Raw genomic sequence first — 288,358 nt, 5'->3', positions numbered from 1 at the left:
GGAGAAAAACTGTAATGAAGTGGTGATTAAAGAGCTCAGCCATGTGCTCCTTGTCAGTAACAACCACATCATCAATATTAAGGGACATAGTTACCTGTGAGTACGAGTGTTTATTCTCCAGGTCTGTAACCGCTTTCCAGAACTTCTTGGGGTTAGACCCACAGAGAGAGAACTGCTCCTTCCGGATAGCCTGAGTGCACTTATTTCTCATTTGCCTGAACGAGAGCCAGTCCCCCTGAGTATGCGTGTGCCGAGTCTTTCACCAAATGGAATTCTTGAGGTGAAGTAAGTCTGCAAGAATATGGTCGAATCAGGGGCTGAACCTGTTTTTAATTCTCATTTTCTTTATGGTGGCGTGTTTGATAACAATACCACTGAAAATATCAAAAACTAAGGTCCATATGTGTTCGAAGAGGGGATCAAGCTGATTCTATACCAATTTACAGAGGCCAGGTCATGAAGGAAGGCTTACTCATTAAAGTTTTTTAGCAAGCGTCTATGAGAAATCAGGACATGTCTTTTCACTGAGCAGCCATTACAAACACAGGCTGTAAAACAGTGATCACTAAGGTCATTACAAAAAACAACAGACTGATACCTATCAGGATTATTTGTGAGGATAACATCAAGAACAGTAGCCTGTTCTTGGTGTTTTGAGTCATACCTTGTGGGATTGGTAATAATCTGAGAAAGATTTAGGGAGTCCCATTGCTTTAGGACTTGGTCAGGTGGTTTAAGCATGTCCCAGCTTAGGTCACCTACAGTGGCTTGCGAAGGTATTCACCCCCTTGGCATTTTTCCTATTTTGTTGCCTTACAACCTGGAATTAAAATTGATTTTTGAGGGGTTTGTATCATTTGATTTACACAACATGCCTACCACTTTGAAGAAACAAAGAAACCACTTTGTGAAACAATCAAGAAATAAGACAAAAAAAATGAAAACTTGAGTGTGCATAACTATTCCCCCCCACCCCTCCCCCCAAAGTCAATACTTTGTAGAGCCAGCTTTTGCAGCAATTGGGGTAAGTCTCTTGGGGTATGTCTCTATAAGCTTGGCACATCTAGCCACTGGGATTTTTGCCCATTCTTCAAGGCAAAACTGCTCTAGCTCCTTGAAGTTGGATGGGTTCTGCTTGTGTACAGCAATCTTTAAGTCATACCACAGATTCTCAATTGGATTGAGGTCTGGGCTTTGATTAGGCCATTCCAAGACATTTAAAGGTTTTCCCTTAAACTGCTTTAGCAATATGCTTAGGGTCATTGTCCTGCTGGAAGGTGAACCTCCGTCCCAGTCTCAAATCTCTGGAAGACTGGAACAGGTTTCCCTCAACAATTTCCTTGTGTTTAGCGCCATCCATCATTCCTTCAATTTTGACCAGTTTCCCAGTCCCTGCCGATGAAAAACACAATGGTGTTCTCAGGGTGATGAAAGGTGTTGGGTTTGCTCCAGACATAATGTTTTCCTTGATGGCCAAAAAGTTCAATTTTAGTCTGATCTGACCAGAGTACCTTCTTCCAATTTTAGTCTTCCACATGCCTTTTGGCAAACACCAAACAAAAAACATTATTTTTTCCTGGCCACTCTTCCATAAAGCCCAGCTCTGTGGAGTGTATGGCTTAAAGTGGTCCTATTGACAGATACTCCAATCTCCGCTGTGGAACTTTGCAGCTCTTTTCAGGGTTATCTTTGGTCTCTTTGCTGTCTCTCTGATTACTGCCCTCCTTGCCTGTTCCGTGAGTTTTGGTGGGCGGCCCTCTCTTGGCAGGTTTGTTGTGGTGCCATATTCTAATAATGGATTTAATGGTGCTATATGGGATGTTCAAAAACTCAACCCTGATCTGTACTTCTCCACAACTTTGTCCCTGACCTGTTTGGAGAGCTCCTTGGTCTTCATAGTGCCGCTTGCTTGGTGGTGCCCCTTGCTTGGTGGTGCCCCTTGCTTGGTGGTGCCCCTTGCTTAGTGGTGTTGTAGACTCTGGGGCCTTTCAGAACAGGTGTATATATACTGAGATCATATGACAGATCATGTGACACTTAGATTGCACACAGGTGGACTTTATTTAACTAATTATGTGACTTCTGAAGGTAATTGGTTGCACCAGATCTTATTTAGGGGCTTCATAGCAAAGGAGGTGAATACATATTTTCCGTTTTTATATATATCTTTTTTTTTAAACAAGTAATTTTTTTCATTTCACTCCACAAATTTGGACTATTTTGTGTATGTCCATTACATGAAATCTAAATAAAAATTTATTTAAATTGCAGGTTGTAATGCAACAAAATAGGAAAAACGCCAACGGGGTGAAAACTTTTGCAAGGCACTGTAGCATGACAAATTCAGACTTAGTGTAAGGGGCCAGGAGAGAGCTTAGAGCCGGTAGGGTACAGGCCGGTGCTGATGGAGGACAATAACACCCAGCAACAGTCAACAAAGAGCTATTTGAAAGTTTAATACTTAAAACCAGCAAATAAAATTGTTTGGGGACAGACTTGGTGGAGACAACCGAGCACTGAAGGTGTTCCTTGGTAAATATTGCCACTTCACCACCTTTGGAAGATCTGTCTTGCTGAAAAAGGTTATAACCAGAAAGGCTAACATCAGTGTTCAAAACACTCTTCCTTAACCACGTCTCAGTAATAACCAACACACATGGATTGGAGCAATGAACCCACACTTTCAATTGATTAATTTTAGGTAATAAGCTTCTAGTATTAACGTGCAGAAAACCCAGGCTTTTACTAGAGCAGAAATCAGTGAAGCAGATATCAGAGCACAAGTCAGAACTGGGGCTAGCAACAGTAGATGGGCCAGGGTGTACATGCACATTTCCAGATATCATCAGCAGTAATACAATCAGGGCACGGCAGAGGACAGGGAGAGCTCAATGTGCAGTAGATGGCAAAAAGATAATATTGTACAGCAATTTCATCAGGTAACAAGAATACAAAGCCGGTGATAGGTGATTAGAATAGCATGGGAGGCAAAGAGTCTGTGTTAACGATAGAGAGTCAAGTTCATAGACTCTTTGCCTCCCATGCTATTCTAACCACCTATCACCGGCTTTGTATTCTTGTTACCTGATGAAATTGCTGTACAATATTATCTTTTTGCCATCTATTGCACATTGAAATGTCATAAATCAACACTGCAGAGAGTGGGAACAAACATGGTATGTCCCCTGGTTGGGTAAACAAGCAAGTTCATAGTCAACAAAGCATGCAGGAACCATTAGGCAAATAGCATAAAGCACAAGAAAAAAAACATTGCAAGTTCAGAGTCACTCGCCCCAACAGTGCGTGTGTGCTGGAGGCCAGCGAAAGCTCGGGAGACAGGGGGGAGTGTGGTGGGGGTACCTGTACCAGACAGGGGGAGACAGGCCAGGGCAGACGGTGTACAGATCGCCAGGTGGGATCCAAGCAGCAGGCAACGGGAGTAGGTGTCACACCCACTTGGGAGAAGCGTATTTCTGGAAGTAGAATCCTTGTAGAAAATGCCAGGGGGTGGTCTCTGAAAAGTGGGAGGGGGCTTCAAAGGCCTCTGGATTTGGGTGGGGTAGGCTGTGAGACTCTCCTGCCATTGTTGGGTTCAAAGGCTTTGACACCTCTCACTTCACACCTCAGTGCTAATTGAAGTTGTATCTGTTCTGTCCTAGCAAGCATGGTAGCGTTAACTTAGCATTCAGTCCTTATAAAGTAAAATATGTCATTGTAATGTATTTTTCTCCTTGGCTTTCAAAATAGCTTCAGGCTAAACATTACTCCAGGTTGGATGGTGTTTTAAGGTTTCTGTTGTTTGTTTGCCAGAGCATTTGCTGTATATCTTGGAAATATACATCTTTGGTAGTAGGAATCCTTCCAGGTAATTTTGTCCAAAATCAGGTTGTTGGTTTGGAGTTTTGATTTGTCGTGAAGGTTAATGTTGTGGAGGGTGGTATCCTGTATATGTCCTTGCCGAAAAATCTCGAAATCTATATTTTTGTAAAACGTATAAAACCTGTGTGTTTTATAAGTTTCTTTATGAAAATATTTAGCATACTAGATGACAGTAGCTAACGCAAGAGGCTATAGCAGCACACAAGTAGACTGGAAATGCGTGCTGGGCCGGGCATGCCCGGGCATGCTACTGGAGCGAAATTGGAGCAGACAAGAAGGCTGACCCTCCAGCCTTTGGGAAACTCGCTCCACGCTCCACGCTCCAGTCAAAGGGGGCACACTCCACTGTTCGCACCGGCGCCACTCCGCTCACATAGTCTGCTACAGACCCAGTCGTTATAGATGCTGTGCAAAATAACTGGTTGTCCGTTCTAAACAAAATGGTTACTATGCAGGCTGGAAAATGTTCTTGTCACTTGTCTCTGAATGTCCTTGAGTGTCCCAGCCAGAGCCCGGACTTGAACCCAATCGAACATCTCTGGAGAGACCTGAAAATAACTGTGCAGCGATACTCCCCATCCAACCTGACAGAGCTTGAGAGGGTATCTAGAGAACAATGGGAGAAACTCCCCAAATACAGGTGTGCCAAGCTTGTAGCGTCATACCCAAGAACTCGCAAAGCTGTAATTGCTGCCAAAGGTGCTTCAAAAAGCACTGGTTAAAAGGGTCTGAATACTTATGTAAATGTGATATTTCAGGTTTGTTTGTTTTACAGTGAGGGAAAAAAGTAATTGATCCCCTGCTGATTTTGTACATTTGCCCACTTACAAAGAAATGATCAGTCTATCATTTTAATGGTAGGTTTATTAGAACAGTGAGAGACAGAATAACAACAAAAAAATCCAGAAAAACGCATGTCAAAAATGTTATAAAATGATTTGCATTTTAATGAGGGAAATAAGTATTTGACCACTCTGCAAAACATGACTTAGTACTTGGTGGCAAAACCCTTGTTAGCAATCACAGAGGTCAGACGTTTCTTATAGTTGTCCACCAGGTTTGCACACATCTCAGGTGGGATTTTGTCCCACTCCTCTTTGCAGATCTTCTCCAAGTCATTAAGGTTTCGAGGTTGATGTTTGGCAACTCGAACCTTCAGCTCCCTCTACAGATTTTCTATGGGATTAAGGTCTGGAGACTGGCTAGGCCACTCCAGGACCTTAATGTGCTTCTTCTTGAGCCACTCCGTTGTTGACTTGGCCGTGTGTTTTGGGTCATTGTCATGCTGGAATACCCATCCACGACCCATTTTCAATGCCCTGGCTGAGGGAAGGAGGTTCTCACCCAAGATTTGACGGTATATGGCCCCGTCCATTGTCCCTTTGATGCAGTGAAGTTGTCCTGTCCTCTTAGCAGAAAAACACCCCCAAAGCATAATTTTCCACCTCCATGTTTGACGGTGGGGATGGTGTTCTTGGGGTCATAGGCAGCATTCCTCCTCCTCCAAACACGGAGAGTTGAGTTGATGCCAAAGAGCTCCATTTTGGTCTCATCTGACCACAACACTTTCACCCAGTTGTTCTCTGAATCATTCAGATGTTCATTGGCAAACTTCAGACGGGCATGTATATGTGCTTTCTTGAGCAGGGGGACCTTGCGGGCGCTGCAGGATTTCAGTCCTTCACGGCGTAGTGTTTTACCAATTGTTTTCTTGGTGACTATGGTCCCAGCTGCCTTGAGGTCATTGACAAGATCCTCCCGTGTAGTTCTGGGCTGATTCCTCACCGTTCTCATGATCATTGCAACTCCACGAGGTGAGATCTTGCATGGAGCCCCAGGCCGAGGGAGATTGACAGTTCTTTTGTCTTTCTTCCATTTGCGAATAATCGCACCAATTGTTGGTCTTGTAGCCCATTCCAGCCTTGTGTAGGTCTACAATCTTGTCCCTGACATCCTTGTAGAGCTCTTTGGTCTTGGCCATGGTGGAGAGTTTGGAATCTGATTGATTGATTGCTTCTGTGGACAGGTGTCTTTTATACAGGTAACAAGCTGAGATTAGGAGCACTCCCTTTAAGAGTGTGCTCCTAGTCTCAGCTCGTTACCTGTATAAAATACACCTGGGAGCCAGAAATCTTTCTGATTGAGAGGGGGTCAAATACTTATTTCCCTCATTAAAATGCAAATCAATTTATTACATTTTTGACATGCGTTGTTCTGGATTTTTTTTTGTTATTCTGTCTCTCACTGTTCAAATAAAAATACCATTAAAATTATAGACTGATCATTTCTTTGTCAGTGGGCAAACGTACAAAATTAGCAGGAGATCAATTCCTTTTTCCCTCACTGTATACATTTGCACAAATTTCTAAAAACCTGTTTTTGCTTTGTCATTCTGGGGTATTGTGTGTAGATTGATGAGGGGAAAAAACGATTTAATCCATTTTAGAATTAGCCTGTAACTTAACAAAATGTGGAAAAAGTCAAGGGGTCTGAATACTTTCCGAATGCACTTTTATTCCTCTAAGTACGTATGTGAAACTGCAGTAAAATCCTTTTTATTTTTGTTTCAAACCATTAAAAATGTTGATCCCAATGTCGCACATTGGCTCCATTATTTATTGAAAGACCCATAGGCACTTTGTTTTGCAATTCCTGTGGGACTGGAAAAAAAGGCCAGAACACAAAATAACGTTATTATTGCTTTTAAAATGACGGTTTTGTTCCAGAACATTGTAGATCACGTTCGTTTCCGGTACGTGTCTGTTCACTGAACTTGTTCCAACCCTGAATGGGCATAAACAAATAAGAGCTCTTTAGCAATTGATGAGAATATCAACAAAAACTGATTGTCTTTTTCTCCAAAGTGGGTAAAAACGTATAGCAACTTTAGTAGCAGCATTGCTTTCCCATAAATGTCTCCAATTGCAGTGTGTGATTTACCTTTTTGAAGCTGAACTTTTATAAACTGTAAAGAGCAGTTTTTGTAAAAACAAATTACAATAACCCTAGGATCTTGTAACCAGTCACATATGTCTGCACACACAGTACAGTAAATAAAGTACTGTATGTACAATAACATCCCACATACAACCATCAAACATTCCATGGACTCACTTTACAGTACACACCCACATATTTTCTGTCACAATTCCAACTGAAATCCTACACCCATCCCTCTCCTCTGATAGATCAACACCTTATCCTCCCACTAACATATCTCAGCCATTCTCCAACATATCTCCTACACTCCCTCTCGCACCTGGCCTCAAAGTAACAGGAGAGGTGCACTGTGACTGTATCCAGTTATACAGCACAGTGTCAGCCCATATAAGTGCATTATGTTATGTTGCTCATGGCCTTGTTGCCAGCATACGCTATTCCATGGAATTTGAAACTGTGGGAATATGTTTTGGAGCCAGATTGGGTTCCAGTGTAGTATGTATTTCAGGTGGTGGTGAGCAAAGATCTACAGGAGTGATAAATAAGTGATTACACTTACGGAAAGCTTCACCACCACACCGTTTTGTGCGGCCAATGAGAAATCAGCTACTATTTACATATACTAAGTACTGTTTGCTGTAAAACCAGAACATACCAATGTTAACTGTTTTTTTCATGTTCAACTATTGGATGTGTGGTTTTCTGATTGTTACAAGATCTGGTACAGAGATTCACATTTCAGAGTTTGAAATGAAAAGCAATTGAAGTCCCTTCTGTATTTCCGCAGCATATTATTGGACAAGTTTGTTGACGGCAGCAGATGGTCCCCTGAATGCCTAAAGAGCGATGCCAAAATGGTGGCCTACGAAACTCCAGCAAGACAATTGACATTTACAACACGTCAACACAATCAGCATAATCCATAATTAACTGTCAGTGCCTTTAGAACAAAATGCTTTCAATCTTCATTGTCATCTCAAGCTTTAGATTTAAAGATGAAGGATGGATGGACTACATCTCAACCACCCTTTAATGGTGGTTTAATGTGAACAAACAGCCGTTTCGCATCAAATAATTCTCCCTGAATGTATACAAGACTCAGGCATAATAACAAACTACAATACTCTCCTAGCGACACACACACACACACACACACACACACAGCCAGGCCCATGCTAAATTGAAAGACTGAAGCCCCAGTAATTTATTCATAATTTTAACCAACTTGAGCCCCTGACATTACAGTGTATCTGCAGCACTGCACGGAGGAAAGGAGAGAGGAGAGAAGGCTGGCCTTAGTCCTGCTCAAAGGATGGCTAACCTTTGGTGGAGGATCTGGGTGGGAGGAATAGAACACTATCCTTAAGCCATTCGCTTCTCCCTTATAGACTGTGGCTAAAAGCATAGCATGTTTTTACTGTAAAAAGAGCCTGCCTGACTTTGCAAAGCATTGCGTAATGTCCCTTAACGCTGAGTGGGGGAATTATCACAGCGTCTGACGTGTTGGGAAGTGTGTGAAATTGTTTGCTTTGCGATCCGGTTGGTCACAGCTTTATATTTCTGCTTGCAACACGGTGGGCTTTTTGATTAGCATATCAGCTTCTTCGCTGGCTGAGAATCAGCGTTTGAAAACATAACAAGTATTGTCTATAAACCTGCGGTGGGGTGAGAGTGAGGCCCCTTCAGATTAAAATACATCTCTCTGCATCCCTAAAATAACACAAGGTTATCCTCTAGTGAAACTATCAGCTTATGAAACATGGAGTGTATCGTTAGTCGTTGATCGTTAGTGTTGAGCTATAAGTACATGCTCTGCTTCTTTATGTAGCTACATCATCCATGCTGTCGAAGCAGTGCAAATGTACAGCGTTCTCCAATCATGTAACTAGATGCACCTTCATCCGTAGCCCGAGACCGCCGCTTTGATATACAGTACTAGTCAAAAGTATTTTCTACATTGTAGAATAATAGTGAAGACATCAAAACTATGACATAACACATATGGAATCATGTAGGAACCAAACATATTTGAGATTCTTCAAAGTAGCCACCCTTTGCCTTGATGACAGCTTTGCACACTCTTGGCATTCTCTCAACCAGCTTCATGAGGTAATCACCTGGAATGCATTTCAATTAACAGGTGTGCCTAGTTAAATGTTAATTTGTGGAATTCTTTCCCTTCTTAATGCGTTTGAGCCAATCAGTTGTGTTGTGACAAGGTAGGGGTGGTATACAGTAGATAGCCCTATTTGGTAAAAGACCAAGTCCATAATATTGCAAGAATAGCTCAAATAAGCAAAGAGAAACAACAGTTCATCATTACTTTAAGACATGAAGGTCAGTCAATGCAGAACATTTCAAGAACTTTAAACGTTTCTTCAAGTGCAGTCCCAGAAACCATCAAGCGCTATGATGAAACTGGCTCTCATGAGGACTGCCACAGGAAAGGAAGACCCAGAGTTACCTCTGCTGCAGAGGATATGTTCATTAGAGTAACAGATCTGAAGCCATTCTTGTGATTATTGTGATTTTGCTGTTGTAAATGTTTGTAGGCTTATGTAGCCAAATTGTATCTATGATCGTATGCTATCCATTTATGTTTTTTTGTATGCTATTTTAATATATGAGAATTAACCAATGATATCATGCCACACCCGGCCATGATTACAGACACCTGTGTGTGTCTTTTGACACTATATAAACAAGTCACTCCGCAGTGTTTGTCATTATACCCTGATGAAGACAGCTTGTCTGTTGAAACGTTGGACATAACATTATTACATCTGAGCTCCTAGAGTGTGCGGCTCTCCTTTATTTTCAAGTTTTCTACTCCGCTAGCCAGCACCTCGCCTAAATAGGTGTGCGTTTCTTTCGCCTCTAGATTAGAGTAACAGACACATCTCAACATCAAATGTTCAGAGGAGACTGCGTATATCAGGCCTTCATGGTCGAATTGCTGCAAAGAAACCACTAATAAGGGACACCAATAATAAGAAGAGACTTGCTTGGGCCAAGAAACACGAGCAATGGACATTAGACCGGAGGAAATCTGTCCTTTGGTCTGATGGGTCAAAATTTGAGATTTTTGGTTTCATCTGCCGCTTCTTTGTGAGACGCAGAGTAGGTGAACGGATGATCTCCGCATGTGTGGTTCCCACTGTGAGCATGGAGGAGGAGGTGTGATGGTGTGGGTGTGCTTTGCTGGTGACACTGTGTGTGATTTATTTAGAATTCAAGGCACACGTAACCAGCATGGCTACCACAGCAGTCTGCAGCAATACACCATCCCATCTGGTTTGAGCTTAGTGGGATTATCATTTGTTTTTCAACAGAACAATGACCCAACACACCTCCAGGCTGTGTAATGGCTATTTGACCAAGAAGGAGAGTGATGGAGTGCTGCATCAGATGACCTGGCCTCCACAATCAGCGGATCACAACTCAAATGAGATGGTTAGTTACAAATTGGACCGCAGAGTGAAGGAAAAGCATCCAACAAGTGCTCAGCATATGTGGGAACTCCTTCAAGACTGTTGGAAAAGCATTCCAGGTGAAGCTGGTTGAGAGAATGCCAAGAGTGTGCAAAGCTGTCATCAAGGCAAAGGGTGGCTACTTTGAAGAATGTAAAATATAAAATATATTTTGATTAGTTTTTTGGCTACCACAGGAATCCATATGTGTTATTTAATAGTTTTGATGTCTTATTCTACGCTGTAGAAAATAGTAAAAATAAAGAAAACCCTTGAATGAGTAGGTGTGTCCAAACTTTTGACTGGGACTGTAATTGATGCTAGCATCCATGTCCACTATGTTACATGTATGTGAGACCTATGCTGTTTACACTCTACTTTTTGCCATGACTTTTTGGATAGAAATGGAAATGCATTTTGAAAGGGGTTGCACATTTTTGCTTTGGGATTTACTTTTGGATCTAGAACAGTTCTTGAATTGGATTTTGGACTTTCAAGTTCATGTATAGTTTGAGGTCCAAGCTGATTGTTACACACACACACCTATGTGTACACACAGTTCTAAGAAGGTGTTGTGTGTTAGACCTTCCAACTTTTAAAGGATCATTGTGTGAATACCACAGGAGTCATCTTATCCTTGGGTTCAATGGAAGCTGTGACCTCAACCTTGAATTACTGAATCGCTTGAATCTTGAATTTCTTGAGAACATCATGGAATATCTGTCGAACAGTGAGCTAACAGCCTAAAGGGAGATAGAGATTATTGTAAGACATGAAGACACAATTTTTCTGGTACCTCCACATGAACATCTTAGCTTTGGTTTAAATGTGAAAATGATAACTGTGAGTTAACTGTATGTGGGCTCTGTTGAGTATGGTAGCATGTCTTTGTAAACCAAGAGGGACCTTGATCTATTTCTCTACTTTGTCTGAGTCTCATGGGAACTGTGACATGTTTTTTCCAGCATCTCTTCTCTTTTCTGTTTTGTCAGTCTGGAGGGCTGAGAGGAGGGGCTGAGGGATCACTCACTGACAGCACCATGGCAACAGTTACCGTGGAGCCAGGCGAAGCAGGGTCGGAGCACCTTTAGGGAACACAGCCTGTTCCAACAGCGGAACCCATGGGACCTGCTGATAGTGGTTGCTAAGGTCATAGATGCACTCACCAATCACACGCAGCATTGTGGGTACTCCCCAAATTACTTCACCGGGTGATTTGCTTTAACACCCACATGCAGTGAACACGGGTGTCAGACCAGGGATGATGCACGATGTGAGTGAGGATTATTTTATTTCCTCCTCCTAATGTTTAACAATAAACCAAATATTAAGCCTACCCAATTCCTGATAACAAGCTAGGCTTCCGACTCGACTAAATCCCATCATCTACTGTTGAGCTATAATCCTGTTGTGTAGTCACTATATCACTGGACTTGTTTGTTTTTGTATCACATTTATTTTCCTATTTTGCCACTTTGTAAAATAGGGAACAAGCTACACTAATCGCCCTCATGCCGTGTTTAATAAGGCAGCCAATCAAATAATAGGGCAGGAGGTTTGCTAACTGACAGAGGGGATGAGGATTACGGTCCATCTAGGACCATCCAAATGTCAAACAGCTAGGAGAGGCAGTAAGTCATTTTAATGAATATGTTCTGTCAGTATGTGACAGTTCATTGTTGACATTGATCATATTTCTATTTCCCCCCTATATGTTTTGATGACACCTTTATCTCTGTCATTCACAAGAGGTTTTATTTCACCAGCTCTATCCGTGTGCCCAGTGGATATTTGGATTGAATAAATATAGTGGAATTCGAGCAAGGCTTACCAAACCACTTCATTATCATGCTCTGCCATCAAGTGACGCAGGCCTATGCATGCTGAAAGGAACAAATGAAGGCAGACCGTGCTGTGTACAAAACCGTGTGGCTCAGTTGGTACAGGTCCCGTGTGGCTCAGTTGGTAGAGCATGGTGTTTGCAACGCCAGGGTTGTGGGTTCGATTCCCCCGTGGGGCCAGTACGGAGAAAAAAAATGTATGAAATGTATGCATTCACTACTGTAAGTTGCTCTGGATAAGAGTGTCTGCTAAATGACTAAAATAAAAATGTACAGCATGGTGCTTGCACTGTCAGTGTTGTGGGTTTGATTACCATGGGGGGACAACTATGAAAACGCACAATGTATGCCCTTGCTAGTGTAAGTTGCTCTTTATAAGAGTGCCTGCTAAATTATGTAAATGTACATGCAAAGCCAACCTAAATTAATTTACAGTTTCTCTGGCTCAAATAAAATCAATCAATGCAATCATTGGAATTGCACATGTTTAAAAAAGAAAGGCTTATCTGAAAGGATTTCCATACAGGATCGCTAGGTGAAGGAGTTATCTCCCTTCAACAGAGCCGATCAATATCTCTATCTATTCTATCCAAGGTGAACAAACCTCTGTGGATAATAATTGGATTTAACGAGTTGCTTCACATACCAACCAGTGTTTTTATTCAGGCTTGCATAATGTGTATGGTAGTCTTTATTTCAACACAGTGTAGGTGGATGAATGCAGTACAGGGGGGTTGTGAGAGTAAACACTTATGTATTGACCAACGTAACAGTTCCATTATCTCCATAATGAGAGTTTAGAACATTTTAATGGTCTTTAGAAAGAGATGGTTGATTGGCCATTGAATACCATTCATATAAACATAATTAAGCATTTGATGAATATGACCAGGCAAGAAATTACTAAAATGTAAATGTAAATGTAACTGTTGTGGTACCATAAAAATGTATTTGACCTATGGTGAGAGAAACTCACCCATCTCAGATTTAACCAAACTCCCATAGCTCAACAGCAGTAGAGACCTGCCCAGTTCTACTGGCAGATACACTAGATATACAAAAGTAAGTGGACACCCCTTCAAATTAGTGGATTTGGCTATTTCAGCCACACCCATTGCTGACAGGTGTATAAAATTGAGCACATAGCCATGCAATATCTATAGACAAACACTGGCTGTAGAATGGCCTTACTGAAGAGCTCAGTGACTTTCAACGTGGCACCGTCATAGGATGCCACCTTTCCAACAAGTAATTTTGTCAAATTTCTGCCCAGCTAGAGCTACTTCGGTAAACTATAAGTGCTGTTATTTTGAAGTGGAAACGGCTCAGCGGCCACAGAGCGTAAACATTTTCTGTCCTCGGTTGCAACACTCACTACCGAGTTCCAAACTGCCTCTGGAAGCAACGTTGCACAAGAACTGTCCATTGGGAACTTCATGAAATGGGTTTCCATGGCCGAGCAGCCGCACACAAGCCTAAAATCATCATGTGCAATGCCAAGCATTGGCTGGAGTGGTGTAAAGCTCGCCACCTTCGGACTCTGGAGCAGTGGACACAAAGCAAGGTCCATACAGAAATGGTCTGTTGAGATCGGTGTGGAAGATCTTGACTGGCCTGCACAGAGCTCTGACCTCAACCCCATCAAACACCTTTGGGATGATTTAGAACGCCGACTGCGAGCCAGGCCAAATCCCCCAACATCAGTGCCCGACCTCACTAATGCTCTTGTGGCTGAAAGGAAGCAAGTCCCCGCAGCAATGTTCCAACATCTAGTGGAAAGCCTTTCCAGAAGATTGGAGGCTGTTATATCAGCAAAGGGGGGAACCAACTCCATATTAATGCCCTTGATTTTGGAATGAGATGCTCGACGAGCAGGTGTCCACATACTTTTGGTCATGTAGCGTAGAACATGATTTCCTCTAAACCACCGTCAGAGGAACATAGTAAACAAGTTTTAATATCTCGGTTCTGTCCCCTCTATTCCTCCTCTGGCTGATAGGATAAGCTGCTCCAGATGATCAGATCATTTGCGTGTGTATTATAGCAAACATTCCCAAGGTTTGTCCCCTCGGAGCATCGTGACCTTGACTATGTCAACAACAATTAGAGGGAGGGTAATGATGCTGTGGCCTACGTAGAATTGAGATGTGTGTAGGGTGATGAGGGTCACAGTGGTTCGTATGTGGAGAGGTATAAGAAACGTGTCTCATAAGGTTGATGAGATGCAAATGAACAGAGCGCGCCGTCAACCCCAAAGGAATTGGAGTCGTACACTTTTACACATCTTGATTTAAATACAGTGCTGCACATGCGCACCTCATCGTTAAGGGAGCTTGGAAGGAACATGTTAGAGACTTTTTATTTCATTACTTTCATTACTTTAGCTCTGCAGAGTGGAATGCACAATGATACAATGTATTTGTTAGCGATAAGAATAGTAGTGTACTTCTACTGTGTGGATAAAGTGTTTTATAATTGCAGTTTTGCTCATTGGGCATCAGTCTACAGTTCTTCTTGCCTGTTAAATGCTGGTCTCAGTGCCTACAGTATATTACAAACACCATACCATACCTCAACATAATATTGTTCAGTGTACGGCACAGAATATCCTGACAGAACCACGGACGACACAATCACCATGGCACTGCACACCTCCCTCACCCACCTGGACAAAAATAATGCATATGTGAGGATGCTGTTCATCGACTACAGCTCAGCCTTCAATACTACAGTGCCTTATTAGCTCATTACAAAGCTTGCGACCCTGGGTCTGAACTCTTCCCTATGCAACTGGGTCCTGCACTTCCTGACGGCCGCCCCCAGGTGGTGAAGGTAGGCAACATTATCTCCTCGACACTGATTATCAACCTGGGGGCCCCACAAGGGTGCGTCCTCAGTCCCCTCCTGTACTCCCTGTATACCCACAACTGCGTGGCCTCACAGAGTTCCATCTCCACCATCAAGTTCGCTGACGACACAACAGTGGTAGGCCTGTTTACCAACAACAACAAGCCAGCCTACAGGGAGGACGTAGGCACTCTGCCAGCGTGGTGCAAGGTAAACAACCTCTCCCTCTATGTTAGCAAAACAAAGGAGCTGATTGTGGGCTTCAGATGGAACCAGCCTGGACTTGCCCCCATCCACATCGATGGGGTCACCTTGGAGACTGTCAATAACTTAAAATTCCTCAGCGTACACATCTCAGATAAGCTGAAATGGTCTAACCACACGGACACCATGGTGAAGAAGGCACAACAGCGACTCTTCAACCTCAGGATGGTGAAGAAATTCAGCCTGTACCCGAGGGCCCTCCCTGTTCTACAGGAGCGCTATCGAGAGCATTCTGTTGGGCTACATCACAGCCTGGTAAGGAAACTCCACCGCCACGGACCGCAAGACTCTTCAGAGGGTGACAGAGATGTTCACAAGTCTTTGAGGTGGCGTCCAAGTCAAGTCTCAAGTATTTTAGGGCCAAGTCTATGAAAAAGTCTATGAAAAAAAAGCAAACATAACATTTTAAAGTGCATGGTATTTTGTGGCAGACATAGTCTATATTTCACTTCATTCTGCCATACAAACAGAAAATCTGTAGGTGAGGGAAGATAAATGACAAGTATGAATGTAAACCAAAATGACTGACAACTGTTCAATAACTGCACTACTAAAGTGTTCTATATAGCAAACGTAATGACCTTTAACGCTAAAATATATTTCCTGACCTGGACACTTAACAATAGAAATACAATTTCCTGTAACAAGTAGAAAAGTATGTCCTGTGCCCTAAGACAGAGAACATTTATGTTGCAGACAGGTTACAATTCAGAAAGAACAAGTTTGTCAGCATTCTTGCACTGAGCCTGGCACGATGAGGGCGCATGATGAGGCCTCCATGACTAAGCACTCTCTCCAAAGGGGAACTGGTGGCTGGCACAGCCAACACTGTCATTGCTACCTGCTTGAGCCTTGGAATGTCTTTTGCATGGATTCTCCAAAAATCCAAGCAATCAACATCATTTTCATCAGAAGATACTTGAATGTAGCAAATAATGTCTGCTCTGACAGACGACTATGTCTCCTTTCTTCTTGGTGATTGTCATGCCCTGACCTTAGAGATCCTTGTTATTCTCTATGTTTGGTTAGATCAGGGTGTGACACGGGTGGGAAATTCTGTTTTCTGTTTCTTTGTTTTTGGGCCAGTGTGGTTCCCAATCAGAGGCAGCTGTCTATCATTGTCTCTGATTGGGAATCATACTTAGGCAGCCTGTTTTCCACATGAGTTTGTGGGATCTTGTTTTCTGTTTAGTATCTGTGCATGACAGAACTGTGCGCTTTCGGATTGTTACTTTGGTATTTTGTTGAAGTGTTTTTGTGAATAAAAGTATCATGAACACTTACCACGCTGCGCCTTGGTCCACTTCTACCACCAACGAGAGCCGTTACACTGATCTTGTTGCGGTAGCCAGAGAAAAGTCTGGAGGTTTTGGCAGGTGGTTGTTCTTCTTCTTCTCCACTACTGCTCTCTGTAACTGTGAATTTCCATGCCTCAGCCAAAACAAAGGTCTGAAAAAAATGCATTAAATAATGTACATGATCAAGAAAATAACACTACACATTGTACTGTCGTGGCCAAATGTTTTGAGAATGACACAAATATTAATTTTCACAAAGTTTGCTGCTTCAGTGTCTTTAGATATTTTTGTCAAATGTTACTATGGAATACTGAAGTATAATTACAAGCATTTCATAAGTGTCAAAGGCTTTTATTGACAATTACATGAAGTTTATGCAAAGAGTCAATATTTGCAGTGTTGACCCTTCTTTTTCAAGACATCTGCAATCCGCCCTGGCATGCTGTCAATTAACTTCTGGGCCACATCCTGACTGATGGCAGCCCATTCTTGCATAATCAATGCTTGGAGTTTGGCAGAATTTGTGGGGTTTTGTTTGTCCACCCGCCACTTGAGGATTGACCACAAGTTCTCAATGGGATTAAGGTCTGGGGAGTTTCCTGGCCATAGACCCAAAATATTGATGTTTTGTTCTCCGAGCCACTTAGTTATCACTTTTGCCTTATGGCAAGGTGCTCCATCATGCTGGTAAAGGCATTGTTCGTCACCAAACTGTTCCTGGATGGTTGGGAGAAGTTGCTCTCGGAAGATGTGTTGGTACCATTCTTTATTCATGGCTGTGTTCTTAGGCAAAATTGTGAGTGAGCCCACTCCCTTGGCTGAGAAGCAACCCCACACATGAATGGTCTCAGGATGCTTTACTGTTGGCATGACACAGGACTGATGGTAGCGCTCACAAGCTTTTGTCCGGATGCCCCAAACAATCGGAAAGGGGATATATCAGAGAAAATGACTTTACCCCAGTCCTCAGCAGTCCAATCCCTGAACCTTTTGCAGAATATCAGTCTGTCCCTGATCTTTTTCCTGGAGAGAAGTGGCTTCTTTGCTGCCCTTCTTGACACCAGGCTGTCCTCCAAAAGTCTTCGCCTCACTGTGCGTGCAGATGCACTCACACCTGCCTGCTGCCATTCCTGAGCAAGCTCTGTACTGCTGGTGCCCCGATCCCACAGCTGAATCAACTTTAGGAAACGGTCCTGGAGCTTGCTGGACGTTCTTGGGCGCCCTGAAGCCTTCTTCACAACAATTGAACCGCTCTCCTTGAAGTTCTTGATGATCTGATAAATGGTTGATTTAGGTGCAATCTTACTGGCAGCAATATCCTTGCCTGTGAAGCCCTTTTTGTGCGAAGCAATGACGACGGCACGTGTTTCCTTGCAGGTAACCATGGTTGACAGAAGAAGAACAATGATTCCAAGCACCACCCTCCTTTTGAAGCTTCCAGTCTGTTAATCGAACTCAATCAGCATGGCAGAGTGATCTCCAGCCTTGTCCTCGTCAACACTCACACCTGTGTTAACGAGAGAATGTGGCAGACATCTGGTCCTTTTGTGACAAGGCTGAAATGCAGTGGAAATGTTTTTTGGCGATTCAGTTCATTTGCATGGCAAAGAGGGACTTTGCAATTAATTGCAATTCATCTGATCTCTCTTGATAACATTCTGGAGTATATGCAAATTGCCATCATACAAACTGAGGCAGCAGACTTTGTGAAAATATATATTTGTGTCATTCTCAAAACTTTTGGCCACAACTGTACATAAAAAATCATTATTATTTAAATGCAAATGACATAGAAAACATTGCATGTTGCAATGCATTGTACCTACCAATCAGACTCTCCTTCAATTCAGCTTTATCTTCATGTAGGATGTGGATCAAGCCAGAACAGGCAGAAAGATGGGTCCAGCAGTGCAGCCATTATGTATACATTGTCACCAAATGGAAGTTTTGCCTATTCAGCTGAGTGCTCCATTCTGACATTCACAAACACCCCCTGGAATCGGTGTTTGAGTTACTGCTGAAGTGCTTTTACTAGACTGACTAGGTGACGACTTGTGCTCAGTATACTTTGCAGATGATAGTTGAGTGACAGTACACAAGGAAGGGCAGCACTGAGAGTCACCACTTCCTCCCCCTGAGTAAGGTCGGTGGCCTGGACAAAAGGGTCCAAAATGTCCACTAGCTCCAATAGCTGTCTCCATTCCCTTGGTGATAAGCAGAGCTCCTTGTGTCCTTGGGCCTCAAGTAGAGTATTGAGGCTTTGTTGATTCAGATTGGTGATTGCTTTAACAAGCCGGAGGGTGGAATTCCATCTGGTAGACACAGCAGCAGGAATACTACGATTGACTCCAAACTCAGCTTAAAATGCTTCTTTCAGACCACAGGTAGTATGTAGTAAGCTGCAAGGTTTAGTTACCTTAGCCATCACACTGTTTATGACTTTTGTTTCCTTTAGTCCAACTCTAATCACCAGTTGTAATGAAGCACTGCAAGCGTTGTTGCCTGCAGTTGGTTTGGATAGCTGCAACATCAGCATTTTACTCTTCACCAAATTCTTCCCAAAGGCTGGGGTTATCCACATCATCATCGTTATAATCATGATCATTGCTTGCTTTGGGGAAACAAACTGTGAAGGTCTTTTTCATATTTGCAGCGTTATCACATGTGATGTAATCTAATTGATGTTTTATACCAAAATGATCACATATTACTTCAAATGTATCACTGATTCTTTCCCCAGTGTGTGACCCTGTGAATCTATCACAGCTCAACAGAACTGACTCCAGTCTGGGTGTTTTTTTCTCTTCCATGGCCATGTAATGAGCCATTACTCCTATGAAGCCCCTCATGGTCCTGACAGTCCATATATCTACAGTGACAGACACTGATTGTCTTCTCTAGGGCACCTTTGATTGTAGCCTCTTTGTTCAGTGTTAAGTCATGCAGGCACCTGGTCAACGTGGGCCTACTTACTGGTCTATATTTGTCACTTACCACTGACATGAAATGCCTAAAGTGAGGGTTGTCCACTAAGGATATAGGCAGGTTGCAGGAAATGATCAGGTCTTGCAGTATAGCCTCTGTTATGGCCTTCAGCCTGGGGTGGCCTTGGCTGTACACATGGACACCTGTGGTGGTCAAGAATGAGTCAATGCTGCTCTGTCCTTCTGTCCCTGCGCTGGCCACCTTTGCGTTGCAGAATTTAGTGAACCTGCAGATGAACAACATGATGGATAGTTGTTGCTGACTTGAGATGGAAGTACAAGGACACAAATAAATATATATGGTCTATGGGATTTTTCTGCAGAAATGTCCAAGAAGTTGCATGTTAGAACTCTCGTTCTATACTAAGTTACTTCCTAGGACCAGGCTACAACAGAAAGTATATTCAATCTCAGAGTGATATGCATATCGCCGAGATGTAACTTAATAATCTCTGGTAACATGTAGGCCAAGCTATCTGAAAATGCACCTCTTAACCTTTCAAGAAATATTCGACAGTAATACATTTCCAGTTAGCTAAAAGATGACACACAAGAAAGCTAGCCATATCAAGCTGGCATCTGCTAAACAAGCTATTATTACTCTAACCACATTGTAATGTTGTTAGCTAGCTTTCCTAACTGACCTTTCGCGGTGAGTTTTCAAATGTCGTATGAAGTTAGATGTAGTTGCGCCAGCATCTTTAATGTTAATTCCACAAGTTTTGCAAACAGCATTTCCTTTTCTTGCCACTGGATTACACTGCAGGTTCTTGTAACCAAATGTAATAACAAAAGCCCCACCACCTGATGACATTGTTGCTGATTCCGATTGTTTAGCTGTAGTACTACAGTGACGCACAAATGACGCAGACATTCTAGAATGCTTTTCAGCCCTCTGCATTAAACTACTTTCTCTGTGTTACAACGCCACCTGTTCCATGTTATCTGACAGAATGCACAACAAAAACTTATCCCAGTACTGACTTGGATTGTTCACAAGTCTCTCATCCCAAGCCATGCCCTGTTCTCCCTGTTTCAATCACTTAGACACAGGCAGTACAGGAGCATCATGGCAAAAACTGAAAGCCTGGCCAATAGTTTCTACCCTCAGACGATCAGGCTGCTGAATATCCACCACTAGTCAGCTACCTGCTCCAATACAGACACAATGCCCTTGGACAGCACAATATGAAGCATGTCTACCAAGCATGGTCACGACACATCTAACCAATGAGAAAAATAGATTGATATTGTTTCTGGGAAGAGGAATAACGATTTTTAATTCTGTGGGATTTTTCTCCCATTGTGTTGGAATCTATGTTTACTTACTGAATGGTAAACAAGGTGTGCCAGATCAGTGTGTTTACAAGGTCATGGACCGCTTATGAGATCGCTTATAAATAGCATCTATATTTTACAATGCAGTTACAATGGGCAATTTCTCTCAAACACTCCATCTACCTCCCTCATGTGTTGTACAAATACACACTCTCTCACACACATACACAGACACACTCTCTCATACATGTACACAGACACACACACACACGCACACACACATACACCCATGCACACCCACACAGTAAAGCATTATTTGTTGTTTCAACTTATTATTTCTAGTCATAAAGTTGCATGGCTTTTCTCAAGATCTACCAACTTTCAATTTCAAACTATCCAAAATGTACTTTGACTTATAAAAGATAGTGAAGTCAACTTCAGTATAACCTACTATTCCTAGTTGAATCAATTTCAACTTTAGTTATATAAACTTTAAATGTTGAGTTATCGAAACTAACACCAAATTTACTTTGACTACTAAAAGATAGTCAAGTCAACTTTACAATGTTTTCAATAATCTAACTTACTATCAAGTTAAGTAGACTTAACAACCCTAACCCGACTTTAAAAAATGATTGAGATTTCAGTAGGGAACATTACGCTCCACATCCATGTGTGAGCTTTTTCTCCAGTTTCAAAACACTCAGTAATGTCATCCAACCAAGACACCACTTCAACTACATTTTTACTTGTTACTTTTTACATTTGATTGATATGTAAAAAATTACTCTGGATAAATGTGTGCTAAATTACCAAAATGTAAGTATAAAAAATGTTATGGTTACAAAGCATGCTGGGAATTATTTAAAAAATAATAATAAGTTGAAGTCATCTTAACTTGACATTTTTTGTTAATACAGCTGTTTTTTCAGTTGAGTTGACGTTTGGGTTGTGAATTTCAAGGTTGAGTAACCATGTTGATCTTTCTTGATTCGACTTAGTTACATAAGTATAGATAATTTGATAAGTTGTACTTATCTGAACTTTACATTTTGAGTCAACACAACTGTTATGCTGCTTCAGTTGTTTTGAATGAAATTTGCGTAAACACATAGACTTTTGCTAACTTTTGCTGATTTAATGCATTTTACATTCTGAGTGCATTGAAGTCCACTCAACTTAAAAAAAAAATTCACTCAACAAATGTAACAAATTTTGTTGATGTGTCTAGATATAACAATAAAAAAAATGTGTACAGTACACACATACACATATACACGAACACACACTATTATCTGTGGTATGGGTTCCATCTGTGTGTGATTATTGAAATATGTTGCAGTACAGGGACTCTGCCCTCCTTTTGCTATACACTCTTAGACAAAAAGGTTGCATATATAACCAAAAAGGGCTCTATCACTTGCTTCATATATGGAGCCCCTAAAAGTGCTATATGGAACCCTTTTATAGGGTTTTTTGATCAGAATCCAAGGGTTCTTCTTCACTGAACCAAAATTGATTCCATATAGAACCCTATATGGTGCCATTTATGAATTAGGGCTTCTAATAAAAATACATATTTTTAGCTAAGAATATAATATAATAAACAATAAAATAATGGACAAGCAAATACAGCATAGTTTTGAGATTTTATTGTCATTATATGCAAAAGTAGTTTGGAAATATGGATTGGTGGCCAAGGAGGCATTTTTGGGGGGGAATAATGGCCATGTCAATTTTGGTACCAACTCTGATTGACAGCATGTGTTGTTACCTGGCTGGTTCCTGAGAAGGAAAAAAAGGAGCACAAACATGAGTTACTCTTCAGAAATAAGCATGCATTAATCTGTCAAAATGAAGACAAAATGCTAGGCAGACATATAATTATTATGTAGAAGAACAACTTACATGCAGTTGTTGTCAGCAGCAGCCGAAAGAGAGATCCTCTGGCTGTGATAGTTGGGTTACGCCAGACTGAGCAAAACATAGATTGTGTGTTAAAAGTCCTGTAATGACTAACTAGGCTATTTAATCACCAAGACATATTATACATAATTTATTATACATAATTTAGATACATAGAGTACCTCCTCTCCGTCCGCCCACTGCCCATCACACATTCAACAGGGGTCAGAAACAGTATATTTGCTTCATGAGACATAGTCCCCTCATCTCATGCCACACTGAAATAATGAAATACATTCAACAATCTAATTGCCAATGTCAGGCTGGGTCTGTAGCTATATTTGTCATATTCCATAATAAAAAATGTAATGTATTTGTAAGAATTAGCTGGCTAGCTTGTAAAGTGGCTAATTAAAGTAGCCTAGCTTGTTCCTGTCTAGCTAGCTAGCTTTGTCATTTTTTGCAGTATTACTTTAGTGCCTTGTTGCAAACAGGATGCATGTTTGGGAATATGTTTTATTCTGTACAGGCTTCCTTCTTTTCATTCTGTAATTTAGGTTAGGTTTGTGGAGTAACTACAATGTTGTTGATCTATCCTTAGTTTTGTCATATTACAACCATTAAACTCTTTAACTTTTTAGAAATTACTATTGGCCTCATGGTGAAATCCGTAAGTGGTTTCCTTCCTCTCTGGCAACTGAGTTAGGAAGGACGCCTGTATCTTTGTAGTGACTGGATGTATTAATACACCATCCAAACTGTAATTAATTACTTCACCATGCTGAAAGGAATATTCAGTGTCTGCTTTTTTCTTTTCTTACCCATCTACCAATCGGTGCCCTTCTTTGCAAGGCATTGGAAAATCTCCCTGGTCTTTGTTGTTGAATATTTGAAATTTGAAATCCATTACTCTACTGAGGGACATTACAGATAATTGTATATGTGGGGTACAAAGATGAGGAGTCATTCAAAAATCTTGTTAACCACTATTATTGCTCACAAAAATGATACCATGCAACGTATTATGTGATTTGTTAAGCACATATTTACTCCTAAACATGTTTAGACTTGCCATAACAAAGGGGTTGAATACTTATTGACTCAAGACATTTCAGCTTTTCATTTTAAAATAATTTTCATACATTTCTAAAAACTAAACTCCACTTTGACAATTTGGGAAATTGTGTCTATATGGGTTAGATTTTATTATCTGTTTGTTGTATGGAACATTTCTTTTTTTTTTTTTTATTTCAGCTCATGAAACATGGGACCAACCCTTTACATGTTGCATTTAAATTTTTGTTCAATGTAAAACCTTTTTTAGTAAATAGTTATTTTATCTCGTCAGAAGAACCAAAAGGCTCTATACAGAACCCAAAAGAACCCTTCTTTCTAAGAGTGTAGTTAAGCCCTGCTCTGGGACAGAAATCTGACAAATACAGCACAGGGGCTGGGGGATATAACAGTTAATGTTTTATATGCTTCATTTGTACTGTATGGTATACATTATTTACGTATGTGCTTACAGTGACATGTGATAAGGGAAGGGGATTTGGTGAGTTCAAGAGGATTTACAATTTTTCTATGATATTGTTGCTTCGGAATCATGTGGAGCTTTGCAGAAGAATAGGGTTACTTACATATATGACCACTGTATGACTTGATGTGTTGGGGAAAGCTTGAGGAAGCTATTTAGGACACTATATGATTCTGAGCTTCCAACACTCACCATTAAAGAGGTACTTTGTTTCAATTGTACCACACAAAAGCTGGGGTGTTTTTTTGCATTGATGGAGACTGGTTCCAGCATGTCAGCATACCAGGGGTGCAACTTTGGTTTCAGAAGTGGGGGGGGCATAAATTGTTCTTATTTTTTAATCCAGTCGGAAAACACTCCAAACAGCCTACCCGACCACTCGGAGGTGTCTGTATGGTCATAAAGCAGACAGTTGTATCATTTTGTATCATATTCCAATTATAAAACTGGTGGGGGGGACAAAAATGCAATTTCAGAATGTGGGTCCAGTGAAAGTTGTGCCCCTGGTACATACAATTGATGCTCGACTATGCCCGCTCAAAGGAACAAATGAAGACACAGTAAATACTTTTGCATTGCCACCCCAAATCCATTTGTTTTTTACAATGACTGGTTAGATTAAAAAAGATATATCAAGCCAATAATCAGTATTGCACACATTTAAAAAAACAAAGGCTTAAATGAATTTGGTTAAGAAAAGATGTCCCTATAGGATCGTTAGGTTAAGGGGTTATCTCACAATCTCACTCCTTCAAGAGTCGATCAATATCTCTATCTATCTTTTCCATAGGACACAAGGTGAACCTCTGTGGACAATGATTGGATTCAACAAGTTTTTCACATGGTTTACCAACCACCTTTTTTATGCAGGCTTGTATAATGTGTATGGTAGCCTTTATCTCAACACAGTGTAGGTGGATGGATGCAGTATAGGGGGCTTGGCATAGTAAACACTTACAGTGCATTCAGAAAGTTTTCAGACCTTTTGACTTTCTCTACATTTTGTTACGTTACAGCCTTATTCTAAAATTGATTAAATAAAACATTTTCCTCATCAATCTACACACAATACACCCATAATGACAAAGCAAAATCAGGTTTTTAGACATTTTTGCAAATGTTTAAAACAACTAAAACAGAAATACCTTCTTAACATAAGTTCCCAGAGCCTTTGCTATAAGACTCGAAAATGAGCTCAGGGGCATCCTGTTTCCATTGAACATCCTTGAGATTTTTCTACAACTTGATTGGAGTCCACCTGTGGTAAATGCAATTGATTGGACATGATTTGGAAAGGCACACACCTGTCTGTATAAGGTCCCACAGTTGACAGTGCATGTCAGAGCAAAAACCAAGCCGTGAGTTTGAAGGAATTGTCCATAGATATCCGAGACAGGATTATGTCAAAGCACTGATCTAGGGAAGGGTACCAAAACATTTCTGCAGCATTGAACATCCCAAGAACACAGTGGCCTCCATAATTCTTAAATGGAAGAAGATTGGGACCACCAAGACTCTTCCTAGAGCTGGCCACCCCAAGGAGGTGGCCAAGAACTTGATGGTAACTCTGACAGAGTTCCAGAGTTCCTCTGTGGAGATGGGAGAACTTTCCAGAAGGACATCCATCTCTGCAGTACTCCACCAATCAGGCCTTTATGGTTGAGTGACCAGACGGATGCCAACTCCTCAGTAAAAGGCATGTGATTGCCCACTTGGAGTTTGCCAAAAGGCACGTAAAGCATGTAAAGGACCAAGATTCTCTGGTCTGATGAAACCAAGACTGAACTCTTTGGCTTAATGCCAAGTGTCACGTGTGGCGGAAACCTGGCACCATCCCTACGGTGAAGCATGGTGGTGGCAGCATCATGCTGTGGGAATGTTTTTCAGCGGCAGGGACTGGGAGACTAGTCAGGATCGATGGAAAGATGAACGGAGCAAAGTACAGAGAGATCCTTGATAAAAACCTAATCCAAAGCGCTCAGGACCTCAGACTGGGGCGAAGGTCCAACTTCCAACAGGACGATGACTTCCAACAGGACGATGACCCACAGCCATGACAATGCAGGAGTGGCTTCGGGACAAGTCTCTGAATGTCCTTGAGCAGCCCAGCCAGAGCCCGGACTTTAACCGGATAGAACATCTCTGGAGAGACCTGAAAATAGCTGTGCAGCGACGCTCTCCATCCAACCTGACAGGATCTGCAGAGAAGAATAGTACAAACTACCCACATACAGGTGTGCCAAGCTTGTAGCATCATACCCAAGAACACTCAAGCATGCCCAAGTAATCGCTGCAAGTACTGAGTAAAGGGTCTGAATAGTTTTCAAAAAAATATAGAGTAAATGCAGTTGAAGTCAGAAGTTTATATACACCTTTGCCAAATACATTTAAACTCAGTTTTTCACAATGCATGGTATTTTATCCTAATTAACATTCCCTGTCTTAGGTCAGTTAGGATCATCACTTTATTTTAAGAATGTGAAATGTCAGAATAATAGTAGAGAGAATGATTTATTTCAGCTTTTATTTATTTCATCATATTCCCAGTGGGTCAGAAGTTTACATACACTCAATTAGTATTCGGTAGCATTGCCTTTAAATTGATTAACTTCGGTCAAACGTTTCGGGTAGCCTTCCAGAAGCTTCCCACAATAAGTTGGGTGAATTTTGGCCCATTCCTCCTGACAGAGCTGGTGTAACTAAGTCAGGTTTGTAGGCCCACGCTTTTTCAGTTTCAGTTCTGCCCACACATTTTCTATAGGAATGAGGTCAGGGCTTTGTGATGGCCACTCCGAATACCTTGACTTTGTTGCCCTTAAGCAATTTTTCCACAACTTTGGAAGTATGCTTGGGTCATTGTCCATTTGAAAACCCATTTGCCACCAAGCTTTAACTTCCTGACTGATGTCTTGAGATGTTGCTTCAATACATCCACATAATTTTTGTTCCTCATAATGCCATCTATTTTGTGAAGTGCACCAGTCCCTCCTGCAGCAAAGCACCCCCACAACATGATGCTGTCACCCCCGTGCTTCACGGTTGGGATGGTGTTCTTGGACTTGCAAGCCTCCCCCTTTTTCCTCCAAACATAACGATGGTCATTATGGCCAAACAGTTCTATTTTTGTTTCATCAGACCAGAGGACATTTCACCAAAAACTACGATCTTTGTCCCCATGTGCAGTTGCAAGCCGGAGTCTGGCTTTTTTATGGTGGTTTTGGAGCAGTGGCTTCTTCTTTGCTGAGCAGCCTTTCGGGTTATGTCGATATAGGACTCGTTTTACTGTGGATAAAGATACTTTTGTACTTGTTTCCTTCCGCATCTTCACAAGGTCCTTTGCTGCTGTTCTGGGATTGATTTGCACTTTTGCACTAAAGTACGTTCATCTCTAGGAGACTGAATGCATCTCCTTCCTGAGCGGTATGACGGCTGAGTGGTCCCATGGTGTTTATACTTGCATACTATTGTTTGTACAGATGAACGTGGTACCTTCAGGCATTTGGAAATTGCTCCCAATGATGAACCAGACTTGTGGAGGTCTCCAAAAAATTTTCTGAGGCCTTGGCTGATTTCTTTTGATTTTCCCATAATGTCAAGCAAAGAGGCACTGAGTTTGAAGGTAGGCCTTGAAATACATCCACAGGACACCTACAATTGACTCAAATTATGTCAATTAGCCTATCAGAAGCTTGTAAAGCCATGACATACATTTCAGGAATTTTCCAAGCTGTTTAAAGGCACAGTCAACTTAGTGTACAGTATATAAACTTCTGACCCACTGGAATTGTGGTACAGTGAATTTTTATTAAGTGAAATAATCTGTCTGTAAACAATTGTTGGAAAAATTACATCCTGTCAGGGGGTATCACCGCCTGGTACGGCAACTGCTCCGCCCACAACCGTAAGGCTCTCCAGAGGGTAGTGAGGTCTGCACAACGCATCACCGGAGGCAAACTACCTGCCCTCCAGGACACCTACACCACCCGATGTCACAGGAAGGACAAAAAGATCCTCAAGGACAACAACCACCCGAGCCACTGCCTGTTCACCCTGCTATCATCCAGAAGGCGAGGTCAGTACAGGTGCATCAAAGCTGGGACCGAGAGACTGAAAAATATCTTCTATCTCAAGGCCATCAGACTGTTAAACAGCCATCACTAACATTGAGTGGCTGCTGCCAACATACTGACTCAAATCTCTAGCCACTTAATAATTAAAAATTGGATGTAATAAATTAATCACTGGTCACTTTAAACAATGCCACTTTATATAACGTTTACATACCCTACATTACTCATCTCATATGTATATACTGTACTCTATACCATCTACTGCATCTTGCCTATGCCGCTCGGCCATCGCTAATCCATATATTTATATGTACATATTCCTTTTCATTCCTTTACACTTGTGTGTATAAGGTAGTTGTTGTGAAATTGTTAGATTACTTGTAAGATATTACTGCATGGACGGAACTAGAAGCACAAGCATTTCGCTACACTCACATTAACATCTGCTAACCATGTGTATGTGACCAATTTGATTTGATTTGATTAATGGACATTTTTGTAGGGGTTGATACATTTTTCGTAAGGGAAAGTCAAGTCTGAAATTTCAAATTGGAAATTACACTTTAGAAGCCTTTTTAAATTTCAAATACAATACAAGTTCTACATGCAACAGGGTGATCAAATTAAACACGACATCTGTAACCCTCACATTACTGTAGACAGATTGGCTGAACTCTATACAGTAACCTTGCACTGCTATCGTCTATGTAACTGTATGTGTATAAGAATGTCTCGAGGGTGTACGATGGCACGACCCTCTCAGTCTCAAGAGCATAGTGGAAATAATGGGGCAGATAATGACCAGTGCTAACACGAAAGCATGTCTCCATCTAACATGATTAGCATGGGATGGACAAGCAAGACAGCCCTAAGCAGGTAGCTTAGCGCTTAAGAGCGGTGGGCCAGTAACCGCAAGGTTGCTTCTGCCTGAGCCGACGAAATGAAAAATCTGTCCCTGCCCTTGAGCAAGACACTTGCTCCTGTAAATCGCTCTGAATAAAAGTCTTTGCTAAATGACTGTGTTCAGCTGTGAGGAGGCCATTTATTTTCCACTTTCCCTTCTCAAATGTCCTCTCTTCTTGGCTGATTCTGATATCTGAAGTGTGACTGAGAATTATCTCAGGCGCAACTTGGTCCACCTCTATCCAAAGGAGTAGTCTCCACCTAAATCAGTTTAGTGCATGTTTCTGCACCCTACACACCAGGATCCAGTGTGTCTTCCTATAATGCAGGAAAAGTTTGTAAGAATGTACGGTTTTCTCATGCTGTCCTGTGCTCTAGCTTTAATCACTAAACACTCCTGTGAACCCAGTGTCTCCCTGAGAGAGAAGCTTTCACAGCCAGCCTGTGGGATCAGGAGTGACAGCTGTCATGAATTAGTGAGTTCATCACTAACGATCACACTTTATTTGGATAGTACGGATAGTCCATCTGTAGATGCTCTACAGATGGTAATTACTATCAGCAAACTATCTGTTGATAAGCAACTGCTTGCTAAGGTTAGGGTTAGGTTTAGAATAAGGCTTATGGTTAAGGTTAGGTCTAGGGATAGGGAAAGGTTTCAGTTTAGGGTTAGGATAAGGGTTAGGGCTAAAGTTAGGGTTAGTAGAAAGTTAGTTGAAATGTTACTGTAGAGCATTACAGATGGACTATCCAAATAAAGTGTTACCACCTCTAACCACCAACCCAATCTGCACTGCTCTTCCCTGCTCTGTTCCATCAGTGTGTGTTCACTTCTGCTGTGTATGCAGTGTAATCATACAAAGGCTATATGACGAAAGGAGGACAGCTAAACTGTGTAATATACACGCACCACCAATTGCTGATAATTACTGCTATTTGATGAGGCATTTACTGTTTGTTCTGTGGTACCACAGGTTCAAAAGTACTCGTAGGCTATGACAGGGTCCACCATTAACTTTCTTTCTCACTGGCCTGGACATGGTGTAGTTTTTAAATGAATTGGGGTCATGCAGGGCCAGTAGTCTGACATGCTTTATCCCTATATTCAGCGATTAGATTTCGTTATAATGATATGTATTAAAAAGTTGTTAAATAATCCTTAAGAGTCTATTGACGCTCACGTGCATCAATCGAATTAGCATAATTGTCACGCCCTGACCTGAGAGAGCCTTTTTTATGTCTCTATTTAGGTTTGGTCAGGGTGTGATTTGGATGGGCATTCTATGTCTGTTTTCCTATGCTTTGTATTTCTTTGTTTTTGGCCTGGTATGGCTCTCAATCAGGGACAGCTGTACATCGTTGTCGCTGATTGGAAGTCATACTTAGGCAGCCTGTTTTCCTTTGGGGTTTGTGGGTAGTTATTTTCTGTTTAGTCATTTGTTACCTGACAGAACTGTTTGGCTGTTGTCTTTTGTTTATTTGTAAAGTGTTCTCTTTTTCCATTAAATTACAAAGATGAGCACTAACCACACTGCACCTTGGTCTACTCCATTCAACAGCCGTTACAGAACTACCCACCTACAACGGACCAAGCAGCGTGGTAAGGAGGAGCAGAGGGTTCAGGACTCCTGGACTTGGGAAGAGATACTGGACGGAAAGGGACCCTGGAGACAGGCTGGAGAATACCGCCGCCCGCCTGAGGAGATAGAGGCAGCGAAGGCAGAACGGCGTTTCTGGGAGGATCGGCTGGCACAGCAAGAGGAGGAGGAGAGGCAGCCCCAAGATTTTTTTTGATGGGGGCACATGGGACGGTCGGCGGTGCCGAAGATGGAACCAGAGCCAGTCGGAGTGAAGTTGGAGGTGAGCGAAGCGAGCGAAGCAGAGACAGTGAAGGAGTTGATGGGGAGATTGGAGGAGAGAGATATGAGAGAGCTGCTGTGTTGGTGCATGAGGCATGACATCCGCCCTACGAAGCGTGTCCTCGAATTGATGTCACCTGAGTCAGCTCTCCATACTCGTCCTGAGGTGCGTGCTAGCCATCTGGTGAAGACTGTGCCAGCCCCACGCACCAGGCCTCCTGTGCACCTCCCCAGCCCTGCACGTCTTTTGCCTGCTCCCAGAGCCAGGCCTCCTGCATGTCTCCCCAGCCTGGTGAATCCTGTGCTGGCGCCCAGAGCCAGGCCTCCTGCATGTCTCCCTAGCCCGGTGAGTCCTGTGCCTGCGCCCAGAGCCAGGCCTCCTGCATGTCTCCCCAGCCTGGTGAATCCTGTGCCTGCGCCCAGAGCCAGGCCTCCTGCATGTCTCCCCAGCTCGGTGGATCCTGTGCCTGCGCCTAGAGCCAGGCCTCCTGCATGTCTCCCCAGCCTGGTGAGTCCTGTGCCTGCGCCCAGAGCCAGGCCTCCTGCATGTCTCCCCAGCCTGGTGAGTCCTGTGCCTGCGGCCAGAGCCAGGCCTCCTGCATGTCTCCCCAGCCTGGTGAGTCCTGTGCCTGCGCCCAGAGCCAGGCCTCCTGCAAGTCTCCCCAGCCTGGTGAGTCCTGTGCCTGCTCCCAGAGCCAGGCCTACGGAAAGTCCCCATCCAGAGCTTCCGACGACAGTTCCCCGTCCAGAGCTTCCGGCGACAGTTCTCCGTCCAGAGCTTCCGGTGACAGTTCCTCGTCCAGAGCTTCCGGCGACAGTTCCCTGTCCAGAGCTTCCGGCGACAGTTCCCCATCCAGAGCTTCCGGCGACAGTGCCCCGTCTAGAGACGGCCCACAGTCCGGAGCCTGCCGAGACGGCCCACAGTCCGGAGCCTGCCGAGACGGCCCACAGTCCGGAGCCTGCCGAGACGGCCCACAGTCCGGAGCCTGCTGAGACGGCCCACAGTCCGGAGCTAGTCGAGACGGCCCACAGTCCGGAGCTAGTCGAGATGGCCCACAGTCCGGAGACGGCCCACAGTCCGGAGCCTGCCGAGACGCCCTACAGTCCGGAGCTCCCAGAGTCGCCCTACAGTCCGGCGCTCCCAGAGTCGCCCTACAGTCCGGCGCTCCCAGAGTCGCCCTACAGCCCGGCGCTCCCAGAGTCGCCCTACAGCCCGGCGCTCCCAGAGTCGCCCTACAGCCCGCCTGTCCTCCGGTGCAGCCAGAGTCGCCCGCCTGTCCTCCGGTGCAGCCAGAGTCGCCCGCCTGTCCTCCGGCGCAGCCAGAGGCGCCCGCGGCGAGGGACCCCGCTCTAGAGGCGCCACCAAAGTGGGGTGAGCCAGTAGTGGAGCGGGGTCTACGTCCCGCTCCAGAGCCGCCACCGCGGAGAAATGCCCACCCAGACCCTCCCCTATAGGTTCAGGTTTTGTGGCCGGAGTCCGCACCTTTGAGGGGGGGGGGGTACTGTCACGCCCTGACCCGAGAGCCTTTACATCGTTGTCGCTGATTGGGAGTCATACTTAGGCAGCCTGTTTTCCTTTGGGGTTTGTGGGTAGTTATTTTCTGTTTAGTCATTTGTTACCTGACAGAACTGTTTGGCTGTTGTCTTTTGTTTATTTGTAAAGTGTTCTCTTTTTCCATTAAATTACAAAGATGAGCACTAACAACACTGCGCCTTGGTCTACTCCATTCAACAGCCGTTACAATAATACTAAAATCCCCATAAAAAATCTGTCAGTTTAAGCTAGAGATACATTTTTTTACATTGGCTGCATCTCAACTCATTTCATCAGCCTATGTCGACTTTCCACATCTGTGGTAGAAAGTGGCAGAGCTACAGCGTTTTGCATTACAACCCCCACAAGCCCCACTGGACTCGTCTAAAGTCGAGACCACCAATATTCCAATGCCACAAGGAGTCGCTAGAGCGCGATGAGCAAAGTAAAGTCCCCCGGCGAAACCCTCCCTTAACCCGGACGATGCTGGGTCAATTGTGCGCCGCCCTATTGGACTCCCGGTCACGTCCAGTTGTGACACTGTCACGACTTCCGCCGAAGTTGGTCCCTCTCCTTGTTCGGGCAGAGTTCGGCGGTCGAAGTCACCAACCTTCTAGCCATCGCTGATCCTCTTTTCATTTTCCTTTGGTTTTGTCTCATCGTTCATCACACCTGGTTCCAATACCATCAATTACATGTTGTGTATTTAACCCTCTGTTCCCCCTCATGTCCTTGTCGGTGATTGTTTATTGTAAGTGCTTGTGCACGTCTGTCCTGGTGTGCATCGGGTTATGTATCCATTATTTGATTGTTCTGTTTTCCGGTGGGTTTTTTGTTATTAAACTGCGCCGTTTGGAAACACAGTTTTTCTTCTCCTGCGTCTGACTTCTCTGCCACCAGTACGCACTCCTTACAGACACAGCCTGGGGTCGGACCTGGGTCTGTAGTGATGCGTCCGAACCGTTTGTGCTATAAACCACTATGGAAAAGGGAGACTCCCAAGAACACGATGGTGTTCTCTGTTTTGCTCCACGACCCCCACAAGTGGCTCATCTGAAGGTAACCCATACAAGTGAATGGGTTTGGCCGGGGGGCTTTACTTTGCTCATCGCACTTTAGCGATCGGGCTAATTGCAGGGTGGGCCGGGCGTCTGCAGGGTGATTTCGGTCGTCAGTGGAACGACTTCCTGGTTAAGGGGGCGGGTGTTAAGAAGCATGGTTTGGGGTTCATGTTTCGGAGGACGCATGACTCGACCTTCACCTCTCCCGAGGCAGTTGGGGAGTTGCAGCGATTTGACAAGATCGCAATTGGATATCATGAAATTGGGGAGAAATGGGGGTAAAAATAAATAAATAATAATACAAATATTTCATGAGCTTTCTTATATCTCCTAGATGTAGGACAGACACCTTAAAACCGTATTCCTTATGATTTCCTTTTAGATTTGTTTTGTCATTTGTGAATGCGTTATTCAGTGCGTTTCTATGGACTTAATGATCCATGGTGTGACCATCTTAATGGACCCCCCTTCAGGATTAGACTTTAAGAGGTTACTAGAATTTAGCAATATAAGTCATTAGTCTATTCTTTAGAATTGCATTGTATTAATTGCATTCATTTTTGTTTCTAAATTGACATTTTTAGTTTTTTTTACATCTTAATATATGACAACTGCATTCAGAGGTAACAGAGGTATCAAAGACAGTACAGTATGAAGATAGGCTAAAACTGCTTCTCCAATAGAAATTCCCCATCACGTTTGTAGGCACTGTCATGGGGGCGTTGGCTAGAAAAGCACATGCGTAGAAACACTTCCTCGGGTCTAACAGTCTGCGTATGTGCAGGCCCTCAAATCAAAGGCACTCCTTCAATATAAAGTTATTTTTCACAATAAAATGTACCTGTCAGTTTGTCACTTTCATGAGGTTGCAGCAAGAACATGTTCAACTACTTAAGACATTGGCTCGAATCTAGGTTGTGCCTTCAGATTTCAAGAAAGTTAACAGCTAAGGAATCATTTTTCACTTCTCTCATTGACTTCTCAAACCACAGCCAGCCCGGTCTGTTTGGTCTGTTTCGCAAGCGTTCCCGGAATTGTCGCGATGTTGCGCCTCTGGGTTTAGAAACTCTGTTGAGATATTGACCTGGCTACAGTAGGCTAGCCAAGACGAATGTTAAAGTATTTTTTTTTTGCATTCTTTTTTTAGACTGTAAATAGTAGCCAGTATATTGCTAGTACTGTATGTTCACTATTGAAGGTTTACCTTTGTAAATCACTTTCCCTAAATTACATAAGCTCAGTGAGTAGATTGTTGGGCGCTTCTTTTTGGTCAGGACAGCTCACATGTGCTGTGTGAAGGTTGTTGTCGCACTCATCTGTTTAACCTGTCTTCGTGCTTGTCTCCACCCCCCTCCAGGTGTCGCCCATCTTCCCCATTATCCCCTGTGTATTTATACCTGTGTTCTCTGTTTGTCTGTGGCCGGTTCATTTTGTTTGTAGAACCTACCTGCGTTTTGTTTCCCTGCTCCCGCCTGCGCCTTACTCCTGTTTTCTAGTTTCCTGGTTCTAACCGTTCTGCCTGCCCTGAGCCTGCCTGTCATCCTGTACCTTTGCCCCTCTACTCTGGATTATCAACCTCTGCCTGACCTGACCCTCAGCCCACCTGCTGTCCTGTACCTTACACCCTCTCTGGATTATTGACCCCTCCTGCCTTGACCTGTTGTTTGCCTGCCCCTGCTGGAGGAATAAAGGTTTGTTTCTTCAACACTGTCTGCACCTAGGTCATGCCTTAAAGCGTGATAGATAGCTATCCACTTCTGTACTGCTGGGCTAAGTCTAGAGAACACCCATAGATGCATACAGTATGTGTGCGTACCCATGTGGGAAAAAAGGATGCATCCATCCATGGTTGCGTGTATTAGTATCAGGTTTCAGGTAAGACCCAAGTGCAGACTGTGTTGAAGTAACATTGTTTATTGCAACAACAGGGGCAGACAAATGACAGGCAGGGGTTGATAATCCAGAGTAGTGGGGCCAAGGTACAGGATGGCAGGCAGGCCCAGGGTCAGGTCAGGCAGAGGTCGGTAATCCAGAGTAAGGGAAAAGCCACAGGATGGCAGGCAGGCTCAGAGTCAGGGCAGGCAAGGGTCAAAACCGGGAAGACGAGACAAAAAAATAGTCTGAGGAAAAGCAGGAGCTGAGACAAAACGCTGGTATGCTTGAACAAACAAGACGAACTGGCACAGAAAACATGGGCAACACCTGGAGGGGGTGGAGACAATCACAAGGACAGGTTAAATAGATCAGGGTGTGACAGTTAGGTCTTCTATAATGTTCTACCAATGGCTCCTCCACCTTTACTCCACAGTCCCTGTATTTAATAGACTTCACCATCAGAGAGTATCTGAGCTCCTCTTACAGGCTATGAGCACTGTGGCTCTATATAACTAGACACATACTCCGCCTGTCATGTTCACTTATGACTCGTCACTATCACATCTCGCCTCAGCAAAATGAGAAAATGTGTTTTGTTTGGCCTTGTTAAAGACAAACCAAATCAAATGGATTCATAAAGCCCTTTTTTACAACAGCAGATGTCACAAAGTGCTTATACAGAAACCCAGCCTAAAACCCCAAGCAGCAAGCAATGCAGATGTAGAAGCACGGTGGCTAGGAAAAACTCCCTAGAAAGGCAGGAACCTAGGAAGAAACCTAGAGAGGAACCAGGCTCTTCTGGCTGTGCCATCGAGCTAGCCTGCAAGAGTAATGAATTTCAAAAAGTGTGCAACTAGCATTTAGCTAGCTGGCACTGAAGTGTCACCCTATGCTTCTTATTAGCATATAATACCTTTAGATGATTATAGTTGAAGTTGTTGAAGTCTTACAAGTAGCTTAAAGTAAATAGAAGTAAAATATCTAGCTAGCTAGTAACAAATTCAACAATGTCATTAGCAGCTAATAAGAAGCTAATATTAAACAAATGTGGTATCTAATATTAGGCTTATTGTCATGAACGAAAACAATATTAAAAGTATGATCAATATCATCAACACCAGACGTAGCTAAATGTTAGCAATGGATCGTGGTGGTCCTGGATCGTCACTGGTGTCTGTCCTGGGTTGTCATTCCCACTGTGGCGCTCTTCATATGACCTTCATATGACTCTGGTGGTCCTGGATCGTCATATGGATGTGTCGGTTCTGGATCGTCATATGGATGTGTCGGTTCTGGATCGTCATATGGATGTGTCGGTTCTGGATCGTCATATGGATGTGTCGGTTCTGGATCGTCATATGGATGTGTCGGTTCTGGATCGTCATATGGATGTGTCGGTTCTGGAACGTCATATGGATGTGTCGGTTCTGGATCATCATATGGATGTGTCGGTTCTGGATCGTCATATGGATGTGTCGGTTCTGGATCGTCATATGGATGTGTCGGTTCTGGATCGTCATATGTCTCATTCTCAATCATCAACTGACCATTTTAATGTTTGCAAATCATTTGTCTATGTTTAGTTGACAGTTAATAGGTTAATTAGGATAGCAGTTATTGTTTACATAAATTAACCCATGTAAAAAAAACAAATTCTTGTTCAACCCATTTTTCAAGGAGAAAGTTGGTATGTCTGGTACAGTAAGTCTCCTTTGTATTTCAATGTTAAATGTAATGTGACATTTCATTTGGGAAGCACCCAAATAAATATATATTTTTCTATAAAACAGAGCTACAGAAATGATTGAGCCGGCAACTCATACCACAGGACCCTTTCTTGGGAACTTTGGGGGATTTATTGTCCCTCAGTGGCCTGAACCGTGTACCTGACCAGGTGAAGTCTGTCTTAATAGCCATTCAAGTATTTTCCAGTATTACATGAAAGAATAATCCTAATCTAAATAACACCATTTGTCACATCATTGTTAATGGACACATTCATGTAGAAGCAGAGTATGGCAAGTATGTGTGTTGCTTAGTGGCAATTCTGTCCCCCCCTGGATAAAACCTATGATCCGTTAATGTGGTGTCAGGTAAAGTACACAAATGCTTTACTTAATGGTCCTCTGTGCCCATGTGTCCGCATTTCCCACCCTGAGTTAAATTGCCTGAATTCATTTAAAGGTCAGATTGTCCAAACCGAACAGAAATCACAACACAATGTGTCCCTGTCCTCTAAGCGAAGTGGTCACACAGATTCGAACAGACTACAATCAGACCACAATATGACTTCTGCGTGTCTAGACCTGCCAGTTAAATGCAATCATCGTATTTGGTTAATAAAAGTCCGATTTTTATAAACCGAGGTGGTTAAGATTTACATGTAAATTGTACAAAAGTTTTCTGACATAACTATGTCAGGGAGATTAACAACTTCAGTCAGTGGAGTTTTTGTGTTTACATGGTTAACTTTCCCCCTCATGCTACATGCTGACTCAAAACACACAATTTAAAAATGAGGCCCAGATCTTGTTCAGAACTAAATGGCTGGTAAAATAAAACTTTATTTAAAAAGACCTGCTAATAACCAACGATGGCTCTCTACCAGACAAACCCATTTTATGCACGCTTCGATGATATCTTCCTATCTGGGTTGGCGCCCCCCTCGGGTTCGTGCCGTGGGGGAGATCTTCGTGGGCTATACTCGGCCTTGTCTCAGGGTAGTAAGTTGGTGGTTGAAGATATCCCTCTAGTGGTGTGGGGGCTGTGCTTGGCAAAGTGGGTGGGGTTATATCCTGCCTGGTTGGCCCTGTCCGGGGGTATCGTTGGAAGGGGCCACAATGTCTCCTGACCCCTCCTGTCTCAGCCTCCAGTATTTATGCTGCGATAGTTTGTGTCAGGGGTCTAGGATCAGTCTATTATATCTGGAGTATTTCTCCTGTCTTATCCGGTGTCCTGTGTGAATTTAAGTATGCTCCCTCTAACTCTCTCTCTCTCTTCTCTCTTCTCTCGGATGACCTGAGTCCTAGGACCATGCCTCAGGACTACCTGGTCTGATGACTGATGACCATCTGCTGTCCCCAGTCCACCCCAGTCCACCTGCTGCTGCTCCAGTTTCAACTGTTCTGCCTGCAGCTATGGAATCCTGACCTGTTCACCGGACGTGTTACCTTGTCCTGGACCTGCTGTTCTCGACTCTCTCTCTCTCTCTACCGCATCTGCTGTCTCTAACTGAATGATCAGCTATGAAAAGCCAACTGACATTTACTCCTGAAATGCTGACCTGTTGCACCCTCTACAACCACTGTGATTATTATTATTTGACCCTGCTGGTCATCTATGAACGTTTGAACATCTTGGCCATGTACTGTTATAATTTCCACCCGGCACAGCCAGAAGAGGACTGGCCACCCCTCAGAGCCTGGTTCCTCTCTAGGTTTCTTCCTAGGTTCCTGCCTTTCTAGGGAGTTTTTCCTAGCCACCGTGCTTCTACATCTGCATTGCTTGCTGTTTGTGGTTTTAGGCTGGGTTTTTGTATAGCACTTTGTGACATCGGCTGATGTAAAAAGGGCTTTATAAATAAATGTGATTGATTGATTGAAAACCATACCATGCGTGAGGGCCCCCACGAACCTGAGGACTGGGTGATCTCGCTCTCTGAGGCCGACGTGAGTAAAGTCGTTAATCAGGTCAACACTTGCAAGGTGGTGGGTCCGGACCATATTCCAGGACACGTTCTCAGAGCATGCACAGTTCAGCTGGTAGGAATATTCACTGCACTGTTCAACCTCTCTTTGTCCCAATCTATAATCCCCACATGTTTTAAGATAACTACCATAATTTCTGTTCCCAAGAACTCTAAGGCTTCATGTCACAATGACTACCGCCTTGTAGCACTGACATCTGTAATCATGAAGTGCTTTGAAAGTCTGATTGTGCCACACATCAACTCCATCATCCAAGACACCCTAGACCCACTCCAATTTGTATACCGCCCCAACAGATCCACAGACGACACAATCTCAATTGCACTCCACACTGCCCTCACCCACCTAGATAAGAGGAATACCTATGTGAGAATACTGTTAATTGACTTCAGCTCACCGTTCCACACCATTATTCCCTCCAAGCTCGTCACCATGCTTAGGATCCTGGGACTGAACACCTCCCTCTGCAACTGGATCCTGGACTTCGTGACGGGCCGACCCCAGGTGGTGAGGGTAGGCAACATCACCTCCACTAAACTGACCCTCAACACAGGGGCCCCACAGGGGTGTGTGCTTAGTCCCCTCCGGTATTCCCTGTTCACCCACGACTGTGTGGCCGCGCACAACTCCAACACCATCATGCTGACGACACAACGTGGAGGCCTGATCACCGGCAACAATGAGACAGCCAACAGGGAGGAGGTCAGTGACCTGGCAGTGTGGTGCTGGGAGAACAACCTCTCCCTCAACGTCAGTAAGCTCAAGGAGCTGATCGTGGACTACAGGAAACAGGGGGAGCGAGAATGTCCCCATCCACGTCAACGGGTCTGTAGTGGTGCTGGTCGAGAACTTCAAGGTCCACACACAAGTGCACAGTCGTAAAGAATGTGTGACAGCACCTCTTCCCCCTCAGGAAGTTGAAAAGGTTTGGCATGAGCCCTCAAAAAGTTCTACAGCACCGTTGAGAGCATATTGACTGGCTGCATCACTGTTTGGTATGGTAACACCACCACCCTCAATCGCATGGCACTACAGAATGTGGTTTGGACAGCCCAGTACATCATTGGGGCCGAGCTCCCTGACATCCAGGACATTATATCAGGTGGTGTGAAAGGAAGGCCCGGAAAATCGATAGAGACTCCAGCCACCCAAGCTATAGACTGTTCTCTCTGCTCTCTCTGGCAAGCAGTACCGGTGCATCAAGTCTAACACCAAGAGGCTCGTGAACAGTTTCAATCCCCAAGCCATAAGGTTGTTAGATAGCTAACGAAATAGCTACACGGACTATCTGAATTGACCCTTGTATTTATTTACATTTTTGCACTGTCTCTATGCACACTAAAAGGACTCCACTCACACACATTGACAGTCCAAGACACACATAACATACACACACATTTGTACTGACTCCACATACACACACACACACATGCACACACACTCACATACAATCTTAATTTATGCTGCTGCTACTCTGTTTATCATATATCCTGATGTCTAGTCACCTTACCCCTATACATATCTACCTCTTTCACTCTAGTATCCCTGCACATTATAAATATGGTACTGGAAATGACCCTGTCTATAGTGTGCTTACTTACTTTATCATGTTCTTCTTATTTCTTATTTAAATGTTTTGTTCTATCTTGTTATTTTTAGTGCTATATTGATTACTGCATTGTTGGGTTTAGAGCTTGCAAGAAAGGTATTTCACTGTACTTGTGTATGTGACATAAAAACTCGAAACTAATCTTTCTGTGCTTTCAGAATCATCCTGTTGCAAATGTTTCTTGCGCAGCATACCACAAAGTATTCTCTATTGTTCAAATCACTGTGTCGTTTGGTCCTAGACCATGAGTGTGTTTGAAGAAGTATGGTGTCGGGTTTCGCTTTAAAAAAAATCCATTCTTCAATTTGGCTTACAAGTTCAGGGCATATTCTTCGGAAATTACCATACTCTTGGGACTGTGGATCATGGCCATCGTGGTGACTAAATGTAATCTGTACAATAACTTTGTAACCCAATCAGTCTTTACTTCCCACCTGTGGCTCTTTGACTGCATTTGAAAGTCTTTGCCAGACCGCACGCAACGGAAAAAATAGTATCTCCCAGACATGTGCCGACACGTGTCCATAATATTAGCTTCTTGTTATCTTTTTAGCTTGTTTTTAGCACGTTAGCTAACTATTTCAAAACAAATCAAATTTAATTTGTCACATGTGCCGAATACAACAGGTGTAGACCTTACCTTGAAATGCTTACTTACAAGACCTTAACCAACAATGCACTTTTAATAACATTTTGTTAAGAAAATATTTACTAAATAAATTAAAGTAAAAAATAAATAATAAAATACAAAAAGTAACACAATAATGAGGCTATATATGGGGGGTACCGGTACCGAGTCAATGTGCGATTAGTCGAGTTAATTTGTACATGTAGGTAGGGGTAAAGTGACTATGCATAGATAATAAACAGTGAGTAGCAGCTGTGTAAAAACAAAGGGGGAGGGGGGTCCTGGATGGCAGGAAGCTTGGACCCAGTGATATACTGGGCCATACGCACTATCCTCTGTGGTTCCTTACGGTCAAAGACCGAGCAGTTGCCATACCAGGCGGTGACGCAATCTGTGGATCTGTTGGGGCGGTATGCAAATTGGAGTGGGTCTAGGGTTTCTGGGAATGATGGTGTTGAGGTGAGCCATGTTCAGCCTTTCAAAGCACTTCATGTGTCACGTCCTGACCAGTATAAGGGGTTATTGGTTATTGTAGTTTGGTCAGGACGTGGCGGGGGTATTTGTTTTATGTGGTTCGGGGTTTAATGGGATATATATTTATGTAAGAGGGGTGTTTGATTTATGTGTTCTGGGGTTTTTGGGTAATGTTCTTGTTTTGTATTTCTATGTTTTTTCTATGTTATTTCTTTGTTGGCCTGGTATGGCTCTCAATCAGGAACAGCTGTACATCGTTGTTGCTGATTGAGAGTCATACTTAAGTAGCCCTGTTTTCACCTGTCCCTTTGTGGGAAGTTGTTGTTTGCATAGCTGTGTGTTTTAGCCAGCAATCCTGTTCGTTCGATCGTTTTCTTGTTTTGTTTGTTTGTGTTCAATAAAAGTTATTATGAGCACTCAACCCGCTGCGCCTTGGTCCACTACGTACGACGACCGTTACATCATGGCTATGGACGTGATTTCTACGGGGCGGTAGTCATTTAGGCAGGCCACCTTTGCTTTCCTGGACACAGGGACAATGGTGGTCTGCTTGAAACATGTAGGTATTACAGACTCGGTCAGGGAGAGGTTGAAAATGTCAGTGAAGACATTTGCCAATTTGTCCACCCATGCTCTGAGTACACATCCTGGTAATCCGTCTGGCCCCACGGCCTTGTGAATGTTGACTTGTTTAAAGGTCTTTCGCACATCGGCTATGGAGAGCGTGATCACACAGTCGTCACAGTCGGTGCTTTCATGCATGCTTCAGTGTTGCTTGTCTCGAAGCTAGCATAAAAGGCCTTTAGCCTGTCTGGTAGGCTCACGTCCCTGGGCAGCTCGCGGCTGGGTTTCCCTTAGTAGTCCGTAATAGTTTTCAAGTTCTGCCACATCCAACGGTTTGATGGTTTATCTGAGGGAATAGCGGGATTTCTTATAAGCGTCTTTTCAAATGGCCTTATACAGCTCTTTGAGTGTGGTTTTAGTGCCAGCGTCGTTTTGTGGTGGTAAATAGACGGCTACGAAAAATATATCATGGTAGATAGTGTGGTCTACAGCTTATCATGAGGTGCTCTACCTCAGGCGAGCAATACCTCGAGACTACCTTAAACTGTTAACTATCTGACAACTTCAACAATAATCATCCAAATGTATTATCAGCGAATAAAAAGCATGGCCATGCACTTCAATCCTATCTAGCTTTAATGCTAGTTAGCTAAATGTTTTCCTTCCATTACTTTTTATCTAGTTAGCTTGCTTGATGCCATCTTAAAGCTAATCCATGTAATAGAACAATACCAAGCAAAACACATTTTCAACAAGGTGCCATACGTGTAATGTTTTGAGTCAAGGAGATGGACAATGATAATAAAATGTTTCTACCGCTTGAAAAGCAGTGCGAACAATGCTGCTGTCGTTGCTGAATAGGCAGGATTTTGCTTTAGCACGGTGGAGCAGGCGGGACTATGCATGCACGTTTTGATGATGTCACAAGGTCGCACAATGGCCTGATTGGTTGATGAAGTTGTTGGTCCAATGGCAACATAATAAAGACAATCCTGGAACGTGTCCTAAATCATGTGCTTTCTCCTCCACTCAAATGTTATTCTCTTCTCTCTCTTCTCTCCCCTGGTGCTAAAGGCCCCTTGTGAAGGAGAAAGTGGGTTGCAGGTGGTCGCTAGGGGAAACGAAAATTACACCAATCTCAGTTCTATTCCACTATTTTAATTGTGAAAATAAATATGTGTACTTTAATGTGGGCTAATATTCTAAATGCACAGGTAACCATCATAGGCTTCCAACGTTTAAACCTGGTCCCCAGGTACTAGCAAATAGCCGAGACCCTCAGATCTGGCTCCTTCTTAATGCTGTCTCATTTCACCCCAGCATGATCTGTCTAAGCACTGAAGAATGGTGGCTGTCAGAGTTCCTTCATCGGAGATTAGGTAAATGTCCCCATTTTTTTCTGTGATTAAGCTGTTCTCCGCTGCAGGCTGGAAATGTATCTGGCCCATTCTCTCAGTGTGAACTTCCCTCATCCACCCAATAAAACTTCCTCTATATCACTTCCCCAAAACTTGGGACAACTTCAGTGAAAGTTGTTTTGTGTGAAAGTATAGGCCTATATTATTGTGCTAATAGCTTATTTTTCCAAGGTTTTGAGTCTGTTGTGAGCAGCACATCAAAGACATCCTGAAGCTTTGACTTTGAATTGATGCAATTATGAACATCAGAGAATGGCATCATCCCATTTCTGAATGAGGCTTTTTAATAAAGAGGACAATACAATAATGTGGTTGTGTTCTCTCACAACTTGTTCACAATGAGTTCACAATGACAAACATTTCAATAGGCTCCTTGTCAGATACAGACATTATTACGTTATTCAAATTATCTGCAAAAAACGGCAGTGGTGGTTAAGCTTATCAAAGGAAATAATGTAATATCAAGGCTAAGCAAACCCCATTGGGTTCCTGTATATTTATCCTTTAAATATTGTAGTTCACTGGAATAGTTGTCAGGGCAGCATTAGAAGCATGAAAAAACTTTTCCAATCAATACTCCCATCTGTAGGCCTGTAGGCTTGAACTAAAGGTCTGCACATATTCTCCTTCTACTGCACTAAAGAGAAGCACTGCATACAGTGCTATAGTGGAGCACCATATATCACCACAAATACAAATGGATTTTCTTTTAAAGTCAGCCAGGGTGTGTGAGGTGAGAGCACATAAGACAGGACTGTTTATTTGGTTGGCGAAGGTGAAGGCTTAGCTACGTTCAATACACATGAACAGCACACATTGCTACTGGCTGTGGAGCTATAGTATTATGAAAGCACAACAACAACCGATACACATCTGTACCGGTGATTCATTTCTCTCTTCTAGTTCTCATTTTGAGATGAGTGCAAACTGCATTTTAGGAAACTGTGTGGGTGTTTATTCTAGGGATGTTTAGTACGAGTTCTCTGAGTAAATGTGTATCTGTTCTAATCTAACTCTATAAACCCGTTGGGACACAGGGAGAATGAGGCGCATTTGTAAACATGAATAAACCTGAGAGATATCTATCCCCAAGGATTAGAATCTTCAGTGAAGGAAAACAAAACCTCAAACAAAGAAGAACAGAGCAGCTGGTAGAAAATGGAAGTGTTTACTACAGATTGGCCCCACTTCAATCTCAAGCTATTCCCTAAAACCTGCTAATAACATTCCTATAAATGCTACCGAGGACAGCTATGTAGATTTGATGTTAACCTGGGGTGATTGTGTGTTCACATACAGATCAATGGTGAATGGTGGTTTTACCTGTAGCCTACGGTAAGCCTATTTCCTATTTCATCCAGTTGATGTGTTGCCGGCCCATTGTTGACTGTTACACCTTGCTGTCTGATTTCCTGTTGAAGATATGGAAGGACCGCTGGATGCAGTAGTGTGAAATGTGGTGTAGCATGGATTATGTCAGAGAGCATACAGCTCCAGCTTGGTCAACCTTGCTCTTTAGTGATACAATCTGAAGGTTGATTCCTTAACATTCTTATCTGCCATGGGATCTGTGATAGTCAGACATACTGCACACACATTAAGATGGCATTTCTTCAAGCGATAAATGTCCCTGTGAGAGCATCCTCAGTGGTGTCAATAACAATCGGATGCATCCGGTTTTCAGGGAAAATGGAAAGAGAGCCTATGAAGCGACTTACGCTTTTTGACTTTAACAAGGCGACACTCCATCTTAACTCCTCCACATTTACTGGATTGGTTGAACAGTGCAGAAGAGAACCTCACCCGACAGTTTTTTTTCCTCCCGTCAGGACCAGGGTTACCGTGCTACGTTAGGTTACCGTGAGAGAAGACATTTCAGAGCACCTGCAATCTATTCTGCCTTTGCTTTAGAAACTGCCATGCACATCCCGCTCCACGTCCAAAGCGATACAGTTCAATTTGAGAGCCGGCAGAACAGCGCCGCTGTTGTCAACAGAAGGTGAAGGGTCAGTCAGTGTCTGCTATGAGTGGTGAGGAGTAGGGAGTAGGCGTCTCTCTCAGTACATTCACTACCCATTTCAGCGACACAGCTCTCCGGTTCAGTGATTTTGAGTCCACTGCATTTTACATTTTTCTTTACTGTAAAGAAAATGAAAGCAGTGTTACGGTGGCAGGTAGCCTAGTGGTTAAGAGCGTTGGGCCAGTAACCGAAAGGTTGCTGGTTTGAATCCCGAACTGTCTAGGTGAAATAAATGACTAAAACAAAACATTATATCAGTGTCTATAAGTACCGTAGCAACCTATTACTGTTAGGAAATGGCAAACGCTCTTTTCATATTCTAAAGGCCTCTATTTCTGAGTGCCCCCCCCCCCCCCTCCCCCCACACACAGTCTCTAACATAGTGTGTCTGGACTGAGGAGCCAATAATATGATGTAGGCGTGTGGGCGCAGCTTAAGATGTGCACGTGTGTGGGTTCGAGTGTATATCCGATATAATGAGATAGCCTTTCGGGTCCTTTCCATCAGCCAATCAGGGTCACTGCCGGTACCCTGTGTCGTCGTAAATCAGAAATAGCCCATCTCCTCATCTCCTTCATCTCTACATCTCCATCTCCATTCACGGCGGTGGGCATCTCTGCACATGACAGCACACAGCTGGGAGTGAAGTCTACATCCAGATCTCACCCCCACTCTCTCTGTAGCTCACCATTTCTCAGTCCTCTCCTTTATTAGGACTTATAATGAATCATAAAGATTTGTATTACCAAGACCTTAATCGCCTATGTCATAGATTGCTGTTCTTCCAGTAATGTAGGCACACCTGACCGAAGATAGTGAGAGATTCACAGCCTCAGCTAGAGAGAGGCTAACAAAGACAATTATTAGACCACAGAGATAGACAGTCAGGACCGCTGCCAAGTCTGACAATTAATTTGGAATTAACTTATGGCAAGGAAGCAGGCTAATTTCCTGTCGTACCGGTGCTTGTAAACCGAGGCTTTTTGTTTGAATTCTACTGTATCAGAACGATCTCTCTGCACAGAAATTCATCCTTTGTTTCTGATAAGTTCCTCAGCAGGTGACCTCCAGCAAAAGCCTTTGCAGAACTTTGACATGTTGAGTGGAGGTCTCAGTGTTTGTGACGGAGTCCCCTAGGGGCTGGAGGAGTGTCCTGCAGCACTGTCTAGATCGGTGACAGACTCCCCCAGTGGCGGTGACACCCCCTGCTCCCTCCGCTCCTCACAGACACACTGTGCACACTAGACTGCTGACATTGGGGCTTTTGTAGCAGTCCAATGATGCACCACACAGCCCTTTGTGAAGGCGCACATTGCAGCTCCAACAGGGGGGCTTAAGCGATGGTGAGCCCTGCTCTATATGTGGTGGTTTGTATTAAACAGGGGAAGTAGGAAAAATCTGTTTCACTATTTCACTGAGATGCTTCCTGACGGCCACAGTTAGACTGAGGTGCTTCCTGATGGCCACAGTTAGACTGAGATGCTTCCTGACGGCCACAGTTAGACTGAGATGCTTCCTGACGGCCACAGTTAGACTAAGATCCACAGTTAAACTAAGATGCTTCCTGACGGCCACAATTAGACTGAGATGCTTCCTGACGGCCACAGTTAGACTGAGATGCTTCCTGGCGGCCATAGTTAAACTGAGATGCTTCCTGACGGCCACTGTTAGACTGAGATGCTTCCTGACGGCCACCGTTAGACTGAGATGCTTCCTGATGGCCACCGTTAGACTGAGATGCTTCCTGATGGCCACCATTAGACTTAGATGCTTCCTGACGGCCACCGTTAGACTGAGATGCTTCCTGACGGCCACAGTTAGGCCTCCCTGGGATGCTGGTATGTCAGGGCGGTCATTGAGATGCAAGCTGCAGGTTCACAGCCAAACAGGGTGAGAATCCCATCCGTGCTTTTGGAAAGACGTAAACTAAGCACATCTAAAATCATGCATTACTGTGAGAAATGCTGGCCTAGTGTACTGAATAAAAGTCTGTTCATAATGAACAGTGAGAAAGCTGAGCCATGGATGACATAGATGGCATCCACCCAGGGGGCTGGTGGCACCTTCATTTGGGAGGGTGGACTCATAGTAATGGCTGGAACAGAATGAATAGAACAGTATCTAACATATCAAATGCATAGTTTCTAGGTGTTTGATACCCTTCCATTCACCCCATTCCAGCCATTATTATGAGCCATCTTCCCCTCACCAGCCTCCTGTGATGCCATTATACACTATTCATCATTCACTATTCTTTAAAGCCACCTCAACATATAATCTTAGAACTGTATTAGTGTTGAATGAAATTAAATGTCTGCATGGAACTCACAGCATAGAGCTCCAGATGTAATGAACACGAGAAAGAGACCTGGTATCAAGCGCAGGGCGCAGCAGGTGTTTAATGTAATGGACCACAGGAGGAGGCAGGTAGCTGGGTCCAGAGGCAGGCAGAAGGTCATACACAGGGGTTCCAAAAGGCAACAGTACAGGCAGGGAAAAGGCTAGTAACGTCGTCCGGGAGATCAGGCAATAGGTGAATACCAGGGAATCCGATAGGCTAAGGTACAGGCAGGGAACATGCAAAAGGCGTTGTTTATTTTATCTTTATTTAACTAGGCAAGTCAGTTAAGAACAAAGTCTTATTTTCAATGACAGCCTAGGAATAGTGGGTTAACTGCCTTGTTCAGGGGCAGAAGGACAGATTTATACCTTGTCAGCTCAGGGATTCAATCTTGCAACCTTTCGGTTACTAGTCCAACGCTCTTACCACTAGGCTACCTGCCGCCCCTGCTGTTGCTAGTGAGGTAGGGAAAAATTATCATACACGGGAGGAACAATCACGGTAAACCCTGCGCTCTGAAGAGAAGTGTGTTAAAAACAAACAATGCCTCATAGTGATGGGGTGCAAAGAACTGAACTAAATAGTGTGTGATAATGACATACAGGTGTCAGAACAGGTGATCAGAATTCGGGTGATTGGGATCTGGAAAGTGAGCTGCGTTCAGGGGATCCATGTGTATGAGAGTGTGAGTTAGAAGCAGACGTTACACAGATGTAAGATTTTAATTTAATATTTTGTTGCTGAGAATTTTCATACACATCAGGAAATGTAAAACTTGTAGTGTATTTGAGGTTTAAAAAGGCTTCTAAAGTTTGTAATTTCCACTTTGAAATTTCAGACTTGACTTTATCAACCGCTACAAAAATGTCCATTAATATAATCCACATAATAATTCACATTTCCTGTTGCTGCAGGATTTTTCCTTGTGGATTACAGGAAAAAGAGGACCGAGCATGCCCCCATTCTCGTCGACGGGGATGTAGTGGAGCAGGTTGAGAGCTTCAAGTTCCTTGGTGTCCATATCACCAACAAACTAACACGGTCCAAGCACACCAAGACAGTTGTGAAGAGGGCACGACAAAACCTATTCCCCCTCAGGAGACTGAAAAGATTTGGCATGGGTCCTTAGATCCTCAAAAGGTTCTACAGCTGCACCATCGAGAGCATCCTGACTGGTTGCATCACTGACCGCAAGGCACTACAGAGGGTAGCGCGTATGGCCCAGTACATCACTGGGGCCAAGCTTCCTGCCATCCAGGATGTCTACAACAGGCGGTGTCAGAGGAAGGCCCATAGACTGTTCTCTCTGCTACCGCACTGCAAGTGGTACCGTCTAGGTCCAAGAGGCTTCTAAACAGCTTCTACGCCAAAGCCATAAACAGCTTCTACACCCACACCCTCTTTTACACCGCTGCTACTCTCTGTTGTTATCATCTATGCATAGTCACTTTTATAACTCTGCCTGCATGTACATATTACCTCAACTAACCGTTGCCTCCGCACAATGACTCTGTACCGGTACAATTTGATTTGATTTGATTATTTTCCTTAGGTAGCAAACTGGCTCAAATGAAGATTCTACATCTGTAGAAATGGAGGTAGATTAGAATCGACCATGAGACCGCAGACATCTTCACACATTTAATATTGCATATGACCTTGGGTGAATATCGTCCTTGTCTGTAATCTCAGCAGTATTTCTCATTCTTCTTTCAAAATGTTGTAAATGACAACTACCGACTTTCTCCTCTGTTCCCCTAGATTGCTTTCTGTATAGATGTTGAATAATTAATGAATGTTTACTTTCAGACACCACTGGAACTATTGATGTGAGGTAAATTGCTGTTGATAGACGTTGGCAAAAAGCTCCAAAAGCTCTCTATATAAATCACTGCGTCATCAACAACATAGATAATTAAGCTTTAAGTGTAATATCTCAGGGGCTGCTGCACACAAACTAGTAGACGCACTGCGCTTCAATCCAAACCAATGGCATGTCTCGACACTTTCACAAAGATAAAGAGCTGAGCTACAGTATCTATCAACTCAAACATCGCCAAAAATCTTTCTTTTCCCCCGTTTCAACACAGAAAAGTGATGCTTCACAAGTTACTCTAATAAACACAAAACCTCTAAACCTCAATGCAAAACCAGTACTAACAGTGTAACATTGCAAGGAGCCTTTATTCAAACCAACACAATTCATGTCTTTCTTTGACAGTAGTGCTTTACTTCCTCTCATGTCGGCAGGCAGAGCAAATGGAAAGGCTCTCTGTTTGTGTGACATCAAACGAAAATCCCTGAGTGTGTTTGTTGTCTCAACTCTTTAGAGAGAGTTTATAAGTCACATGCACATTGTTGCGGATCTGAATGCAGGCTACAGTGAAAATCTTAAGCTCCAACTGTGCAGGAAAGCTACAGAGAAGCAGAGGGGAGAGGATGTGAAAGCCCCACCTGTTTTGAGCCTCACATTTTATGCATGTTATTTTGGCATTAATACGTGTCACATATCAGTTTGAAAACAATGTACTAAATTATATATCATTGAGTTAATAAAGCCGCATACAAAATGCAGGTGTTTCAGCATAGCTCAGTTCTTTCTGTGGTGGTGGGGCAAGCCAGCAGAAAATACAGAGCGTTGCGTCGTGATTGGCTTAGTGTTCTGTCACTCATGGGGACACTACATCACTGCCAAGTCTAAGGGTAGAGCTAGAAAATTCAACCCCTTTGGATGCTACCATAGACTTACATTAGAAGTGCATTTCCAAGAAGGCTCAAGGTAATTGGCCACGATAAAATGATGTCAAATCACATTATATCACAGTAGCTTTGATCGGACTGATCATGTCAACATCATACTTTCAAAATCTTAGCTATAGCTGTCATCATCATGAATCATCAGGGATCATGTCTTCCGGGTTTGGAGCGAGTAGTCGTGCTGCATTCCGCTCCGCAGGTAATATTACATCTCATTACATTACAACGGTTTGATTTGTTTGATCTGAGCAATTTTTTGGCTAGCTACTTAGCTGTCTTTGTATCAAAGATAATTGTGTAGTTTAGAGTAATTATCGAGGTTAGCTAGCCAGCTATCTTCGTCCGCCGCGCCACCGTTCTCCTACTTAGTCAACAACTGCTAGCGAGCTAGCCAACTTCTACCGACTAGCAGCACTGTAGAAACTAATACATTACAACGGAACGATTTCATTAGTATAGTGTTAGCTAGCTACATAGTTGTCTTTGCTGTCTTTGTATCTAAGATAATTGTGTAGTTTAGAGCAATTATCGAAGTTAGCTAGCCAGGTTAGCTAGCGTTAGCTAGCTACATAGTTGCCTTGTAAGGTGTAGCACTGAAGCTATCGAGGTTGCCTGGCCAGCTACACTTTCAAACAAAGTCAACAACGCGGCCACTGCTAGCTAGCCTACTTTACCAGCCAGCAGTACTGTATCATTTTAGTCATTTTAGTCAATAAGTTGTCTTTGTCATAGTTTGTCATAGTTTGATAATTGTGTAGTTTAGAGTAATTATCGAGGTTAGCTAGCCAGCTATCTTCGTCCGCCGCGCCACCGTTCTCCTACTTAGTCAACAACTGCTAGCGAGCTAGCCAACTTCTACCGACTAGCAGCACTGTAGAAACTAATACATTACAACGGAACGATTTGATTAGTGTAGTGTTAGCTAGCTACATAGTTGTCTTTGCTGTCTTTGTATCTAAGATAATTGTGTAGTTTAGAGTAATTATCGAGGTTAGCTAGCCAGGTTATCTAGTGTTCGCTAGCTACATAGTTGCCTTGTAAGATGTAGCACTGAAGCTATCGAGGTTACCTGGCCAGCTACACTTTCAAACAAAGTCAACAACGCGGCCACTGCTAGGTAGCCTACTTTACCAGCCAGCAGTACTGTATCATTTTAGTCATTTTAGTCAATAAGTTGTCTTTGTCATAGTTTGTCATAGTTTGATAATTGTGTAGTTTAGAGTAATTATCGAGGTTAGCTGGCCAGCTATTTTCGTCCCCCGCGACGCCATTTCCAAACCTAGCCAACTATTACCGACGAGCAGCATTGTAGAAACTAAATACATTACAAAGGAACGTCTTGATTAGTGTTATGTTAGCTAGCTACATAGCTGCCTTTGTATCATGATAAGGTGTAGCACTGTAACTATCGAGGTTACCTAGCCAGCTACACTTTCAAACAAAGTCAACAACGCAGCCACTGCTAGCTAGCCTACTTCACCAGCCAGCAGTACTGTATCATTTTAATCATTCTAGTCAAAAAGATTTTTGCAACGTAAGCTAACTTTCTGAACATTCGAGACGTGTGGTCCACTTGTCATTCCAATCTCCTTTACATTAGCGTAGCCTCTTCTGTAGCCTGTCAACTATGTGTCTGTCTATCCCTGTTCTCTCCCCTCTGCACAGGCCATACAAACGCTACACATCGCGTGGCCGCTGCCACTCTATCCTGGTGGTCCCAGCGCGCACGACCCACGTGGAGTTCCAGGTCTCCGGCAGCCTCTGGAACTGCCGGTCTGCGGCCAACAAGGCAGAGTTCATCTCAGCCTATGCTACCCTCCAGTCCCTCGACTTCTTGGCGCTGACGGAAACATGGATTACCACAGATAACACTGCTACTCCTACTGCTCTCTCCTCGTCTGCCCACGTGTTCTCGCACACCCCGAGAGCTTCTGGTCAGCGGGGTGGTGGCACTGGGATCCTCATCTCTCCCAAGTGGACATTCTCTCTTTCTCCCCTGACCCATCTGTCTATCGCCTCCTTTGAATTCCACACAGTTACCAGCCCTTTCAAGCTTAACATCCTTATCATTTATCGCCCTCCAGGTTCCCTTGGAGAGTTCATCAATGAGCTTGACGCCTTGATAAGTTCCTTTCCTGAGGATGGCTCACCTCTCACAGTTCTGGGTGACTTTAACCTCCCCACGTCTACCTTTGACTCATTCCTCTCTGCCTCCTTCTTTCCACTCCTCTCCTCTTTTGACCTCACCCTCTCACCTTCCCCCCCTACTCACAAGGCAGGCAATGCGCTTGACCTCATCTTTACTAGATGCTGTTCTTCCACTAATCTCATTGCAACTCCCCTCCAAGTCTCCGACCACTACCTTGTATCCTTTTCCCTCTCGCTCTCATCCAACACTTCTCACTCTGCCCCTACTCGGATGGTATTGCGCCGTCCCAACCTTCGCTCTCTCTCTCCCGCTACTCTCTCCTCTTCCATCCTATCATCTCTTCCCTCTGCTCAAACCTTCTCCAACCTATCTCCTGATTCTGCCTCCTCAACCCTCCTCTCCTCCCTTTCTGCATCCTTTGACTCTCTATGTCCCCTATCCTCCAGGCCGGCTCGGTCCTCCCTTCCTGCTCCGTGGCTCGACGACTCATTGCGAGCTCACAGAACAGGGCTCCGGGCAGCCGAGCGGAAATGGAGGAAAACTCGCCTCTCTGCGGACCTGGCATCCTTTCACTCCCTCCTCTCTACATTTTCCTCTTCTGTCTCTGCTGCTAAAGCCACTTTCTACCACTCTAAATTCCAAGCATCTGCCTCTAACCCTAGGAAGCTCTTTGCCACCTTCTCCTCCCTCCTGAATCCTCCTCCCCCTCCCCCCTCCTCCCTCTCTGCGGATGATTTCATCAACCATTTTGAAAAGAAGGTCGACGACATCCGATCCTCGTTTGCCAAGTCAAATGACACCGCTGGTCCTGCTCACACTGCCCTACCCTGTGCTTTGACCTCTTTCTCCCCTCTCTCCCCAGATGAAATCTCGCGTCTTGTGATGGCCGGCCGCCCAACAACCTGCCCGCTTGACCCTATCCCCTCCTCTCTTCTCCAAACCATTTCCGGAGACCTTCTCCCTTACCTCACCTCGCTCATCAACTCATCCTTGACCGCTGGCTACATCCCTTCCGTCTTCAAGAGAGCGAGAGTTGCACCCCTTCTGAAAAAACCTACACTCGATCCCTCCGATGTCAACAACTACAGACCAGTATCCCTTCTTTCTTTTCTCTCCAAAACTCTTGAACGTGCCGTCCTTGGCCAGCTCTCCTGCTATCTCTCTCAGAATGACCTTCTTGATCCAAATCAGTCTGGTTTCAAGACTGGTCATTCAACTGAGACTTCTCTTCTCTGCGTCACGGAGGCTCTCCGCACTGCTAAAGCTAACTCTCTCTCCTCTGCTCTCATCCTTCTAGACCTATCTGCTGCCTTTGAACCATCAGATCCTCCTCTCCACCCTCTCCGAGTTGGGCATCTCCGGCGCGGCCCACGCTTGGATTGCATCCTACCTGACAGGTCGCTCCTACCAGGTGGCGTGGCGAGAATCTGTCTCCGCACCACGTGCTCTCACCACTGGTGTCCCCCAGGGCTCTGTTCTAGGCCCTCTCCTATTCTCGCTATACACTAAGTCACTTGGCTCTGTCATATCCTCACATGGTCTCTCCTATCATTGCTATGCAGACGACACACAATTAATCTTTTCCTTTCCCCCTTCTGATAACCAGGTGGCGAATCGCATCTCTGCATGTCTGGCAGACATATCAGTGTGGATGACGGATCACCACCTCAAGCTGAACCTCAGCAAGACGGAGCTGCTCTTCCTCCCGGGGAAGGACTGCCCGTTCCATGATCTCGCCATCACGGTTGACAACTCCATTGTGTCCTCCTCCCAGAGTGCTAAGAACCTTCGCGTGACCCTGGACAACTCCCTGTCGTTCTCCACTAACATCAAGGCGGTGACCCGATCCTGTAGGTTCATGCTCTACAACATTCGCAGAGTACGACCCTGCCTCACATAGGAAGCGGCGCAGGTCCTAATCCAGGCACTTGTCATCTCCCGTCTGGATTACTGCAACTCGCTGTTGGCTGGGCTCCCTGACTGTGCCATTAAACCCTACAACTCATCCAGAACGCCGCAGCCCGTCTGGTGTTCAACCTTCCCAAGTTCTCTCACGTCACCCCGCTCCTCCGCTCTCTCCACTGGCTTCCAGTTGAAGCTCGCATCCGCTACAAGACCGTGGTGCTTGCCTACGGAGCTGTGAGGGGAACGGCACCTCCATACCTTCAGGCTCTGATCAGGCCCTACACCCAAACAAGGGCACTGCGTTCATCCACCTCTGGCCTGCTCGCCTCCCTACCTCTGAAGAAGCACAGTCAAAACTGTTCGCTGCTCTGGCACGCCAATGGTGGAACAAGCTCCCTCACGATGCCAGGACAGCGGAGTCAATCACCACCTTCCGGAGACACCTGAAACCTCACCTCTTCAAGGAATTCCTAGGATAGCATAAAGTAATCCTTCTAACCCCCCCCCCCCCCCTTAAAAGATTTAGATGCACTATTGTAAAGTGGTTGTTCCACTGGATATCATAAGGTGAATGCACCAATTTGTAAGTCGCTCTGGATAAGAGCGTCTGCTAAATGACTTAAATGTAAATGTAATGTAAATGAATCAAGTCGACAATGTACTGGCAAATCCTTTTTAATCCTTGTCCTTATTAATCCTTGGGGCGGCAGGTAGCCTAGTGGTTAGAGCGTTGGGCCTGTAAATGAAAGGCTGCTAAATCGAATCCCTGAGCTGCCAAGGTACAGATGTGTCATTTTGTTGCTGAAAAAGGCAGTTAACCCACTGTTCCTGGGCCATCATTGTCAATAAGAATTTGTTCTTAACTGACTAGCCTAGTTAAATAAATAAATATGAAGAGAAATAATGAAGACAAATTATAGATCAAATGTATCGGTGCTCATCAGCAATTGGACACCAGGCTTCACAACAAGTTGGAAATCGCAAATTCAACAATGGAAAGAATCAGTGGAAGAATTGCAAAGCAATCATTAGCCTGCTATTCAGTGAAGTGTGGTTCTAAGATTAAGGGTCTCTTTTCATAGTTTAAAATTATAAACATTCAACATTGGCCGTGCTGTCACTGAAGCATGATTTGTGACGCGCTCAAAACAACTTGAGGATCACTGACGTCATCCTGATTCTCAGTTTTTTGTTGTTGTTGGGGTTCCCATTTGTCTTGAAAGCAGCATAAATCCAGAGAATGCCAGACTTTGTTGACAAAGTTTGATGACAAAACTTGCCCACGGAGGACAGCTGCACCACCTTCCTGTTCAAGTGAGCACAGTACAATAAGGTGGTCCAAAAATGTTGTGTATGCTGCTACATAAATTAGGTAGTATGCCAGGGAGATATGTATACTGTAGCTAAGAAAGTAATAATACGTGTATGTTGTGTAGTAAGCTGTTAGTAGCCCATATTTTCACCTCTTTATTTATCCTACGGTTCTGACTTGGTGTACAGGGAGAATAATGTGAGAACGGCCCATGTTCTGAATTCTGTTGCTGTACATTTCAAAAGTGCTGAACAAATAGTTATATTGACTACGTATGTCGTACAGTAGCTCGCTCATTGACTTAATCGAAATTACAGATTGCCTCTTATCCTCTTCTCGTCCCGTTATGCCATAGTTTGTACATCTCAATTGTCAGTAGAAACCACATTTGTTTAAGTAAGTCAGCCATATCAGCTATGTTTTTTTAAAAGGCAGTAAATGAGGCTGAATGAACTGTTTCGCTGCCAGACAAGGCTCCGCTGAGAGCCAGGTGTAGCAGTGGTAAGGTGTTGGGAATGCTGTTGGGACTCTGCATTTGGTACAGCTTTATGTAGGCCTTAACAGTTTGTGAGCGCTGTTTGTCACTGTTATAGTGCAATTCATGTATTGTTTAGTGTTGTGTTGTGTAGTGGCTTTGCTGGCATTAATCCCAAAAATGTGTTGTTTTGCCCCACCAAGATTTACATTCTAAAATCGCCACTGGAAAGGAGATGTGAAAGTCCAAACACCAGAGGAGTGCCCTAACCTCTGTAGCTCCCCCCCCCTCTCTCTCTCTCTTCTGTGCATTTTCACACTCTTCCCATCCTCTTCTCATGCTTCTCTCCTCCTCTACTCTTCCTCTTTACATATCTCCCTTCTGTTTCTCTGTAGCTTTCCTCCCCACCTGTATTCACTTCTTCTGTAGCTTTCCTCCCCACCTGTATTCACTTCTTCTTCTGTAGCTTTCCTCCCCACCTGTATTTACTTCTTCTTCTGTAGCTTTCCTCCCCACCTGTATTCACTTCTTCTTCTGTAGCTTTCCTCCCCACCTGTATTCACTTCTTCTTCTGTAGCTTTCCTCCCCACCTGTATTTACTTCTTCTTCTGTAGCTTTCCTCCCCACCTGTATTCACTTCTTCTTCTGTAGCTTTCCTCCCCACCTGTATTTACTTCTTCTTCTGTAGCTTTCCTCCCCACCTATATTCATTTCTTCTTCTTCCCTATGTTTGTCTGTAGCTTTCCTCCCCACCTGTATTCACTTCTTCTTCTTCCCTCTGTTTCTCTGTAGCTTTCCTCCCCACCTGGCTTCACTTCTTCTTCTTCCCTCTGTTTCTCTGGAGCCTTCCTCCCCACATGGCTTCACTTCTTCTTCTTCCCTCTGTTTCTCTGTAGCCTTCCTCCCCACATGGCTTCACTTCTTCTTCTTCCCTCTGTTTCTCTGTAGCCTTCCTCCCCACCAGGATTCACTTCTTCTTCTTCCCTCTGTTTCTCTGTAGCCTTCCTCCCCACATGGCTTCACTTCTTCTTCTTCCCTCTGTTTCTCTGTAGCTTTCCTCCCCACCTGGCTTAACTTCTTCTTCCTTCTGTTTCTTCGTATCTTTCCTCCCCACCAGGATTCACTTCTTCTTCTCTTGGCTGTCTTCACCACCTTGTCATTCCTAAAGACAACCTAGAGACTTCTGACTACCTGACGGACCTTAGGTTGACGTTCACTCAATGAGCCATTGTAGGGTTCAGAAATGTACTAGGATTATGTAACAGTATGATGAATAACTATCTGCTGAAAACTTACCAACCTGAATCTCTTTGCATTTTAGTGCACCAGGCAGTGATGGTTATATCCTGTGATGGCCTATGCTCATGTTGGTGCTAGCGGGGGGCTCCAGACAAGCTACAGTGAGGGGAAAAAAAGTATTTGATCCCCTGCTGATTTTGTACATTTGCCCACTGACAAAGAAATGATCAGTCTATCATTTTAGTGGTAGGTTTATTTGAACAGTGAGAGACAGAATAACAACAAAAAAATCCAGAAAAACGCATGTCAAAAATTTTATAAATTGATTTGCATTTTAATGAGGGAAATAAGTATTTGACCCCTCTGCAAAACATGACTTAGTACTTGGTGGCAAAACCCTTGTTGGCAATCACAGAGGTCAGACGTGTCTTGTAGTTGGCCACCAGGTTTGCGCACATCTCAGGAGGGATTTTGTCCCACTCCTCTTTGCAGATCTTCTCCAAGTCATTAAGGTTTCGAGGCTGGCGTTTGGCAACTCGAATCTTCACCTCCCTCCACAGATTTTCTATGGGATTAAGGTCTGGAGACTGGCTAGGCCATGTGTTTTGGGTCATTGTCATGCTGGAATACCCTGTCGGGACCAGAGACCAAGGCAATGGAGACCTACATTGGGGACTCCCTTGCTGAAGGATTCATCCATCCTTCTTCTTATCCCGCCGGGATAACTACGAGTATCTGGTCATGCCATTTGGCCTTACCAATGCCCCTGCTGTGTTCCAGGCTCTGGTCAATGATGTTCTCCGTGACATGTTGAACCAGTTCGCCTTTGTTTACCTAGATGACATCCTCATCTTCTCCTGATCCACTCAAGAACATGTGCTCCATGTCCGACAGGGCCTCCAATGCCTCCTGGAGAACCAGCTGTATGTAAAAGCAGAGAAGTGTGAGTTCCATCGTTCCACCATCCCTTTTCTGGGTTTCATCATTGCCGCAGGGAGTGTGCAAATGGATCCCAGGAAGGTGAAAGCAGTGGGTGCAGCTGAAAAGCTTCCTAGGGTTCGCCAACTTCTATTGCCGCATTATCCGGGTTTACAGCACCCTGGCTTCCCCCCTGTCCCCACTCACCTCGCCCAAGGTTCCATTCACATGGTCACCAGTGTTGACCCGGCGTTCCGGGACCTCAAACATCGCTTCACCACAGCTCCCATCTTGGTTCATCCGAACCCTTAACGTCAGTTCGTGGTGGAGGCCGATGCTTCTGATGTCAGAGTGGGGGCGGTCCTGTCCCAGCGTTCTATTGCCTGGCCCTGTAGAAATATTAAACCATTGTCAATTCGACGTGTCTGCATCTGGGTCTTACCTTGATTCCTGATGAAATAATCCTTTTTGGTTCTAGGTATGTGAAAACCCTTTCCTTGGAAGCCAAAAGGATTCTACCTGGAACCAAAACGGGTTCTACCTAGAGCCAAGAAGGGTTATCCTATGGAGACAGCTGTAACACCCTTTTGGAACACTTTTTTTCTAAGAGTACAGTACTTAAAAACCTGGTGCTTGTTTGTCGGAAGCACTAACTTATATTTTATACACTAGACTATATTTTATACACTAGACTACATTTTATACACTAGTCTATATTTTAATACACTAGTCTATATTTTAATACACTAGACTATATTTTATACACTAGTCTATATTTTATACACTAGACTACATTTTATACACTAGTCTATATTTTAATACACTAGACTATATTTTATACACTAGACTATATTTTATACACTAGTCCTGCACCGACACTAGTCCTGCACCGACACTAGTTCTGCACCGACACTAGTTCTGCACCGACACTAGACACCCCCCCTAACCCTCCCTTTTGGTTTCAGGTTTTGTGGCCGGAGTCCGCACCTTTGTGGGGGGGTACTGTCACGTCCTGACCATAGAGAGTTCTTATTTTCTATGGTGTAGGAGGTCAGGGCGTGACTGGGGGGTTAGTCTAGTTTATATTTTCTATGTGGGGCTCTAGTTTCTTTTTTCTATGTTGGTGTTTTGTATGATTCCCAATTAGAGGCAGCTGGTAATCGTTGTCTCTAATTGGGGATCATATTTAAGTAGCTGTTTTTCCCACCTGTGTTATGGAATATTGTTTTGAGGTAGTGCACGTAGCATCTCTGTATGCGCATTTTGTTTATTCTTTATTTGTTTTGTTGTGTGTTTCACTATATTAAATATGTGGAAACCATATCGCGCTGCACCTTGGTCCGACATTTATTCCAGCGAACGTGACAACTAGACTATATTTTATACACTAGACTATATTTTATACACTAGTCTATTTTATACACTAGTCTATATTTTATACACTAGACTATATTTTATACACTAGACTATATTTTATACACTAGTCTATATTTTACTTCATGTTGAATATGGCTGTCTGACTTATATTCAATTCACTGTCATAATATTACCCTGAATAGTGTCAATGCCTGTCAAGTACACAAAGGCCCTACTACTGTATGTCCTGTTGTGTGACTTTTATAAACTTGTTTTCATATGTGAGTCTGTGATGTCCTAGTAAACACAGAGGCCATTGTTCTGTGATGCTTAGATTCTGCAGGTAAAGCTAGAAAAAAGGAAGTGGGATGCCTCTCACATGTCTTTGACAAGTCAGACAAGCAGACAAGGCAGTATTTGAAAAGCTATTAAATGTCTTCTTTCTTCAACGCTATAGTTGTATGCCTTTTAAAGTGGTTATATTCAGAGAACAGAGCATCAGCCACGTTAGAAAGGATGACAGTTTTGCACTGCCACCTCAGGTGCCATCTCCTGCATAGTTAAGTGTTCTTGCGTCGCAGGTGGAAAGTGCATTCATTTAAATCAGACATAACAGGCTCCCTATGCATTGTAAGTACCAATAATGTGGAATTTCTGTCCAAATGAGTTCTCAAAAGACAGATTCAGAGATTTGATTTTGAATTAAGAACATAAGGAAATTCGGGGGGGGGGGGGGGGGTGTTGGCAGCACCACCCTGACTCTTCAGCTTGCAGAGGATGCTGTAGACTGTGAAATATGAAGGTCACTGAATTCACTTCCACTTTCACTTCTTAAAAATCCTTCTTTAACCTGTCTCCACTTCATCTACACTGATTGTAGTGAATTTAACAGGTGACAATAAGGGATCGTAGCGTTCAGCTGGATTCATCTGGTCAGTCTATGTCATACAATCACATACAAAGATGAATTCCTTTATTCATAAACACTCAACTGGTTGCAGCTCTGAGTGCATCACATCCGCATTCTTCATCCTTCCTTGCGTCTGACACAAACATATTATGATTGACAATCTCTGCATAGAGGCCTTTGGGCTATAAAAGCAGCACAACCTCAGGCTCACAATGTGGAATTTATGCTCAAATCTGGGTGCATCTAGCCTCTGTCAGCAGGTACACGTAGCAGACTGTATACACCAGCCCATTTCTCAGTATAAGAGCTTGCCTTAGTTGGACTCTGGAAATGAAAATGTAGGAGATCTCAGTCTGACAGCTATATGGTGTTCCTCTCTCAGCCTCCAGCGCATCCATAGTGAGGTGTAGGCCTTGGAAAATAACTAACCATCTGCCTTCCAATGAAAAGACATTCTGATGGACTTTATCATCTGTCTGACATGCACCAGGTGTCTTCAACCAAGCAGAGAGCTTTTGCAGAAAATCTGCGAGGGCCAATGCATTGCATATATAGTAGACTTTGCTTAGACTTACTTCGAGCATATGACAAAAACTTTTCATTTTTCCTTCCAACCGCTGAATATCACAACGGCAGCCGTGATGACCCCTGTGATGACCCCTGTGCGGAGAGTTGGACCCAAATCCTAATCTGGACATGTCTGCAGCGAATAGTTTGTAAATGTCACCACCTTTGTTGTGGCTGAAGGATGTCATGCAGAACGTTCTCTGGCTGTTCTGAGGAGGATACTGTCCCCTCTTTGTATTCATAACAAACAAAGGTTGAGTTTTAATAGGACATGTTGCACCTGACCAGAGCATGTGCAGCTGTTACCTGTCACAGTGGTACTCTTTATTTCTACATCCCTTTATTGATGCTCCTTGCTATTTTTGGCACCGATACCCCAAAAGAGTCAGTTTATATTTAAACTATGGCCTTAATTGTGGTACAGCAGTTCAGGTGAGTTGATGTGTCAGTGGTGAGTAATTGGTCCTAGTCCATGACGTGATTTACAGTACACTGTTTAATTTGCATGTTCAGACTTAGCTCAACACAACAACCCAATCATCAAATAGAACCACATTATGGCGTAGTCAACACACATCACTTTCTCCCTCTGACAAAAGCCATTATGGGATGGGATAACCAACACTCTTAGGACCTGTGACACAGACCTTTACATTGGCTTTCCCGACACACTTTGAACTCTGACACACTTTTAATAGCCCCCTCCACACAGAGAGGATTAGCCGTCTGACAGGGCGATCGCTGGACGAAGAAGCAGCCTGTCGCACTGCATGGTGGTGAGTTGTGACCTTTGACCATATCACTGAAAACTCACTCCCCCTCAAAGTCTATATGATGAGAGGTCAGATGCATTAACTACACTCTCATCTCTGTCTCCTCAGAGAACTCTCTTCAAAGGGATGTGTGTGGTTAAGAGAGAGAAATGTGAGTCAAGTGTGTGCGGGAACATGCGCTGATGTTGGGCTTACGTAATAGCAGTGGGTTCAAATATGGGGGTGACAAGTAGTCAAGTTCCAACATGGAGGTGTCATGGGAGTTGAGGCAGTGGGTCTTGGAGAACGTCACATAACATAACAGACTCCAGGCTACTTGGGTTCCACAGTGATCATCCCCTCTTTATTTATTTAACCTGTATTTAACTAGGCAAGTTAGTTAAGAACAAATTCTTATTTACAATGATGGCCTACCCCGGCCAAACCCTAACCCGGACGATGCTGGGCCAATTGTACGCTGCCCTATGGGACTCCCAATCACAGCCGGTTGTGATACAGCCTGGAATCAAACCAGGGTCTGTAGTGACACCTCTAGCACTAAGATGCAGTGCCTTAGATCGCTGCGCCACTAGGGTGTGTGTGTGTGTGTGTGTGTGTGTGTGTGTGTGTGTGTGTGTGTGTGTGGTGTGTGTGTGTGTGTGTGTGTGTGTGTGTGTGTGTGTGTGTGTGTGTGTGTGTGTGTGTCTGGAATATGAGGGTTTATATACAGTAATATTTGTGCTCTCCACAGTTATGATAAATCGCTCTATTTAGCGCAAGTCATCCACATTTTTCACACTGCCACATCTGGCATTATATCTAACTCAGGAGCCACCCACTGTGGAGCCAGGCCCACCCAATCAGATTGAGCAAAAAACAATAAGAATATAATATAAATAATAATAATATACTGTATATGTTTAAATGCTCTTTACTTGACAGTGTTCCAAACAGGCAGTAGCACGTATTCACAGATGCCAAGGTAACCCAGTCTCCCGCACCCCCCTCCCATTTTTTTTTTAAACTAACGTTCAACATAACGTATATGTTGTCTCTCTGTGTTTCATAAACTTCCTTCAATTCGAAAGAGGCTGAATGTGTATCACCGGAAAAGGATCCGAGCAAATGAAACAGCACCCCTCTGTCTCAGTACGTGTAACCCATCTATCTGATGTTGTCTGGTCAAAAAGAGAATGACATTGTTGCCGCAAGTAGCATTGAATGCAAGGGAAGCCAGCGAGCATTTGGCCACGGAAGGAGAGTTGTATGGCATTGAAGCTGGTCTGGAGGTTAGTTAACACAGTGTCCAAAGAAGGGCCAGAAGTATACAGAATGGTGTCGTCTGCATAGAGGTGGATCAGAGAATCACCAACAGCAAGAGCGACATCATTGACGTATACAGAGAAAAGAGTCGGCCTGAGAATTGAACCTTGTGGCACCCCCATAGAAACTGCCAGAGGTCCGGACAACAGGCCCTCCGATTTGACACACTGAACTTTATCTGAGAAGTAGTTGGTGAACCAGGCGAGGCAGTCATTTGAGAAACCAAGGCTGTTAAGTCTGCTGATAAGAATACGGTGATTGACAGAGTCAGAAGTCTTGGCCAGGTCGATGAATACGGCTGCACAGTATTGTCTTTTATCGATGGCGGTTATGATATCGTTTAGGACCTTGAGCGTGGCTGAGGTGAGCGGAGAAGGTACGGTGGGATTCTAAATGGTCGGTGATCTGTTTGTTAACTTGGCTTTCGAAGACCTTAGAAAGGCAGGGTAGAATAGATATACAGTGGGGCAAAAAAGTATTTAGTCAGCCACCAATTGTGCAAGTTCTCCCACTTAAAAAGATGAGAGAGGCCTGTAATTTTCATCATAGTTACACTTCAACTATGACAGACAAAATGGAAAAAAAAATCCGGAAAATCACATTGTAGGATTTTTTATGAATTTATTTCCAAATTATGGTGGAAAATAAGTATTTGGTCAATAACAAAAGTATATCTCAATACTTTGTTATATACCCTTTGTTGGCAATGACACAGGTCAAATGTTTTCTGTAAGTCTTCACAAGGTTTTCACACACTGTTGCTGGTATTTTGGCCCATTCCTCCATGCAGATCTCCTCTAGAGCAGTTTTGTTTTGGGGCTGTCGCTGGGCAACACGGACTTTCAACTCCCTCCAAAGATTTTCTATGGGGTTGAGATCTGGAGACTGGCTAGGCCACTCCAGGACCTTGAAATGCTTCCTACGATGCCACTCCTTCGTTGCCCGGGCGGTGTGTTTGGGATCATTGTCATGCTGAAAGACTCAGCCACGTTTCATCTTCAATGCCCTTGCTGATGGAAGGAGGTTTTCACTCAAAATCTCACGATACATGGCCCCATTCATTCTTTCCTTTACACGGATCAGTCGTCCTGGTCCCTTTGCAGAAAAACAGCCCCAAATCATGATGTTTCCACCCCCATGCTTCACAGTAGGTATGGTGTTCTTTGGATGCAACTCAGCATTCTTTGTCCTCCAAACACGACGAGTTTAGTTTTTACCAAATAGTTCTATTTTGGTTTCATCTGACCATATGACATTCTCCCAATCCTCTTCTGGATCATCCAAATGCTCTCTAGCAAATTTCAGACGGGCCTGGACATGTACTGGCTTAAGCAGGGGGACACGTCTGGCACTGCAGGATTTGAGTCCCTGGCGGCGTAGTGTGTTACTGATGGTAGGCTTTGTTACTTTGGTCCCAGCTCTCTGCAGGTTATTCACTAGGTCCCCCCGTGTGGTTCTGGGATTTCTGCTCACCGTTCTTGTGATCATTTTGACCCCACGGGGTGAGATCTTGCGTGGAGCCCCAGATCGAGGGAGATTATCAGTGGTCTTGTATGTCTTCCATTTCCTAATAATTGCTCCCACAGTTGATTTCTTCAAACCAAGCTGCTTACCTATTGCAGATTCAGTCTTCCCAGTCTGGTGCAGGTCTACAATTTTGTTTCTGGTGTCCTTTGACAGCTCTTTGGTCTTGGCCATAGTGGAGTTTGGAGTGTGACTGTTTGAAGTTGTGTACAGGTGTCTTTTAAACTGATAACAAGTTCAAACAGGTGCCATTAATACAGGTAACGAGTGGAGGACAGAGGAGCCTCTTAAAGAAGAAGTTACAGGTCTGTGAGAGCCAGAAATCTTGCTTGTTTGTAGGTGACCAAATACTTATTTTCCACCATAATTTGCAAATAAATTCATTAAAAATCCTACAATGTGATTTTCTGGAGTTTTTTTTCTGATTTTGTCTGTCATAGTTGACGTGTACCTATGATGGAAATTACAGGCCTCTCTCATTTTTTTAAGTGGGAGAACTTGCACAATTGGTGGCTGACTAAATACTTTTTTGCCCCACTGTAGGTCTTTAACAGTTTGGGTCTAGAGTGTCTCCCCCTTTGAAGAGGGGGATGACTGCGGCAGCTTTCCAATCTTTGGGGATCTCAGACGATACGAAAGAGAGTTTGAACAGGCGAATAACAGGGGGTGCAACAATTTCGGCGGATAATTTTAGAAAGAGAGGGTCCAGGTTGTCTAGCCCAGCTGATTTGTAGGGGTCCAGATTTTGCAACTCTTTCAGAACATCAGCTATCTGGATTTGGGTGAAGGAGAAATGGGGGAGGTTTGGACAAGTTGTTGTGGGGGGTGCAGGGCTGTTGACCGGGGTAGGGGTAGCCAGGTGGAAAGCATGGCCAGCCGTAGAAAAATGCTTATTGAAATTCTCAATTATCGTGGATTTATCGGTGGTGACAGTGTTTCCTAGCATCAGTGCAGTGGGCAGCTGGCAGGAGGTGCTCTTATTCTCCATGGACTTTACAGTGTCCCAGAAATGTTTTGAGTTTATGCTACAGGATGCAAATTTCTGTTTGAAAAAGCTAGCCTTTGCTTTCCTAACTGCCTGTGTATTTTGGTTCCTAACTTCCCTGAAAAGTTGCATATTCGATGCTAATGCAGTACGCCACAGGATGTTTTTGTGCTGGTCAAGGGCAGTCAGGTCTGGAGTGAACCAAGGGCTACATCTGTTCCTGGTTCTACATTTTTTGAATGGGGAATGCTTATTTAAGATGGTGAGGAAAGCACTTTTAAAGAATATCCAGGCATCTTCTACTGATGGAATGTAGTCATTATCCTTCCAGGTCGATTAGAAAGGCCTGCTCGCTGAAGTGTTTTAGGGAGCGTTTGACAGTGATGAGGGGTGGTCGTTTGACCGCAGACCCATTACGCACGCAGGCAATGAGGCAGTAATCGCTGAGATCCTGGTTGAAGACAGCAGAGGTGTATTTAGAGGGCAGGTTGGTCAGGATGATATCTATGAGGGTGCCCGTGTTTACAGATTTGGGGTTGTACCTGTTAGGGTCATTGATCATTTGTGTGTGATTGAGGGCATCTAGCTTAGATTGTAGGACTGCCGGGGTGTTAAGCATGTCCCAGTTTAGGTCACCTAACATTATGAGCACTGAAGATAGATGGGGGGCAATCAATTCCCATATGGTGTCCAGGGCACAGCTGGGGGCAGAGGGCGGTCTATAACAAGCGGCAACGGTGAGAGACTTGTTTCTGGAAAGTAGAAGCTCAAATTGTTTTGGCACAGACCTGGATAGAATGACAGAACTCTGCAGGCTGTCTCTGCAGTAGATTGATAAAAAAAAGTATAAAATAACAGGCAATCAGCATTTAGCTAAACTGAGTGAGCTTAGCTGTGAATGGTCCTGGTACACCAAAAAAAAGTGTCACATCAGAAGCCAAATGTAATTGACAGAAAAAAATGGAATTGTTGCACCTCGTTGTGTTGTTGTTCTCCGGTGGCTAACTAGCGATTTCCTAAATTAGCCATGGATAGAGGTAGGGATTTGGGACTTGTGGTTTTACTTAATTCTCCATAATGGCCAATGATTATAATGGAGATTCTGATTCAACCATAAATTCATACATTGTGCCCCTGGCCTGAGAGAATGGAAGTTGTATTTAGATGTAGAAGACTAATGTTAACTAGCTAACGTTTCCTATGAAAGGAAGTTAGGTTAGTGAGCAAACATTTTAGCCAGGTAGCCTAGGACAACAAAAACTAAAATCGTGTACTGTATAGACAATGTTCCCTCTAAGCTGTGTGCATGCACACATGCGCAGTAGCCCCGAGACTGCCGCTCAGCTTCCTCTGGACTGTCCCGCAGAAGAAATACAGTATCAGCCCACTGAGAGAAGCACGACATTGAACTTCACACACCTTTTTCCAGTTAGTTAACACTATCAACGTTTCCCTTTACTGTTGCAATTGTGATCGAATCAATTCAATATTTGCCACTTTCAATGCAACATACCGAAACAAAACGAGCTATGCAAGACTTAGTATGCAAAACTAAACTATGCAAGAGATGTTGTTGTTGGCTGAACACATTGGAGTAGGATTCTATTGCTTTGACAGGCATGAATCAGGCCCATACTCTACACTGACTGGTGCGCCATAACCAATCAGAGCTGCAGTAGGCCTATATGCAAATTACCATTGCCATTTATGGATCTGTGCCATTCACCATGAACTGGACTGTTTACAGCATGAGCGGTAGTGAGTAGATGTGCTTATTTGGAGATCAAACGAGAGCTACATGTAGCCTTATGCGCATTTTGTTAATATCCTTTGCTAGTTAGTGATTTATTATCCCAGTTACAAATCATTTGTAGTCAGCAATAGGGGATTGATTGCTTCCTACGAGAGCACAAAACATTTACATTTCCAGACATATTTCAAAAGCCAGTCAGATAAAGTGTCATAGTCATGTTAGTAGGCCTTCCCTGTGGCTCAGTTGGTAGAGCATGGTGTTTGCAACACCAGCATGATGTGTGCAACACCAGGGTTGTGGGTTCGATTCCCACGGGGGGCCAGTAAAAATAATTTTTAAAAAGAAAATGAAATGTATGCATTCACTACTGTAAGTCGCTCTGGATAAGTGCGTCTGCTAAATGACTTAAATGTAGGTGGCAGGGAAGTCAAGCACAGGAGAAACCAACTTGGTTAAACTGGAGTATTTTAATTAACAAAAAACAAACTCCAAAACCAAAGTACACAAATAACATGGGTAAAAATAACCCGTCGCACACCGATACAAAATACCTGCGTACATAACTCACAAACATAAACCGACAAGAACATGAGGGAAAACAGAGGGTTAAATACACAACATGTAATGAATGGGATTGGGACCAGGTGTGTAGGAAGACAAGACAAAACCAATGGAAAATGAAAAACTGATCAATGATGGCTAGAAGACCGGTGACGTTGACCGCCTAAGCACCACCCGAGCAAGGAGGGGCATCGACTTCGGCAGAAGTCGTGACAGTACCCCCCCCCCGACGCGTGGCTCCAGCAGTGCGTCGACACCGGCCTCGGGGACGACCCGGAGGACGAGGTGCAGGGCGATCTGGATGGAGACGATGGAACTATCGCAGAAGGGAAGGATCTAACACATCCTCCACTGGAACCCAGCATCTCTCCTCCGGACCGTACCCCTCCCAGTCCACGAGGTACTGAAGGCCCGACGTCTTTAATCCAGGATGGATCGAACGGAGTACGCCGGGGCCCCATCAATGTTCAGAGGGGGCGGAGGAACCTCCCGCACCTCAACCTCCTGGAGCGGGCCAGCCACCACCGGCCTGAGGAGAGACACATGGAACGAGGGGTTAATGCGGTAATGGGGGGGAAGCTTTAACCTATAACATACCCCATTCATTCTCCTCAGGACTTTAAACGGCCCCACAAACCGCGGACCCAGCTTCCGGCAGGGCAGGCGGAGGGGCAGGTTCTGGGTTGAGAGCCAGATCCTGTCCCCCGGTGCAAACACCGGGGCCTCACTGCGGTGACGGTCTGCGGCAACTTTCTGGCGCCGTACGGCGCGCTGAAGGCGGACGTGAGCGGCGTCCCAGGTTTCCTCCGTGCGCCAGAACCAGTCGTCCACCGCAGGAGCCTCAGTCTGACTCTAATGCCAAGGGGCCAGAAACGGCTGATACCCCAACACACACTGAAAGGGAGAGAGGTTAGTGGAGGAGTGGCGGAGTGGCGGAGCGCGTTCTGAGCCATCTCTGCCCTGGGCACGACCTCCGCCCACTCCCCCGGCCGGTCCTGGCAATAAGACCTCAGAAACCTACCCACATCCTGGTTAACACTCTCCACCTGCCCGTTACTCTCAGGGTGAAAACTCAAGGCTGACGGAGACCCCCAGACGTTCCATGAACGCCTTCCAGACCCTTGAAGTGAACTGGGGACCCCAAACAGACATTATATCCTCAGGCACCCCGTAGTGCCAAAAGACGTGTAAATAGAGCCTCCGCTGTTTGTAGGGCCGTAGGGAGACCGGGCAAAGGGAGGAGACGACAGGACTTAGAAAAACGATCCACAACGACCAGGATCGTGGTGTTACCTTGTGAAGGTGGAAGATCGGTTATGAAATCCACCGACAAGTGCGACCACGGTCGTTGTGGAACGGGTAAGGGTTGTAACTTACCTCTGGGTAGGTGTCTAGGAGCCTTGCACTGAGCGCACACTGAGCAGGAGGAAACATAAACCCTCACGTCCTTAGCTAAAGTGGGCCACCAGTACCTCCCACTAAGACAGCACATCGTCCAATCAATCCCAGGATGACCAGAGGAGGGTGACGTGTGAGCCCAGTAGATCAATCGGTCGCGGACAGCAGACGGAACGTACAGACGCCCAGCTGGACACTCAGGGGAAACGGGCTCTGCACGTGACGCCCGCTCAATGTCCGTGTCTAGCTCCCACACTACCAGTTCCACCAAACAAGAGGCAGGAATTATGGGAGTGGGATCCATGGACCGCTCCTCTGTGTCATACAGCCGGGACAATGCGTCTGCCTTAACGTTCTGGGAACCTGGTCTGTAAGAGAGGGTAAACACAAAACGGGTGAAAAACATGGCCCACCTTGCCTGGCGAGGATTAAGTCTCCTCGCCTCCTGGATGTACTCCAAATTGCGGTGGTCAGTCCAGATGAGAAAAGGGTGTTTAGCCCCCTCAAGCCAATGTCTCCACACCTTCAAAGCCTTGACGACAGCCAACAGCTCCCGGTCCCCCACATCATAGTTTCGCTCCGCCGGGCTGAGCTTCTTAGAAAAGAAGGCACAGGGGCGGAGCTTAGATGGAGTACCCGAGCGCTGAGAGAGCACAGCTCCTATCCCAGCCTCAGACGCGTCCACCTCCACTATGAATTGCAAAGACGGATCCGGATGAGCCAACACAGGAACCGAGGTAAACAGAGCCTTCAGTTTCCTAAAGGCCCTGTTCACCCCAGCCGACCACTGCAAACGCACCGGACCCCCCTTCAACAGTGAGGTAATGGGAGCAGCTACCTGACCAAAACCCCGGATAAACCTCCGGTAGTAATTGGCAAACCCTAACAATCACTGCACCTCCTTCACCGTGGTTGGAGTCGGCCAATTACGCACGGCTGCAATGCGGTCACTTTCCATCTCCACTCCTGACATGGATAGTCGATACCCTAAGAAGGAGACGGACTGTTGAAAGAACAGGCATTTCTCAGCCGTGACATACAGGTCATGCTCAAACAGGCGACCAAGCACTCTGCGCACCAGGGACACATGCTCTGCGTGTGTAGCGGAGTATATCAGAATGTCATCAATATACACCACTAAACCCTGCCCGTGCAGGTCCCTGAAAATCTCATCTACAAAAGATTGGAAGACTGATGGAGCATTCTTCAACTCGTACGGCATGACGAGGTACTCATAATGCCCTGAGGTGGTACTAAATGCTGTCTTCCACTCGTCTCCATCTCGGATATGCACCAGGTTGTACGCACTCCTGAGATCCAGTTTAGTGAAGAAGCGCGCCCCGTGCATTAACCTCTATGGGCTAGGTGGGACGCCTTGAGTTGTAGGGGTTTAACCTCTCTGGGCTAGGCGGGACGAATTCGTCCCACCTACGTAACAGCCAGTTGAATCCTGTGGCGCGATTTTCAAAACCTTTGAAATGCTATTACTTCAATTTCTCAAACATGACTATTTTACAGCTATTTAAAGACAAGACTCTCGTTAATCTAACCACACTGTCCGATTTCAAAAAGGCTTTACAACGAAAGCAAAACATTAGATTATGTCAGCAGAGTACCCAGCCAGAAATAATCAGACACCCATTTTTCAAGCTAGCATATAATGTCACATAAACCCAAACCACAGCTAAATGCAGCACTAACCTTTGATGATCTTAATCAGATGACAACCCTAGGACATTATGTTATACAATACATGCATGTTTTGTTCAATCAAGTTCATATTTATATCAAAAACCAGCTTTTTACATTAGCATGTGACTAGCATGTGACTAGCATTCCCACCGAACACTGCCGGTGAATTTACTAAATTACTCACGATAAACGTTCACAAAAAACATAACAATTATTTTAAGAATTATAGATACAGAACTCCTCTATGCACTCGATATGTCCGATTTTAAAATAGCTTTTCGGTGAAAGCACATTTTGCAATATTCTCAGTAGATAGGCCGGCATCACAGGGCTAGCTATTTAAACACCCAGCAAGTTTAGCACTCACCAAAGTCAGATTTACTATAAGAAAAATGTTATTACCTTTGCTGTTCTTCGTCAGAATGCACTCCCAGGACTTCTACTTCAATAACAAATGTTAGTTTGGTCCCAAATAATCCATTGTTATATCCAAATAGCGGCGTTTTGTTCGTGCGTTCAAGACACTATCCGAAAGGGTAAATAAGGGTGACGAGCATGGCGCATTTCGTGACCAAAAAATTCTAAATATTCCATTACCGTACTTCGAAGCATGTCAACCGCTGTTTAAAATCAATTTTTATGCCATTTTTCTCGTAAAAAAAGCGATAATATTCCAACCGGGAATCTGCGTTTAGGTAAACAGACAAAAGAAAATAAAGCATGGGGTCGACTCGGGCACGCGCCTAAGCCCATAGTACTCTGATCGGCCACTTGCCAAACGCGATAATGTGTTTCAGCCAGAGGCTGCCTCGATATCACTCCGCTTTTTCCCGGGCTCTGAGAGCCTATGGGAGCCGTAGGAAGTGTCACGTTATAGCAAAGATCCTCAGTCTTCAATAAAAAGAGCCAAGATGAACAACAACTTGTCAGACAGGCCACTTCCTGCATGGAATCTTCTCAGGTTTTGGCCTGCCATATGAGTTCTGTTATACTCACAGACACCATTCAAACAGTTTTAGAAACTTTAGGGTGTTTTCTATCCAAAGCCAATAATTATATGCATATTCTAGTTACTGGGCAGGAGTAGTAACCAGATTAAATCGGGTACGTTTTTTATCCGGCCGTGTCAATACTGCCCCCTAAGAGGTTAACTCAATCGCCGTGGCGATTAGAGGTAGTGGGTAACTGTACCCCACTGTGATTTTATTAAGACCTCGATAATCAATGCACGGGCGCAGACCTCCATCCTTCTTCTTCACAAAAAAGAAACTCGAGGAGACGGGTGAAATGGATGACCTAATGTACCCCTGACGCAGGGATTCGGAGATATATGTCTCCATAGCCACCGTCTCCAATTGCGACAGGGGATACACGTGACTCTTGGGAAGTGCAGCGTCTACCATGAGATTTATCACACAATCCCCCTGTCGATGGGGTGGTAATTGAGTCGCCTTCCTTTTATAGAAGGCGAGAGCCAAATCGGCATATTCGGGGGGAATGCGCACGGTGGAGACCTGGTCTGGACTTTCCACCGTAGTAGCACCAACGGAAACCCCTACACACCTACCTGAGCACTCTCACGACCACCCCGTGAGAGCCCTCTTGGCCAAGAAAAAGTGGGGTTATGACTAGTTAACCAAGGTAGGCCCAGCACCACGGGATACGCAGGAGTGTCAATAAGGAAAATACAATTTTTTTCCTTGTGACCCCCCTGCGTCACCATACTCAAAGGAGCTGTGGCCTCCTGGATCAACCCTGACCCTAATGGTCGACTATCTAAGGTGTGAACGGGGAAAGGCACATCCACGGGTACAATGGGGATCCCTAAACTATGAGCAAAAACTTGATCAATGAAATACCCAGCCGCACCTGAATCTACTAGCACCTTATGCTGGGAACGCGAGGGGGAAAAAAAAAAATCAGGAAAAGTAACAGACACAAATATATGTGCAACAGAGGGCTCTGGATGAGAATGGTGCCTACTCACCTGGGGTGGCGCCAGAGCGCCCTGCCTGCTACCTCGATTCCCAGAGGAACCTACCCGGCACCGACCAGCAGTGTGACTTCTGCGGCCACCGATGGTGCACGAGCGGGAACCCCCTCCAGTCTCCCTGTGCACCCTCCCTCCCAGTTCCATGGGTAGAGGAGAGGGAGGATGGGACCACCAGACCCCAATCTGGACATCCGCGAGCAGCCAGCAGGTTGTCCAGCCGGATGGACAGATCCACCAGCTGGTCGAAGGTGAGGGTGGTGTCTCTGCAGGTCAGCTCTCGACGGACGTCCTCACGCAGACAGCAGCGGTAATGGTTGATCAGGGCCCTGTGATTCCATCCTGTACCGGCTGCCAGGGTCCTGAACTCCAGGGCAAAATGCCTCAGATGGTAAAGGCGCTCACCCACCGCTCTGCCCTCGGGTGGGTGGTTGAAAGCTGCCCGAAAACGGCGGGTGAACTCCTCATAATGGTCCAACGCCGCATCTCCCTCTCCACACACAGCACTGGCCCACTCCAGGGCTCTCCCGGTGAGGCACGAGATGGGGGCGAAACTCTTCTCACGGTCAGTTGGAACTGGGTGGACCGTGGCCAGATAAAGTTCTAATTGGAGTAGGAAACCCTGGCAGTTGGCAGCACTTCCGTCTTAACCCTGAGGCATGGGTAGACGGATGCCCCCGGGTTCAGGTTGACAAGGGGCGCTCCGGATAGACCCCGGTTGGGCTGGTGGAGGCGCTGGATGAATTCCCTGTCTCTCCCAGCAGTCCATATTCTGGACAACGCGATCCATGGCGGCGCACAGATGGTGTAGCTTCTCCGCATTCTCCTGGATGCGCTCCTCTACCTCCCTGTCCGGTGTATCTTCTCCTGCTGACTTCAATATAGAGGTCGGTGATTCTGTCATAGTCCTGTTTGTAGGTGGCAGGAAAGTCAGGCGCAGGAGAAACCAACTTGGTTAAACTGGAGTATTTTAATTAACAAAAAACAAACTCCAAAACCAAAGTACACAAATAACATGGGTAAAAATAACCTGTCGCACACCGATATAAAATACACGCATACATAACTCACAAACAATCACCGATAAGAACATGAGGGAAAACAGAGGGTTAAATACACAACATGTAATGAATGGGATTGGAACCAGGTGTGCAGGAAGACAAGACAAAACCAATGGAAAATGAAAAACTGATCAATGATGGCTAGAAGACCGGTGACATCGACCGCCGAGCACCACCCGAGCAAGGAGGGGCATCGACTTCGGCAGAAGTCGTGACATAAAGAGCTTTTTTTGTCTTAAAGGGGCAGTGTTGTATTTTGAGACAGGCTTGAATAAGCTAAGTAGCCAATAGGCAGAGGGTAGCATAATTTGTCTGATTCTTTGTAATAATGGTATTGGAAAAATAATGAATTTTATTTTGTAAAGTGGTTTCTTTCATCAAACAACACAACATTTTCAGTCACCTCTTTCTCTTTCTCATCGTCGGATGTGGCAAGGCTTGAAAAATATTACGGACTACAAAGGGAAACCCAGACGTGAGCTGCCCAGTGATGCGAGCCTACCAGACAAGCTAAATGCCTTTTATGCTCGCTTCGAGGCAAGCAACATTGAAGCATGCACGAGAGCACCAGCTGTTCTTTTTGACTGTGTGATAACGCTCTCAGGAGCCGATGTGAACAAAAACCTTTAAACAGGTCAACATTCACAAAGTCACTGGGGCAGACGGATTACCAGGACGTGTACTCAAAGCATGCACGGACCAACTGTCAAGTGTCTTCACTGACATTTTCAACCTCTCCCTGACCGAGTCTGTAATACCTACATGTTTCAAGCAGACCACCATAGTCCCTGTGCTCTAGGAAGCGAAGGTAACCTGCCTAAATGATTACCATCCTGTAGCACTCATGTCAGTAGCCATGAAGTGCTTTGAAAGGCTGGTCATGGCTCACATTAACAGCATCCTCTCGGACACCCTAGACCCACTCCAATTCACATACCGCCACAACAGATCCACAGATGACGCAATCTCAATCGCACGCCACTACTCTCACCTGGAAAAAAGGAACACCTATGTTAGAATGCTGTTCATTGACTACAGCTCAGCGTTCAACACCATAGTGCCCACAAAGCTCATCACTAAGCTTAGGACTCTGAGACTAAAAACCTCCCTCTGCAACTGGATCCTGGACTTCCTGACGGGCCGCACCCAGGTGGTAAGAGTAGGCAACAACACGTCTGCCATGCCAATCCTTAACACTGGGGCCCCTCAGGGGTGTGTACTTAGTACCCTCCTGTATTCCCTGTTCACCAACGACTGCGTGGTCAAACACGACTCCAACACCATCATTAAGTTTGCTGATGACACAACAGTGGTAGGCCTGATTACAGACAACGATGAGACGGACTATAGGGAGGAGGTCAGAGAACTGGCAGTGTGGTGCCAGGACAAAAACCTCTCTCTCAATGTGAGCAAGACTAAGGAGCTGATCGTGGACTACAGCAAAAGGCGGGCCGAACAGGCCCCCATTAACAGCGACGGGGCTGTAGTGGAGCGGGACGAGAGTTTCAAGTTCCTTGGTGTCCACATCACCAATGAACTATCATGGTCCAAACATACCAAGACAGCCGTGAAGAGGGCACGACAAAACCTTTTCCCCCTCAGGAGACTGAAAAGATTTTGCATGGGTCCCCAGATCCTCAAAAGGTTCTAAAGTTGCACCATCAAGAGCATCCTGACCGGTTGCATCACCGCCTGGTATGACAACTGCTCAGCATCTGACCGTAAGGCACTACAGAGGGTAGTGCGAACAGCCCAATATATCACTGGGGCCAAGCTTCCTGCCATCCAAGACCTATATAATAGGCAGTGTCAGAGGAAAGCCGATAAAATTGTCAGAGACTCCAGTCACCGAAGTTATAGACTGTTTTCTCTGCTACCACATGGCAAACGGTACCAGAGCACCAAGTCTAGGACCAAAAGGCTCCTCAACAGCTTCTACCAGCTTCTATAAGCTTCTAACAGCTTCTATAAGACTGCTGAACAATTCATAAAATCGCCACCGGACAATTTACATTGACCCCCCCCCCCCTTTAGTACACTCGCTGTTTGTTTGTTACCTATGCATAGTCACTTCACCCCCACCTACATGTACAGATTACCTCAACTAGCCTGTACCCCCGCACACTGACTCGGTACCGGTGCCCCCTGTATATAGCCTCGTTATTGTTATTCCTTTGTGTTACTTTTATTAGTTAATTTTATTTTAGTCTACTTGGTAAATATTTTATTATTCTTGAACTGCACTGTTGGTTAAGGGCTTGTAAGTAAGCATTTCACGATAAAGTCTACACTTGTTGTATTTGGTGCATGTGACAAATAAAATGTGATTTGATTTGATTTGAAGGACAAGTGGATAAACAGGTTGATGTCAAGCCATGCATGTTTTTTTTCCAAAAGTCTCATGGAATGTAGGCCTACATTGAACACCACACATTGGCTGCTGCTGTTAGCTGAATGATAGAACAGCTATTTTCATGTTAAAATGTTATGGGATAACTTTTCTCCATTGTTTTTGATGATGGCAGTAATGGCAAAACCTGTAGAATTGAAGGAAATGTATTAATTTTGAAGGAATTTAAGAAAATTCATTCATTTTCTTCTCCGCCGATGGCAAAATGTGTAGATTTGTAACTAGCTTACCTTAAAACAGCAACCTTTTCTCTACACCCCATGGCAAAATGTGTAGAATTGCACCTAATTAACTCTAAAATGTAAAAATATCTCTGCTGTCAAGAGGGGGGTTACTAAAATGTTTCGTTTGCAATGTGGTGGGGGGATGTATATGGGTATGCAGACCCCTGAGCAACTGCAGCCCCTCATGATGAGTTCAGATGTTTTGTGACCCCCACCCCCATCAATGTTACCCACCCCGATCTACAGCTCCTCCTTCAAATATCGGTGGTCTGACAGGTGATAATAGGCAGAAACAGAGAGCAGAGTTACAGCCTGGTCTCATAGACTAGAGACGCCAACATAGTAATTGTATATCTGGGACAATCAAATCAGTATGATATGTTACGTTTGGTATGGTTACATAAGACAGAAGGTTAATTAAGGAAAAAACGAAATGACCATAACAAGACTGACCCCATCTCAAAGCAAACCTCATTATTCAAAAAATAAGGAAAATCATACGTAGCATGATGTAGTACATTGTACTGTAATTACCAAGTTTATTGAAATGTAAGCCTAATTACAATGTATACAACGTTACCCCAAGTATTTAAAGTGGAGCAATGGGAGGGTCTTGGTGTTGATAGGCGGGTTGGCAGTGGGCCGCATTTTTAGTGTCGTTTCCCTTTGCTCTTTCTTATTAAATCGATGTGGGTAGAATAATGCCCGAGCGGTAGAGCTGTGGGAAAAAGTGTAATCCGGGAGTTGTCCGCCTCCACAGAAGCAGTCCGCGTTCTAAACGCACTTTGGACTCGGTCTCTGTGCATGGAGCTCTGTTGCTGTCCACACTTCGAATAGGATAGGAAAGAGGTTGAGTGAGAGAAGGTGAGTGAAAGCGAGAGAGAGAGGGGGGGAAATAATCAGGAAGAAGTCTCAGTGCACCTTTTAGTTCTCCGATATGCAGATTTGCTGATAAAACATCAGTTATCTGTTCATCACATACAGGTCGTGGAAAACTGCGAGTGCATGGGAATCTTTAACTCGTTTTTTCTTCACCGGGGTATCTCGCCTTGATTTCGTATAAAACCCAGCACGAATGTGAGCTGTAATACTAGGCTACTGACGGCTCTAGCGGCTCCTTATTGGCATTTTCACGTCTAGGCTACTTCAACTACTATTGCTGACTTCTGCCTGTGGATCTTACCGTTATATATTGTGAAAGGTATGATTCTGCTTATATTGTTATCATTAACATATCAATTTAAAAAAAAAAAAATTGTGGCACAATCTAGTTACAGCAAGTTTAGTCCACTCGATGGAGCTGTGAGATACAGTGTGGCCGCATGTCTTGGCTATCCTTCATTCTGTATAGGTTATTCTATGTTATACGGATCTACTGGGATTAGTCGACCATTCTGTCTGGGATTAAAATGGTAAAGCATTGGAGATTTATACTGAGTCTATTGTAGCTTTTGAGAATACCTCAATTTGTAGGAATTGGGTTTCATTCTTGCGCTTCCTTGCTTGCCTTCCTGCCACAGTAAAACCTGGTCGTTTGCCTATGTTTCCAAATATGCACTTGGAAGTTGTGTACAACGTGCCTAAACCCGCATAAATTGATCCATGTCGGCAATAGCATGCCTAGGCTATCCTACACGAGGTATATTTGCGCTACTCCGGAGTTATTCATTGCGCCAAATACATTCACTAGCCCTATGCGGGTTATTTGTGCAGGTTGTGCCGTCGCATTGGATTTCTAATATGCGGATTCCAGATGGATTAGGGAATAGAGGTTTTCTATTGAATTTCTAATATGTAGGTTCCAGCTATGGATTAGGGAATAGGGGGTTTATATTGAATGAGCATGTTCTGTAAGCCTAGTCATTAATACATCAACTGATGATACAGTCGAAAACAATAGAAATCACACAACAGTCCATTTACAAGTAGCCTTCCTATAGTACATCTGGCAAGAATAGTATGCTTCCAAACTGGTAAGGATGCTCTAAAGGCGGCACGAAATTGTATAGGCTACTGCCGTGACCATACCTCCATCATTTCTTTCTATAATTAGCATAGTTTACCAGACTGATATACCAGACCTAAATTCTTAGTTATCATAAGTAGCCTACTATCTTATTGATTTGTTATTCAAGTTCATTGTATTATAAGCTGATATTAAACAATAATTAATCACTATAATTCACTATAATTTTCCTATGGAAAATATGGTATAAATTTAAGTGCTATGGTCAATTAGTCCATTATAATCGTTCCTAGATGTTTGCGCGTCTGCTTCCTTTCTGACTACATTGAAGGTGAGTAGTCCAGCACCGTTAGTGTCGCTTTCCTCCCGCTTCACTGGATGCTTCCTGTACCCGTGGTATCTCGGCGCATAGCAGGCTATACACACTCAATGTCTCCTCTCTTCGCTCTTATTTCAAAGGTCGGGGAACCGTCCCTACTCTTTGCTAGTCTAAAACGTATACATGTTTTATCTCCTGCTCTAAGGAGAATGAATAACCTGATATTGTCACCTATTGCTGGTGATTATAGAGTCTTGTAAAATATTCTGGATGCTAATTGTTCATAAAATGCTATGCACGTGACATATCTGCGTAATGTTCACCACAGTACCAACTACCAACATATGAAATATGTGAAAAGTTATTATCCCTGCAGACAATCAGTTAAAATGTATCTTCTGCTTCCTCCTTTCCATCCACTCTAGTGCCAAACCCTATGGTTCTATTATAGGCATTGCAGCCACTAGCCAGGGGAATAATTGATATGAAGTGTTTATTTAATTAAAACAATTTATTTAAACTTTTTTTAACTAGGCAAGTCAGTTAAGAACAAATTCTTATTTACAATGAGGGCCTACACAGGCCAAACCCGGAAGGCGCTGGGCCAATTGTGCGCCACCCTATGGGACTCCCAATCACAGCCGGTTGAGATACAGCCTGGATTTGAACTAGGGTGTTTTTGGTGAATCCCCTAGCACTGAGATGCAGTGGCTTAGACTGCTGTGCCACTCGGGAACCCCTTGGTCATATGATATTATAGTTAACGTGAATTACTACATATTGTTATTATGCTATTATTACAGTGAGAGCAAGTTGTGTTAAATTTCCAATAATTCCAACCCTGTAATCACCCTCCCCCCTGCAGGTTTAGGAAGCAGAGGAAGCTTACCACTCCAGAATCATGGGACACTTTCAGCTCTCCCCCATGCTCTCCCTTGGCCTTCGGCTTGTGGTTGTCGTAGCAATCATGTTTCTCAAATTTCAACATGTGACGGCTATGTCCTCGGACGTGGACCAGTTTGTGTCTCCAACTGCCAGCGGCAATGTTACTGTGTGCACCACAGCAGGCACAGCATGCGAAAAAGGGGTGATTCTGCCTATCTGGGAACCTCAGAATCCCTCGTTTGGGGACAAAGTGGCACGGGCGACAGTCTATTTCGTGGCCCTGGTGTACATGTTCCTGGGTGTGTCCATCATCGCTGACCGTTTCATGGCGTCCATCGAGGTCATCACCTCTCAGGAGAAAGAGATCACCATCAAGAGACCCAACGGAGAGACTACCACCACCACCGTGCGGATCTGGAACGAGACAGTGTCCAATCTCACGCTCATGGCCCTGGGTTCGAGTGCCCCTGAGATCCTACTGTCCGTGATTGAGGTTTGCGGCCACGGTTTTGATGCAGGAGCCTTGGGTCCTAGCACCATTGTGGGCAGCGCCGCCTTCAACATGTTTGTCATCATTGGCATCTGTGTGTACGTGGTGCCCGACGGGGAGGTCCGTAAGGTCAAGCACCTGCGTGTCTTCTTCGTCACAGCCACCTGGAGCATCTTCGCCTACATCTGGCTCTACCTGATCCTGGCTGTCATCTCCCCTGGCATAGTGCAGGTGTGGGAGGGCCTGCTCACCCTCTTCTTCTTCCCCATCTGCGTGTTGTTCGCCTGGGTTGCTGACCGACGCCTGCTCTTCTACAAGTACGTCTACAAGCGCTACCGTACCGGCAAGCAGCGGGGCATGATCATTGAAACCGAGGGTGACCGCCCGCTCCCGTCCAAAGTCGACATTGAGATGGACGGAAAGATGCTCAACTCTCACGCGGCGGACTTCCTGGACGGGCCTCTGGGGCTGGAGCAGAACGTGAAGGACCTGGATGAGGAGGAGACCCGGCGCGACATGGCCAAGATCCTCAAGGAGCTGAAGCAGAAGCACCCAGACAAGGAGATGGAGCAGCTGATTGAACTGGCCAACTACCAGGTTTTGAGTTCGCAGCAGAAGAGCAGGGCCTTCTACCGCTGCCAGGCCACCAGGCTCATGACCGGCGCTGGGAACATCCTGAAGAAGCATGCGGCCGACCAGGCCCGCAAGGCCGTCAGCTTGCAGGAGGTTCGCTCCGATGTGGCCGAAAACGACCCCATTTCTAAGATCTACTTTGACCCCGGCTCCTACCAGTGCCTTGAGAACTGCGGCACAGTGGCAGTTAATGTGCTACGGCGAGGTGGTGACCTGACCAAGACAGTGTCGGTGGAGTTCCGTACGGAGGATGGATCAGCCAACGCGGGCTCGGACTACGAGTTCACCGAGGGGGTGGTGGTGTTCAAGCCCGGCGAGACCCAGAAGGAGATCCGTGTGGGCATCATTGATGATGACATCTTTGAGGAGGACGAGAACTTCCTGATCCACCTGAGCAACGTCAAAGTGCTGCTGGCAGAGGGGGAGGAGGTAGAGAACCCAGAGACCAATCACGTGGAGGCGGTGGCCTGTCTCGGCCTGCCTGCCACGGCAACTGTGACCATCTTTGACGACGACCATGCCGGCATCTTCATGTTCGAGGAGCCGGTGGCACACGTGAGTGAGAGTGTGGGCACCATGGAGGTGAAGGTGCTGCGTACGTCAGGGGCACGTGGGGTCGTCATGGTGCCCTACAAGACTGTGGAGGGCACGGCACGCGGAGGAGGAGAGGATTTCGAAGATACCCACGGGGTCCTGGAGTTCCAGAACGATGAAATCTTGTAAGTTCTTAAGTTATTTTAAAATATTTATTAATTTTATATGTGGGGCTGACATTACACTGCTTATTAGTGTACTATTATGCTTTTTTGGCGATGAGCATTTTACATTTGAATGAATTCTTTCAGACAAATTTCTCAAAAAGTGAGTAGGCTATTGAAATATGTTGTGTAATGTATGAATCTGAAGCCACCAATGCAGTTTATTGTCATTCTCTCTAGTTGTGCATGTGTAGTCTAAGCTGATGCTGGGTTTTGTTTGTCTGTGAATACATGTGTTGATGATGATGAGGATGGATGCTGGGTGTGTTTGTGTCATGTCGTGGTCGTGGTGCAGCGGACTGCTTGTGTGCCATGAGGAGATGTCATCAGTTCCCTTTGTTTCTGCTCTCCTCTCTGCTTCTTTTTTCATTCATTCCTTTATTCATTCACTCATTTACTAATTGATTTATTTATCGAATGTGTGATTTCTGCTGAGTTCTCAGCATCTGTGTTTCAATCGCTCTCAGGTTTATCCATGTTGGATTGCTCCTCATTCATTTCAGGGGCATGATCAGCCTGAACTCTATAAGCTTTGACCATTGTTGATGTATCTTGAATTCATTTCTGTTGTTATTTTGTTTCTGTATTGCCACTAATGTGGTTTCTGTACTGCATCTCAGATAACTGTATGGATTGGATCTGGCATGTCTTACAGATATGCCACTACAGGTATACTGTATCTCATTTAATATTAGAGAGGGTTAATAGAAATGTCAGAGACTTTGCATTCAGGGTTGAATGCTCAGGTTAGGTTCTATGCCTGTATTCACTGTTCTGAAAAGACTGTCTCATATATGTTAAGGTTTGTGCTAGTTAATTCCTTTATAAAAGGACAAGAGCAGCTTGTCTCTGACTCTCCCCTCTCTCTCTCCCTCTTTCCCTCTCTCCCCATACTCACCCTCTTTGACATGCAGGGGACGAGTGAGACAGATGAATGAAAAGGGCTTGTTTCTAAACAGATTCAAAGCAGATGTTTAGGTTCAACTTTCAGAGGCCCATTGCACAGTTTCCATAGTGTAGCTCTCACGGCGCTGCTAAGTGGATTTTAAGAGCGTTTGTCTAAATGAAATGATGGAGCGTCAGAGGGTCTGTAAGGTATTCTACAGTATAGGAACCAGTAGCTTACAGTCTAGACCAGCAGCAGCTCTGGGAGGAATGAACTGTAGAACATCAGTTTTTCTTTTCTGGAGATTTTGAAATGGAATGCTGTTAGCTGACTGCTCGCAATTGTGTAATTGGGTTTTAATATGGCAATATGATATCACATAGTTTGTTTCATTTCCACGAAAAGTATACCAGTATCTACATTTTCACTTTTTATTCAATATCTTGCCACAGTATATTTCAGGGTTTGAATTTTATTCTAGCGATGTTTGGAGCACAGGCTCCAAAGTGGGCAAGGCTCTGAGGGGGCAAGGCTCTGAGGGGGCAAGAGTCCGTATCACAGTTTCATCTTCAGACGATAAGAAAGCTAAACCTCCTACAAGAGAACTAGAAACACATGTTAAACACCTCCCAACAAGCCCTTGAACACATCGAGAAAGGGGAAAGGACACTGTAGAAAAATGTATTAGGATGCAGATGATCTGAAGTGAAGCGCCCGTGGGCTGGGGGCCTGGGGGCCCGTGGACTGAGGGCTGGGGGGCTGGGGGCCCAGTGGCTGCCTCTTCTCTAACTCAGCTGCAAGCTCCCTCCACCCTTTGTGTCGCAGTCAAACCATTAGAGGAGAAGTTTCAGCTCTCTCCTCTTTCACTTGGGCTTCCCATCAGAAAGCAAAGCATAATTTATCTCCAGAATTGGATATGAGGGCCTGAGTAGACTGCTTGAAGAGATGGGCTGGTGGAGCACTGGCTGTTGCAGTTTGTTTGACCAGAGGATAGATTGGGCAAATGACTGGAGAGTGGCAGGTTGGGCAAATGATGTGAGGATGGACAGAAATAGCGAGATATGGAGAATCTTTGTGATTTAAATTGGTACAACTCATTGATCTTGATGTGCTAACAGATACCTGAGGTTAACTTTCACTCTGAACCTCGCCCGGAAAGGAAAATTAAAAGACAAGTCGCTTATCAAGTAGTGAGTTAGCCAAAACTGCCAAAACTGACACCCAAGCTCTTAACTTCCTTCATGTTTCCTTATCACTTAATACGCTTACGTTTCTTACAAATATTTAACAGACATTCTTAACCCCCACCTAATAAGCTGTTACTGTTACTCAAAAACAAATACCATGAATCATATTCCTCCAGTGTGGAGCTCCACTTACATCCCATTCCACCCCTCCAGTCCACAGCCCAGAAACACTAGCACCGCCTAAAGAGCCAGGCCTCTGAGGTTGCGCTAAGAGGAACTGGATAGAGATCCTTATTAACAGAGATATTTTAGTTAGCGCAAACTGCCGTAGCCTTTTGCTATGGTAGTCACTGGCCCCTCCACACCGTGCCGTTCCACTTCTTCCATCCATCTCTCCTGTGCGAGTGCTTGTCATGTCAGAGGCGCCGTCCCCCCAAAGTTTAGTATTTAGTCAGTAATGAGGCTTTGTGTGGTTTTTCGGTCCGTGTCGCATCCTCTCCCCTCTGACAGGACTGTTGTATGGGAAACAGATTCAGTTAATTAGCATGGCTAATCAACAGAGAGCCATTTGGGAGATTTTCTGTCTGTCTGTTTTAGGGTTATGCCGGTGGCAGTGGTGACACCAGTCACCAGTGCTGTTCTGTGGTTGGGTTCACAGATGGCATGGCCAGTATGGGTCCATTAGATTGATGATTTTATGGATTATTCTAAGGAACTAAATCCTCAATCCTCTTATAACTGAAAGGTGTGACTGTGTGTGGATGATACAAGAAAGTTGATCTTGGATCTGTGTGTGTGTGTGTGTGTGTGTGTGTGTGTGTGTGTGTGTGTGTGTGTGTGTGTGTGTGTGTGTGTGTGTGTGTGCGTGCGTGCGTGCGTGCGTGCGTGTGCGTGGACGTGTTTAATTATACATGTAATAGTAAACAAATAAAAATTTGACCTACTGGGGACATTTTGTTGGTGTACATTATACCTCTAGTTGTGTACATTGTTCCTCTAGTTGTGTACATTATACCTCTAGTTGTGTACATTATTCCTCTAGTTGTGTACATTGTACCTCTAATTGTGTACATTGTACCTCTAATTGTGTACATTTTACCTCTAATTGTGTACATTGTACCTCTAATTGTGTACATTGTACCTCTAATTGTGTACATTTTACCTCTAATTGTGTACATTTTACCTCTAATTGTGTACATGATACCTCTAATTGTGTACATTTAACCTCTAATTGTGTACATTTTACCTCTAATTGTGTACATTATACCTCTAATTGTTTACATTATACCTCTAGTTTCAGGAGTGTGATTGTACAGTATGTGTGTATTCATCGGACTGATGTCATGGCTTTGTGGTCACCCTGGGCTGTTTACATTTAACATTGCTGCTGTCACCCTGCTAGATGTTTTATTTTATTAAGGTCCACATTAGCCAAAAGCCACGACGACACCTAGTCTTACTGTGGTCCGACACATAATGAAAAATACATTACAAAATATTTTACCATTTATATGAATCTAAAAACATGAACATGTAATGTGTGTGTGTGCATCTATCAGTTACACATATTGTACATGTCAGTACATACACACAAGTAGGTCACATGGGGGAGAGGCGTTGTGGTGTGAGGTGTTGCGTTATCTGTTTTTTTAAACCAGGTTTGCTGTTCACTTGCGCAATATGAGATGGGAGTTCCATGCACTCATGACTTGTTCTGGACCTGGGGACTGTGAAAAGACCCCTGGTGGCATGTCTGGTGGGATAAGTGTGTGTGTCAGTGCTGTGTGTAAGTTGACTATGCAAACAACTTGGAATTTCCAACACATGAATCTTTCTTATAAAAACAAAAAGTGATGCAGTCAGTCTCTCCTCAACTCTTAGCCAAGAGAGACTGGTATGCATAGTATTGATATTAGCCCTCTGATTACAGTGAAGAGCAAAACTGATTAGAATGAAGAGCAAGACGTGTCTCTCTGTTTTGGGCCGGCTGCAGCTTAACTAGGTGCTTCTTTGCAGTACTGGACCATATGACTGGACAATAATCAAGATAAGATAAAACTAGAGCCTGCAGGACTTGTGTGTGTGGTGTCAAAAGAGCAAAGCATCTCTTTATCACGCACAGACCTCTCTCCATCTTTAAAACCATTGAATCTATATGTTTTGACCATGACAGTTTACAATCTAAGGTAACATCAAGTAATTTAGTCTCATCATCTTGTTCAACAGCCACACCATTCATTACCAAACTTTCTCAAACTTTCTCAACCTCCACCATGTTTCCTTCCATACTGAGTGAACTTGGAGGACTGAGATATTGTTTTTTTGCTTTGTCATTTTTACCTGTTTTTTTGGTGGTGCAGTGAGGCAGCACAGCCAGGTCAGTGGAAGAGAGAAGATGAAGAGGATCAGTCGTTTGACAAAGAGAGAGAGAGAAAGAGAGAGAGAGAGAGAGAAAGAGAGAGAGAGAGAGAGAGAACGTGGAGAAGGAGGAGAAATGAGAATCTGAGAAAAAGGGAGACGATGGGAGAGACAGAAAGAGAAAGGGGAGATAGACAGAGACATAGAGAAAGACAGATAAAGAGAGTGAAAGAGAAATAGACTGAGTTAGTAAGTAGACTAGACTAGAGGCTGAAAGCTGAAACAAAGCAGTTGGCATGGATATCAGGCAGGTCTTTGTAGAGGATTAGTAGCTTTACAAAGTGCTGTTTGGGGTATTTTCACTGAGCTGCCAGTGGACAGATTAGAATAACTTGGAGTCTTCTGAGACCTGCTGCACCTTTTCCACTGCTCCCATCTTAGACTGCTGACACAGCACAGTCACAGTTACTCTGATGACATGGTTGATGCAATGTCCACACACAAGCACACGCGCACACACACACACAGCCAGGCTTACAAATATCTATCTCTTTTGCATTTCATTCTCTCTCTCTCTCTCTCTCTCTCTCTCTCTCTCCCCTCTATCCCTCCCCCTTCTGTCTGTCTCTCTCTCTCTCCCCCTCTCTCTCTCTCCCTCCCTCCCCACCTCTCTCTCTCTCTCTCCCTATATCCCCCTCTCTCTCTCCCCCTCTCTCTCTCCCTCCCCACCTCTCTCTCTCCCTCCCCACATCTCTCTCCTTCCCCAGCTCTCTCTCTCTCCCCTCTCTCTCCATCCCCACATCTCTCTCTCTCCCTCTCTCCCTTCCCCCTCTCTCTCTCCCTCTCTCTCTCTCTCTCTCATACACAATTAACTGTACATACACACTTCTCAATCCAGTTGTCATGTTATGATCAACTACCACTCAAGCGTCAACACATACAGTATGCACACTTATTGGAATCTGTGAGGACTTAACATCATAGACATGAATGCACTCATACACAACGCACACATGGACACACACAGGCTCACATGCGCACACACACACACCCACACAAACACATTTTTACAAAGTCTTTAAGTACTTAATTTCCAAACTTCAATCCACTTGTCATGTAACCATTATCCCTGAACTGTCATGTAACCATTATCCCTGAACTGTCATGTAACCATTATCCCTGAACAGTCATGTAACCATTCTCCCTGAACTGTCATGTAACTATTATCCCTGAACTGTCATGTAACCATTATCCCTGAACTGTCATGTAACCATTATCCCTGAACTGTCATGTAACCATTATCCCTGAACTGTCATGTAACCATTATCCCTGAACTGTCATGTAACCATTATCCCTGAATGGTCATGTAACCATTATCCCTGAACTGTCATGTAACCATTATCCCTGAACTGTCATGTAACCATTATCCCTGAATGGTCAGTAAGTGGCCTCTTATTCCGAAGTGGAACTTTTAAGTGTTCCTGGATTTTCTCCTGCTTTGACCAACTTTTTTTCTGCCTGGATTAAAATGGCAGGCTTAGGGGCTCCATCCTGACTCCACAGACTCCACTTCTCTCTCTCTCTCCTCCTGGGCACTTATCTCCACTAAGGTGGCTCAGAAGTGACACATTTTACAGTGAGTTGTGATGAGATAAGTCATGACTTCCTGAGAAAGAGAAAATAGTTTTGAGTGATTACTCGAATATTCAGCACACACCTAGAACACTCCCCTACTATAGAACTCACCTCATGGAGACAGTATGATGAGGATTATGTCTAGTATTGTCTGTCCCATACACATTCATATTGTCTGTAGATGGAGACCAGACGTCTCCTCTGGAAAATAAAACTAGATTGGTACTGTACTATTTCCAGAGATTATGGACCTGGGGCCGTATTCACAAAACATCTCAGACTAGGAGTGCTGATCTTGGATCAGATCCCCCCTGTTATTATAATCTTATTCTAAAAGGCTAAACTGATCCTATATCAGCTCTCCTACTTTGGGACTCTTTGTGAATAAAGGCCCTGGATTGAGGGGTTTTGAAAGGGAGGGGAACGCAGATAATCTAAAATGTAAATGTTACTTCATTCCCCCACCTTCACAGTTAAGTGGTTATGAGCCTTCTAATGCACTTATTTTTATATTAATTCTTGGGAAGACAGTGCCATGGTTCTATAGAAGGCAATTCATCCACATTAGTCAATGCGAATAGAGTGCTGTAGTGTGCAAATGTTTGTGTGTTTGTGTGTGTGTGTGTGTGTGTGTGTGTGTGTGTGTGTGTGTGTGTGTGTGTGTGTGTGTGTGTGTGTGTGTGTGTGTGTGTGTGTGTGTGTGTGTGTGTGTGTGTGTGTGTGTGTGTGTGTGTGTGTGTGTGTGTGTGTGCGACTGTTCATGAGTGAGACTGTGCATGTGTGTACAAGTAATGTTTTGTCTGTTTATGAGAGCACATTATCACATTTGTTTGTAGCGTACAGTGTGTTTGTGTGTGTCTTTGTTTGATATACATTCCAAATCAAAAGTTTGGACAAACCTATTCATTCATTGTAGAATAATAGTGAAGATATCAAAACTATCAAAATAACACATATCGAATCATGTAGTAACCAAAAAAGTGTTAAACAAATCAATTTGAGATTCTTCAAAGTATCCACCCTTTGCCTTGACAGATTTGCACAGTCTTGGCATTCTCTCAACCAGCTTTATGAGATAGTAACCTGGAATGCTTTCCATATGTGTTATTTCATAGTTTGGATGTCTTCACTATTATTCTACAATGTAGAAAAGTAAAAATAAAGAAAAAACATTGAATGAGTAGGTGTGTCCAAACTTTTGACTGGTACTGAATGAATTCACTTCAGCCGGTAATGACACCTGCCACCGATGCAAAACAAGCCCACAGCTTAGCTTATTATTTTATTAGTGGAGTGCTGAGGGTAACCACAGTGACTGCGTTTGCAGTATGTGGTCAAGTGTTTCTTCTGTAGTAAAGTGAAACCATTTCATACTTAGATGGGCCTTTTATGTGACTGCATTTTCAACCTTCTCAGACACAGAGAGAGTGAGAGGGAGAGAGTGAGAGAGAAAGAGTGGGAGAGAGAGTGGGAGGGAGAGAGAGAGTGGGAGAGCGAGAGAGAGAGAAAGAGAGAGAGAGAGAGACATAAAAAGTCCCCCTCTTAAATCCAGAATGTTGGGCAGGGGCTTAGCACAGACACAGATGCAGCATTATGGCAAAATCAGAACATGGCTTCTCTCCTTCACCCTGCCGGCCGCCGCCCGGCAAGAATGAGCTCCTCTCTGTTTACATACACCGCATATCTGGAATACATTTGGAAGAGGAATGTTCCAAAAAAGGCTTTGAGACGTCCTTTGTTTGAAGGGAGAGTTGTTTTAGATGCCAAAGGAGGATTCTGCTCTGTTCTCTCTGCCTCTCTCTCTCTCTCTCTCTCCTTCTATCTCTCTCTATCGCTCCCTCGTTATCACTCCCTTCATCTCTATGGATAGTCTTTTACTTCTTGTTGTCAGTACGTCTCCTATCATCTATGTGAGCCTGGCATGTGAGTTAGAATGGGCAAGTACAATATAAGTGTGTTCACACACCCGCTGGATTGTCTGAAACCTGGAGCCACATTGTAGGCTTAAGGTATATCTCTACCTGATATCTCTACCTGATATCTCTACCTGATATTCTCTGGAGTTCCTCTGATACATCCACCGTTGATATCTCCTCTACGTGCCTCTGCTCAGTGTCCTGTGGCTCAGCTCCGTGACACCTTAATCTCAGACCGTCCGTGTCTGGTCCACTCTCATCTCCAGAAACAGCCACCTGGATTGCAAGGCATCATGGGAATAACGCGCGGGCCCTGTCTGATCTTTTCTAACAGTCCTCTTTTATCTCACCGAAACACACGGAGGGCCTTTTCATATCCGGTCGTACCCGACGGGGTGTTACAGGGATGAATAATGATAGGGGGTAGGAATGTATTACCCTCAGCCATACTGAACCCATCCATAACGTTACCCCCTAACCCCTGCTCTGTAATATTTACCTCAGTAGCTCCGCAGTGGAACAGATAACACATGACCACTCCAGCTCTGTGCACTGCTGCTGATATTACGCAACAGATAAATTATACCAGTCCCTGGTTTTCCTGATTAGGAATATGGATAGCCCCATAGGTATTGCGTTTCACTTGGCAAAGACGTCAGTTCAACGTCTAGTTTTGATTTACGTTTGGTTGAGTTGTCAACTAATGTGAATTCAACTTTAAATGAAGAAAAAAAAATTCACCACCCACTGGACACACACTGGTTGAATCAACGTTGTTTCCACGTAATTTAATGAAATTACAATGAACCAACGTGGAATAGACGTTATATTATAAAGTATCCACCCTTTGCCTTGACAGATTTGCACAGTCTTGGCATTCTCTCAACCAGCTTTATGAGATAGTAACCTGGAATGCTTTCCATATGTGTTATTTCATAGTTTGGATGTCTGCACCTAGTGGGCATGTCATTGTATTTAGGTTAAAAGTTGGGTGAAAGTGGCCTCTGGAATGGTGCAGTGGTCTAAGGCACTGCATCGCAATGCTAGCTGTGCCACTAGAGATCCTGGTTCGAGTCCAGGCTCTGGGAGACCCATGGGGCAACGAACAATTGGCCCAGCGTCGTCCAGGTTAGGGGAGGGTTTGGTCAGCAGGGATGTTCTTGTCCCATCGCGCACTAGTGACTCCTGTGGTGGGCTGGGCGCAGTGCATGCTGACACGGTCGCCAGGTGTATGGTGTTTCCTTTGACACATTGGTGCGGCTGGCTTCCGGGGTAAGCGAGCATTTTGTCAAGAAGCAGTGCGGCTTGGCTGGGTTGCATTATGAGGACGCACGCCTCTCCCGAATCCGTACGGGAGTTGCAGCGATGAGACAAGACTGTAACTACCAATTGGATACCATGAAAAGGGGTAACTTAAAAAAAAATGTAACCTCTAGGGGCTAGGGGGCAGTATTTTCACGGCCGGATGAAAAACGTACCCAATTTAAACAGGTTACTACTCTGGCCCAGAAAATAGTATTAGTAGATTTGGATAGAAAACACTCTGAAGTTTCTAAAACTGTTTGAATGGTGTCTGTGAGTATAATAGAACTCATATGGCAGGCAAAAAACCTGAGAAAAATTGAATCAGGAAGTGGGAGAAATTAGAAATGTAGTTTTTGTTTTGAATCCCTTGAAAAACTTCAGTGACATAGGATTTACGTTGCACCTCCTAACTCTTCCATTGGCTGTCAACGATCTTTAGGAATTGGTTTCAACCGTCAGCTGTTACCGGGCAGATAATTATGGCTCAGTCAATCATTGGCCAGTCTGAGGAGAGGTGTCTTATGATGCGCGGGCATGTGACTTTGTCGTTTTTTTATTTTTCTTCTGGGACGAATACCTATTGCCCGGTTGTAAAATTATCGCAATTTTACGTAAAAAAAATACCCTAAAGGATTGATTGTAAACATCGTTTGACGTGTTTCTACAAACAGTAATGGAACTTTGAACATTCGTCTATGGATTTGCATCCACGCCACATGGCATTGTAAAGTGTTCCAGATGGGTCAACAAAACGGACGTATTTGGACATAAATGATGGACTTTGCAGAACAAATTAACATTTCTTGTGGAAGTGGGTGCCCATCCGAGTGCATTCCGCCGAAGATCAGCAAAGGTAAGTAAATATTTCGAACATATTGTTAGAGATTTGTCGACGCCGTGGTTGTAGGCTAACTGTATAGCTTAGCATTGAAGGCTAAGTTCTGTACTCAGAATATTGAACAATGTGCTTTTTCCGTAACGTTATTTAGAAATCTGACAAAGTGGTTGCATAAAGGAGTAGATTATCTCTAATTCTTTAAATAATTGTTATACATTTTTATCAACGTTTATGAGTTCTTCTGTAAATTAAATGTGCCTATTCACCGGGAGTTATGGGGAGAAAACATTTTCTGAACGTCACGCGCCAATGTAAAAATTGGGTTTTTGGATATAAATATAAACTTGATCGAACAAAAAATGCATGTATTGTCTAACATGATGTCCTAGGAGTGTCATCTGATGAAGATTGTCAAAAGTTAGTGCTTAATTTTAGCTGTATATCTGGTTTTGTGATGGCTATCGTGCTTGGAAAATGGCTTTTTTATTTTTTTGCTGAGGTGCTATGCTAAAATAATCTAATGTTTTGCTTTTACCGTAAAGCCTTTTTGAAATCGGACAATGTGATTGGATTAATGAGTAGAGTATCTTTAAAATGCCGTATAATACTTGAATTTTAATTTTGAGATTACTTTGTTTTGAATATCACGCTGTGCTATCTCACTGGTTGTTGTCCAACCAATCCCGTTATCGGATAAAAAAGTTGGGTGAAGAAAATATGAAATGCCCTTATCTTGATGACTATGTCATCACATAGATGTTTCTGGTTGAAATTAAACAATGTTTTGCCCAGTGGGTTTGGCTTCCTGATGGGGAATACTATGACAGGATTTCACCAACAGGAATAAGATGGTGGCATTTTCAATCTGGTCATACATCAGAGATGGTGTTGTTTTCAATCCGGTCATACGTCAGAGATGGTGTTGTATTCAATCTTGTCATACATCAGAGATGGTGTTGTTGTCAATCCGGTCATACATCAGAGATGGTGTCGTTTTCAACCTGTCATACATCAGAGATGGTGTCGTTTTCAACCTGTCATACATCAGAGATGGTGTCGTTTTCAACCTGTCATACATCAGAGATGGTGGTGTTGTCAATCCTGTCATACATCAGAGATGGTGTCGTTTTCAACCTGTCATACATCAGAGATGGTGGTGTTGTCAATCCTGTCATACATCAGAGATGGTGTTGTTTTCAACCTGTCATACATCAGAGATGGTGGCGTTTCCATCCTGTCATACATCAGAGATGGTGTTGTTTTCAACCTGTCATACATCAGAGATGGTGTTGTTTTCAACCTGTCATACATCAGAGATGGTGTTGTTTTCAACCTGTCATACATCAGAGATGGTGTTTTCAATCCGGTCATACATCAGAGATGACCTAGAATCCCATATGAGCCTTACAGTATTCTCTCTCTTCAGCTATGGAGAGCGTTCACTCCCAAACCGAAGGGCTTGTTAACTAATTAGGCTACTTTCAGGTGTTTACTGTAGCTGTGAAAGTTCAGTTTACCTGATTAGCAATTACCTCTCTGTAAACCTTTTGTTCAGCTCACCTGATTAGCAATTACCTCTCTATAAACCCTCACCTAATTTTGATTTGATTTGATTTTAAGGGGACCGCCCCATAGTGATTCACCCACCTGCAGATGACTCACTCTCTCTAAAGGAGAGAGAGAAACAGAGAGAAAGACACAATGAAAGAGCAACAGAATGAGAATGAGAGAGCAAGAGAGTTAGTGAATAAATGAAAGAGTACGTTTGTCATTGCTGGCAGGAAGCATTTCCGCGGAGGAAAAGCCTATCCCATATTCCCCTTTCCTCTCCTTCGGCCTGTCACCATGACAATTTGTATCTCTTACACCGGGTCCCGTCAGATGGATAGCCAGTCAGTGGGAGCCTCCTGAGGGTGATCACTGAAATATGGCGCATTTATCAAAGCTTTTTTAAATAAATGACTAGCCTTATTGGGAGTAGGCACTTAGCAGGACTCATCCCTCATACCAGGCCCCTTATATGGCCCGATACAGTACGCACACACACACACACATACACACACACTCAAAACATATACACACACACACACACTCACACACACACACACTATACATGGATTTGCGTTCATACATGTGTCAGCTGTTGGGGCTGAGGTCTGGAGGTCCTGACAGCAGGACTCTGGGTTAATAAACCTTGTTTCTTGTTTCAGCACCAGCTGTTCACAAGCCTTGAGATCTTTGTTTAGTGTGTGTGTGAACGCTTGTTAGCTTGCGTGTGTGCCTAAGTCTGTGTACCATAGATTGTGTTTCTGTAAGTGAGATTGCCCGTTTTTCTGTCTCTTTCAGTGTGTGTGTGTGTGTGTGTGTGTGTGTGTGTGTGTGTGTGTGTGTGTGTGTGTGTGTGTGTGTGTGTGTGCATGAGTGTGTCTGTTCGTTTTCCTTTGACCATTTTCCTTTGATACTTTACACCCTGCGCCCAGTCCACTGCAGGGAACGCCTGCAGGCTGGTGGTCAACCATGACAAATTATCCTCCCATAACCCACCTGGCTGAGGTTGTCCAACATTGATCAACATTATCTGGTCTTTTTGTCTTTCCAAGCACAGCTCTTATCTATAATATATCTATAATACATAAACCCAGTCTTACACAGATACAGTAGCTCTCTTAGACTGGAACAAGGGATGAGGTCCGTTCAATTAGAACACACACCAATGTACGAGTCAATTCAGGGACTCGAAATTCGAACTGTGACCAGTTGACGAGAACATGTTTCCAATGAATCACCTGAATAGATAGAGATGAACTTGAATTTAGCCCAACCCTGTCTGTACAGAGGCATAGTGCACAGCGCTGTGAAGACTGCTGTATGATTGACATGGCAAGCCTGTCTGTCCTTCTATCTGTCTTTCTGTTTGTCTACAGCTATTTTGAGCTGGTGGTTACATAGTGGATCAATGTTGTCATTCATTATAGCCTTTTTACTTACAGCAGGAGTCTTGACAGCGTCTTAAAGGGGGTGAATGATAGTCAGAGGACGTTCCTGCCTCTCTGTCTGCTCTGCTTGCATGTAGGCTAACCTGGAAAAGCAGCTGAACTCATTGCAATGTAGCACATGATGTCCCAAGATGGTGCAAAGTTGAAGAAGTTAGAAAAGTGCTGCAGGCTTGTTCTTTCTCTTTCATATAATCTATCTGCTTCTCTCTCTCTTTCTCTCACTCTCTTTTTCTCTCTCACTCGCTTTCTCTCTCTCTCTCTCCCTCTCTCTTTCTCCCTTTCTCTCTTTCTCTCTCTCCCTCTCCCTCTCCCTCTCCCTCTCCCTCTCTCTCTCTCTATATATATATATATACTGCTCAAAAAAATAAAGGGAACACTTAAACAACACATCCTAGATCTGAATGAAAGAAATCATCTTATTAAATACTTTTTTCTTTACATAGTTGAATGTGCTGACAACAAAATCACTCAAAAATAATCAATGGAAATCCAATTTATCAACCCATGGAGGTCTGGATTTGGAGTCACACTCAAAATTAAAGTGGAAAACCACACTACAGGCTGATCCAACTTTGATGTAATGTCCTTAAAACAAGTCAAAATGAGGCTCAGTAGTGTGTGTGGCCTCCACGTGCCTGTATGACCTCCCTACAACGCCTGGGCATGCTGCTGATGAGGTGGCGGATGGTCTCCTGAGGGATCTCCTCCCAGACCTGGACTAAAGCATCCGCCAACTCCTGGACAGTCTGTGGTGCAACGTGGCGTTGGTGGATGGAGCGAGACATGATGTCCCAGATGTGCTCAATTGGATTCAGGTCTGGGGAACGGGTGGGCCAGTCCATAGCATCAATGCCTTCCTCTTGCAGGAACTGCTGACACACTCCAGCCACATGAGGTCTTGCATTGTCTTGCATTAGGAGGAACCCAGGGCCAACCGCACCAGCATATGGTCTCACAAGGGGTCTGAGGATCTCATCTTGGTACCTAATGGCAGTCAGGCTACCTCTGGCGAGCACATGGAGGGCTGTGCGGCCCCCCAAAGAAATGCCACCCCACAGCATGACTGACCCACCGCCAAACCGGTCATGCTGGAGGATGTTGCAGGCAGCAGAACGTTCTCCACGGCGTCTCCAGACTCTGTCACGTGCTCAGTGTGAACCTGCTTTCATCTGTGAAGAGCACAGGGCGCCAGTGGCGAATTTGCCAATTTTGGTGTTCTCTGGCAAATGCCAAACGTCCTGCACAGTGTTGGGCTGTAAGCACAACCCCCACCTGTGGACGTCGGGCCCTCATACCACCCTCATGGAGTCTGTTTCTGACCGTTTGAGCAGACACATGCACATTTGTGGCCTGCTGGAGGTCATTTTGCAGGGCTCTGGCAGTGCTTCTCCTGCTCCTCCTTGCACAAAGGCGGAGGTAGCGGTCCTGCTGCTGGGTTGTTGCCCTCCTACGGCCTCCTCCACGTCTCCTGATGTACTGGGCTGTCTCCTGGTAGCGCCTCCATGCTCTAGACACTACGCTGACAGACACTGCAAACCTTCTTGCCACAGCTCGCATTGATGTGCCATCCTGGATGAGCTGCACTACCTGAGCCACTTGTGTGGGTTGTAGACTCCGTCTCATGCTACCACTAGAGTGAAAGCACCGCCAGCATTCAAAAGTGACCAAAACATCAGCCAGGAAGCAAAGGAACTGAGAAGTGGTCTGTGGTCCCCACCTGCAGAACCACTCCTTTATTGGGGGTGTCTTGCTAATTGCCTATAATTTCCACCTGTTGTCTATTCCATTTGCACAACAGCATGTGAAATTTATTGTCAATCAGTGTTGCTTCCTAAGTGGACAGTTTGACTTCACAGAAGTGTGATTGACTTGGAGTTACATTGTGTTGTTTAAGTGTTCCCTTTATTTTTTTGAGCAGTGTATATCTCTCGCTCTCTTTCTCTCTCTTTCTCTCTCTTTTTCTCTCTCTGTGTCTCTCTTTCTCTCTCTCTCTTTCTCTCGCTCTCTCTCTTTCTCTCTCTATATATTTATTTCTCTCAATCTCTCTGTCTTTCTCTCTCTATATATCTCTTGCTCTCTCTCTCTTTCTCTCTCTCTCTTTCTCTCTCTCTTTCTCTCTCTCTCTTTCTCTCTTTCTCTCTCTTTTTCTCTCTCTCTCTTTCTCTCTCTTTCTCTCTCTTTTTCTCTCTCTGTGTCTCTCTTTCTCTCTCTCTCTTTCTCTCTCTCTCTCTCTTTCTCTCTCTTTCTCTCTCGCAATTCAATTTCAATTTAAGGGGCTTTATTGGAATGGGAAACACATGTTTACATATCCAAAACAAGTGAAATAGATAATAAACAAAAGTTAAATAAACCATAAAAAATTTATAGTAATCATTACACTCACAAAAGTTCCAAAATAATAAAGACATTTCAAATATCACATTATGTCTGTATACAGTGTTGTTACGATGTGTAAATAGTTGAAGTACAAAAGGGAAAATAAATAAACATAAATATAGGTGTGATGGCACAATGTGGTATATCACCCAATAGATATGGGAGTTTATCAAAATTGGATTTGTTTTCGAATTCTTTGAGAGCCTGTGTAATCTGAGGGAAATATGTGTCTCTAATATGGTAATACATTTGGCAGGAGGTCAGTTTCCACCTCATTTTGTGGGCAGTGTGCACATAGCCTGTCTTCTCTTGAGAGCTATGCTCACTGAGTCTATACATAGTCAAAGCTAGAGGTCGACCGATTATGATTTTTCAACGCCGATACCGATTATTGGAGGACCTGAAAACCCGATACCGATTAATCAGCCGATTTTTATATATATATTTGCAATAATGACAATTACAACAATACTGAATTTTAACTTAATACATAAATAAAATCTATTTAGTCTTAAATAAATAATGAAGCATGTTCAATTTGGTTTAAATAAAGGAAAAACACAGTTTTGGAGAAGAAAGTAAAAGTGCATTATGTGCCATGTAAAAAAGCTAAACTTTAAGTTCCTTGCTCAGAAAGGCATATGAATGCTGGTGGTTCAATATTCCCAGTTCTTCAATATTCCCAGTTAAGAAGTTTTAGGTTGTAGATTATTATTGGAATTATAACGCGTCAACTATTTCTCTCTATACCATTTGTATTTCATATACCTTTGACTATTGGATGTTCTTATAGACATTTTAGTATTGCCAGCCTAATCTCGGGAGTTGATAGGCTTGAAGTCATAAACAGCGCTGTGCTTCAAGCATTGCTAAGAGCTGCTGGCAAACGCAGTAAAGTGCTGTTTGAATGAATACTTACGAGCATGCTGCTGCCTATCACCGCTCAGTCAGACTGCTCTATCAAATATCAAAACATAGACTTAATTATAATATAATAACACACAAAAATACGAGCCTTTGTTCATTAATATGGTCAAATCCGGAAACTATAATTTAGAAAACAAAACGTTTATTCTTTCAGTGAAATACGGAACCGTTCCGTATTTTATCGAACAAGCGGCAACCCTAAGTCTAAATATTGCTGTTACATTGCACAACCTTCAATGTTGTGTCATAATTATGTAAAATTCTGGCAAATTAGTTCACAGTTCGCAATGAGCCAGGCGGCCCAAACTGTTACATATGCCCTGACTCTGCTTGCACTGAACGCAAGAGAAGTGACACAATTTCCTTAGTTAATATTGCCAGCTAACATGAATTTCTTTTAACTATTTATGCAGGTTTAAACATATATACTTCTGTGTATTGATTTTAAGAAAGGCATTGATGTTTATGGTTAGTTACATTTGTGCAAAGATTGTGCTTTTTTCGGTAATGCGCTTTTGTTAAATCATCACCCGTTTGGCGAAGTTGAAGTATGCTGGGATTTGATGATAAATTAACAGGCACCGCATTGATTATATGCAACGCAGGACACGTTGCTGCACTCGCGTAACAGGTAGTCAGCCTGCCACGAAGTCTCCTCGTGGATTGCAATGTAATCGGCCATAATTGGCGTCCAAAAACGGCTATTACCGATTGTTATGAAAACCTGAAATCGGCCTTAATTAATCGGCCATGCCGATTAATCGGTCGACCTCTAGTCGAAGCTTTCCTTAGTTTTGGGTCAGTCTCTGTGGTCAGGTATTCTGCCACTGTGTACTCTCAGTTTAGGGCCAAATAGCATTCTAGTTTGCTATGTTTTCTTTTGTAAATTCTTTCCAATGTGTCAAGTAATTATCTTTTTGTTTTCTCATGATTTGGTTGGGTCTAATTGTGTTGCTGTCCTGGGGCTCTGTGGGGTCTGTTTGTGTTTGTGAACAGAGCCCCAGGACCAGCTTGCTTAGGGGACTCTTCTCCAGGTTAACCTCTCTGTAGGTGATGGCTTTGTTATGGAAGGTTTGAGAATCGCTTCCTTTTAGGTGGTTGTAGAATATCTCTCTCTCTCTCTCTCTCTCTCTCCCTCTGACCCACACACAAGCATGCAAGAACATATGGGTGCACTCACTCACTCACACACGTGTGCGTGCGTGCATACACACACACACACGCACACGCACACGCACACACACACACAAACAGCCCTTTCCTACTGACAGCCAGGCATCCTAGTTTCAGCAGAGCCATTATGGTGAGAGATGTGTTTGGGGACAGAGAGACACCTGATCCTATCACAAGACAAACTAGGAAGGAGAGATGTAAACTCCTCCAACTCTCTCCTCTCCCCCGTAAACAACATCTGTTCTTAGATCAGCTTTTCCCTCTGTCCTCTCTCCCATGTAGACTAGGCCTGTTCTCAGATCAGCTTTGCCCTCTGTCCTCTTTCCTCTGTCCTCTCCCATGTAGACTAGGCCTGTTCTTAGATCAGCCTTGCCCTCTGTCCTCTCCCCTCTAGACTAGACCTGTTCTCCGATCAGCTCTGCCCTCTCTCCTCTCATTTCCCCCGTAGACTAGACCTGTTCTCCGATCAGCTCTGCCCTCTCTCCTCTCCTCTGTAGACTAGACCTGTTCTCCAATCGGCCCTCTCCTCTCCTCTCCTCTCCTCTCCTCTCCTCTCCTCTCCTCTCCTCTCCTCTCCTCTCCTCTCCTCTCCTCTCCAGACTAGACCTGTTCTCATATCAGCTCTGCCCTCTCTCCTCTCCTTTCCCCTGTAGACTAGACCTGTTCTCAGATCCACTCATCAGTAACCTCCCTGTGTGTCATTGTAGTTCAAACACAGCATGTTCATTAGGCTGATTTACAGGCTTCTTAAACATGAAGTGACAGGCAGCAGATAAAGTTGATAAACACACTGTTTTCATCCACCGTTCACCCAGCTGTCATCTGACCCTGAAACATTTTACATTTACACTTTAGTCATTTAGCAGACGCTCTTATCCAGAGTGACTTACAGTAGTGAATACATTTCATAATTTTTTCCCCCGTACTGGTCCCCCGTGGGAATCGAACCCACAACCCTGGCGTTGCAAACACCATGCTCTACCAACTGAACCAACACTGACAGACACTGTCCATACTCTGCTGTTATCATCCACCGTTCACCCAGCTGTCATCTGACCCTGAAACCAACACTGACAGACACTGTCCATACTCTGCTGTTTTCATCCACCGTTCACCCAGCTGTCATCTGACCCTGAAACCAACACTGACAGACACTGTCCATACTCTGCTGTTTACAAACAGAACACTTCCACCCTGCCTGAACCACTGAGGTGTCACCATGTTTATACACAGAAAGGCCTAGATACGCTCTGTCACCTAACACCACTGGCAGGGAATATTCATATGCTTTGCTGAGCAGTGTGTGTATTTAGGTGGTAATGTGTGTGCATGGATTTATGTGTTTGAATGTGTATTTACACAGCATACCAAAGTATATATTATATTGTATGTATTATATCTGTGTGTGTGTGTGTGTGTGTGTGTGTGTGTGTGTGTGTGTGTGTGTGTGTGTGTGTGTGTGTGTGTGTGTGTGTGTGTGTGTCCATGCATCAAGTCTCTGTGTGTGTGTGTGTCAATGCGTCACACCTGTGTATGTATGTATGTGTGTGTGTGTGTGTACGTACATTTGTCAAGTCTGTGTGTGTGTGTCCATGTGTCAAGTCTCTGTGTGTGTGTCTATGTGTCACACCTGCGTGTGTGTGTCAAGTGCGTGTGTGTGTGTGTCTATGCATCACACCTGTGTGTGTGTGTGTGTGTGTGTGTGTGTGTGTGTGTGTGTGTGTGTGTGTGTGTGTGTGTGTGTCTATGTGTGTGTGTGTGTGTGTGTGTGTGTGTGTGTGTGTGTGTGTGTGTGTGTGTGTGTGTGTGTGCTTCTCTCCCTCTGTGTGCTGGAAGGTCATATGATTGGGGAGGCTCTAGAGAGGACTGGGCTGGTTGGCTGATATAAACTAGTAATGGCAGTTCTGGTGTTGAGAGCTCTGTCAGGCAGGCAGGTAGCAGTTAGCCTGCCATTAGCTAGCTGGGACACCAGCCTCAGCAGCTTTGTTCAGCTAGACCCCCGTACAGAGAACGTTTATCGTGAATAACGTTGTTGAGGCAGTTAGGAAAACTTTGTAGAAATTACAATAACTTGAGTGATGCTAATATCTTGTAGCTTGGGTTTGTGAGATTAGGCTGAGCAATGTAATTGGGAAATGTTAGCATGAATACAGTAGCTGTTTAGTTTTTTGTGCAGTCAGCGTGATGGCTACTTAAATGTATTTGTTTTGACTGCTGCCAGTGTGAACATAAGTGTGAGTTTCACTCTTCATCCAGGCCTCGCTACTTCTTTTTCAGTAGATTTTTTTGCATCAACTCCAACACTTTTCTATACCTTTACCACTTCATCATGGTCCCCTCTTCAGAACACTGTGTTGAAAACCACAGTGGTGTCACGCCCTGACCATAGAGAGCCTTTTTAATCTCTATTTTGGTTAGGTCGGGGTGTGACTAGGCAGGGTGTTCTAGTCTAGGTTATTTCTTTCTATGTTGGCCTGGTATGGTTCCCAATCAGAAGCAGCTGTTTATCGTTGTCTCTGATTGGGGATCATATTTAGGCAGCTATTTCCCCACTGTGTTTTGTGGGATCTTGTTTATGTGTAGTTGCCTGTGAGCACTCCGTAGCTTCACGTGTTCGTGCTTTCTTTATAGTTTTTTTGTGCGGTTGACTTATAATAAAAATATGTCGAACCGATATCACGCTGCGCTTTGGTCTGAATGTTCCTATGACGATCATGACAATTGGAGTCAATACCTTTTTCTGAAACCCTGAAATGCAATCAGATCATCAGGAAGCTAAGCTGCACATGGCTAATGGAGTCAGTAGAAAGTGTAGAGGAGAAGATGTGGCAGCTAGCCCAAACCAAACCAGTGAGGAGCTCTGTGTGAGGACTGAGCAGCCGTTTTTAATAAAGGAGGTCTGAGGGAGGCCTGATTGCACTAAGGAGCCACACGGGGGTTCTCTAATGAGAGCACACCCCACATCACATCCACATCCCATCCACAAGAAATAGGCTGCTGGGAACAGGCCCCTCACATGATACACTCTGTCTCATCACACTCTCACCCACTTAGATTAGTATGCTCAGTGGGTGACAAAACTAGGCTGGGTGGAGAGGGTGAATGGGAGGGGAGACAGAGGAAGGAGTGGAGGGTTGAAGAAAAATAGAGATGGTAAGAGAGTGACAGATGGAAAATGATGAATGGAGAGAAAGACATGGTGATGAAGGTAAAAGGATGAATGGAGAGAAAGACATGGTGGTGAAGGTAAAAGGATGAATGGAGAGAAAGACATGGTGGTGAAGGTAAAAGGATGAATGGAGAGAAAGACATGGTGGTGAAGGTAAAAGGATGAATGGAGAGAAAGACTTGGTGGTGAAGGTAAAAGGATGAATGGAGAGAAAGACATGGTGGTGAAGGTAAAAGGATGAATGGAGAGAAAGACATGGTGGTGAAGGTAAAAGGATGAATGGAGAGAAAGACTTGGTGGTGAAGGTAAAAGGATGAATGGAGAGAAAGACATGGTGGTGAAGGTAAAAGGATGAATGGAGAGAAAGACATGGTGGTGAAGGTAAAAGGATGAATGGAGAGAAAGACATGGTGGTGAAGGTAAAAGGATGAATGGAGAGAAAGACATGGTGGTGAAGGTAAAAGGATGAATGGAGAGAAAGACATGGTGGTGAAGGTAAAAGGATGAATGGAGAGAAAGACTTGGTGGTGAAGGTAAAAGGATGAATGGAGAGAAAGACATGGTGGTGAAGGTAAAAGGATGAATGGAGAGAAAGACATGGTGGTGAAGGTAAAAGGATGAATGGAGAGAAAGACATGGTGGTGAAGGTAAAAGGATGAATGGAGAGAAAGACATGGTGGTGAAGGTAAAAGGATGAATGGAGAGAAAGACATGGTGGTGAAGGTAAAAGGATGAATGGAGAGAAAGACATGGTGGTGAAGGTAAAAGGATGAATGGAGAGAAAGACATGGTGGTGAAGGTAAAAGGATGAATGGAGAGAAAGACATGGTGATGCAGGGAACGTGAGAGGAGAAGAGAGGAAATTATGCTGGGAATGTGAGAGAAGGAGAAGAGAGGAAATGATGAGGGGTAGAGAGTAGAGGAGGAAATGTGCGTGGCATGTCTGCCTGTGGCTCTCACCCCCTGACAGGACAGTGTATCCCATCATGCAGTGGGTGTGCGTGTTCTGGCCCTGCTCTCTCTCTGCGTCAGTCTTATTTAGGAGAGCAGCGGACTAGTGCAGAGCATGGCGCCTGCTGCATTCGTCCTCATCTAAATTCATTTCCTAACGTGCACACCAGGGGTGGGGGCGGGAGAAAGAATGGTACAGAATTAGGGAGAGTGTGTGTGCAAATGCAGCATGCAATTAGTTCTATGATTATATTGTTTTTGAAATCAATCAGTCCCTGGCAGTTCCCATCCCTAGTGTGTGTGTGTGTGTTTGTGTGTTTGTGAGTGCATGCGGTTGTGTGTGTGTTTGCGTGTGTGTGTGTGTGTGTGTGTGTGTGTGTGTGTGTGTGTGTGTGTGTACACACACCTCTCAATGCCACACTAACATTAGCTGCGTGTGATGGCCTCTGACAATCCATACACAATCTCTTTTACCTCCTATTGTTTAACTGATTGGAGACCTGCTCTTATCTGTTCAACTCTGTAGGACTTAGAGACACACAGTTGAGTGGGCTGATCCAGGACCAGTCAGCAGCTGGGCTAACCTGGGTCCGGTGGTGGTGGTTTCCCCCTAGGCCTTTACCTCTCCCGTCCCTGCTGGTTGCAGTCCTGGGGGAAATTCAGCTCACTGCTTTTATTTTGCTGCTTGGTTGCTAACTGGAGATTTGAGCGCTACACCACATTAGCATAAGCTATTATTGTGTTTTTATGAAAGCATTTCTCCTGGTGATATTCTCTTTTGACATGGTTACTTCTCGGGTTTTTTGTTTAAGCGCCTATTTTCTTGTTAGGGCTATTTGGTCCTTACCTAGTTACTCTATTTTACCAGCTCTGCTTCCAAGGGGTGCTGGCGATTTATGAAACATGACCCGCCAAACCACGCTTCTTAACACCCGCCCGCTTAACACGGAAGCCAGCCACATCAATGTGTCGGAGGAAACACCGTTCAACTGACTACTGAGGTCAGCCTGCAGGTGCCCGGCCCGCCACAAGGAGTCGCTAGAGCATGATGAGCCAAGTAATGCCCCCCCAACCAAACCCTCCCCTAACCCGGACGACGCTGGGCCAATTGTGCACCGCCCGATGGGACTCCCGATCACGGGTGGTTGTATACATCCCAGGATCGAACCCGGGTCTGTAGTGATGCCTCTAACACTGCGATGCATTGCCTTAGGCCGCTGCGTCACTCGGGAGGTCCGATGTATGGTTTTAAACAGAAGGAATGAGGACATCTTTAATTTTCACAAAAACCCCAGCCACAAAGGGTATTTGTAAAATATATGCACACAGACACACACATGCATGTTTACATGAATGCATGCACGTACACACGTACACACACGTACACACACACACGCTGTTTCCAGCACAGGAATGCTCTATTTTAAGACACTTGTCGACTTAGCGAGAGAATTAAGATAAACATTGAATTATCTGGAGCAAAGCCCAAAGACAAAAGGTCCACTGATGGACTGGAACAGGCAGGACCGGGAGAAGATTGCCTGGAGCAGGCAGGACCAAGAGAAGATGGCTTGGAACAGGCAGGACCAAGGGAAGATGGCCTGACACAGGCAGGACCGAGGGAAAATGGCCTGGAACAGGCAGGACCGAGGGAAAATGGCCTGGAACAGGCAGGACCGAGGGAAAATGGCCTGGAACAGGCAGGACCAAGGGAAGATGGCCTGACACAGGCAGGACCGAGGGAAAATGGCCTGGAACAGGCAGGACCGAGGGAAGATGGCCTGACACAGGCAGGACCGAGGGAAAATGGCCTGGAACAGGCAGGACCGAGGGAAAATGGCCTGGAACAGGCAGGACCGAGGGAAAATGGCCTGGAACAGGCAGGACAGAGAGAAGATGGCCTTGAACCGGCAGGACCTTGGGAAGATGGCCTGAAACAGGTAGGACCAAGGGAAGGGACGTTGCTTCCTAAGAAATCATTGGCATATACAGTTGAAGTCGGAAGTTTACATACACTTAGGTTGGAGTCATTAAAACTAGTTTTTCAACCACTCCCCAAATGTCTTGTTATCAAACTATAGTTTTGGCAAGCTGGTTAGGACATCTACTTTGTGCATGACACAAGTAATTTTTCCAACAATTGTTTGCAGACAGATTATTTAACTTATAATTCACTGTATCACAATTCCAGTGGGTCAGAAGTTTACATACACTAAGTTGACTGTGCCTTTAAATAGCTTGGAAAATTCCAGAAAATGATGTCATGGCTTTAGAAGCTTCTGATTAGGCTAATTCACATAATTTCAGTCAATTGGAGGTGTAACTGTGGATGTATTTCAAGGCCTACCTTCAAACTCAGTGTCTCTTTGCTTGACATCATGGGAAAATCAAAAGAAATCAGCCAAGACCTCAGAAAATAATTGGAGACCTCCACAAGTCTGGTTCATCATTGGGAGCAATTTTCAAACGCCTGAAGGTAGCACGTTCATCTGTACAAACAATAGTACGCAAGTATAAACACCATGGGACCAAGCAGCCGTCATACCGCTCAGGAAGGAGACGCGTTCTGTCTCCTAGAGATGAACGTTCTTTGGTGCGAAAAGTGCAAATCAATCCCAGAACATCAGCAAAGGACCTTGTGAAGATGCTGGAGGAAACAGGTACAAAGTATCTATATCCACAGTACAACGAGTCCTATATCGACATAACCTGAAAGGCCGCTCAGCAAGGAAGAAGCCACTGCTCCAAAACCGCCATAGAAAAGCCAGACTACGGTTTGCAACTGCACATGGGGACAAATATCGTAGTTTTTGGTGAAATGTCCTCTGGTCTGATGAAACGAAAATAGAACTGTTTGGCCATAATGACCATCGTTATGTTTGGAGGAAAAAGTGGATTGAGCGTTGGACTTCAATCCTAGTGGATTGAGCGTTGGACTAGTAACCGAAAGGTTCAGGATCGAATCCCTGAGCTGACAAGGTAAAAATCTGTCGTTCTGCCCCTGAACAAGGCAGTTAATCCACTGTTCCTAGGCCGTCATTGAAAATAAGAATTTGTTCTTAACTGACTTGCCTAGTTAAATAAAGGTAAAATAAAAAAATACTTCCAAAGTTGAGGCAAAATGGCTTAAGGACAACAAAGTCAAGGTATTGGAGTGGCCATCACAAAGCCCTTACCTCAATCCCATAGAAAATGTGTGGCCAGAACTGAAAAAGTGTGTGCGAGCAAGGAGGCCTACAAACCTGACTCAGTTACACCAGCTCTGTCAGGAGGAATGGGCCAAAATTCACCCAACTTATTGTGGGAAGCTTGTGGAAGCCTACCTGAAACATTTGCCCCAGTTAAACACTTTAAAGGCAATGCTACCAAACACTAATTGAGTGTATGTAAACTTCTGACCCACTGGGAATGTGATGAAAGAAATAAAAGCTGAAATAAATAATTATCTCGACTATTATTCTGACATTTCACATTCTTAAAATAAAGTGGTGATCCTAACTGACCTAAGACACAGCATTTTTTACTAGGATTAAATGTCAGGAATTGTGAAAAACTGAGTTTAAATATATTTGGCTATGGTGTATGTAAACTTCCGACTTCAACTGTAGCTAGCTAGCAGAGATTCAGTGATGAAGAGAGACAAGCACTTCAATAAATAATGATTTAATAAATATCCAATAGGCCTACATAGGCAACAATTATTGGTGAGTCCGAGCTAGCCTTAACAGTGATATTTCCGTTGATGGCACACAAGTGGAAGAACTGTCCATGGTCCTGGCGTTGGTTGGTGACAGCCAGTGCTGGCCACTTCTTTGGGGGAGAATGGTACGTCCCACTCCCATCTAGCTCTTTCTGTTCTCCATGTTCGGCTCTGCCAATAACTCTTCAGTGAGCTCTCACACCAATGGCCACTCACAGCCATTATTTCCCTTGCCTCCAGGCCCGCATCGGATAACTTTGCATTCTGAAGTTGCTACCCATGCGGGCTGGCCGTTAGTTATTTTCTCATGTATTGACACAGTTGGTAATTCTAATCATTCTATTCATTCGACGTTGCTATGTTAAACAAATGATTGGCATGTAGCTAGCAAGCAGATATTCAATGATGATGAGAGACAAGAACTTCAAAAATAAGGATTTAATAAATATCCAATAGGCCGCACTGCGCTAGTTAATGAATGAATGGAATTCTGAGTGTTTAGGGTTCCCATAGTGAATGATTAGTTTCACTTTCACTTTCACTGTTGGGCTAGCTAACCTACTGGCATGGCAGAGATGCATTTGTAAAATGATACATTGTTGCACAGATTGTAGAGGCAGACAATCCCCAAGTCCAGAACAGACTATGGAAGGCACACAGTACTACAGTACATTGAGTCATGATTACGTGGAACTCTATTTCCCATCAGGTAACTGATGTAAGCAGTAGAATCAGATTTAAAAATCAGGTAAAAATACACCTTATTGAACAGTGGGGACTGTGAAGAGACACATACAAAGGTACAGACACGCATACGCACAAAAACACTAGCACACTCTCTCTACACACACGTACGTTGTATTATTGTTGTATGGTGGTGTTATACATTTTGTATTGTAGATTTGTAGTGGAGTAATAATGTTATATGGTGTACTGTTTTACCTTTTGTTTTATATGTAATGTACAGTGCATTCGGAAAGTATTCAGACCCCTTGACTTTTTTCACATTTTGTTACATAACAGGATTAAATTGTTTTTTTTTTCATCAATTTACAAACAGTACCCCATAATGACAAAGCAAAAACAGTTTTTTTTAAATGTTTGCAAATGTATTAAATAAAAAAATGGAAATATCACATTTACATAAGTATTCAGACCCTTTGCTCAGTACTATTCTAAAATGGATTAAATTGCAAACCTAATAGTAGCATGGAAAAATAACGTGTATATGCTTTTTTCCTGAGGGAGATGAAGTTGATGAATTTCCTTCCTGGGATGCAGGACAGTGGAATTATGACATTAACACGTCATGGTATTTTGCGGGAGTTGTCCCACAACCAATATCAACCAATCAGCCTCAAGGATCCAAATAACCCGTTTTATAAACCCGTAATGAGACACACATACACATGTGATTTCTGTCATTCTGAGCACAGTTGGTGGACGCCCTAATCAGGTTACACACCCAATGCATATGGGTCTGGTAAATTTTTCAAATGTTTGGTAAATTAAAATGCTGCCGGTCATTTTCATAACGGAAACCCTGACACACACAAACACACAGGGGAAAGGATGTGTCACTCCTCTGAAGCACGCATCCTCCACTTCCTCTACCATCCTGTTTATTTTCTCTCTGCTAATGACGGTGGTGAAGTGAAGACCATCTATCTCTCCAGAGATAAGAACCAGGAGGGCCCTCCTCCCTCTATCTCTCCCCCATTAACAACTCCTCTCCCTGGGTGATTCAGCTACGAATCATGGCTGTAGCCTAGCTGCCTGGTCACGCCAACCCATTATTAAGTGTTAATGTCAGCTAGTGGGCCTTGCCACACTAAGGCCAGTGTATGGCTCTGTTTGCTGTTGCCTAGCTGTTCTTGGCAACACTGCTTTCCATAATTCATTTCCCTGATGTGTGTGTGTGTGTGTGTGTGTGTGTGTGTGTGTGTGTGTGTGTGTGTGTGTGTGTGTGTGTGTGTGGCTAAGCAGCGTGGCAGTACGGGTGGGACTGGAGAATAGCCTTAAATGAGAATGTAGCATTGAGGGTGTAACTACTGTAGATCAGTATTTGTGTTAATGATTCATTACAAGGCTATTAACAGGGTATTCAATCAAGACAATTAGTGTAATATATATTTAAAAAAGTACAGTTTCATGCAACAACACCAAGCAGATACAAGCACCTGTCCTGGCGTTGTGTCAGATGAGTGATGAGCGTGAGTCAATGATTCCCCTCGTTAGTGCCTCTCTAATAGGGGCAACGTTCCCAATCCCATCGGACTCCAGGCTGGCCTGCTTTCTTTCCCTATTTCCCTTGTCCTGATTCAGCCCTTTATTTTTAGCAGCATGTCACTGAGCTCCTGAGGAGGTGGAAGGCCCCGCTGACAATCCTCTTCACTCTCTCCCTTCACTGGCTACCTCCTTAGAGAGGGAAGATCTCAGTGGGGAGTGGGAGGGAGTGTGTATTTGTAATTGTATAGAATTAGGCTCAGATATTCCTCAGTGGAAATCATATCGTTTTGGCAGTTGCTGTATATGAGGGTCAACTGTTATAAATCATGTGTTCTAGTGGTGGAGTATAGAACATGCTGCAGATAGAACCACACTGAGCTAGTGGTGGAGTAAAGAACATGCTGGAGATAGAACCACACTGAGCTAGTGGTGGAGTAAAGAACATGCTGCAGATAGAACCACACTGAGCTAGTGGTGGAGTAAAGAACATGCTGCAGATAGAACCACACTGAGCTAGTGGTGGAGTAAAGAACATGTTGCAGATAGAACCACACTGAGCTAGTGGTGGAGTAAAGAACATGCTGCAGATAGAACCACACTGAGCTAGTGGTGGAGTAAAGAACATGCTGCAGATAGAACCACACTGAGCTAGTGGTGGAGTAAAGAACATGCTGCAGATAGAACCACACTGAGCTAGTGGTGGAGTAAAGAACATGCTGCAGATAGAACCACACTGAGCTAGTGGTGGAGTAAAGAACATGCTGCAGATAGAACCACACTGAGCTAGTGGTGGAGTAAAGAACATGTTGCAGATAGAACCACACTGAGCTAGTGGTGGAGTAAAGAACCTGTTGCAGATAGAACCACACTGAGCTAGTGGTGGAGTAAAGAACATGCTGCAGATAGAACCACACTGAGCTAGTGGTGGAGTAAAGAACATGTTGCAGATAGAACCACACTGAGCTAGTGGTGGAGTAAAGAACATGCTGCAGATAGAACCACACTGAGCTAGTGGTGGAATTAAAGAACATGTTGCAGATAGAACCACACTGAGCTAGTGGTGGAGTAAAGAACATGCTGCAGATAGAACCACACTGAGCTAGTGGTGGAGTAAAGAACATGCTGCAGATAGAACCACACTGAGCTAGTGGTGGAGTAAAGAACCTGCTGCAGATAGAACCACACTGAGCTAGTGGTGGAATTAAAGAACATGTTGCAGATAGAACCACACTGAGCTAGTGGTGGAGTAAAGAACATGCTGCAGATAGAACCACACTGAGCTAGTGGTGGAGTAAAGAACATGCTGCAGATAGAACCACACTGAGCTAGTGGTGGAGTAAAGAACATGCTGCAGATAGAACCACACTGAGCTAGTGGTGGAGTAAAGAACATGCTGCAGATAGAACCACACTGAGCTAGTGGTGGAGTAAAGAACATGCTGCAGATAGAACCACACTGAGCTAGTGGTGGAGTAAAGAACATGCTGCAGATAGAACCACACTGAGCTAGTGGTGGAGTAAAGAACATGTTGCAGATAGAACCACACTGAGCTAGTGGTGGAGTAAAAACATGCTGCAGATAGAACCACACTGAGCTAGTGGTGGAGTAAAGAACATGCTGCAGATAGAACCACACTGAGCTAGTGGTGGAGTAAAGAACATGCTGCAGATAGAACCACACTGAGCTAGTGGTGGAGTAAAAACATGCTGCAGATAGAACCACACTGAGCTAGTGGTGGAGTAAAGAACATGCTGCAGATAGAACCACACTGAGCTAGTGGTGGAGTAAAGAACATGCTGCAGATAGAACCACACTGAGCTAGTGGTGGAGTAAAGAACATGCTGCAGATAGAACCACACTGAGCTTTACTACTGAATTATTACAGAAGGATCAGAAGACAGTACACACACACACACACACACACACACACACACACACACACACACACACACACACACACACACACACACACACACACACACACACACACACACACACACACACACACACACACCGTCCTCCAGACTCATTTTCCTCACCCACCTCCCACTCTCTCCTCTCTGTTCATGTTGACCTCTAATATGCTAATGCCCTAATGTCTTTGCTTCCCTCCTCTATTTATCACACACACACACACACACACACACACACACACACACACACACACACACACACACACACACACACACACACACACACACACACACACACACACACACACACACACACACACACTATCTCTGTCTCACATACATACTCTGTCTCACATAAACACTCTCTCTCTGTCTCTGTCTCACATACACTCTCTCTCTCTGTCTCTGTCTCACATACACACTCTCTCTCTGTCTCACATACACACTCTCTCTGTCTCTGTCTCACATACACACTCTCTCTCTGTCTCACATACACACTCTCTCTCTGTCTCACATACACACTCTCTCTGTCTCACACACACACTCTCTCTGTCTCACACAAACACACACTCTCTCTCTGTCTGTCTCACACACACTCTCTCTCTCTGTCTCACATACATACTCTCTCTGTCTCACATACACACTCTCTCTCTGTCTCACATACACACTCTCTCTGTCTCACACACACACTCTCTCTGTCTCTGTCTCATATACACACTCTCTTTGTCTCTGTCTCACATACACACACTCTCTCTCTCTCTGTCTCACATACACACTCTCTCTGTCTCTGTCTCACATACACACTCTCTCTCTGTCTCACATACACACTCTCTCTGTCTCACACACACACTCTCTCTGTCTCACACACACACACACACTCTCTCTCTGTCTCTGTCTCACACACACACTCTCTCTCTGTCTCACATACATACTCTCTCTGTCTCATATACACAATCTCTCTCTGTCTCACATACACACTCTCTCTGTCTCACATACACACTCTCTCTGTCTCTGTCTCATATACACACTGTCTCACATACATACTCTCTCTGTCTTACACACACACTCTCTCTCTGTCTCTGTCTCACATACATACTCTCTCTGTCTCACATACACACTCTCTCTGTCTCACATAAACACTCTCTCTGTCTCACATAAACACTCTCTCTGTCTCACATAACACTCTCTCTCTGTCTCACATAACACTCTCTCTCTGTCTCACATAACACTCTCTCTCTGTCTCACATACACACTCTCTCTCTGTCTCACATACTCTCTCTCTGTCTCACATACACACTCTCTCTGTCTCACATAAACACTCTCTCTGTCTCACATAACACTCTCTCTGTCTCACATAACACTCTCTCTCTGTCTCACATACACTCTCTCTCTCTCTGTCTCTGTCTCACACACACTCTCTCTCTCTCTGTCACACATACACTCTCTCTCTCTCTGTCACACATACACTCTCTCTCTCTTTGTCTCACACACACTCTCTCTGTCTCACACACACCAATGAATATGGGTCTGGTAAATTTCTCAAATGTCTGGTAAGTTAAAATGTTGCCGGTAAAATGTCCACCCCCACATTTTCGTAACAGAAACCCTGACACACACGCACACGTGCACACACACAGTACGGCACAAAGAGATCCTCTCCGTCTCACAGACCTTACTCAGGAGCTTCATCTGTGAGAGGAAAGACATGTCTATGCCAGTGAGAGGTAGTGTATTTTCTTCCTGTGTGATCTCATGGAGGTGTTATGACTAGCAGCGTAAGCTAGGAGGCCCTTGGTCTCCGGGCCTGCTCCCACCAGACTGAAGGAGATTGTCAGAGTAAACTGTTCCACTGGAAAACATTCTCTCTTATGTAATGACTGTGGCAGCGCTGTGGAGGAGAAGCTCAGATTGACAGAATAAAATGAACTGGACAAGCAGGGAGCTAGAATATTACTGACGCCCCCTCACTATAGGGCCCACTACACTCACAGCCAGCAGGCAGTAGGAGACGCAGCAGGGAAATGTCCTCCATTTTGCTTGAGGACAGAGATTGAGATGAACTCTTAGTGGACTGAAGCCTTTGGTTGTGCGGTATATATTCTCTATGTAGGACGTATTATTTGGCAGGGTGTAGATTTATATATTTGAGATGGAAATGCTTTAGGGCTTTATTTGGTAGCCTAATAAGTATATTATTGCAGGTTTTAGCCAAGGGCTATTATTTGGCAGGGTGTATATTTGCAGGTTTTAACCGGAAATACTATAAGGCTCTTATCTGGCATGGCGTATATTTACAGGGTAAAGCCAGAGATATTAAGGTGGAGAGACAGTGACGAGGGACGCTGGAGGGAGTTCCTCTGTAGTTTAATCCTTTTCCTCTCCTGAAGAAAAGCTCTAAATCCTGCCAGAGATCCCAGTGGACCCTGCAGCTCTCTCCCCCGCTCTCCCTTTCTTTCCATCTTTCTCTCTCTCTTTCTCTCTTCCTCCCTCTCTCTGCTCCCTCTCTCTCCTCTCTCTGCTCCCTCTTTCTCTCTCCTCTCTCTTCCCCCTCTCTCTCTCTCCTCTCTCTGCTCCCTCTCTCTCTCTCTCTATTCTCTGCTCCCTCTTTCTCTCTCCTCTCTCATCTCCCACTCTCTCTGTCTCTCTCTGCTCCCTCTATCTACTCACTCTGCTCCCTCTTTCTCTCTCTTCTCCCTCTCTCCTCTCTGCTCCCTCTTTCTCTCTCCTCTCTCTTCTCCCTCTCTCCTCTCTCTGCTCCCTCTCTCTCTCTCCTCTCTGCTCCCTCTTTCTCTCTCCTCTCTCTTCTCCCTCTCTCCTCTCTCTGCTCCCTCTCTCTCTCTCTCTCCATTCTCTGCTCCCTCTTTCTCTCTCCTCTCTCTTCTCCCTCTCTCCTCTCTCTGCTCCCTCTCTCTCTCTCTCTCTCCATTCTCTGCTCCCTCTTTCTCTCTCCTCTCTCTTCTCCCTCTCTCTCTCCTCTCTCTGCTCCCTCTCTCTCTCTCCTCTCTCTTCTCCCTCTCTCTCTCCATTCTCTGCTCCCTCTTTCTCTCTCCTCTCTCTTCTCCCTCTCTCTCTCCTCTCTCTGCTCCCTCTCTCTCTCTCCATTCTCTGCTCCCTCTTTCTCTCTCCTCTCTCTTCTCCCTCTCTCTCTCCTCTCTCTTCTCCCTCTCTCTCTCCTCTCTCTTCTCCCTCTTTCTCTCTCCTCTCTCTGCTCCCTCTCTCTCTCTCTCCTCTCTCTGCTCCCTCTTTCTCTCTCCTCTCTCTGCTCCCTCTTTCTCTCTCCTCTCTCTGCTCCCTCTCTCTCTCTCTCTATTCTCTGCTCCCTCTTTCTCTCTCCTCTCATCTCCCACTCTCTCTGTCTCTCTCTGCTCCCTCTATCTACTCACTCTGCTCCCTCTTTCTCTCTCTTCTCCCTCTCTCCTCTCTGCTCCCTCTTTCTCTCTCCTCTCTCTTCTCCCTCTCTCCTCTCTCTGCTCCCTCTCTCTCTCTCTCTCTCTCCATTCTCTGCTCCCTCTTTCTCTCTCCTCTCTCTTCTCCCTCTCTCTCCTCTCTCTCCTCCCTCTCTCTCTCCTCTCTCTGCTCCTCTCTCTCTCTCCTCCCTCTTTCTCTCTCCTCTCTCTGCTCCCTTTCTCTCTCTCTCTCCTCTCTCTGCTCCCTCTCTCTCTCTCTCCTCTCTCTGCTCCCTCTTTCTCACTTCTCTCTCTGTTCCTTCTGGCGTAACATGTTATCTTGTTGTGCAGGTTGCTCCAGGGGAGCCCCCCCTCCTATCTCTCCGCTTTGCTACAGTCACTGCACACCAAGTCCTATCAGTGTAATGAGTCTCTCTCTGTCTGTCTGTCTGTCTGTCTGTCTGTCTGTCTGTCTGTCTGTCTGTCTGTCTGTCTGTCTGTCTGTCTGTCTGTCTGTCTGTCTGTCTGTCTGTCTGTCTGTCTGTCTGTCTGTCTGTCTGTCTGTCTGTCTGTCTGTCTGTCTGTCAGGGCCTGAACTGTCAAATGATAGAGGCCACAGAGGCAGACATCAAACATATACCCAATTTGAGTTTTCTTTCTCTGGTAATGGGCCACAGATTAACCCCATTCACCAGCTAGCAGCCGTCCGTTCAAGCACTTTGTACCCAGCCGCCACAGAAACAGCGTCTCTGGAAAGTCCTACGTTTTTTTATTAAACACCACAATAGCTGCCCTACTTAACAGAAACTCGTGACTTCTGCTGCTCTGTCACAAGCACTGCAGCACTATTAAGAAACCCAGGGATGTGTGATGGTTGTAAACCGTGTCTGGTGCTCTGCTCTGGTCTGGGTGGTATTAGTGCTGCTTAATAGTGTGGGCTGCCCTGGGGTGGGAAGCCATTATTTGCTCAGCACCTGCTAAAAAGCAAGCAGGTGAGAGAGATGGCCTTTATAGGTGAGCAGTGCGCTGTACACAGTGCCCTTTGTGGCCATCTCACCTCCCCCAGTGAGCTTTATGACTGTGTGCTGTGTACCTGCGGCTGAGCTACAGGGACACGAACATGTGGACGGATGGATGGATGAAAGGAAGGATGGAGGAGGCTGTCTTTATGGCTCTCGGTCTGTACAGAGGCTGTTTGTCCAGTATCCATGCAGTGTGTTAGTAACAGAGAAGTACATGCCTTAGCTGTAACCTCTACATCGAATGGATGTTAAGGGGTTAATGGTTTTGAAATGCTATTTTAGGATACTAATACTTTTTGATGCAGTGTGCTTGTACGAGATGAACTGTGGCCAGGGGAGTGAAGCAGACTTGTTTGATGTTTGTACACGGTGAATTGCTGGTTTTGGACGGGTTGTTCTGATTGAGGTCATTTTGGGTGAAATGTGTTGTGTTGAGCTTGTAGCTAAGTTTGGAGATGATTGCTTATTCGCAGTGCTTTACTTGACTTGTGATTGGTTGGTCTTGTGTTGTTGAGCTACGGAGATAATGCATCCTCTGGGGTGTATAACTGGGAGGCAGTGTGTTTCACTGCAGTGAAAACCTTGAGCTCTAACTCCTTCCTGTCTCCCTCTCTCTTCCCTCACCCTGCCTCCCTCTCCCTCCTCTCCCACGCCAACTCTCCTCCCTTCCATTCCTCTCTCTATCTTCCTCTCTCCCTCTTCTTCCTCCTCTCTCCCTCTCTCCTTCTCCCCATACCTTGCTCTCTCTACTCTCTCCATCTCTTCCACTCTTTCCTTTCCCTCCTCTGCATCAGAATGAACTCTCCATGGTTCATGCAGCAAGCGTTGATCATCTTTTATAGCCTGTATCCCCCTGGCCTCACACAGCCATGGGGTTTTGGGGGGGTTGGGATGGTGTTGTTAAGCAGAGGTAGATAAAGAAGTGACAATAGGTTCAGTACAGGATGGCCACAGCAGAACAGACTGATACAGTACTGCCACCAAGATAAGAGGGAACAGCCACTTATACATTTACATTACATTTAAGTCATTTAGCAGATTTCACTTATCAACTATCTGCTTCTCCACTGATACAACAGACAGTTACTCTGGAGGGGAGAGGAGGGGACAAGCAGGAAGAGGGGGAGAGAGAGAGAGAGAGAGAGAGAAATGACTCTGTTATTTTGGAACTTGTGAGTGTAATATTTACAGTTCACATTTTATTGTTTATTTTACTTTTGTTTATCCATTTCACTTGCTTCGGCAAAGTAAACATACATTTCCCATGCCAATAAAGGCGCTTGAGTTGAGAGAGAAAGAGTTAAAGAGACCCACACTTAAGAAAAGCTTTGACTATGTACAGACTCAGTGAGCATAGCCTTGCTATTGAGAGAGGCCGCCGTAGGCACTCAAAAGAAGACAGGCTATGTGCACACTGCCCATAAAATGAAGTGGAAACTAAGCAGAACTTCCTGTTGCCACAAGGAAAGGGCAACCAGTGAAGAGCAAACATCCTTGTATATAAAACCCATATTTATGCTGATTTATTTTCCCTTTTGTACTTTAACTATTTGCACATTACAACACTGTTTATAGCCATAATATGACAATTGAAATGTCTCTATTCCTTTGGAACTTTTGTGAGTGTACTGTTTACTGTTAATTTTTTACTGTATTTTTCACTTTTGTTTATTATCTATTTCACAGATGTTTCCCATGCCAATAAAGCCCCTTGAATTGAATTGAATGGAATTGAGAGAGAGAGAGAGAGAGAGAGCGAGAGAGAGAGAGGAAAATAAGGATTTGCTGTACCAAAGACCTGTTTGTCAGCTGTTTGCTAATATCCCATCTGCAACTGCCTGACTATGTGATAAAGTGAAAATCTGAGGCCCTGAGGATCCTAATATAGAAAATGAGGTGTAGACTACAATCAGAGACCACAACATTTTTTGGGGCCTGATTTACACTGAACAAAAATATAAAATGCAACATGCAACAATTTCAAAGATTTTACTGAGTTACAGTTCATATAAGTAAATCAGTCAGTTGAAATAAATGAATTGGGCCCTAATCTATGGATTTCACATGACTGGGAATACAGATACAGTATACATCTGTTGGTCACAGAAACCATAAGAAAAAAAAGACTGACTGGTTTTCTGAACAGTAGGCTACAGTTCCCTTGACGTGCCAAAGGCCTATTTGAACTCCCCGTCTTGTTACTGTAGAATTTGTATAGCGCCTCACAATCATCACACATAACATGCAGTACACTGCTATCATCCTCTTGTACCACTTCACAAACATTACTGTTCTGAACCTCCCTTGTCTTTCTTTTCAACTCTCCGTTTAGCAGCTTTTCTGTTATTGAATTCAACTCTGACATTTTCCTTTTTGCCTCTGTGGATTGACATGACCTTTTGCTGCCCGTTCCCAAAAGCATTTGACTATTGGCGCGTAGACTAGGCCCTAAAACCTAGACTTATGCACTAATGCCAGGTAGCCTAAAACAATGACAGAAAAACATCAATGTAGCCTATAGATATAAATTGCACAAGAATTACATTTATGGATTTTGAAGGTAATGTTTTCTCTTTGTTCAACCCGCCCTTCAGCCACACAAATATTTCATTACCCTAAACCTGCCCAACCCTACAGATATAACTGAGAGGACTGTAGGTTATGAGTCAACCCGCGCATCACTAACAGACATGCATACACTTTGTGGACTGAACCAGTCCCTCCTCCATTAGCATATCCCTCCTCTCTAGATCCCTGGTGCTGTCCCAATGACACTAAATAACAGGATGAAAATAAGAAGACATTAGCCAAGCCTGCAGCACTGCTTTTTATTCTGGGGCTAACTTACCTAGAAACACCCAGACTACTCCTACTCAATCAGAACAAAACCCTGGAAGCTCTCTCTCTCTCTCTCTCTCTCTCTCTCTCTCTCTCGTACTTCCTCCTTTTCGTTGAGTCAGTGCTCCTCTTTCCTATCTGTGATTACCCTCTAATACAACTCTCCTTCCATGGCCTCCAACTGCTCTTAAATACAAGTAAAACTAAATGCATGCTCTTCAACCGATCGCTGCCTGCACCTGCCCGCCCGTCCAGCATCACTACTCTGGACGGTTCTGACTTAGAATATGTGGACAACTACAAATACCATAGGTGTCTGGTTAGACTGTAAACTCTCCTCCCAGACTCACATCATACATCTCCAATCCAAAGTTAAATCTAGAATCGGCTTCCTATTTCGCAACAAAGCATCTTTCACTCATGCTGCCAAACATACCCTCGTAAAACTGACCATCCTACCGATCCTCGACTTCGGCGATGTCATTTACAAAATAGCCTCCAATACCCTACTCAATAAATTGGATGCAATTCCTCCTTCGGCCGCCTCTCCTTCCAGTTCTCTGCTGCCAATGACTGGAACGAACTACAAAAATCTCTAAAACTGGAAACATATATCTCTCTCACTAGCTTTAAGCACCAGCTGTCAGAGCAGCTCACAGATTACTGCATCTTGTCACGACTGTCTTCGTCTTCTGACGAAATTGCGAAATCGTCGTCTGAAAATGTAGACCAATACGCAGCGGATGTCGTGTTCATTTTTTAATTTAATTAATTGCTCACGTGAACACTATACAAAAAATAATAAACAATGACAGTGCAACAGTTTTGCAGGCTATCCTAACGCAGTGCAAAAACAATCTCCCACAACAGACAAACACAAACACACCCTCATATATGGGACTCTCAATCAAAGGCAAATAGACAACACCTGCCTTCAATTGAGAGTCCCAACACCAATGAACCCAAACATAGAAACAGACACACTAGACTCAACATAGAATTACATAAACATAGATCATAAACCAGAACCCGGAAATACTAAATCAAACGCCCTCTTACCAAAACACCACCCCGAACCACATAAAACAAATACCCTCTGCCACGTCCTGACCAAACTACAATAACAATTAACCCTTATACTGGCCAGGACGTGACAGTACCCCCCCCTTAAAGGTGCTAACCCCGGAAGCACCTTAAAAAAAACAAAAAAAAACAATAACCCCAAACAACAAAAACAAAAATTCCCCCCTACTAAAGGGAGGGAAGGGAGGGTGGCTGTCGTCAACGACGGCACTGTGCTACACCCCCCCCCCCCCAACCCACCTATATCTGGAGGTGGCTCCGGTTCTGGCTGTTCCAGGCAGTCGGGCCACTCTGGCAGCTCGGGGCAGCTCGGGGCAGTCTGGCAGCTCGGGGCAGTCTGGCAGCTCGGGGCAGTCTGCTAGCTCGGGGCAGTCGGGCAGTCTGGCAGCTCGGGGCAGTCTGGCAGCTCGGGGCAGTCTGGCAGCTCGGGGCAGTCTGGCAGCTCGGGGCAGTCTGGCAGCTCGGGGCAGCTCGGGGCAGTCTGGCCACTCTGGCAGCTCGGGGCAGTCTGGCCAGTCTGGGCAGTCTGGCCACTCTGGCAGCTCGGGGCAGTCTGGCCACTCTGGCAGCTCGGGGCAGTCTGGGCAGCTCGGGGCAGTCTGGCCACTCTGGCAGCTCGGGGCAGTCTGGCCACTCTGGCAGCTCGGGGCAGTCTGGCCACTCTGGCAGCTCGGGGCAGTCTGGCCACTCTGGCAGCTCGGGGCAGTCTGGCCACTCTGGCAGCTCGGGGCAGTCTGGCCACTCTGGCAGCTCCTGACTAGTGGGTGGCTCTGGCGACTCCTCACTGACGGGCGGCTCTGGCGACTCCTCACTGACGGGCGGCACCTGGTGACTGTTGACTGGCGGGCAGCTCTGGTGACTGTTGACTGGCGGGCAGCTCTGTTGACTGGCGAGGCTGGGTTTACGCACTTGAAGCCTGGTGCGTGGTGCTGGTACTGGGCATACCAGATTGGGAACACGCACCTCCAGGCTAGTGCGGAGAGCGGGAACAGGACGAGTCGGACTGGGTTGACGCACTTCCGGGTCCGCACGAGAGACAGGAGCTGGAAACCCAGGGCTATGGAGGCGCACAGGCGGTCTTGATCTTACCTCCTGTACAACCCGTCCTGGATGGATGGAACTAGTAGCCCTGCACGAGCGGGGTGCTTGTACAGGGCGGACTGGGTTGTGCAGGGGCCTGATGGTAGCCGTGCGTAGAGCGGGAGTTGGGTAGCCTGGTCCTCGGAGGCGTACCGGCGACCAGATGCGCTGTGCAGGCATCCTCCTACCAGGCTGGATGCCCGCTCTAGCACGGCACCTGCGAGGGGCTGGAATAACGCGCACCGGACTGTGCGTGCGTATGGGTGAGCTAGTGCGCTCCTCAGCGAAACATGGCGCTCTCCACCTCATAGGCTCCTCCATAAAACCACGGGTAGCTGGCTTCCGGCTCTTCCTAGGCCTAGCCAAACTACCCGTGTGCCCCCCCCAAAAAAATTATTGGGGGTGCCTCTCGTGCTTCAACGCCAGTCGTGTCCCTCGGAAACGTTCCCGGTCCATACCAGCCTTACTCCATGGGCCTTCTCCGGCCATAACCTGCTCCCATGTCCATCTCTCCCCATAGTCCGTATCCTGAGCGTGCTGCTCCTCTCTCCGCTGCTTGGTCTTGGTTTGGTGGGAGATTCTGTCACGACTGTCTTCGTCTTCTGACGATATTGCGAAATCGTCGTCTGAAAATGTAGACCAATACGCAGCGGCTGTCGTGTTCATTTTTGAATTTAATTAATTGCTCACGTGAACACTATACAAAAAATAATAAACAATGACAGTGCAACAGTCCATGTGTAACTCTGTGTTGTTGTATGTGTCAAACTGCTTGCTTTATCTTGGCCAGGTCGCAATTATAAATTACAACTTGTTCTCAACTTGCCTAACTGGTTAAATAAAGGTGAAATAAAATAAAATAATCTCCACACTGACATGTTCAATTTACTTTCTCCCCTTTCTTCTCCCTGGACGTTTTCTTTGGCGTCCCCACTTTCAAAGGCAGACTACATGAACACAGGGAGGAGGCATTACATGGGAGGACTACTGCACTTCAGCTCCTTTCTGCCTTTTTCTTCTTCTTTTGTTTACGATGCTGAGAGGGAACGTTTCTGGAGAGGCGCAGCTGTTATGTAGTTCTGTTGACCTCTATTTAGGTGAATAGATGGAGGGAGAGATGGCGGAGAGGATCGGTGATCTGTCTTTATTCATTTGGATTTGAGGGCCAGCCTGGGAGTGTCTTATAGGTAATACCCTTCACAGTCAGAGTACGATTAGTCGGCTGTTTCTACACTTCTCTATCTCTCACTCCTCCATCCTTCCATCCCTCGGCCCTACGCTGGATAATTGTTATGACTATTCATCCATCAGGCAGTCAGTGACACTGCTGACAGTGAGAAAAGAGTTTCACTTTAATGTTCTAACTTTAACAGATGGAGCTGTGAATGAGATGGTTAAAGAGATTTTCCGGTACTTGTGTATACTTTCTAGGCAGTAGTTCTGAAAGCCAAAAGTGGCCCCCGAAAATTGCATACTACGTCACTTATTTGCAGATACTGTATGTGCACCACGTCATAGCTCTCACTCTCTGCTCTGCTGTGGGTACATCATGTGCATCTTGCTAGCTGTCACTCATAGGGTGAGTGGCTGAAGCTCATTGGCTAGAACTCAAACTGCTAGGGAGCTGGCCCAAGACATTTTTTGGGGGAAATGGATCAGCACAACTTCCAGAAAAATAGTTACCGGTAAGACAGTAATTCTGCTCATAGATTATGCATGTATGAACTACACATTGACACATCCAGCCCAAAGTGGGAGGTTTCAAATAGACTTAGTAGTTGCCAATGTTCCGTAGCACATCTTTAAGTGATGCCAGCCTCTCTAAGATGAGTCAGGGGAAACGGCTTTATCCTAATCATGTGACCTGACCATAATAACTTAAATCAGTTTTCATGTTCCTAGTTATTGTAAACCTACAGTGTCTTTAGCTTTACTTTATTTTGTGTCTTGGTTTCTGACTCTATTGGTTCTGACGTTGCTGTATGTCAGTGACCAGCTGCAAGGCTAGATGTGCCACTCCAGCCCCAGCCTCTGTGTTGAGACTGAGAAAGAGCCTGCCTGCCTGCCTGCCTGCCCTTCATGCATGAAAACATATGTAATTTCCCCATAGGAAAAATGTACAGTCCGTGGCTAAATCGCTCCATTCATTTGTGTCATTGAATAATAAATTGAGCCATTCAGTAAGCATGTGCATTGTACACAAGCTCATGTGTATTTATTTATGTAGACAGTATGGCCTTTGGAGAAGGAAAGGGGGGGGGGGGGGGGTCAGATCCTGTGATGGTTTCACTGACATTGTATAAACCAGAAGTTCTCAATCTTTTTGGGGCCGGGGACCCCTTTTGTGATGCCAGCTTCATCTGGGACCCCGCCATAATCAGAACACATCTGGAGTGAAAAATAGCATACAAGTTGTTTTATTATGACTTCGGCAGTGCATGGCCGGACAAACCAAGTCTCGGTCCTGGGATGGAACGTTTTTCAAGCTAATTTCCTGCGATTCTACAGAGTTTGTCATGAGACAGAGATGATTTTTGTTCTTGCTGCTTTAACTCTAGAACAGCTAAAGCAGCCGTTTTGACTGCTCATGAATTAGTTTTTATTATTACTCGGCCCCCCTCTGTCCTTGACACACTGTCGGTATTAGAATGATAATCACTAACAGAACTGGAGTTCTAACCAGTTTTTAAGGGGTTTGCCCATTGCCCCTCCAGGGCCTGCTCCGACAGTTGAAAGTGCAGTGCCCAGCTGATAATCACCACGATAATTGCCTCGAAACTGAACCTAAACTACACCGAAAGTAATTTCACACGTATAACAACAGATGAAATGATTTAAGTAAAGTATGATAGGGAGAAAAGGGGAGAATGGGGGAGTTAATGAGCGAGGGCCGTTCTATTGAATTGATCTATTCTAATTGTAATCTTTAAATGGTATGTACCCTACATCAGTCCACCCAATCCCAGTCTTATCAGTCTACTCTGACCTACTTGGAGCAGGCTACACAGTGAGAGTGTGGGTAATTGTACCTGCTGAACGGCTTTCAATGTCTGGGAAAAGATCCACATCGGGCAGCAGGTGAGCGTGTCGGAGAATGTGGCGATGAGGCTTGTGGAACCTCACGTTGACAAGAGGACAAATGTCACCATGGACAATTTCTTCACTTCACTTTTATTGGCGAACAAGTCTGGCCGGTACCATGAACAAAGTGAGACGGGCCCTCCCTCCCTCTGCGCAAAATAAGGCCCCTGCACAGCCGTTGTACTCCGCAATGGTTCTGAAGAATGACAAGACGACGGGAACACAATAACAACCAGAGATTATTACACACAACAATCAAACAAAGGTATGTCAAAGTGTGTCAAGCAAATGAAAGTTACGAAGATTTGGACAATGGATAACAGCTAAATGAAATCCAACTGATGCCATTGCGTGACGATGCACACAGTGTAAGCACGAGCTGACAATCATTGACTATTGACTGTGCATCTTGACTGTGCGTCTTGACTGTGCGTCTTGACTGCGCGCCTTGACTGCGCGTCTTGACTGTGCGTCTTGACTGTGCATCTTGACTGTGCGTCTTGACTGTGCATCTTGACTGCGCGCCTTGACTGCGCGTCTTGACTGTGCGTCTTGACTGCGCGCCTTGACTGTGCGTCTTGACTGTGCGTCTTGACTGTGCGTCTTGACTGCACGTCTTGGAGGTTGAGGTATCTTTATTTCATTTTATTGTTCCAAAAAGAAGCTGCTACCGTGTTCCAACAGATATGCTTTCTGTTTCACAGTTGTAACAAAGTCACCCCACAAATAAAAATGATTGAACACAAATTGACTGAACACTTGAACACTGTTTTGTGTGTTTTTGTGTTATTACATATAGCCTACAGTAACAGAAACTAAAATGCTATTGTGTTATTTGAAGTAAAATAAAAATTGTATTCTAATGTTACCTAATTATTTCTGCGTTAGCTTTTATATGAAATGTATTAATTACACTGTTAGAATGTTTCAGTTAGAATGACTGCTCATTAACTTGAAGAGGGGGTCCATCGAGACCCAGGGGTTCTATGGTGTTAAACCTAATATCCTGCAATTCTACACATTTTCCATGAGGCAGAGAAAAATGTTGCAGTTTTAAATCTTAAATGACAGTGCATTTCTGTAAATAAAAAGTATTTAGTTCAAATAGTTTTTTTATATTTTGAGATCTGGGGACCCCACTTTGAGAACCCCTGGTATAAACATTCCTGTAGGCTTGCCTGCTATTTCTGAGGGGTGTGTGTGTGTGTGTGTGTGTGTGTGTGTGTGTGTGTGTGTGTGTGTGTGTGTGTGTGTGTGTGTGTGTGTGTGTGTGTGTGTGTGTGTGTGTGTGTGTGTGTGTGTGTGTGTGTGTGTGTGGTGTCACGTCCTGACCAGCAGATGGAGCTGGTGTAGTAGTTTGGGGGTCAGGACGTGGCAGTCTGGTGTGTGTCTTGTGACTCCTGATCAGGAACAGCTGGGAATCGTTGTTCCTGATTGGGAGTCACATATGTAGGAGTTGTTTGTCACTGGGGTTCGTGGGGAATTGTTCTGTGCTTAGCCGTGTGCCTAGTAAGACTGTTATTGTCGAGTTATTGTTTTCCTGTGGATGCCTTACTGGAGTCTATTAAAGTATGAGTATTCACAGTCTCGCTTCGCCTTGGTCCTCTTCTCTCCAGTACGACATTTTCAAGGATGAGTACAACTTATTTTATGACAGAATTCCCCACCAAAAAAGGACCAAGCAGCGGAAGAAGGCTGGTGAGGTAAGGGAGACCGAGAGGCACCCCCAATAATTTTTTTAGGGGGGGGCACAAGGGCTGTTTGACGGGGCAAGAGCTGCCCGCCAGTCAACAGTCGCCAGAGCTGCCCGCCAGTCAACAGTCGTCACCAGAGCTGCCCGCCAGTCAACAGTCGTCACCAGAGCTGCCCGCCAGTCAACAGTCGTCACCAGAGTTGCCCGCCAGTCAACAGTCGTCACCAGAGCTGCCCGCCAGTCAACAGTCGTCACCAGAGCTGCCCGCCAGTCAACAGTCGTCACCAGAGCTGCCCGCCAGTCAACAGTCGTCACCAGAGCTGCCCGCCAGTCAACAGTCGTCAAAGCTGCCCGCCAGTCAACAGTCGTCAGAGCTGCCCGCCAGTCAAAGGTCGCCAGAGAGGTCAGACTGCGCTGAACTGCCGGAGTGGCCAGACTACGCTGAACTGCCGGAGTGGCCAGACTGCGCTGAACTGCCGGAGTGGCCAGACTGCGCTGAACTGCCGGAGTGGCCAGACTGCGCTGAACTGCCGGAGTGGCCAGACTGCGCTGACCTGCCGGAGTGGCCAGACTGCCCTGACCTGCCGGAGTGGCCAGACTGCCCTGACCTGCCGGAGTGGCCAGACTGCCCCGACTGTCCCGAGTGGCCAGACTGCCCCGACTGTCCCGAGTGCCAGACTGCCCGACTGTCCCGACTGCCCCGACTGTCCCGACTGTCCCGAGTGCCAGACTGCCCCGACTGTCCCGAGTTGCCAGACTGCCCCGACTGTCCCGAGTTGCCAGACTGCCCCGACTGTCCCGAGTTGCCCGACTGTCCCGAGTTGCCCGACTGTCCCGAGTTGCCAGACTGCCTCGACTGCCCCGAGTTGCCAGACTGCCCCGAGTTGCCAGATTGTCCCGAGTTGCCAGACTGCCCCGACTGTCCCGAGTTGCCAGACTGCCCCGACAGCCTGGAACGGCCTGCACCTGAGCCACCTCCAGGATAGGTGGGTTGGGGAGGGAGGGTGTAGCACAGTGCCGTCGTTGACGGCAGCCACCCTCCCTTCCCTCCCTTATGGTTTAGGGGTTATTGTTTGTTGGGTTTTTGTTGGGGTATTGGGGATTTTTCTTGTTTTTCTTTTTTAGGTGCATTCCGGGGTCTGCACCTTGGGGGGGGGGGGGTACTGTCACGTCCTGACCAGCAGATGGAGCTGGTGTAGTAGTTTGGGGGTCAGGACGTGGCAGTCTGGTGTGTGTCTTGTGACTCCTGATCAGGAACAGCTGGGAATCGTTGTTCCTGATTGGGAGTCACATATGTAGGAGTTGTTTGTCACTGGGGTTTGTGGGGAATTGTTCTGTGCTTAGCCGTGTGCCTAGTCAGACTGTTATTGTCGAGTTATTGTTTTCCTGTGGATGCCTTACTGGAGTCTATTAAAGTATGAGTATTCACAGTCTCGCTGCGCCTTGGTCCTCTTCTCTCCAGTACGACATTTTCAAGGATGAGTACAACTTATTTTATGACAGTGTGTGACAGTGTTGTCTCCCTAGTCTAACAGTGATAAATGACCTGATCTAGAGAGTAGTGGAGCTGACTGGAGAACATGTTTGTGTTGGCCCTGGTGAATTACATTGCACCATAAGACATGAGCACACACATGCACGCACAGTAACGCACACACAAAGGACGACATGGAGGGCAGTTTCCATGCAGCCTGTCTCTCTCTGAGCCAGACACACACACACACACACACACACACACACATACACTTTCTCACCATCTCTCTCCTGTTGTTTCTTTCTTTCAATTCAATTATCCTTCACTGACATGCCTACTAATAATATAGCTAAATCAGCATATAATTCAACCCAATTAAATGACGAGAGACCTTCCATCCTTTCTTTTTCATCTGTTTTTCTATTTTGCTCCCAACTCTCTCCCTCTGTCACTCTCCACCCCTCTCTCCCTCTGTCACTCTCCACCCCTCTCTCCCTCTAACACTCTCCACCCTCTCTCCCTCTAACACTCTCCACCCCTCTCCCTCTTTCACGCTCCACCCCTCTATCACTCTCCACCCCTCTCTCCCTCTAACACTCTCCACCCCTCTCCCTCTTTCACGCTCCACCCCTCTATCACTCTCCACCCCTCTCTCCCTCTGTCACTCTCCACCCCTCTCTCCCTCTAACACTCTCCACCCTCTCTCCCTCTAACACTCTCCACCCCTCTCCACTCTTTCACGCTCCACCCTCTCTCCCTCTAACACTCTCCACCCCTCTCCCTCTTTCACGCTCCACCCCTCTATCACTCTGTCACTCTCCACCCTCTCTCCCTCTGTCACTCTCCACCCCTCTCTCCCTCTGTCACTCTCCACCCCTCTCTCCCTCTGTCACTCTCCACCCCTCTCTCCCTCTGTCACTCTCCACCCTCTCTCCCTCTGTCACTCTCCACCCCTCTCTCCCTCTCATCACTCTCCACCCTCTCTCCCTCTTTCACGCTCCACCCCTCTATCACTCTCCACCCCTCTCTCCCTCTATCACTCTCCACTCTCTCTCCCTCTATCACTCTCCACCCCTCTCTCCCTCTGTCACTCTCCACCCTCTCTCCCTCTTTCACGCTCCACCCCTCTATCACTCTCCACCCCTCTCTCCCTCTTTCACGCTCCACCCCTCTATCACTCTCCACCCCTCTCTCCCTTTAACACTCTCCACCCCTCTCTCCCTCTGTTACTCTCTACCCCTCTCTCCCTCTATCACTCTCTATACCTCTATCCCACAATCACTCTCTACCCATCTCTCCCTCTGTCACTCTCTACCCCTCTCTCCCTCTGTCACTCTCTACCCCTCTCTCCCTCTATCACTCTCCACCCCTCGCTCCTTCTATCACTCTCCACCCCTCGCTCCTTCTATCACTCTCCACCCCTCTCTCCCTCTATCACTCTCTACCCCTCTCTCCCTCTATCACTCTCCACCCCTCGCTCCTTCTATCACTCTCCACCCCTCGCTCCTTCTATCACTCTCCACCCCTCTCTCCCTCTATCACTCTCTACCCCTCTCTCCCTCTATCACTCTCCACACCTCTCTCCCTCTGTCACTCTCCACCCCTCTCTCCTTCTATCACTCTCCATCCTCTCTCCCTCTATCACTCTCCACCCCTCTCTCCCTCTATCACTCTCTACCCCTCTCTCCCTCTATCATTCTCCACCCCTCTCTCCCTCTATCATTCTCCACCCCTCTCTCCCTCTATCACTCTCCACCCCTCGCTCCTTCTATCACTCTCCACCCCTCTCTCCCTCTATCACTCTCTACCCCTCTCTCCCTCTATCACTCTCTACCCCTCTCTCCCTCTGGCACTCTCTACCCCTCTCTCCCTCTGTCACTCTCTACCCCTCTCTCCCTCTGTCACTCTCCACCCCTCTCTCCCTCTATCACTCTCCACCCCTCTCTCCTTCTATCACTCTCCACCCTCTCTCCCTCTATCACTCTCCACCCTCTCTCCCTCTATCACTCTCCACCCCTCTCTCCCTCTATCACTCTCCACCCCTCTCTCCCTCTATCACTCTCTACCCCTCTCTCCTCTATCACGCTCCACCCCTCTCTCCCTCTATCACGCTCCACCCCTCTCTCCCTCTATCACTCTCTACCCCTCTCTCCCTCTATCATTCTCCACCCCTCTCTCCCTCTATCATTCTCCACCCCTCTTTCCCTCTATCACTCTCCACCCCTTGCTCCTTCTATCACTCTCCACCCCTCTCTCCCTCTATCACTCTCTACCCCTCTCTCCCTCTGGCACTCTCTACCCCTCTCTCCCTCTGGCACTCTCTACCCCTCTCTCCCTCTGTCACTCTCCACCCCTCTCTCCCTCTGTCACTCTCTACCCCTCTCTCCCTCTGTCACTCTCCACCCCTCTCTCCCTCTATCACTCTCCACCCCTCTCTCCCTCTATCACTCTCCACCCCTCTCTCCCTCTATCACTCTCTACCCCTCTCTCCTTCTATCACTCTCCACCCCTCTCTCCTTCTATCACTCTCTACCCTCTCTCCCTCTATCACTCTCACCCCTCTCTCCCTCTATCACTCTCCACCCCTCTCTCCCTCTATCACTCTCCACCCCTCTCTCCCTCTATCACTCTCCACCCCTCTCTCCCTCTATCACTCTCCACCCCTCTCTCCCTCTATCATTCTCCACCCCTCTCTCCCTCTATCACTCTCCACCCCTCTCTCCCTCTGTCACTCTCCACCCCTCTCTCCCTCTGTCACTCTCTACCCCTCTCTCCCTCTGTCACTCTCCACCCCTCTCTCCCTCTATCACTCTCCACCCCTCTCTCCCTCTATCACTCTCCACCCCTCTCTCCCTCTATCACTCTCCACCCCTCTCTCCCTCTATCACTCTCCACCCCTCTCTCCCTCTATCACTCTCCACCCCTCTCTCCCTCTATCACTCTCCACCCCTCTCTCCCTCTATCACTCTCCACCCCTCTCTCCCTCTATCACTCTCCACCCCTCTCTCCCTCTATCACTCTCCACCCCTCTCTCCCTCTATCACTCTCTACCCCTCTCTCCCTCTGGCACTCTCTACCCCTCTCTCCCTCTGGCACTCTCTACCCCTCTCTCCCTCTATCACGCTCCACCCCTCTCTCCCTCTATCACTCTCCACCCCTCTCTCCCTCTATCACTCTCCACCCCTCTCTCCCTCTATCACTCTCTACCCCTCTCTCCCTCTGGCACTCTCTACCCCTCTCTCCCTCTGGCACTCTCTACCCCTCTCTCCCTCTATCACGCTCCACCCCTCTCTCCCTCTATCACTCTCCACCCCTCTCTCCCTCTGTCACTCTCCACCCCTCTCTCCCTCTGTCACTCTCTACCCCTCTCTGTTTCCATCATCCTCCCGTTGGGGATGTAGTCATGGTTTGCCCACTGTTGGTTATGTTGACGTGGCCTATGACTACAGGACAGTAGGGCTTGTACCTTGATTCTAACCACCAGAGACCCTGTGTGTCTCACATCACTGGGCATTATGGGATAGATGTCTTCCCTAGCCTGACATAATTGATTTGGCCGCAGAGCTGTGTGTGTGTGTACATTCTTATGTGTATGTGTGCACATTCTTATGTGTATGTGTGCATGAGTCTGTGGGTGTGTGTGCGTGGGTGTGTGTTTGTGTACATTCTGGTGTGTATGTGTGCGTGGGTGTGTGTTTGTGTACATTCTGGTGTGTATGTGTGCATGCGTCTGTGTTGGTGTGTGTGTTTGTGTACATTCTGGTGTGTATGTGTGTATGCGTCTGTGGGTGTGTGTGCGTGGGTGTGTGTGTGTACATTCTGGTGTGTATGTGTGCATGCGTCTGTGGGTGTGTGTGCGTGGGTGTGTGTTTGTGTACATTCTGGTGTGTATGTGTGTATGCGTCTGTGGGGGTGTGTGTGCAGTGGGGGAGGGGGTATCATGAGGATTTATCAGCAATCCTATCCGGCTGTGATAAACAGTATATCTGATTGACCTGTTCTTGCTCACTCCTTACGGTAAATTGAATTCCCCCTCTTTTGCCCTCCCTTTGGGAGACAGGATTTATTTACATTTCAGGAATATATATATATTTTTTAATACTTTTCCTTTCATTCCATCCCTCTCTCTCTGCCAAACTTTTATATCTCCCTCTCTCTCCTCTTCTCTCTCTCCCTCTCTCTCTCTCTCTCTCTCTCCTCTCTCTCTCCTCTTCTCTCTCTCCTTTTCTCTCTTTCCTGCTCTCTCTGCCCCTCCTTCTCTCTCTCTCCCCCCTCCCTCTCTCTCTCCCCTCCTTCTCTCTCTCCCCCTCCTCTCTCTCTCCCTCTCTTCTCTCTCTCTCACTCCCTCCCTCTCTCTCTCTCTGCCCCTCCTTCTCTCTCTTTCTCTATCTTTCTACCCCTCTCCCTCTCTCTCTGCCCCTCCTTCTCTCTGCCTCCCATTCCCTCTCTCTCCCTCCTATTCCCTCTCTCCCTCCCCCTTCCTCTCTCTCTCTCCACCTATCTCTCTCTGCCCCTCCTTCTCTCTCTCTGCCCCTTTGTCTCTGGCCCGTAGCATGGGGTACACTCAGCTCACTGAGCATCAAATGACAGAGTGACCTATAGTGTGGCCTGGAGACTTAGTAAGAAGAAGGGGAAGAAGGGCAGAGGATAAGATAAATGGAGGTTGAACCAAAAAGGGAAGAGAGCGTGTGTGACAAGAGGAGATATGTAGATGCAAATCAAAGATGAGAGAAGACAGCTGTATGTATGTACTATCTGAAAGAAGAACAGAGAGAGCGCGCAAGAGAGAGACAGAGCTCGAGAGAGAGACAGAGCTCGAGAGAGAGACAGAGCTCGAGAGAGAGAGAGAGAGAGCGCAAGAGAGAGAGAGCGCAAGAGAGAGAGAGTGTGAGAGAGAGCACAAGAGAGAGAGAGAGCGCGAGAGAGAGAGCGCGAGAGAGAGAGCGCGAGAGAGAGAGAGCGCGAGAGAGAGAGCGCAAGAGAGAGAGCGCAAGAGAGAGAGAGAGAGAGAGACACACACACAGAGAGAGAGAGCTGTGATGCTAGCTGGAGTGTAATCGATAACTGTGTGCTCCGTCTGTCACATTCCATTTGATCGTTGCCAGATCCTGCTCCCCTGGGATTGAGCTGTCTGTCTCCGTCTGTCACATTCCATTTGATCGTTGCCAGATCCTGCTCCCCTGGGATTGAGCTGTCTGTCTCCGTCTGTCACATTCCATTTGATCGTTGCCAGACCCTGCTCCCCTGGGATTGAGCTGTCTGTCTCCGTCTGTCAGAGAGAGAGGAGACCAGTGACCAGGGGACGTGTCATCCCTGCTGCCCAGCTCTGTTAACATACACACATACACACACACACACACACACACACACACACACATACACACACTCAAGTACACACACACCTTGAAGGTTGTGACTCAGCCTCTCCATCCCTTTAGCATCATTCCTCCTTATTCTCTCTCTCTCCCTATTTCTCAAATCTCTCTCTCTGTCTTTCTCTCTCTCTCTCTCGCTCTTTCTCTCACTCCGCCTCTCTCCCTCCCTCTCTCTCTCTCTCGCTCTCTCTCTTTCTCTCCCTCCCTCTCTCTCTCGCTCTCTCTCTTGCTCTCTCGCTCTCTCTCGTCAGAGTGCATGCTGGATGTGAGTCGGGAAGCAGGAGCGATTGTGGGAGCAACTGGTTTTCTTTTCACTCTATAGGGTTTCGCTGTGTATAAATAAATATACACTGCTCAAAAAAATAAAGGGAACACTTAAACAACACAATGTAACTCCTAGTCAATCACACTTCTGTGAAATCAAACTGTCCACTTAGGAAGCAACACTGATTGACAATACATTTCACATGCTGTTGTGCAAATGGAATAGACAACAGGTGGAAATTATAGGCAATTAGCAAGACACCCCCAATAAAGGAGTGGTTCTGCAGGTGGGGACCACAGACCATTTCTCAGTTCCTATGCTTCCTGGCTGATGTTTTGGTCACTTTTGAATGCTGGCAGTACTTTCACTCTAGTGGTAGCATGAGACGGAGTCTACAACCCACACAAGTGGCTCAGGTAGTGCAGCTCATCCAGGATGGCACATCAATGCGAGCTGTGGCAAGAAGGTTTGCTGTGTCTGTCAGCGTAGTGTCCAGAGCATGGAGGCGCTACCAGGAGACAGACCAGTATATCAGGAGATGTGGAGGAGGCCGTAGGAGGGCAACAACCCAGCAGCAGGATCGCTACCTCCGCCTTTGTGCAAGGAGGAGCAGGAGAAGCACTGCCAGAGCCCTGCAAAATGACCTCCAGCAGGCCACAAATGTGCATGTGTCTGCTCAAACGGTCAGAAACAGACTCCATGAGGGTGGTATGAGGGCCCGACGTCCACAGGTGGGGGTTGTGCTTACAGCCAAACACCGTGCAGGATGTTTGGCATTTGCCAGAGAACACCAAGATTGGCAAATTCGGCACTGGCACCCTGTGCTCTTCACAGATGAAAGCAGGTTCACACTGAATACGTGACAGACGTGACAGAGTCTGGAGACGCCGTGGAGAACGTTCTGCTGCCTGCAACATCCTCTAGCATGACCGGTTTGGCAGTGGGTCAGTCATGGTGTGGGGTGGCATTTCTTTGGGGGGCCGCACAGCCCTCCATGTGCTCGCCAGAGGTAGCCTGACTGCCATTAGGTACCGAGATGAGATTCACAGACCCCTTGTGAGACCATATGCTGGTGCGGTTGGCCCTGGGTTCCTCCTAATGCAAGACAATGCTAGACCTCATGTGGCTGGAGTGTGTCAGCAGTTCCTGCAAGAGGAAGGCATTGATGCTATGGACTGGCCCGTCCGTTCCCCAAACCTGAATCCAATTGAGCACATCTGGGACATCATGTCTTGCTCCATCCACCAACGCCACGTTGCACCACAGACTGTCCAGGAGTTGGCGGATGCTTTAGTCCAGGTCTGGGAGGAGATCCCTCAGGAGACCATCCGCACCTCATCAGGAGCATGCCCAGGTGTTGTAGGGAGGTCATACAGGCACGTGGAGGCCACACACACTACTGAGCCTCATTTTGACTTGTTTTAAGGACATTACATCAAAGTTGGATCAGCCTGTAGTGTGATTTTCCACTTTAATTTTGAGTGTGACTCCAAATCCAGACCTCCATGGGTTGATAAATTAGATTTCCATTGATTATTTTTGAGTGATTTTGTTGTCAGCACATTCAACTATGTAAAGAAAAAAGTATTTAATAAGATGATTTCTTTCATTCAGATCTAGGATGTGTTGTTTAAGTGTTCCCTTTATTTTTTTGAGCAGTATATATATTGAGTAGTTGAGTTGTTTTAAGGTTATGTTGTCTCACTATCACTAAGCACGTATAGGGGTGGTGGGATCGTTCAGGTTGGTTCTCTCCAGGGCATAACCAGCGAAAAGCGTTGTAATGGCCACTCGTGGAGGTGTCTGAAAAACTAAGTCGGCGCCATGGGGTGAAGATTCCCGCTGCAGCAGGGTGATCCGTGGGAGAATGTAGCTTAGCAGTGGGCGCTATCATTGGGTATGATAGCATAAAATTAGCCTCATGGATGAATAGCGCTGTAGTAATATTCTTAGATTCCACTGAAAAGGTGAATACGATAGTTGAGAGGGGTGTTGCTGGAGACACAGACGTCTGTGTTCCCTCTTATGAATCCGGAGAAGAAAGTTATACTTTCTAACGTGCCACCATTTGTTAGAGATGAAGTGTTGGAGCGAGAGTTATCTCCTCATGGAGAACTTGTATCTGCAATAAAGAAGGTTCTTTTGGGATGCAAATCTCCTGAAACATGTCGTATCTCATAGGAGACAAGAGCACATGATTTTAAAGAAGGATACTGACCAACTGAATTTAGCGTTCAGTTTAAAGCTTGATGGGTTTGATTATGTGTTTTACGCTTCTACTGAATCAGTGAAATGCTTTGGGTGTGGAAGAGAGGGGCATTTGGTGCGTAACTGTCCAGAGAACGACAGTGCAGAGCCCGGTAGCAGCTCTAGCGCTGGTGCAGCTGAAGCACCACTGAGAAAGGATGAACAGGCTAAGGGTTCAGGAGAAGGCCAGATGTGGTGGGAAAAATAGGAAATAGAGCGGGGCTACAGGGGCAGTTGTGGTAGAGCAGGGAAAAGACGGGGGGAAACAGTAGGTGAGACTGTGATTGAGGTCGCTGAGGAGGTGCTGGAGAATGAAATGAGAGTTCAAGAGGAGAGTGAAGCAATGGAAAATGAAGCAGCTGTTTTCAAAGTACAGAGTAGGAAGAGGAAGAATTTAAGGGGTGATGAAGGTTCTAATTCTAACAGGAAGGTAGAGATTGATAGGTCAGTTGAGGATAAACAGGATGGAGTTTTCTTCTGGGGATGAAATGGTTTGGAAGGGAGTTATGGGATTAAAAAGGTACGTCAATTTCTGAATTTGACAAAAGGGAAGAAATATATGCAGGATTATAATGGATTTTTTTTCCTGAAAGTGAATTGTTTATTGAATCAACAAAGTTTCTGTCAAAAATAACGGGGGGAGGTTTGACAAGCCCAGGAATTGCTAGACTAAAGAAAGTGGTCACAAGATTGACAAGTGAGGTACATTCTAAAGGAAATGAAAGAGTTCAGTCGCAGTCTTAACTCTGTAAAGAGTTTTGGCTTCCTATCTTTTTTTTCTGTCTTTTTTTTCCAGCCATGAGCAGTTTTAAGATTTCTTCTTTAAATGTAAATGGGGCGAGAGACGGGAAAAAAAGAGCTGTAGTGTATGAGTTAATAAAGGGAAAAGTAAGTGACATAAAATGAAGTATTGTGGCAACAGGAGTGGGGGGGGGCAGTAGTCGTGTGTAGTGGGGGTGTGGCCATCCTGTTCTCAAAATTTTTTTTTGCCTTTGTCATATGAGGTTGAAGAGGTAGTTGAGGGGAGGTTATTAAAAGTTAGAGTGAGGTATGAAAACCTCACTATGTGTTTTATAAATGTATATGCCCCAGTAGTGGCAGTTGAGAGGGTATGTTTTTTAGAGACATTATCAAATACCGTTGAGAAATGTAATACTGAGGATGATTCATTTCTTGCAGAGGATTTTAAATGTACAGTCAGTAATTTAGATAGAAATCACAAAAGAACCTCATATAGCCTCAATAACCTTTTTAAAACGCCTTATTGTAACACATGAACAATGCGATATTTGGCGGAGTCAAAATGGAGGCACGAGACAGTACACGTGAGCCAATGTGAGAGAGAACACCATCTCTCTGTCCAGGTTAGATAGGTTTTATTGTTTTGAGCATCAATCTCAGGTCTGTAAATCAAGTGTGATAACACCAGTGGGATTTTCTGATCATTGTTTAGTAACAGAGGTGGTGTTCATTAACGCTGTAAAACCCCAAAGTGCATATTGGCTTTTTAATATAACTTTATTGAGTGATGCTCACTTCAGGAAATGTTTTAGTTTTTTCTGGGGGAGGCAGAGGTCTGAAAAGACCAGTTTTGTATCCCTTCAACAGTGTCGGGATACAGGGAAAATCCGGATTCAACAAATATGTAATCAGTACACGATGAATGTCACCAGAGTTTTTCAGCAGATCATTGAACGCCCTACAGTCTGAAATAGTGGAACTCCTGATGTTAGTTGAGACCACAGGAGATCGAGGACATACTCAGACACTCAAGAGGAACAAAGCCTCACTGGCAGACCTGCTGGGTATCAGAGCACAGGGGGCATTGGCAGACCTGCTGGGTATCAGAGCACAGGGGGCACTGGCAGACCTGCTGGGTATCAGAGCACAGGGGGCACTGGCAGACCTGCTGGGTATCAGAGCACAGGGGGCACTGGCAGACCTGCTGGGTATCAGAGCACAGGGGGCACTGGCAGACCTGCTGGGTATCAGAGCACAGGGGGCATTGGCAGACCTGCTGGGTATCAGAGCACAGGGGGCACTGGCAGACCTGCTGGGTATCAGAGCACAGGGGGCACTGGCAGACCTGCTGGGTATCAGAGCACAGGGGGCACTGGCAGACCTGCTGGGTATCAGAGCACAGGGGGCACTGGTGAGAAGTACGTTTCGGGGAATCTCTGAAATGGATGCCTCATCCAAATTTTTCTTTGGTTTAGAGAAAAAGAATGGACAACAAATAATTATTACTTGCCTGAAATCAGCTGTTGGACAGGAGCTCACTAGCCCAAGTGGAATTAGAAAGAGGGCAGTAGAGTTCTATGCTGAGCTCTACAAGTGTGAGTACAAAGAGGTTAAAACATTGACACAACAGTTCCTTGATGGGCTCCCACAGGTGGCTGCAGAAGCTCAGGTTGAATTAGAGCAACCATTGTCTTTGCAGGAGCTATACACTGCATTAAAAGGCATGGAAAATGGAAGGGCACCGGGTATTGATGAGCTTCCTGTTGACTTTTGTAAGTCTTTTGGGGCTATGTTGGGAGAGGATTAGCTAGCAGTAGTTAACGATAGTTTGACCCCAGGGTTACTACCGATAAGCTACAGAAGGGCTGTCCTCACCCTACTGCCAAAAAAGGGTGACCCTAAGGAGGTGAAGAACTGGAGGCCGGTGGCCTTAATGTGCACTGATTATAAGATCCTGTCTAATGCTTTGTCAAACAGGCTGAGGGAGGTGATGGGGCAAATCATACGGACCAGTCCTACTGTGTTCCTGGCAGGCAGATGGGGATAACATTTCAAATCATACGGACCAGTCCTACTGTGTTCCTGGCAGGCAGTTAGGGGATAACATTTCAAATCATACGGACCAGTCCTACTGTGTTCCTGGCAGGCAGATGGGGATAACATTTCAAATCATACGGACCAGTCCTACTGTGTTCCTGGCAGGCAGTTAGGGGTTAACATTTCAAATCATACGGACCAGTCCTACTGTGTTCCTGGCAGGCAGATGGGGATAACATTTCCCTGATTCTGGATTTTCTGGATGTCTCTAGGGCTCTTGGGTTGGATGCTGGTCTAATTTCAATTGATCAGGAAAAGGCATCTGACCGAGTTGAACATCAATACCTATGGCGCACTTTTGAGGCTTTTGATTTCAGCTCTGGTTTTATTGCCATGATCAGGGTGATATATGGTGACATTGAAAGTCTGTTGAAAGTTAACGGTGGCTTGAGTGCTCCTTTTAAAGTGTGTAGAGGAATTAGGCAGGGGTGTTCGTTGTCCAGAATGTTGTATGCCATCGCTATAGAGCCACTACTAAATGGCATTAGAAGTCACATTGAAGGGGTGAACCTTTCAGAGGATATTCCTCCTATTGGTCTCTCAGCCTATCCTGATAGTTTGAGTCTCATGGTTGATCGGTTTAAGGGAATATCCTCTGCAAAGGTACATTTTACAGATTGGGAAATGGTCTGGAGGGATCATGGCTTTGCCAGGGGGATTGGAATGGTGTAAGGGAGGTTTTAAGTATCTTAGAGTGTACCTAGGGGATAAGGGGACTTTGGAAGAAAAATGGAATGGGGTGGTTGAAATGGTGGAAGAGAGGATGAGGAGATGGTGTTGGTTTTTATCTAGAATGTCATACAGGGGGCGTACTATTATTGTTAACACTGTGGTTTCCTCTGCACTGTGGCCTCGGTTGTCATGTATGGAGACACCATCTGGCAATTACAGGCAATTATTGTAGATTTTTTTAGGGGATAAATATCATTGGGTTCCACAAAGTGTTTTGTATTTGTCAAAAGAGGAGGGGGGACAAGGTCTTGTACATGTTGCTAGTAGGGCTGCTGCTTTCCGGTTTCAGTTTATTCAAAGGTTGCTTTATGGACCAAAACATGTGGTGTGGAGAGGGGTGGCAGGTCTGGTATTACAGAAGGCAGGGGGATTAGATTTAAACAAGGATATTTTATTTTTTATTTTTGGTTGACAGTAGACAGATTTCTAGTGTCCAGACGCACTAAGGCAGAGTCCGTGCATTGGCTGTTGGAGGAACCTCTGGTGTATGGGGCAAGACTGGACTGTACAACTGAAGCTGCTCCACATTTCTCCAAGATGCTGCTGAAGGGCAAAATCACCACCCTACGGAAGTTAATGGACATGGCTGGGCCCACACTAATGGATGGAGGACGGGTGGCTGAACATTTGAGGGTGAGGTCGGAAAGGATTGTCTCACAACTGCTGGGAAGTTGCAGGAAGGCTCTGTCAGCAGAAGAGTGGTTTATGCTCAAGCGTTACTACAAAAAGGCACAAGATGAAGATGCCCCATTTCCCAGACTATGGATTAGACCCAATATCCCAGGTCTCTGGCTGGTCTCTGGGTGGTCTCTGGGTGGTCTTTGGGGGGTCTCTGGCTGGTCTCTGAGTGGTCTCTGGGTGGTCTCTGGCTCGACTCTGAGAAGTCTCTGGGTGGTCTCTGGGTGGTCTCTGGGTGGTCTCTGGGTGGTCCCTGGGTGGTCCCTGGGTGGTCTCTGAGTGGTCTCTGGCTGGTCTCTGGGTGGTCTCTGGCTGGTCTCTGGCTGGTCCCTGGGTGGTCTCTGAGTGGTCTCTGGCTGGTCTCTGGGTGGTCTCTGGCTGGTCTCTGGCTGGTCTCTGGCTGATCTCTGGGTGGTCTCTGGCTGGTCTCTGGCTGGTCTCTGGCTGGTCTCTGGGTGGTCTCTGGGTGGTCTCTGGCTGGTCTCTGGGTGGTCTCTGGCTGGTCTCTGGCTGGTCTCTGGGTGGTCTCTGGCTGGTCTCTGGCTGGTCTCTGGGTGGTCTCTGGCTGGTCTCTGGCTGGTCTCTGGGTGGTCTCTGGGTGGTCTCTGGCTGGTCTCTGGCTGGTCTCTGGGTGGTCTCTGGCTGGTCTCTGGCTGGTCTCTGGGTGGTCTCTGGGTGGTCTCTGTGATCAGTTAAGATCATAGAGCTTGTAATGCTGCTAGATGGCTCCTTTTACGGCTGGCTACGGTCATTAGAGAATCTGTGCCGCTGCATCTCCCCGCGTAACCCAAGTCAAGGCCTTGTATGTGTGCGTTTCATGGGGGCAGAAGGGTAGGTTAAGTGTGTGTGTGTGTGTGTGTGTGTGTGTGTGTGTGTGTGTGTGTGTGTGTGTGTGTGTGTGTGTGTGTGTGTGTGTGTGTGTGTGTGTGTGTGTGTGTGTGTGTGTGTGTGTGTGTGTGTGTGTGTGCGTGCGCGTGCGTGCGTGTGTGCTTGCATGCGTGGGATGGCTAAGTAGTGTGTGTGTGTTTGTGTGTATGTGCGTGCCTGTGTGCTTGTGTGAATGTGCGAATTGTTCTGCATTCAACACACTTTTTCGAACATGCTTAAATGCCTGTTAGCTCCATCGGCTGGAGAGGAAACAAATGCTAGTTCCCCAGGCTTAGTGGTTCCATAGAGGCCTGTTAGAGAATGTGGCAGGTTTCATCATACAAGTAGTACTGGATATGATGGGTGTGGGACTGGGACTGTCCTAGTGGGACATTCAAAATAAACCCCAGGTTTGTGGGAGGAAGGGGGATGGAGACAGGGTGGTAAGAGAGGGGTCAGGGTGGAAAAAATACACTTCTCCAGCTGCAGACAGGAATGAAGGGAGATCATGAGAGAGAGAGAGAATAAGGAGATGAGTGTAAGGGGTTATGTCAGGGATTTTGTGTGTGTGTGTGTGTGTGTGTGTGTGTGTGTGTGTGTGTGTGTGTGTGTGTGTGTGTGTGTGTGTGTGTGTGTGTGTGTGTGTGTGTGTGTGTGTGTGTGTGTGTGTGTGTGTTGTGTGGAGGCAGAGGGGTGGGCTGTGTGTGTGTTGTGTGTGTGCTGTGTGGGGGCAGAGCTTGTGCGTGGAATGGCTAAGTAGGCCTTTCTGTGTGAGGTCTCTTCCTTCTTATGAGAAACTGTGTGGTGTGTGGTGTGTGTGTTTAGGTTCTATCAGGGCAGTATTTGTTGGATGACTCTGAACACACACACGGTGCTAACCCCTCCAGCGTGTGCTGCAGCTGGGTCCCTGCTCTCCTCACTCCTCATCTGTTTGACTTACCCCTGGTGTTATTCCAGCGTGTCACGTTATTCTCTGCCCCAAAACCTTCCTGTCTCTCTATCTCTGTCTCTGTCTCTGTCTCTGTGTCTCTGTCTCTGTCTCTCTCTCTCTCTCTCTCTCTCTCTGTCTCTCTCTCTGTCTCTGTGTCTCTGTCTGTGTCTCTGTCTCTGTGTCTCTGTCTCTGTCTCTCTCTCTCTCTCTCTCTCTCTCTCTCTCTCTCTATGTCTCTGTCTCTCTCTGTCTCTCTATGTCTGTCTATGTCTGTCTCTGTCTCTCTATGTCTGTCTCTGTCTGTCTCTGTCGCTCTGTCTCTCTCTCTGTCTCTGTGTCTCTGTCTCTGTGTCTCTGTCTCTCTCTGTCTCTCTCTCTCTCTCTCTCTCTCTCTCTCTCTCTCTCTCTCTCTCTCTCTCTCTCTCTCTCTCTCTCTCTGTCTCATTAAAGCACAGCCAGATGTTTTGACCAGGGAGACAACCACACACACCTCCCTCAGGACGGCAGTGGCCAGGCGGCTGGAGCTCAGTCTCAGTGGCAGTGCAGTGGTGAAGATGTCTCAGTAAACCAGTCAGGCTACTAATGCAGAAACAGGGATGACATCTCCACTGTGGCAGATGTCTGGAAAACCCCTACAACACTCCCCCCATCACATCACACATGGATGGGAAATCTAATAGGCTGTCCTACTCCCAGCTCTTTCCGGTCAAATACTCTATGTAGCCATATAGTGAAATACTAGCTGCTTCGATCTAAGGGAGAAGGAGTGTTAAACTGTCAAAATAACAAAGCATGTCTCGTAACTGGGATAGTCCAATTTTCTCCCTCATTTGCTTTCTATTTCTTTCCTCTGTCTCTTTCCTACAGTTCTCTCTCTCTCTCTCTCTCTCTCTCTCTCTCTCTCTCTCTCTCTCTCTCTCTCTCTCTCTCTCTCTCTCTCTCTCTCTCTCTCTCTCTCTCTCTCTCTCTACCCCCCAGTCATCTAAAAGGGCATGAGATTTGCCTAGAGATGACTGTGTGCACACAGATGAATTATGAAGAGATGTGCTGATGTGAGAGACCGCTAAGGTTACACATTATTTTATATATTCATTGTGTGTGTGTGCCCACTGAGTGTGTCATGTGTATGTGAGTGTTAAGTGTGAAGGTCTCTCTGTGAGTCTGGGGTACCTGGAATGTGAACACCGTTGGCTGCAGTCATATTTTATTCATCCACCTTTATTTATTTATGTATTTATGTCACGCCCTGAACATAGAGAGCCCTTGGTTCTCTATGGTGTTGTAGGTCAGGGCGTGACTAGGGGGTGTTCTAGTCTTTTCATTTCTATGTTGGTGCTCTTGGTATGGTTCCCAATTAGAGGCAGCTGATGTTCGTTGTCTCTAATTGGGGATCATACTTAAGGAGTCCCTGTTCCCACCTGCTTTGTGGGATATTGTTTTGTGTATGTGCATGTAGCACCACTACTTTCACGTTTCCTTGTTGGTTTATTGTTTTGTAGAAGTTTCACTATTTATTAAAAGATGTGGAACTCTAATCACGCTGCGCCTTGGTCCGTCTCTCATCACGAACGTGAGAATTTATTTATTATTCTCTAGATTGGGAAGTGTGTCAGAAGTTGGCCCAGACTTCTTGCATCTCTGCTCAAATGCAGATGTAAGGTCCTGGCTGGCACAGCCCCGATGCATTGTAGGTGACAGAATAACAGGGTCACCAGAAGTTAACTGATGGACTGATAGACTCTTGTGGTGCAGTCACATTAAAGGGCAAACTGCAGTTGCTACATCCATTTTTTGACTTATACACTAATGATATGTACCTGTTGATTCTTGAAGAATATAACTTATAAATGCATCATGAGCTTAGAGCCTCCATTTTAGAGTGATTACATTTCACCAGCCCCATGCCTCAACTTTTTACAGAAACAGTGGTGGGGAGTATGTCCCTGGAGCGACTTATAGTGCTGATACAACTACTGCCTATGGTCAGGTCTTTCCAGAGGTTATTTTAACTGCAGCCCACACCAAACTTCAGCCAAAAACACTGAAACGCTCTTTGATTAATCTCAAAGGAAGAGATCGTATTGTTTGAGTCACAGTCAGGCACAATTGTCCCCAACGCCATCAGTCTCTGTGTTTCTATGTGACACTACCTTTGTGGAGTGACAGTCAGTCAGACACTGGCCATGAGTATTCTAGAATCCCTGACAGTCAGACAGATGCTGACCATGAGTATTCTAGAATCCCTGACAATCAGACAGATGCTGGCCATGAGTATTCTGGAATCCTGGACAGTCAGTCAGACACTGGCCATGAGTATTCTAGAATCCCTGACAGTCAGACAGATGCTGACCATGAGTATTCTGGAATCCTGGACAGTCAGTCAGACACTGGCCATGAGTATTCTAGAATCCCTGACAGTCAGACAGATGCTGACCATGAGTATTCTGGAATCCCTGACAGTCAGACAGACACTGGCCATGAGTATTCTAGAATCCCTGACAGTCAGACAGATGCTGACCATGAGTATTCTGGAATCCCTGACAGTCAGACAGATGCTGGCCATGAGTATTCTAGAATCCCTGACAGTCAGACAGATGCTGGCCATGAGTATTCTAGAATCCCTGACAGGCAGATGCTGGCCATGAGTATTCTACAATTCCTGACAGTCCAATGCTGGCCATGAGTATTCTAGAATCCCTGACATTCAGACAGATGCTGGCCATGAGTATTCTAGAATCCCTGACAGTCCAATGCTGGCCATGAGTATTCTAGAATCCCTGACAGTTAGATGCTGGCCATGAGTGTTCTAGAATCCCTGACAGGCAGATGCTGGCCATGAGTATTCTAGAATTCCTGACAGTCCAATGCTGGCCATGAGTATTCTAGAATCCCTGACATTCAGACAGATGCTGGCCATGAGTATTCTAGAATCCCTGACAGTCCAATGCTGGCCATGAGTATTCTAGAATCCCTGACAGTCCAATGCTGGCCATGAGTATTCTAGAATCCCTGACAGTTAGATGCTGGCCATGAGTATTCTAGAATCCCTGACAGTCAGATGCTGGCCATGAGTATTCTAGAATTCCTGACAGTCAGATGCTGGCCATGAGTATTCTAGAATCCCTGACAGTCAGATGCTGGCCATGAGTATTCTAGAATCCCTGACAGTCAGATGCTGGCCATGAGTATTCTAGAATCCCTGACAGTCAGATGCTGGCCATGAGTATTCTACAATCCCTGACAGTCAGATGCTGGCCAAGAGTATTCTAGAATCCCTGACAGTCAGACAGATGCTGGCCATGAGTATTCTGGAATCCCTGACAGTCAGACAGATGCTGACCATGAGTATTCTGGAATCCCTGACAGTCAGATAGATGCTGGCCATGAGTATTCTAGAATCCCTGACAGTCAGACAGATGCTGGCCATGAGTATTCTAGAATCCCTGACAGGCAGATGCTGGCCATGAGTATTCTAGAATTCCTGACAGTCCAATGCTGGCCATGAGTATTCTAGAATCCCTGACATTCAGACAGATGCTGGCCATGAGTATTCTAGAATCCCTGACAGTCCAATGCTGGCCATGAGTATTCTAGAATCCATGACAGTTAGATGCTGGCCATGAGTGTTCTAGAATCCCTGACAGGCAGATGCTGGCCATGAATATTCTAGAATTCCTGACAGTCCAATGCTGGCCATGAGTATTCTAGAATCCCTGACATTCAGACAGATGCTGGCCATGAGTATTCTAGAATCCCTGACAGTCCAATGCTGGCCATGAGTATTCTAGAATCCCTGACAGTCCAATGCTGGCCATGAGTATTCTAGAATCCCTGACAGTTAGATGCTGGCCATGAGTATTCTAGAATCCCTGACAGTCAGATGCTGGCCATGAGTATTCTAGAATTCCTGACAGTCAGATGCTGGCCATGAGTATTCTAGAATCCCTGACAGTCAGATGCTGGCCATGAGTATTCTAGAATCCCTGACAGTCAGATGCTGGCCATGAGTATTCTAGAATCCCTGACAGTCAGATGCTGGCCATGAGTATTCTAGAATCCCTGACAGTCAGATGCTGGCCAAGAGTATTCTAGAATCCCTGGCGGTGTAGTTTGTATGATGAATGTTCTCCAGGGGTATTTCTGGGGTGTGCAGTCGGTGTGAGACTGACTATGACGTATGTGTGCCGTTCTCTCTCATCCCTCTGGAATAGGGTCGTAATCGGCCCTCTGGCCTTGTGAATATTACATGGGTGTTCTATCCTCAATCATCGCTCCAATACGGAAGATAATGGTACTGACCATTTCAGTGCACTAACACCCTTATCGAGAATCCTCTTGGAAAGTCCTGCAATTTTTCCTCTGGCATCCCCCCCTGTTAGATGGTATCTTCCATGATTTATGCCTTAGCTTACATTATTTCTGGATCCTTCTCTGCAATTTCAGCCTCATCCATACCGATCCCCCTGGCCTCCCTCCCTCCTTTCCCCATCTCTCTCTGTGAACATGTCCTCTTAATCGCCATCCCTTTTTCTTTCCTTCTCCTATCTCTCTCTTTTTAGACTATCAGATGGTTTTCTTATTTATCCAACAGTCTGTTTGAGACGTGGTTTATATGAGGAAATGTTGTGGTAGTGTGTGTGTGTGTGTGCGTGTGTGTGTGTGAGTGGGGTTTACAGGGGTCTGACTTAGTGGCGTGATGGGTGAAATATAATTCCCCTCTCACCCCCCCACCCCCTGGTGGTTACAGTAAGTGGGGTGTATGGTGGTCATTGGCTCTGAGACTGGTGTGTACTGGGAGTTTGTTGTTGTGGAGGTTGGAAATATGTCTCAAGGCTGGGAGAGGCTGTTGGTCCAAAGAGATAAGCAGCTAAGTGCTGCTCCTGTCATAAGAAATTAGCCCTAGATTACATGTTGACAGCAGCACTGCCACACAAATGCACGGCAGCTCTCCACCCCTTTTAATTTAAACTCTCTCTCACTCTCTCTCATCCCCCCTCTCTATATATCTCTCTTTCTCTTGCTCTCTCTCTCCCCTGTCTCTGTCCAAATTAGCATTGTTTTTGTCATTCAGTGAACCTGGTGATAGGGAGTGAGAAGCCTAGTACAGTGAGGGAAAAAAGTATTTGATCCCCTGCTGATTTTGTACGTTTGCCCACTGACAAAGAAATGATCAGTCTATAATTCTAATGGTAGGTTTATTTGAACAGTGAGAGACAGAATAACAACAACAAAAAATCAAGAAAAACGCATGTCAAAAATGTTATAAATTGATTTGCATTTTAATGAGGGAAATAAGTATTTGACCCCCTCTCAATCAGAAAGATTTCTGGCTCCCAGGTGTCTTTTATACAGGTAACAAACTGAGATTAGGAGCACACTCTTAAAGGGAGTACTCCTAATCTCAGTTTGTTACCTGTATAAAAGACACCTGTCCACAGAAGCAATCAATCAATCAGATTCCAAACTCTCCAACATGGCCAAGACCAGAGAGCTCTCCAAGGATGTCAGGGACAAGACTGTAGACCTACACAAGGCTAGAATGGGCTACAAGACCATCGCCAAGCAGCTTGGTGAGAACAGTTGGTGCGATTATTCACAAATGGAAGAAACACAAAAGAACTGTCAATCTCCCTCGTCCTGGGGCTCCATGCAAGATCTCACCTTGTGGAGTTGCAATGATCATGAGAATGGTGAGGAATCAGCCCAGAACGACACGGGAGGATCTTGTCAATTATCTCAAGGCAGCTAGGACCATAGTCACCAAGAAAACAATTGGTAACAAACTACGCCGTGAAGGACTGAAATCCTGCAGCGCCCGCAAGGTCCCCCCGCTCAACAAAGCACATATACATGCCCGTCTGAAGTTTGCCAATGAACATCTGAATGATTCAGAGGACAACTGGGTGAAAGTGTTGTGGTCAGATGAGACCAAAATGGAGCTCTTTGGCATCAACTCAACTCGCCGTGTTTGGAGGAGGAGGAATGCTGCCTATGACCCCAAGAACACCATCCCCACCGTCAAACATGGAGGTGGAAACATTATGCTTTGGGGGTGTTTTTCTGCTAAGGGGACAGGACAACTTCACCGCATCAAAGGGACGATGGACGGCGCCATGTACCGTCAAATCTTAGGTGAGAACCTCCCTCCCTCAGCCAGGGCATTGAAAATGGGTCGTGGATGGGTATTCCAGCATGACAATGACCCAAAACACACGGCCAAGGCAACAAAGGAGTGGCTCAAGAAGAAGCACATTAAGGTCCTGGAGTGGCCTAGCCAGTCTCCAGACCTTAATCCCATAGAAAATCTGTGGAGGGAGTTGCCAAACGTCAGCCTCAAAACCTTAATGACTTGGAGAAGATCTGCAAAGAGGAGTGGGACAAAATCCCTCCTGAGATGTGTGCAAACCTGGTGGCCAACTACAAGAAACGTCTGACCTCTGTGATTGCCAACAAGGGTTTTGCCACCAAGTACTAAGTCATGTTTTGCAAAGGGGTCAAATACTTATTTCCCTCTTTAAAATCCAAATCAATTTACAACATTTTTGACATGCGTTTTTCTGGATTTTTTTGTTGTTATTCTGTCTGTCACTGTTCAAATAAACCTACCATTAAAATTATAGACTGATCATTTCTTTGTCAGTGGGCAAACGTACAAAATCAGCAGGGGATCAAATACTTTTTTCCCTTACTGTTGATGTCTGGCTTTGGGAAGCGAAGTGGTTACAGTGAGGAGGGAGCTGGGTGCAGCAGAAAGCTTGTTGTGGGGTGGACTGACTCGGTCTGCTTGGCCCACGCCTGACGTTACCTCCCATTAACAAAACATGATTTATAGTTCATGTCTGCTCCTGCCGCCATCCCTAATCTGTCTGTTTTAACTCTGCCACGCACTGCACACGGGTGAGAGCTGGATGTTACCGTGGCAACCTGCCTTAATTGGCATGGCATGACTGACACCTGCTGTCAGGTCTGATGGCTTTCCTGACAGGCAGTGAGTTGGATAGCCCAGGCCGGGGTCCTCAGTGAATAATCAGTATTGTGAAGTTGAGAGTGGCTGGTCATTGCTCGGAATAAACTTGTGTCTTTGCATTGAAGCCCACTAAGCTGAGACTATTACTACGGTTTCTTATCAATGGTATTCCACAACAAAATGTCATGCCTAATCGCTATGGGACAACCATAAGCCATTTCACAGTTCTCGAGCAAGACATGGCAGTGACATTGAGAGTTACTATGGAGTTCTATGGCCGCCAAGCCATGTGCTGCATATTAAAGACATCACTATAGTCTAAGTACAAGACACTTTTTCCATTTCCACATTGGGTATTTTTTTAGCCGTCCATCTCCTAGCCTAAATGCCTTCATTACGCTATAACTGACATGTTTTTACAATGGTGCTGGAATAAGTGCATTGTAATGGATCTCTGTACCTCTCTTCATAAACCCTACAGCATATCTCTCATAAGCCCTACAGCATCTCTTCTGTCTCCTCTCTCACTGTCTTGTAACCTCTCATTACCTTCCAGTAGCTGCCTGTGTTTCTGTCTCAGATGACACCCTATTTCCTTTTATAGTGCACCTGTCTGGTCAAAAGTAGTGCACTATGTAGGGAATAGGGTACCATTTGGGTCTCAGCCTGTGTCTGTGTATGTGGAGCACCAGGACCACACATCACTGTCAGACAGAGACAAGACATTATGGATCAGAGCCTGATGCCTCCTACAGACCTGTCACACTCCACTTATCCTTTCTTTCACTCGCTCCCTTTCTCTTTCTGTCATCACAGAAGTGTAGCCATTCTCCTCCTGTTCTTCTCTCTCTCTCCCTCTCTCTCCCTCTCCTTCTCTCTCTCTCTCTCTCTCCCTCCCTCTCTCTCTCTCTCTCTCTCTCCCTCCCTCCCTCCCTCTCTCTCTCTCTCTCTCTATGTCTGTGTCTGTTCAAGCCTTTCTTCCTCTCTTTCTCTCTCCTGCTCTCTTGCTTCCCCTGCCAAACAAGGTTTCCATGGAGAAGGTAAAGGACAATGGTTCAAGTTTGTTTTATTAGTTGTTTGTACGTGATACATCGTCCAATGAAATGCTTTCTTGCAGGTTCCTTCTGGACAATGCAACAACAATAAGAAATAAGTATAAAACTATTATACCAAAAGTATAATAGTCCAATATTTACACGTGTATTGGAGAAGGGGTGTGGTGTATGAACTGAGCAGTATAATAAGTGTCTGGTAGCAGTTGTGATGTGTGTGTACAGCAGCATGAATGTATGTGTGGGTGTGTGTGTGCCTGAGTGAGTACATGTGTGCTAAGGTGATACAAATGATCCTGACAAAGGATCTGCCAGTTAGAAGAGGAGAAAGGATATCGCCGAGACCACAGAGATCGACAAAAGGATGTTGCTTCATCCTGTATTTGAGATGTCAGAGTGAACACGAGGTAGAACCCTGCACCGTGGCTCATATGTCACAAGGATTCTCTAAAAACAACACACATGTTATTCTCTTCTCCTCGTGTACTGTACATGCATTGGAAATTCATGTCTAGTGATTTTATTTTCCAATATACAGAATTTCTGAACACCAGTTACATCATCTATTCATGACAGCAGTAATCCAGGCGGCTTAATACATTACCACTGGACCACTGCTGATGATGTCAGCAGAGAGGAAGTTGCACACGAATGCTTGGTTTTCCTCTTGTTTTCGTCAAGTAGCCCAGCCACCTTGGCTTTCATGTTCCCCCTCTCTCTCTTGAATGGGCCGTTATGGAAAACCCACAGTCCCCTTGGGGACGGCTCAAACATTCCCTTTAGCCCTGAATCTTTTTCTGGGCTCCCAGAACCAAACACAGTCACTTCTGATTGGTTCCTCACATATCCCGTGTCCCGATGCCCAGGGAAATGCCAGCACTCTTTTCTCTCTCTCTCTCTGTATTTCCCACCTTTTTTCTCACCTCTCTGTCTCTCACTTACTTTCTTACCTGATCTTTTCTCTACTCCTTTATTCATCTCCTTCAGCCCATCAGCCAGTCATTTGTTGTCAGTGTGTGTGTACAGTAATAGCGCTGTTTCCAAGCCCAGCTGTAGAGCACAAATAGGCTGCTAGAATCTCTCCCGTGTTGTTTAATGGAAAGAGAAACAAGCTTTCATCTTGGATTTGGCCTTAGCACTCCCTACATCAAATGATTGCGGTGGATATTGAATAAGCCGAATTCTCAGTAAAGATAACAGAATTATAGGTTAAGAAACAGAAGATGTTTTCCCGGGGACCAATCCATGCGTCTTTTGGTCTACAGTGCAGTGGATTGAAATGCCAATCGATAGTAGATACTAGTATGTCGGTGTCGCAAAGCGTGTGATGTTTCTACCGCAGTACAACAGTAGGGAGTCATTCTGTCAAACAGGCTGTCTAGTTACGGAAGGAAGACTTTAGTGTTTATTTCATGTGAAAACATCAGAAACAGTGTGTTTGCTGACTAAGGTCGCATGCCAGCCAGCCCCCGTTATAGAACACATGGAAACAACCCCACTGTAGCCAAGGCAGGAGAAAGTGAACAGACAGAAGAAGAGTTTCCCCTCACGTCCCTCTCTCTCTCCCTCCTTCCCGTTGCTCATCTCTCTCATCCTTCCCGTCTTCTATTTGCCCACTCCTACTTTCTCCAATCCCCCCTTTCTTTCTTTCTTTCTTTCTTTCTTTCTTTCTTTCTTTCTTTCTTTCTTTCTTTCTTTCTTTCTTTCTTTCTTTCTCTTTCTTTCTTTCTTTCTTTCTTTCTTTCTTTCTTTCTTTCTTTCTTTCTTTCTTTCTCTCTCTTTACCTCCTCCTCTTCTCTTCCTCTTTTATTGGCACGACTGCTTGTTTTGAAAAGCTGCATAAACTCCGGCATATTTTCCATGACTTCAGCCCTGCTCAGAAACCTGCTGAACCCCTCTGTCCTAGTGACTGGGTCTGGAGGCTGATAGGGAGGATGTCCTAGTGACTGGGTCTGGAGGCTGATAGGGAGGATGTCCTAGTGACTGGGTCTGGAGGCTGATAGGGAGGATGTCCTAGTGACTGGGTCTGGAGGCTGATAGGGAGGATGTCCTAGTGACTGGGTCTGGAGGCTGATAGGGAGGATGTCCTAGTGACTGGGTCTGGAGGCTGATAGGGAGGATGTCCAGACAGAGCTTTGCTATGGGCCTGAAGTCACTTCCAGTTCTCTGTCTGGTCATCCAGTTTTTAGCCCCAGCAGGGAACCAAACATTCAGCCAACCACACCCCCCTCACCCCTCCTCTCCTCTGTTAGTCTCAGTATTGGAGCTAATAGACCTGTCATTTAGTGGCGTGTTTAAGGGATTTGTCTCTAGGCATGTTTCCACTCTGTTCATTGATGTTCATTTGATGTGGAAATGATGACTGAAATGTGCATGAATATTAAATTCCTCAGGAGAGCTGCACGCTGCTATTCCATCTGAATAGAATATCTTCCTTTCAGCACTTCATTCTCTCACACACACTCGCTCTCTCTTTCAGGGAAACATTTACAAATGCACGTATCCGTGGTGACAGGCAGCCAATCAACCTGTAATTCTGCCCCTCCCTCCTTCCCTCCCTCCCCTCCTCTCCTCTTCATGTATAATTGTCTCAGTTGGAGAACAGGCCCAGAAACACTCACACTGAAAGAAAGCATTTCTAGTTCTGAAATGAATGATTTCCCCTCTGTTCCTGGAGACATACATCATCTCTGGCCACCCCACCCCCCATGAATGTGTCTCTGCCTCTCTCTCTGTCTCTGTCTCTCTCTCTCTCTCTCTCTCTCTCTCTCTCGCTCTCTGCCTTTCTCTCTCTCACTTCCTTTCTCTCTCTCTCTCTCACTGCCTTTCTCTCTCTCTCACTGCCTTTCTCTCTCTCTCTCTCTCTCTCTCTGCCTCTCTCTCACTGCCTTTCTCTCACTGCCTCTCTCTCTCTCTCTGCCTCTCTCTCTCTCTCGCTCTCTCGCTCTCTCACTGCCTCTCTCTCTCTCTCTCTCTCTCTCTCTCTCTCTCTCTCTCTCTCTCTCTCTCTCGCTCTCTCACTGCCTCTCTCTCTCTCTCTCTCTTCTCTCTCTCTCTCTGAGCCATGTGTAGATAAGGGATAGAGGTGTTATATTGAGCTCATGGCCTCTTTATTGAGTCAAACACATTATAGACACGTTGATGTCATAACAGAAGAAGGGGAGAGGAGTAAAGTGCTTTGGTCATCTAGGGTGTGTGTGTGCATGGGTGAGTGAATTGGGATCTGTCTGTTGCCCCATTAATGACAGTGTTGGGGGTCATAGGTCAAAAGGTGGTCAACGGCAGCATCAGGATTTAGGAAGTGTTAGACTGTGAACCGAAGGCTAGCCGTTTACTTAGTGTTTCAGTCTCTCTCCTCTGGCCCATAGCTGGCTCAGTCTGACCTGGCTGTCACTGTTGTTGATCCTGAGGATCAGTGAGTGACATGAAACCCCCCTATGGGGAGAGATGGGCCATATAATGTAGGTGATCCCATTGTGATACAAACCGATGGACAGAGACTTAATACTCTCTCTAGACTGTCCCATAAAACCCATATGCAGACAGTGACATAAGCCAGTGTCAAAGCGCTAGTTGGCTAGCTCAGATATAGTCTGTTACATTCTTAATATTACAAGATGAGTATGTTGGAGCTTTGATGACACAGTGCAAAATATCTGCTCTGTTTCTGTGATGTGGGCCCGACTGACAGGGTTCCCTAGGAATTTGGCAAGATGTTTCAGAGAGCGACTCATAACATGTACCCTTATCCATGTCAACCACAAACCAGAACAGAGAAACCGTGTGTGCTTGTGTGTGTGTGTGTGTGTGTGTGTGTGTGTGTGTGTGTGTGTGTGTGTGTGTGTGTGTGTGTGTGTGTGTGTGTGTGTGTGTGTGTGTGTGTGTGTGTGTGTGTGTGTGTGTGTGTGTGTGTGTGTGCCAGAATGAGGTCATATCTCACTCTTCTACATTACTCCTCCCCACTGAAGCTCTTTCACCTGTCTGTTGAGCTGTTGCGACTGAGTGTATCGATTCTCTGTTAAACACTCAAGATGTCCCAGGTGTTAAGTATCCAGTGTGGGTGTTTGTGTGGGTGTTTGTCTGTGCGTGCACTTGCATGTGCGTAGGTACTTGCTTGCATTCACGTTTGTGTCAATGTGTGAGGCAACCTGCTGTTAGACTACGTGTGTTGTTTGAGCTGCAAAACACAACCACTGACTGCAGAACATAACAAGACTCAGAGAGAAAGAGACAGAGAGGGGGGGAGGGAGAGAGAGGGGGGAGAGAGAGAGAGAGATGGAGAGAGGGTGAGGGAGGGAGTGAGGGGGGGGAGAGAGGGAGAGGGGGAGATAGAGGGTGAGGGAGAGAGGGAGAGGGAGGGAGGGAGGGAGGGAGGGAGAGAGATAAGGAGAGAGAAAGGGAGAGAGAAAGGGAGAGAGAGAGATGCATACCACAACCACTGATTGCAGAACAGAACAAGACTCATAGAGAGAGAGAGAGAGAGAGAGAGAGAGAGAGAGAGAGGCATACCTCTACAGGGAAAGGAAGAGGAACAGCTTCCCAAACAAATTGACAATTCACATCAGCCTCTGGCACTTGAGGAACTTTCAACAATTTAACAACCCTGTTTACAGTGTGTCAAGTTGATTTAATGAAATGTTGAAGTCTTTTTACAATTTCAAGTACTGTATATGCTACAACTATTTGCCTTTGTGTAGAGTATTTGTCCGTGTGTGAGAGTGTACAGAGCGTATGAGGTGAAACCTAGTGTGTACAGTGCGTGTGCTCTAAGCCCATTCATTAAGCAGCATGCAGGAAGAGTTGGGTCTCCTCCAATGAGAATGCATTCCTTCTGCATGAGCACACTCACCTCACTGGCTCTGACTGGCCGGAAGAACGGCCCAATAGCTAAGCCAGCTACGCTAGGCATCACTGCCAGGCCCTCCATTAGCAGGGAGACGTTACAACACAGACTTACACTGCAGTGGGAGCCTGAGACTAATGTGGGGCCAGTTGCGCTGTGGTCTAGTTGGATATGTAAAGAACAGCCTGAGAGAAATGTGGTTTGGTATATAGATTAGCCAGTGATGTTTTGTGGCCCTATAGAGGATTCCCATTAATATACAGTGCATTCAGAAAGTATTCAGATCCCTTGACTTTTTCCATATTTGTTACGTTACAGCCTTATTCTAAAATTGATTAAATAGTTTTTTTCCCTCTTCAATCTACACAAAATATGCCATAATGACAAAGCAAAAGCACTTTTTTATTTACATTTTTGCAAATCTATTAAAAATAAAAAAGTATTCACACCCTTTACTCAGTACTTTGTTGAAGAACCTTTGGCAGCGATTACAGCCTTGAGTCTTCTTGGGTATGACGCTACAAGCTTGACACACCTGTATTTTGGGAGTTCTCCCAATCTTCTCTGCAGATCCTCTCAAGCTCTGTCAGGTTTGGTGGGGAGCATCGCTGAACAGCTATTTTCAGGTCTCTCCAGAGATGTTTAAAATTGGGTTCAAGTTCGAGCTCTGGTTGGGACACTCAAGGACATTCAGAGACTTGTCCCGAAGCCACACCTGCGTTGTCTTGGCTGTGTGCTTTGGGTCATTGTCCTGTTGGAAGGTGAATCTTCACCCCAGGCTGGTTTTCTTCAAGGTTCTCTCTGTAATTAGCTTCGTTCATCTTTCCCTCGATCCTGACTAATCTCCCAGTCCCTGCCATTTAAATAACATCACTACAGCATGATGCTGCCACCACCATGCTTCACCAAAGGGATGGTGCCAGGTTTCCTCCAGACGTTTCGCTTGGCATTCAGGTCAAATAGTTCAATCTTGGTTTCATCAGACCAGAGAATCTTGTTTCTCATGGTCTGAGAGTCCTTTAGGTGCCTTTTGGCAAACTCCAAGCGAGCTGTCATGTGCCTTTTACTGAGGAGTGGTTTCCTTCTGGCCACTCTACCATAAAGGCCTGATTGGTGGAGTGCTGTAGAGATAGTTGTCCTTCTGGAAGGTTATTTCATCTCCACAGAGGAACTCTGGAGCTCTGTCAGAGTGTCCATCGGGTTCTTGGTCACCTCCCTGACCAAGGCCCTTCTCTCCCGATTGCTCAGTTTGGCCGGGCGGCCAGCTCTAGGAAGAGTCTTGGTGGTTCCAAACTTCTTCCATTTCAGAATGATGGAGGCTACTGTGTTCTTGGGGACCCTCAATGCTGCAGAATTGTTTTGGTACCCTTCCCCAGATCAGTGCCTCGACACAATCCTGTCTTGGAGCTCCGGACAATTCCTTCGACCTCATGGCTTGGCTTTTGCACTGTCAACTGTGAAACCTTATATAGACAGGTGTGTGCCTTTACAAATCATGTTCAATCAATTGAATTTACCACAGGTGGACTCCAATCAAGTTGAATAAACATCTCAAGGATGATCAATGAAACAGGATGCACCTGACCTCAATTTTGAGTCTCATAGCAAATGTTCTGAATACTTATGTAAATAGGGTAAAACCTCATTTCTATCAGCATGTTAAATGTGCAACCAGAGGGAAAACAATTCTAGACCACCTTCACTTCACACACAGAGACACGTAGAAAGCTCTCCCTCGCACTCCATTTGGCAAATCTATTCTCCTGATTCCTGCTTACAAGCAAAAATTAAAGCAGGAAGCACCAGGGACTCGGTCTATAAAAAAGTGGTCAGATGAAGCAGATGTTAAACTACAGAACTGTTTTGCTATCACAGACTGGAATTATGTTCCAGGATTCTTCCGATGGCATTGAGGAGTACACCATATCAGTCGCTGGCTTTATCAATAAGTGCATCGAGGACGTCGTCGCCACAATGACTGTACGTACATACCCCAACCAGAAGCCATGGATTAACGCAACATTCGCTCTGAACTAAAGCGTAGAGCTGCCGCTTTCAAGGAGCGGGACTCTAACCCGGAAGCTTAAAAGAGATCCCGCTATGCCCTCAAACAGGCAAAGCGTCAATACAGGACTAAGATCGAATCGTCCTACACCGGCTCCGACGCTCGTCGGATGTGGCAGGGCTTGCAAACTATTACAGACTACAAAGGGAAGCAGAGCCGAGAGCTGCCCAGTGACACGAGCCTACCAGACGAGCTAAATAACTTCTATGCTCGCTTCGAGGCAAGTAACACTGAAACACGCATGAGAGCATCAGCTGTTCCGGACGACTGTGTGATCACGCTCTCCGCAGCCGATGTGAGTAAGACCTTTAAACAGGTCAACATTCAGAAAGGCCGCAGGGCCAGATGAATTACCAGGACGTGTACTCCGAGCATGTACTGACCGTATGGAAAGTGTCTTCACTGACATGTTCAACCTCTCTCTTTCTGAGTCTGCAATACCTACATGTTTCAAGCAGACCTCCATACTCCCTGTGCCCAAGAACACTAAGGTAATCTTCCTAAATGACTACCAACCCGTAGCACTCACGTCTGTAGCCATGAAGTGCTTTTAAAGGCTGGTCATGGCTCACATCAACACCATTATCCCAGAAACCCTAGACCCACTCCAATTTACATACCGCACCAACAGATCCACAGATGATGCAATCTCTATTGCTCTCCACACTGCCCTTTCACACCTGGACAAAAGGAACACCTATGTGAGAATGCTATTCATTGATACAACTCAGCGTTCAACACCATAGTGCCCTCAAAGCTCGTCACTAAGCTAAGGACCCTGGGACTTAACATCTCCCTCTGCAACTGGATCCTGGACTTCCTGATGCCCTAGGTGGTAAGGGTAGGTAAGAAAACATCCGCCACGCTGATCCTCAACACAGCGGCCCCTCAAGGGTGCGTGCTCAGTCCCCTCCTGTACTCCCTGTTCATTCATGAGGCCCAGAAGTGAATTGACAGCATGCCAGGGCAGATTGCAGAGGTCTTGAAAAAGAAGGGTCAACACTGCAAATATTGACTCTTTGCATTAACTTCATGTAATTGTCAATAAAAGCCTTTGACACTTATGAAATGCTTGTAATTATACTTCAGTATTCCATAGTAACATCTGACAAAAATATCTAAAGACACTGAAGCAGCAAACTTTGTGAAAATTAATATTTGTGTCATTCTCAAAACTTTTGGCCATGACTGTACATGTTATAATCATTCGGCCAAATATTCCAACATACTATCAGTCTGTGAAAATCACTGTTGGTCATAATGTATTATACTTTAACTCCTCCCACATTTAGGGTAATATTGACACGACGGGCCAGAAATAGCAGGACAGTGTCCAAACAAAAGACAAATTAATGAAATTCTCCACCTAGATGCCAGCTCTTTTCACCCCCTCTGAATAAGAGTTATTTTCCCCAGTGCTCTCCAACATGTGTATCCCAAATTAAATCAGTGCCTATTAATAAAAGTGGATGCTGTACAGCGTCGGGCTGCCAAGCGAGATAGCAGCAGGAGTGCTTATGAGGGTAGGGATGGCTGGCTGAGCAGCAGTGGGTTTGTTAAGGCTCGGAGAGAACTGAGCACCTGTCTATATGTCCTCTGTCTCTCTATAAGTCTGTCCTCTGATGGACGCCCCTCCCATCCTAGCCATCCTTTGGCTGTGATATCATGGCTCTCAGCCAGATTATGAATAATTGAACTAACAACTTAAATTAAAAGGCCTAAATACCCCGTTGGCATTAGAATACAACTTAGTATGAAGCAGTCAGTCACATATCCTGAGGGTTGTGTGGAGATCCAGGGGGTTGTGTGGAGATCCAGGGGGTAGTGTGCAGATCCAGGGGGTAGTGTGCAGATCCAGGGGGTTGTGTGGAGAACCAGTGTGTTGTGTGGTGATCCAGGGGGTTGTGTGGAGATCCAGGGGGTAGTGTGCAGATCCAGGGGGTAGTGTGGAGATCCAGGGGGTTGTGTGTAGAACCAGTGTGTTGTGTGGTGATCCAGGGGTTAGTGTGGAGATCCAGGGGGTACTGTGGATATCCATGGAGTTGTGTGCTCTGATAGACAGGGGAATATTAAGGGGTGTCATATTCATAAACGTCTTTCTCTGACTGTCTGTCCATCCAGAGGATAAGAGCACGGTATGTCTTCACTTTCAAACTGGCGCAGAGAGAGAGAGAGAGAGACAAACATACAATTGAAACCCTGCATGCAGAGTTCTGTAAGATTATCCTAAATGTCCAGAGGAAAATGACAAATAATGCATGCAGGGCAGAAGTAGGCCAATATCCACTTATAATTTAAAAAAAAAACGTTTTGGAAACATTTAAAATACAGTGACCCCCTCTCATATCAATACCAAGTTCACAAACCGGTTCTTCTAACACACTGAAGCCTCAGGCCCAGAACATCCAATCAATCCGAATAAACCAAATTACAACACAGTCAAAACAAAACTACATTACTTATTGGGAAACACAAGCACAAGCACAAAGCAAAATGCAGTGCTATCTGGCCCTAAATCGACAGTACATTGTGGCAAACTATTTTGCCATGGTTACTGATCAAAACCTTAGAAAAACTTTGACATAGTACAAGCTCAGTGAGCACAGCCTTGCCATTGAGAAGGGTAGACACAGGATAACCTGGCTCCCTGTAGAGGAAAGGCTTCTCAGATAGAGTTCAGTGTGTCAAATCGGAGGGCCTGTTGTCCGGACCTCTGGCAGTCTCTATGGGGGTGCCACAGGGTTCAATTCTCGAGCCGACTCTCTTCTCTGTATATATCAATGATGTGGCTCTTGCTGCGGGTGATTCTTTGACTCACCTCTTTGCAGATGTCACCATTCTGTATACATCTGGTCCTTCTTTGGACACTGTGTTAACTAACCTCCAGATGAGCTTCAACACCATATAACACGCCTTCCGTGGCCTCCAACTGCTCTTAAATGCTAGTGAAACTAAATGCATGCTCTTCAACTGATCGCTGCAAGCACCCGCCCGCCCGTCCAGCATCACTACTCTGGACGGCTCTGACTTAGAATATGTGGAAAACTACACATACCTGGGTGTCTGGCTAGACTGTAAATTCTCCTTCCAGACTCACATTAAGCATCTCCAATCCAAAATTAAATCTAGAATTGGCTTCCTATTTTGCAACAAAGCCTCCTTCACTCATGCTGCCAAACATACCCTCATAAAACTGACCATCCTACCGATCGTTGACTTCGGCGATGTCATTTACAAAATAGCCTCCAACACTCTACTCAGCAAATTGGATGTAGTCTATCACAGTGTTATCCGTTTTGTCACCAAAGCCCCATATACTACCCACCACTGCGACCTGTATGTTCTCATTGGCTGGTCCTCGCTACATATTCGTCGCCAAACCCACTGGCTCCAGGTCATCTATAAGTATTTGCTCGGTAAAGCTCCGCCTTATCTCAGCTCACTGGTCACCATAGCAACACCCTCCCGTAGCACGTGCTCCAGGAGGTATATTTCACTGGTCATCCCCAAAGCCAACTCCTCCTTTGGCCGCCTTTCCTTCCAGTTCTCTGCTGCCAATGACTGGAACAAACTGCAAAAATCACTGAAGTTGGACACTTATATCTCCCTCACTAACTTTAAGCGTCGGCTGTCAGAGCAGCTTACCGATCGCTGCAGCTGTACACAGCCCATCTGTAAATAGCCCATCCAACCAACTACCTACCTCATCCCCATAGGGTGTGCAAGTATTTCTACTTGCACACCCTCATCTGCACATATATCACTCCAGTGTAAATTGCCAAACTGTAATTACTTCGCCACTATTGGCCTATTTATTGCCTTACCTCCTTACTTCATTTGCACACACTGTATACATATTTTTCTATTGTGTTACTGACTGTACGTTTGTTTATCCCATGTGTAACAATGTGTCGTTTTTGTCGCACTGCTTTGCTTTATCTTGGCCAGGTCGCAGTTGTAAATGAGAACTTGTCCTCAACTGGCCTAGCTGGTTAAATAAAGGTGAAATAAAAAAATGTAAATAAAAAAAAGCTGTGCAACCACTTCACCACAGCAGAACCCAAGACAGAGCTGCATTTCCTGACAAAATATAAAAGAATTAGAGAGTGTCATTTCCCCAAATTTGAAACCCTTTTTGAAGGTTTCAAAGACCTCTCTGATCAGAATAGGCTACCATCCTGTTGGGAGAGGACTCAGAGAGCTGTGGGTTGGCAGCGCATTACATTGCTGCCTGCCATAAGATGAGGGTGTTACGTTCGTCGTAAGAATGAGACCAAGGTGCAGCGTGGTAAGCGTACATCTTTCACTTTATTAGATGAACACCGACAAAACAAAGAAAATACAAAAACGAACGTAAAGTTCTGCAGGCTTCAAAGCAGCTATACAAAAACAAGATCCCACAAAAACCCAGTGGGAAAAGGCTGCCTAAATATGATCCCCAATCCGGATCAACGAATGACAGCTGCCTCTGATTGGGAACCATATCAGGCCAACCTAGAAATACAAAACCTAGATTCTGCCCACCCAAGTCACACCCTGACCTAACAAATAGAGAATAAAAAAGGCTCTCTAAGGTCAGGGCGTGACAGAGGGAGAGTGTCTGACAGATTAACCAACCTGCACATGTCCTCTATGCTTATTGTTATTGTTCAATGCATGGTTATTTTGACCCTTGAATATTGTTGTTACTGTTGTCCCATTGACAATATTGATTATTATTATTTTAATGATGTTAATATTGTTCATCTCCAAAGTAAGCTTTGGCAATATGCACAATGTTATGTCATGCCAATAAAGCACGTTTTATTTAATGGGAAGAAAAAAAAATTGCGAGAGAGACAGTGAGAGAGACAGAGAGCGAGAGAGAGAGAGAGAGAGAGAGAAAGAGAGAGAGACAGAGAGAGAGAGAGAGAGAGAGAAAGAGAGAGAGACAGAGAGCGAGAGAGAGAGCGAGAGAGAGAGAGCGCGAGAGAGAGAGAGAGAGAGAGAGAGAGAGAGAAAGAGGGAGAGACAGAGAGAGAGAGAGAGAGAGAGAGACAGTGAGAGAGACAGAGAGCGAGAGAGAGAGAGAGAGAGAGAGAAAGAGAGAGAGACAGAGAGTGAGAGAGAGAGAGAGAGAGAGAGAGAAAGAGAGAGAGACAGAGAGAGAGAGAGAGAGAGCGAGAGAGAGAGAGCGAGAGAGAGAGAGCGAGAGAGAGAGAGCGAAAGAGAGAGAGACAGAGAGAGAGAGAGAGAGAGAGAGAGAGAGAGAGAGAGAGAAAGAGAGAGAGAGAGAGTCAGTGGGAGAGACAGAGAGAGAGAGAGAAAGAGAGAGAGATTAAGTGCTTCTGTAGCTGTGGTCATGGGAGATGAAGTGCTACATATAACAGCCGGCATATAGGGGTGAGATTCCTTTTGACGTAGAACTCAGATACATGTAATTTGTATTGACAGAGGAGGTATGCAGCAAAGAGAAGGGTTTGGTTTGGTTCACACATATTAAAGCCATGGCACTCTTAATGCTGGCTCCGAGCCATCAGTAATTATATTCTATAATGGGGAAAGAGGACCAAAACAGAGGGTAAGGAGGAGTCACATGAGCATGTGAACAATGGCTGCTGAAGGGGTCTATTTAAACATTCATAAGGAAGGCTAAAGTTCCATTAGAATGCATCATGGCTGCCATAAGGGCAAATGGTGTTGCACTGCTCTGCTCCTCCGCTGCCAAGAAGGCCACTTAGGCGGCATTGTGTTGCCTCAGGGCAGTGACAAGGGCAGTGACAGTACATGGCAGTGTGACCCCGGTGTACTGTGTTGTGTTGTGGTGTGCTGTGCTGAGCTCCCTTTAATTTTCGGAACATTCCAGCATATTGTCACTCCTCTCTAAATACCTCCCAGCTTTCTGTATCTATCTGCACACCAAATCAACTGAGCAGAGAGACGCCACTAGAGCAGTATCTATCTACACACCAAATCAACTGAGAGACTCCACTAGAGCAGTATCTATCTACACACCAAATCAACTGAGAGACTCCACTAGAGCAGTATCTATCTACACACCAAATCAACTGAGCAGAGAGACTCCACTAGAGCAGTTTCTATCTACACACCAAATCAACTGAGAGACGCCACTAGAGCAGTATCTATCTACACACCAAATCAACTGAGAGACTCCACTAGAGCTGTATCTATCTACACACCAAATCAACAGAGAGACTCCACTAGAGCAGTATCTATCTACACACCAAATCAACTGAGCAGAGAGACTCCACTAGAGCAGTATCTATCTACACACCAAATCAACAGAGAGACTCCACTAGAGCAGTATCTATCTACACACCAAATCAACTGAGAGACTCCACTAGAGCAGTATCTATCTACACACCAAATCAACTGAGAGACTCCACTAGAGCAGTATCTATCTACACACCAAATCAACTGAGAGACTCCACTACAGCAGTATCTATCTACACACCAAATCAACTGAGAGACTCCACTAGAGCAGTATCTATCTACACACCAAATCAACTGAGCAGAGAGACTCCACTAGAGCAGTATCTATCTACACACCAAATCAACTGAGAGACTCCACTAGAGCAGTATCTATCTACACACCAAATCAACTGAGCAGAGAGACTCCACTAGAGCAGTATCTATCTACACACCAAATCAACTGAGAGACTCCACTAGAGCAGTATCTATCTACACACCAAATCAACTGAGAGACTCCACTAGAGCAGTATCTATCTACACACCAAATCAACTGAGAGACGCCACTAGAGCAGTATCTATCTACACACCAAATCAACTGAGAGACTCCACTAGAGCAGTATCTATCTACACACCAAATCAACTGAGAGACTCCACTAGAGCAGTATCTATCTACACACCAAATCAACTGAGAGACTCCACTAGAGCAGTATCTATCTACACACCAAATCAACTGAGAGACGCCACTAGAGCAGTATCTATCTACACACCAAATCAACTGAGAGACTCCACTAGAGCAGTATCTATCTACACACCAAATCAACTGAGAGACGCCACTAGAGCAGTATCTATCTACACACCAAATCAACTGAGAGACTCCACTAGAGCAGTATCTATCTACACACCAAATCAACTGAGAGACGCCACTAGAGCAGTATCTATCTACACACCAAATCAACTGAGAGACTCCACTAGAGCAGTATCTATCTACACACCAAATCAACTGAGAGACTCCACTAGAGCAGTATCTATCTACACACCAAATTAACTGAGAGACTCCACTAGAGCTGTATCTATCTACACACCAAATCAACTGAGAGACGCCACTAGAGCAGTATCTATCTACACACCAAATCAACTGAGAGACGCCACTAGAGCAGTATCTATCTACACACCAAATCAACTGAGAGACTCCACTAGAGCAGTATCTATCTACACACCAAATCAACTGAGAGACTCCACTAGAGCAGTATCTATCTACACACCAAATCAACTGAGCAGAGAGACGCCACTAGAACAGCTATATATAATGTTTTTAAAGCTCTTTTAACCCCATCCTCTTTCCCCCTTAGCTTTTACTCTCAGAAGCATGAGATTCTACCTGTGGTGGATGAGGTAGGGAAGGAGATGGAAGTTAGCTGCTCGTAAGTACGTTGGGGGGCGGGGGGGTAATCATCTTCGTGAATTTAAAACAGTTTGTGGAATGGAGAGGCAGAGAGAGAGAGAGAGAGAGAGATACATACCAATTAGGATCTGGATAAAAATACTTGAATCAGTTATAGAACCCATTGCCCTTTATGGTTGTGAGGTCTGGGGTCCGCTCACCAACCAAGAATTCTCAAAATGGGTCTAACACCATATTGAGACTCTGCATGTAAAATTCTGCAAAAATATCCTCTGTGTACAACGTAAAACACCAAATAATGCATGCAGAGCAGAATTAGGCCGATAACCGCTAATGATCAATCCAGAAAAGAGCCGTTCAATTCTACAATCTCCTAAAAGGAAGCATTTCTCAAACCTTCCATAACAAAGCCATCACCTACAGAGAGGTTAACCTGGAGAAGAGTCCCCTAAGCAAGCTGGTCCTGGGGCTCTGTTCACAAACACAAACAGACCCCACAGAACCCCAGGACAGCAACACAATTGGACCCAACCAAATCATGAGAAAACAAAAAGATAATTACTTGACACATTGGAAAGAATTTACAAACAAACATAGCAAACTAGAATGCTATTTGGCCCTAAACAGAGAGTACACAGTGGCAGAATACCTGACCACTGTGACTGAGCAAAACTTAAGGAAAACTTTGACTATGTTCAGACTCAGTGAGCATAGCCTTGCTATTGAGAAAGGCCGCCATAGGCAGACCAGGCTCTCAAGAGAAGACAGGCTGTGTGCACACTCCCCACAAAATGAGGTGGAAACTGAGCTGGACTTCCTAACCTCCTACAAAATGTATGACCATATTAGAGACACATATTTCCCTCAGATTACACAGACCCACAAAGAATTAGAAAACAAACCCAATTTAAATAAACACCAATATCTATTGGGCGAAATACCACAGTGTGCCATCACAGCAGCAAGATTTGTGACCTGTTGCCACAATAAAAGGGCAACCAGTGAAGAACAAATACCATTGTAAATACACCTCATATTTATGCTTATTTATTTACCCTTTCGTACTTTAACTATTTGCACATAATATGACATTTGAAATGTCTTTATGCTTTTGAAACTTTTGTGAGCGTAATGTAGACCTTACATTTTTTGATTGTTTATTTCACTTTTGTTTATTATCTGTTTCACTTGCTTTGGCAATGTAAACATATGTTTCCCATGCCAATAAAGCCCTTAAATTGAAATTGAAATTGAATTGAGAGAGAGAGACATATAGAGAGGCAGAGAGAAAGAGAGAGAGAGAGAGAGACATATAGAGAGGCAGAGTGAAAGAGAGAGAGAGAGAGAGACATATAGAGAGGCAGAGAGAAAGAGAGCTCAAGAGATAGAGGCAGAGTGGGGGGGGACAGAGATGATGTATGTCTCCAGGAACAGAGGGGAAATCATTCATTTCAGAACTAGAAATGGTTTCTTTCAGTGTGAGTGTTTCTGGGCCTGTTCTCTATCTGAGACAATTAAACATGAAGAGGAGAGGAGGGAGGGAGGGAAGGAGGGAGGGAGGGATACAGGTTGCCTGCCTGTCACCACAGAGATGAGCATTCCTAAATGTTTCGCTGTTTTGATTTGTTAATTTGGAAGGAGATGACAGCCTCCAAATATGTTTCTCCCCCCCACACGCTCACTCTCTCCCTCTCTCTCTCTCTCTCTCTCTCTCTCTCTCTCTCCCTATCTCTCTCTCTCTCTCCCTCTCTCTCTCTCTCTCCCTCCCTCTCTCTCTCTCTCTCCCTCTCTGTCTCACTCTCTCTCTCACTCTCTCCCTCTCTCGCTCTCCTTCTCTCTCCTTCTCTCTCTCACTCTCTCCCTCTCTCTCTCCTTCTCTCACTCCCTCTCTCTCTCTCCTTCTCTCTCTCTCTCTGTCTCTATATCTGCATCTCTCCCCCTCTCTCTCACTCTCTATCTTCTCTCTATCTATCCCCCCGTCTCTCTCTCTCTCTCTCTCTCTCTCTCTCTCTCTCTCTCTCTCTCTCTCTCTCTCTCTCTCTCTCTCTCTCTCTCTCTCTCTCTCTCTCTATCTTCACTCTATCTATCCCCCTCTCCCCCTCTCTCTCTCTATCTTCTCTCTATCTATCTCACCTTGTCTTTTGGAGGACCAATCGTTTTCACCAAGGGTCTCAGCATAGGTTCCTGATTGGGTGGGGTGGGATAGGGGCCATGACAGGTCGGCTTAGTAAGTGATTCTTGCGACACTAGTAAACGGACCCACGGGGGTGTTTGAGCTGGAAACGTGTCAGAAGTCAACACAACACCCTCACTGTGTGTGGCGCGGTCCAGTTTATGACTTGGTTGTAAGGAACAACCCTGGAAGAAAACATCTCCTTAAAAATTGTCTTCTAGTAATTCTATTTCAGAGTTGTTAATATTTCTCCACACAGTACATTCACGTGTGATAGTAGTGAGAACAGTAGCTGTTGTCTCTGCCTGTCCATCTGTGCAGTATGTCTGTCTCGAGGCCCAGCTGTCCAGCCTCATAGTAAATCTGAACTCAAAACCCAAGCAGAATGAACCTCAGATTTACACTTTGGGTCAGCTGAGGCTGCTTTAGCTTTCTAATAGTTATTGTTATAGGGTCTTTCTCTTTCGCTTGCTGGGTCTCTTGCTCTCGCTCTCTCTTCTCTCTCCCCCTCCCTCTTTCTCTCTCTCTCCCTCTCTCTCTCTATCTCTGTCACGATTCCCACCGACGATGGCGCCTCCTCCTGCTCGGGTGGCGCTCGGCGGTCGTCGTCACCAGCCTATTAGCTACTACCGATTCCCTTTTTGTTTTTCCCCTGTTTGTGATTGTGTGCACCTGTTCTGAGTGGGGGTGATTAGCGGGGCTATTTATATTAGCTGGTCCGCCTTTTCTTTGTGCGGGATTGCATTTATCTGTTGTATGCTTGTGTACACGCTGGTTGTGTTTTTGCGCTAGTGCGTTGGTTTTGCGCCGACTGTGTTTTTCCCCCCTGTGTTTGGGGCACTTTGTTTTGTGTGCGCTCTCATCACTGTTTGGGGTGGCTTGTGTTTTTCGCCATTTGGCCTATTAAAAGCCACTACCCTGTATTCGCTGCTTCCTGCGTTTGATTCCTCACCCACGACGCCCGAGCATTACAATCTCTCTCTAATTCTCTCCCTCCCTTTCCCTCTCTCCTTCCCTCTCCCCCTCTCTCTCTCTTTCTATCTCTCTCTAATTCTCTCCCTCCCTTTCCCTCTCTCCCTCCCTATTTCTCTCTCTCTCTCGCGCTCTCTTTCTCGCACTCTCTCTCTTTTCTCCCTTTCTCTCCCTCCCTCTCCCTCCCTCTTTCTCTCTTGCTCTCTCTCTCTCTCCTTCTCTCCTCTTCTCTCACTCTCTCTCTCTCTCTCTCTCTCCTCTACTCTACTCTACTCTACTCTACTCTACTCTACTCTACTCTACTCTCCTCTCTGTCTCTCTCTCTCTCTCTCTCTCTTCCTCCCTCTCTCTCATTTTCTCTATCTAAGCTGCCTAAGACACAGATCATTCCTTGTCCCTCCTGAAAACAAAACACACAGTGAGATTTCTCCTGGTTCACTGACTCCAGGCAAATGCTACTGATCTCTTCTGGGTTCAGTGTCTGTCGACCCACTGTAGATCTACGATGCATTCAGAACGTATTCAGACCCCTTGACTTTTTGGATTAAATACATTCCTCATCAATCTACACACAATACCCCATAATGACAAAGCGAAAAGAGGTTTTTAGAAATGTTTGCAAATGTATAAAAAGAAAAACAGATATAGCTTATTTACATAAGTATTCAGATCCTTTGCTATGAGACTCGAAATTGAGCTCAGCTGCATCCTGTTTCCATTGATCATCCTTGAGATGTTTCTACAACTTCATTGGAGTCCACCTGTGGTAAATTAAATTGATTGGACATGATTTGAAAAGGCACATACCTGACAATATAGGTCCCACAGCTGACCAAGGCATTAGGTCGAAGGAGTTGTCCGTAGAGCTCCGAGACAGGATTGTGTCGAGGCACAGATCTGGGGAAGGGTACCAAACAATTTCTGCAGCATTGAAGGTCCCCAAGAACACATTGGCCTCCATCATTTTGAAATGGAAGAAGTTTGGAAACACCAAGACTCTTCCTAGAGCTGGCCGCCCCGCCAAACTGAGCAATCTGGGGAGAAGAGCCTGGGTCAGGGAAGTGACCAAGAACCCGATAGTCACTCTGACAGAGCTCCAGAGTTCCTCTGTGGTGATGGGAGAACCTTCCAGAAGGGCAACCATATCTGCAGCACTCCAGTCAGGATTTTATGGTAGAGTGGCCAGACGGAAGCCACTCCTCAATAAAAGGCACATGACAGCCCACTTGGAATTTGCCAAAAGGTACCTAAAGGTCTCTCAGACCACGAGAAGCAAGATTCTCTGGTCTGATGATACCAAGATTGAACTCTTTGGCTTGAATGCCAATCATCACATCTGGAGGAAACCTGGCACCAACCCTACGGTGAAGCATGGTAGTGGCAGCATCATGCTGGGGGGGATGTTTTTCAGCGCAGGGACTGGGAGACTAGTCAGGATCGAGGGAAAGATGAACAGAGCAAAGTACAGAGAGATCCTCAATGAAAACCTGCTCCAGAGTGCTCAGGACCTCAGACTGGGGTGAAGGTTCACCTTCCATCAGGACAACGACCCTAAGCACACAGCCAAGGCAACGCAGGAGTGGCTTAGGGACAAGTCTCTGAATGTCCTTGAGTGGCCCAGCCAGAGCCCAGACTTGAACTTGAGTGGATCTGCAGAGAATACTGGGAGAAACTCCCCAAATACAGGTGTGCCAAGCTTGTAGCGTCATACCCAATAAGACTCAAGGCTGTAATCGCTGCCAAAGGTGCTTCAACAAAGTAATGAGTAAACGTCTGAATACTTATGTAAACGTCATATTTCAGTTGTAGTTTTTTGATAAATTAGCAACAACAAAAACATTTACCAATGTTTTTGCTTTGTCATTGTGGGGTATTGTGTGTAGATTGATGAGGGGAAAAAAACGTTTTCATCCATTTTAGATTAGGATGTAACGTAACAAAATGTGGAAAAAGTCAAAGGGTCTGATTACTTTCTGAATGCACTGTATACCACCTATCTACTGTTACAGTGCTACTTTGGTTCCTGGAATGAGCTGTGACACAACCAACAGCCGAGAGCTGTCCCAGAACTAGTCACTTCCTTCCGCAGGCCTGTCACTCAAACCCTGTAGCAGCAGGTAGAGCTGTGCTGACTGAAGCACCTAACCAACTACAACACACCAGGCATTGACAGCAACTCAGCAGTCACACAATGGTGTAGTCACAAATACTGTACGTCACAGCCTATTGTAATTCATGTAGAATTTGTGCAAACGTTAGGAAGAGTGGTTCAAGTTAGGATATGACCTTCGGATCTCAGTGCTGTTGCATATTCCACACGTTTCACTAGCTGCAGATACACTGAGTGAGATGTCATGTGAAATGTAAAGTGTGTTAGTGTGATGACAGTGAGGTGTTTGCCTGTATCAGTTGTAGCAGTAGTGTAAATGTGAAGCAGTAGAGACAGAGACATCTAATCCACTTTCTCCCTGTGCTGTGGAGTAATGAGATTACTGTGAGGTGAGACTGACAGCTTCTCACTCTCAGGTCTGCCAATTCAATTACACCACCATTGTCTCAGGTCGCAGCGTTTAGCAGTGTCCCTCTCAAAGTCACACAGGGAAAGCAAATATGGCTGGGCTCTCACATTTCTGTTTGGGTTAAATGCCTTGTTGTGTGACAGGAGGAGGAGGTGTATTTGTTTAATGGGTAGTAGCAGTAGACCTAGAAACTAAACTATGTGTGGTGCACACAAATAGCTGCGGTATAGGCCTTTATGTGAGCTACTGTAGGCGTTGTGTTATAGGAAACTGAAGTTTTCCAGGTCTGGTTGGAACTGAAGGGAAAGTTTCTTTCAAACTGTAAGGAAAAGTCTCTTTCAAACTGTAAGGAAAAGTCTCTTTCAAACTGTAAGGAAAAGTCTCTTTCAAACTGTAAGGAAAAGTCTCTTTCAAACCATAAGGAAAAGTCTCTTTCAAACTGTTAGGAAAAGTCTCTTTCAAACTGTAAGGAAAAGTCTCTTTCAAACTGTAAGGAAAAGTCTCTTTCAAACTGTAAGGAAAAGTCTCTTTCAAACTGTAAGGGAAAGTCTCTTTTAGCTTTCTATTCATTGATGATGTGCTGCCTTTAGTGTCTGTGTGTCCTTGTTGTGTGTTTATTGATTATGTATGCTTTGGCTGGTGCAATCAAATGTCCCCTCTGGGGATTTATAAAGTACTATCTTATCCTATCTTATTAACTTAAAATAGTATGTAACAGGTATATGTTCTTGGCTCATATACGCATTGGTAATAGGTCACAGGGTATCAGAGGACTTTGTGTATTACAGGGAAAGTTAACACATATATACACATAGTCTTTGTTTGTCCTGTAGTTGTTGGGAAGCCTTTGCACTGCTTGTTATCCTTAATCCGTGCGTGTTTGTGTGTGTCTGCATGTGTGTGTGTGCTCTTTGGAATTAGCGGGTGATTGTGGACGTGTGGATTTGAGCTGTAATCAGGGCATTGAGTCCAGCCAGGAGGCTCTTTGACTCCACAGGAATCAAGCTTCATAGCGTGTTTATAACCCCACTAATACTGATACTGTTACACTATGACCACTACTACTAGTATACTATTACGTATGACAACATCTCCCAGTCAAAGGATTGCAATACTGTTCAGTAAATACTAAGAACGACTAATTCTATGAGTATTGTAGGGGCATGTGTGGTCCATCCGCCCTATATTATCCCGTTATCTTCACAGCAGTCAGGCAGCTTGACAGCAGCTGTGTCCTGGCATCGCCGTGGGAACAATTAAAGGGCCTTGGGCCTGAGGGACCTGGGGATACAGTAGTTGATACTTGATCAATGCCACCACATGTTGACCATGTGAACAGCGTCCCCTGTATATGACATTACAACATGGCGTTGAGGGACAAGTCCTCCAGATGGACACATAGTGAAGAGAAGAGAGGAGAGCCGGCCTGTGCCAGGCCACATTATTAGAGGACTGGAAATAGAGCCTTGACTCTGGGCTGATTTAGACCCCCGGCACTGTAGGGTCCACTTACACATGTCTGTAACTGACACACAGACCAGGAATGGAGAGAGAAAGTGAAAGGAGAGGATGGATGGAGGGAGGGAGGGAGGGAGGAGAGGGGGGTGGGGAGGGAGGGAGGGAGGGAGGGAGGGGAGGGGAGGGAGGGAGGGGAGGGAGGGGAGGGAGGAGAGGGGGGGTGGGGGGGTCATATTATTTTTAACCAAACTCCTTGTAGCTCCTCTTCCCTCTAGTCATGACACCTGCAAGTGGACAGTGTAGAGGTCTGGCCATAGAATAACATATCAGGATCTCTGTGGGTCTGACGCTGTGTCCATGCTGGATAGGCAGTCTTCAGAAACACACACCCACTGTATGTTGTCCACTTACTGTATCTCTGCTGCCCAGCAACAGTATCGGAGAGAGGGATTGCACCGTAGGTTGTTGTATTTCTTTGTGTTGCTCTCTCTCGCTCTCTATAACGTGACCGGGAAACCCATGAGGCGGCGCACGATTGGCACAGCGTCATCCAGGTTAGGGGACGGTTTGGCCCGGGATTTCCTTGTCCCATCGTGCTCTAGCGACTCCTTGTGGTGGGCCGGGCGCCTGCAAACTGACTTCGGTCGCCAGTTGTACGGTGTCTCTTCCGTCACATTGGTGGGCTTCTGGGTTAAGCGAGCAGTGTGTCAAGAAGTATTGCGGCTTGGAAGGGTCATGTGTCGGAGGCCGCATGGCTCTTGACCTTTGACTCTCCCAAGTCTGTACAGGAGTTGCAGCGATGGGACAAAACAGTAACTACCAATTGGGGCGAAAAAGTGGTAAAAGTACAACAACAAAAAAGTCCCATATAGCGTTGGGAAAGGCCAGCTATTTACTGTCTCTGCACCAGCACTGTAATTAATTGGTGAATGTGTGCGTGTGTGCGTGCACTTTTGTACACACATGCATTTTTCCTCTGTTTATTTGTGTTTGTGTGTTTGCTAATGTATGTATTTGTCAATGTTTAATGTAAGTGTTTGTGTGTGGAAAGAAATGATGAATATACAAAGAAGCTGATGTCAGCAGTCTAACTGTGCACTCTCAATAGCATTCCTGTATGTTCGTGTGTCCGTCTGTCTGATTGACACAGTGACAGCAGTCTAACTGTCCACCCTCAATAGCATTCCTGTATGTTCGTCTGTCCGTCTGTCTGATTGTCACAGTGACAGCAGTCTAACTGTCCACCCTAAATAGCATTCCTGTATGTTCGTCTGTCCGATTGTCACAGTGACAGCAGTCTAACTGTCCACCCTCAATAGCATTCCTGTATGTTCGTCTGTCCGTCTGTCTGATTGTCACAGTGACAGCAGTCTAACTGTCCACCCTCAATAGCATTCCTGTATGTTCGTCTGTCCGTCTGTCTGATTGTCACAGTCGCATTCCTGTATGTCCTTCTGTCTATTGACACAGTCGGACAGGCCTGTTTGAACTTAAAAGCCCTAGACCACTAATTAGATCTTCTCTCTCTCTCTCTCTCTCTCTCTCTCTCTCTCTCTCTCTCTCTCCTCTCTCTCTCTCTCTCTCTCTCTCTGTCTCCTGTATTGTTTGTGTCGGCTTAATTTAATTAAAGTAGTGACAGCACATACAAAGGACCAGATTGAAATGCTACAAAAGATCAGCTGAACTACAAAGAGAGGGAAACATCAGTCAGAGAGAGATAGGAAAAACACAGCACAACAAACCTGTTATTTAAGAGCTCCAGAATCATTTTAATCAATGCTAGGGACATCGAAGGGTTATCTGGCGATGCATGCAGCTCTGCTGATATCATTGTTGAGAAATCCTCCCATATGGAAGAGGTGAGTAGGTTAACACCTCAGATACATGGCTAGCGCTGTCGCTAACACTACCAGCATTAGGGGGATCAACACCCGAGGTACAGAGTGCACAGGTCTCAGAGATAGGGCTTAGAGCAGGTCATCCTCTGGAGTCTGGCTTCTCTCCAGTTTTTTCTTGCTCAGTGATTTTAATCCTACAATAGACTTTGTTCCTACACTTAACTTGTGTTCTGAGGTGGGATTTGAGCTCAAGTTAAAAGCAAGTACATAGTGAGGTGTGTTGACATGTGTGTTGAAGACAAGGCTGCTCTTCCTGTGTGGTGTGTGTGTCGGATCCACAGTCCTATGTCTGTGCTGCCCAGAGCCCACAGCTAGCTACATTATTCTGTGCTGCCCAGTGCCCACAGCTAGCTACATTATTCTGTGCTGCCCAGTGCCCACAGCTAGCTACATTATTCTGTGCTGCCCAATACCCACAGCTAGCTACATTATTCTGTGCTGCCCAATACCCACAGCTAGCTACATTATTCTGTGCTGCCCAACACCCACAGCTAGCTACATTATTCTGTGCTGCCCAATACCCACAGCTAGCTACATTATACTGTGCTGCCCAATACCCACAGCTAGCTACATTATTCTGTGCTGCCCAGTACCCACAGCTAGCTACATTATTCTGTGCTGCCCAGTGCCCACAGCTAGCTACATTATTCTGTGCTGCCCAATACCCACAGCTAGCTACATTATTCTGTGCTGCTCAATACCCACAGCTAGCTACATTATTCTGTGCTGCTCAATACCCACAGCTAGCTACATTATTCTGTGCTGCCCAATACCCACAGCTAGCTACATTATTCTGTGCTGCTCAACACCCACAGCTAGCTACATTATTCTGTGCTGCTCAATACCCACAGCTAGCTACATTATTCTGTGCTGCTCAATACCCACAGCTAGCTAAATTATTCTGTGCTGCCCAATACCCACAGCTAGCTACATTATACTGTGCTGCCCAGTGCCCACAGCTAGCTACATTATTCTGTGCTGCCCAATACCCACAGCTAGCTACATTATACTGTGCTGCCCAATACCCACAGCTAGCTACATTATTCTGTGCTGCCCAGTGCCCACAGCTAGCTACATTATTCTGTGCTGCCCAGTGCCCACAGCTAGCTACATTATTCACCCATGGATTCTATTTTGATACATTTTATATAAACATCTCATTGTTTCCCCCAGAGATGTTTTGTGTGTGTGTGTGTGTGTGTGTGTGTGTGTGGTGTGTGTGTGTGTGTGTGTGTGTGTGTGTGGGGAGACAGCCTCGTAAACACAGCATGTAATTACAGTAACTGGATTTGTCACATCCACTGACCCAAACCCCCTTTAATTTGTTCAACTCTTACCTTAGAAACCTTTGTGTGCTGAAAATGAACCTATATTAAAAAGTACACACACACGTGCACACAGGCATGTGCACACACACACACACACACACACACACACACACACACACACACACACACACACACACACACACACACACACACACACACACACACACACACACACACACACACACACACCTCAGGTTATGTATAGCCTAGGCCTACTGGTTGTATGAATTTGGGATATATCTTCCTACAACTGTCCCAGAGTCTGTTTGGAATAGGTTATTTCTTTCTCCACAAGCTGACCAATTGAATAAGTAAACTTATTCAATTGACATAGGCTAGTGACATAGGCTAGTGATTTTGCTGTTCGTTACTCGTCTTGTTGGCTGAGGAAAAGTAAATGTGGACAGTTATTCAAACATCTTCATAGCGGGCATCGGAATTCGTTAAGGATGCATGTCGTTGCATCCTGGAGTTGCGTGTTCTGTTAAGATGAATTATGATAATCTTAATGTGATTTCTGTCATTCTGAGCACAGTTGGTGGACGCCCTAATCAGGTTACACACCCAATGCATATGGGTCTGGTAAATTTCTCAAATGTCTGGGAAATTAAAATGCTGCCGGTCAAATGTCCGGCATCACATTTACCTAAGGAAACCCTGACACACACACACACATACAGTTGAAGTCGGAAGTTTACATACACCTTAGCCAAATACATTTAAACTCAGTTTTTCACAATTCCTGACATTTAATCCTAGTAAAAATTCCCTGTTTTAGGTCAGTTAGGATCACCACTTTATTTTAAGAATGTGAAATGTCAGAATAATAGTAGAGAGAATGATTTATTTCAGCTTTTATTTCTTTCATCACATTCCCAGTGGGTCAGAAGTTTACATACACTCAATTAGTATTTGGTAGCATTGTCTTTAAATTGTTTCACTTGGGTCAAGCGTTTTGGGTAGCCTTCCACAAGCTTTCCACAATAAGTTGGGTGAATTCTGGCCCATTCCTCCTGACAGCTGGTGTAACTGAGTCCGGTTTGTAGGCCTCCTTGCTCGCACACGCTTTTTCAGTTCTGCCCACAAATTTTCTATAGGATTGAGGTCAGAGCTTTGTGATGGCCACTCTTTAACTTCCTGACTGATGTCTTGAGATGTTGCTTCAATATATCCACATAATTTTCCTCCCTCATGATGCCATCTATTTTGTGAAGTGTACCTGTCCCTCCTGCAGCAAAGCACCCCCACAACATGATGCTGCCACCCCTGTGCTTCACGGTTGGGATGGTGTTCTTTGGCTTGCAAGCCTCCCCCTTTTCCCTCCAAATATAACGATGGTCATTATGGCCAAACAGTTCTATTTTTGTTTCATCCAACCAGAGGACATTTCTCCAAAAAGTACGATCTTTGTCCCCATGTGCAGTTGCAAACCGTAGTCTGGCTTTTTTATGGCGGTTTTGGAGCAGTGGCTTCTTCCTTGCTGAGCGGCCTTTCAGGTTATGTCGATATAGGACTCGTTTTACTGTGGATATAGATACTTTTATACCTGTGAGAGGCACTGACTTTAAAGTTAGGCCTTGAAATACATCCACAGGTACACCTCCAATTGACTCAAATTATGTCAATTAGCCTATCAGAAGCTTCTAAAGCCATGACATAATTTTCTGGAATTTTCCAAGCTGTTTAAAGGCACAGTCAACTTAGTGTATGTAAACTTCTGACCCACTGGAATTGTGATACGGTGAATTATATGTGAAATAATCAGTCTGTAAGCAATTGTTGGAAAAATTACTTGTGTCATGTACAAAGTAGATGTCCTAACCGACTTGCCCAAACTATAGTTTGTTAACAAGACATTTGTGGAGTGGTTGAAAAATGAGTTTTAATGACTCCAACCTAAGTGTCTGTAAACTTCCGACTTCAACTGTACATCGAAAAAGCCAGAGTAGGGAGGATGGGTTTAGTTAGAGGTCTGTTCCAGGTTTTTTTATCGCTTTGGTGTGATTTTTACAAGGATGTGGTAAAGTTTCACAACTCTTAGTACAAAACTAAAAACAGATCATCAAAAGGCATTTGTTTCAAAATAAGTACATTTTCAATTGACACAAAAAATCAGTCACCAAACTTAATCAGTGTTAATCTAGAAATACATGTTTCACATTGCAATACCTGTTCATATAAAGTAATTGGCTTTCACAATGCATTGCACACATTACTTTTGATATGATTCTATTCTCATTTGTTCAAATACAATTTACTATTACTTAATCCAACTGCTATTAATTAATGATCACATTTGGTAAACTTATAATGTTACATGTAAGCTGGCTTTTCTACTACACATTTTGAGAACTACATGTATTTCTGTAAAGTAGAAACATAACAAGTATGATATATACTCCAATGTACTACTATGATGATAACTATAATGATTTTACTTCACAGTAAGTAAAGAAAAAATGATATTGACAAGATCAGAGATGTACTGTATGTAACAAATCAAATCAAAATCAAATCAAAGTTTATTGGTCGCGTACACAGATTAGTAGAGGTTTCTAGCTCCTACAGTGCTGTAATACAATGTCAATAAAATACAAGACATCCAGATAGTTCAAAACAAGAAAGAAATCCATCCCCTTTACAGTTAACATGTATCACACTGCCAATACAGTACTGTAATACCGTAATATATGCCATTACATAGCAGATACTTTTATCCAAAATGACAACAGTCCACACATTTTGGTATGTGACCCCAGTGAGAATCAAACCCACAACTCTGGTGTTACTATTGCCATGCTCTCATGAACTGAGCCACGTACAGGACCACTACAATACATAAGTACAATACAATACTGTAAAATACAATACACGATTGCAATACAGGTGGAGTCCCGTGTGGCTTAGTTGGTAGAGCATGTCGCTTGCAACGCCAATGTTTGTCGGTTCGATTCTCACGGTGGACCAGTACTTATGAAAATGTATGCACTCACTACTGTAATTTGCTCTTGATAAGAATGTCTGCTAAATTACAAAAAAAGGTGGTAGATGTATGATTGCCATCCCTATGGGCGTACCACCCTCCTTCAGTCCATGGATGAGGCATGCAATGAATTTCAATCCAGACCTACACTTTCAGGCTTAGATTCGCCATGCCAAAAGGTTTTTCCCAGGTACATGAACAATGAGGATACCTCCTGGGATTTTGATGATGGCCAAATGCTCAAGACAGGCTTGATGCAAACTTGTGCCTGCTAAACATGATGTTGATTTAATGTGATTATGTTGTGAAATATGTCTTCAATGGTCATGCTTTTGGTTGGGATAGAAATGATGGAAATGTGATGTTCAGTCAATTTTAACGGGTAGTGCAAGTGTATTGCCTAATATGAAAACAGTGTAATGTACTGTAATTTACAGTACTCAAATAAAATAAAATAAAAATGTATTTGTCACATACGCCGAATACAACAGGTGTAGACCTTACCGTGAAATGCTTACTTACAAGCCCTTAACCAACAATGCAGTTCAAGAAATATAATTAAGAAAATATTTACTAAATAAACTTAAGTAAAATTTTTTTTTTTTTTTAAAGTAAAGTAACACAATAAATGTACATAACAATAACGGGGCTATATACAGGAGGTACCGGTACTGAGTCAATGTCTACATGCGGGGTACAGGTTATTCAAGGTAATTTGTAAAGTGACTATGCATAGATAAAAACAGCAAGTAGCAGCAGTCTAAAAACAAAGGGGGGGAATCTCTGACAATTTTTTTGGCCTTCCTCTGACACAGCCTAGCATATAGGTCCTGGATGTCAGGAAGCTTGGCCTGGCATGTACTGGGACGTACACGTACTGTAGCATACTACATTCAAAGGGAACATTTTGAAACATGCATTTTCCATGTTTTGCTATTGGATTAACTGGTTGTCTAAATAATTACATTGAGAAGACATCATTAGGTTGTGTTTTGGTGACTAAATCAATGTAAAGAACAAGAAGGCCTGCACAGTGTTGAAGCTCCCAATTCACTGCTTTATTGACAACGTTTCCATCCCAAACGAATATTCGTCAGGTCAAACAAACAAACTGAGTGCTCACATCTCAAAATATACACATTTCACCTCACATGTTTACGCACATGCGACGTGGTGGGTGCAAAAACAATTTGTGTATCTATAATAATTTGATATCAATGAGATGGGAACATGTAGTAGTTCCAGAGAATAAGATATATTTACAAAATGACCAATTTTAAGAGACCTGGAAGGCAAGACAAATCATAAGACATTCATGTAAGAAATGGTCTGATATCAAACTCCTGGTTCAGACCTTTAGGAGACATTGTACACAAAGGGTGAATCCAATACAATTCTCTTCTCAATAATAGATGATCAGTATCTCCCCCTCTCCTATTAGTCTTAACATGCTCGATACCAATGTATCTCAGAGAGCTCATATTATGACAAGCCGCCATGAAATCGCCACTGTAAAGTCCATGGAGAATAAGAGCACTTCCTCCCAGCTGCCCACTGCACTGAGGCTAGGAAACACTATCACCACCAATAAATCCACTATAATTGAGAATTTCAATAAGCATTTTTCTACGGCTGGCCATGCTTTCCACCTGGCTACCCCTACCCCGGTCAACAGCCCTGCGCTCCCCACAGCAACTCGCCCAAACCTCCCCCACTTCTCCTTCACTCAAATCCAGATAGCTGATGTTCTGAAAGAGCTGCAAAATCTGGACCCCTACAAATCAGAGACAATCTGGACCCTCTCTTTCTAAAATGATCTGCTGAAATTGTTGCACCCCCTATTACTAGCCTGTTCAACCTCTCTTTCGTATCGTCTGAGATTCCCATAGATTGGAAAGCTGCCGCGGTCATCCCCCTCTTCAAAGGGGGAGACACTCTAGACCCAAACGGCATCAGACCTATATCTATTCTACCCTGCCTTTCTAAGGTCTTTGAAAGCCAAGTTAACAAACAGATTACCGACCATTTCGAATACCACCATACTTTCTCCGCTATGCAATCTGGTTTCAGAGCTGGTCATGGGTGCTTCTCAGCCATGCTCAAGGTCCTAAACGATATCATAACCGCCATCGATAAGAGACATTACTGTGCAGCCGTATTCATCGACCTGGCTAAGGCTTTCGACTCTGTCAATCACAACATTCTTATTGGCAGACTCAACAGCCTTGGATTCTCAAATGATTGCCTCGCCTGGTTCACCAACTACTTCTCTGATAGAGTTCAGTATGTCAAATTGGAGGGCCTGTTGTCTGGACCTCTGGCAGTCTCTATGGGGGTGCCACAGGGTTCAATTCTCTGGCCGACTCTCTTCTGTGTATACATCAATGATGTCGCTCTTGCTGCTGGTGATTCTTTGATCCACCTCTATGCAGACGACACCATTCTGTATACCTCTGGCCCTTCTTTGGACACTGTGTTAACTAACCTCCAGATGAGCTTTAATGCCATATAACTCTCCTTCCGTGGCCTCCAACTGCTCTTCAATGCAAGTAAAACTAAATGCATGCTCTTCAACCAATCGTTGCCTGCACCTGCCCGCCCGTCTAGCATCACTACTCTGGACGGTTCTGACTTAGAATATGTGGAAAACTACAAATACCTAGGTGTCTGGTTAGACTGTAAACTCTCCTTCCAGACTCACATTAAACATCTCCAATCCAAAATTAAATCTAGAATCGGCTTCCTATTACGCAACAAAGCATCCTTCACTCATGCTGCCAAACATACCCTCGTAAAACTGACCTTCCTACCGATCCTCGACTTCGGCGATGTCATTTACAAAATAGCCTCCAACAATCTACTCAACAAATTGGATGCAGTCTACCACAGTGCTATCCGTTTTGTCACCAAAGCCCCATATACTACCCACCACTGCGACCTGTACGCTCTCGTTGGCTGGCCCTCGCTTCATACTCGTCGCCAAACCCACTGGCTCCAGGTCATCTACAAGTCTCTGCTAGGTAAAGCCCCACCTTATCTCAGCTCACTGGTCACCATAGCAGCACCCTCCCGTAGCACGCGCTCCAGGAGGTATATCTCACTGGTCACCCCCAAAGCCAATTCTTTCTTCGGCAGCCTCTCCTTCCAGTTCTCTGCAGCCAATGACTGGAACAAACTGCAAAAATCACTAAAGCTGGAGACTCTTACCTCCCTCACTAGCTTTAAGCACCAGTTGTCAGAGCAGCTCACAGATCACTGCACCTGTACATAGCTCATCTGTAAATAGCCCATCTAATCTACCTCATCCCCATACTGTATTTATTTATTTATCTTGCTCCTTTGCACCCCAGTATCTCTACTTGCACATTCATCTTCTGCACATTCTACCATTCCAGTGTTTAATTGCTATATTGTAATTACTTCGCCACCATGGCATATTTATTGCCTTACCTCTCTTATCCTACCTCATTTGCACATCCTGTATATAGATTTTTCTACTGTATTATTGATTTTATGTTTGTTTATTTCATGTGTAACTCTGTGTTGTTGTATGTGTCGAACTGCTTTGCTTTATCTTGGCCAGGTCACAGTTGCAAATGAGAACTTGTTCTCAACTAGCCTACCTGGTTAAATAAAGGTGAAATAAAATAAATAAATAAATGTGCAGCCACAGGGTTTCTCTGGTCAAGGGTCCTGATACGCCTGTGTTCTGCTATCCTTGTTTTCAGTGCTCATTTCGTTTTTCCTACATAGCATAGTCCACAAATACACTTGATAAGCTATATCACATTTTTTTGTGGAACACGTAATAATCTTAATGGCCTTGCCCGTAATAGGGTGATTGAACATTGTGCATTTGTTCGTAAAGTTACACTGGGTACATCGGCCACATCTATAATTACCGTCCAGCACATTCTCTAGAAAGGTACTACTTGGCACTGGTGGAAGATCAGACCTCACCACCATGTGACTGATGTTGGGGGTGCGTCTGAAGACTACCCGCGGGGGCTCTTTAAACGTATTCTCCAGTTGGGGATCAGTGCTCAAGATGTACCAGTGTTTTTTAATGATGTGGTTGAACTGTTTACCAGTTGGGGAGTACTGAAGGAAGCACTGAACGCATGTGTCAGGATTTCTGGGTGGTTTGGACTTAAGACTGTCGTCCTGGGTCATATTTTTATAACGTTCCCTTGCATCATGCAGCCATTCCTCTGGGTAACCCCGCTGTCTGAAACTCTCATCCAGATAGTCAGCTTGTTTGTCATAGTCATTCTGTGTACTACAAATCCTGCGTATGCGACTGTATTGGCTGATGGGGAGGCTCTTTTTTAAGGGTATAGATTGGAAGCTGTCTCCACGTAACAGGGAATTCCTGTCCGTCGGCTTCTAGTATAGGTCCGTGCTAAAGCCACCCCCCTCCCTCTTAATCAAAATGTCAAGAAAACTTGTTTCATGCGCATCAAAGGTGAGGGTACATTTCAAATGTTCACTGCTTGTATTGATGAAGGAGTGGATGAAGTTCCTCTGCTGTGCCCTGGACTAGAAGGAATACGTTATCAATGAAGCGTTTCCAGAGTCTGATAGGATGCAAGAATTAGGGCTGAAAATCACATTCTTCTCAAACAACCACACATACAGATTGGCAAAATTCGGTGCCTTTTTATTACACATAGCAGTTCCCTTCTGTTGAATGAACATATCATTTTCAAATATTAAAAAGTTCTTAGTCAGAACAATCTCAGCCAGTTCAACAATACAGTTAGTGCTAGGGAGTGTGCCAGTGGACCGTTGACTAAGACAGTGTGCCAGTGGACTGTTGACTAAGACAGTGTGCCAGTGGACCGTTGACTAAGACAGTATTGATATTGTGCATTGTCTTAAGGGTGTTAATCATGTCCATAGAATCGCGTACATATGCAGGGAGTGACACCACACTGGGTTTTAGAAAGAAATCAACAAAAGCAGCAATATCTTCAGTCAATGAGCCAATGGAGGCCACAATAGGTCTCCCTGGTGGCTTATTGAATCATTTGTGGATTTTTGTTTAGGCATGAATAACGTTTCTGATCGGATTGTCTACTTTCATGAACTCATATTCTTTCTGCATCATGTCTCCACTTTCCACATGAACAGTGGTGTGGGGTCACATGACAGTTTCTGATAGGAAGTGGTGTTGTTCAATTGTCCCCGGATCTCATTCACATAGTCATCATGTTATAACAACACCACAGATGCGCTCTTGTCAGCATTACACACTAAGTGTTTTAATCATCCAATACTTGTCTCTGTTCTTTAGGGAGATTATAGTAGACTCTGTATTTTCATGTCTTATTCATAATCTGAGACATCTTTTTCCACCAATCTGCAGTATTTTTCTTGGGAGGGATTTCTGTATCTGGGCCGGACAAAAGGTGGATTTAGCTGGAAAAGGGGTATTTGTTCTGTGGGAAATGTAATTCTCTATTGTGTCACCCACAGCCTGAACACTCGTCTCACCCATACTTGACATATTCACATTTGGACTCTTATAATTTATGGGACAGAACAACTCCCTAAGTCTCAATGTACGAAAGAATTTCTGAAACTCTATTGTGCTGTCAAAGTCATTATATGATGCAGTGGGGATGAAAGATAAGCCCTTACTCAAGGCTAACTCACAGGAAGTGGTGTTGGAACGTGAAGAAAGGTTGACAAAGTGTCCAATAGTGGCCTTGCTCCTCTGTTCTTCTTAAACCAATGTCCTCATTATATTTCACAGTAAACTTATATTTTAGATTAAGGGTTGTGTTGTGAAAAAATGTATACAAACAAATGCACAATGAAAGGTTTTAAATGTAAGACTAGCTGTTTTACAAATGTTACCAATACCACATACTAGTATCACCAAAGAGATAAAACAACCTGTAATAAGACAAGTGTGTGTGTGTGTGTGTGTGTGTGTGTGTGTGTGTGTGTGTGTGTGTGTGTGTGTGTGTGTGTGTGTGTGTGTGTGGTGTGTGTGGTGTGTGTGTGTGTGTGTGTGGTGTGTGTGTGTGTGGGGGGGGGTGATTGCATTGTCAAGACACATATCATATCCACACTGGGAGGCATAGCCAGCCCATCTGCTCCTCCCCCATGCCACTACTGATAATTTAGCAGCAGCCCTAATGCAAAGATCTAATCAGTCTGAAACTAAATGCCAACTGGTCTGTCTGTCTGTCTGTCTGTCTGTCTGTCTGTCTGTCTGTCTGTCTGTCTGTCTGTCTGTCTGTCTGTCTGTCTGTCTGTCTGTCTGTCTGTCTGTCTGTCTGTCTGTGCTATGTCAGTATGGGAGGTTCACGTTGCATTTGTGTTCACTGTTTATCTGTGTCATGTACTTTGAATAATGGATTGACTCATAATTGTAATGATGTACATCTCCATATTTGCATATTCTCCCATGCAGACACAGCCGAGATGACGAAGTGTTCAGCAGTTTGGCCAACTGCACACTCAAATATGGTATACTCCTACAGTATATTACATCTCTGTTGAGTGCAACAGAAAGCAATCTTGTACAGTACTTCTCATCTGGGTGTGTTCATCAAAATCCTCTTATTACCATATAGTACATTTGGGTGCAACGTTTTGAACGGCTTCAAAGAATGGGTCCAATGCTCCAATTATTTATCTGTTTTCCATTTATTTTCCATTGACTAATTTAAGGGAGTTCTCACTCTAGTGTGAGTCTCTGTGCGTGCTTGAGTGAGTGTGTTCCCTCTCCAGTCCAGTTGTTATGAAAGTTATTGGTCATTGGAAGACATGGCTACCCCACCTCTCCATCCTCTGAGGTAAATGTTTTGCCCAGTTATATTTTGCCTAGTTGAAGATGTCATAGATTCAGAGAAACTCTAGCCTTACTGGATATTTCCATGGCTGTGTTAATGGCGCTGTAACTGTACCTTGGCAGTAGCACTGCAGTCAATACAGGGCAGTGGAAGTGTCTCGTGTCCGATGACATTATATCTCCTCAAGCGGCTGCCGGAGGAGAATGTAACCTGATAGGCCCAGTGATCCCTCAGCAGACAGCAGGCCACAGATATCACCCTGGAGATAATTCACATACAGACCAGACCATTGATCCAAGGCTCTGTAGCACAGGCTGTGTACTTACAGATGCAGAATACCAGCTTTGCACTTCTATGGGGTATGGATCTAAAATCCCTGTGATAGGACTTGTGAGTCCACATCATTTTATTTTCACACACGCACACGCGCACACACACACACACACACACACACACACACACACACACACACACACACACACACACACCCTAAATATGGGAATAACTCTTAGCAGCACCCCAGAGTCTAGACAGGGAGAGTCATCCCTCGCTTTCTCCCTTTGTACAGAACCACAGAGTTGCATAACACACCCATCCATCCCTCCTTCCTATCCATCAGAGGAAATTAGAAGCCAGCCCCTCAGATAGCGCTGTGGACTGGGCCATGTGTTTGATCATCTAGCTTAATGTAATCAAATAGGCTGGTGAATGAAGCTGAATGCATATTATTGTTAGCCATGCTTTAGACCCAGGGCACTGTTCTCAAAGCCTCCATTACAGCCATTGTCAGTACTGTAAAGGGCAGCTGAATGACGATCCATAGCCCGTACAATAGACCCTGTACTCATACTCTCCATAGAGTCAAGGCCCCATTCATACAGATAGCAGAGTCCCCTCAGATATAATGGCCTGTTAATGTACTGTATACTAATCATTTGTCACGTGATACTGTGGCCTATGTAGGTAGCACCAGGAAAGCAAGACAAACACATTGTATTAAGAATTCCATAGCCATTGAAACTCTTCACAGATGATTTGTGAAGGGTAACATTCATTCCAAAGGTTGTTTATATTAGATCTCGACTTGATCCGCTGATGACTTGAAACAAAACAATTAGATGGAAATGAAGACCAAATTAATCAAAGTTTTCCATTGGTGTTTAATGTGTTGTTGTTAACTATGTTATAATCCCTGTTGGGATCAAGCTTGTGGGGACGATCAGTGGTTCATGTGTTGACTTGGTAATAGCCGCTGCCCACTGCCCCCTGCACGCTCCACTCACTAGACAGACAGAAGGCTGACACGTGGCTCTCTCTAAATGGAATTTTCCACTCAATTAACTCTGACATTAACTTTTTAATTTTAGAAACGTTTCATTGAGATCATGATTAAACATTTTTTTGTCTTCTCTCTCTCTCTCGTTCTTTCTCGCTCTTTCTTTCTCTCTCTCTCTTTCTCTCTCTCTCTTCCTTCATGACTTCTCTGCCCTCTTCTACTTTCTCCAATTCCTCCCTCTCTCTCTCTTTCCCTCTCTCTCTTTCCCTCTCTCTCTTTCCCTCTCTCTTGCTCTCTTTCTTTCTCGCTCTCTCTCTCTTTCTCTCTCTCTTTCTCTCTTTCTCCTCTCTCTCTCTCGCTCTCTCTTTCTCTCTCTCTCTCTCTCTCTTTCCCTCACTCTCTCGCTCTCGCTCTTGCTCTCTCTCTATGCTGTGAGGCAGGCTGTCTCCTCTGTATTTGATCACAGTAGTGTCATGTGGTGCAGAAAAAGAGAGTTTGTTGTGCTGTAGAATCGTTGTCTGTAGAGGAAGCTAGCAGAGCTAGTTGTCATTCTACTAGTGTAGGGCTAGTGCATTGTGTCTTGTGAGGAGTTGACTTGTTATTGGATTGTCATGGTGAGCTGGCGTGTTGTATCATACTTACTGTTCACAGCAGAACTCACTGGAGAGACCAGAGGAAACTGGAAAGTGTTGCATTCTGGGAGCAGATGGGCTGTTCTGGATGCTAATTATGGAAGTCTTAATGAATCTGGCGATAAAGGAAGCAATCTTTGAGTTTCTTCAAACACACAGAGAAATACTCTGAGGACGTTCGCACAGCTCTCTATAAATGTTTCCGAAATGAATATCCCCCAAAATAAAGATGTCAAGTGCTACAATTGACTTCCTTCAGACAGAATGAAAGACTCAATGAAGTCTATAGATTGGTATGAAGACGTGCTCGGGCACCACCTACGGTGGTTGTGCAGTCTGGGAAATGTCTCACTCTCTAGCTAGCAGTGACCTCTTTGCTGGTTGAGAGTAAATATTTTACTGTGGTTTTGAAAAGAGTCCTATCGTTTCCCTTTTTGGGTGTTTTGGAAAACGCACAGAGAAGGCTGTTTGCCTAGCCTCTTAGTCACTGCAGAATGAGCATGTACCTTTAAGGCTAGTTGTGTATTGTTGTACGTAGTATTGTACCTTTAAGGCTAATTGTGTATTGTTGTATGTAGTATTGTACCTTTAAGGCTAGTTGTGTACTGTTGTACGTAGGATTGCAACTTTAAGGCTAGTTGTGTATTGTTGTACGTGGTATTGTAACTTTAAGGATAGTTGTGTTGTTGTACGTAGTATTGTAACTTTAAGGATAGTTGTGTATTGTTGTACGTAGTATTGTAACTTTAAGGATAGTTGTGTATTGTTGTACATAGTATTGTACCTTTAAGGCTAGTTGTGTACTGTTGTACGTGGTATTGTAACTTTAAGGATAGTTGTGTATTGTTGTACGTAGTATTGTAACTTTAAGGATACCTGTGTATTTTTGTACGTAGTATTGTACCTTTAAGGATAGTTGTGTATTGTCGTACGTATAACTGTAACTTTAAGGATAGTTGTGTTGTTGTACGTAGTATTGTAACTTTAAGGATAGTTGTGTATTGTTGTATGTGGTATTGTAACTTTAAGGATAGTTGTGTTGTTGTACGTAGTATTGTACCTTTAAGGATACCTGTGTATTGTTGTACGTAGTATTGTACCTTTAAGGATAGTTGTGTTGTTGTACATAGTATTGTAACTTTAAGGATAGTTGTGTATTGTTGTACATAGTATTGTACCTTTAAGGATAGTTGTGTATTGTTGTACGCAGTATTGTAACTTTAAGGATAGTTGTGTATTGTTGTATGTGGTATTGTAACTTTAAGGATAGTTGTGTATTGTTGTACATAGTATTGTAACTTTAAGGATAGTTGTGTTGTTGTACGTAGTATTGTAACTTTAAGGATAGTTGTGTATTGTTGTACATAGTATTGTAACTTTAAGGATAGTTGTGTTGTTGTACATAGTATTGTAACTTTAAGGATAGCTGTGTATTGTTGTACATAGTATTGTACCTTTAAGGATAGTTGTGTATTGTTGTACGCAGTATTGTAACTTTAAGGATAGTTGTGTATTGTTGTATGTGGTATTGTAACTTTAAGGATAGTTGTGTTGTACGTAGTATTGTACCTTTAAGGATAGTTGTGTTGTTGTACATAGTATTGTAACTTTAAGGATAGTTGTGTTGTTGTACGTAGTATTGTAACTTTAAGGATAGTTGTATATTGTTGTACATAGTATTGTAACTTTAAGGATAGTTGTGTTGTTGTACGTAATATTGTAACTTTAAGGATAGTTGTGTTGTTGTACGTAATATTGTAACTTTAAGGATAGTTGTGTATTGTTGTACGTAGTATTGTACCTTTAAGGATAGTTGTGTTGTTGTACGTAGTATTGTAACTTTAAGGATAGTTGTGTACTGTTGTACGTAGTATTGTACCTTTAAGGATAGTTGTGTACTGTTGTAGGTAGTATTGTACCTTTAAGGATAGTTGTGTACTGTTGTACGTAGTATTCTCCTTTACCTTGTGATTTGCTGCTACAGCAGTCAGCAACATTTTAGCTTTCATGTATAGGACTGACATTAACCCCCAATAATAATTCCATCATCATTTTTTAAAACCTGGCATCAACATTATTTGTCATGCACTGTAGCCTATAGGGCATTAGACAAACAGTCTGTTTACATTCATGTGTTAAGCGTGTCACATGCTGTAAGAGTCAAACTGTGTCACATTTCACGTAGTCTTCCTCCTGGGTTATTGCATAAGCCAGGACTGCTGGCAACCACAGGTAACAACAGTGGCTCACAGGAGAGAGAGAGAGATGTCCTCAGCACACCATGGTTTGATTGGCAGGTGTCAGATGACATCGGCAGTGAGGTGAGAGCGATGTCACTGCTCGGACCTGTCACTGTGACAGGGTGATGACATCATATCCTTCCAGAAATAAAAACTTGGAAGGTTTGGTCAGTCCTTTCAGGGAAGTGGCCACAGCATATGTAAACCTCAGTGAAGGGACAAAGAAACATTTGTTTGCAGTATATTTTGCAAGCTATACTGTAGATACATTTTCAGATGAATGTATTCAAGTTTGTTTATCTATATTGTCCACTCAGTCAAGCCCATAGCCTTCCGGGAAGAAGGAAATTGGATTTGTAAATCGTGTTGTAAGCCTATAAAGGATTAGGCCTAGTGCTGGAATACAGTTTCGCTGTAACAGTCAGCCAACAGTAATGGTACAAATCACAGAAGTAGGAATGTTTCACCCCTTAGGCCCCCAAATAAATGGACGGTGACTAGAGAGATCGATAGAAGACAGGGTCCAACCTAATAAGTTATCTACAAGCCTGTGTAATGAATTTCCTCATAGGTAATCAGTTAGTATGCTCGAGTTTATGCTTGATGCATTGTGGTCAACCTATTTGGCATCTGTGACCTTTGTATGGTGGCAAATAGGGATTTGGAAGGGGTCAAACTACCCCCTGCACCCGACACGTCTGTAGGGACCACTGGCGTGCCTCTGTTTGGCTCCCCGAGGGAAACAGGAAGAGGTTAAGTCCACATCAGTGTAATAGGCGTTTAGCATTATCTAATAGTGCAGCTGAACAGGTCTCTGAAGTTAACTTGGCATTGTGGAAAGACGCACGCAAGAAGCTCTTTGTTCCTCTATTCCCAATGCTTTAAGGAGGGGGGGGGGGGTTAAGTACTGATGGGAGGGAGGCATTTAAGTGCTTTTCCACCTATTTCTCCAGCCAGCATTTTTTTTTTAAGACTCTCTTTTGGTTTAGGTTTGTTTGGGGCTTTGTGTAATGTTACCATGGCAATGACGTAGTCACCCTAAGTAGAGGTTGTCATTTTTATGCAGTACTGTCTTGCAGCTTTGGCCACTGTTCCTCACTGCACCAGGGTTCTTGTCATATGCTAGCAGTGAAGACTAATATCTAAGATTTGTTCATTTGTTGTTTCCACGTTAATCTAAAAGTGGTCATTTTAATCTGCTATTGGCTTTAGTCTCGTAGGAGTCATGGTTGTGGGTCTAAAATATATGGGTCTTTGTTTAGTCTGCTTAGTAAGAAGAGCAGTTTGGAGTTGGGTTGTATTCCACTCCACAGACAGAATATTGTTTCACATGAATTATTAAAAAGCCAAAGAGAGGTGTATTATCAGCTAATTAATGTACCAACATAACCGATACTGACGCATATTGTCTCCCGTGACCATGGTTAGCTCACATGCACTGTAGCCAACCTAAATACATGGTGGCCAACCTGACTGATCATATGCTGAACCCTAAAGCTTCCTCTGTGTAGACCAGATACAAAGATGGATTTCCAGCCCATCTGTCAAGATGTGAAGGGTAGTCGAGTCCTTAGGAAGCTGATGTCTGCCGGCTGGCATGCAGTCATGTACAGTACAGTAAAATACAGAGCACCTCTGAGAGAACACAGTCCCCTATAATAAATGTGGCACTAGTCTGTCTAGGACAGCATATGTATACCACTTATATCCTTGCATCTGTCTGCCTGTCTGTCTAGAAGAGCTAGCTAGCCTACAGCTCAATGAGAACTCTTCCTCTACTCTAGATCACCCAGGAGAGGCCATGACATCACGCTCACAAGCGAAAGCCTCCAGCACACTGCCCCCCCACCTCCTCTCACCCAACCTTCCTCCCTTTACCCACAATTCCCCTCTTCCCCATCCAAGTTCTGCCCCCGGAGCAGTGCATCGTGGGTCGCATGGGTGAACTGCCAGGACTTTGACGACTCCTCATGAATAAATGGAAACTAAGGCTGCGTTTACACAGGCAGCCCAATTCTGATATTTTTTCCACTAATTGGTCTTTTGAACAATCACATCAGATCTTTTCACATCAGATATTTTTCAGAGCTGATCTGATTGGTCAAAAAAAAGGAGCTGCCTGTCTAAGAGTAGCCTCTGTGCTTATGGAAATCATTGTCATTATTTTTCACTGCTTTCTTTTTTGCACAGGGGATTGTTATTCATGTGATGGAATGCATTTTCTCATTTAACGGTTATTTTTTCCTAAAGCTGGATAGGGTTTTGGGAATTTATGAATCATAAGTCTTGCCTTTGATTTTCAAGCAGATTTAAGTCAAAACTGTAACTCGGCCACTCAGGAACATTCACTGTCTTCTTGGTAAGCAACTCCAGTATAGATTTGACCTTGTGTTTTAGGTTATTGTCCTGCTGAAAGGTGAATTTGTCTCCCAGTGTCTGTTGGAAAGCAGAATGAACCAGGTTTTCCTCTAGGATTTTGCCTGCACTTAGCTCCGTTACATAAATTTTTTTATGATTCATGATTACAAGCATACCCATAACATGATGCAGCCACCACCATGTTTGAAAATATGAGGAGTGGTACTCGGCTGGGGGACCCCCGCTGCGGCCGTTGCTTGCCAAACACGGCCGGCACGGTGCATGTTTTGGAATATTTCCTTCTTTTCACTCTGTCATTTAGGTTAGTATTGTGGAGTAAGTACAATATTCTTCATCCTTTCTCAGTTTTTGCCTATCACAGCCATTAAACTCTGTAACTTTTAAAGTCACCATTGGCCTAATGGTTAAATCTCTGAGTGGTTCCTTCCCTTTCCTGCAACTGAGTTAGGAAGGACGTCGGTATCTTTGAAGTGACTAGGTGTATTGATACACCATCCAAAATAACTTTGACACGCTCAAAGGAATATTCAATGTCTGCATTTTTTTTTTACCCATCTACCAATAGGTGCCTTTCTTTGCGAGGCATTGGAAAACCTCCCTGGTCTTTGTGGTTGAATCTGTGTTTGAAATTCACTGCTCGGCTGAGGGACCTTACAGATAATTGTATGTGTGGGGTACAGAGATGAGGTAGTCATTCAAAAATTATGTTAAACACTATAATTGCACACAGAGTGAACCCTCACTTTATAAATCCTAATTTAGATTTCATATGGATAGTCATTCATAGTCATATTACCATACATATTCATAAACACAGTGTCCTTTACTGACTGAGTCCCTGGACTGAGTCCCTGTTAGGGTCTGTTGAGTCTTTACAGACTGTTGAAGGGTCCCTGGGGGAAAACACTCACATAGCCAGGGCTAGAATCTACATTGAATGTGCTCTTAGTCCCGAAATTAGATTAACCTGGGGCCAGGAAATTGTCAAGACTGTCTGACATTTAAAAAAAAAAACATTATGTTTCACCTTTATTTAACCAGGTAGGCTAGTTGAGAACAAATTCTCATGTACAACTGCGACCTGGCCAAGATAAAGCAAAGCAGTGTGACACAAACAACAACACAGAGTTACACATGGAATAAAGAAACGTACAGTCAATAACACAATAGAAAAAGTCTATATACAGTGTGTGCAAATGGCATGAGGAGGTAAGGCAATAAATAGGCCATAGTAGTGAAGTATTTACAATTTAGCAAATTAACACTGGAGTGATAGATGTGCAGATGATGATGTGCAAGTAGAAATACTGGTGTGCAAAAGAGCAAAAAAGTAAATAAAAACAATATGGGGATGAGGTAGGTAGTTGGATGGGCTATTTCCAGATGGGCTGTGTACAGCTGCAGCGATCGGTAAGCTGCTCTGACAGCTGACATTTAAAGTTAGTGAGGGAGATATAAGTCTCCAACTTCAGCAATTTTTGCAATTCGTTCCAGTCATTGGCAGCAGAGAACAGGAAGGAAAGGCGGCCAAAGTAGGAGTTGGCTTTGGGGACGACCCGTGAGATATAACTGCTGGAGCGCGTGCTACGGGTGGGTGTTGTTATGGTGACCAGTGAGCTGAGAGAAGAAAGAACTTTACCTAGCAAAGACTTATAGATGACCTGGAGCCAGTGGGTCTGGCGACGAATATGTAGCGAGGGCCAGCCGACTAGAGCATATAGGTCGCAGTGGTGGGTGGTATATGGGGCTTTGGTGACATGCAGAAGTCATCCGCAATTCACATGCTGAGGTAATACTCTTAGATATGCCACTGAAATGTCACATATTGCAGTCTGCACTCGGAAACCTTGCAGTGAAACTTCCCTCATAAACATCCCAATGGGCACAGACGTCAGTTCAACGTCTATTTTTGATTTACACTTGCTTGAGTTGTCAACTAAATTGAATTCAATGTGAAATCAACAAAACATCTTACTATGTCATTGGATTTAGGTTAAAAGTTGGATGACTTTTTAAAAAATACAATCAGTTTTCCACTTTGATTTAAGATCATCACATTACATTTTTTTGTTGAAATGACGTGGAAGCAAGTTGATTCAAGCTGTTTTTGCACTGTGGGATCATTCAAAACCTCACTCTAAGATCTCTCACTGATATCACTGGTACTTCAGTCCTAACCCTCACTCTAAGATCTCTCACTGATATCACTGGTACTTCAGTCCTAACCCTCACTCTAAGATCTCTCACTGATATCACTGGTACTTCAGTCCTAACCCTCACTCTAAGATCTCTCACTGATATCACTGGTACTTCAGTCCTAACCCTCACTCTAAGATCTCTCACTGATATCACTGGTACTTCAGTCCTAACCCTCACTCTAAGATCTCTCACTGATATCACTGGTACTTCAGTCCTAACCCTCACTCTAAGATCTCTCACTGATATCACTGGTACTTCAGTCCTAACCCTCACTCCAAGATCTCTCACTGATATCACTGGTACTTCAGTCCTAACCCTCACTCTAAGATCTCTCACTGATATCACTGGTACTTCAGTCCTAACCCTCACTCTAAGATCTCTCACTGATATCACTGGTACTTCAGTCCTAACCCTCACTCCAAGATCTCTCACTGGTATCACTGGTACTTCAGTCCTAACCCTCACTCCAAGATCTCTCACTGATATCACTGGCACTTCAGTCCTAACCCTCACTCCAAGATCTCTCACTGATATCACTGGTACTTCAGTCCTAACCCTCACTCAAAGGTATAGTCTATTTTCCCATGAACATAACAGATTCGATGTGATCGCTGCTGCAGCCCTGCATTCTATAAAGAATTCTCAAACACTATAGTTAGTGATGGGGGGGGGGGGGGGGGGGGGGTGATTGATACAGTTACATATCACAGTATTATTTTTGACAATATTACAGCAGCAAAAAAAAGAAGTTTAAAAAATGTGTTGCTGCTGTGGGTAGCATTAGCTAGCACTAGTTGGCTGTACCTCCGTCAAAATTCTGGTATACTTCATCCTTTAGCTTGTTCTCCATCTTCTTTTTATATCACTGACTGATCAAAACTGGTTTCCTCATGCTCTCACTTGTGTCTCTGCAGCAGACACTGCATAGTGAGCAATCTGTTTGGAACATCAAATCACAATAAAATCACAGTATCAAATCAAAATACATATAGAATCATTTGAATCACAATACATATAGAATCGTTAGAATCACAATACATATAGAATCATTAGAATCACAATACATATAGAATTGTTAGAATCACAATACATATAGAATCATTAGAATCACAATACATATAGAATCATTAGAATCACAATACATATAGAATCATTAGAATTACAATACATATAGAATCATTAGAATTACAATACATATAGAACGTTAGAATTACAATACATATAGAATCGTTAGAATCACTATACGTATCGAATCGATAGAATCACAATACGTATAGATTCATTACAATCACAATACGTATAGAAACGTTACAATCACAATGCATATCGAATCGTTACAATCACAATACGTATAGAATCGATAGAATCACAATAGGTATAGAAACGTTACAATCACAATACGTATAGAAACGTTACAATCACAATACATATAGATTCATTACAATCACAATACGTATAGAAACGTTACAATCACAATGCATATCGAATCGTTACAATCACAATACGTATAGAAACGTTACAATCACAATACATATAGAATCGGCATGATAATAATGTGTCTTCAGGTCCCTGGCAGTTCCCAGCCCTAATAGTTACACCAGGAGAGGACAAAGAGAAGGCTTGGACAGAGAGAGTACTTTTCTTTCTCTCCCTTCTGAGGAAGCACGCCCTGTGAAGTTTTTCACCTACGGACATCACAGGAATCCTATTCACTGGCTGATCTCCATGGAGATACCTACAGGTATTTTTGAATTCTGAGATGAACTCTTACCCATGTCTCAAAGTGTTTTTCTCAAAAAGATTCACTGCCAAAGTGAAGGAATATAATTTGCTGGTGGCTTTGATTGTAAAAGGCTTTTTTTGAACAACATTCATCGGTTTATAGGCTTTACAGTCAAGGTGCCACTCACAGTCCCTTCCATCTCCTCTGTCTCCTGGCCAGGCCAGCTGTTGAGTCAGGACTTGTTCCCCTCCACTGATCTGCTCCTTTCCCAATTAGTCATCACTTTCTTTAATAATATGTTGCTCATGATTTGATCATTTGTCCAAGTACTGCGCCGGGGCTCTTTTATTTCAACAAATGGCCCCGTTGTACAGCCTTTCTAGCTTTACATGACATCACATTGAACTAGCAGCTGCAAGAATGGAGAACACTAAGAGTGCAAAGCAGACTGTAATGTCAAGTGAATGTCACAGTTCCACTTAAGGTTTAATTTCCCTCTGTCACTTTTAATGTATGTACTCATAGTGATTGGCACACAGAGAGATAATGTTTGAGAAAGAGACACCCAGACACAGAGAGGGACAGAGACTGATAAATAGAGAGAAGAGAGCCCCGTCTCAGACTCTATCCTGTGTGGCCCACGTCTGTCATTGAGCAAGGTCGACTAGACTATTACCTCTCCACCTCTCTATATCACTTTGTTTGACATCCTGATCTTTGGTTTTGCCTCTCTTTTCTCTCTCTCTCCCCTCTCTCCCATCTCTCTCTCTATATATATATACAGTGGGGGGAAAAAGTATTTGATCCCCTGCTGATTTTTTGCCCACTGACAAAGAAAGGATCAGTCTATAATTTCAATGGTAGGTTTATTTGAACAGTGAGAGACAGAATAACAACAAAAATATCCAGAAAAACGCATGTCAGAAATGTTATAAATTGATTTGCATTTTAATGAGGGAAATAAGTATTTGACCCCCTCTCAATCAGAAAGATTTCTGGCTCCCAGGTTTCTTTTATACAGGTAACGAGCTGAGATTAGGAGCACACTCTGAAAGGGAGAAGATTGTAGACCTACACAAGGCTGGAATGGGCTACAAGACCAAGCAGCTTGGTGAGAAGGTGACAACATATGGTGCGATTATTCGCAAATGGAAGAAACACAAAAGAACTGTCAATATCCCTCGGCCTGGGGCTCCACGCAAGATCTCACCTCGTGGAGTTGCAATGATCATGAGAACGGTGAGGAATCAGCCCAGAACTACACGGGAGGATCTTGTCAATGATCTCAAGGCAGCTGGGACCATAGTCACCAAGAAAACAATTGGTAACACACTACGCCGTGAAGGACTGAAATCCTGCAGCGCCCGCAAGGTCCCCCTGCTCAAGAATACATATACATGCCTGTCTGAAGTTTGCCAATGAACATCCAATGAACAACTCAGAGGACAACTGGTGAAAGTGTTGTGGTCAGATGAGACCAAAATGGAGCTCTTTGACATCAACTCAACTCGCCGTGTTTGGAGGAGGAGGAATACTGCCTATGACCCCAAGAACACCATCTCCACCGTCAAACATGGAGGTGGAAACATTATGCTTTGGGGGTGTTTTTCTGCTAAGGGGACAGGACAACTTCACCGCATCAAAGGGATGATGGACGGGGCCATGTACCGTCAAATCTTGGGTGAGAACCTCCTTCCCTCAGCCAGGGCTTTGAAAATGGGTCGTGGATGGGTATTCCAGCATGACAATGACCCAAAATACACGGCCAAGGCAACAAAGGAGTGGCTCAAGAAGAAGCACATTAAGGTCCTTGAGTGGCCTAGCCAGTCTCGAGTTGCCAAACGTCAGCCTTGAAACCTTAATGACTTGGAGAAGATCTGCAAAGAGGAGTGGGAAAATCCCTCCTGAGATGTGTGCAAACCTGGTGGCCAACTACAAGAAACCTCTGACCTCTGTGATTGCCAACAAGGGTTTTGCCACCAAATACTAAGTCATGTTTTTCAGAGGGGTCAAATACTTATTTCCCTCATTAAAATGCAAATCATTTTATAACATTTTTGACATGCATTTTTCTGGATGTATTTGTTGTTATTCTGCCTCTCACTGTTCAAATAAACCTACTATTCAAATTATAGACTGATCATTTCTTTGTTAGTGGGCAAACGTACAAAATCAGCAGGGGATCAAATACTTTTTTCCCCCACTGTATATATATATATATATCAATATTTTTTTTCTTTGACTTTATTTTCTTCTCTCCAGCTTTTGTACACCTCTTTGTCTCTGTGATGGGCTTAGCCCTCATCTTTGATCACAACTCCCAATAATTTCAATAGGTGTAATTACTGTAGGCTTTGTTATGGAAGGTTTGGGAATCGCTTCCTTTTAGGTGGGTTTATAATTGAACGTCTCTTTTCTGTATTTTGATAATTAGCGGTTATTGGCCTATTTCTGCTTTGCATGCATTATTTGGTGTTTTACATTTTACATGTACATTGTTTTTACCATCAAGGACCACTTTGGAAACAAGCGTTTTAATGAATACTTTCAAGTGATATCTTCTGGGTCCACATTGTACATTTTGTTCTATATGTCTGTTACCCCAAATAAATACAATTCAATTCATGGAGGATATTTTTGCAGAATTCTGCAAAAAGTTTATCCCATTTTGTGAATTCTTGGTTGGTGAGTGGACCCATGACCTCACAACCATAAAAGGCAATGGGTTCTATAACTGATTGAAGTATTTTTAGCCAGATCCTTATTGGTATGTAGAATTTTATGTTCCTTTTGATGGCATAGAAGGAAGGCCCTTCTCGCCTGTCTCTCAGATCATTCGCAGCTTTGTGGAAGTTACCTGTGGCTCTCTTTCTCTCTCTCTCACTCACACTCTCTCTCACACACACACACACACACACACACACACACACACACACACACACACACACACACACATACACATACGTCCCCCTTGTCTCTAGGTAATTGCTTCCTGTTTTTGGCTGAATATGTCCCTGTGGTAGGCGGTGCCTTTTAAAGTTAGTGTGTGGCAGAACGCTCTCTCTCATGCCGGAATATTACTATGCGTGGCTCTCTGCCTGCATGTTTGCTGTAACCCTGTAACACGGGCTGACATGCTAACTTCAGCTATTCATGGTGGCTGGGAGGTGTCGTGCAGGTAAGAGGCTTGTCACCTTCTCCGGGACATGAAGAGACAGGTCCAAACACTGAACTCTAGTTTCAGTCCTGTGGGGGTTTGGTTACTGTCATAACTGTACTGGTTGTTTGGGCCGAATGGGTTCCCCTGGATCAGGTGTGTGGATAGAGTAGCTCCCACTAGTGGGATGTATTTGTTTCTTCATGATATTCACTCTCATTTACTTCAGCCCAGTTTAACCATCCCTTGATGAGATACTGTATGTAGGCTATTGTGTTTCAATGTATGATTTTGTATTGCTCTAGTAAGACTTCATGCTCACCTGTACCTCTGCTGGTGTCCTTGTGTACATGTCCTGTACACCTTTCTTTTGTCATATGATCTGGGTGTTGACATCCTGTACTCTCTTACCCCTTTGTCCCCCCTTATTCCTCCGTTCCCCTCTGGTAGTGATGGCTCTGTCATCAGCGGGTCCTCACAGTGGACCTGGGGTCAGGTTTCCCAGGCTTCCGGATGGGTCTCTGTCCCTGGCAGGGCATGGTGGCTCCGATAGCGGCAGGAATAGGATCACACACATTCCCACATTACATTCTCCTCTTCACCGGATCCTTCACCTCATAACCTTCTGCCAGCCTAGCTCCTACGCTATGTTTAGAAGGATGGTATGATACTAATATCTGAGACACGGCGTACCCGTACACACATACATACACACATACATACACACACTCACACATACATACATACATACACACATACATACACACATACACACATACATACACACATACATACATACATACACACATACATACACATACATACACCCATACGAACACACACATACACACATACATACACACACATACACACATACATACACCCATACGAACACCCATACGAACACACACATACACACATACATACACACATACATACACACATACGAACACACACATGCAGGCACATACAGACACACAATATGAAAGCTTTATATTACACTCATTTACTCTTCACTGCTTCTGACACTGCTTCAACAACTGAAAATCATTTATTTTCTCAGCAAGGACACTCAGTGTCTTTGAGAGTATTGAATGGAGAGTAGAGTCAGAGAGTGTCAGGTTACCATCTGGGAATTGCCTCAACAACATGAAATGGAATGTGTCTGTGTGTATGTGTGGGAGAGAGAGGGAGAGAGGGAGAGAGAGGGATGAAGAGGGAGAGAGAGGGAGAGAGAGGGATGAAGGGGGAGAGAGAGGGATGAAGAGGGAGAGAGAGGGAGAGAGCTGGAGAGAGAGGGATGAAGAGGGAGAGAGAGGGATGAAGAGGGAGAGAGAGGGAGAGAGAGGGATGAAGGGGGAGAGAGAGGGAGAGAGAGGAAGAGAGAGGGAGAGAGAGGGAGAGAGGGATGAAGAGAGAGAACTCATCCAGTTCTGTCCAGAGTGCTGTTATAATTGTGCTTGTCCATTCACTAAATCTTGTTCATTTATGACATTGTATTTCTGGACCTGGGGAATAGCCTCTTTGGGCTTTTCATGTGTGTGTACAGTATGTGTGTGTACAGTATGTGTGTGTAGAGTATGTGTGTGTAAAGAATGTGTATGTACAGTATGTGTGTGTAAAGAATGTGTATGTACAGTATGTGTGTGTAGAGTATGTGTGTGTAAAGAATGTGTGTGTACAGTATGTGTGTGTACAGTATGTGCTTGTAAAGTATGTGTGTGTAAAGTGTGTGTGTGTACAGAATGTGTGTGTACAGTATGTAGGTGTACAGTATGTGCTTGTAAAGTATGTGTGTGTAAAGTATGTGTGTACAGAATGTGTGTGTGTACAGAATGTGTGTGTGTACAGTATGTGTGTGTAGAGCATGTGTGTGTAAAGAATGTGTGTGTACAGTATGTACTTGTAAAGTATGTGTGTACAGTATGTGTGTGTAAAGTATGTGTGTGTAAAGTATGTGTGTGTAAAGTATGTGTCTACAGTGTGTGTGTAAAGTATGTGTGTGTAAAGAATGTGTGTGTACAGTATGTGCTTGTAAAGTATGTGTGTGTACAGTATGTGTGTGTAAAGTATGTGTGTGTAAAGTGTGTACAGTATGTGTGTGTACAATATGTGTGTGTAGAGTATGTGTGTGTAAAGTATGTGTGTGTACAGTATGTGTGTGTAAAGTATGTGTGTGTGTAAAGTATGTGTGTGTAGAGTATGTGTGTGTGTAAAGTATGTGTGTGTACAGTATGTGTGTGTAAAGTATGTGTGTGTACAGTATGTTTGTGTACAGTATGTGTGTGTACAGTATGTGTGTGTATGTGCCTGCCTCGACCCGCTCATTAGGCAGGATTAGACGACTGCCTATGTCAGCTGATTGACCAAGACGCACATACTATAACACATAAAAAAACAATTTTTGTTGCAGTCTGCAAATCTGAACCAATCAGAGAAGTCTATGTTTGTTTCCGTTTTTGTCCGGTCTGGTCCTGCCTTAATTTTGCCCAAACATAGATGTCTATAAATTACGTATATTCACCTTTCATTCAGAACCTAAAGTGAATCTAATTTCAACATATTTTCAAACTTATTTTGCTTACTGGGACTATTCTAGTAAGGATGGCCATTTTTTTGTCTTGCGTAGAGCGGCAGAATGGCCAGGACCGCCCTGTGCCTGCCTGCATATCTGTTTATCATGCTGGACGTCCATTGTATGTCCTGTGCCTTGCTGTCTAGCTGCTGTTGCCATGTCGACAGCTGTATACATTCGTCAAGCCATGAGACGGAGTGGGGTCGCAAGGTTGCGCCTTAAATACTTTGCCCTTATATGGCCATGTTACTGTAGGACCTTGAATACATCACTGCAGTACTGAGTATTACTGTAGCTTATAGTGTACAGAGCAGCACAGTAGCTAGAGTGGCTATAGCAGAGGAGACTGGTAATTCAGTACTGCAGTACTGAGTATTACTGTAGCTTATAGTGTACAGAGCAGCACAGTAGCTAGAGTGGCTATAGCAGAGGAGACTGGTAATTCAGTACTGCAGTACTGAGTATTACTGTAGCTTATAGTGTACAGAGCAGCACAGTAGCTAGAGTGGCTATAGCAGAGGAGACTGGTAATTCAGTACTGCAGTACTGCAGTTGGATGTAGTCCTATTAACCGTGTTCTAATCTGAGGCTCCGCAGAAAGAGGTGCTCTCTCAGTCTTTTATAAAACCTCCCCTGGAATCAGCATCCTAAAATACACAATTCTCTCTCCAACTGTTCAGTTCAACACTTTAGTTTAATCATCTGTTTGTTTGTTGGGTTGAATTTTTTGTACTCCATGTCAATTTGAGCTCAGTGTTTAAGCACACAGTAAATGGAAAGTAGACAGAGAGAAGATCCAAGAGTGGCAGACTGGAGAGGGGATTTGGCTGATGGAAAAGAAGAGTAGTGTGAACGAGAGAGAGAGAGAGAGAGAGAGAGAGAGAGAGAGAGAGAGAGAGAGAGAGAGAGAGAGTAGAGTAGAGTAGAAGAGTGGATTACTAGAAGAGAGTGGCAGATGGAGAAGGCATTGTGTGCCCTGGTGGAAGCACTGCCATGTTGTGGAGAAGCAGGCTGAAAGGTTACCTCAATATCGAAGAGAATTATCATAGATTGCAGAGTGCCCAAAGGACAGGAAGTCTCTCTCTCTGTCTCTTGCTCACAGCACTAAACCCAATAACCTTAAACCTCAATGTTTCAATATTGTGTGTCCACTGTAAAGATGCTACAATGACATTTACATTTACTCTGAGTGAAGATTGGAGTTCATAACAGAAATTGGTTCTGCTGATACTATCAGAATCAAATGGCTGATTTGATAAAACAACAACAACATTATAGTACACAGCAAATGTTGGTGGTGTTGAGGTAAAAAGTGTTGTGGGTAGGGTTGGGCGGTATACAGATTTTCATATCATCATACCGTCCTTTTCTCATCCCAGGATTTAAGGAATGACCCGTTTAGTACAGAAGGGGGCGGCAAAAGACCTGCAAAAAAAGCCCATTGGGCGTCTATTAAAACCAAAACTATATTAGCACAAGTAATAGCAATTTTCCTTGGAGGCTGCTAGCTAAATATGCTAACGAGCGCAAACAGAAATAGGCAATCGAGCTCATAATTTTATATATATATAGGTAGGCACTACCGAATGTCATTTTTGGTGAGTTTGGACATTTACAAGTGAATGAGAGACCTTGTGCAAATGAACAAAGTTTGGACGCATGCTTGTCTGATGGAATAACAGTGCTGGCTCTGGAGCAGCATGTGTACACGCTGTGTCTGTCTGGAGTCGCTAAGGCAACGGGCCTGCCTGCCCTGCTCAGAGAAGATGGGGGAGGAGCAGAGAGGCCGAGAACGGAGAGGAGAAAAAAAATGCAAGAAAATCAAGCTGCAGTGGCAGCTGTACAGATAACTCATCCAAAGGGCTTTGACTTCTCAAACACTGCAGAAAGCTAACACAATATGATGCCCCGTCACCTTATTAATTCAGCCACTTACTTAGATAGCTAGCAAGTTCAACTTAGGGTTCTAAAATGCTTGTTATTGTAATTTCTGCTCGGCATCAGACTAATTTTGTGCTTCAGTTGCACTTCTCCACTGGATGAGAATTCACAAATGGGCATTCTATCAGCAGAGATCGCTCTGACTGATGTGTAGCTACTGTTCTCCATCATTCTATCAGCAGACAGCGCTCTGACTGATGTGGAGCTACTGTTCTCCATCATTCTATCAGCAGACAGCGCTCTGACTGATGTGTAGCTACTGTTCTCCATCATTCTATCAGCAGACAGCACTCTGACTGATGTGTAGCTACTGTTCTCCATCATTCTATCAGCAGACAGCGCTCTGACTGATGTGTAGCTACTGTTCTCCATCATTCTATCAGCAGACAGCACTCTGACTGATGTGTAGCTACTGTTCTCCATCATTCTATCAGCAGACAGCACTCTGACTGATGTGGAGCTACTGTTCTCCATCATTCTATCAGCAGACAGCGCTCTGACTGATGTGTAGCTACTGTTCTCCATCATTCTATCAGCAGACAGCACTCTGACTGATGTGTAGCTACTGTTCTCCATCATTCTATCAGCAGACAGCACTCTGACTGATGTGGAGCTACTGTTCTCCTGTACTTTTCTTGGTGTAGCCAGACTACTTTTCTCAGGTAAAATGCTGGATTAACATTAAGCAAAACATTAGGAAATGTGGCTGGCTACATTGTTTCTATGATAAACAGAAATATGATGGACGTATCGTTTTTGGACAAAAGACCTAGCTTGTTCATCGTAAGCTAATTTCCTTGTGTGGCTGCCAGACAAATAGTGTTACACTTCTGTAAATGTATCTATTTTCTGCCGAATGTGTTGCTTTAAGGTATTTTCAGTGATGGAAAACTATAGTTGCACATCCCTGATCACTCTATTGAAGCAAGAAAACACTGTTAACTTTCAATATAAAACGAGATCCCTGTCAATACACAGCTGGACTTACCTGCTCACGCTTTCTCCTGTTGTGCTGTCTGAACCGTTCTGGGGAACTACAGTAAGCTTCATAATGTCACAGGTGAAATGAAGGTGAATCTCGTAACATATTGCACAAGTTGACTGCAGGTAGTTCATTAAAAAGTAGCTACAAATATTACAATTGATTGAAAAACGGTATTGAAAAACCATCCCGTGGCTATTTACAAATACCCTGGTATATGGTATATATGATATACCTCCCAAGCCTAGTTGTGAGTGTTATATCCAAATGTTGATTCTAGTGCGGTTAACACCAGTGGGATTGAAATGAAGTGTTATTTGAATCATAGTGGAATCAACACCACATGGTGTTGTTGTTACTCGACTGTGTTGAGTTAATGTCCATTAACTCTCTCAGAGTGAAAAGGACATGTGAGTGGCCTCATTATCATATTTCCCAACATGCTTTGTTGTAGGTGGATTTTTAGAATGGTTTGAGTGTATTATTGAGATGATTGTTCCAGTTCAGATGGTTTAGGTAGTCTTGGTTGAAAAGTTATTCACCATAATAGTCATTCTAAATTCAGATTGTGTAACGGTCGTCGTACGTAGTGGACCAAGGCGCAGCAGGTTATGTGCTCATAATGACTTTTATTGAACACAAACGAAACAAGAAAACGATCGAACGAACAGTGTTGAAGGCTAACACACAGCAGTACAACAACAACTTCCCACAAAGGGACAGGTGAAACAGGGCTACCTAAGTATGACTCTCAATCAGCAACAACGATGTACAGCTGTTCCTGATTGAGAGCCATACCAGGCCAGCACAAAGAAATAAACAACATAGAAAATCATAGAAATACAAAACCAGAACATTACCCAAAAACCCCGGAACACATAAATCAAACACCCCTCTTACATAAATACATATACCATTAAACCCCGAACCACATAAAACAAATACCCCCTGCCACGTCCTGACCAAACTACAATAAACAATAACCCCTTATACTGGTCAGGACGTGACAGATTGTGGGAGATGAAAATAGTTGAATATCCTCCCTATGGTTGGAATTACTACGAGCTAGTATATTGGGACTTGCAGGTCTGATATGGCCCATGAGCTAGGATTTTCAGACCACAATGTTGGAGGAACACCTGGCCGTAACTAAAGGCCTTATGAAACATCTAATGTATTGTCACAAAGGGTTAACTTTTAATCAAACACATTCACTTAGGCTGTCACTTGGTGAAGGCTTCAGGACAGAAAATTCATGAAGGCAAAAACCATGACACTGTCACTAACACACACAGTCATCGGTGGCTAACTCTAACATTCACTTTGTTTCACACTATTTCGGTGGGTCACATATAAACTCTAAGAAAGTGATACATTTATTAACACTTTTAGTGGGTTCGCCTGCTCATGTAGGTATGCACGTGTTTGTAGACACAGTATGTGTGTGTGTGTAGACAGTATGGTCACGGTGAATGTGCAGTAGTCACCCTGTGAGTAAGTAAGGGAGTTTGGCATGGCTGCCTCATTAACCTGCTCAGCTGCTGCCTCGTCAACAGAGACACACACACTGTTCTGTTCACTCACTGGCCACAGCTCTAAGCACATATTACTATGGCAGCAGGTAGCCTAGAGGTTAAGAGCATTGGGCTAGTAACCGAAAGGTTGCTGGTTTGAATCCCCGAGTCAACTAGGTGAAAACTCTGTTGAATGTGCCATTGAGAAAAGCACTTAACCCTAATTGTGCCTATAAGTTGCTGTGGATAAGACGAAAATGTAAATGTTCTACTTTACAGTACATGATCAATGTGGATTCACCTCTTCCACTCCTGTCCTGGTCTGTGACACTCACTGGCCACCCAAGGGTTAAACTAAACTTCAGCTAGGAGAGGGAGACACAGTTGGTGGACTTGACAGGGTTAGGAAAGGATGATAGACTGTCTCTTGTTCTCCCGGTCCCTGTCTGTCAGCGCTGGAGCTTGTGGAAGGACCCTGTCTTTTTCTCCTAGAGAGGTCACACACAGCGACGGGCTGTTCTGCACATGCCATTGTCTTCTGTTTCAGTGATAAGACAGAGAAAGAGAGAGTGAGAGTAGAAGAAGTGTTTTGCCGTGTGAATCATTCAGTGGATAAATCTGTAGGCCACTGAAGGAGATAGAGAGTGTGTGTGGAGACAGAAATGATTAAGTCTAGTTGAGTCACAGGAGCACAAGACAAGCTTTTCTCTCTTTTCTCTCAACGGCGGGGTCGTGAGATTGTTCCAGATTGTTCCATGTCAGGAGTGTGGCGGCTAATGGGGAAAGAAGATGCTTTAAGAAGCCACCATAATTCCGTCCCGTAAATCCTGGCCTTATAAGCCTGTGTTACCTTGGCCCAAGCCCAGCTTTGGAGAACAGCAGGAAGACCACCGTTTCCCCCCCTTTCCCCCTGCTTCTTCCCTGTCTGCACCATGAATGTAGCGTTGTGTCCAACTGGGCAGCTGAAAGCTATTTAGTGAAACCGTGGTGAAACCATGACATCTCCAAACACTGGGACATTGGCACAGGAGAGCAGAACGCCAACATAACCGTCAAACTCTCACTTTTATCCCTCCTTCCCCCTCTAGTTAACCAGCTGAGAAAGGAAGCGAGATATGGAGAGAAAGACTCAATGGTCATTGGCTTCAATTCAGCGTCTATTCCACGTAATTTCATTGAAATGAAACAGCATTGATTCAACCAGTGTGTGCCCAGTGGGGAGAGAGAGGGGGAGAAAAAGAGAGAAGGCGAGAGAGAGAGGGAAGGAGAGAAGGAGAGAGGGGGAGAGAGACCGAGAGATCATGAGAAACCACATTTTGAGAAAACAAAAAGATAATTACTTGACACATTGGAAAGAATTAACCAAAAAATAGAGCAAAGTGGAATGCTTTTGGCCCTAAACAGAGAGTACACAGTGGCAGAATATCTGAGAGAGAGAGAAAGAGAGAGAGAGAGAGAGAGAGAGATCCTGGTGTCAGGCTCTGAATTGTATTTTTTTCTCTTCCCCTTTATCTTCATCAACGCATCCAGCCTCACTTCACCCAGTATTACCCAGAGTCTTCTTCTCTCCTTTCTCCATGTTAGAACATAAAGGCGGCCCCCAGATGGAAAGTTGTTGAGAAATCACACAGAGTTGTGAATAGAGCTCTGGACCCAGTCAAGTCCCTCATGTAGACTTCACTGACTCACTTACTAGTGGATTCGTGCTAGGCCAGTCCATTGTTCCTGCTTTGGGATTTTGATACTGAGGCTGTTGCTCAGAGTAAACTCAGTCTCTTGTGACAGAGGCCAGCGCTCACGAGAGATTTGGTGCTGGGTGATGAGATTACAGTAGATGACATGATTAGAAACTATGGATGGCCATAACATGTAACAGGACAAGATATAATGTACATTCACGAGGAGGTCTATGGACAATCAGTCATGTTTGACATGTGGACATGCCTTTAATGTAGGTTACTGGCATGTGGCAGAAAGATTGATTGTGTGAACTTTACACCCTTTTTTTTCTGCCTGACAAGGCACCCTACCTTGTCCCCCGTGATTTACAACTCTCACACACACTTGCTACCTCAGAGGATGAATGAAGGACCGTGTTAAATCATCCATTCACTGTCTCAGGGTGTCCAGAGGACCGTGTTAAATCATCCATTCACTGTCTCAGGGTGTGCAGAGGACCGTGTTAAATCATCCATTCACTGTCTCAGGGTGTCCAGAGGACCGTGTTAAATCATCCATTCACTGTCTCAGGGTGTCCAGAGGACCGTGTTAAATCATCCATTCACTGTCTCAGGGTGTGCAGAGCACCGTGTTAAATCATCCATTCACTGTCTCAGGGTGTGCAGAGTGTTCAGACACCAAATGGAAAAATATTATCTGTATTCCAATATGAATGATCAAATGGAGTGAGCGCTGATCATGCACGCCGATCCCCTGTTTTAGCCAATAGGAATGGATTATTTGTCTGATTTATCAGTAGCCCTTCCAATCATATGGGCGGCAGGCAGGGAGGAGGCCTGGCCAGAGAGGGCCCCAGTGAATAATGGGATGAGGGCGCAATGAGAATGATTGTCTCCGCTGCGTCATTAGTAGGGCTGTGACGATACCCTTTTGCATTATTCTGTAGAGATTATGTATCTCTGTATCTCTCTTTCTCTCTCTCTCTGTCGCTTTCTCTCTCTCTTTCTTCCTCACGCTCTCTCTGACAGTGCATCAGAAGCCTGTTAAGGCCCTGTGAGTCGCTGCAGTGGGTAGACTGATGTTCCTGCTGTGGCAAAGGGCTCTCTGTAGTGGGCAATACACAAATACACACACACAAACACACACAAACACACACACAGTTTGTGTGTCGTACTACAGTCTTTTTTTCTCTGTCTCTGCTGGGTATTTCTCTGTTCTTCTCTGCTCTTCCATGTTATAACCAGGTTATAAACAGGTTATAACAGGGCAGTTAGGCATGGTTTGTGTAAACATAGTTGATAGTTGTGGGTTAACTTTTTATGGGCAGGTGGGACGGTAGCGTCCCACCTGGCCAACATGCGGTGAAATTGCAGAGCACGAAATTCAAACTACAGAATTAAATAAAAGAAAATAAATCACAAGTGTAATACATCAAAATAAAGCGTAACATCTTGTTAATCCAGCCGCTGTGTCAGATTTCAAAAAGGCTTTACGGCGAAAGCAACATCATGCGATTATCTGAGGACAGCGCCCCGCATACAAAACCATGAAAAACATATTTCAACCAGGCAGGTGCGACACGAAAGTCAGAAATAGCGATATAAAAAATGTCTTACCTTTGATGATCTTCTTCTGTTGGCACTCCAAAAGGTCCCAGTTACATCACAAATGGTCCTTTTGTTCGATAATGTCCTTCTTAATATCCATAAAAACTCAGTTTAGCTGGCACGCTTCAGTCAATAATCCACCCAGTTTCCCTCCATCAAAATGCATACAAAATGAATCCCAAACGTTACTAATAAACTTTTCCAAACAAGTCAAACAACATTTATAATCAAACCTTAGGTACCCTAATAAGTAAATAAACGATACAATTTAAGACGGAGAATTGTTATTGTCTTTACCGGAGAAAAATACCAAAGAACGCGCTGTCTTCCACGCGCTTGGAAACACTACAGCCAAAATGGGAGCCACCTAGATAAACTACCATTTATGGCTAATTTTTCCAAAAACCAGCCTGAAACTCTTTCTAAAGACTGTTGACATCTAGTGGAAGCCCTAGGAACTGCAATCTGGGAGGACTTCGCCTTATAATAAATGTCACAGCCATTGAAAATAGTGGTAGGCTGATTTTTTCTTTTTTGGGATGGTTTGTACTCAGGGTTTCGCCTGCCACATCAGTTCTGTTATACTCACAGACATTATTCTAACAGTTTTAGAAACTTTAGAGCGTTTTCTATCCAAATCTACCAATTATATGCATATCCTAGCTTCTGGGCTTGAGTAACAGGCAGTTTACTTTGGGCACACTTTTCATCCGGACGTGAAAATACTGCCCCCTACGCAAGAGAGGTTAATGTTTGAATGTGTGAACAGACAGACGTATAGCAGTTACACATCAGAGGAGGTCTGGCCCCTGCCTGGCCCCTGGTCCCTTCCTGGCCCCTGAGTACTGCTACCTGTTGTGTGATACTGTATACACACCTGGAGTGTCTGGCACACCGCAGCCCCTGGTCTACAACAATTACATTGTGTGTGTGTGTGTGAGAGAGAGAGAGAGAGAGAGAGAGAGAGAGAGAGAGAGAGAGAGAGAGAGAGAGAGAGAGAGAGAGAGAGAGAGAGAGAGAGAGAGAGAGAGAGAGGGGGGGGGGGGGAAGCTCTCATATGACGTCAATGCTGTTCATTGAGAGAACCTGGTGGAACTGGGAAGGACTTCTCTAAAACGAATATTATTTTGCAACCATGCTTCAGTATTTCTACAACCCTCATGTCTATAGTGAAGAATAGCTGCAGTACTGTCATTTTTCAACGGCCTGGTTGTTTCCCAGGCTGATGGACTGATTGATGTGTGTGAACTGAGCGTCTCCAGGTATTAACCTCTCTGGGCTAGGCGGGACGAATTCGTCCCACCTACGTAACAGCTACTTGCAGCCTGTGGCGCGATTTTCAAAACCTTAAAAATCCTATTACTTCAATTTCTCAAACATATGACTATTTTACAGCTATTTAAAGACAAGACTCTCGTTAATCTAACCACACTGTCCGATTTCAAAAAGGCTTTACAACGAAAGCAAAACATTAGATTATGTCAGCAGAGTACCAAGCCATAAATAATCAGACACCCATTTTTCAAGCCAGCATATAATGTCACCAAAACCCAGAAGACAGCTAAATGCAGCACTCACCTTTGATGATCTTCATCAGATGACAACCCTAGGACATTATGTTATACAATACATGCATGTTTTGTTCAATCAAGTTCATATTTATATCAAAAACCATCTTTTTACATTAGCATGTGACGTTCAGAACTAGCATACCCCCCGGAAACTTCCGGGGAATTTACTAACACTTTGCTAAATTACTCACGATAAACGTTCACAAAAAGCATAACAATTATTTTAAGAATTATAGATACATTACTCCTCTATGCACTCGATATGTCCGATTTTAAAATAGCTTTTCGGATGAAGCACATTTTGCAATATTCTAAGTACATAGCCCGGCATCACAGGGCTAGTTATTTAGACACCCACGCAGTTCAGCCTTCACCAAAATCACATTTCCTATAAGAAAAATGTTCTTACCTTTCTTGTTCTTCGTCAGAATGCAGTCCCAGGACTTCTTCTTCAATAAAAAATGTAGGTTTGGTCCCAAATAATCCATCATTATATCCAAACAGCGACGTTTTGTTTGTGAGTTCTAGACACTATCAGAATGGTAATCCACGGTCACGAGCATAGCGCATGGCGTGACAAAAAATTTCTAAATATTCCATTACCGTACTTCGAAGCATGTCAACCGCTGTTTAAAACCAATTTTTATGCCATTTATCTCGTAGAAAAGCGATAATATTCCGACCGGGAATCTGCAATAAACTAAACAGCCGAATTAAAATACTCCACGGGGGCTAATCGCGCACGCGCCTCAATCCATTGTCACCTAATGGGACACTTGAATAAGATGATAATCTGTTTCAGCCTGAGGCTGCCTCGTCAACCTTCATGATTTTCCCGCGTCCTGAGAGCCTATTGGAGCCCTGGGAATTGTCACGTTACAGCTAAGATCCTTACTTTTCAATAAACAGATGCAAGACGCACGACTCCTTGTCAGACAGGCCACTTCCTGCATGAAACCTTGTCAGGTTTTTGCCTGCCATAGGAGTTCTGTTATACTCACAGACACCATTCAAACAGTTTTAGAAACTTTAGGGTGTTTTCTATCCAAACCTGAACAATAATATGCATATTCTAGCTTCTGAGTTGGTGTAGGAGGCAGTTAAAAATGGGCACATATTTTTTCCAAAATTCTCAATACTGCCCCCTAGCCCAAACAGGTTAACTGGGCTTTACTCTCCTGGTGGAGTGGTCTTATGGGAGGTAGTTTAGACAGAGCTGGTGGAGTGGTCTTATGGGAGGTAGTTTAGACAGAGCTGGTGGAGTGGTCTTATGGGAGGTAGTTTAGACAGAGCTGGTGGAGTGGTCTTATGGGAGGTAGTTTAGACAGAGCTGGTGGAGTGGTCTTATGGGAGGTAGTTTAGACAGAGCTGGTGGAGTGGTCTTATGGGAGGTAGTTTAGACAGAGCTGGTGGAGTGGTCTTATGGGAGGTAGTTTAGACAGAGCTGGTAGAGTGGTCTTATGGGAGGTAGTTTAGACAGAGCTGGTGGAGTGGTCTTATGGGAGGTAGTTTAGACAGAGCTGGTGGAGTGGTCTTATGGGAGGTAGTTTAGACAGAGCTGGTGGAGTGGTCTTATGGGAGGTAGTTTAGACAGAGCTGGTAGACTGGTCTTATGGGAGGTAGTTTAGACAGAGCTGGTAGAGTAGTCTTATGGGAGTTAGTTTTGACAGAGCTGGGAGACTGGCTGACCCCCCTCTCTATAAAGGGAACGTTAATCCACCATCCCATCGATGTAGACATTGAGCTAAAGGACTATAGGCTACCATAGTCATGAATAGAAATGAGTTGGATTTATGCTAAACAGAGTTAGCCTAGCGCCTCACAAAGTAAGTACTTGATGTCGGCTAACTCACCTTGTCCACCAGACCACCACCAATGGGCCCAACATGACCTGTTTTTACACTCAAACATACAGTACACTGCAGCACATTACTAAAGCAATCTGTGGCTAATCCCTCAGAGATACACTGTGACTCATCTGTTTGTACTCACAGGTGCAAAGGTGACCCCATTCCACTATCTCACAGGCACTCTGCAGCAATCGTTCTCTCTCTCACTCTCTCTCTCTCCCTCCATTCTCTCTCGCTCCCTCCGTCCTCTCCCTCCTCTCTCCCTCCCTCTAGCATTTCCTATAGGGCTGGATTCAGTAACTTCCCATGTTGTAGATTCAGCTCTTGCCTTCAGTCTTCAGGCTGGGGGGAGAGAGAGGATGACTAATGAATGATCATCTAAACAAACCACGTCAATGTTTAAGTGCTCTTATCTCTGCCCCTCTTAATGGGACTTTGACAGCATTGTTGCCTTGAGTGGAAACTAGTTTAGATTTAATTAAGTCACTTAAAGTGTGCCACTCAAAGTCAAAGACTATTCCCTAAAGTGCTGCTTTATAACAAACTATAGACAGAGAGAGAAAGAGAGGCAGAGTGAGAGATGAACCAAGGAAGTGTAAGACGGGGCTGAGAGAGGAAAACATAGAGACAACGTGGCTCCTGTTCCTATTGCACTGCTTTACTCCCTTGGAGTCTGAGATACAGACAGGTCAACACACAAACACACACACAGTAGGGAGAGAGAGAGGGAGAGGGGGAGAGAGGGAGAGAGAGAGAGAGAGAGAGTCAAAAACATGAGGTTGGAATAATACAGTAGAATTGTGATAGTGCCCTTTTAGTGTAAGACCTGTTTGAAAAGACCGCCTGACATTACAGCCTGTGTTGGAGGGATGGAATATTGGCCTTCCATGGTGACATCACCATGCAGTTAATTGGTTAATAGACCAATAAGAGAGTTCCGAACCTGTCTTCCAATAACAGTTTCTCTTCTCCTCTCCACTCAGACCACTCCCAGACAGTACCAGCAAAATTCTTGCTAACAAGCTATTTTTATCCATTTTAATTGTAAACAATCACAGTAAGGTAGTTAATTGTTACCAAGAAATGATTTGATATTGAGATAAAAACAGCTGCATTTGTCAGGGATTCCTAGGAGTGGTGGTTGGAGTCAGGCGCAGAGAGCAGAGGGTAAGTATAACGTCTTTATTTCTCCGGCACCAAACGGTCACGCCAAAAACAGAGGGCGCGTCACAAAGTAGACCAGCCCAAAAACACAGGGCAAAACAGTCCGGAGAGAAATAAGGCGCCAGCCAGCACATCGAACAACAAACAGAGAAGTAATCCCGCACAAACCTGGGCGGGCCTAACAGGCTTAAAAACACACAAATCAAGAAACAAAACAGGGAACAGGTGCAACCAATAAGACCGAACAAACAGAAAAGGAAAAAGGGATCAGCGGCGGCTAGTAGACCGGTGACGACGACCGCCGAGCGCCGCCCGAACAGGCAGGGGAGCTACCTTCGGTGGGATTCGTGACAGCATCGGGCATTTAAGGCAGTTGGATGGCTGGCTCACCCTTGGGGAGGTGTATTGAGACAGTTGAGACTACACACACTGACACTACAGAACCATCTATATGTGATGTCACACACACACACACACACACACACACACACACACACAGGAGATGTATTGAGACAGTTGAGACTACACACACTGACACTACAGAACCATCTATATGTGATGTCACACACACACACACACACACACACACACACACACACACACACACACACACACACACACACACACACACACACACACACACGAGGTGTATTGAGACAGTTGAGACTACACACACTGACACTACAGAACCATCTATATGTGATGTCACACACGCACACACACACACACACACACACAGGAGATGTATTGAGACAGTTGAGACTACACACACTGACACTACAGAACCATCTATATGTGATGTCACACACACACACACACACACACACACACACACACACACACACACACACACACACACACACACACACACACACACACACACACACACACACACACGGAGGTCTATTGAGACAGTTTGTCTGTCGTGAGCAGCTGGCACTACACACACTGTCCCTCGAGACAGGGGATTCTCTCTATGTATTTACACAGTCATTGACGTGACTGAGTTCTGGGGGTCCAGCTTTATTTTTACATTTACATTTTAGCAGACGCTCTTATCCAGAGCGACTTACAGTAGTGAATGCATACATTTCATACTTTATCTGTCTGTCTGTCTGTCTGTCTGTCTGTCTGTCTGTCTGTCTGTCTGTCTGTCTGTCTGTCTGTCTGTCTGTCTGTCTGTCTGTCTGTCTGTCTGTCTGTCTGTCTGTCTGTCTGTCTGTCTGTCTGTCTGTCTCTTTCACTATATGGAGAAATGACCTAATTTGACTCTCATATCTGACCTGCTCAATGTGCTTATCCTTTCTGGGACGTGTGATGCTCAGTACTGTGAGTGATATATACAGTGATGCTGACATTATATAATGCAACTGATGTGGCAATGTATGAGCTAACACTGCGGAATTGATCCCCTCCCCTGTCTCACTGTGTTGAGTTTGACAGGATGAGTTGACATTACCCCAAAACAGTCCACTTACAGTATTGTTATGAACTGTGAGTGCCTCTGAACAGACAGCAAACTCACATTCACTGGCGTTACGTAACTGATCATTTAGTTTGCTTAGCTAAATTGTATTCTTTAAAAGGTCCTGTCTCCAGCCCGAGAGAATGACTGACATTTCCAGCATGCTGCTGATGCATTGCTGTTGTTGTTGGGACTGGAATTGAGCATCAGGTGAAAAGAAGAGTGGCTCATACAGTATCTGTCACCATGTCCAGGAGAGATGATGCAGAATGCTGCTGAAGGGTTGAATAACAGGGCCATCTTAAATTCATCTGCTAGCTAGATAACCAGTGGATGTACTATACTGAATGCGTGTACATGAGAGGAGAGGAGAGGAGAGGAGAGGAGAGGAGAGGAGAGGAGAGGAGAGGAGAGGAGAGGAGAGGAGAGGAGAGGAGAGGAGAGGAGAGGAGAGGAGAGGAGAGGAGAGGAGAGGAGAGGAGAGGAGATGTAAGGAGAAGAGAGGAGAAGAGGGGAGATGTAAGGACAGGAGAGGAGAAGAGGGGAGATGTAAGGAGAGGAGAGGAGAGGAAAGGAAATGTAAGGAGAGGAGAGGAAAGGAAAGGAAAGGAGAGGAGAGGAGAGGAGAGGAGAGGAGAGGAGAGGAGAGGAGAGGAGAGGAGAGGAGAGGAGAGGAGAGGAGAGGAGAGGAGAAGAGGGGAGATGTAAGGAGAGGAGAGGAGAAGAGGGGAGATGTAAGGAGAGGAGAGGAGAGGAAAGGAAATGTAAGGAGAGGAGAGGAAAGGAAATGTAAGGAGAGGAGAGGAGCAGAGATGTTAGGAGAGGAGAGGAGCAGAGATGTTAGGAGAGTAGACGAGACGAGAGGAGAGGATATGTACAGTAAGGAGAGAAAAAAGGAGAGGAGAGGAGAGGTGGGGTCAATATCTATAGGCTTGCAGAAGCAGCTCTCACTGACAGCCGTCAGTCCTCTTAACAGGCTTCACACACCATCTGTGCAGAGAGCTCTTCTCCCTCTGACTTGTTTCCTCTCCCTCCATCCTTCCCTCCCTTCTTCTGTCTTTCACTGTCTCCCTCTCTCACTTCCATTTGCCCCCCCTTCTCGTGCCATATCGCTCTCCCCTTCCTCTGTATTGTATAACAGTGTTGATGTGTTGAACATCATTCTGTCAGTAGTCGACATGTAAGAATCATGAGAGGGGAGGGGGACCATGTGCTGTGAAGCTTTAACAACTGTATCACGCAACACAACAGACTGTGTCTTAACCCCCTACTGTATCTCTGCCACTATGTTGTGTTTCCATCCAACTCTGTGACTGACTTACTGACTGCCTGACTGCCCATGCACAGCTTATCGGCAGTATCATGCAAATTCCTACTCGATCAATAGCAAACAGACTTAGTGTAGTCTATTCTGGGATGGCTAACTAGATTTCATTCCCATTATGTATGGAGTTAGCCTAGGTCTCCTCTATTGCTTTTCCTTTCAGGAATTATCTAAAGGAACTGGGAACATCAGGTTTTCCTTGTTTTCCTAAAAGGCCCATCTGTGCTTTTGCAGCTATTCAGCAGTAACTCCACTCCATTATTCCAGCCATTGGCCTCGCACATGAAAGAACTCTAATTCCATCTGAACAGATAAGGTCTGGTTCAGACTTAGAAATGTACGCCTTTCCTACCCACTTGGTATTCAGACTTGGTGGTATTCAGACGTATCGTGTGCAGGAGTGTAACAGGCTTTGCAGGCAGGGATCCCTTGTGTGAGGAATAAATTCTATTCATCTGTTGAAAATCCTCCCACTTTCTGGCCAACAGAATTTCTCGTGGAGGTATCATTCAATAGGGTTTACTGTACATTAATCTATAGCCATCCCTTTAAATAAGGTGTTTCTTTAATGAGCATTTTCTCGACAGGCTCACTAGAATATACAGAGAGAAGGTTCAGAATACCATAATATACAGAGAGAAGGTTCAGAATAGTAGAATATACAGAGAGAAGGTTCAGAATACTATAATATACAGAGAGAAGGTTCAGAATACTATAATATACAGAGAGAAGGTTCAGAATAGTAGAATATACAGAGAGAAGGTTCAGAATACTATAATATACAGAGAGAAGGTTCAGAATAGTAGAATATACAGAGAGAAGGTTCAGAATACTATAATATACAGAGAGAAGGTTCAGAATACTATAATATACAGAGAGAAGGTTCAGAATAGTAGAATATACAGAGAGAAGGTTCAGAATAGTAGAATATACAGAGAGAAGGTTCAGAATACTATAATATACAGAGAGAAGGTTCAGAATACTATAATATACAGAGAGAAGGTTCAGAATACTATAATATACAGAGAGAAGGTTCAGAATAGTAGAATATACAGAGAGAAGGTTCAGAATAGTAGAATATACAGAGAGAAGGTTCAGAATAGAAGGGCTCAATGAAAGAAAGCCATGTAAATACACTCATATTCATCTCCTTTACAGCACCAAGTGGAAGATTTAAAAATACTCTGATCTTCTATATTATTTAGGGTTAGGAAAGTATTTATGAATAATAAAAAACAGGTTTGGAGAGCCTTTATGCACAAAATATATTGGTGAATCAAAATACAGTGGTTTTATTCATCCTGAAAGTTGTCATATTCAAGTTCATCCATGAAATATTGGAAGGTGAGAAAAGTATAGAATAGGGGTTGAACAATGGTCCTGTAAATCTACCCTAATAATCCTCACAATGGACTGCGATGACAATGGTCCAGTCATCTTTGAACTGTGCATCAGACTCCAGGTTTAAACTGCTAAATCTGCTCTGTGTTCCATGATGATTGAAATAGGATACATGTCTCAACTGAATACGTTAATCTAATATGATCACTATTGCTAGTGATCCTGAACAACCACATGAACGTGACAGAGGAAACGAAGGTCAACTAACGATGTAATGGAATGATGCAAAATGTGAGGAAACTGAGGCTAAAGTTATAAATGTATGTTGGTATAACTGATAGTGGCTAGTATTTAACACGATACAAATGGTCCAAAAAAAAATACACTGAAAGGTCTGGGCATTTACTGTAATTAAAACATTCTAGAAATCAATATGAAGTCAACTTTGGCACTATACTGTCATATGCGTATGGCTACAGAAACCAATAGCTTGGGTATCTGCAAGTTGTAAGGCCAGCATTTCATAAACTACACTGTGGAAAAGGTGATATGTTGATATGCTTTAGTTTACTGCCGTGTGACTGGTGTCACATTTGTCTCCAGCGATCATAAGATAAAATATATATAAAACAATTGTCATTTATATTTACATTCCCTTTATCCAAACGGCTCACTCAGTTACATAGCGCTTATCAATAGCTCTTATCAATAGCGCTTATCAATAGCTCTTATCAATAGCTCTTATCAATAGCTCTTATCAATAGCGCTTATCAATAGCTCTTATCAATAGCTCTTATCAATAGCTCTTATCAATAGCTCTTATCAATAGCTCTTATCAATAGCTCTTATCAATAGCTCTTATCAATAGCTCTTATCAATAGCGCTTATCAAGTTGTAAATGACAGTTCTTGGGGAATGGTGTTATTTCTATCTGAAAAGAAAGTAGATGGTATTCCACTTGGAACCGACAGGTTGCTCGACCTTATTCTTCATTTCATCACGCATAAAGGTGGTGGAATTATGAGTAAAGGTCAGAATACGGTGTATCTGTAGACACACCTGCTCCACAGCTTCATTTATTCCATCTCCACCCCAAACAAATAGCTGGTGAATAGCAGGCTATTCTCATGCTTAACTTCAAGGTCAGAATACACGAAGAGAGAAAGGTGCATAAAACGGAATTCCTTTCCATTTACGCACGCTTAACTCTGGTCGGAATTCCCTCCAGTGAGATCAATACCTGGAGTAAGATTGGATAGCACTCTGCTCTGGTCTCTCTGTTTCTCTAGTAAGATTGGATAGCACTCTGCTCTGGTCTCTCTGTTTCTCTAGTAAGATTGGATAGCACTCTGCTCTGGTCTCTCTGTTTCTCTAGTAAGATTGGATAGCACTCTGCTCTGGTCTCTCTGTTTCTCTAGTAAGATTGGATAGCACTCTGCTCTGGTCTCTCTGTTTCTCTAGTAAGATTGGATAGCACTCTGCTCTGGTCTCTCTGTTTCTCTAGTAAGATTGGATAGCACTCTGCTCTGGTCTCTCTGTTTCTCTAGTAAGATTGGATAGCACTCTGCTCTGGTCTCTCTGTTTCTCTAGTAAGATTGGATAGCACTCTGCTCTGGTCTCTCTGTTTCTCTAGTAAGATTGGATAGCACTCTGCTCTGGTCTCTCTGTTTCTCTAGTAAGATTGGATAGCACTCTGCTCTGGTCTCTCTGTTTCTCTAGTAAGATTGGATAGCACTCTGCTCTGGTCTCTCTGTTTCTCTAGTAAGATTGGATAGCACTCTGCTCTGGTCTCTCTGTTTCTCTAGTAAGATTGGATAGCACTCTGCTCTGGTCTCTCTGTTTCTCTAGTAAGATTGGATAGCACTCTGCTCTGGTCTCTCTGTTTCTCTAGTAAGATTGGATAGCACTCTGCTCTGGTCTCTCTGTTTCTCTAGCTAAGATTGGATAGCACTCTGCTCTGGTCTCTCTGTTTCTCTAGTAAGATTGGATAGCACTCTGCTCTGGTCTCTCTGTTTCTCTACTAAGATTGGATAGCACTCTGCTCTGGTCTCTCTGTTTCTCTAGTAAGCTTGCTTGTCAATACCCAGATTATAATTGATTTGTGCTCGTTTTTTCAGCATGGCCGGCCATATTGGCCTGCAGCGGCTGATGAATCATGTGTGTGTTCTGTTATGCTAGCGTCACAAGAAATGAGAGCCTAGTGTGTGTGTGTGTGTGTGTGTGTGTGTGTGTGTGTGTGTGTGTGTGTGTGTGTGTGTGTGTGTGTGTGTGTGTGTGGTGTGTGTGTGTGTGTGTGTGTGTGTGTGTGTGTATGTGTGTAGACAGGTTGAATAATGGCTGACTGTTTTCCACTCTTTGCTCTATTTTCTCTCCGTGATTCAATCAGCCAGTGTCTGTCTATTGGTGTTCCCTCCATCCCCCTGCTTTCATGTATCAGCCACTGCTGTAGCTCCAGTCATTCTAGACTTTACATCCCTCTATACTGGACAGCACCTCAGTCCAGACCTCACCTTACTGTGGGACAGACAGGCAGAAAGGTCAGCTAGGGACAGTTTATTACAAGTCCTTTCCTGTCATATGGGGCTGTTATACTGCAGTCTCTTCTTGAGGACTAGTATTCAGTGACTCATGTAGGAAACAAGAGACAGTAAAATAGGAGGAAATGAATGAAACTGTGGTCAAAGTATTAACTGATTGGACTAACCAGAGCCCTGCTTCTGATGATTTAACCGACCCCCCCCGTTCCCTCCTCCCTCCCTCCCCTAACTGCGGTTTCAACCGGCCGCTGCTGCCCCAGCTGCCACTGATGTGTAGGAGAGCTCTGGCATTGACCCAGTAGCCAGTAAAGTTGTCATTTCCCTCCAACAGAAGAAGTGCTCCGTTCAGCACAAAAGCCCAGTGCTGCTCAGAATCCTAAACAGACATCAATTAGTTGACTTACAAAACCCTGCTGTTATAACTACTGTACTTTCTCTCTGATTCCACTTTCCCGTCCTCTCGCTCTCCACTCCGCTCGTTGTGTCTTGTGCACTCCACACCTCTCTTTCTCTCTCTCCCCTCTCTCTCTCTCTCTCTCTCTCTTGTTCTCTCTTGTTCTCTCTTGTTCTCTCTTGTTCTCTCTCTCTTTCTCTCTCTCTCTCCCTCTCTTGTTCTCTCTCTCTCTCTCTCGTTATCTCTCTCTATCTATCTCTCTCTCTTTCTTATTCTCTCTCTCTCCCGCACTTGTTCTCTCTCTCTCTCTCTCTCGTTATCTCTCTCTCCCTCTCTTGTTCTCTCTCTCTCTCTCTCTCTCTCTCTCTCTCTCTCTCTCGTTATCTCTCCCTCCCTCCCCCTCTCTCTCTCTCTCTCTCTCTCTCTCCCTCTCTTGTTCTCTCTCTCTCGTTATCTCTCCCTCTCTCTCTCGCTCTCTCTCTCTCGTTATCTCTCTCTCTCTCTCTCTTTCTTATTCTCTCTCTTTCTTCTCATGGCATTACTGTGTGAGAATCCATATTCCCATTTGGGAGACTTAGGGCTAAATTAAATGTAACTAGCCAAGTATTGGCTTTTCTAGAGAAAAAAGCACAGAGTAGCACCATTTGTCTCCCCATCTCATGATCATTATTTCCTGGAGGCCTTCTCTGTCACGGGTTGTGGGGATGAAGCAGGGCAGGAGATTATATGTATACGTTCATCCTGGAAAATTTGGATGAGGACACAAATAGGGTAGCTATGGGGGGAACTAATCTGAGGATTCCAAATGGATTTCTGGCACTGCCAGGTCCATCTAATGATTTTACACAGCCAGTTGGGATCAAGAGGTCTGACATGCACACAGGCACACACAGTGCATACACACGGACACACACAATACACTTGTACACACACACACACTTGCGGTCAAACACGCACCCAGCATGTCAGTCCTAAGTGTGACGGGTACAAATTTGCTGGTTTCAATGATAATAAGCCGTGTAACGCCGGACTGTTCTATTTTGGCCTGTGTGTGTGTGGATGCTAGTCAGGCCCAGTGCTGATTCTAGGGAGGAGTTGTTGCCATATTGGCGGCCGTCTGCCCAAATGCCCGAGACAATTTAACAAACTCCTTTGGGACTGTGGATGAGAAATCACCAACAGTCCTGGTTGGCTTATTTACATTTTATAGAAGTATTACACGGGAGTAATTGAACCAATGGCAGTCTCATCTTTCACAATTTATTCACTTCTATTGGGATATGTATGTAGCAGGCCTACACAGCAGACTATCTCAGCTCCTTGGGTTGGTTGGATCGATACAACCAGTAGTCCCTCTCTGTGTCCATGTTGTGTTTCATTTACGTGTCTGCTCAGAGTGACCATGGTGTCTTCTGTAAGGTTCCATACGAGAACGCCCTCCGTCCTTCCTTCTGTCCAGGGCTCATGTCGTCTGGGGAGCTCTGTTCTGCTCTGACCTACTTGGCCTAATGATGGTTGATGCCAACTGATGATGTTTAATTGGTAGGCCCAGAATGGGTCCCAATGATACGCAGTCAGAGAATTCACCTGATCTGGGACAACATTGACAGCCATTTCTTACTGTCTCTCCTTTGATTAAAAAAAGAGAGACCGTTGGGCCCCTGGAGCTCTGTTTTACCCTTTAGGGCCACAGTTGGTCCTGGCTAGGGCCAAGTTTTATTTTTCCTGGTAATAAAAAAACTCCTCTTCCCCTAACTATGTGTATAAACCACTGTTGGCTTTACTCATAATAGTTTACCTTGACTACAATGACAGGAATACAGTATCTGTCTAAAAACAGGACATGACATGACTCGACAGGACTCCCATTGGTATTGCCAGCTGGAGATGTGTTGTGTTGCATTGGTAGAGATGTGTTGTGTTGCATTGGTAGAGATGTGTTGTGTTACATTGGTAGAGATGTGTTGTGTTACATTGGTAGAGATGTGTTGTGTTACATGGGTAGAGATGTGGTTGTGTTGCATTGGTAGAGATGTGTTGTGTTGCGTTGGTAGAGATGTGTTGTGTTACATTGGTAGAGATGTGTTGTGTTACATGGGTAGAGATGTGTTGTGTTACATGGGTAGAGATGTGTTGTGTTACATTGGTAGAGATGTGTTGTGTTACATGGGTAGAGATGTGTTGTGTTGGTAGAGATGTGTTGTGTTACATTGGTAGAGATGTGTTGTGTTACATTGGTAGAGATGTGTTGTGTTACATGGGTAGAGATGTGTTGTGTTACATTGGTAGAGATGTGTTGTGTTACATTGGTAGAGATGTGTTATGTTACATTGGTAGAGATGTGTTGTGTTGCATTGGTAGAGATGTGTTGTGTTACATGGGTAGAGATGTGTTGTGTTGCGTTGGTAGAGATGTGTTGTGTTACATTGGTAGAGATGTGTGTGTACTGGTGGTGGAGCATTGGTAGAGATGTGTTGTGTTGCGTTGGTAGAGATGTGTTGTGTTACATTGGTAGAGATGTGTTGTGTTACATTGGTAGAGATGTGTTGTGTTACATTGGTAGAGATGTGTTGTGTTACATGGGTAGAGATGTGTTGTGTTACGTTGGTAGAGATGTGTTGTGTTACATTGTGAGTTGGTTAAGTAGGGATGTCACCTTGACCATGTCAGAGCAGAGCAGTAGACAGACATGGAGCCCCCGGGCCTCTTCCAGTTCCATATGTTATAACTGGACTCCTAGTCATCCTGTCAGCTGAAACATTAGCACAATATACGAGCACCTCGCCCTGTACAGACAGTCCCAGCCAGCCCATATGCAGCCCAGCTATTCAGCTGCCTTCTCTACACCCAGCCAGGGAAAACTTTAGTTACTATTGGCCGACGGAGCCAATCTCAACTCTGGAGATGTGTCCTCTCCTTGTAAAAGCTTTCAGGATGATGATCAAGGTGATTGACTTGGACTACAGTAAATGTGCTGGTGGTTGATCAGTTTAACACTATCGCACCCTGGTGTTGAGGAGGAGTATGGAGGGGGTGACACTGTGGGGATGGCTGGGGTTGATGGGGTTGACTTTTAGAGGAGGACAGAGACTGGATTGATGCATTAGATGTGTGTTGTAAAAGTGGGACAGCAAACGTTTATGTAAGGCTCTGATTAGGGATTCAGCAGGCCACAAGCATTTCCCACAAGCCCCTGCTCTAACAAGGCTTTCCACTCAGGGAAATGTTGAACTGTTAGCACTAAAATCTGAACAAGTGAACCGTTTCTTCACAACTAGACGAGGACTTTTTCCTAAGTAAGTCTGCATAAAGCAGACACATTCAGATAACCAGCCTTCAAACAAGTACCCTGGGAATTTATTAAACTGCACTGTTGGAGCAAAATACTTTATTCAAAATCAGATTTTCTGTGTGATAAAACCATAATCACAAAGGCTCTTCATATTGTGGTCTAATGAAACAAATACACAGATTCAATCCCAGCCGGTGTCTGGGGCTTTTAAACACTGATTGGAAACCTGTGTGTGTGGGTGCGTGCATGCGAGTGGGATAAGGAGATCATTTTTGTGCGTGTGTGTGTTCTGCGGCTTATATGGGAGCTGACCTGTCTTAGACAGTCAGCTCTGCTGGTCGGCCTGTTCACCTCCTGGCTGGCCATGTTACAGCTGATGTTGTTAACACTTTGATCTGGGGACTCCCTGGGATCCTCTCCCTCTCTCCGGGATACAACTCCATATTAGGAGAGAAGGAGAGAGAGAGAGAGAGAGAGAGACAGAGACAAAAAGAGAGAGAGGAGGGAGAGAGAGGAATCATTCTGGTTCTGGCCACCTTTAAACACAAATTGTAGTGATTAGGCCTTGTCATAAACCTGAGGACAGACAGATATGGGAGTTTTCACTGGCAGAATGGTTCTCCATGACACAGGATGAGGCTGGGTCTGACGCATCATGTTCTGTAAATATACAGTCTGGGCCATGTTCAGAGACCGAGGAGAAACTACCTCCCAAAGAGAGGAAAGTTCATAAAAGTTAATAGACTGGTTACTTATCATACACAGACTCCGTCGTTAATATTCTCTAACAGTCATAGAGACAGAAATATAGACACACAGGCAGACAGGCAGATTGGACTCAAGACATGAAGCAGCCATCTATAAGGATGAGAAGTCTAAAAACAGACCTTAGAAAAAACCCGCCAGAGACTGAGAAATGACCAGCTGCTCTGAGAAAGGAAGGATGCTCATTTAGCCTCCTGAATAAGTGAAGAATTTCTAAAAACAGAGATGCAGTCGGTTTCACATGATAATACGTCTCCTTCAATATTAGAAGACTATTTATATCTATCATACTGTCTAATCGGTTTCTCTAATGGTCATATGCCATAATCATTTCAGGGACTTTTTAGGCCTTGCTTTTCAGTATTGATCTGCACATTATAACATTGCTGTTCCATTACATTACATTTACATTTAAGTCATTTAGCAGACGCTCTTATCCAGAGCGACTTACAAATTGGTGCATTCACCTTATGATATCCAGTGGAACAACCACTTTACAATAGTGCATCTAAATCTTTTAAGGGGGGGGGGGGGGTTAGAAGGATTACTTTATCCTATCCTAGGTATTCCTTAAAGAGGTGGGGTTTCAGGTGTCTCCGGAAGGTGGTGATTGACTCCGCTGTCCTGGCGTCGTGAGGGAGCTTGTTCCACCATTGGGGTGCCAGAGCAGCGAACAGTTTTGACTGGGCTGAGCAGGAACTGTGCTTCCTCAGAGGTAGGGGGGCCAGCAGGCCAGAGGTGGATGAACGCAGTGCCCTTGTTTGGGTGTAGGGCCTGATCAGAGCCTGAAGGTATGGAGGTGCCGTTCCCTTCACAGCTCCGTAGGCAATCACCATGGTCTTGTAGCGGATGCGAGCTTCAACTGGAAGCCAGTGGAGAGAGCGGAGGAGCGGGGTGACGTGAGAGAACTTGGGAAGGTTGAACACCAGACGGGCTGCGGCGTTCTGGATGAGTTGTAGGGGTTTAATGGCACAGGCAGGGAGCCCAGCCAACAGCGAGTTGCAGTAATCCAGACGGGAGATGACAAGTGCCTGGATTAGGACCTGCGCCGCTTCCTGTGTGAGGCAGGGTCGTACTCTGCGAATGTTGTAGAGCATGAACCTACAGGATCGGGTCACCGCCTTGATGTTAGTGGAGAACGACAGGGTGTTGTCCAGGATCACGCCAAGGTTCTTAGCACTCTGGGAGGAGGACACAAGGGAGTTGTCAACCGTGATGGCGAGATCATGGAACGGGCAGTCCTTCCCCGGGAGGAAGAGCAGCTCCGTCTTGCCGAGGTTCAGCTTGAGGTGGTGATCCGTCATCCACACTGATATGTCTGACAGACATGCAGAGATGCGATTCGCCGCCTGGTTATCAGAAGGGGGAAAGGAGAAGAGCCCATTACTGTGGGCCTTTTTTCCCAGTTTCTTTCTTAGTGTTTTTTCCGCAGTTTGACAATATTGTCATGAGTCTTGTCCTGGAGGCAGAGATTTCCCCTTAGATAGGCCAGCTGCAAAGTCAAAATTGGCTATATTGTAAAAATGTATGAAAACAAAAATTTTATTTTGGGATTTCATTTAAGGTTAGGGTTAACAATGTGGTTAAGGTTTGGGTTAAGGTAATGGGTTAGGTTTAAAATCAGATTGTATGACTTTGTGGCTGTGCCAGCGAGTGACCACTCTGCAGAGCTGCCTCCAGAACAAGATTCATGATGTAAAATGCTAACCTGCATTATTTCCAGGTAGAATGATCCTCAAATGCTCAAAGCAACATCCTGGCACTACAATTGTCAGTAGAAAACGAATAGAAGCCAAAGTCTTTTAGGCCTTAAAGGGGAAACCGAGCTGGAGACATTGCTATCAATGGGGTAACTTGTTGCGATTGCCAGTTAAAAACTAGCAATGTTTCTGTCGTCCTGTGCCTGAGAGAGCTGTGGTTTTTGTCCATGGTTACGATACAGAGTGATTATTAGACTAGATGTGTCTTTTGAAACTGCACATGAAAACAGACCACCCCCACACTCACACTCACACTTTGCACCCACGCTAACACACACACATACACACACACATACACACACATACACAAACACGCCTTTGTTTTGTCTGAATCTAAAATCCGCCCACCCACAATCTGCTTGCACAAACACAAACATTTAATGGATTTGCCGCCCCAAAGGCCAATCCTTATGAAAACAGAGCTACTTATTGGTGGGTTTCGTTAGATGAGGATTGGTGTATGTTTTATTACTGGGCCATTAAATTGTCTCTGTAAACCACAGTACCAGTACCAGGACCTGGTGTCGTCAACGTGACGGAACGCTGTGTAGACTAGGTGAAAAGTCTGAGGAACACTATTCTGACACACTGCATTTTCCCAGCTTAAAAAATGTGTTCCCTTCTAACCTGAATTTTCCGATCCAAATACGTCCCGTTCTGTTGTGTGTTTTATTGCTTCCTGTGTGTGACAGGGGAAACTCCTAGCTCCTGCATGCTGCCTGCATGCTGCCTGCTAACGCTCATAGCACCATGGCAACAAGCTGGACAAGCCACAGGGCCTCTCTCTCTCTCCCTCTCTCTCTCACTCTCTGCTTTCTCTCCCTCTCTCCCCCTCTCTCTCTGCTCTCTCTCCCTCTCTCCCCTTCTCTCTCTCTCTGCTCTCTCTGCTCTCTCTCCCACTCTTTATCTCTTTCCCCACTCTCTCTTTCTCTCTCTCCCACTCTCTTTCTCTCTTTCATTCTCTCTCCCTGTTCACTGCTCTCTCTGCTCTCTTTCTGCTCTCTCTCTATTTGGCGAGAGCTGTGATTTACTGTACAGTTGGATTGGTGTGTGGTAGCATAATTTGTATTAGTGTTTCATCAGCATAGTGTACTGTTAGCTACTGTATCATAGGTTGTTTTCTAAGTGTTGTGAGGCTGTTAATGATAGTACTTCGTTTGGCTAGTCTACCAGTGGTTTGAGGTAAAGCAGTGAGGCTCTGTGGGTTTTGTAAGTCTAGCTTTGTAGGTACTGTCTGTGTGGTATGTCTGTCTGTGTGGTATGTCTGTCTGTGTGGTATGTTTGTCTGTGTGGTATGTTTGTCTGTGTGGTATGTCTGTCTGTGTGGTATGTTTGTCTGTGTGGTATGTCTGTCTGTGTAGTATGTCTGTCTGTGGGGTATGTCTGTCTGTGTGGTATGTTTGTCTGTGTGGTATGTCTGTCTGTGTGGTATGTCTGTCTGTGGGGTATGTCTGTCTGTGTGATATGTCTGTCTGTGGGGTATGTCTGTCTGTGTGAGCTAGTTTGAAGTCCTCTCCTTCCGTTAGCTGGTTTTTGAGTCTATTTCTATCTCTCCCATTAGGCATGTGAGGAGATGTCAGCTGGCGTCCCTTTAGCCCAATGCTGAGTTGAAAAGCACCTGTGTGTGTGTGTGTGTGTGTGTGTGTGTGTGTGTGTGTGTGTGTGTGTGTGTGTGTGTGTGTGTGTGTGTGTGGTGTGTGTGTGTGTGTGTGTGTGTGTGTGTGTGTGTGTGTGTGTGTGTCGATGCGAGTCACACTCTTTACAGGGCATATTCCTTAGACACTAGTGTCTCCCGGACGCGATGCTATGATATTAACACTGTAGGCTCTCTGTAGGAAGAAGCCTTTAGATTGAGTATCCTTTTACTGCAGTGGGTTAAATCAGGTTCACACACAGTGAGGTTCTTGGTAGTCTTAACCAAATCTACTTTGAAACTAAAGTATCCACCTCACATACAGTGTGGTTCTTGGTGGTCTTAACCAAATCTACTTTGAAACTAAAGTATCCACAGTGAGGTTCTTGGTGGTCTTAACCAAATCTACTTTGAAACTAAAGTATCCACAGTGAGGTTCTTGGTGGTCTTAACCAAATCTACTTTGAAACTAAAGTATCCACAGTGAGGTCCTTGGTAGTCTTAACCAAATCTACCTTGAAACTAAAGTATCCACAGTGAGGTTCTTGGTAGTCTTAACCAAATCTACTTTGAAACTAAAGTATCCACATTGAGGTTCTTGGTGGTCTTAACCAAATCTACTTTGAAACTAAAGTATCCACCTCACACACATAGTTATGGACTTAAAACAATAAGACACCTGTACCATGTCAGATATAGAGTTGAAATGTATTCCATTTTTAGTTTGAATCCCAATATTACACTTTATATACATCACAGATGACTGAAATATAACTTAACTTTTTTTTAACTATGTTTATAAATTATGAAATTATGAAAAATATTAATAACATTCCACCCATGAGGCCTGTAGAGTGCGATTTGACACAGGAAATGGCCACCATCAAAAACCGCTCCCAAGGATAGTGTGAGAGGATTATTTTCAAAATCCTATTTTCCCTAAACCTCACCCTAACCCAAACCCGTACTTTTTCCCTAACCCTAACCTTAACCCTAACCTTAACCCAAAAACTTAACCCAAAACGTAACCCTAGCTCCTAACCCTAAAATGAACCCTAGCTCCTAACCCTAAACCTAATTCTAACCCTAATTCTAACCTTAACCTTAAACCTAATTCTAACCCTAATTCTAACCTTAACCCTAAACCTCCTAGAAATAGAATTTGACCTTGTGGGGACCAACAAAATCTCCCCAGTTGGTCCAATTTTTGTTTGTTTACTGTTCTTGTGGGGACTTCTGGGCCTCACAAGAATAGTTAAACACATCCACACATACACTCAAACTTACACACACTCAGCCAAAAGGGACTAGGGGTTAGCTTTGCGCTGCACACACACAGATCTATCCTATTCTCTCCTAACCTAGTTGTGTACTATACTGTGACAGCCCTGAACCATTTTGCCAAGATCTGGAAACAATCTACACTAGAGCTGTTTTGGTGGCCAAACACCGCATTGCTGTGACAACCCAGGGATGTACTGTAGAGTGCATGAATTTGTCATTGAAAGGAATGAGTTAAAAGCCTTTCGCTTACTTATTAACCCACAGATTGGGTTTCTCTGTGGCTGGGTGGTGTGTGCTGCGTAGGAGAGAATCATGACAGTTTTAAGGCTGTGACTCGATGTACTTTCCACCTCTCCTCCCAAGTGACACCAGTGACAGATTGGCCGTAGAATCAATCCCTGCAACAGATGGATTTTCACTATTCAATAAATGTTGATCTGCCAGACAAATAACATACTAGATCACTGAAAATACAGTGTCTGTGAATAAAAGTGGAAAAGTGGGCAGTAGTTGGTATGGCAGAGAGAGAGAGAGAGAGAGAGAGAGAGAGAGAGAGAGAGAGAGAGAGAGAGAGAGAGAGAGAGACCACAATGTTTATATTGGTCACATAAACGAACAGCTGTGAAGACATTGTAATTTAAAGACTAAATCACAGCCTCTCTCTCTTTCACTACATCCTATGCTGCCTCTCTCAAGGGGCATTTCATACAGCTGGTTCTAGACCCTGACTACTGATATGTACAGCAATGACCACTCTTCTCTGAGTGGAGGAGTGGGAAATGATTGTAATGCCTGTGAAACGGTGAGGGTGAGGGAAGAGCCATTTTCTGAAGGTCTCCCCTACCAGGAGCTTTGTGATTCCAGGCTGACTGTACTGTAGTCCCAGTGAGGGACCAATCAAACTGTAAGGACATCTGTGATTTGATTTGCCTCTGAACAGCACATACACACAGCCAGCGTGATTTCACAGATTTTACGATGTTTATAAGGCACAGGGTCAACATGAAATGTTATTTCACTGTGTGGATTCTGTGGACCAGCTTATCGTATACATAGTTCCTGTCTGCCTCAGGGTCCATGTCATTAGTACTACAGTATATCACCACTGGTCACTCCTGGACCAATAGGAAGAGATTAGGCCCTGGTCCAAATCTGTAACCAATAGCTACTGCCCTTCCTGATAACAGCCTATTGACTCTGTCCAAGACCGCTGCCAAAACCAACACTGGGACTTACTCAAGCCTTTGATTAATCAAGAAAGAGGTCAACAGTTTGATTCTGTCACATTGGATTCATTGTGAAATGTAATCCGTTGTCTCCCTTTACAAGAGTTGGCAGTGGTGTGTTCTGTGGGTATTGTTAAGGAGAGGAAGTACTTCAATGTTTGAGGGGAGAGGGGGGTCACTTAGTGTTGTTACAGATGCCATGGGGTGGAGCTGGGATCGTTATGGGGCGAGGGAGGTTATTGGGAGGTGTTACAGATGCCATGGGGTGGAGCTGGGATCGTTATGGGGCGAGGGAGGTTATTGGGAGGTGTTACAGATGCCATGGGGTGGAGCTGGGATCGTTATGGGGCGAGGGAGGTTATTGGGAGGTGTTACAGATGCCATGGGGTGGAGCTGGGATCGTTATGGGGCGAGGGAGGTTATTGGGAGGTGTTAAGGATGTGTTTTGGATTCGTTTGATTGGTTATAGAGCAGAAGGGAGTATCTGGATGTCTGGATGTTGGGGAAAATGTCCAGCAAGGAGAGGTTTATTAGAGTAACAGGACAATTCAGGGCCTTGCAGAGGGAAACAGAGTGAGGGATTTCACGCCATTGTCGATGGAGAGGAGGTAGGAGGAGGTCAGAGGAAGGGAGGAGGGGGTCAGAAGAGAGGGATGAGGGGGTCAGACGGCAGGGAGGAGAGGGTCAGGGAGATGGAGGGGGTCAGACTAGAGGGGGTCAGAGGGGAGGGAAGAGATGGTCGGAAAGGAGGGGGTCAGAGGGGAGGGAGGAGGTGGTCAGATGGGGAGGGAGGAGGGGTTCAGAGGGGGAGGGAGGAGGGGTTCAGAGGGGAGGGAGGAGGGGGTCAGATGAGGAGGGAGGAGGGGGTCAGACTGGAGGGGTTCAGAGGGGAGGGGGTCAGATGGGGAGGGAGGAGGGGGTCAGACTGGAGGGGTTCAGAGGGGAGGGAGGAGGGGGTCAGACTGGAGGGGTTCAGAGGGGAGGGGGGAGGGGGTCAGATGGGGAGGGAGGAGGGGGTCAGACTGGAGGGGTTCAGAGGGGAGGGGGGAGGGGGTCAGATGGGGAGGGAGGAGGGGGTCAGACTGGAGGGGTTCAGAGGGGAGGGGGTCAGATGGGGAGGGAGGAGGGGGTCAGATGGGGAGGGAGTAGATGGTCAGAGGGGAAGGAGGAGGGGGTCAGAAGGGAAGGAGGAGGGGGTCGTAGAGGTGGGAGAAGGGGGTCAGAGAAGATGGAGAAGGCGGTCAGATGGGGAGTAAGAAATACAGATACAAATTAAAATGGTTGTCCTTCAGCATTTCAGCCTCAACATTAATATGCAACACCCAGAATCACACACTCCCACACACCCAATGAATAATAAGCAGTACTTTACATTTTAGGGGAAATGCTGCATTTAAAGCAGGTGAATGTAGTGCTATGGGGGTCAGGCCTGTTTTCTCAGTAAACAACACAGAGTCTTACGGTCAGTACACTTCCAGCCTATACAGACAACACTACAGGTAGATGGAGTTAGATGGCTATCCCTTTCAGCATGTTTTTTGGATGTAAACAAAACATACACTGCAAAGTCTCTTTAAAAGACAGGGAGACTTTGGGGGCGGCTGCACCAAGCGAACAGTTGGTGTAACTGTAATGTTTGGGTCTCTGTTTTTGCAGGTAAATGTATGATATTTGCTTTTAGATCAGTGAGTGGTGTGGTGGTGATGTGTTAGAATAACTATGAAATGATTAAGAGTGTGACCTCTTGTGAAGAGAGGTGTTTTGCATACAGCACAGTATCCCACTGTGTTGCCGTGGGTGATGCTGCATTGGGTCAGACAGAATCCAGCTCAGCACTTCTAGGATCAGTCTGTCTGTCTGTCAGACCCCTCTCAGGGCTGGACCACAGCTAGGACACCTCACCTACACACTCAGATCTACTTAGAAATAGTCAGTACCTGACGCTCCACTTCAACAGGTGTGTGTGTGTGTGTGTGTGTGTGTGTGTGTGTGTGTGTGTGTGTGTGTGTGTGTGTGTGTGTGTGTGTGGTGTGTGTGTGTGTGTGTGTGTGTGTATAGCAGGAATTAAACAGTCAATATCACCATAAAGTGTGATGAGAGATTAGGCAGAGTGCTGTCAGAATGTGATTGCTTGGTTTGAGCCTGATACATTATTGTGATGTTATTCCTTTGAGTGACATTTTTCCGTTCATTGATCAAAACATAGAAAATCATCTCAGTTTTCGACTCATCTTCCTCTACACCTGTTGTCTTTCAGATGTCAGCGTGATTTGTCTGCCTGCTGCCTGCCTCTGTTCTGTTCTGTTCTCTCTCCGTTTCCTCCTTTTATACTCCGACCTGTCGTTTCCTCACTGTCTCTTCCTTCTCTTCTCTTCTTTTCCTCCTTCAGCAAAATGATCAAGGTCAGAATCGTTGACGACGAGGAGTATGAGAAAAACAAGACCTTCTACTTGGAGATGGGAGAGCCTCGCCTGATGGAGACCAATGACAGTAAAGGTGGGGAGATAGTCCTGGGGGGTACAGGTCGGGGGGTCAGACCCCTCTACCCTGACCTCTGACCCTGGGCCCGGCGTCCGCTGCACTGCACTACACTGCATGTTCACACCAGCAGGGGGCACCAGGAGGAGTCTGCTGTGTAGAGTTCATATCACCACAGGACAGAGTAGGACTGCCAGTTACACACACCAGCAGGGGGCACCAGGAGGAGTCTGCTGTGTAGAGTTCATATCACCACAGGACAGAGTAGGACTGTCAGTTACACACACCAAGCAGCGGGCTCCTCTCCCACTCAGTGTGCCCTCAGCAGAAGTGAACGTGCAGCGGCCCACCTCGTGTCACCACCACCTCTCATTCCCACGACTGGTCAAGCGTGTGATTGTGTGATTGTGTGATTGTGCGTGTGTGTCCTTGTGCCTGTGCTTATGTGTGTGTGTGTGTTTAACATACATGGTTCCAACTCCCCTACGTTGTTGTTTTGTGTCCCTGCAGGAAGACCATAGCCATTAAAATACTTGACCGTGAGGTGTATGATAAACACAGCTACTTCACCCTAGAGCTGCAGACGCCACAATGGAGAAGGAGAGGCTGGACAGGTGTGAGAGAGCTGACCAACTAAACACAGTGGGGTCGGAGCTCACTTGGCTCCTCTCCTCTTGTCTTTTATCCTCTCCTCCATTACTTTGTTACTTTCTCCCTCGCTTTTCTGTTCTAATCTGTTCTCCTCCACCTCCAAAGTCTCTATTTGACTCAGTGTACTCGCACCTTTCCTCCCTTGCTCTCTCCCTCCTGGCTAACTGCTATTCTCACTTTGCTCAACTTCCTGGGTCCAATGGCCTTAACAATTCACGCCTACAAAAACAATGCTTGTCCAACTCTGTCCTCAAGGGCCCTAGTGCATTAATGGACATGTGCTTGACTAAAATGTTGCATTCTGATGATAGGATATTTATAGGATATCCTTCCCACCAAGTTTCTCTATCCCATATTCATCAGCAGGAATGACAGAAGAAAAAGTGGAGATAATGGTAGATATTAGATTGTTTTTACCACCCACCGCTCCTGGCCAAAAGAGTGTGTGTGTGTGTGTGTGTGTGTTGTGTGTGTGTGTGTGTGTGTGTGTGTGTGTGTGTGTGTGTGTGTGTGTGTGTGTGTGTGTGTGTGTGTGTGTGTGTGTGTGTGTGTGTGTGTGTGCGTGCTCCACTCAGTTTGTCCTTAGTACCTCACAAAAACCCTTTTAGTTTCAATCTCAACTCTGAAACATTAATAACTGGTCCACCCCTAACTGTTTCTCCGTCATTTATGGATATGAAATGTTCCTAGTAATGTCACTCGCGATTTATCTGTTAATAACTCCACGTTTACGATACAACCCGATAGAGATTTACGATGCACTGATCAAAGAGTGAGGTTTAATAAAACATAAATACAGGATGAAGATCAAAACAAGGAACCCCCCCCATCCTCAGGATCCACGACAACCTGACTAATCATAACAGAAGATCAAAGTCTCGATCAGTCTAACGATGCCAGATCCTTGAGAAAATACCATTCCATGGAAGCAATTTAATCTCTGCTTTCTCTGGAGTGAAGCTTTAAAATACTTTATTTTACAACAGGAGGAATATGATTCAACCTGTTAGCACAAAAGCGCTGCCGTAAACAGTGATGCTAAATTATTTCCTGTGTGTTTTAGTGTCGTCGTCGTAGAAGCTGGTGACTGCTGGGAGTTTTATGATCAAGCCTATTGGTCCCTCTAATGTCCCTCTGTCCTACTGATTAAGCCCACCAGGTTACCCTCTAATGTCCCTCTGTCCTGCTGATTAAGCCCACCAGGTTACCCTCTAATGTCCCTCTGTCCTGCTGATTAAACCCACCAGGTTACCCTCTAATGTCCCTCTGTCCTGCTGATTAAGCCCACCAGGTTACCCTCTAATGTCCCTCTGTCCTGCTGATTAAGCCCACCAGGTTACCCTCTAATGTCCCTCTGTCCTGCTGATTAAGCCCACCAGGTTACCCTCTAATGTCCCTCTGTCCTGCTGATTAAGCCCACCAGGTTACCCTCTAATGTCCCTCTGTCCTGCTGATTAAACCCACCAGGTTACCCTCTAATGTCCCTCTGTCCTGCTGATTAAGCCCACCAGGTTACCCTCTAATGTCCCTCTGTCCTGCTGATTAAACCCACCAGGTTACCCTCTAATGTCCCTCTGTCCTGCTGATTAAGCCCACCAGGTTACCCTCTAATGTCTCTTCCCACTTCCCAGCCTCCTCTGCTATGTGGTGATTATTGACCCTGGTTTCCCAGCCATGTCCTGTTATAGTCTGTTAACTAGGCAGCAGTGTGAGGGATATAGGGCCGAAGGCAGGAGGGGGTGGCGGGAGGGCTGTAACAGACCACAGTGATGGCCACATATTCTATGGACTAATTATTATATTATAACGTTATCATTTACAAGAGCAGAGTCTGTAACTACCGCTGAACCAGCTCAGGGCTGCTGAAATCAATTCCTAATATAACAGTCAGCATGCTTGAGTTATGCTCCCCTGGAATGAGAAAAACTGCAAAAACAATCTGTTCTCATCCTAGCTGCATTGGATATGTGTGTGTGTGTGTGTGTGTGTGTGTGTGTGTGTGTGTGTGTGTGTGTGTGTGTGTGTGTGTGTGTGTGTGTGTGTGTGTGTGTGTGAGTCTGAGTCTGAGTGTGTGTGTGTTTTTATTTATTATCATAATGTTTTATTATTTAACCTTTATTTAACTAGGCAAGTCAGCTAAGAACAAATCTTTATTTACAATGACGGCCTACCAAAAGGCAAAAGGCCTCCTGCGGGGACGGGGGCCTGGGATTAAAAAGAAAGAAAAAAGAAAGAAATATAGGACAAAACACACATCACCACAAGAGAGACACAACACTACATAAAGAGAGACACAACACTACATAAAGAGAGACACAACACTACATAAAGAGAGACACAACACTACATAAAGAGAGACACAACACTACATAAAGAGAGACACAACACTACATAAAGAGAGACACAACACTACATAAAGAGAGACACAACACTACATAAAGAGAGACACAACACTACATAAAGAGAGACACAACACTACATAAAGAGAGAGACAACACTACATAAAGAGAGACACAACACTACATAAAGAGAGAGACAACACTACATAAAGAGAGACACAACACTACATAAAGAGAGACACAACACTACATAAAGAGAGACACAACACTACATAAAGAGAGACACAACACTACATAAAGAGAGACACAACACTACATAAAGAGAGACACAACACTACATAAAGAGAGACACAACACTACATAAAGAGAGAGACAACACTACATAAAGAGAGACACAACACTACATAAAGAGAGAGACAACACTACATAAAGAGAGACACAACACTACATAAAGAGAGACACAACACTACATAAAGAGAGACACAACACTACATAAAGAGAGAGACAACACTACATAAAGAGAGACACAACACTACATAAAGAGAGACACAACACTACATAAAGAGAGACACAACACTACATAAAGAGAGACACAACACTACATAAAGAGAGACACAACACTACATAAAGAGAGACACAACACTACATAAAGAGAGACACAACACTACATAAAGAGAGACACAACACTACATAAAGAGAGACACAACACTACATAAAGAGAGACACAACACTACATAAAGAGAGACACAACACTACATAAAGAGAGACACAACACTACATAAAGAGAGACACAACACTACATAAAGAGAGACACAACACTACATAAAGAGAGACACAACACTACATAAAGAGAGACACAACACTACATAAAGAGAGACACAACACTACATAAAGAGAGACACAACACTACATAAAGAGAGACACAACACTACATAAAGAGAGACACAACACTACATAAAGAGAGACACAACACTACATAAAGAGAGACACAACACTACATAAAGAGAGACACAACACTACATAAAGAGAGACACAACACTACATAAAGAGAGACACAACACTACATAAAGAGAGACACAACACTACATAAAGAGAGACACAACACTACATAAAGAGAGAGACAACACTACATAAAGAGAGACACAACACTACATAAAGAGAGAGACAACACTACATAAAGAGAGACACAACACTACATAAAGAGAGACACAACACTACATAAAGAGAGACACAACACTACATAAAGAGAGACACAACACTACATAAAGAGAGACACAACACTACATAAAGAGAGACACAACACTACATAAAGAGAGACACAACACTACATAAAGAGAGACACAACACTACATAAAGAGAGACACAACACTACATAAAGAGAGACACAACACTACATAAAGAGAGACACAACACTACATAAAGAGAGACACAACACTACATAAAGAGAGACACAACACTACATAAAGAGAGACACAACACTACATAAAGAGAGACACAACACTACATAAAGAGAGACACAACACTACATAAAGAGAGACACAACACTACATAAAGAGAGACACAACACTACATAAAGAGAGAGACAACACTACATAAAGAGAGACACAACACTACATAAAGAGAGAGCACAACACTACATAAAGAGAGAGACAACACTACATAAAGAGAGACACAACACTACATAAAGAGAGACCTAAGACAACAACATAGCAAGGCAGCAACACATGACAACACAGTATGGTATAAACACAACATCAGAACAGCATGGTAGCAACACATGACAACACAGCATGGTAGCAACACAACATGGCAGCAGCACAACATGGTAGCAGCACAAAACATGGTACAAACATTATTGGGTACAGACAACATCAGAAAGGGCAAAAAGGTAGAGACAACAATACATCACACAAAGCAGCCACAACTGTCAGTAAGAGTGTCCATGATTGAGTCTTTGAATGAAGAGATTGAGATCAAACCGAGCACTGAAGGTTATTCTTGGTAAAGATTGCCACTCCCCCACTTTTGGAAGATCTGTCTTGGGGAAAAATGTTATAATCAGAAAGGATAACATCAGTATTCAAAAAACTCTTCCTTAACCACGTCTCAGTAATGACCAACACATCTGGATTGGAGCTGTGAACCCACACTTTCAATTGATCAATTTTAGGTAATAAACTTCTACTGTTAACGAGCAGAAAACCCAGGCTTTTACGAGAGCAGAAATCAGTGAAGCAGATATCAGAGCACAAGTCAGGATTGTGGCCAGCAGCAGTAGCTGGGCCAGGGTGCACATGCACATTTCCAGATATGTCTGTGTCTATGAGTGTATGTGAATGTATGTGCATTTGTGTGTGTGTGTGTGTGTGTGTGTGTGTGTGTGTGTGTGTGTGTGTGTGTGTGTGTGTGTGTGTGTGTGTGTGTGTGTGTGTGTGTGTGTGTGTGTGTGTGTGTGTGTGTGTGTGTGTCTGCACTTGTGTTTGTGTGTGTGTCTCTACTGACACAGTCCATGAATCCCCAGCAGGCCTCTGGAGGGAGCGATCAGAAATAATGGGCGATGACTGACTGACTGAGCCCAGCAAGCGAACAGTAATTACTGCTCTGCCTCCTCTTTAAACTGAGCCCCACCAACACCGTTAGCACAGCTAGCTCCGTTAGCATCATTAGCCTCCACTCATGTGAAGGGAGAGCGAGGAGACACAGTGTTTTAAGACGAGTGGAGTGGTAAACAGCTGCAGTCCCTTAAGTAGCTCCGCTTCCCCCTGACAAAAACAGCTGCTAATTAACGTGAAACTCTGATTGCCTGAGAGGAAAACAAAACCAAAACAAGATTTAAGGCTGGCAATATGTTTGTTCACAATTAGCTCTCTCAATCTTTGTGCATAATGGAGATAAGGTTTCATTTTATAGCCAGGAATTTGGCAGCGCTTCATGTGATATATTTAGAACTAAGTACAGTACTACTTCAAATATTTACAATCAAAACTCTGCCAAAGAAAGAGAACTGGAGTTGGGTGAAACAATGTTTTTCCTGAAATGTAACCTACGTTTAATCAAACATAAACATGTCTGATTTACCTTGAATACTTACCGCACAATAGCAAGGCATTAAGACACAGACAGACAAGCAGTCAGGCACTCAGGCAGTCAGACAGTCAAGCAGTCAGGCAGTCAGGCAGACAGTCAAGCAGTCAGGCAGACAGACAGACAGTGGGGCCCTCCAAAGACCCTAGACCCCAGGCCCCACCATCTCTCCCAGTATTCTTTTCTCTCTGTCTCTCTGTCTGAGTGAGTGATCCGTGCTGACAACAGCCTGACCTGGGGTCTCAGAGCTGCATGTGACTGGGGTCTCAGAGCTGCATGTCCGCCGTCTCTCCAGCTGTGGGAAGCCTCTTTCTTCTTTTTCCCCTTCCTTTTCTGTCGTCTGTTCTCAATTTCTTTTAAGTGCCTTGTGAGTGTCTCCCTTCTGAATAGAAGTTGGTGTGTGTTAAAGTAGTGGTGTTAAACTAGTGTCTGGAGGGCTTGTGGCTAATGAATGCCGTAATTATCTTCTCCTAGTGACAGGTCTCTAGAAAAAGACAAGCGAACATCTGGCATCTATAAGAGCCACAATGACACTCTGGTATGCGTCGCCTGTACTGAGCTAATGAAACTTCAAATATATGGGTTCATTAATTACACTAAGACTATGTTGATGACTTGTGTAATGTAAATATGCATTTACCCTGTGTATGTGAGATTTGTAAATATGTGGGTAGAGCGGTAGACTAATTACAGCAGGCACATTACAGAGACAGGGATGGTAAATGTTTATATCTATGGTTAATTGGCTAGACACTCAGCCCTCCAGGAATAGTGTCACACCACACGCTTGTTCATACTGGACATATCATTCTGGAAGGGTTGACACTGTTCCTAGGCCGTCATTGAAAATAAGAATTTGTTCTTAACTGACTTGCCTAGTTAAATAAAGGTAAAAAAAATATATATTACATTTCAAAAATGGCTTAAAAGGCCAATCAGCAGTTTAAACAATAACACATTTTATTTCCGGCCCGTTTCGGTAAAAAGCTGAGGGATGGGGCTGGAGAAATGTAATCAAATTCATATATAGAGCTATGGATGCAAGGACTGACCATCCATGATATCAAAATTATAGTTTTAACCATGTTTTGAAGCTATACAGTATTTGTTTACAAACTTATATTTTGGGTTCTGATGAGGTACGACAGTTGATCTAAGCTCACGAGGTATTAATAAGTTATATTTATAAGAATCAATTAATCAATGGGTACATTTCATACATTTATAAGTCTAAAAATGGATGTATCAACTGCAGATTGCCCCTTGTGGAAATAAAACACTCTGAAAAAACTGCAGCCATTAATGGCAATCACAGTGTGATAGCATTGCTATTGTACTGTTCTCAAATTCACCTAATCTCGGCAGCAATAGCCATTATTAAGAATGAAATTCTGTAACCCTTCCTCTGCTACAGTGCAGGTGAAGTGTGCAAACCCTCCCTGAAAGGTCACAGAACACTACCAGTTCTCCACTGTAAAGTCATGATACCATTGATTTATGTACATATTCATATTCATTCCTTTACACTTGTGTGTATAAGGTAGTTGTTGTGAATTGTTAGGTTATATTACTTGTTAGATATTACTGCATGGTCGGAACTAGAAGCACAAGCATTTCGCTACACTCGCATTAACACCTGCTAACCATGTGTATGTGACAAATACATTTGATTTGATTTGATATTCTGTCCTCTATAGTTTGGGAGAGTACCTATACTGGATGAATATCATTAAAAACGCTACAACATCCACGTGTTTATTGAATATAATATAGATGTTATCAAGCCTTAAAGATTCAAAATGTCAAAATGCTCCAGCTAGACCAGGACATGGAACAGGTGATGTTAAGACAGCCTCTTAACTGTGAGTGTCACCTGAACAAGGATAGAATTCTATTGTTTTCACTGAGCCTCATCCCTGCAGTCAGATAGGCATCAGTGGATGCAGTCTGACTCTAGGTGACAGGGTGGGCTCTGTTTGACTCTTATGGAGAATATCTATTTTAAAAAGCTAAACGAATTACATAGCTCAGTCTATACAGAACCAAATCAGAGTATTCTGTGGACTGGGTGGTTCTGGACATTCACAGACACACACCCTAGGTCATCTGGAGACTGGTAAGAGATCTTGTTACACCCCTCTCCAGCTACGCCCTCCTTCTCCTCAATCTGTTTAGATGTTCTCTGTTCTCCTCTGAAACCAGATGATCAAAGCATGGCCACCTAACCTCGAGATGGTCCACAGCTGGCAGCTCCCATTAAGCCTTCTGCATTCTTCCCCCTGAAGAAGAGTGTGAATAGCTTTCCCCAAAAAGGCAAATCTGCATGTTTGAACTCCACATGTCTAGAGAAGTTGAAGAAGCATCGACCGAAACACAATGAACACACAATTTTACACAACAGAGAAACACAATGAACACACAGTTTTACACAACAGAGAAACACAATGAACACACAGTTTTACACAACAGAGAAACACAATGAACACACAGTTTTACACAACAGAGAAACACAATGAACACACAGTTTTACACAACAGAGAAACACAATGAACACACAGTTTTACACAACAGAGAAACACAATGAACACACAGTTTTACACAACAGAGAAACACAATGAACACACAGTTTTACACAACAGAGAAACACAATGAACACACAGTTTTACACAACAGAGAAACACAATGAACACACAGTTTTACACAACAGAGAAACACAATGAACACACAGTTTTACACAACAGAGCCAATGAAAAACAGGCAGAGAGAGAAAGAAGATAGGAGGAGGAGGACCAATGAAAGGCAGGCAGAGAGAGAAAGAAGATTGGTCCTCCTCCTATGAAAGGCAGGCAGAGAGAGAAAGATAGGAGGAGGACCAATGAAAAACAGGCAGAGAGAGAAAGAAGATAGGAGGAGGACCAATGAAAAACAGGCAGAGAGAGAAAGACACAGGAGGCATAACCAAACATCTCTCCTGGGATGTCCTATGGATGACTGAGAGCGACAGTGATATAGAATACACATCGTTCCTCTATCCCTCCCCAGAACATTCTGCCAGGGTCAGTCAGATGTATTCTGCAGTGGTACGGTGCGGTAGCCACCACTCTGAGGAAGGGGGATGGATAACAAGGTTACTGAGGCAGTAGTAATTACACCTGAGACTCACCTCTCCTTTAATTGAGTTCATCAAGTCACTCGTTAGACACAGTTAACAGCAGCCTCTCATGGTAGGTGAGGCTTACATGCTGTTCAGCTGGCGTGATTTGAACCGTTTTGTAGCATTGTCAGCCCTGTCAGTCAGTAGTAGGCTATGTTGAGCTGCACCAGTTAAGACATTTTGAAATCATATTTATTTATCCAGGTTGTCGCTGTAAAATTAAGAATGTAATTGTTCATGTGGTACATAGTCAAGGCAAGTATATACAGTACAAACATGGTTAGTCACTGAGCCATACTAAAGCACCCTGAGTAATGGACAAACAGCTCAAATATCCTCCACAGTCTCTGATCTTGATTTGGCCCCTTTACCTCCACCCTCCTCTTGTTGCGCCAGTGTGACTGGGTTTGAATGGTGGGGCGACGGAGGGGAACGAATGGCGTTGGAGCTGCCGCTTATCCACAATGCACTGCTCTGCGGCGAACTGAAAATGGTCTTCTGAATGGTTCCCCTCACACCAAATCAGATCACTGCACCAGGCTGTGTGACAGTGGCGGTTCTACATTACCACCACACGACCCATAGAGTGTGAGAGAGAGAGAGATGGAAAGAGAGAGAAAGAGTGAGAGAGATGGAAAGAGAGAGAGAGTGAGAGAGATGGAAAAAGAAAGAGAGATGGAAAGCGAGAGAGAGAGATGGAAAGAGAGAAAGAGAGAGAGAGATGGAAAGAGAGAGAGATGGAAAGAGAAAGAGAGATGGAAAGAGAGAAAGAGATGGAAAGAGAGAAAGAGATGGAAAGAGAGAAAGAGAGAGAGATGGAAAGAGAGAAAGATATGGAAAGAGAGAGAGAGAGAGAGAGAGAGAGAGAGAGAGAGAGATGGAAAGAGAGAGAGAGAGATGGAAAGAGAGAGAGAGAGAGAGATGGAAAGAGAGAAAGAGATGGAAAGAGAGAGAGAGAGATGGAAAGAGAGAAAGAGATGGAAAGAGGGAGAGAGAGAGATGGAAAGAGAGAAAGAGAGAGAGAGATGGAAAGAGGGAGTGAGAAAGAGGCCGTAGAGCCAATAGAACCCTGTGTGGTTCGTATTAGATAATAGCAGATGTAGTCATACCCAGTCTCCAAGACATTCACTGTTTTATCATCATCATTTTGGATTTGAATTCACACGGTTTAATAGGACTCACAAGTCACAGTAGTCCTATAGCTTCTCACTACAAAGTCATGTCAGCTTACAGTGACATCATCATGGGTTTATGTGTTCAGAGGGGTGAAAACTAGGTCATGGTATGACATGACATCTTCCTCTCACAACTTGACACGTTTTATAATATAGTGACAGAACATCCTTCCAGCCTCACTGAGCGCATGTAGAATGCTGTAGAACACTGTACATGAATACAACAATGGCTTGTTGGCTCTGAAAAACGTCCACAGAAAATGCTGTTTGATCTTGATTCTTGTAAGCTTGTGGTGGAGGTTTTGTGTCCTAACTCTCCCCTCCCTCCACTCTTAGAGGGCGGCAGGTAGCCTAGCAGTTAGCACGTTGGGCCAGTAACCGAAAGGTTGCTGGTTTGACTACCCGAGTCGACAAGGTGAAAAATCTCTCGATGTGCCCTTGAGCAAGGCACTTAACCCTAATATGCTCCAGGGGTGGTGTATTACTGTGGCTGACCCTGTAAAACAATACATTTCACCTATCCATTTTCAGTGACAATAAAACACCTTTTTATGTTTTATCTATACACTGTGAACAGCCGATCGCAGCAGCATAGCGTTATTGTATTACATTGCTCACCCAGCTGCACAGGCACTCAGGTTGGTACAGTAATGTTGTAGATAATGACCTGGACTCCAGTAAGAATCCCTCCACCAACTACACCTCTGACAAACCTAATGGGCCAAACCTAGCTTGATATCCCTCCACAAAAAAACACACCCTCATGATAATAACACAGTGGAAAATACCTCAGCAAACAGGCCTTTAGCATGTCATTATTTAACCACACTTGACAAGATCTGATGAAATCAAGTCATAATGATGTAACATTGGAGGGACACTATAAGGTCTGGACTGACTGTATAGCTTAATAATGGCTGTACTGTACACTCACCCAACATGGCTTTTTGGTTTGTTTTAGTCTTGTTATTAATTGTCATATTTGTTTCAGTTACACCCAAATGCATTCCTGTGGATTTGAAGGGCCCTTTTTAAAGGGATACTTCGGGATTTAGGCAATTACATTTTTTCCTACTTACCCAAAGTCAGACGAACTCATGGATGCCATGTCGCTGGGTGAAGGAAGATGAAGGTAGCATATCGTTAGCTTAGCGCAATTGCTGGAAGTCTTTAGGAACTACTAGCCAGCTCCTCTCAAAAGCAGGGAAATAGACCTTCTAACTACTCCGAAGCTGGGTGGTTGGTCATTTATAGTCTTACAAAGCTATACATAGTAATCAATATTTTATAAATGGGTTAATTTGAATGATAATCATAAGAAATTAGATTCTATCCACTTCTTCATTCTATCCCGCTGTTGCATGGAGATGTATAGCGATCGCACTGTTGTATATGTCTCACTTGCACTCATGCTCTTACATACACCATAATGGGATGCAATGTCCCATTATGGCGTCTACCTTACAGACAGGAGAGCGGGAGAGAGAGATGGAAAGACAGAGGGAGAGGGGGCACCACCGGAGAAATGGCATTGTTCCCCAAGTGACACTTCACTCTTGATAATGTGTTCCTCCTCCATCTTTACTGATGACTATGGGTCTAAACTCTATCAGACCGCTGGTCAGCGGTCCAGTCATGTACATTAGCTACAGTCCCTGCATGCGCATTTACCAGGGGGAAGAGTTCTCTTTTTAAATGAAGGCAACCCGTAGATTGACTCAACCCTTCACTAATAATGATAAGAACTAGTTTCCCTCACAGCCATAATGACTGCACATCATAAATAGCTACCGACAGCAGTAGCTGAAGAATGCTGCAATATGTTGTTGGTTTTTCAAGCCAAGCACCCAAGTCTTCCTCAAATAGTGGTCAAAGGTGTATGCTGGGAAGACCGCATAGCCGTATTGTTTCTACACTACATATACAACACAATGTGGACACCCCTTCAAATTAGTGGATTTGGCTATTTCGGCCACGACTCGTTTCTGACAGGTGTATAAAATTGAGCACACCGCCATGCAATCTCCATAGACAAACATTGGCAATAGAATGGCCTTACTGACTTACAACGTGGCACCGTCATGGGATGCCACCTTTTTTCAGCCGCGAAATGATAGGCCACACAAGCTCACAGAACTGGAGCTTAAACTGGAGCTTAAAACTGGAGCTTAAAAATCATCTGTCCTCGGTTGCAACACTCACTACCAAGTTCCAAACTGGCTCTGGAAGCAATGTCAGCACAAGAAGTGTTTGTCGGGAGCTTATTGAAACATGCCTAATTATTTAGAATTTTTTATTTAACCTTTATTTAACTAGGCAAGTCAGTTAAGAACAAATTCCTATTTACAATGACGGTCTACACCGGCCAAACCCGGACGACGCTGGGCCAATTGTGCGCCGCCCTATGGGACTCCCAATCATGGCTGGTTGTGATACAGCCTGGATTCGGACCAGGGTGTCTAGTGACACCTCAAGCATTGAGATAGAGTGCCTTAGACCGCTGTGCCACTCGGGAGCCCAATGCGCAATGCTAAGCGTCGGCTGGAGTGATGTAAAGCTCACCACCATTAGACTCTGGAGCAGTGGAAACGTGTTCTTTGGAGTGATGAATCACGCTTCACCATCTGGGAGTCCGACGGACAAATCTGGGTTTGACAGATGATTCTGGGCTTCCAACTTTGTGGTAACAGTTTGAGGAAGGCCCTTTCCTGTTTCAGCATGACAATGCCCCCGTGCAAAAAGCGAGGTCCATACAGAAATAGTTTGTCAAGATCGGTGTGGAAGAACTTGACTGGCCTGCAAAGAGCCCTGACCTCAACCCCATCGAATACATTTGGGATGAATTGGAACGCCGACTGCGAGCCAGGCATAATCTCCCAACATCAGTGCCCGACCTCACTAATGATCTTGTGGTTGAATGGAAGCAAGTCCCCGCAGCAATGTTCCAACAACTAGTGGAAAGCCTTCCCAGAAGAGTGGAGGCTGTTATGACAGCAAAAGGGGGAACAACTCCATATTAATGCCCATGATTTTGGAAGCAGGTGACCACATACTTTTGGTCATGTAATGTATGTGTTATTTACCTTCGGTGTGTGGAGCTTGTCTGGATCAGTTGTCTGTCTCCGTAGTGGAAACTGAAGTTGGTTGTCACACGTTTTACTCTTGTGTGAATTTCTCAGCACCAGTATATCTTACAATACTCGTTTCTTAGAAGTAGCCATTCTTTGATCTAGCAATATTCCTGACAAAATTCAGCATTGTATGCCTTCAGAACAACATACAGTTGAAGTCGGAAGTTTACATACACTTAGGTTGGCGTCATTAAAACTCATTTTTCAACCACTCTACAAATTGACATCATTTAAGTCAGTTGGGGGTGTACGTGTGTCTCATAAGCGTCGTAATGATCGGACCAAACTGCAGCAGGTATGTGAAACATCTTCTTGATTTATTAAAGAAATGAACACTGACCAAAAGAACAACGAAAACCAGTCCTGTACGGTACTCTGACTATACATGGAACAACCACCCACAAACACAAGAGAAAATAAACCCACTTAAATATGGCATCCAATTAGAAGCAACGACAACCAGCTGCTTCTAATTGGAGATCGGTCCCAAAACTAACATAGAAATAGACAAACTAGAAAACCCACATAGCGATAGAAAACATAGAACATAAACCAAAAACCCCAAAACACACTAAACAAACACACCCCTGCCACTTCCTGACCAAACTCCAATAACAAATAACCCCTTTTACTGGTCAGGACGTGACACTGTGGATGTATTTCAAGGCCTACCTTCAAACTCAGTGCCTCTTTGCTTGACCTCATGGGAAAAGAAATAAGCAAAGACCTCAGAAAAACAATTGTAGACCTCCACAAGTCTGGTTCATCCTTGGGAGGAATTTCCAAACGCCTGAAGGTACCACGTTCATCTGTACAAACAATAGTATGCAAGTATAAACACCATGGGACCACGCAGCCGTCATACTGCTCAGGAAGGAGACGCGTTCTGTATCCTTGAGATGAACGTACTTTGGTGCAAAAAGTGCAAATCAATCGCAGAACAACAGCAAAGGACCTTGTGAAGATGCTGTAAGAAACAGATACAAAAGTATCTATATCCACAGTAAAACGAGTCATATATCGACATAACCTGAAAGGCCGCTCAGCAAGGAAGAAGCCACTGCTCCAAAACCGCCATAAAAAAGCCAGACTACAGTTTGCAACTGCACATGGGGACAAAGATCATACATTTTGGAGAAATGTCCTCTGGTCTGATGAAACAAAAATAGAATTGTTTGGCCATAATGACCATTGTTGTGTTTGGAGGAAAAAGGGGGAAGCTTGCAAGCCGAAGAACACCATCAACCATGAAGCACGGTGATGGAAGCTTCATGTTGTGGGGGTGCTTTGCTGCAGGAGGGACTGGTGCACTTCACAAAATAGATGGCTTCATGAGGAAGGAAAATAATGTGGATATATTGAAGCAACATCTCAAGACATCAGTCAGGAAGTTAAAGCATTGTCACAAATGGGTTTTCCAAATGGACAATGATCCCAAGCATACTTTCAAAGTTGTGGCCAAATGGCTTAAGGACAACAAAGTCAAGGTATTGGAGTGGCCATCACAAAGCACTGATCTCAATCTTGTAGAACATTTGTGGACAGAACTGAAAAAGCATGTGCGAGCAAGGAAGCCTACTAACCTGACTCAGTTATACCAGCTCTGTCTGGAGGAATGGGCCAAAATTCACCCAACTTATTGTGGGAAGCTTGTGGAAGGCTACCCGAAACGTTTGACCCAAGTTAAACAATTTAAAGGCAATGCTACCAAATACTAATTGAGTGTATGTAAACTTCTGACCCACTGGGAATGTGATGAAAGAAATAAAAGCTGAAATAAATAATTCTCTCTACTATTATTCTGACATTTCACATTCTTAAAATAAAGTGGTGATCCTAACTGACCTAAGACAGGGAATTTTTACTAGGATTAAATGTCAGGAATTGTGAAAACCTGAGTTTAAATGTATTTGGCTAAGGTGTATGTAAACTTCCGACTTCAACTGTATGACATTTCGAGTAAATGTGTTTGTATTATGCTTGTGTTTGCACACGCATGTGTGGGTGTGTGACAGAAACAAATCTGTGTATATTGCTAATTTTGCTAATTGCAAATTTTTAAAGACTTTTCACAGATGTATTTAGAAACCTCCATTTTAAATGACATCATTTATATGTCAACCAGGCATCAACATTCTATTCTGATGTCTCGGCGATGTCTTCCCCATGTGCAAGCACTCTCACTACATATTCCCAACACATTTTGATATGTCGGCCAAAGGTGTTTTTGTTTACTGTGAAGGAAGGTCTCTATAGCAACAACACAAAGGAGCTTGGAATGTATTGTATAGTGGCAGTGGCAATGTTCCTGGGACAATATGCTTACAGTAGAGTTGTTAGTGACATCCAACCCCACATTCCATGTGACAATCATCCCCCCCACAATGTTTATTAAGATGCTAGTCACCATATTGCTTGACCTAGCAACTCAGAAATAGGTTTGAAATACACCTCTCCCTTTCCTTTTTTCAACAAACATAATTTTTGTGTTTGTTGAAATGATATGTATCCTCCAATAATTCAAATATTATAAGACTATTTATTTTTTACTTTCACCTATGAAAAACACGTACTTTACCCTGACCTCAATGTTTATGAATTGATGAGTTCTTTCAAATCATTCACATATTTGAATATTTTTACACACTTTAGATTTGGAGTTATAAACAATGTGCTGCTGTTATCCCTCCCTGCTCACTCATCACCTCAGCAATCATTATAAACCTTTTCCTCTCCCCTCCCTCCCTCATACCCTCCTCCCATCGCCACTCCGACCCAGCAGAATGAGCCTGTCTATCAGAGAGAGACGGCATGGCCCATTCCCAGAGTAATCCCATTTCCCTTGTTGGGAACGTGGAAGCACTCCCCGGCCATCTCTCTTAGTGATCGATATGGCGTGGAGGTGGTCGGCGATGGAGAGGGAGGGGGGGAGTGGAGAATCGGAGCTAAACAGATTTCACTGTCACCTGTTCAATGATCTAGTATTATTCTGGGGGATAGGAACTGTAATGGTTGGAATCATGTTATTCTTGGTGAAATTACAATTTAGTCTTGATATCAAAGATAATTTTGCTCTCCATAACTTACCTGTCTAAACAAAGGTTACGTAAACAAATATATGTGCAAAAAAAAGCAAGTAAGCATCTTTTACTCCATAATGAACCACTTTCATGTCTGTGGCTTCCACAATATTACCACACAACATGTCAGTTGTTAGGGGTTTCAATTACAAAGTTGTTCTTCTGTCTCACAGCTACAGAGGTGGCTGTGAAGGAGGTGGAAGAGGAGACGCCACTGACAGAAGTGGATGATGAGGACCAACGCATCGCTGATATGGGCCGACCCACGCTGGGGGACCACGTCAAACTTGAAATCATCATTGAGGAATCCTACGAGTTTAAGGTGTGTGCTCGTGTGTTTGTGCGTTTGTGTTTGTGTGTGTGTGTGTGTGTGTGTGTGTGTGTGTGTACGCGCACATGCCCCTCTTTCACCCACACACACTCTTCAGACAAACAGAGATGTGATTGTCATGAATATTAAGATGTGTGTGTGTGTGTGTGTGTGTGTGTGTGTGCACGCAAATGTGCATGCTCCTTGCTCCCTCTCTCTCCCACACTCTCTTCAGACAGTCATCGACTGATAGGTGGGTGCTTGTGAGCACTTGACGGATCGTGTGCTGTTCTTACTGGAGTGGCTCTCACTGTGAGGTTGGGTAGGAGGCTGGGGGAGGGAGGGGGGCCTATGGATCCCATACCTGGCTGCAGTACTTTCTATGCTGGGGGGGCAGAATAGTTGAATTGCCTCTAACCTTAGAGAGTCATAGCAAGTGGCCATGTTGAAAGAGTTTACACTTTCAGACGGTAGTCTGCAACTTTTCTGTTCTAAGATTAACATCAAGCAAGACCCAGAATCTGATCATGTGGGGCTGCCAGATAGGGCAGAGGAAATAGGTGATTTTCAGACTGTATAGGATCCCTCTCTCCCTCCTCAAACCAACACACCTAGCTAGGGTTTCGACAGTAGGTGAATTCAGGATAGTCAGGAAAGTGTCTTTCTATTTCTCTAAACATTAATACATTATCTTAGAGACCGTAGCAGAGCTGGGAGAGAATAGTGTACTAGTCCATTTCTGCAAAAACCTGTGCACAGACATCCCACCATTTACATTACAAAGCTTCAGTCAACTCAATTACCATTTAAGTTTCCTTTTAAAGAAAATACGTTTTGGATTTTCCTTCTAATGGTGAGGGAAGAGAGATTGGGATGGAGGGATGGAGGGAAGGAGGAGAGGGGTGCTATCCAGCTGTCATCCCAGGAGCTAGCTAATAGATTCCTCGGAAGGGATGGATGGAGGACGAGGTGGGGTGTCCTTCTGGATCTATGCGAACTTGAGGCTTGATTTCCTGAGCGTGCTCTAGGAACGCCTGCTGCTGTCCTCTGGGAACCAACCTTTATCAAAGAGAGGGATACAGCTACAGGCCCAGTAAGGGACTGAACCTCCCATCTATTTCCCCTTGGCCTATGACATCATCACATAGCTCCTGAGGACTGGCTCTTGGCTACTGTAGCTGTTACATGCCATGGCCTCAAGCTCTCTACACAGACTTCACTCTCGTTGTTTATTCTTAATACCTGATTCTTACAGAGCAGTAAATATGTTTTAAGGACAGAAACAGTCATGATAATGTGTCCTATATGTAGACTAGACAGCCTTGCTCCCTCTATGCACTTCTACAGTGTGCACCTCTTTAACGCCATGTGGATGGTGTTCCCTGTGCAGAACACTGTGGACAAGCTGATTAAGAAGACAAACCTGGCCCTGCTGGTGGGGACTAACAGCTGGAGAGACCAGTTCATCGAGGCCATCACTGTCAGTGCCGGTGAGTTGAATGCTTTGACCACCTGACCGCCGGTGTGTGAGCACATCTGTCCAGGAATGTGTGTGTTGTGTGTGTGTGAGAGTGTGTTGTGGTGATTGGGTGTGACATTTCTGACTCTCCGTCGATCAGTGGCTTCTGTCATACTGCAGCATCTCCTCAGAAGAAGGACGTTCTCTGTAAACACCACCTGGTGGATATCTGGAGCACTGCAGTCCCACGCCAAGGACTCTGTTGATTAGAGACGCGAGCTTGTCAGAGCATAGCGTTGTTACCTTATAGTCCTTTGTGTGCTTGTCATTGTCTGTGTGTGATGAGTGTGATTTCTGAAGAGGACATGGCAACTAGCCTAGAAAACTGTGTGAGTGTGTGACTATACGCTCAGTCTAATAGGGTGGTCACTGAGGTACACTGGGATTGATTCAAGTGATGAGAGGATTTTGGTTTAGGGGTTAGTGTGTTATGTGTGTGTATTTTCTGTATCTCTGTGTGTGTGTGTGTGTGTGTGTGTGTGTGTGTGTGTGTGTGTGTGTGTGTGTGTGTGTGTGTGTGTGTGTGTGTGTGTGTGTGTGTGTGTGTGTGTGTGTGTGTGTGTGTGTGTGTGTGTGTGACAGAATATGTATCACTCTGTGTGTGGTTGTGCTCTACTTAGCTGCTGTGCCGCCCAATCTTGGTTTCCCTCTCTGGCTTAATTAAAGAAAGGCCCCGTCTCCACTCTTGGGATTAGGCTTGGTGTTGACGTTTTGACAGTGGGGTAGCTTGTAACAGTTATGATGGAAGATGGTGAGAGCTTGCCCAGAATTTCCAAGCGAGAGAGACACATACAGCAGCATAACCTTATCTTAGACAGATAGGAACCTTCGTAGGGTTTGATTGAAGTGGAAACACCACACAGACAGATAGGAACCTTCATAGGGTTTGATTGAAGTGGAAACACCACACAGACAGATAGGAACCTTCATAGGGTTTGATTGAAGTGGAAACACCACACAGACAGATAGGAACCTTCATAGGGTTTGATTGAAGTGGAAACACCACACAGACAGATAGGAACCTTCATAGGGTTTGATTGAAGTGGAAACACCACACAGACAGATAGGAACCTTCATAGGGTTTGATTGAAGTGGAAACACCACACAGACAGATAGGAACCTTCATAGGGTTTGATTGAAGTGGAAACACCACACAGACAGATAGGAACCTTCATAGGGTTTGATTGAAGTGGAAACACCACACAGACAGATAGGAACCTTCATAGGGTTTGATTGAAGTGGAAACACCACACAGACAGATAGGAACCTTCATAGGGTTTGATTGAAGTGGAAACACCACACAGACAGATAGGAACCTTCATAGGGTTTGATTGAAGTGGAAACACCACACAGACAGATAGGAACCTTCATAGGGTTTGATTGAAGTGGAAACACCACACAGACAGATAGGAACCTTCATAGGGTTTGATTGAAGTGGAAACACCACACAGACAGATAGGAACCTTCATAGGGTTTGATTGAAGTGGAAACACCACACAGACAGATAGGAACCTTCATAGGGTTTGATTGAAGTGGAAACACCATACAGACAGATAGGAACCTTCATAGGGTTTGATTGAAATGGAAATACCACACAGACAGATAGGAACCTTCATAGGGTTGGGAAACAGAGGAAGTAATACGGTTTATCTGAGTCCGACTATCAAGATGCTGTCCCCACTTCCACACTCTCGCCATATCTTTCAGCCACTCAGGACATTTAGCACCTTTGCCTTTTGAAACATTTGACATCACGAGCCCTAGCATTCAATAGTTCTTGCATTTTTGCATGAGATTTAGTGCTAATAGTAGACACCTAGCATTTAACATCCACCACCCACAGCACTCAGTACAGAAGACATTTTGCTAGAATTATAGATCTATATTTCATATAGCACAGCACATTCTCTCTCTTTTCTAGTTGAGTCTGTGATCCACAGTTAAGAGAACAGGCACATTTAACAGAGCTGTTAACCCAACGTCTACCTCACTACTGGTGCGCTGAGCAGCTGTTAGGTTCACCCTCAACCGCCGGCAATTGCAAATAACCCATCCACAACCGCGGGGCTATATGTGATAAAGGGTAAGTCTGAGGCCCACACCCGACCCTAACCCGCTAATACAGAAAATGTGCTGTAAGCTATAGTCAGAAACAGCAGAAAGATTTTTTGACAGAGTTTGCAGGATTAGATTTGCCTGATTAAGATATGTTTCTGCTTATAATTGTTGACATTTTGATAGGTTATTTGTTAGTCAACTTATCTACAATTAGATACAAGCAGCTTCTCTTCTGTCCTTATATGTTTCCCTAGAAGACTAAATAAACCCTTGATCACCAGAATAATGTCATAAACCGATTGAAGGAATGCTTAAATCGAGTTGACATCTGTAGCGTTTTCCCTGCCATCTCTGCTTCTTTCGCTGAGCAAAGACGTTTAGGGACCGGGAGAAAATGCAATAACTCTAAAGAAATGGGAAAGATTTTCTGTGCAAAATGTCCAAATTACATCAGTTTGACCGGTTACAAGGAAATAGAAAATTCTGAAAATGACCCAACATGTTTCGGAAAAGGTTTCAGTTTGGCTTGGATGCATATTTCATGTGGTTAAAATACTATCAGCATTTATTATGCTGCCAGACAAGAGGAAGAGTGTGTCAGGTAGCTTAGCAGCGTTGGCCTCCTCACAAATTAGTTAAAGAGAAATGATTGGCTCCACACCGTGACTTTACGCAGGGCGTAGACGGAGATTGGATGTGACATTTCTACCTGTCGTGAGTTGGTGGCTTCTTTAAACCTGTGGGGCAGCCGTGCCATCTGGAATCATTGTGTGTGTGTCCTCTCTGTGACCTGTGAGTGACAGCCCCACCACTGAGCTAATACAGTGTTATATGATTCATTTATTTGGTCATCACCACTAAAGGGAAGAGAGACTGCTGAGTGAGAACACAGAGACTGTGACTGACTGCAGAGAACCTCCCCAGACCTCAGTAAGCATGAATGACACAGCAGCATAGAGTATGTGCCTTTCACAGCCAGTCAGAATCTTATTACTTATTACTGACAATGACCTTGATGACCTACCCTCTATCAACACCAAGCAGCAGTAGTAGAGATTCATTGATGAAGTCAACGGTGAGGAGTTGGCAGAGATACACAGATGTGCCTTCAGTAGCCAGGGAAATAGGGAAAGAAGGGAGGAAGGGATAGAGGGGAGAGGGGAAACGGACGACAGGAAGCTTCGGAGGATAGAAGACAATTTTCTTATTGAGAGAGAGATTGGTTACAGTATTTGTCTGTGTCTGTGGGTATTGCACATGTGTGATGGGTGATCCTCCAGGATTCATCCCATTAACTGCAGAGACTGTCTCATTCGTATTTCCTTACCTCAGCTAACTGGTCAACAGGCTCAGTTAGCCTACGGCTTGGTTAGTTAGCCTATGACTCTCTAATCTCCCTCATTCCCCCTCTCTTCTCTCTCGCTCCCTTGCTCTCTAATCTCCCTCCTTCCCTCTCCCCCTCTCTTCTCTCTCGCTCCGCTCTCTCCCCCCCCCCCCCCCCCCCCGCTCCCTGCTCCAATCTCCCTCCTTCCCTCTCCCTCTCTCTTCTCTCTCGCTCCCTTGCTCTTTAATCTCCCTCCTTCCCTCTCCCTCTCTCTTCTCTCTCGCTCCCTTGCTCTTTAATCTCCCTCCTTCCCTCTCCCTCTCTCTTCTCTCTCGCTCCCTTGCTCTTTAATCTCCCTCCTCCCTCTCCCTCTCTCTTCTCTCTCGCTCCCTTGCTCTCTAATCTCCCTCCTTCCCTCTCCCTCTCTCTTCTCTCTCACTCCTTTGCTCTCTAATCTCTCTCCTTCCCTCTCCCTCTCTCTTCTCTCTCGCTCCCTTGCTCTTTAATCTCCCTCCTTCCCTCTCCCTCTCTCTTCTCTCTCGCTCCCTTGCTCTCTAATCTCCCTCCTTCCCTCTCCCTCTCTCTTCTCTAACCTTTGCTTCCTCTGGCTAAACTTGATTATTTAACATCCGGGACGGTGAAGTCTTTAATTGGATTTTAAAGTTGAATATAAATGTGGTGCTCCGGTCCGGTGTCAGGGGCTATGGTGTGATCTGTGCCCAGTTTAATGTCACCTCCGCTGGGTTCGTGGATGCCTCTTCCTCTCCCGATGGGGCCTGGCGGAAAGAGACAGTCCATAACAATTAACACCTCCTCAATGACCTCTCACTGTCACCAACAACCTGCCATCTCCTGCAGACACCCTGGACATTGGCTAGAGGCTCACTCTCTCTTCTGCTTTCTTTCTCTTTCTCTCTCTCTTTCTCTCTCTCTTTCCCTATTCATGGTTTTGCTTCTGTCTATGCATCACAGTGTGTGTTGGCATCTGTGATGTGTATTCATGTAGATGTGTGTGAGTGTGTATGTGTGTAATTTGTGTGAGTGTGTATGTGTCCTGTAGTGTATGCTGTGTGTGTACCAGGTGTGATCAGCACAGGAGTGTTCATTATTCACTCCCTACCTCCTCCCAGTATGCCAGACTACCTACACCCACAAAATCAGTACTACAGTCGATACAGAGGGCACTGCCTGACCTGATCTGACCTTTGTTGAGGGGTCAGTCTAATTGGCAGGGGTCAGACCTAGATGGTCCAGTGGCCGTGACTCACAGCACAGCTACCTGCTGAGAGAGACAGATGGCAGCCTGGGTCAAACGAATCTTGGATGCTGTTGGTCTGGAGTTTAACCACACAGAATAACCTTTAGTCCTTACTGACCAGGAGAAACAGAGCTCTGATCTCACCTAGCCTACAGTATAGTTAAAAGAATACAATGTGTTTTTATCCTCCTGCGAGGAAATTCAAGAGAATCAGACTATTAGCTACAACAGCAACTCAATTCAAGATAATTATTCCAAAGTATACCTTCTAACTATATCAGGGAATATGTTAGTCAGAATCAGAAATCTATACTCTATTGCAAAAGCGATATACCTGGGGTATACGTACAGTGCAGTGTGTCCCAGGTAATCTCACACACGATATACCTGGTACAAAAGCGATATACCTGGGGTATACGTACAGTGCAGTGTGTCCCAGGTAATCTCACACACAAGGGTTAATATTTTCATACATATCATAATATTAACGCTTGTGTGTGAGATTACCTGGGACACACTGCACTGTACGTATACCCCAGGATATCGCCTGTCTTACCCATCACAAAATGGTCGAGGGATTTCAACAGCATTCCAAATGACTTGTTGACCCTGAAATAATGAAAAAATGAAGCTAACCAACTTAACTATCCCTTAAAAGCCTTTAGACATGTCAGCATGCAGGGTGTGTGCATGCAGGGGTTTAAGGTGGCCGTGGCTAATGGACAATTCTCATCAGATAAGCTGTGTTGTGTTCCCTGTAGGAGATAGGGACAGCCTATTTACTGGTGCATTAAGTGGATGTTTGATGTGTGTGTGACAAGACTGCAAAGTTGGAGTTTTGAAGAAACCACCATGCATTTTTCTCTATTTTCTTCCTTATGCTGTACTATCCCCATCTCTCTCTCTCTCTCTCTCTCTCTCTCTCTCTCTCTCTCTCACTCACTCTTTCTCTCTCTCTCTCTCTCTCTCTCACTCACTCTTTCTCTCTCTCTCTCTCTCTCTCTCTCTCTCTCTCTCTCTCTCACTCACTCTCTATTGCTCTCTCTCTTTCACACTCGCTCTCTCTCTTTGATTATCCTGCCGTTTGCTTTAAAACAGCCCAGAGTCTTCCCTCTACAGAGCTGTGCCAGGGAGATAGCCTTGCCGCCAGTAGCTTACCTCGGAATGGTGTTCTGTTATAGGCTTTTTGCTAAGCATTCTGTGACACATAACTCTCCTGAGCTCCATAGAAATGCAGCTGTGTTTAAACTGAACGATGAGGTGAGGTGAGGTGTGGTGTCGACTATATTGAAAAGCCAGCTTGGCTGTGTCCAGTGGTCAGTTCCTTTGACAGTGATGGAATGGGATGCATGTAATATGTACACTACTATGTACTAAGTCTCAAACAAACAAAGCACTTCAGGTTGGGTGGCAGTAAATCACCACCAATGTGTAACACACACACACCCATTGGCTAATGAGATTTCACACACTCACTTTTGATTGACATCCTGGAGAGGAGAGGTCTATGTTAATTCAAATTTAGTTACGCTACTTGTCAGCCCACCTGACTGCTGCATTGTGGATAGAAGCGATGACACGGTCTCCATTAGCGACGGGGCATAGCAATAGTGTGATGTTTACACCCAGGTGGGCTGACCTGGGAACAGACCAATGCGGCACTGCTCTGTAAGAGACAGAGCATGCTGGGAAGTGAAATGGCATACTGCTATTATAAGGTGTAATATTTGCTATCAGAGTTGTCAGAGATCATACAAGCCCTAATGTCTCTCTCTCTCTCTCTCTCTCTCTCTGTCTCTCTCTCTCTTCTCTCTCTCTCTCTCTCTCTCTCTCTGTCTCTCTCTCTGTCTCTCTCTCTCTCTCTCTCTCTCTGTCTCTCTCTCTCTCTCTCTCTCTCTCTCTCTGTCTCTCTCTCTCTCTCTCTGTCTCTCTCTCTCTCTCTCTCTCTGTCTCTCTCTCTCTCTCTCTCTCTTTCTCACCTCTCTCAGCTCCACGTGTGTAGTGATTATTTCCACCTCCTATGTTTAACTTAATGACTGATGGTGATGAGGGGAACTCTTTAAAGTAGGACACAAAGGATACATACAGGAAGTAAGAGTGAGTCACTTCCTGTCCCAGTTGTTCCCAGGCCAGGCTATTTTGAGGCCACAGCTTGGGTTCCCTGATAAACCCTGACATTAATTATGTAAAGCTTCTCTCTCCTCTACCTTGTCAACTGGATGAGGGTCTTCTTTATCATCCTAATGCTCCTTTTTCAGCAGGATCTTCTGTAGCCGTCTAGGGAGATGGGCTGTATTTACGAGTCTCCTCGGACCACTACACAAGTAACACAATCTCAGTAAGGACCCTCATCTGGCAGCCATGCTCTCTTCAGCAGACTCCTTTCAGCACACTCAATAGCTCCCTAAAATGACCATCTTCCTTCTGTAGTTCCTCTCTGACTGTTCTGTTTTTTAGTTCCTCTGCCGTTTGTTCAAATTGTATTTGTCACATGCTTTGTAAACAACAGTTGTAGACTAACAGTGAAATGCATACTTACGGGCCCTTCCCAACAATGCAGAGAGAAAAATAATATAAAGATAATAACACAAGGAATAAATGAGACAATGAGTAATGATAACTTGGCTATATACACGGGGTACCAGTACCGAGTTGATGTGCAGGGGTACGAGGTAATTGAGGTAGATATGTACATATGGGTAGGGGTAAAGTGACTAGGCAACAGGATAGATAGCAAACAGTAGCAGCATATGTGATAAATCAAAAGAGATAGTGCAAAGGAGGGTCAATGCAGATAGTCCTGGTAGCTATTTGGTTAACTATTTAGTAGTCTTATGGGGGTAGAAGCTGCTCAGGTTCCTGTTGGTTCCAGACTTGATACATCGATACTGATGGCTGTGTGGTAGCAGGGAGAATATACTATGACTTGGGTGGCTGGAGTCTTTGACATTTTTTGGGCCTTCCTCTGACATCGCCTGGTGTAGAGGTCCTGAATGGCAGGGAGAGAGGCCCCGGTGATGTACTGGGCCGTACGCACTACCCTCTAGCACCTTGCGGTCAGATGCCAAGAAATTACCATACCAAGCGTGATGGTTCCAACCGAACCAGTAATCTCAAATCTGGACTCATCAGACCAAAGGACAAATTTCCACCAGTCTAATGTCCATTGCTTGTGTTTCTTGGCCCAAGCAAGTCTCTTATTATTATTGGTGTCCTTTAGTAGTGGTTTCTTTGCAGTAATACGGCCATGAAGGCCTTTTTTACGCAGTCTCCTCTGAACAGTTGATGTTGAGATGTGTCTGTTACTTGAACTCTGTGAAACATTTATTTGGGCTGTAATTTCTGAGGTGCAGCTAACTCTAATGAACTTATCATCTGGGGAAACTCTGGGTCTTCCTTTCCTGTGGAGGTCCTCATGAATGCCAGTTTCATCATAGCGCTTGATGGTTTTTGTGACTGCTCTTGAAGAAACTTTCAACGTTTTTTAAATGTTTCGCATTGACTGACCTTCATGTCTTAAAGAAATGATGAACTGTCATTTCTCTTTGCTTATTTGAGCTGTTCGTGCCATAATATGGACTTGGTCTTTTACCAAATCGGGATATCAACTCATTGGCTCAAACGCATTAAGAAGGAAAGAAATTCCACAAATTAACTTTTAGCAAGGCACACCTGTTAAGAGAGAATGCCAAGAATGTACAAAGCTGTCATCAAGGCAAAGGGTGGCTACTTTGAAGCATCTCAAATATAAAATATATTTTGGTTACATATGTGTTATTTCATAGTTTTGATGTCTTCATTATTATTCTACAATGTAGAAATGCATTGTGTTCCACTGCCTTTTAGTTCCCCTGCCCATCCTCCAAACTCTGGACTGGAACCCCTAACCCCCTGAGAGAGTTTAACACTGATCAACCCTTATCCTCACCTGCCCTGTTCCGCCACTACCTGAACAGCCTATCAGAGAAGAGCACCCATCCGCTCCCTCGCCTATCAGAGGAGAGCGCACGGGCACGCTCAGTGGATAAACAGCTGATAAATCTCACCAACACCTCTGCATCTGCCAGCTCGCAACAAAAGACCAACCTCCTGGGAATTGCTCCCTCCACATAGAATCTTCTGGAGGGTTTTTCCCTTTTCTCTGTATTAGATCTCTGGGAGTGCCTGGGAGTTGTTTGGGGACTGCTCAATGAGAGGGGTTGTTCCACTGAGAGGGTTACCCATCACCCTGTTAACACAAGTCTATCAGCCTGTTAGCGCATGGTGCTTCGCCAGTGAATGGTGATACATTCAGTCTCTCTCCTCTCATTAGCATAGACTAGAGAAGCCTTTCGGATACGCACAGATTGGGATGGATATTGATTATGTACATGAACTGGGTGTAGCCTCTCTCTCAATATGCACCAGTGGTGTAGTGGAGGGTAAACGCATATTATGAATACTCATACATTATTACAAACCTATACACACAGTTGTTATGCACATTTTAGAATCTAAGAGTCCTCAGCTTGGCGTGATAAGAGTCATAGTGAATTGGGGATGTTGGTTGATTAGGTGAAGGAGTCTTACAGTGTAGGCACTGCCTTCAGCCCTAGAGTCTGGGGCGCAACAGGAGAGCTGCTAACAAAAACAGCAACCCAGATAGGAAGGATTAGAACAGAGAAGAGGTACAGCGAGTCAGTCAGATAGACAGTGTCCAAGGATGGAGAGTGAAAGAGTGAGACACTTGTGTATAGAAAAATAATGAATGGAGAGAAAATGAAGGCTGAAAGAGACTAAAATATTAATAGAAAAAAGACAGAGTGGGGTTGAGAAATAAATTGCCAGCAATAGGGCACTATACAATCAGTTTCACATGAAACATTTAGTTGATTTCTTATTCAGATCAATACATTTTTGAATATTGTTGAATTCCATTTTAAAGTCTGGATTCTGTGATTCTGTCCACCTTCTCCTCAATTTTTATAGGAATTTTATAGGGCCCTACAGAGAGGTGGAGAGAGTGAGAGAAAGGCACTTAAACTCATACTGCCATATTGGATGGATGGTGTGTGTGTGTGTGTGTGTGTGTGTGTGTGTGTGTGTGTGTGTGTGTGTGTGTGTGTGTGTGTGTGTGTGTGTGTGTGTGTGTGTGTGTGTGTGTGTGTGTGTGTGTGTGTGCTTTTCGAACATGCTTACAGTTTTTCCCAATTGCTAACACAAATTTGCTGAAACTACATCTCAGGTACTCAAAACTCTAACCACAAAACAGTTAATCATCTTCTCCAAACCCCACAGACATCTTGCAAAATGAAACACAGCAATCAAAATCATGTAATCCCTGCTCAAAATGAAACTCTGCTTACTAATGAGACACACACATCAAATGAATCTAACTTAGTGACAACCGAGATCACACTAATGTGACATATTCAAAACAGTACTATCAGAACCTATTTCAGTGTAAAGACTAAGATGTTGTTATACTGTATGTTATTTGTGTGTACTCAAACAACAAAGGAACACAAATGCAAAAATGTATGTTTTATATTTCAACATGACTCAATACATGTCAAACAGCATACTGTAAGCACACATACAGTAAAAATGCAAACATGCAGTAAATATATTTTGCATATTTCAAAGGAAGAAAAATAGTCGTATTTGTACTACTGTACTGTATGTTAGATCAATTGTACGGAATAAATAAAGAAACTGTCAAATCTAAATCATAAGTCAGGAAACAAATACTCCATTGAGAAAACAAAATCAGTCATGTGTGTTGTTTTGGTCTGGCCACAGATTTTCATCAACATCCCAGGTGATATTCTCCTTGGCCAGACAGTTGGGGAAATATCTTCAGGCATGATGCATCCACCTCTGACACGACTCGGCTGGAACGTCACCACAGGCCTCCTCCATTTGTATTTGTATTTATTATGGATCCCCATCCGCTGCTGTCAAGGCAGCAGCTACTCTTCCTGGGGTCCAGCAAAATTAAGGCAGTTTATACAATTTTAAAAACTTTACAATACATTTCACAATAGATTTCACAACACGGTGTGTGCCCTCAGGCCCCTACTCCCACAAATCTACAGTACTAAATCCATGTGTATGTATAGTGTGTATGTTATCTTGTGTGTGTGTGTGTGTGTGTGTGTGTGTGTGTGTGTGTGTGTGTGTGTGTGTGTGTGTGTGTGTGTGTGTGTGTGTGTGTGTGTGTGTGTATGCTTGTGTCTGTGCCAATGTTTGTGTTGCTTCACAGTGTTCCATAAGGTGTATTTTATATGTTTTTTAAATCTAATTTTACTGCTGGCATGAGTTACTTGATGTGGAATAGAGTTCCATGTAGTCATGGCTCTATGTAGTACTGTGCACCTCCCATAGTCTGTTCTGGACTTGGGGACTGTGAAGAGACCTCTGGTGGCATGTCTTGTGGGGTATGCATGGGTGTCTGAGCTGTGTGCGAGTCGTTTAAACAGACAGCTCGGTGATTTCAACATGTCAATACCTCTCACAAATACAAGTAGTGATGAAGTCAATCTCTCCTCCACTTTGAGCCAGGAGAGATTGACATGCATATTATTAATATTAGCTCTCTGTGTACATCCAAAGGCCAGCCGTGCTGCTCTGTTCTGAGCCAATTGCAATTTTCCTAAGTCCTTTTTTTGTGGCACCTGACCACACAATTGAACAGTAGTCCAGGTGCGACAAAACTAGGGCCTGTAGGACCTGCCTTGTTGATAGTGCTGTTAAGAAGGTAGAGTAGCGCTTTATTATGGACAGACTTCTCCCCATCTTAGCTGCTATTGTATTGTATCAAATTACTTGCACATATTTGTACCGTTTATCCTTCACTCTTTGGAAATTCCTTTCAAAAGGGACTCTGTAGATTTGCTTCATCCAGAGATGGTGTTTCTTAAAACCTCTTACATCTAGATGTTCCGCTAGCGGAACACCGCTCCAATATCCAATGATAGGGCGTAGCGCGAATTACAAACTCCTCAAAAATCCCCAAACTTCCATTTTTCAAACATATGACTATTTTACACCATTTTAAAGACAAGACTCTCCTTTATCTAACCACATTGTCCGATTTCAAAAAGGCTTTACAACGAAAGCAAAACATTAGATTATGTCAGCAGAGTACCCAGCCAGAAATAATCAGACACCCATTTTTCAAGCTAGCATATAATGTCACAAAAACCAAAACCACAGCTAAATGCAGCACTAACCTTTGATGATCTTCATCAGATGACACTCCTAGGACATTATGTTATACAATACATGCATGTTTTGTTCAATCAAGTTCATATTTATATCAAAAACCAGCTTTTTACATTAGCATGTGACGTTCAGATCTAGCATACCCACCGCAAACCTCCGGTGAATTTACTAAATTACTCACAATAAACGTTCACAAAAAACATAAGAATTATTTTAAGAATTATAGATACAGAACTCCTTTATGCAATCGCTATGTCTGATTTTAAAATAGCTTTTCGGTGAAAGCACATTTTGCAATATTCTGAGTAGATAGCGCGGCCATCATGGCTAGCTATTTTGACACCCACCAAGTTTGGCACTCACCAAACTCAGATTTACTATAAGAAAAATTTGATTACCTTTGCTGTTCTTCGTCAGAATGCACTCCCAGGACTTCTACTTTACACCCAATGTTGTTTTGGTTCCAAATAATCCATAGTTATATCCAAATAGCGGCGTTTTGTTCTTGCGTTCAAGACACTATCCGAAGGGTGACGCGCCGGCGCATATCGTGACAAAAGATTTCAAAATATTCCATTACCGTACTTCGAAGCATGTCAAACGCTGTTTAAAATACATTTTTATGAGATTTTTCTCATAAAATAGCGATAATATTCAGACCGGGAGACGTTGTTTTTGTTCAAAGACTGAAAATGTAAAATGGACTCTTCACGTGCACGCTCGCGCCCGTGTCATTGTTCTTAGATCGACCACTATCCAAATGCGCTACTGTTTTTTGCCAAGGGACTGCAGAGTCATCATTCCCTGTTCTGGCGCCTTCTGAGAGCCTATGGGAACCTTAGAAAATGTCACGTTACAGCAGAGATCCTCTGTTTTCGATAAAGAGGCTATAGAAGGCCAAGAAATGGTCAGAGAGGGCACTTCCTGTATAGAATCTTCTCAGGTTTTGGCCTGCCATATGAGTTCTGTTATAGTCACAGACACCATTCAAACAGTTTTAGAAACTTTAGGGTGTTTTCTATCCAAATCAAACAATTATATGCATATTCTAGTTTCTGGGCAGGAGTAATAACCAGATTAAATCGGGTACGTTTTTTATCCGGCCGTGAAAATACTGCCCTCTATCCTAAACAGGTTAAGGACGCGGACTGTGGTTGATAAGCTCACTCTGATGTTATGAAAGATGGCAGGGTTTTTAATAATCTGTTGTTGGATTTCCCGCAGTCTTATGGCATTATTTTCAACTACCATTTGCACAATTGCAGCCTCCTTTTAGTCTGTAAATAGACGCGTTCTACCAACGTGGTGGTCGTCTTTCAGTTCTACAAAAACAAAATAGCATACAGTACAGTAAACACTACAGTAATACAGTATACAAGATAAACATGTTACAAAAAAGTCTTTACTGTGCTTTATGTTGTACTACTGTCAAATAGTAAAAGTTGTAGAGAGGTCCAATGTCTGCAGTACATACTGTACCTATTCTCATTTTGGAACAATCCAGATGATGGATGGTACGGTGAAGCGGCTCAGATTGGGCTCCACTCTCAAGGTCAAACCATGGTGGACCACATGGTCCACCACAATCGCCAGAATTTCATCAGATATTACTCTCCTTGTTCTTGGTTGTCCTCCACCTCCACATCCACATCCACCTCTACCTCCAACTCTACCTCTACCTCCACCTGTACCCCCACCTCCACATCCACCTCTACCTCCACCTCCGTCTCCATCTCTACCTCCATCTCCACCTCTACCTCTACCTCCACCTCCACCTCTACCTCCACCTCCATCTCCACCTCTACCTCCACCTGTACCCCCACCTCCACATCCACCTCTACCTCCACCTCCATCTCTACCTCCACCTCTACCTCCACCTGTACCCCCACCTCCACATCCACCTCTACCTCTACCTCCATCTCCACCTCTACCTCCACCTGTACCCCCACCTCCACCTCTACCTCGAACTCCATCTCCACCTCTACCTCTACCCCCACCTCCATATCTACCTCTACCTCCACCTCTACCACCACCTCCATATCTACCTCTACCTCCACCTCTACCCCCACCTCCACATCCACCTTTACCTCCACCTCCACCTGTACCCCCACCTCTACCTCTACCTCCACTTGTACCCCCACCTCCACCTCTACCTGTACCCCCACCTCCACCTCCACCTGTACCCCCACCTCCACCTCTACCTCCACCTGTACCTCCACCTCTACCTCCACCTGTACCCCCACCTCCACCTCTACCTCCACCACCTCTAACTCTAACTCTACCTCTCTCTGGAAGTTTGCTTCCATTGTTCTTGAAATACAGGAGTACTCACCTGTGGCCTTTTTATCCATACCAAAGATCTGATTGCAAAGTGAACATTAAGTGTTTGCACATGTGAAGAGTGAAAGTGATCAGTTGGTAATTGAGCTTAGCTTGTTGAACAGTGTTGCTTTTCATTTGCACACAAGAGATTTTAGTTGTGAATGTTGTGCCAAAGGTAGAGAATTGTGTGTTGTGTTTGCCAAATGCTTGTTGTAGAATTGCAATCTGAGTATAAAGCAAAACGTGCCAGTAGTATTGAAGATTTGTTGTATAGTTCTGCTAAATGAGTTATAGGTTTTGTTCATTGTGCCTCATTGGCCAGTTTTAGTGTGTAAACAATTGGGAAAAACTGTAAATGCCTGTTAGCTCCATCGGCTGGAGAGGAAACAAATGCTAGTTCCCCAGGCTTAGTGGTTCCATAGAGGCCTGTTAGAGAATGTGGCAGGTTTCATCATACAAGTAGTACTGACAGGGTGGTGGAGAGGTCAGGGTGGAAAAAATACTCTTCTCCAGACAGGAATGAAGTGAGATCATGAGAGAGAGAGAATAACATTTCACATTTTAGTCAATTAGCAGATGCTCTTATCCAGAGAGACTTACAGTAGCGAATGTATACATTTCCTACATTTTTTATTTTTATTTGTACTGGCCCCCCGTGGGAATCGAACCCACAACCCTAGCGTTGCACACACCATGCTCTACCAACTGAGACACAGGGAAGGCTGAGATGAGTGTAAGGGGTTATGTGTAAGGGGTTATGTCAGGGATTGTGTGTGTTGTGTGTGTGTTGTGTGTGTGTACTAAGCATTTTTTGTGTCTTGAGCTTACCTTGTTAAAAACGGGACGAAAAATTGCTCTTGACATTTCTGAGATGAATGGCATTGTGCAATGTGTCTGCCCTTTTACAATGCATCACTATGTGAACATGTCCAAATGTCTAATTTGGTCCCTTGAGATTGTGGTTCAGGCCATTTAACGATGCAATAACGATAGTCAAATGTCAGATGAATATTGTATGTCTAGAAAGATGTGTGTTTCTGTGTGAGTGTGTGTTTGTGTTTATCTACAGCTGTGCCAGTGTGTCTAGAGGACAGTCTGTGATGTGAATGGCTGACATGCTGTCAGTAAGCCTAGGGCTTTGGTAGACATATAGGAGTTAGGCCCGTACACTACACACACTACAGACAACACACACACTACCCACACACAGCCATAACTATTTATTTGTTGTATTGTTTGTATGTGGTTGTATTTTACATTTGTGCGACTGTCTTTGTCTATCAGTGTATCGGTGTTTTGTTACTTGTTATGTTTTGTGTTTTCTGTGGACCCCAGGAAGAGTAGCTGCTGCTTCTGCAAAAGCTAATGGGGATCTGAATGAACCAATAAAAACAACAATAGGAACTCACACACATACACTGACAAGTATGTTGATAATCAGGCATACTGTGGACACACACACACAGATTATTTGTACCTGTTAGAGAGGATTGGCTCCAGTCCGAGACCTCAGCCCGTGATTACACTCTGACAAACGAGCTCCAATGTTATGAGAGGCAAACCATCATCACAAATCACATCACTTTGCTCCCTTATTTCACATAATATTGGAAGTTAATTCAAGTCTGGTATTCAGTAAATGTTTGAGGAATATCATTCTTTCTTTTTCATAATCTCATCATAATCTCACCCTTTCAGATCCCAGATCTTTCTCCTCATCCCCCTCTCCCCTCTCTCTCTCTCGGCCAGGTGAGGATGACGAGGATGAAGAATGCGGCGAGGAGAAGCTGCCGTCCTGCTTCGACTACGTCATGCACTTCCTCACCGTCTTCTGGAAGGTTCTGTTTGCGTTCGTGCCCCCGACAGACTACTGGAACGGCTGGGCCTGCTTCGTGGTGTCCATCTGCATGATCGGCCTGCTCACAGCCTTCATCGGGGACCTGGCCTCCCACTTCGGCTGCACCGTGGGCCTCAAGGACTCTGTCACCGCCGTGGTGTTCGTTGCCCTGGGGACCTCTGTGCCAGGTAATATGATATACTTACACTGGTGTTTACGCTGAATTTACTTGCTGTGTAATAGTCATGGTAGCATTCCTTTTACGGAGGACATCAGATGTACTACTACAGTATATGATGATTGTGGTAACGCTTTCCCTAAACATGTCCTCTAGATTTACTCTCTCCTAACACTTCAAGTGTCAATTGATTACCTCTTCCATTTTCCATGTACACTGCTTATACCCATGCTAGATAGTGTTTACATGTGTACATGACATGTTAGTCCTTCGCCGATGCTCTATTCCTGAGCAGCTAAACATATCTGTATACAAGTGAGGGGGTTGAACAAGAGTCTATATACACGTTAGAGCAGCTCAACCCCTCAAAGCTACCTTGGCATAAACTGCACAGTGCTGTGATGAATATTAAGACTAAGTGTGTATGTGTTAGGGTTGGGGTACCAGAAGGGTTAGGGGTGGGGTACCAGAAGGGTTAGTGGTGAGGTACCAGAAGGGTTAGGGGTGGGGTACCAGAAGGGTTAGTGGTGGGGTACCAGAAGGGTTAGGGGTGGGGTACCAGAAGGGTGAGTGGTGGGGTACCACAAGGGTTAGGGGTGGGGTACCAGAAGGGTTAGTGGTGAGGTACAAGAAGGGTTAGTGGTGAGGTACCAGAAGGGTTAGTGGTGAGGTATCAGAAGGGTTAGTGGTGGGGTATCAGAAGGGTTAGTGGTGAGGTATCAGAAGGGTTAGTGGTGAGGTATCAGAAGGGTTAGTGGTGGGGTACCAGAAGGGTTAGTGGTGAGGTATCAGAAGGGTTAGTGGTGAGGTACCAGAAGGGTTAGTGGTGAGGTATCAGAAGGGTTAGTGGTGAGGTATCAGAAGGGTTAGTGGTGAGGTATCAGAAGGGTTAGTGGTGGGGTACCAGAAGGGTTAGTGGTGAGGTACAAGAAGGGTTAGTGGTGAGGTACCAGAAGGGTTAGTGGTGGGGTACCAGAAGGGTTAGTGGTGAGGTACAAGAAGGGTTAGTGGTGAGGTACCAGAAAGGTTAGTGGTGAGGTACCAGAAGGGTTAGTGGTGGGGTACCAGAAGGGTTAGTGGTGGGGTACCAGAAGGGTTAGTGGTGGGGTACCAGAAGGGTTAGTGGTGGGGTACCAGAAGGGTTAGTGGTGGGGTACCAGAAGGGTTAGTGGTGGGGTACCAGAAGGGTTAGTGGTGGGGTACCAGAAGGGTTAGTGGTGAGGTACCAAAAGGGTTAGTGGGGGGTACCAGAAGGGTTAGTGGTGAGGTATCAGAAGGGTTAGTGGTGAGGTACCAGAAGGGTTAGTGGTGAGGTATCAGAAGGGTTAGTGCTGAGGTATCAGAAGGGTTAGTGGTGGGGTACCAGAAGGGTTAGTGGTGAGGTACCAGAAGGGTTAGTGGTGAGGTACCAGAAGGGTTAGTGGTGAGGTACCAGAAGGGTTAGTGGTGAGGTATCAGAAGGGTTAGTGGTGAGGTACCAGAAGGGTTAGTGGTGGGGTACCAGAAGGGTTAGTGCTGAGGTATCAGAAGGGTTAGTGGTCGGGTATCAGAAGGGTTAGTGGTGGGGTACCAGAAGGGTTAGTGGTGAGGTACCAGAAGGGTTAGTGGTGAGGTACCAGAAGGGTTAGTGGTGAGGTATCAGAAGGGTTAGTGCTGAGGTATCAGAAGGGTTAGTGGTGAGGTATCAGAAGGGTTAGTGGTGAGGTATCAGAAGGGTTAGTGGTGAGGTATCAGAAGGGTTAGTGGTGGGGTACCAGAAGGGTTAGTGGTGGGGTACCAGAAGGGTTAGTGGTGAGGTATCAGAAGGGTTAGTGGTGAGGTACCAGAAGGGTTAGTGGTGGGGTACCAGAAGGGTTAGTGGTGAGGTATCAGAAGGGTTAGTGGCGGGGTACCAGAAGGGTTAGTGGTGGCGTACTAGAAGTGTTAGTGGTGAGGTATCAGAAGGGTTAGTGGTGGGGTACCAGAAGATGAGTTACTTTAGAACAAGGGCAGTGAATCAGATGTGGAGTCACAAACACACACACACACACACACACACACACACACACACACACACACACACACACACACTGCTCTTTGCAGTTTGGACTGTAGCAGCAGCCTGGGTGTGACTGCATGCTTCTCCATGAGTTTCACACTATGTACAGAGCACACACACACACACACATAGCTGGATAGCTTTCAACTGGGCCAGTTACAGTACTTAGCTAATTAGCACCCAGTCCATGTAGTAGACACTGAGCCGCTTCACATACCTGCTGACCAGCCATGCACTGTAACTTACTCAGGGCTCAGGGCTGGGTCCACCGCTCTGACACTTCAAAGTTGTAAACCCCACTGGACTACTTTAACCCTCACTAGTAGCGTTAACCCCATTTCACTAGCACTAAGGACTGGGAACAAAAAGGTGGAGAGAAATAATACAAGCAGTCAGTGGTCGTTGTCTGTCATTCTGTGTGTTTGCACAAAGTGTGTCTGTAACTTTCAGAGTACACACATGACTCTATGGTGTACTCCCAGGTGTATGTAGTTGCCTCCTAAACACATTTTAACCTCTATGGGCTAGGTGGGACGCTAGCGTGCCACCCGTGGTGCACTCCATCAACAGCAGGTGCATTTCAAGAGCGGCAAATTTGAATCCAAATAAATGTCAAAATTCAAATTTTTCAAACATACAACTATTTTACACCCTTTGAAAGATAAACATCTCCTTAATCTAACCACGTTTTACGATTTCAAAAAGGTTTTACGGCGAAAGCATAAATTTAGAGTATGTTAGGACAGTACATTTACAAGAGTTGTGTGTAATGTTTTGTCAATTCAAAGACAGGGTCACCAAAACCATAAAACCAGCTAAAATGATGCACTAACCTTTTACAATCTCCATCAGATGACACTCCTAGGACATTATGTTAGACAATGCATGCATTTTTAGTTCTATCAAGTTCATATTTATATCCAAAAACAGCGTTTTACTATGGCATTGATGTTGAGGAAATCGTTTCCCTCCAATAACCGGCAGTCAAGTCAGCGTCACAAATTAAATAATTAAAATTAGAAAACATTGGTAAAATATTATATTGTCATTTAAAGAATTATAGATTTACATCTCTTGAACGCAATCAACTTGCCAGATTTAAAAATAACCTTACTGGGAAATCACACTTTGCAATAATCTGAGCACTGCGCCCAGAAAAATACGCGTTGCGATACAGACTAGACGTCATGTTGGGGAGATCTAAAATCGAAAATACTATGTAAATAATCCATTACCTTTGATTCTCTTCATCAGATGTCACTTCCAGGTATCACAGGTCCATAACGAATGTAGTTTTGTTCAAAAAAGCTCATCATTTATGTCCAAAAATCTCCGTCTTGTTAGCACATGATCTAAGCCAGCCGGACTTCTCGTCATGAACGAGGGGAAAAAATATATTTCCGTTCGTTCAAACATGTCAAACGTTGTATAGCATAAATCATTAGGGCCTTTTTTAACCAGAACATGAATAATATTCAAGGTGGACAAATTCATACTCTTTTATAACGTATTGGAACGAGGGTACCCAACATGAACTAGCGCGCCAGGTGTCTAATGGGCCATCATCGTTCCATGGCTCTTGTTCGGTCAGATCTCCCTCCAGAAGACTCAAAACACTTTGTAAAGGCTGGTGACATCTAGTGGAAGCAATAGGAAGTGCCAAAATATTCCTCAGCCCCTGTGTTTTTCAATGGGATAGGTTTAAAGGTAATACAACACATCAGGTATCCACTTCCTGTCAGAAAATGTCTCAGGGTTTTGCCTGCCAAATGAGTTCTGTTATACTCACAGACACCATTCAAACAGTTTTAGAAAATGTAGGGTGTTTTCTATCCATATGTAATAAGTATATGCATATTCTAGTTACTGGGTAGGAGTGGTAACCAGATTAAATCGGGTATGTTTTTTTATCCAGCCGTGTCAATACTTCCCCCTAGCCCTAACAGGTTAAACCTGTCTCCCCATGCTCACACAAACACACACACACATTATAACAACACACCTCCCTCCCCACTGTAATTATAGTCAATATAACAACACACCTCCCGCCCCACTGTAATTATAGTCAATATAACAACACCCCTCCCTCCCCACTGTAATTATAGTCAATATAACAACACCCCTCCCTCCCCACTGTAATTATAGTCAATATAACAACACCCCTCCCGCCCCACTGTAATTATAGTCATTATAACAACACACCTCCCTCCCCACTGTAATTATAGTCAATATAACAACACCCCTCCCGCCCCACTGTAATTATAGTCAATATAACAACACCCCTCCCGCCCCACTGTAATTAAAGTCAATATAACAACACCCCTCCCTCCCCACTGTAATTATAGTCAATATAACAACACACCTCCCGCCCCACTGTAATTATAGTCAATATAACAACACCCTCCCGCCCCACTGTAATTATAGTCAATATAACAACACACCTCCCTCCCCACTGTAATTATAGTCAATATAACAACACCCCTCCCGCCCCACTGTAATTATAGTCAATATAACAACACACCTCCCGCCCCACTGTAATTATAGTCATTATAACAACACACCTCCCTCCCCACTGTAATTATAGTCAATATAACAACACACCTCCCTCCCCACTGTAATTATAGTCAATATAACAACACACCTCCCTCCCCACTGTAATTATAGTCAATATAACAACACACCTCCCGCCCCACTGTAATTATAGTCAATATAACAACACCCCTCCCGCCCCACTGTAATTATAGTCAATATAACAACACCCCTCCCGCCCCACTGTAATTATAGTCAATATAACAACACACCTCCCGCCCCACTGTAATTATAGTCAATATAACAACACCCCTCCCGCCCCACTGTAATTATAGTCAATATAACAACACCCCTCCCTCCCCACTGTAATTATAGTCAATATAACAACACACCTCCCTCCCCACTGTAATTATAGTCAATATAACAACACCCCTCCCGCCCCACTGTAATTATAGTCATATAACAACACCCCCCCCCCCACTGTAATTATAGTCAATATAACAACACACCTCCCCCCCACTGTAATTATAGTCAATATAACAACACACCTCCCGCCCCACTGTAATTATAGTCAATATAACAACACACTCCCGCCCCACTGTAATTATAGTCAATATAACAACACACCCCGCCCCACTGTAATTATAGTCAATATAACAACACACCTCCCCCCCACTGTAATTATAGTCAATATAACAACACACCTCCCGCCCCACTGTAATTATAGTCAATATAACAACACACCTCCCGCCCCACTGTAATTATAGTCAATATAACAACACACCACCCTCCCCACTGTAATTATAGTCAATATAACAACATCCCTCCCGCCCCACTGTAATTATAGTCAATATAACAACACACCTCCCTCCCCACTGTAATTATAGTCAATATAACAACACACCTCCCTCCCCACTGTAATTATAGTCAATATAACAACACACCTCCCTCCCCACTGTAATTATAGTCAATATAACAACACACCTCCCGCCCCACTGTAATTATAGTCAATATAACAACACACCTCCCTCCCCACTGTAATTATAGTCAATATAACAACACACCTCCCGCCCCACTGTAATTATAGTCAATATAACAACACACCTCCCTCCCCACTGTAATTATAGTCAATATAACAACACACCTCCCGCCCCACTGTAATTATAGTCAATATAACAACACACCTCCCTCCCCACTGTAATTATAGTCAATATAACAACACACCTCCCGCCCCACTGTAATTATAGTCAATATAACAACACACCTCCCGCCCCACTGTAATTATAGTCAATATAACAACACACCTCCCGCCCCACTGTAATTATAGTCAATATAACAACACACCTCCCTCCCCACTGTAATTATAGTCAATATAACAACACACCTCCCTCCCCACTGTAATTATAGTCAATATAACAACACACCTCCCGCCCCACTGTAATTATAGTCAATATAACAACACACCTCCCTCCCCACTGTAATTATAGTCAATATAACAACACACCTCCCTCCCCACTGTAATTATAGTCAATATAACAACACACCTCCCTCCCCACTGTAATTATAGTCAATATAACAACACACCTCCCTCCCCACTGTAATTATAGTCAATATAACAACACACCTCCCGCCCCACTGTAATTATAGTCAATATAACAACACACCTCCCTCCCCACTGTAATTATAGTCAATATAACAACACACCTCCCGCCCCACTGTAATTATAGTCAATATAACAACACACCTCCCGCCCCACTGTAATTATAGTCAATATAACAACACCCCTCCCTCCCCACTGTAATTATAGTCAATATAACAACACACCTCCCTCCCCACTGTAATTATAGTCAATATAACAACACACCTCCCGCCCCACTGTAATTATAGTCAATATAACAACACACCTCCCTCCCCACTGTAATTATAGTCAATATAACAACACACCTCCCTCCCCACTGTAATTATAGTCAATATAACAACACACCTCCCTCCCCACTGTAATTATAGTCAATATAACAACACACCTCCCTCCCCACTGTAATTATAGTCAATATAACAACACACCTCCCGCCCCACTGTAATTATAGTCAATATAACAACACACCTCCCGCCCCACTGTAATTATAGTCAATATAACAACACCCCTCCCGCCCCACTGTAATTATAGTCAATATAACAACACACCTCCCTCCCCACTGTAATTATAGTCAATATAACAACACACCTCCCTCCCCACTGTAATTATAGTCAATATAACAACACACCTCCCTCCCCACTGTAATTATAGTCAATATAACAACACACCTCCCGCCCCACTGTAATTATAGTCAATATAACAACACACCTCCCTCCCCACTGTAATTATAGTCAATATAACAACACACCTCCCTCCCCACTGTAATTATAGTCAATATAACAACACACCTCCCGCCCCACTGTAATTATAGTCAATATAACAACACACCTCCCGCCCCACTGTAATTATAGTCAATATAACAACACACCTCCCGCCCCACTGTAATTATAGTCAATATAACAACACACCTCCCTCCCCACTGTAATTATAGTCAATATAACAACACACCTCCCGCCCCACTGTAATTATAGTCAATATAACAACACACCTCCCGCCCCACTGTAATTATAGTCAATATAACAACACACCTCCCTCCCCACTGTAATTATAGTCAATATAACAACACACCTCCCTCCCCACTGTAATTATAGTCAATATAACAACACACCTCCCGCCCCACTGTAATTATAGTCAATATAACAACACACCTCCCTCCCCACTGTAATTATAGTCAATATAACAACACACCTCCCGCCCCACTGTAATTATAGTCAATATAACAACACACCTCCCGCCCCACTGTAATTATAGTCAATATAACAACACACCTCCCGCCCCACTGTAATTATAGTCAATATAACAACACACCTCCCTCCCCACTGTAATTATAGTCAATATAACAACACACCTCCCGCCCCACTGTAATTATAGTCAATATAACAACATCACCTCCCGCCCCACTGTAATTATAGTCAATATAACAACACACCTCCCTCCCCACTGTAATTATAGTCAATATAACAACACACCTCCCGCCCCACTGTAATTATAGTCAATATAACAACACCCTCCCGCCCCACTGTAATTATAGTCCATATAACAGCACACCTCCCGCCCCACTGTAATTATAGTCAATATAACAACACACCTCCTGCCCCACTGTAATTATAGTCAATATAACGGCACACCGCAGCCACACGGCTCAATGAGCCTCGTTTGTCATGGTCAGTCAGCCGGAGAAGACCATCAGCAGCCCAAGCCAAGGTAGTATAGCCCAATGCTCAGTTGAAAATCACCCCTGTGTGAGTGCTTGCGTTGGTGTGTGAATATTTTGAGGATAGTAGAGAGCACACTGAGTGGAATATGTAAATCTCTGCATTTAGTCATGCAATAAAAAAGTGAGCCTTGTATTCAGAACACAACAAAGTACATTAGTCTCAAGGTTGTTTTCTATCCCACATGTGGCTTTGCTAGTGTAAGTGTGATAAATAACACTGTAGGGAGAGTGGTGAACAACACTTACCAGGCATGCTGCTGGCAGACTGCTTGCCCACTGCCCTCCCGGCCTCACGCACATACACACATACACACACAAACAAACACATCTAAATATGTTAACAGAATGAGCCTCTTCTGTCAAGACTTTCCTCAGAAAACATCAGGTATAAATATAGGTCCAGCTGTTGGCCAATTAGCACCTCCACCTCTGTGTTGATGTTTACTACTTCACAAAGTGGAGTTTTTCGGGTTGGAGCTCTTGCTGTTCTAGGTTGATACACTTTGTAGGGGGTATGGAGAACGACAGGGTATTTAATGAAAGTCTCTCCCTGTTTTTTCTCAGTGCAGGTACAGATGTAGGATATTCATTTGAGCCAGTTTGCTACAGCAGGAAAATAATCCTGCAGCAACAGGAAACGTGAATTTTTATGTGGATTATAATTAATGGACATTTTTATAAGGGTTGCTACATTTTTGGTAAGGGGAAATCAAGTCTGACATTTTGAAGTGGAAATTACAAGCTTCAGAAACCTTTTTAAACCTCAAATACACTACAAGCTGTACATTTCCTGCATTGCAACAGGGTGATCAAATTAAGATCTGACATCTGTAGAAGGACTTTTAAACATATCCTGTTAGTACCACAGACCTACTGTCATTATTTCTAGTGCAATGGACTGCTTCTCTATAAGACCTTACTAGGCAAACAGCTAATGGTTGATATAATGGTTGATCCCTCTAAGATGTCCATCTGTAGGCGTGAGCGTGACATTTATCATGTAGGCTTGGATAGTTTATGGGGCGCACAGTCACAGTCAGTCTTAACACATATAGAGAAAGAGAGCAGGATAAGGTCTTTACTGTCCTTCCAGACCAAAGATCCTATTCAATTACTAATTCTATGTTCCTGACTACAAATGGATATTGTGGGAGCATCGATTTGTGTGAGAATACTCCCAGCACACCGGATGTGACATCATCAGCATCGCTTCCTCCTGGCCTTGTCAGGAAGGGACAGCAGAGACGCACAAAGGGGTGGAGGCCTAATCGCTGTAGTAACCGATATAGCCATTAGCGGCAGCTGCGGCAGAGAGAGGCTGTTTCTGCATATTAATAGGGCCGGAGAGAGCAGCAGATGTGTGGCAGTTAAATGGCTGGTGATTGTAGGGCTTGTCAAAGACAACAGTCTCCACTGTGACTGTGTGATGTCACAGCCAGGAAGTGATTAGCAGTCAAGCTGTTGTCTTACAGATGAGCTTTTGCCTTTTTCTGCTGTCTGCTTGAGAAAAACTATTTTCTTGGAGGTAGAGAGGACCCAGGATTGACTGCAGGCTCCTGATAGGGCAGAGGAGGTTGAATATGCTCTCACACAGGGAGGGAGAGAGGATCAATGAGAAGGACAACAGGTGGGATATCTGCCAATCGCACACACACACTGTGCTGATTACACAGACACAGACACACCCACACATGGTCACAAAGAGATATTATATCTACCCACACACACTGTTCTCTATCCTTACACAATCACAGCCACCAAGAGGACTGAAGTGTGTGTGTGCGTGCGTGCGTGCGTGCGTGTGTGCGTGTGTGTGTGCATGTGTGTGTTTGCGTGCATGTCTCTCTTATAGATGCTCTGTTTTGTCTTGTGGATAACTATGAGACACCACACCACACACCCCCTCGGTTTCCTCCCTTCCCTCCATCCCTCCTTCCCTCCATCCCTCCTTCCCTCCATCCTTCCTTCCCTCCATCCCTCCTTCCCTCCATCCCCCCTTCCCTCCTTCCCTCCATCCCTCCATCCCTCCATCCCTCCTTCCCTCATCCCTCCTTCCCTCCATCCCTCCTTCCCTCCACCTTTCCATCCCCCCTTCCCTCCATCCCTCCTTCCCTCCATCCCTCCGTCCCCCCATCCCTCCTTCCCTCCATCCCTCCATCCCCCTTCCCTCCATCCCTCCTTCCCTCCATCCCTCCGTCCCTTCCTTCTCAGTGAAGCTGAGATGATCGGTGCAGATGAGGCAGCCCCTGTCTGTTCTACATCCGCATTTAGCCACTCCACAGCTCTCTCCCCTGTCTCTCTGTCCATTCTGCTCAGTGGATCCAACCACCCTGTGTTATCAGAGAGAGAGAGAGCCTTTTGTCCATCCTGCCGTACAAAGCCTGAAGAAATGATTGCTCTTATTTAACCATTACATTGATTGAGAGAGTCAGAGAGACAGAAAGATAAAGGAAACACATGAGTAAATGATGGCTACAAAGTATATTGAAAGCAACTGCTTCCACACAGATGTGGTTCTTGAGTTAATTAAGCAATTAACATCCCATCATGCTTAGGGTCATGTATAAAAATTACTTTGGCTACCAAGGCTATGCCACCATAGGATGACAATGCCCCCATCCACAGGGCACAAGTGGTCACTGAATGGTTTGATGAGCATGAAAACTATGTAACCCATATGCCATGGCTGTCTCAGTCACCACATCTCAACCCAATTAAAAACGTATGCGAGATTCTGGAGTGGCGCCTGAGACAGCGTTTCCACCACCAGCAACAAAACACCAAATTATGGAATTTCTTGTGGAAGAAGGGTCTCAACCCTCTAATAGAGTTCCAGACACTTGTAGAATCTATATCAAGGTGCATTGAAGCTGTTCTGGCTCATGGTGACCCAACACCCTATTCAGACACTTGGTGTTGGAATTTCGTTTATTTTGGCAGTTATCTGTAGTTTAACTTATGCACTTTATGTTTTCAATTATATTTCTTCCTGGTCTTGCTCCAGTGGTTTTGCAGCTCAGTACAAGGCCAGAGTGGCCAGTTGGCAGGCTGGGGATCAAGGGGTGAGTCCCTGAGAGTACTCTCCAGAGTCACTGGACCACAGATGGATTATTTTTAAGTAATAAATCTTCCTTAGTTATTTATGCCTTACAGCTCTCAAACAGGTGTCTGTCTGTCTGTCTGTCTGTCTGTCTGTCTGTCTGTCTGTCTGTCTGTCTGTCTGTCTGTCTGTCTGTCTGTCTGTCTGTCTGTCTGTCTGTCTGTCTGTGTGTGTGTGTGTGTGTGTGTCTTTCTTCAGTCTAAGCCTTTTTGTGAAGCAATGGATAATATAGGTCATTGTTCTGATCAGCCACAGCTACTGGGCCCAATGTATTCACTATTGTGGTCCAGTAATGTCCACACTTGTATGCCCATGTCAGTGTGTGTCCTGTGCCATGTTGAAGTCACCAGAGCTAGATTCCCATTGAATAGTGCCACCCAGTGCCAATGACCATGTTATCATGTCCAGCTGGCAGAGCCTGGTGCCAGTTTAGTGAATGGAGTCACCCTGAGGAACAGTATGTCTCAACCTAGTAATCCACTCTTCTACTCTTTCGCCCTCTCTCTATCTCTCTCTGTCTCTTTTTCCATCTCTCTCTCTCTCTCTCTCTCTCTCTCTCTCTCTCTCGATGTCCCCTCTGTCATCTATGTGCTGCCTCTTCTCTTCTCTCCTCCCCTTACCACCCTCTCCATCTCCTTCCCCCACTTCTCTTATTTTCACCCTCTTTTCCCCTGCCCATTTGGCCAGAACTGAAAGACCAAGTCCTTTCTCTGTTGAAGGTGCCAGGAAAAGGAGAGGGGGTTGCACAAAGGAAGTAAGGGAGGATTGAGGGCCAGAAAGGGGAATTAAACAGAGTGCTTTGTCACTTGCCAATGAAAGACATCTTCAAAATTAGGCTAGTTGCCCTGACTCTCTATGGAAGCATTTGCTCCTGGCAAGGTAACAACTTAGCATACACATCTCCACTCCAGAGATTGGATGGTCTCTTCCTGCTGGGTTGCTGTTATTCCTAGAGCAGACTAGTTCAATCCAGTCACAGAGACGGCCATTTATAAATAGGATTGTGCTTGCCTCAGGTATTGAACTGGGTCTGGGAGAAAGACATAGACAGAAGAGTTCTGCTGAGATGGAGGTCCTGTCACAGCAATGGTGCCAACTTTGCTCCCTGATTATATTCTCCAGAGAATTCATTAAACGATGTTTCATGAAACGATGCTGTTCAGGGTTCTCTAGTCTGTGAATTAACATTTAGCTTTTCTGTTTTGTCTGTCACCCTTCACCCACATCCCCTTCCCCATACCTCATCAACATTCATTCCTCCCATCCAATAACCTTTTCCCAATCCCTATTGAATCACACACAACATACAACACTAACCTCTGTCCTCCTCCCCTTCTCCCCATTCCCCCAGACACCTTTGCCAGTAAGGTGGCAGCCATCCAGGACCAGTATGCTGACGCATCCATCGGCAACGTGACGGGCAGCAACGCGGTCAATGTGTTCCTGGGCATCGGCGTGGCCTGGTCCATGGCTGCCATCTACCACAACTCCAAGGGCAACGACTTCAAGGTAGACCCGGGGAGCCTGGCCTTCTCCGTCACTCTCTTCACCATCTTCGCCTTCATCTGCGTGGGGGTGCTGATGTACCGGAGGCGACCTTCGATCGGCGGCGAGCTGGGAGGTCCGCGGACTCCCAAGATACTGACCACCATGCTGTTTGTCAGCCTGTGGCTGCTGTACATTCTGTTCTCCTCGCTGGAGGCCTACTGCCACTTCAAGGCCTTCTAAACAGCATCAGACTTAAGAAGGCCCAAGAAGAGCTAACCAGAGACAAGAAGGAGGTAACAGCAGTAGTGAAAAACATTTTCCTCTTGTCATTAATAACCCCCCTTTCCCCCATCCCCCTTTTAAGAAGTGAAAGATCTGCCCCCCCTCCTCTGTCCCCATGGTCTAGTGCTTAGTGGATGAAACTGGTTGTTCATGCGAGGAGAGGCCTGTCAAGGCTAGGATAGACATCCCTCTGAAGTCTGTAGAATGGCAGTTGTGTGTGTGTGTGTGTGTTCGTGGGAGTGTGTGCGCGCGGGTGCATGTGTGTTTGTGGGAGCGTGTGCGCGTGTGTGTTTGTGAGTGCGTGTGGGTGCGTGGGCGTGTGTGTGTTTGTGAGTGCGTGTACGTGTGCGTTTGTGTTTGTGTGTGCGTGTGTGTTTGTGGGTGCGTGTGTGTTTGTGGGTGCGTGGGTGTGTGTGTTTGTGAGTGCGTGTGCGTGCGTGCGTGTGTGTTTGTGGGTGCGTGTACGTGTGCGTGTGTGTTTGTGGATGCGTGTGCGTGTGTGTTTGTGGGTGCGTGTGCGTGTGTGTTTGTGGGTGTGTGTACGTGTGTGTTTGTGGGTGCGTGTGTGTTTGTGGGTGCGTGTGCGTGTGTGTTTGTGGGTGCGTGGGTGTGTGTGTTTGTGGGTGCGTGTGTGTTTGTGGGTGCGTGTGTGCGTGTGTGTTTGTGGGTGCGTGGGTGTGCGTGTGTGTTTGTGGGTGTGTGTGCGTGTGTGTTTGTGGGTGTGTGTGCGTGTGTGTTTGTGGGTGTGTGTGTTTGTGGGTGCGTGGGTGTGCGTGTGTGTTTGTGGGTGAGTGTGTGTTTGTGGGTGTGTGTGTTTGTGGGTGCGTGTGTGTTTGTGGGTGCGTGGGTGTGCGTGTGTGTTTGTGGGTGTGTGTGTGTGTGTTTGTGGGTGTGTGTGTTTGTGGGTGCGTGGGTGTGAGTGTGTGTTTGTGGGTGTGTGTGTGTGTGTGTGTGTTTGTGGGTGTGTGTGTTTGTGGGTGCGTGGGTGTGAGTGTGTGTTTGTGGGTGTGTGTGTGTGTGTTTGTGGGTGTGTGTGTTTGTGGGTGCGTGGGTGTGAGTGTGTGTTTGTGGGTGCGTGGGTGTGCGTGTGTGTTTGTGGGTGCGTGGGTGTGAGTGTGTGTTTGTGGGTGCGTGGGTGTGAGTGTGTGTTTGTGGGTGCGTGGGTGTAAGTGTGTGTTTGTGGGTGCGTGGGTGTGAGTGTTTGTGGGTGCGTGGGTGTGAGTGTGTGTTTGTGGGTGCGTGGGTGTGCGTGTGTGTTTGTGGGTGTGTGGGGGTGTGCATCCTGAAGGGGGAGCTGTTTAGTATATCTCTTACAACTCAGCAACCTTCCAGAAACAGCATCGTCCACGCCTGGTGCTCGTTTCAAACTAAACACTAGACATCTGAGTGAAATCCTTAAATTCCCCTGACCATCATTATTGATATGTATATGCATGAACATCCCCCCCCAAAAATGATTCAGCTGTTAACAAACGTAGTGGTTGGGAGTAACAGCTACTTTTAAAGAAGGTCTCTCCTCTGTGTGTGAGTCTTAATAAATCTCAGTTAGGGCCTGGCTGCAAGAGCTGCCCACCACCTTCTGATCCTCGGTTTGATCCCCAGTAGAACATCTGATTAGGGTTCCTCTGTTATTTTATCTTGCCGCAGATGTAGTTATGTAAAAGATGAAAATCATGGAGTTTAGTATCATTTTACCTTTAAGGCCGTATCGTTTTTGAATGGCCAGCATTACCATTTTAACTTTCAGATAACTCGTTGTCAACTTAAATGATCATTTTCAAAACTAGCCCAAGATGACTTTTCCAGTTTAGTCAATGGGATTGTCATCACCAACATACTTGATTCAAATTGCAATAGAATGCAGAGAAGCCATACTGTATAAGCTCTATCCATTGGCTACACGCCTTTCAGCAGCTTCTCCCATTGGCTCTTCTTCTCCATATGTGTGTCTAAGTTCCTCCCTGACTGGTCTTTCTATCAGTCCCAATCCTCTGTGGGCTCTACAGCCAATTCTTAACCACTAACCCTAACCAGAAACTTAACCCTTTACCCCTCGCCCTTATCCTAAACCCGCCCCTATCCTAAACCCAACGCTATCCTAAACCCGCCCTCAACACTTAACCCACACACTCTTCTCTCTCCACTGAGCTGCACATCTTCATTTATATTCCATCAAACAATATCTTAAACGTAAATACATCAATTGTAATGGTGGACAGAAGTGTAGATTAAACTGTTTCTATAGTGCAGTAGCCCTATAGAGACATTTTACAGAAGTTCAATGTGAATCTGTTGAGAAATACATTGGCTGGGTATTTTCTCTTTTCAGAGGTAAAAAGCTTTTGTCGTAATGATGCAATCATTTGAATCCACCTTACTGGCAGTTTCGAGATATAAGGGTTTACATTCAAGACTACAAGTCCAGTTTAGATCAATCCATATGTGGAAGATGAAGGATGTCCACATTATTTACACCTTCAATCAATTTTTTATGTTAAAGGTATGATGAATACCCTGAGTTTCCTACTGAGTTTGGTTTATACTTGATGTGTAACGTGATAATGAAGTAGAAGTAATCATAGAGTTGTAGTTTGGTTTAGAAAATTATAAACATAGCAAGATTTTGTATTTTCTTGTCATTTCTCACCACAGAATTTGCAGCCCTGAGAAGGTTCTAGATTAAAGTACTTACAGTGCATTCAGAACGTTTTCAGACCCCTTGCCTTTTTCCACATTTTGGTACGTTACAGCCTTATTCTAAAATGGATTAAATAGGTTTTTTGCTCATCAATCTACACACAATACCCCATATTGACAAAGAAAATAACTTATTTTTTTAACATTTTTGCAAATGCAATAAAGAAAATATATGAAATATCACATTTACATAAGTATGCAGACCCAGTCTGAGGTCCTGAGCACTCTTGAGCAGATTTCCATCAAGGATATCTCTGTAATTTGCTCCATTCCTCTTTTCCTCGATCCTAACTAGTCTCCCAGTCCCACCATGCTTCACCGTAGGGATGGTGCCAGGTTTTCCCCAGACGTTTCGCTTGGCATTCAGGCCAAAGAGTTCAATCTTGGTTTCATCAGACCAGAGAATCTTGTTTCTCATGGTTTGAGAGTCCTTTAGGTGCCTTTTGGCAAACTCCAAGTGGGCTGTCATGTGCCTTTTACTGAGGAGTGGCTTCCGTCTGGCCAATCTACCATAAAGTCCTGATTGGTGGAGTGCTGCAGAGATGGTTGTCCTTCTGGAAGGTTCTCCCATCTCCATAGAGGATCTCTGGAGCTCTGTCAGAGTGACCATTGGGGTTTTGGTCACCTCCCTGAACCAGGCCCCTCTCCCCCGACTGCTCAGTTTGGCCGGGCGACCAGCTCTAGGAAGAGCCTTGGTGGTTCCAAACTTCTTCTATTTAAGAATGATGGAGGCCTGCAGACATGTTTTGGTACCCTTCCCCAGATCTGTGGCTCGACACAATCCTATCTCGAAGGTCTACAGACAATTCCCTCGACCTCTTGGCTTGGTTTTTGCTCTGACATACCCTGTCAACTCTGGGAGAATATAGACCTTTCCAAATCATGTCCAATCAATAGAATTTACCACAGGTGGACTCCAATCAAGTTGTAGAAACATCAAGGATGATCAATGGAGACAGGATGCACCTGAGTTCAATTTCAAGTCTCAAAGCAAAGAGTCTGAATACTTATGTAAATAAGGTATTTCTGTTTTTTATTTTCAATAAAGTTGCAAAAAAAATCCAAAAACCTGTTTTCACTTTGTCCTTATAGGGTATTGTGTGTAGATTGATGAGGATTTTTTTTTCTTTAATCCATTTTAGAATAAGGCTGTAACGTAACAAAATGTGGAAAAGGTCAAGGGGTCTGAATACTTTCCGAAGGCACTGAATATGGAAGTCAAGTGCAGTTTACTCCTCTTTTGCCAAAGGGAACTATTTCTAATGGAAACTCCAGTAACAGCTTAGCCAGAATAGTAGTGGGTTTTCTAACACACTGACATTTCTTAACAAGATCCCTCTGCGGTACTAAAAGTCTTGCTGTTGTTTAACCAAAACGGAACATTTCTAATGACAAATTTGTATAAAAACGTTCACATTTCATGGGGATGGGTTAATGCTTGCTTGTCCCCTTGCTTACCTGGTCTAAAGTGAAGTTGTTCACGAATGACCAACTGTGGTCAGAGTTTTTAAGGTTCATGGTGGGGGTGCGGGGTGCGGGGTTTCTATTACAGCAGCTGTTGGTTAATTATGAAGGTGGTGGCATCAAGCTCTAGAGTAGCTCTATTTGTTTTTTTGTATGGAGTGGGGTGGGATGTTTCGATGTGAAGGAAAAACATTGCACTGGTTCCCGAGTTTGTAATGAAAAGGATGACAGTGCTTATATGCTGATGGTGACCCTGCAGTTACGGGATTATATGATCTTTCACTGACCTGAAAACATTACTATGACAATTGAATACTTAAAAAGACCTCAAACCCTAATATCAAGTTAACCAACTACAATGAAAAGAGGAGAAAGAGGAGAAAGAAGAAGAAGAAGAAATAACATGTGAAGTACAGCCATACCATACATTGTGTACTGGTGCAGTGAAGCACAAGGACTTCTCCTGCCCAGCATGTGTCGCTATGGTGTCTACACCGTGACTGTGCAGCGCAGCATCTCTCTGTATCCTCTTACCCCCCCCCCCCCTATGTCCATATTTTGGAATGTTAATGTGCTACTTGTTCACACTGTGCATGAATGATAACATGTCTGTATATAATAAGCAGTATCCCATTTGTTGATGTTGATGGAGGTTTGAATGTTGTATAGATTTGGACTTGTTGTGTCCCCAACCTCACCCGAGCTTGGTTCCCAACTTTACCAATTGCCTGGGCTATTCCCGATTGGCTGCCCCATCTGCCTCCAGTACGCGTGGATTCACCACCGTGTGGAAGGGGATTGGGGGGCAGTTGGTTAAACGGGTCTCCCATCCACTATATCCCAGTGGGGACTTGGACGTGATAGGGCTTCGGGTCTCTCACCCGAGCTCGGTTCCCTGCATCTCCATGTCACATGGGTTGCGAGCTGACCGCCCCCCCCCCCCCCCCCCCCCCACTCACCCATGTACTAGAATGTTTTATTTGAAGTTAAATATTGCACATTCAGTTAAAAAAGGCAATATCTGCTATTGTTGAAGGAGGGTGAGAACTTAAAGAGTTATGTATCTTAAGGGAGTTGCATGGAAATTTGTACAAAAGACACTGCTTGCTTATAATGACATGGCTGGTTGTGTTATTTGACAGTGTAAGAGAACTATGTACACCAAAAGCTATTTTGTCATGAAGAGATCATATGTATATACTGTATAGTGTTAACAGAGAGAGGTCTGATACCTCCACATATCTTAGAGAATTCTACATATTTATTTTAAAACCCTCACTTAACTCAAGAATGACAAATATTGCCTTTTTGGAGAAGTAGTTTGTTTAAGTGCTTGTTTTGCTGTCTCTCTCTGTTCCTGCTATGCTGAGCAGTGTTTCGTCTTTGATACCTGAGAAGTGTAATTTCTTCGGGATGGTTTCATTCTTTGTCTCAAGATGTCTGTGTCTGTCTGTCTGTCTGTCTGTCTGTCTGTCTGTCTGTCTGTCTGTCTGTCTGTCTGTCTGTCTGTCTGTCTGTCTGTCTGTCTGTCTGTCTGTCTGTCTGTCTGTCTGTCTGTCTGTCTGTCTGTCTGTCTGTCTGTCTGTCTTATCTACCTGGTATGTGCCTGCCTCTCTGTCTCACTGGCTGGCTGGTACTGTACATGCCTATCTGTCTCTGTCCCTGTTGAGTGTCTGTCTGTCTGTCTGTCTGTCTGTCTGTCTGTCTGTCTGTCTGTCTGTCTGTCTGTCTGTCTGTCTGTCTGTCTGTCTGTCTGTCTGTCTGTCTGTCTGTCTGTCTGTCTGTCTGTCTGTCTGTACTTGATGTGTGTCATCTGATTAGCACCACCCACCCGCCGCCCAGATGGACCTGTAGTTTTCATGGTTCTAATATCTCCCACGTTCTCTCTAATTTTCCCTCCTTGCATTCCCTGCCTCTCCCTCTTTAACTTTCTCTCAAGCTCACCCTGTCGATCTGTCATGTTCTTGCTGTCTCTCTTACAGGGTTAAGTTTGCTGTTTGTTTTTTCTTATTGATTATAATTGATAGAATATCATGATTTATTTTGTTGTCTTATTTTTGTTCATGTCTGTGTTTTTTTTCTTTATGTTGCACACCAACTAATAGGAAGAAGTACACTAACTGTGATTACTCTACATGGTACACTTCTGACACAGAAAATAAAGTTTGGGATACCCTGTTTCAAAGACCACCGACTGGACTTGTTTTGTGGGCCTGCATGTCGAGCGGAGTGTTTTTTAAAAGGTTGAGAGGGTTTACTACTGGGAAGTCTGGGAAAGAGCCACTCAACGGCAGAGAGCCACTCAACTGTTAAGCAACCGGAGTGTGAAATTGGGCGTCACACTCTGCCTCGAACTGTGCATGAATGATAACATGTCTGTATATAATAAGCAGTATCCTATTCGTTGATGTTGACGGAGGTTTGAATGTTGTATATATTTGGACTTGTTGCCCTCGCCCGAGCTTGGTTCCCTACTTTACCATTTTTTTATTTCTCTACTTTACCAATTTCTGTTGAAATGCATCAGAAAAAGGATTCGCATTAATGCTGCCTAATTGTAGCTAATGGAATCACAACATGTACGACTCATCCATGACATTCTTCACTCTTGCATTAAAACACAAAAGCACCTGGAATGAAGTGTCACGTTGCAGGTTGTGCAATGTTCAAAAGTGTGTGTGTGTGTGTGTGTGTGTGTGTGTGTGTGTGTGTGTGTGTGTGTGTGTGTGTGTGTGTGTGTGTGTGTGTGTGTGTGTGTGTGTGTGTGTGTGTGGTGTGTATTTGGTATTTTATTAGGATCCCCATTAGCTGTTGCAAAAGCAGCAGCTACTCTTCCTGGGGTCCACATAAAACATGAAACATAATACAGAATGACATAATACAGAACATCATTAGACAAGAACAGCTCAAGGACAGAACTACATACATTTTTAAAAGGCACACGTAGCCTACATATCAATGCATACACACAAACTATCTAGGTCAAATAGGGGAGAGGCGTTGTGCCGCGAGGTGTTGCTTTATCCGTTTTTTTTAACCAGGTTTGCTGTGAAAAGACCCCTGATGGCATGTCTGGTGGGATAAGTGTGTGTGTCAGAGCTGTGTGTAAGTTGACTATGCAAACAATTTGGGATTTTCAACACATTAATGTTTCTTTTAAAAAGAAGAAGTGATGGAGTCAGTCTCTCCTCAACCCTTAGCCAAGAGAGACTGGCATGCATAGTATTTATATTAGCCCTCTGATTACAATTAAGAGCAAAATGTGCCGCTCTGTTCTGGGGCAGCTGCAACTTAACTAGGTCTTTTCTTTCAGCACTGGACCACACGACTGGACAATAATCAAGATTAGACAAAACTAGAGCCTGCAGAACTTGCTTTTTGGAGTGTGGTGTCAAAAAAACATTGCATCTCTTTATTATGGCTAGACCTCCCCCATCTTTACAACTATTGAATCTATATGTTTTGACCATGACGGTTTACAATCTAAGGTAACGCCAAGTAATTTAGTCTCTTCAACTTGTTCAACAGCCGCACCATTCATTGCCAGATTCAGCTGAGGTCTAGCACTTAAGGAATGATTTTTTTACCAAATATAATGCTCTTAGTTTTAAAGATGTTCAGGAACAGTTTATTATCCATTCGAAAACAGCTCTTTTTTAATGGTTTCAGTGACTTCATTAGCTGTGGTTGCTGATGCGTATACGGTTGAATCATCCGCATACATGGAGACACATGCTTTGTTTAATGCTAGTGGCCGGTCATTGGGAAAAATAAAAGAGTAGAGGGCCTAGAGAGCTGCCCTGCGGTACACCACACTTTACATGTTTGACATTAGAGAAGTTTCCATTAAAGAAAACCCTTTGAGTTCTATTAGATAGATAGCTCTGAATACACATTATGGCAGAGGTTGAAAAGCCATAGCACATTCCGTTTTTCAACAACAGGTTATGATCAATAATATCAAAGGCTGCACTGAAATCTAACAGTATAGCTCCCACAATCTTCTTATTATCTCCTTCAACCAATCATCATCATCGTAATTTGTGTCAGTCAGTACATGTTGAGTGCCCTTCTCTATAAGCATGCTGAAAGTCTCTTGTTCATTTGTTTACAGAGAAATAGCATTGTATTTGGTCAAACACAATTTTTTCCAAAGGTTTGCTCAGAGCTGGCAACAAGCATATGCTGTTAGAAGCAGTAAAGGCCTCTTTACCACTCTTGGGTTGCGGAATTACTTTGGCTTCCCTCCAGGCCTGAGGACAAAGACTTTCCTCTAGGCTCAGATTAAAGATATGACAAATAGGAGTGGCTATAGAGTCAGCTGCCATCCTCAGTAGCTTTCCATCTATGTTGCCAATGCCAGGAGG

General features: G+C 44.6%; 1 protein-coding gene across 3 annotated transcripts; it reads left to right on the top strand.

Annotated features, from left to right (window-relative positions):
- Positions 1-78,228: 78,228 nt before the first annotated feature.
- Positions 78,229-286,178, top strand: LOC106577160 (sodium/calcium exchanger 1). Of its 3 annotated transcripts, none has more exons than XM_014154971.3 (7): positions 78,229-78,431; positions 80,718-82,579; positions 232,326-232,432; positions 249,202-249,350; positions 250,729-250,828; positions 266,775-267,050; positions 279,412-286,178. In XM_014154971.3, exons 2-7 carry the CDS (start codon positions 80,754-80,756, stop codon positions 279,786-279,788), a joined length of 2,835 nt encoding a protein of 944 aa, XP_014010446.1. In that variant the 5' UTR covers positions 78,229-78,431; positions 80,718-80,753; the 3' UTR covers positions 279,789-286,178. The 3 variants fall into 3 exon arrangements, with proteins under 3 accessions (XP_014010446.1, XP_014010445.1, XP_045556938.1); XM_014154970.3 differs by having other exon boundaries at positions 78,229-78,768; XM_045700982.2 differs by lacking the exon at positions 232,326-232,432 and adding an exon at positions 232,925-233,028 and having other exon boundaries at positions 78,230-78,768.
- Positions 286,179-288,358: the final 2,180 nt, after the last annotated feature.

The sequence above is a fragment of the Salmo salar genome, chromosome 18 (assembly GCF_965601325.2).
Source record: "Salmo salar chromosome 18, fSalSal1, whole genome shotgun sequence".
NCBI lineage: Eukaryota > Metazoa > Chordata > Actinopteri > Salmoniformes > Salmonidae > Salmo > Salmo salar.
Note: the sequence above shows the minus strand (reverse complement) of the source record. Positions and strands in the feature narration are given on the sequence as shown.

Bases quoted from the DNA above. Each gene is read 5' to 3' on its own strand.
- LOC106577160 (XM_014154971.3), top strand. From the start codon at position 80,754: ATGGGACACTTTCAGCTCTCCCCCATGCTCTCCCTTGGCCTTCGGCTT. The intron at 232,433-249,201 runs GTGGGGAGATAG...TCTGTCTCACAG, and splicing joins GGAGACCAATGACAGTAAAG to CTACAGAGGTGGCTGTGAAG. The intron at 267,051-279,411 runs GTAATATGATAT...CCATTCCCCCAG, and splicing joins CCTGGGGACCTCTGTGCCAG to ACACCTTTGCCAGTAAGGTG.